At 44.9% G+C, this 288110-nt stretch overlaps 1 protein-coding gene and 1 long non-coding RNA gene across 5 annotated transcripts; one reads left to right on the plus strand and one right to left on the minus strand.

Moving 5' to 3' along the window:
• Nucleotides 1–59300: 59300 nt before the first annotated feature.
• On the minus strand, nt 59301–69863 carry LOC121008425. The gene is made up of 3 exons (XR_005780580.1): nt 69853–69863; nt 60656–60658; nt 59301–59534 (listed from the first exon to the last, which is right to left on the minus strand). It is a non-coding gene; the product is annotated as an uncharacterized LOC121008425 (long non-coding RNA).
• Nucleotides 61171–235422, plus strand: LTC4S (leukotriene C4 synthase). Of its 4 annotated transcripts, none has more exons than XM_040440946.1 (6): nt 61171–61321; nt 192252–192389; nt 201640–201739; nt 206429–206499; nt 227447–227528; nt 235004–235422. In XM_040440946.1, exons 2-6 carry the CDS (start codon nt 192332–192334, stop codon nt 235113–235115), a joined length of 423 nt encoding a protein of 140 aa, XP_040296880.1. In that variant the 5' UTR covers nt 61171–61321; nt 192252–192331; the 3' UTR covers nt 235116–235422. The 4 variants fall into 4 exon arrangements, with proteins under 4 accessions (XP_040296880.1, XP_040296899.1, XP_040296890.1 ...); XM_040440965.1 differs by lacking the exon at nt 61171–61321 and adding an exon at nt 61415–61479; XM_040440956.1 differs by lacking the exon at nt 61171–61321 and adding an exon at nt 163876–163970.
• Nucleotides 235423–288110: the final 52688 nt, after the last annotated feature.

Here is a 288110-nt window from a genome sequence, read left to right on the forward strand (position 1 = left end):
ACTGAGTCTGCTTATATAGCACCTACCAGTAGCCATTTGGCTCCAGGAGAAGTATATAGTGGGCTCAGCATGCATGTTAGTACTTGCATCCCTGGATCCGATGAAAGCTGTAATGGCACCGGACGGGGTTAAAAGCAGAGTGTGCTTGGCGTCCATGCTGTACCTGCATTCCCTGGACTTTGTGTGGCTGTCATGGCCCATAACAGGTAGGAACTAGTGTTAGGGACCACTCATAGAGGCAACCTTGATGTGGTGAGTGGCTTATTACGCTTTGGCCAAAATGTACACCAATGCCTCATTAAACATCCAGCATAGAGGCAGGGCAGAGTGCTGGTTGCAGAGTGCTATTGCATTTGTATTTTGCGTTTGTATATGTATTTCGCCATAGCGATGTGCACCTGCATACAGGGTTGTGCTGACTGAATCCCCCACATTTTTTCTTTGTAGTATATATTGGAGGCGTGGCGATCTCCATGCAGTCATGCACACCTGACCAGTTAGTCTGCCCTGGAGGCTGGTTTTAAAGTCAGTATAAAACTGAGTCTGCTTATATAGCACCTACCAGTAGCCATTTGGCTCCAGGAGAAGTATTGTAACGGAACGCCTAGCACCCCGACCGGGTACCTCCGTCGATAGATGCTCCTAGTGCTTCCAGAGGACTCCAAGCACTCCACTTGACACCGTCAGCACTGCAGACCCCATGAACCGCCGAAGCTTGGTTGAGGTCTCACCGTCTCCTACCCTCCCTGGACCTACGACAAGGCTCCAGGCTCCAGTGGGTGAACTTCTCCTAAATCCAGAGACAGGAACCAGGAACAAGCTCTTACAAGAGCTTATACTCAGGGGAGTATTGTGATATAGCAATCTCCAAGAGTGTAGTTATCCCATGAGCCAAACACGAGCCAAGACTTCATGAAGGTATAAAAACAGGAACTCTCTTTATTTGAAATACAAGCATTGATTTATACACATCTTCCAACAATGTTATCACCCCCAGGGTTTTGCAAAAACAGCCAATCACATGTATTTACAGTATTTAACCTTCCAAGCAATTGTACACAAAATCCCCTTCCCTCTGTCTGTAACGCAATAAACAAAATACAATGAGCATTGTCTGATACGCAATTAACTAACACAATGAGCATTGTCTAAGACGCAATCCACAAAATACAATTACCAAACGTAATGGACTAACTTGAACCCTGGTCTAATTAGTGGGGGTGAGAGTTCAAGTTAGTCCAAGTCCTTTGTGAACAAATGAGGCCTGGCTGATGAGAGGGCCCATAATCCTGGGGCAAGAGGCTAGTAGCCAGGCCCCTCCAAAACCCAGTGGCGAGGTTGGTTTCGCTACAAGTATATAGTGGGCTCAGCATGCATGTTGGTACTTGCATCCCTGGATCCGATGAAAGCTGTAATGGCACCGGACGGGGTTAAAAGCAGAGTGTGCTTGGCGTGCATGCTGTGCCTGCATTCCCTGGACTTTGTGTGGCTGTCATGGCCCATAACAGGTAGGAACTAGTGTAAGGGACCACTCATAGAGGCGACCTTGACGTGGTGAGTGGCTTATTACGCTTTGGCCAAAATGTACACCAATGCCTCATTCAACATCCAGCATAGAGGCAGGGCAGAGTGCTGGTTGCAGAGTGCTATTGCATTTGTATTTTGCGTTTGTATATGTATTTCGCCATAGCGATGTGCACCTGCATACAGGGTTGTGCTGACTGAATCCCCCACATTTTTTCGTATGTGTCTTCATGTGAGGTATGTGCCAGAGCCCAAGCTCCCAGAACTCGCCCGGCTGTTGAGTTACGACCACTGCCCATTCCCAGTAGACCGTGGTCACATATTTCCATGGATTTTATCACCGACTTGCCAGTCTCCGAGGGTAAGTCGGTGGTATGGGTAGTGGTCGATAGATTTAGTAAAATGGTGCATTTTGTTCCACTGGCAAAGCTCCCCAATGCAAAAAAATTGGCTTCTCTGTTTGTGGATCATGTGGTACGTCTTCATGGGATTCTGGAGAATGTTGTCTCTGTTAGAGGCGTTCAATTTGTTTCTAGGTTCTGGAGAGCCTTCTGTCATAAATGTGATATTTATCTGTCCTTTTTCTTCCGCCTTTCACCCTGAAACTAACGGTCAAACCGAACGGTTTGGAACAGTTCTTGAGATGTTAATGTTTCTGATTATCAACTGTTGTGGGTGCGACATTTACCCTTGGCTGAGTTTGCTATCAATAACCGGGTAAACTCATCCACAGGGGTAAACTCATCCACAGGAGTGTCGCCATTCTTCTGTAATCTTGGATTCCATCCACGATTTACTAAATTTTTGCCGTCTTCTTCACGAGTTCCGGAAGCAGATAAATTGGTTAGAGAACTGTGCACAGTCTGGGCCCAGGTTCAGTCGAACTTGAAGAAAGCCCAGGAGGTTCAGAAAATCAAGGCTGATAATAGACACTCTCATGGGGTGGATTTGTGGTGGGTGAGAAGGTATGGCTATCTACCAAAAATCTGTCTCTTAAAGTACCATCTAATAAGTTTTCTCTACGATTTATTGGTCCTTACGAGATTATTAAGGTTTTTAACCCTGTATCATTTGAACTAAAACTACCTGATTCCTTTCGCATACACAATGTGTTTCACAAATCTTTACTAAAGAAGTATGTGTCACCTGTTTTTCCTTCAGAGGAACCTCCGCCTCCAGTGGAGGTTGCCGGACAAATGGAATTCGAGGTCTTAAGGATTATTGATATTATTTTTTTTAATTTAATTTCTTTATTAGTATATCAAAAACAAATTACAGTGAACAAGAAATTGAATAAACACTCCATATATTTAATAACCTCTTTTTCTCCCCTTATTCCTATTCCCCCTCCCTCCACCCCTCCCCCCACCCCGGCCCTGTGATGCGTCTGCCCTCCCCTCCCCTCCCCCCCCCCAAAAGGTAGGGGGAGAGACAGGGGGGAGGGGAGAGAAGAAAAAAATATATATATATATATATTTTTATAGATTATTACAGTCAATCAGATCTTCCAACCGCCCCATATCCTAATCCACTTCTCCTCCACATTTCTCTGCCTATACAGAATCTGTTCATAGTTTTTTACCTTGTTAACTAGATTTATCCAGGTGTTTAATTCTGGGGGTATGCCGAGCAAACCATGTCCGGCTAACCAAAATTCTAGCTAACAGCAGTATCCTACCTAGAAGAATCTTTTGATACTTATGACTACTTATTGTAGAAAGCTCATTAAGCAAGAACACTTGAGGTTCAAAGGGGATTCGTATTTTAAGTTTATGGATAAGAAAGTTATTGATGTTAATCCAATATTTTCTAAGTTCTGAGCAGGTCCAGATCATATGGAGGTAGTCCGCGCCTAAGATATCACATCTAGGGCACTTGGATGTATCTCTTAGCCCACATTTATTTAGCCATGTAGGGGTAACATATAGTCTATGGCAGATATTAAAATGTACTAGAACATGGCTAAAGTTCTGGGATAGTGAGTCTGAATTAGCAAAGATATTCCCCCACCCTTCTAATTGTATATTCGGACAATCCAACTCCCAGGCTCTTTGTCCTGGTGACTGTATGTCACAAAACCGTGCCTTATGTAATAGTTTATATATATTTGAAATCTTCATTCTTAAAGTTGTCCTCACTATCCAGTCATTTAAAAAAGATGAACTATCTATATCCAGCATTAGTTTATCATCCAGACTAGATAATGCTGAACGCAGCTGGAAGTACCTTAACCAAGAGAGGTTTTCTACATTTTGTGATAGCTCTGTGTATGACTTAGTCCTCTATCCTTGACAACTTGTGAGATATAAAAAATCCTATTCTTTTGCCAAAATGTGTCGGCTGCTATACCATCTAACATCTGTAAGTGTACATTGTGCCAAAGAGGCGTGAATATAAGTGAACCCTGTACCTTCAACCATGTTCTAGTAATAACCCAGACTTTCGAAAGTAGTTTTATAGTCTCTCTATAACCCCGCTCTTGGCTAGTCAGTAGCCCGGATTTCAAAAGAGTAAATATATTATTATGTGAATAGCTCCCTACTAACCTCCCTAAAAGGGCACTGTTTTCCGATTCATAACACATCAATAGCTGGGCAGCAATAAAATACCCTTTAAAATAGGGGAGATTTAAACCCCCATATTCCAGTGGTTTATATAGATATTCCAGTTTTAACCGGACTCGTTTTCTTCCCCACACTAAGTCATTAATTATTCTTTCCATGAGTTTAAAATATTTATCTTCTATCCAGGTAGGTGTATTCCTAAACACATACAGAAATTGTGGTAATATCACCTTTTTAACCAATGAAACTCGATCGGCTCTGGATAGGGGAAGTCTCAACCAGATCCTTATTTTTGCTCTAGTTTTCGTTATTAGTGGGATCAAGTTTAGTTGGACAAAGTTTTCAACCCTGGGCGATATAATCAAGCCCAGATATTGAAAGGTGTCAATGATGTCCAGCTGGGTTACAAGCGCATCCTTCTGAGGTAACGGGTCTATTGGCATCAAACTGGTCTTAGACCAGTTTATAAGAAGGCCGGAGACCTCACCAAATAATTTGACCATTTGAATGATTCTGGGGAGAGTTATTTCCATATGGTCTATAAAAAAAAAAACATCATCCGCATATAAAGAGATACGGTCTTGCACTCCTAATGTTCCAAATCCTCTAACCTGATCATCCTGCCTAATGGCCAAGGCTAGGGGCTCAATGTAGATATCAAATAATAATGGGGATAATGGACAACCCTGGCGCGTGCCTCTATTTAGCTCAAAACTAGTGGTCAAGATCCCATTAAGACTCAGTTTTGCAGTAGGGGATCTATACAATAATTTAAGGATGTTTATAAATCTTTCCCCAAAGCCCATCCTTGTCAGAACCTTCCAGAGGAAGCGCCACTCCACCCTGTCAAAGGCTTTCGACGCATCCAGTGACAGGATGGAGCCGGTGGTCCCCCCAGGGGCCTGTATATTGGCAAAGAGCCGATGCAGATTGAGATGCGTGCCCTTATTTTGGATAAAGCCATTCTGATGTGGATAGACAATGGAGGAAATAACCCTGGAGAGCCTTGTGGCCAAAATCCTTGCAAGGAGTTTTACCTCTGCATTAAGCAGTGAGATCGGTCTATACGATCCCAGATCTGCGAGGTCCTTGCCTTTTTTTGGGATTAATGTTATTACGGCTTCCATCATTGAGTCTGGCAGTTTCCCATCCTCCACCGATTCAGCAAAGACCCCTAACAGTCTAGGGAGAATAAACTCCTTGTATTTGCTATAAAATTCATATGGGAGTCCATCTGAACCGGGGGTGGAGTTACCTGAACATAATTTGATTGCCCCCTCAAGTTCCTGAATTGAGAACTCTACCTCCAGTGTTTTCTTTTGGGCCAAAGTGATAGTTGGAAAAACAATACTATCGAGGTAAGAGTCCATCATTTCATCTGTAATCTTAGTATCAGCTTTATAAAGATCTAAAAAATAATCCAGAAAGATCTTCTCTACAGAACCTTGTCCACTAACCATCCTACCGTTGGCCAGTCGGACATTGTCTATATATTTTTTGGACTCTTGACTCGAAATCACTCTCGATAAGAGTTTTCCAGGTCGCCCTCACTAAGTAAAATATTTTTGCTCCTTAAAGAATAGCCTTTGTTGGGCCTTATCCAGCAAAAAATTAGAGTATGCTTGTGTACACTTTTGCATATTTTCCTTTTCTCCTCCATCTAATTTATGTAGAAGGATTGTGTAGCTGAGGATGCTAGTTCTTCTAAGTTTTTCTGTTTTTTCCATACTCCTTTCTAAGGTTCGCTATATTACTGACCATTATTCCCCTTATATAGGCCTTAAAAGTGTCCCATACACCTGGATTTTTACTGAGCCGTAGTTATTATCCCAAAATCGGTCAATTTCATTTTGTATTATTTCATGTTTCTTTATTAGTGATAACCAATACGGATTTAGTCTGAATGGGAGTCTCTCTATATATTTCTCCTGGGTCACACAGAGTTCAAGGAGTAAGGGTAAATGATCCGAAAATTACCTTGTTTCATAATTCATTCGTTTTGCAAGTCTCACATATTTTCTATTCATCAAGGCAAGGTCTATTCTGGACATAGATTTACCTAGTTTACTAATACATGAATAAGCCCTTTTCCCATGACCTAAATATCCCCAGAGATCTTTGAACCCGGCCTCAGAACAGAACCTTGCCAAGGGAGACCCCTGGGGGGTGTCTCCCTTGACCCCCGTAGAAACCCTATCTAACACAGGATTAATAACACAATTGAAATCACCAATAATCAATGTTGGACACTCTGGCCATTTATCCATAAATGATAGAAGAGAATTGAGGACTATAAAAGAAAATGGTGGTGGAATATAGACAAAGGCCAAAATACATGTCCTCCCCATAAACCTACAGTATAGATAAACAAATCTCCCTTGCTGGTCGATAGAGGATGCCTTGCACACAAAATCAATCGTTCTATGTATATAAACAGTGACACCCCTAGAGTAACTGGAAAAGGTGGAGTGATATGTGTGCGCAGCCCATCCCCTGCCAACCGCCCTGGAGGTCTCCCCAGTAAGGTGCGTTTCCAACAAGCATACTATTGCGGGGAGATGGGTCCGTGTCAGATCAAAAACCGCTTGTCTCTTTCTTCTATCCCCCAAACCCCGTACGTTCCAGGCAAAGATTTTGACCGACATTATGAAAAGCAGTTAAGTGGGGGAGGGGGAAGAAAAAAGAAACAAAGAGAAGGAGAATAAAAAAGAAAAAAAAAAAAGGAAAAGACGCACCACAGCCCAAATCCCACCCCCAATACAAGTAATCCACCACATATTGTAGCAGATTTCTCTCCTATGACCATCCCTCCCACACTCCCCCCTACTCGGCACCTCCTCGCTAGATAACAGCAAAAATTAAAAATATAGACGCCCTCTGCCAATTATTATTCCCCATGGACCCTAGGACCACTTCGATCACATATCATTTCGTTCAAGCCAGTCCGCGGCTTTGTCCGGGGTATTAAAAAATAAGGTTGTGTCCTTATAAATAATCCGAAGTTTTGCTGGGAACATAGGGGAATATTTAATATCCTTATCTCTTAGCCTCTTTTTAACCATCATAAACAAGCGTCTCTTTTCTTGGACATCTTTCGAGAAATCGGGGAAGAAGGCCAGTCTGCCTCCATCATATACAACAGGTGGGCATTCCCTTGCCCTTCTTAGTAACATATCTCTGTCCCTTGAAGCCAACATTTTAACAATAAGTGTCCGAGGTTGTCTCCCAGGGATTGGTTTGCCACCTGGGACCCGATGAGCTTTTTCTATCATAAAAAGTAAAGAGAACGAATTCCTCCCAAAGTTCTCAAGGATTAGCGTCTGTATAAATTGGGTAGGATTCTTATCTTCGGCGCCCTCTGGGACCCCCAGGATTCTCACATTGTATCTTCGCGATCTATCTTCCAGATCCACAACCTTTTTCTTCAAAAGATTGACCTCTATCTTTAATGAGGAAATTTCAGAGGTTTTTTTTTGGGATTCATTCTGTATAAGAGCCATAGCGCTCTCCACATTACTAACTCTATCTCAAATTTTTGACAAATCGTCTCTGATCAATCCTATGTCAACTTGGATAGACCAGAGTTGGGTTGTGATACCCTGTATTAAATCCCTGTTCTGTTTTACCGCCAACAGTATTTCTTTTAGCGGAGAGGAATTAACACTGGAAATGTCTTCTCCCTCCATTCCCTCCTCCCCTTGAGGGTGTCCAGGGACTTTTTGAATTTGTGTCTCTCTCTCCGTCTCCTCGCAGTTATCAATTTTTTTGGGGCCAATATCCTTTTGACCCCCCCTCGTATTGACCCTTGGAGACCTCAAGAATTGGTCTATTTCTGCACTTCAAAGGTTTTGGTACCCGCTTTCTGGCCGGAAAGATCCGCCGAGCGCCTACTAGCTTTTGGAGCCATTCCCAAATTTTCCCTTTTCCTGTTCTTCCTTCTCTTTCTTTTTGTCCCCTTTTTTTTTTTTGTATTTGTATTTGTCTTCTTGCTCTCTCTCAGTAGTGGCCCATATATAATATAAATTAAGTATGTTTCAGTATACTTTAGTTCCTTTTAATTACTTTGTTAGAAGTTAATACAGTTAGTATGGAGAAACAGAGGGCGTGGGGGAGCCAGAGGAGGAAAAAAAAAAAAGGAGCAATCTCACCCGCTTTTCAGTTCAGTTCTTCAGCCGTCCAAATGTCCACAGGGGTCGCACTCGGACGACCAAGGAGGCCACTTGATCCCAGAAACACCGCAGGGGCGACAAAGGAGGAGGAGAGGACCGCCAAAAAGGGAGCCAAATGTCCCAAGCAGGAGGAGCAGTCGACCAGACTCCAGAGGCCGCCAGCGCCGGGACACAGAGCACAGAACGGACCCGTCCAGAGAAGAAGAGTCCTGTCCCCAGCAGGAAACAGACAACCAGGGGACACACCAGGAGAGCAGCATGCAGGATCCCAGGTGCAGCAGGAGCCCCCCGACTGATTCAGTCGACTGCACTTCCCCCCGCCAGCCAGAAAGCAGATGCGGATGAAAAAATCAAGAGGGAGCGAGGGACGGACCAGGCAGTACACCAGAATAGCGTTGAGAAGTCCTCAGTCCAGACGATCCCAAGCAAGATGGAGCACAGAGGTGAGGTGGTGGAGAGACAGGGAATCAGGAGGCCAGGAGAGCCGGGGAAGCAGACACCGCTAGGGGAAAAAACGGAAACAGGAGGCTGTGGCACCATGGAGGCAAGGCGGCAGCAGGGACATCAGGAGCAGCGGGGGTGGCCAAGCCGCGGGGAAAGCGGAGGGCGTGACGCACTACATCTGCGTCATCACGTCATCCCTGTTTTTCATTCAGAGGAACCTCCGCCTCCAGTGGAGGTTGCCGGACAAATGGAATTCGAGGTCTTAAGGATTATTGATATTAGAAAGGTCCGGAATTCTTTCCAGTATCTGGTGCATTGGAAGGGTTTCAGGCCAGAAGAGAGGTCTTGGGTGCCGATGAGTAAGTTACATGCTGCCAGACTAGTGAAGAGGTTCCATCTGGCTCTTTCAGAGAAACCCAATCCTATGACTTTGGGTCCGGTGGCCCCTCGTAGAAGGGGGGGTACTGTAACGAGGGGCAGGCGGTGCATGCTTCCTTCGCAGCACCGCCGGCAACTTGCGCAAGGAGAGGGGCAATGACATAGCTGCGTCCTCGTCTCCATGGCAGCAGGCGAGCAGCAGGGGAGCCGAGCGCCGATAATGATGATTGGTGCTCGGCTGAGTTGGGCTGCTGTTAGTCAAATGATGCTGGCCACGTCATGTGACTCGCCAGCCAGACCTATTTAAACAGGCAGCCTGCTGGCCACAGATTGCCTGTGATTAAGGTCTTTATACGCTCCTGTATTCCTGGCCTTGTGTTCCTGAATCCTGGCCTCGGCTCTGCTCGTTTGACCTCGCTTCTGCTTATCCCCTGTTGCTTGCCGTGATCTCCTGGTACAGACTTCCTACTGACTTGCTCTTGTTGCTCCCTTGTACTGATTTGACTTCCTTTGTGTTCTGTTTGTGCTGTCTTTTGTTTTCCCCTCCACTTACTTAAGTTAGGGACTGCCGTCCAGATGCACCCAGTTACCTAGGACGGATAATGCAAGTAGGTAGGTGCAGAGGCGTGGGTGGCAGTCAGGGGTGCACGCTTTCCTACCCCCGTCCGTGACAATGCTCTTGTACATGTTCCTGTGTTGGCTGCCCCAGTCCCTAACAAACGTTTTACCATCCACACAGACGCTTCCATGTTCGGACTGGGTGCAGTTCTAAGCCAAGTGGGAGAGGACAGAGGAGAGCACCCCGTCGCTTACATCAGCTGCAAACTATTGCCCCGGGAAGTGAGCTATGCGGCAGTTAAAAAGGAGTGTTTGGCTTTGGTGTGGGTGCTGAAGAAACTCACCCCCTACTTGTATGGGCGAGAATTCACGTTAGTCACGGACCACAACCCCTTGGTTTGGTTAAACAGGGTGGCTGGAGACAACGGACGATTATTGAGATGGAGCCTAGCACTACAGCCATATAACTTAGGACAGGTTTTGTGTGTACTAATAGGATGGTGGCCATTTTATTTATTTTAATGATTGCTCCCCAGACAAAATAAGCCATTATAACTAATGAAAGGAATTTAGGAATATATTTATAATACATCTGTGAAGGTTCTCATTTATCCAGGTCATGGTATATCTGTAAAGAATAAATCAAGGCAACTGGACTTACTGTAGATTTCTTGAAAACGTTTCACTCGTTCTTCCAACGAGCTTTCTCAATTCTGAGATTTCTCAATTAACTCAGAATTCTCAATTCACTCAGAATTGAGAAAGCTCGTTGGAAGAACGAGTGAAACATTTTCAAGAAATCTACAGTAAGTCCAGTTTCCTTGATTTATTCTTTACAGATATTTATAATACAGTAATATTTAAGTATTTTCATTTTCTTAATTCCCAGAGAACACCTTTAAGCTTCCCTTTACAGGTCCAGACAAGTGGTTTTCAGCCTTCAGGCTCTTATCTATATAAATATATTTCTCTCACATCTTCAGCTAAAAAATAACTATATGTGCATAAAATGACCATTTATAGATACAGTCAGGTCCATAAATATTGGGACATTGATACAATTCTAAAATTTTTGGCTCTATACACCACCACAATGGATTTGAAATAAAATGAACAAGATGTGCTTTAACTGCAGACTGTCAGCTTTAATTTGAGGGTATTTACATCCAAATCAGGTGAACGGTGTAGGAATTACAACAGTTTGCATATTATTCAGGGTTTTTCAAGCAGCCCTGGCCCCATAGAAGTGAGAAATGGGGCTTCAGTGTAAAACGTATTGCATCCGGAAGCAACTGCGGATGCGATGCGTTTTTCACTGATGGTTGCTAAGAGATGTTGTTTGTAAACCTTCCGTTTTTTTCATCACGTGCGAGAAAAACGTATGAAAACACATTGCATCTGCGCTGAAAAAACTGAACTGAACGCAATCGCAAACAATACTAACTGAAGTTGCTTGCAAAATGGTGCGAGTTTTACTGAAAGCACCCTGAACGCATCCGGAGCCAATTAGTCACACTCGTGTGAAAGAGGCCTAAGGCTCAGCATGTCCACTTTAGCCTTTGTCATAGTAGTCTGCTGCAGCCTGCCCTGCTGTGCCCCAAATTAAAATATCATCATATTGATATTTATTGGGCATTGGGGGCACAGGGGCAGGCAGAAGCATAGTGCTATCAGCATTCATATTGATATTTATTGGGTCACATCACATCACATATGTACAGCTGATATATACTTAGTTTTTCATATGTGAAGTGAAAAATTTACCAATTTTCTTATATATGGTGACACAGATCAATGTCATGCTGGTAGGGAACAGCTTCCCAGGGTTGACCTTTTGAGGGGATTACCGTGGAAGGGACTGAATAGGTGATATTGGTAGGGGCAGTTTATCTACATTGTGTTTACTTCAAATACCTCCAGGTACTGATCAGGGCCGTTCCTTGGACCGGGCGGGCGGGTGGCCGCCCGGGGCGCTGTCAAAAGGGGGGCGCCGGCATGGCACAACAGGAGATGAGCACTGCACTTCCATTGTGGAAGCACTCACTCATCTCTATAGTCATCTGTATCGCCGTCCTCAGGATGGCGATACAAATGTCTGTGCTGCGGCAGCCGACAGGGGAGGGAGAGGTGTGTCCCCTCCCTGTTCCTCTGATAGGTTGCTGGCCTAGTGCTGGCAGCCTATCAGAGGCCGCTGCAGGCGGCGCGATGACGTCATCGCGCCGCCTGAGCCAGCGAGGGACACAGGCCGGAAGAGGCCTGCATCGCATCATGGAGGAGGTAAGTATAATTTTTATTTTTTTATTTTTTATATATACAGTACAGACCAAAAGTTTGGACACACCTTCTCATTCAAAGAGTTTTCTTTATTTTCATGACTATGAAGGCATCAAAACTATGAATTAACACATGTGGAATTATATACATAACAAACAAGTGTGAAACAACTGAAAATATGTCATATTCTAGGTTCTTCAAAGTAGCCACCTTTTGCTTTGATTACTGCTTTGCACACTCTTGGCATTCTCTTGATGAGCTTCAAGAGGTAGTCCCCTGAAATGGTCTTCCAACAGTCTTGAAGGAGTTCCCAGAGATGCTTAGCACTTGTTGGCCCTTTTGCCTTCACTCTGCGGTCCAGCTCACCCCAAACCATCTCGATTGGGTTCAGGTCCGGTGACTGTGGAGGCCAGGTCATCTGGCGCAGCACCCCATCACTCTCCTTCATGGTCAAATAGCCCTTACTTTCAAAGTTTTCCCAATTTTTCGGCTGACTGACTGACCTTCATTTCTTAAAGTAAGGGCTCTTTCACACTTGCGTTCTTGTCTTCCGGCATAGAGTTCCGTCGTCTGGGCTCTATGCCGGAAGAATCCTGATCAGGATTATCCTAATGCATTCTGAATGGAGAGAAATCCGTTCAGGATGCATCAGGATGTCTTCAGTTCCGGAACGTAACGTTTTTTGGCCGGAAAAATACCGCAGCATGCTGCGCTTTTTGCTCCGGTCAAAAATCCGGAACACTTGCTGCAAGGCCGGATCCGGAATTAATGCCCATTGAAAGGCATTGATCCGGCCTTAAGCTAAACGTCGTTCGGCGCATTGCCGGAGCCGACATTTAGCTTTTTCTGAATGGTTACCATGGCTGCCGGGACGCTAAAGTCCTGGCAGCCATGGTAAAGTGGAGCGGGGAGCGGGGGAGCAGTATACTTACCGTCCGTGCGGCTCCCCGGGCGCTCCAGAGTGACGTCAGGGCGCCCCACGCGCATGGATCACATGATCGCATGGATCACGTCATCCATGCGCATGGGGCGCTCTGACGTCATTCTGGAGCACCCCGGGAGCCGCACGGACTGTAAGTATACCGCTCCCCGCTCCTACTATGGCAGCCAGGACTTTAATAGCGTTCTGGGTGCCATAGTAACACTGAAAGCATTTGGAAGACGGTTCCGTCTTCAAATGCTTTCAGTACACTTGCGTTTTTCCGGATCCAGCGGGCACCTCCGGCAACGGAAGTGCACGCCGGATCCCAACAACGCAAGTGTGAAAGAGGCCTAATGATGGCCACTCATTTTTCTTTACTTAGCTGCTTTTTTCTTGCCATAATACAAATTCTAACAGTCTATTTAGTAGGACTATCAGCTGTGTATCCACCTGACTTCTCCTCAACGCAACTGATGGTCCCAACCCCATTTATAAGGCAAGAAATCCCACTTATTAAACCTGACAGGGCACACCTATGAAGTGAAAACCATTTCAGGGGACTACCTCTTGGAGCTCATCAGGAGAATGCCAAGAGTGTGCAAAGCAGTAATCAAAGGGGGACTACTGGCACATAAGGGGGGCTGATGGCACATGATATGGGACTACTGGTACATAAGGGGGACTACTGGCACATAAGGGGGGCTACTGGCTCATAAGGGGGGCTACTGGCACATAAGGGGAGCAACTGGCACATAAGGGGGGCTACTGGCACATAAGGGGGGCTACTGGCACATAAAGGGGACTACTGGCACATAAGGGAGACTACTGGCACATGATAGGGGGGCTACTGGCACATAAGGGGGGCTACTGGCGCTTGATAGGGGGACTACTGGCACATGATAGGGGGGCGACTGGCTACTGGCACATGATGGTGGGGGGGCTCTTATTACTGGCACATGATTGGGGGCATCTATGGGGGCACATCTTACTGGCACATGATTAGGGGGCATCTATGGGGGCACATCTTACGGGCACATTATTTGGGGGCACTATAGGGGCATCTACTGAGGCTAAAAAGAAAGGGTATTTTATATGGGGGGCTCTGTATAGGGGCATTTTATACTGGTACACATTATGGTGGGTACTATGGGGAAGTGGGGAGAGGAGCACTATGGGGTCATCTACGGGGCACTAAGAAGGGATATTTTATAGTGGCACATTATGGGAACATTAGCTCAACTGGGGGCATTACAAGGGGGTATGTTTTGCACATTATAAGGAGAATTATTTCTACTGGGGGGGCATTATGGTGGGCTTTATTACTCCCCCATGGTATGACCCCCTAGTAGCAGCACCAGCCTTTCCCTGCTCTGCTATCCCTCTGCCCTTTCTCCAAATCCTTATTATGAAATCTTTCTCATTAGTATAAAACACAACATCAGCTCCACCGAGCCCCCCGGCCAAAGTGTTGAAGTGGCGTCCGAGATCCCCAAGGGCCAAGCCAAGTTTTCATGTGAAATATGTTTATGTTATACACATATAGCATACACTGTGCCACACTATGTACAGTATACCTCTACACTGTGCCACACAATATACAGTATACCTCTACACTGTGTAGGGGTTATACTGTTTATTGTACAGCATGGCACAGAGGTTATATTGTCCGGCATAGTGTAACCTCCATACATTTTATGTACAGTATACAGTGTGCTAGTTGGGACCTGCTGTGATTGGATTTTATTTAGTTATTAAATGCTAACATGACAGTTTTTTGGTTTTGCACATTATTGATGATTGTATTTCATGACTACTCTTCTAAGGGTATTGCCTTCCTTTATACTGCAGTTCCCCTGTACCACTCTGCCTGCGACTTTTAGCAGTTTAAGCAGTAATTTATGATTTTCTTTTGTTCTCAATAAATCTTGTGTTGAGCATAAAAAAAAATATATATGGTGAGACGGTTGCAAGTACTCTTCTGATATGATTTCATCGAGCAGTTTTGATGGGGGGGGGGGGGGGGGAGTTTTTTTGACACTCGCCCTGAGAGAAATTTTACCTAGAAACTGCACTGGTACTGATGCACACAAGCTTACAGATACCAGGTCATCTGAACTCACCATCTGAAGCTCACCATTTTTGCGTGATAACAACGTGTCACCGCAGTCACAGAAAACGTTTTTTCTTATCTGGGACCTACGATCTATACGTGGATTGGTGAGTGACCTATGGTTATGTCTGGCATTATTTGCTAAATTATGACATTGTTGTTTAGTCATTTTGCGCGTACCACGGAGGAGAAACAAAAAACACAGCTGCCACCCGTATGCGTCCATGTGCTGTCCAAGGTTTCCTTAGACTGCGCATTGACACACCTATTCTGATCCGTAAAATACAGATCACTATAGGACAGGCGGTGATTTTTTTCACATGGACTTGAATTCAATGGGACCGTATGCCGTCCTTAAAATATGGCCTGAACAACGGCTGTATTTCACGTTTGTGTGAGCCCTTACTAAGTGAACAGTAGGGTTGTAATTCTGTCATTCCAATCTTATATATAATACTATCCTATGTGAAGTATGGGCCTCCCAACCTTACCTTCATGATGTTGGGGAGAAGTAAGATAAATTATTTTGAATTTGGTCATGCTTGATACTATCTTTCCCTTTGTCTGACAGCATCTAAGGCTACTTTCACACCTGCGTTTAGGTGCGGATCCATCTGGTATCTGCACAGACAGATCCGCACCTATAATGCAAACGCTGGTATCCGTTCAGAACGGATCCGTCTGCATAACTCATTCAAAAAAAAGTCTAAGTGTAAGTCAAACGGATCCGTCCTGACTTACATTGAAAGTCAATGGGGGACGGATCCATTTACAATTGCACCATATTGTGTCAATGTAAACGGATCCGTCCCCATTGACTTACATTGTAAGTCAGGACGGATCCGTTTGGCTCTGCATCAACACGCTGTGTCCGCCTCCAGAGCGGAATGGAGGTGGAACGGAGCCAAACTGATGCATTCTGAACGGATCCTTATCCATTCAGAATGCATTGGGGCTAAACTGATCTGTTTGGGGCCGCTTGTGAGAGCCTTGAAACGGATCTCACAGGCGGACCCAGAAACGGCAGTGTGAAAGTAACCTTACACTTCTCTCCTTTGTTAAAACACACGTATGCTCAGCAGAGCATGCATGAGCATGCTGGAGTTAGGAGGCGTTTGGCTGAACAAAGTATTTATGGTGTTTGAGCGTCTTCTTTAATCAATTTGTGCTGATTTCAAAGAAGTACATTACATTTTTAATTGTAAAATACTGCCAAATTAAAAAGAACACATATTGGAGGGTTAATTAAACTATGTGTTGCCAAATGGCATTATGAATTGTCTCACACATTAAGCAGGGACTTTACTAGAAGTTACAGTCAGGTCCATAAATATTGGGACATCGACACAATTCAAAGTTTTTGGGCTCTATACACCACCACAATGGATTTGAAATGAAACAAACAAGATGTGCTTTAACTGCAGACTGTCAGCTTTAATTTGAGGGTGTTTACATCCAAATCAGGTGAACGGTGTAGAAATTATGTAAGCCGTGTACCGGGGTGGGCTCCCCAGAATACAGCGAAGTCACAGACAAGGAAAGCGACACTGACACCAGCTTACTATGCAAGAACAGAAACTTTACGAGTAATAACATAAGCATCACCAAAACATAGAATGTGTCGGCAGATAAGAACCATTTGGCCCATCTAGTCTGCCCAATATACTAAATACTATGGATAGCCCCTGGCCCTATCTATACAAACATGCATAGAAAACGCTATATCCCCGGACCTACAGTCAATGTCCCTGCCCACTGGACAGGCCTAGCCGATGGCGGACACAGCAGAGCCTGCAAGTCATGCTGTGCCGCTACAGAGGACACCCCTAGCCGATGGCAAACGCAGCAGAGCCTGCAAGTCAATAACTGCGCTGCAGTCCAGTAAAGTACAGCCTAGCAAAACGATCTAATCCTAACTAACTAACTAATGCTAGGCCTAGGCTAGTCTCTGTAACTTCAGGCCACACAATATAACAATCAGTAACCAGGTGTACTGACCTGCGTCCGTTCTGGGCCCGAGGATGCAGCCTACCAGGGATGGCCACCAACCTCTTAGCAACCGTGCGGCCTTGCTTGATGATGAGGCCTTCTGTCCACACACTGAACTGGTCTTCCTGGGACAACCTCTCTTTCAAAAGAGCTGGATTCAGTCAGGGTATAACAGCTACTCTCCTTCTTTTGAGTGTCCATTAACTGCCGGACATCTGTAAGCCAGGATGGAATCGGATTCAGTCCCTCACAGCACAATCCTTCCACCATGCCAGATCAACACTTCCTGGTTCACTCACAGGCAGCAGCATGAGTCATCAGCATGAGTCATCATCTGTTTTGCATATTCAAATCTCAGAGTGTGCTGGCTGTAGCTGCAAAACAGTGGCCTCTAGTGCCCGGAATGCCAAATGACAGTTCAAGTACAGACATTATGCAGAAATAGCTGTTTCACAATGTCACAATTACAACAGTTTGCATATGTGCCTCTTACTTGTTGTAGGACCAAAAGTAATGGGACAATTGGCTTCTCAGCTGTTCCTTGACCAGGTGTGTGTTATTCCCTCATTATCCCAATTACAATGAGCAGATAAAAGGTCCAGAGTTCATTTTCAAGTATGCTATTTGCATTTGGAATCTGTTGCTGTCAACTCTCAAAATGAGATCCAAAGAGCTGTCACTATCAGTGAAGCAAGCCATCATTAGGCTGAAAAAAACACAACAAACCCATCAGAGAGATAGCAAAAACATTAGGCGTGGCCAAAACAACTGTTTAGAACATTCTCAAAAAGAAGGAATGCACCGGTGAGCTCAGCAACACCAAAAGACTCGGAAGACAACGGAAAACAACTGTGGTGGATGACCAAAGAATTCTTTCCCTGGTGAAGAAAACACCCTTCACAACAGAGGGTTCACCACAAGATGTAAACCATTGGTGAGCCTCAAAACAGGAAGGCCAGATTATAGTTTGCCAAACGACATCTAAAAAAGCCTTCACAGTTCTGGAACAACATCCTATGGACAGATGAGACCAAAATCAACTTGTACCAGAGTGATGGGAAGAGAAGAGTATGGAGAAGGAAAGGAACTGCTCATGATCCTAAGCATACCACCTCATCAGTGAAGCATGGTGGTGGTAGTGTCATGGCGTGGGCATGTATGGCTGCCAATGGAACTGGTTCTCTTGTATTTATTGATGATGTGACTGCTGACAAAAGAAGCAGGATGAATTCTGAAGTGTTTCGGGCAATATTATCTGCTCATATTCAGCCAAATGCTTCAGAACTCATTGGACAGCGCTTCACAGTGCAGATGGACAATGACCCAAAGCATACTGCAAAAGCAACCAAAGGGTTTTTTAAGGGAAAGAAGGGGAATGTTATGCAATGGGAAAGTCAATCACCTGACCTGAATCCGATTGAGAATGCATTTCACTTGCTGAAGACAAAACTGAAGGGAAAATGCCCCAAGAAAAAGCAAGAACTGAAGACAGTTGCAGTAGAGGCCTGGCAGAGCATCACCAGGGATAAACCCAGCGTCTGGTGATGTCTATGCGTTCCAGACTTCAGGCTGTAATTGACTGCAAAGGATTTGCAACCAAGCATTAAAAAGTGAAAGTCTGATTTATGATTATTATTCTGTCCCATTACTTTTGGTCCCTCAACAAGTGGGAGGCACATATGCAAAGTGTTGTAATTCCTACACCGTTCACCTGATTTGGATGTAAATACCCTCAAATTAAAGCTGACAGTCTGCAGATAAAGCATATTTTGTTTGTTTCATTTCAAATCCATTGTGGCTGTGTATTAAGCCAAAAATGTTAGAGTGCTGTCGATGTCCTAATATTTATGGACCTGATTGTATATCAGCTACCAAAACAAATTGACAAAAGCATGAATACATCATTAAGAAGCTTGAAGAACCAAGCAGAAGACACAAGTTTGGGAGAAACAGAATGACTGCAATAAATATTGCATGGACACAGCTACAGAAGAGAATGGCCTTCATTTTATTCATTTTTTTTTGGCCAAAATGAATAGGGATCAAGACCAAGAATTGGCAGGTCAACAAGCACCTCCCTTCAAGAAGCACAAGTCTGGAAGCCAAAAAAGAAAAGAGAAGCAGATACTGGAAGACAAAATCAAGAAGCTAGCTTCCATTGACCGCTTCTTCATGAAAAGTACAACTAAGGAGAATGAAGAGTCCTCCATTTGCACTATCAGGGCCGGCCTTTGGGGTGTGCGGGCTGTGCGGCCGCACAGGGCGCCATAGCAACAGGGGCGCCGGGCGGCCGACAGCACGCCGTGAACTAAGTCTCTACTCTACTCACGATTATTCTGCGACTGTCTGCGGGCAGGCGACTCACAGCGCTCAAAGCGCACGGTCTAAACCAGTGGTGGGCAACCTTTTTTGTCAACTGAGCCAAATATCGCCAAAACCACGATTGGAATTTCTTTCGAGAGCCACATTTTTAAAACCTAAAATATTGCATCAACAGTACCAGTGAGGACTATTAGGCTCATGCACACGACCGTGTGCCCGCAAAAAAGTAGCACATGCTGGTGAATGGGTCCATGATGCGTGCTGCACACGGCCGTGTGCAGCCCGCATCAAGGACCCATTCACTTCAATGGGTCCAGGATCCGGACGCATGCACTACTTTTTTGCGGTGCGGAGGCACAGCCAGAAGCACCACGGAAGCACACTGTAGCACTCATATCCCGGATCCTGGACCCATTGAAGTGAACGGGTCCTTGATGCGGGCTGCACACGGCCGTGTGCAGCCCGCATCATGGACTCATTCACTTCAGCATGTGCTACTTTTTTGCGGTGTGGGCAGTCGGATGCGGATCGCGAACCCCATTTAAGTGAATCGGTCCGCGATCCTCATGCAGCTGCCCCATGGTCTGTGTCCGTGCATTGCGGACCGCTATTTGCGGTCCGCAGCACAGGCACGGCGCCCTTACATTCGTGGGCATGAGCCCAGAGTGTGTTTTTGAATACTTTTATATGTACTTTCTTTTATTTGGATCTTGATTATTATTTCATTTTATCTTTATAATTTTTTACTTTTCTTAAACTTGTCTGCAGATGTGGATGTAATGTGGATGACGCACTTATGGGGGATATCTGTGGATGACGCACTTATGGGGGATATCTGTGGATGACGCACTTATGGGGGATATCTGTGGATGACGCACTTATGGGGGATATCTGTGGATGACGCACTTATGGGGGATATCTGTGGATGACGCACTTATGGGGGATATCTGTGGATGACGCACTTATGGGGGATATCTGTGGATGACGCACTTATGGGGGATATCTGTGGATGACGCACTTATGGGGGATATCTGTGGATGACGCACTTATGGGGGATATCTGTGGATGACGCACTTATGGGGGATATCTGTGGATGACGCACTTATGGGGGATATCTGTGGATGACGCACTTATGGGGGATATCTGTGGATGACGCACTTATGGGGGATATCTGTGGATGACACATATATAGCATAAGATGCTATATATGTGTCATCCACAGATATCCCCCATAAGTGCCCTCCACAGATATCCCCATAAGTGCCCTCCACAGATATCCCCCATAAGTGCCCTCCACAGATATCCCCCATAAGTGCCCTCCACAGATATCCCCCATAAGTGCCCTCCACAGATATCCCCCATAAGTGCCCTCCACAGATATCCCCCATAAGTGAGCCATCCACAGATATCCCCCATAAGTGCCTTCCAGTAAGTAATGTATTAGTGGGGGGAAGGAAGGGGGCAGGGACACTTGCGGCGGGGCCGGTGCAGTGCACACACCGGGGGCAGCTCCTACCTTTCTGCTGCAGGACATTTCGTTCCTCCTGAGCGGCGGCCTCTTCACCACTCCACCCCTCCTCACAGTGGGCAGCCGAACTAGAGCCGCGCTGCCCGCCCTTCTGCTGCTGTGCGCAGCGTGACATCTCTCCCTCCGTCATGCGCCTCCTGCCCCGCCTGCCTGCTTCATTCATAAAGTGGAAGGAGCAGACAGACGGGGCAGCAGGCGCATGACGGACAATTTACAAGCAGCTTGAGCGGCGCGATATGGCTGCGCGGCCGCCCACCCGCCAGCCCGAACCAAAGAGCCGCAGTGAAGGATCAAAAGAGCCGCATGTGGCTCGCGAGCTGCGGCTTGCCGACCACTGGTCTAGACAATTGAGGAGTGAGGAGGGGACGGGGCCCGCGGCCGCTCTGAGCTCCGCTCTGCTGCCTGGCTGGCCTGCCTGTCTCTTTAAGAGAGCAGACCAGTGGCTGCTAGAGCGTAACTGCCGCACAGGCACGTCTTCCCTTTTGACGTTGCCACTGAGCTCCGCCCCCAGAGAGAAGACAGAGCCAGCCAGCAGCCACAGCAAGGAAGCAGCACTACAATCTACACAGGCACAGCAAAAGAACAAGTAGGTATTTGGAAAAATGTGCCATGGGGGCAGAAATGTGCCATGGGGGCTGGGGGGGGCAGAAATGTGCCATGGGGGCTGGGGGGGGCAGAAATGTGCCATGGGGGGGGGCAGAAATGTGCCATGGGGGCTGGGGGGGGGGCAGAAATGTGCCATGGGGGCAGAAATGTGCCATGGGGGGCAGAAATGTGCCATGGGGGGGGCAGAAATGTGCCATGGGGGCTGGGGGGGGGGCAGAAATGTGCCATGGGGGCTGGGGGGGCAGAAATGTGCCATGGGGGCTGGGGGGGCAGAAATGTGCCATGGGGCTGGGGGGGGGCAGAAATGTGCCATGGGGGCTGGGGGGGGGGCAGAAATGTGCCATGGGGGCTGGGGGGGCAGAAATGTGCCATGGGGACTGGGGGGGGGGCAGAAATGTGCCATGGGGCAGAAATGTGCCATGGGGGCTGTGGGGGGGGCAGAAATGTGCCATGGGGGCTGGGAGGGGCATAAATGTGCCATGGGAGCTGGGGGGAACAGTTGTGCTGATGCTGCAGTGCCCATCTGGAGGGGAGAAATGTGCCATGGGGGAGGGGGGACAGAGATGTTGTCACGGGGTTCCGAAGGTGCACTCGTCCCCCATTGCCCGCAGAACTGTTGCTTAGCTTTTGGAGTGAGGTTCTGTGTTTGACCTCATTCCCAGGGCGGCTTTACTAGCTGGGTGGCTCCCTGCTCCTAGTCTGCCTTGAGCGCCGAGCTGATCACTCGGTGCTCGACTGGTTGGTCTGTCGGTCATGTGACGCTGGCCACGTCACATGACCCTCACTCCCTACTATAAATACAGGCAGCCTGCTGGCTACAGGTTGCCTGTTAATTTCTAGGTTCCTGGCTATTTGTTGGACTACTGAATATTTACCTGATCCTGTTCCCTGACGATCCTCTGCCTGCTCCTCCTGTACTGCGCATACATCCTGGTATTGTGACCTCGGCTCCCACCTGACTACTCTCTTAGGACTCCTCTTGTACTTCGCTACTCTCCTGGTATTTGACCCCGGCTTCTCCTGACCATTCTTTGCTTTATCCGTTGTACTGCGTAGCTCTCTTGGTTCTGACCCGGTCCGTTCATGTTCCGTATTTTGTCTTGTCTGTCTTCCCTGCACATATCCTAAGTTAGGGACTGCCGTCCAGTTGTCCCTTGTCATCAGGACTCGTGAGGCAAGTAGGCAGGGCCAGGGGTGAGGGTGGAGCGCAGTGGTCACTACCCTTCCCCCTGTGTGTGTGTGGACGTGACCGTTACAGATTAACAGGCCCAATAACCACTGTATCATGAATCCTCTTACTACCCTGACTGACCATGTCTCTAACTTGACACAGAGGGTGCAGGAGCTAGGAGAGAAACTCCGTTCTTGTGAGTTAGGGCAAGGTTCTTCAACTCCTCTGTCCTCCAGTCCATATTTTGAACCCCAGATCAAGCTCCCAGAACCCTTTTCTGGAGACCAGAAGAGGTTTCTCTCCTTTAAGGAGAATTGCAAACTCTACTTCCGTTTGCGCCCCGTGTCCTCCGGTCCCGAGAGCCAACGCGTAGGGATTATCATTTCTCTACTACAGGGTGATCCCCAGGACTGGGCATTTTCGTTACCTCCTGGGGCCAGTTGTCTAGCTTCTGTGGAGGGTTTTTTTCAGGCCCTGGGTACCCTCTATGACGAACCAGACAGGGCCCTGGTAGCCGAGACAGCTCTTAGGGCACTGGTTCAGGGCCATCTCCCTGCGGAGGAGTATTGCACCCAATTCAGACGGTGGTGTGTCCCCTCAGGATGGAATGAACTAGCCCTGAAGAGTCAGTTTAGGTCTGGTCTATCTGATAATTTAAAAGATCTATTGGTCAATTACCAAATTCCTGAGACCTTAGAGGAGATGATGACCCTAGTTGCCCGACTTGACAGACGAGTTAGAGAGAGACGACAAGAACGACAGTTCTGTTCTCAGATGGTGGTCCAGCCAGAGGCCTTTTCCAGGGACAACACTGAGGTCTCCACCGAGGAACCCATGCAGGTTGGCATGACCCGGGGTAATCTTCGTCGCAGACGCGGAGAGTCCTTCTACTGTGGAGATCCTGGCCATTGGATCAACAAGTGTCCTAAGAGGGACCTCTCTGACAAGTCTTCTAAGGCAAGACAACCTAAAGACCAGGTACACCCTGATTTTTCTAAAGGTAAGCTTTTGGTACCCATAACAATTTCTCTGGGGGTTAAAAAGTGGCCGGGTAAGGCCTTTATTGACTCCGGTTCAGCGGCCAGCTTTATTGACTTTGAGTTTGCTTGTAAATTGGGTATTCCAATGTTTGCTTTACCTACACCTATCCATGTCATGGCTATTGATGCTACTCCCCTGATTGGTGGTACGGTGAGGTCATGTACCTCTGAAATTTCTCTGTCCGTGGGTGTGTGCCACTCTGAGAGATGTTCTCTTCTAGTCCTGGAGAACCTACCGGTTGAGGTGGTACTAGGGTTGCATTGGCTCCGTTTACATAACCCCACAATTGATTGGTCCAAAGGAGAGTTGGTGAAATGGGGACCTAAGTGTGACTCATGCTTGTCCGTGGTCCAGGCTGGGGTTTCAGTAAGGTCTAATACATTACCCTCTGTTATTAAGGAATATTCTGATGTGTTCTCGTCCCTTACTCCAGAGGTTCTACCCCCCCATAGACCTTATGATTGCGCCATAGAGCTAATTGAGGGTGCCGAATTTCCTAAAGGTCGAATTTATAATCTTTCAGGGCCCGAACACAAGGCTATGGAAGATTATATTAAGGAGAGCCTTGCTAAAGGGCATATTAGACCTTCAGTCTCTCCTATGGGAGCAGGGTTTTTCTTTGTTAAAAAGAAGGATGGTGGTCTTAGGCCTTGTATTGATTACCGGAGATTAAATAAAATCACTGTCCAAAATAGATACTCTCTCCCATTGATTCCGGATTTATTTAACCAGGTTTTGGGGGCAACCTGGTTTTCCAAGATTGACCTGAAAGGGGCATACAATCTAATCCGAATCAAGGAGGGAGACGAATGGAAGACAGCGTTCAATACTCCGATAGGACACTTTGAATATCAGGTGATGCCTTTTGGACTCAGCAATGCCCCAGCTGTGTTCCAAAACTTAATGAACGATATTCTTAGGGAGTTCTTAGGTAAATTTATTATTGTCTATCTTGACGACATTTTGATATTCTCTCCTGATTTCGAATCTCATGTGTCCCATGTCAAACAAGTATTAGAGGTGTTGAGGGAGAACCAGCTATCCGCTAAGCAAGAGAAATGTGTCTTTGGTGTACAGGAGATACTGTTTCTAGGGCATGTTTTGACTCCTCACGCCTTTAAGATGGATCCTGGTAAGGTTTTAGCAATTAAGGAATTGGTAAGGCCTTCATCCTTAAAGGCTTTACAACGGTTTTTGGGTTTCGCTAATTACTACCGTAAATTTATCATGAATTTTTCTGTAATTGCTAAGCCATTGACCGACCTTACTAAGAAAGGGGTGGATTTGGAGAATTGGTCTACGAAGGCCATTTCTTCATTTGAAACATTAAAAAAGGCATTTAGTAGCGCTCCCATTCTGATCCAGCCTGATCAGGAGAGACCCTTTATTGTGGAGGTGGATGCGTCCGAGGACGGCGCAGGAGCAGTCCTTTCACAAGGTCCTACTAGCCTCACTAACCTGAGACCGTGTGCCTTCTTCTCTAGGAAATTCTCTCCCACGGAGAGAAACTACGACATAGGGAATAGGGAGCTGTTGGCCATTAAATGGGCATTTGAGGAGTGGAGACATTTTTTGGAGGGGGCAAGGCATCGAGTAACTGTTGTCACTGACCATAAAAACCTTATGTTTCTCGAGTCCGCTAAGAGGCTGAATCCCCGACAAGCCCGATGGGCTCTGTTTTTTACCCGTTTTGATTTCTCCATTACGTTCAGGCCGGGAAGTAAAAATGTGAAGGCAGACGCATTATCTCGGAGCTTCCATGCTTTTCAACCCACTGAGACGCCGCCTGAATCCATCCTACCAGCATACATCTTCTTAGCGGCTCTAACCCAGGATATCTCGGCTCGCATTAAGGCTGAACAACATCTGGCACCGGCATCCACCCCAACAGATAAGTTGTTTGTTCCCGTACAATTTCGTCTCCAGCTGTTGGGTGAGTGTCACCATTCTGCCTTTTGTGGACATCTGGGTATTGAGGGCACTAAGGATCTGGTTTCTAGATCTTATTGGTGGCCCACTCTGACCAGGGATGTCAAGTCCTACGTGTCAGCCTGTGAGGTTTGTGCCAGGTCTAAGACACCTAGGACTCGCCCTGCTGGTAACCTACGACCCCTACCCATTCCCAGTAGACCCTGGTCCCATATCTCGATGGACTTTATAACTGACCTACCGCTGGCGGAGGGTAAGACTGTGGTTTGGGTAGTGGTCGATAGGTTTAGCAAGATGGTTCATTTCATTCCCCTGTCTAAACTTCCGAATGCTAAAACCCTGGCATCTATTTTTGTGAGAGAGATTGTTCGTTTACATGGCATCCCGGAAAATATTGTTTCGGACAGGGGTGTGCAGTTTGTGTCCAAATTCTGGAGGGCCTTCTGTCAAAGATGTAAAATTTTGTTGTCTTTTTCTTCCGCCTACCATCCTGAGAGTAATGGGCAGACTGAACGCCTTAATCAGTCTGTGGAACAATTCCTGAGGTTGTATGTTGCTGATGACCAGCAATTATGGGTCAAATTCCTTCCGTTGGCTGAATTTGCTCTGAATAACCGTGTCAATTCTTCTGCTGGGGTCTCCCCTTTCTTTTGTAACCATGGTTTTCATCCACGTTTTCATTCTGGGTCGTCCGTCTCCTCCTCTAACCCTGAAGCTGATAAACTCTCCTCCGAACTGTGCACAGTTTGGGCCCGGGTTCAATCGAACCTAGAAAAGGCTCAAAGTTCTCAAAAACTCAAGGCCGATAGGAGACGTTCAAGGGGGGTGAACTTTCAGGTTGGGGATAAAGTATGGTTGTCCTCCAAGAATCTATCTCTCAAGGTAGCTTCTAGAAAATTTGCTCCTCGTTTTATTGGTCCATATAAGATCACGGAGGTGATTAACCCGGTATCATTTAGGTTGGAGCTGCCCGAGTCATTCCACATTCATAATGTGTTCCATAAATCTCTACTTAAAAAATATTTTTAACCGGTAGTACCATCGAAAGCCTCGCCTCCGCCGGTTCTTGTTAATGATGCTGTCGAGTATGTCGTGTCTAAAATAGTGGATGTCAGGAAGGTGCGTAACTCCTTGCAGTATCTGATTCACTGGAAGGGGTATGGACCTGAAGAGAGATCTTGGGTACCTGCCAGGGAGGTTCATGCTCCTAGACTGGTTCGTAAATTTCATTTAGAACACCCTGAAAAGCCATCACCTGAAGTCTTGGGTCCGGTGGCCCCTCGTAAAAGGGGGGGTACTGTCACGGGGTTCCGAAGGTGCACTCGGTCCCCCATTGCCCGCAGAACTGTTGCTTAGCTTTTGGAGTGAGGTTCTGTGTTTGACCTCAATCCCAGGGCGGCTTTACTAGCTGGGTGGCTCCCTGCTCCTAGTCTGCCTTGAGCGCCGAGCTGATCACTCGGTGCTCGACTGGTTGGTCTGTCGGTCATGTGACGCTGGCCACGTCACATGACCCTCACTCCCCACTATAAATACAGGCAGCCTGCTGGCTACAGGTTGCCTGTTAATTTCTAGGTTCCTGGCTATTTGTTGGACTACTGAATATTTACCTGATCCTGTTCCCTGACGATCCTCTGCCTGCTCCTCCTGTACTGCGCATAAATCCTGGTATTGTGACCTCGGCTCCCACCTGACTACTCTCTTAGGACTCCTCTTGTACTTCGCTACTCTCCTGGTATTTGACCCCGGCTTCTCCTGACCATTCTTTGCTTTATCCGTTGTACTGCGTAGCTCTCTTGGTTCTGACCCGGTCCGTTCATGTTCCGTATTTTGTCTTGTCTGTCTTCCCTGCACATATCCTAAGTTAGGGACTGCCGTCCAGTTGTCCCTTGTCATCAGGACTCGTGAGGCAAGTAGGCAGGGCCAGGGGTGAGGGTGGAGCGCAGTGGTCACTACCCTTCCCCCTGTGTGTGTGTGGACGTGACCGTTACAGATGTGCTGGTGCTGCCCATCTGGAGGGGAGAAATGTGCCTGGGGGGGAAGATGTACTGCTGCCAGCCCACTGGCCCATGGAGTGGGAGAAGTGTGCAATGGGGAGGGGGGGGGCTCATAGAGGACAGGGGGACAGTGTGCTTTCCTGCTACTACATCACCCCCCCCCCAGGGATTTTGGGGGCGATTAAGGGTTGGACTTTAACTCCTTGCTGCTGATGTTGAGTGTGCACATAGCCACCAATCATATTCCTCTCCCCCAGCACATCAGTTACCTTTAGGAGGGGGGGGATATGATTGGTGGCTATGTGCACACTCCGCATCATCCAACCCCTAATGCCCCCCAAAATGCCCGGTGGGGGGGGGTATGACAGGCAGGAGGAGCAATGTGTATGCGGGCCCTTGCACTGCACTCGCTCAGCTGTGCTTGCATACATATCGTGCCCTGTGTCCGCTGTCCTGTGCCCACTCTGCTAAAGCCTGGCATAGCCCAGCTATGCCCATCTTTACCAAAGCAGAAAGGCAGGAACTGTGATGTGATCATATTTATTGTATGTGTGTGTGTCCGTCCCTGTGTCTGTGTGTGTCTGTCCCTGTGTGTCACCATCACCATGCCCACAGTGTTCCTATGTCTTGACGCAGCTGCATCAGGACGTTCTCTGCGGAGGAAGAAGGAAGAGGAGGCAGCGCCGCCAGCAGGGAGTCCGTGCGATAGACACAGGAAGGCACACTAAGGACGAAGGTAACACTACCACATTATCAGCACTAGTGTTATCTGTGGTTTTACATAGGACTGCAGGTAACACTACCACATTATCAGCACTAGTGTTATATGTGGTTTTACATAGGACTGCAGGTAACACTACCACATTATCAGCACTAGTGTTATATGTGGTTTTACATAGGACTGCAGGTAACACTACTACATTATCAGCACTAGTGTTATCTGTGGTTTTACATAGGACTACAGGTAACACTACCACATTATCAGCACTAGTGTTATCTGTGGTTTTACATAGGACCAGAGGTAACACTACCACATTATCAGCACTAGTGTGACTTCCAGGATGGAATATTTCTCCTCAGGCTATTCACTAAACCCCTTTTCCTTACCAATAACCACTCTGACACCTTCTTGCTTGGTAAAATGACCATTACGGCCAACTTTATTGTACACACAAATAACATAATAACAATAAATACTTTAAATACATCCTTCAACATTATGAACCACAGTACCGTAACAATGATCCTGGAGGGCAACCCAAACAAGCGGTATCTTCCGTAACCATCTCTCCTTATACTTCAAGATTACCCTTGGCCGCACTCACTGACCCAAGGGCACCAAATCCTTGAAGTATCCAAGTATCTCCTCCTGTAGACCTTTTAGCCCAAACAGGAGCCCCATCCTCGGCATTCACAAACCACATGAGATACAGGCTCCAACATGTCCTGCATCTCTTAAACCATTGTATTGCTCCCCCAGGATCTCATATCCATCAGCCACCAGAAGACCACTGGTGACACCTCACCTGTGGGCGTCCTGCCACACCCTAAGAGCCGTCTCCAGCCCCTCCTGGATACCTAAAGCCCACATATCAATACCTACTTCATTCAGATGCACGCCATCAGATCTCAAGAATTGAGGCAACGCCGCCTCCAATTCCCGATGACGAACCACCACACCACCTTGTCTGCGGACAAAACGCCCCACCTCCTTATTTAACTTCGCCCGGGCTTTGTTGATTCGTTCCACCGACCTCGCAAAACGCCAACTGCTCCTCGCAACCACCTCCGACCAAACCAACAGCAAGCCCGGAAAATCCGACACCAAACGCAATACGTCCAACTTGATGTCCCGAATCACATCTCGCGACCGACGTACCCCCAAATCATTGCCCCCCGCATGCAGAACCAAAATGTCAGGCGAGCGATCCAACAAAACATTCGTATGGATTTCCGGCAAAACCCGCCCCCAGAGAAGCCCCCTTACACCAATCCACCGGACTTGCAGATCCTCCATCCAAAAACCCAATTGACGGCCATTCTGCCGAACATCCGCTCGCAAAGCCCCCCAGTAGACATATGAATGCCCAAAAATCCACGCAAGACAAGGTGCCGCCCCTGTAAAACAAACAAAGTCAAATAAAACAACAGTCACTGCCAATTCCGATCCCCACACATTAATCATGAAAAAACAATACATCCCCACACACTACAAGAGATGAGGCCTAACATATGACCGAAAACAATCAGACTCCCACCGCCCTATACGTTTTATAACCTCCTCTCCAAGCCCCCACCTGGAAGCCTCAGTCGCAGCCCCAATCCTGAAAGAGTGTGATGCAAATTCCTTTGCCGGAAAACCCGCAGCCGACAAACATTTCCTAAAAACAGCCACAAACTGGAACCAAGACAAACACGAACCATCCACATGAACCAGCAGCACACCCGTGCCACCCGGCCGCAATGCCAAAAATTCCCTGACACAACGCACTGGGCACACAACCGACTCTGCAAGCGGCCTAAGCCATACAACCACACCCTTACCTACCTGATCTGTTTTTGACTTGCGCAGCAGACATCTCAAAGCACCATCCACCAGCACAACGTCCTCCCACAACAAACCGCCCCCACCCGTGCGACTTGCCGCCACCAACTCAGAGATCCGAAAAAAGCCAATACAAACGCCGCCCTAAACAGACACACTTCGTACGCTGATTTACAAACCAACCCCGCTTCCTTCCACAGCATCTGTAATACCGCAAAAGAAACCGGCCTTCTAGTATCCTTCCGTACCACACTACGACGGTAACCCTTCAAGGCCTGCCGCACCATGAAACACCTAGACACATCAGCCAAGCCCCTCAGGCGCAACCAGAAAGCAACAGCCGCTACCCTCTTTGACGCCACCGAAAACGACAAACCTTCCGCATAAAACTGACCCACCCAAAATATCAACAACAACCTAAATTCTTCAAAAGAACTACAACCACCCATCTGTTCAATCAAGTCCTCCCACAACGCCCAAACTGAGGAATAGGCCAACCACGTACCTCTACTCAGAGATTGTCTAATCAGGCCCGCCGACACCCCAAGGCCACGCTCCAGAGCCACTGGGGGCAGGGCAACCCTCTGGCCTCGTCACCCGGCGCCAGGCCGCGAAAACGATCCCACTGAAAGCGAGAAAGGGAATCAGCAAGTGAGTTATCCACTCCCGGCACATGCACCGCAACAAAACATGCATTCAACTGCAAACCACGTAAAACCAAATGTCGCAGCAAATTCAAAACCGGAGGCGAATTCGCCATCTGGCTGTTAATTGCCTGAACCACACCCATGTTATCACAATAGAAGCGAACACGCCGATTCCTAAGCAAGTCCCCCCACAACTCAGTAGCCAAAACAATCGGAAAAAGCTCCAACAATACCAAATTAGTAAGGAAACCGGCCTGCCTCCATTCCACCGGCCAAGCGCCCGCACTCCACTGACCCGTATAAAAAAAACCATAGCCAAAGGAACCAGACGCATCAGAGAACAATTCCAAATCAACACTATCAACCACCGCTTCCATCCACACAGACCGGCCATTATATTCCGACAAAAAATTCTCCCACACCACTAAATCCTCCTTCACCGCAGCAGGCAAACGCAAATAATGAAAAGGTGCCGCAACGCCCGCAGTTGCCAGGGCCAAGTGACGACAAAACACCCGCCCCATTGGCAAGATACGACAAGCGAAGTTTCAATTTACCTAAAACCAACTGAACCCATTTGAGCTGGACCTTCTTAGCCTTCCGCAAGAACAACACTTCATTCAACAGATCCGACACATTATCAACAGGCAGCCGGCACTCCATGGCCATACTGCCAATCTCAATCCCCAAAAACTTTATAACCGTGGAAGGGCCCTCCGTCTTATCAGCCGCCAACGGAATACCAAAACGAGCCCCCACACTCTCCATGGTATGTAACAAAACAGAACACACCCTAGATCCAGCCGGATCCAAGAACAGAAAATCATCTAAGTAGTGCAAGACCGAACTCCACCCCGCTTCCTTCTTTATCACCCATTCCAAAAAAGAACTAAACGACTCAAACAAGGAGCACGAAATCGCACAACCCATCGGCAAACAACAATCAACGTAATAACAGCCATCCCACTGGAAACCCAGTAAATGCAAGCTATCAGGGTGAATAGGCAACAACCGAAAGGCAGCCTCAATGTCTGTCTTTGCAAGTAGAGCGCCCTGCCGGAACCGTCGTACCCACCGCACTGCCTCATCAAAATATGTGTACGACACTGAGCGATAGGACAAATGATGAATTAGCCGAAACTTATTAAGCTCCTTCTTAGGCACTAAACCCAAAGGAGAAACCCACAAATCCGGCAACGGACACTCAAAGGGGCCTACAACCCTGCCAGCAGCAATCTCCCCGGCAATCTTGTCCCTCACCACAGCCGGATAGCGCAATGCCGAAGACAGATTCCGCAGAGCCCGACTGACACCAGCCAAACCGTGTGTGTATATATAGAGACAGACTCATTAGCTGGCCTAATTCATTAGCTGCAAGTACTACCTTCAAGTACTACATTAAGTACTAGTAAAGAGATATTGCAGGAGATAGTCAGGAGGTAGGCTGGAAGGTGGAAACAATACAAAAAAAAGGTAAGATTTGTTTGATTTAAAGTTACAAATTATTATTATTATTATTATTATTTTTTTTCTCCTCTTTAAAATGGCAGACTTGGTTCAGTGCAGGAATTGTTGTGCATTTATTTCATGTTCCACTCTTTGGAGATTCGGATGCTGTCAGATCTGTAGACAGTTCTCCTTACTGCAGCAGGAAATTGCATTTTTGAAAGCTGAAATATTTAAATTATCTGTTAAACAAACTCCAGCTAGGACTGCTGCAATGCCACTGCCACAGAGGACCCCCAGAAATGGCAGATGGGTTACTGTAGGTTCTGGAAGTCTTAGAGTGGTGTATAGAAGACATGTCCCACAGTCGGTGGTTCTCCATAATTCATTTGCAGCACTCTCAGAATGTAAGGACAACATGGATATGGACTCAAGCACAGAGGGTGTGAAACCATCGACTCCTATGTCTAATGTATGCAACAAAAAAGATAAAGTGAAGTCTCAAAGGAAGCAGCTGTTGCTGGGTGATTCAATCATAAGAAGTGTGGAGCTTAAAGAAAATGGTTTTGTGAGATGTCTCCCTGGGGCTACTGCTAGAAGAGATAGAAGACGTATTATTAATATTGTTAAGCAAGCAAAGCAGGAAGGGGACGTGGATGTTCTTGTCCATCTAGGGACAAATGACCTGGCTTGCAATGAAGTGTCAGAGGTGAAAAAATCTTTTATCACACTTGGTAATGACGTACAGGATTTTGCATCCACGATTTCATTTTCTGAAGTTCTGCCTGTGCATAATGTTCAGAATGATAGGCAGAGGCGCATAAAGGAGTTCAACATATGGCTTGGTAAATGGTGTCAAGAGCAAGGATTTGGCTTTGTTTCTCATGATAGCTCTACTTGGAATAGAAAGGAACTGTACTAAAAAGATGGTTTGCATCTTTCTCTCAAAGGAACAAATGTACTTAGTGAACAACTCCAAGAATTTGCTGAAGAGTATTTAAACTAGGAAGGGGGGCAAAAGAGTGAAAATAAAAGAGTCCATTTGCCCCCCGAAACAATGCCAGAACAGGTCAGAAGCACAGAGGTTAAGAAATGATAAGCTCAGAGTCCTGTCTACAAATGCTCGCAGTTTAGGTAAAAAAAATCAATGAACTTGATTCAATAATGGCATCTGAGAATGTAGATTTAGTGGCTGTTACAGAGACATGGTTTAATGAAAGAAATGACTGGGACATAACCATACCAGGGTACTCTTTATACAGAAGAGACAGAGAAGGCAAGAAAGGAGGAGGAGTGGCCCTGTATGTGAAAGATAGCATTAAATCTAACCTAATACAAGTTGGTGAGGCCAACATAGAGTCAGTTTGGGTTACGTTGCAGTTTGCTAACCATGCAGTAACTCGTGTAGGTGTGATATATAGACCACCTGGTCAAGTTAAAGAACTAGATGATCTACTAGTTGAAGAAATAGCTAAAATGACAATGAAAGGAGAAGTTATCATTATGGGAGATTTCAATCTCCCAGATATAAACTGGAAAACCAAAATAGCAAGTTCTACCAGGAGTACAGATATTCTAAATTCCCTACTGGGGTTATCTCTACAACAAGTGGTTGAGGAGCCAACCCGGAGGGAGGCCATTTTGGATTTGGTATTCACAAACGGGGATTCGGTATATGATGTCATTGTAGGCGAAACCTTGGGAACTAGTGATCACCAGTCAGTGTGGTTTAATATAAGAACTGTGAAAGAGTCCCACCACACAAAAACAAAAGTTTTAGATTTTAGAAAAACAGACTTTTCAAAAATGAAATTAGTCATAAATGAGTCCTTATCAGACTGGAACGGATTACATGGAGTCCAGGAGAAATGGGACTACTTAAAAGGTGCATTATTGAAGGCAACAGAAAATTGCATTAGACTTGTCAGTAAAAGCAAAAAAAGGAGGAGACCACTGTGGTACTCAGCAGAAGTGGCCCAAATCATTAAAAATAAAAAGCTAGCATTTTGTAATTATAAAAAAACCCAGAGCAATGAAGATAAGGAAATCTACAAGATTAGGCAGAGAGAGGCCAAGCAAGTTATAAGAACTTCTAAAGCGCAGGCAGAAGAAAAACTAGCTCAGTCTATGAAAAAAGGGGATAAGACATTCTTCAGATATATAAATGAAAAAAGGAAATTAAAACAAGGAATAACTAAATTAAAAACAAAGGACGGAAGGTATGTAGAAGAGAATAAAGGGCTAGCCGACTGCCTTAATGAATACTTCTGTTCAGTTTTTACAAAAGAAAAAGGAGAAGGACCTCCACTAGAAAGAATGACTAAAAAATCGTTTGATGCATGTATCTTTACAGAGGAAGATGTTCTAAGTTTGCTGTCTAAGGTGAAGACAAATAAGTCACAGGGGCCTGATGAGATACACCCAAAATTATTAAAAGAGTTTAGTGGTGAGCTGGCAAAACCGTTAACAGATTTATTTAACCAATCATTAGTAACAGGAGTCGTCCCGGAAGATTGGAAATTGGCTAATGTCGTGCCCATTCACAAGAAAGGTAGTAGTGAGGAATCGAGCAACTATAGACCAGTGAGTCTGACATCAATAGTAGGCAAATTAATGGAAACCCTATTAAAAGGATAGGATTGTGGAACATCTAAAATCCCATGGATTGCAAGATGAAAAACAACATGGGTTTACTTCAGGGAGATCATGTCAAACAAATCTTATAGATTTTTTTGACTGGGTGAATAAAATAATAGACGGTGGAGGTGCAGTAGACATCGCATATCTAGATTTTAGTAAGGCTTTTGACACTGTCCCACATAGAAGACTTATCAATAAACTGCAGTCATTGAGCATGGACTCCCATATTGTTGAGTGGATTAGGCAGTGGCTGAGTGACAGACAACAGAGGGTGGTAGTCAATGGAGAACATTCAAAACAAGGTCATGTTACCAGTGGGGTTCCACAGGGATCTGTACTGGGACCGATTTTGTTTAATATCTTCATAAGTGATATTGCAAAAGGCCTCGCTGGTAAGGTTTGTCTTTTTGCTGATGACACAAAGATAGGTAACAGGGTTGATGTTCCTGGAGGGAAACGCCAAATGGAAAAGGATTTAGGAAAACTAGAAGAATGGTCAGAACTCTGGAAACTGAAATTTAATGTGGATAAGTGCAAGATAATGCACCTGGGGCGTAAAAACCCAAGGGCAGAATATAGAATATTTGACACAGTCCTGACCTCAGTATCTGAGGAAAGGGATTTAGGAGTAATTATTTCAGAAGACTTAAAGGTGGGAAGACAATGTAATAGAGCAGCACGAAATGCCAGCAGAATGCTTGGATGTATAGGGAGAGGTATAAGCAGTAGAAAGAGTGAAGTGCTTATGCCGCTGTACAGAACACTGGTGAGACCTCACTTGGAGTATTGTGCGCAGTACTGGAGGCCATATCTCCAGAAGGATATAGATACTCTAGAGAGAGTTCAGAGAAGAGCTACTAAACTAGTACATGGATTGCAGGATAAAACTTACCAGGAAAGGTTAAAGGACCTTAATATGTATAGCTTGGAAGAAAGAAGAGACAGAGGGGATATGATAGAAACTTTTAAATACATAAAGGGAATCAACTCGGTAAAGGAAGAGAGCATATTTAAAAGAAGAAAAACTACCACAAGAGGACACAGTTTTAAATTAGAGGGGCAAAGGTTTAAAAGTAATATAAGGAAGTATTACTTTACTGAGAGAGTAGTGGATGCATGGAATAGCCTTCCTGCAGAAGTGGTAGCTGCAAATACAGTGAAGGGGTTTAAGCATGCATGGGATAGGCACAAGGCCATCCTTCATATAAGATAGGGCCGGGGGCTATCCATAGTATTCAGTATATTGGGCAGACTAGATGGGCCAAATGGTTCTTATCTGCCGACACATTCTATGTTTCTATGTTTCTATGAATAACAAAACCTTCAGTAAAACCTTTCAACAACAACTGTGCCGCCTCCCTATTTGGATACATCCTTAAATATGGCTCTATCTCGTCCACCCTCACCGGCGTCACCCCTCTTCTGCACAACCTCGGATCCCTTACCCTTACCCCGCTTAAAGCACCGGGACAAGCTATGGGAACCGCTACACCCGGAACACTCATGTTTGTACCGGCAGTCAGACAAGAACCTGCAATGCCCCTCATTGTACTGCCAACAACAACCCCTCCTGCTACCCCCAGAAGACTCCGAGGCCGAGCCACCCCCGGCCCCTCCACGAAAGGGCTGAGGACCCCCTTTCGGTGCCGCCATCAATCGCATCCACAGACCAATATCCTTGTGGTCCCAACGAATGCTAGGCCTGACCGCCTTCCGCTGCCGGAACTGCTCGTCATACCTAAGCCACGACACACCTCCATAAGTCCGATGCGCCTCACCTATAGCATCCATATAACAGAAGAGAGCCGAGCAGTGCTCAGGCGCCTTCTCCCCAACTACACTAGCCAGAATTGCAAAGGCTTGAAGCCAATACTGAAAAGTACGCGGAATCAGCCTGTACCGCCTCCTCTCTTCCTCCTCCTTCTTGCTCTCATCCGGCCTCCCCCTATCCAAATACATTTTTTCCAAGGGAAGTAACGCAAAAATCTCCACATACTCATCCCTCCATATCTTATCTTTAATCTCCTGCTTCAAGTGAGCCCCCAGCGCCCCCTCGAAACATACATAAATCTCCCCTTTCGCCGCATCCGCCAACCGAACACCATCACCCACATCCTTTGCTACCGCTCCCGGCCCAGATGCCTGAGTACCCCCTCCAATGCCATCACCAGCCCCAACAGGCACCAGCGCCGCACTCTGCTCCCGTTCAAAAGCCTGTACCGGGGCCCAGACAGGTACTGGAGACCCCGCAGGCCCGGAACCTAACCGAGATAATAAAGACACCATACCTGACAATACCTCCCGCACTAAAGCATCAGAACCCCCCACATTAATACCAACAGAGCCCACATCCCCCCCAACATGACTTTGACCCGCCGGTCTCTTACCTGGCCGTCCCCGGAGAACATTACCGGCAGCCGCGGAACTCATCCCAGACGTCCTCAGTGGCGTAGTCGAACAGCACGGCACGGCTAATTCCCTTAGACGGACGTCCATGGCGCCTGCCGCCAAATCTTCACCCGGCTCCACCTCTCCTTCCTCCAATGGCGACAGCACCCCATTACCCTGCTCCTGAAAGAGACCGTCGTCCTGGAATTCATACACCGCACCGGCCTCAACACATGGCCGCACGCTTCCTTCCTCCATCCTCCCCATCATAACCTGCTCTCCAGCAGGATTGCCGGAAGCCGCATCCTGAAATAACCGATCAGGGGACAAGGCAACCACCCTGCTCTCTTCCAAGCTGCCATGTCGCCGGCCCACCGCCAGGGGCCGCGACGCACTCACATTGCGCTCTCCTCTTCTGCGCACGTCCGTCCTCAAGCGCTCCAGCCGCCGACCGGAAGCCGCCGGCCGCGGCGCAGAATACCTCGCTGTCCTGCTCCCAGGAAGGCCCAGGCCGCCAGGCCGCCAGACTGCCCGACCGCACTACCCCTCCGGACCTCAGGTAAGGCCGCCAGGGTTCGCTCACCACTCCGGACCGCAACCGGTGAGACGCCCACTCGCCCGCGCTCTCTGCCTCTCGTCGCCTAGGAGACGGGACCGGGGTTAACCCGTCCCTCTCCCGCCGCTCCACCACGCACAGAGGCATTCCTTCCGCTGCGCCTGGGTGCACTGCTGGGAACAGACACCTCAGGCCGCAGCGGAGGGTTCACAGGGGGACTCCGGAGACGCCGGCGCACACGTGGGGTAGACTCAGGGCTCAGCCGCTCCGGGGGAACCGACCTCCTGGACCTGGAAGGTCGCTCCGTCACCACCGCCATAGGAGAAGGGGCCAGAGCCGCCTGAATGGTCTCCTGCAGACGCTCCGCACCATGTTCTTGAACTGCAGCCCTGACTGCTGCCAAAAGATCCTCCAGAGACGACATCCTGCTGCTCAAACACTCTGCCTTGCACTGACCCTGCTTACTCAAACCACTCCCCCAAACCCTATATACTGCCCACGAAAACCTCTCTCCTCCCCCTCAACCAGCTTCCAACCTTAACCCTTTCCTAGCCTGACGACTTCCACCCAAGTCAAAGCGCACTCCGCTATATCTGCGCCTCGCTCCATTGCTGTTATTATCTGTGGTGTTACATAGGACTGCAGGTAACAAATTTTTTTCCTCTTTGTGTGTGTTTATGCGACCAGGTGTAAGGAGGGGGGCGCCACAAGGTTAGCTCGCACAGGGCGCCTGAACACCTAAGGCCGGCCCTGTGCACTACATCAGATATTCAACCAAGTGTCACTACCTCTCAAGAAGCATGTTTGAGCATTGAAGAAGTCAGTGAACTGGTTGTAGACCCTCCAGACCAGAAAACCGTGTCCTGTAATTCTAGACCTCTTCCAGAGCTTAGTGATGATCCAGCAGAATGGCTGGATGTAATCACCGATCTACTGAGATGCCAAACTATCAAAAGGGGCCCTAAGCAAGTGAAGCTGGAAGATTTTCCACTTACAGATTTTCCAGATGGTACAAAAAGAAGATTCTCATCTGGTCATTATTACAGATTCCTGGATAGTGGGAAAAAGGTTCCACGAGATTGGCTCATTTACTCAGTGCTTGGAGAATCCATATATTGCTTTTGTTGCAGGCTATTTGACAATTAAGCTAAATCAAATTTCTCAAGCCCATATGGATTTAAAGACTGGAAGCATGTCAGTGGTAAGGGATCCTTGCATTCCCATGAAATATCTAGGAGCCACCTGTCTAATTATGCAAAATGGAAAGATCTGGAATCTAGCATAAAAAAAGAAACTACCATTGACAAAGATTTGCGTCGACAACTCCATTTGGAAGAACAAAGATGGCGCAAAGTATTGTTGCGTTTACTGAAAGCAATTCGCTGGATGGCAAAAAACAATCTGCCATTCAGAGGATCATCAGATACTGTGTTCACAGAACATAATGGTATTTTTCTCCAATTACTGGAGCTGATCTCTGAATTTGATCTGGTTCTGAAGAAACACTTGCAACGTGCCAAAGAAGGATTGCGCATTATCTGAGCAAGGATATGCAAAACAAATTTCTGCGCTTAATTGCCGATGCAGTAATTGAAATAATCATTAAAAAGTTGAGACAAGCTAAATATTTTAGCATCATTGTAGACTGCACACCAGACATCTCCAAACAAGAGCAGTTATCACTTGTGCTGCGATATGTGGACATTGATGATGATAGCAAAACAGTGGAAGTCAAGGAAAGCTTTCTGGAATTTCTGGCTGTCACGGCTACAACTGGAAAAGGTCTTGCAAGTGTTGTTTTGGAAAGACTGACAGAACAACATGGATTGTGCGTGTCAAACATTCGAGGTCAGTGCTATGACAATGGTGCTAATATCAGGGGACAATACAAAGAAGTTCAGGCAATTGTTTTAGAAAAAAATCCTCATGCCTTATTTGTACTATGTTCTCCACATAACTGGAATCTCGTAATAGTGCGCGCTGCAGAGAGCCCAAGCCGAGCAAAACATTTTTATGATCTGTTGAATCGCATTTATGTGTTCTTCTCCGGAGCAACTAAGAGGTGGGAAGTGGCTTCAGAGCATTTGTTACATCTGACACTTAAAGCTCTGTCTCAGACACAATGGTGTGCTCGCCTTGAATCACTGACAAGCAAAAGGGTAACAATGTTTTGAACTGAGCTATTATGGAATGTGAGAACAGGTTGTAATTTGTAGAATACAAGAAGAAAAAGAGTGTTCCACCACCAGGAGCAAAACAGTAACAATGCAGTTACATGACAAGAATCTCCATAGTTAATCATATGCTAAATAGTTGCAAGTCCAATTTATGTATGAGATAGCCAAGATGATTGTCTATAAAATGATGGTAGCCTCACGCTCAAATCTGTAGTGGATAGCGAGATATGGAGCCAAAAGTTCAAAACATTGTTACCTTTTTGCTTGTCAGTGTGTGTGTGTGTATGAATATATATATATACAGTTGCAATAAAAAGTATGTGAACCCTTTGGAATGATCTGGATTTCTGCACAAATTGGTCATAAAATGTGATCTGATCTTCATCTAAGTCACAACAATAGACAATCACAGTCTGCTTAAACTAATAACACACAAAGAATTAAATGTTACCATGTTTTTATTGAACACACCATGTAAACATTCACAGTGCAGAGGAAAAAGTATGTGAACCCTTGGATTTAATAACTGGTTGAACCTCCTTTGGCAGCAATAATTTCAACCAAACGTTTCCTGTAGTTGCAGATCAGACGTGCACAACGGTCAGGAGTAATTCTTGACTATTCCTCTTTACAGAACTGTTTCAGTTCAGCAATATTCTTGGGATGTCTGGTGTGAATCGCTTTCTTGAGGTCATGCCACAGCATCTCAATCGGGTTGAGGTCAGGACTCTGACTGAGCCACTCCAGAAGGCGTATTTTCTTCTGTTTAATCCATTCTGTTGTTGATTTACTTCTATGCTTTGGGTTGTTGTCCTGTTGCAACACCCATCTTCTGTTGAGCTTCAGCTAGTGGACAGATGGCCTTAAGTTCTCCTGCAAAATGTCTTGATAAACTTGGGAATTCATTTTTCCTTCGATGATAGCAATCCGTCCAGGCCCTGACGCAGCAAAGCAGCCCCAAACCATGATGCCCCCACCACCATACTTCACAGTTGGGATGAGGTTTTGATGTTGGTGTGCTGTGCCTCTTTTTCTCCACACATAGTGTTGCGTGTTTCTTCCAAACAACTCAACTTTGGTTTCATCTGTCCACAGAATATTTTGCCAGTACTGCTGTGGAACATCCAGGTGCTCTTGTGCAAACTGTAAACATTCAGCAATGTTTTCTTTAGACAGCAGTGGCTTCCTCTGTGGTATCCTCCCATGAAATCCATTCTTGTTTAGTGTTTTATGTATCGTAGATTCGCTAACAGGGATGTTAGCATATGCCAGAGACTTTTGTAAGTCTTTAGCTGACACTCTAAAATTCTTCTTCATCTCATTAAGCAGTCTGCGCTGTGCTTATACAGTCATCTTTACAGGACGGTCACTCCTAGGGAGAGTAGCAGCAGTGCTGAACTTTCTCCATTTATAGACAGTTTGTCTTACCGTGGACTGATGAACAGCAAGGCTTTTGGAGATACTTTTATAACCCTTTCCAGCTTTATGCAAGTCAACAATTCTTAATTGTAGGTCTTCTGAGAGCTCTTTTGTGCGAGGCATCATTCACATCAGGCAATGCTTCTTGTGAAAAGCAAACCCAGACTTGGTGTGTGTTTTTTATAGGGCAGGGCAGCTGTAACCAACACCTCCAATCTTATCTCATTAATTGGACTCAAGTTGGCTGACACCTCACTCCAATTGGCTCTTGGAGATGTCATTAGTCTAGGGGTTCACATACTTTTTCCACCTGCACTGTGAATGTTTACATGGTGTGTTCAATAAAAACATGGTAACATTTAACTCTTTGTGTGTTATTAGTTTAAGCAGACTGTGATTGTCTATTGTTGTGACTTAGATGAAGATCAGATCACATTTTATGACCAATTTGTGCAGAAATCCATATCATTCCAAAGGGTTCACATACTTTTTCTTGCAACTGTATATATATATATATATATATATATATATATATATATATATATATATATATATATATATATATATATAGTGACACAGTGAGGGGTTGTGTCTGGCAAGGCAGGTATTTTCCTCCCAGCATGTGTGGCTGGGCTGGTTTCCAGCCAGGTGAGGTCATATACCGGACCGGAGTTTAAGTGCCGGTCCGGGTTTTGGCAGCACCTGGCTGTCCTTAAATAGGCAGCTGAGCTCAGCAGAGATGTCTCTGTTTTTGAGATCTGAGGCTTTGTGCCGTGCTAGAGGGCTGAGAGCCGCATGCTGGGGAAACAGACCCCCTAAAGCCCACTGTGGATTACTGGAGGCAGAACTGCCAGCAAGGTGACTTGTGTTATATGAACTTTCCATTGTGTGTGAATTAACACCAAGACTGCAAAGTTACATGCTGTTTTGTGCAATTGCCTCAAGTGTAAATAAACACTGACGTTTTGAGTTAAGAACTTGTACTGCGCCCGCTTACCCTATCTACCAGAGCGAAACATATATATACAGTCAGGTCCATAAATATTGGGACATCAACACAATTCTAACATTTTTGGCTCTATACACCACCACAATGGATTTAAAATGAAACGAACAAGATGTACTTTAACTGCAGACTGTCAGCTTTAATTTGAGGGTATTTATATCCAAATCAGGTGAACGGTGTAGGAATTACAACAGTTTGCATATGTGCCTCCCACTTGTTAAGGGACCAAAAGTAATGGGACAATTGGCTTCTCAGCTGTTCCATGGCCAGGTGTGTGTTATTCCCTCATTCAACCAACGTACTTGCAGGTCTTTCAGGAGGTGGCCACGCTATATATAATAATGTGTGAGGTTCAAAGGTCTCTAGGACCTTAGCGTGGCTTCTATCACCTATCTGACTATTCTTTTATAAAACATAAACTTTTATTAATTACTGTTTAAAATTCCTTGGAACTCTTAACATAAAGCGATTAAAATTCCTCAGAGTTGGAGAGGTAGGGGTGTATATTTTGTCATTTTAGTTGTATAAATTTGTCCGATACACTAATTTTGACGGGGTGCCTGATATTTTCTCAGGTCATTCCCCCTTACCCCCTCAATTTTGTTCTATCTATACATCAACTGTATATTTAGCTGTGTAATGTCTTCCCTTCTGGGATCCCTGCCTCTCCAAATCCGAACTAAAAACTAAGCCTGCTTCCCTACATGTTTCGCCGTGGGAATGGCCTTTTTCAGGGGATGGCGTGCAGGTTGAAGCATGTGGGGGCGGTCCTTGGGATTTAAGCCTTCGGTTTCTGTAGGCAGGGTAATACCATCCAATCAGCACATGAGTGCTTGTGAGTGACACTTCTCTCGGGCAGTCTGTACGGGATGCCGACGCCCTCTAGTGACGTCACCTGTCCGGTACTGATGATGTTCCGTCGCTCTCATGTGACGTCCCTCTCCTACATCTCGGGCTTCCTGTGATAACATCCGGCTCCTAGTGATGACGTCATCACATCTCCGTAATGCGCCTGCGCCGGGACTTAGAATGTTTTGGTGCTTATCCGAATATAACGCCTATGCCGGTGAATGCTCCGATTTTGCTTTCAATGCGCTTGCGTCCCCACTTAGAAAAATTAGTGTCTTATCCTCTAGTGCTTGTTCTGTATCTAACCGAGAGGATATATTTCTGTTTTATTTTATGTTATTTACTTTATTTAGGGGCTCATATTCTTTGATCCTCCAAGATCAAAGAGCCTGTCCTCCAGTGCTTATTCTGTATCTGTCAGGAAGCCATATTTGTGTTTTATTTTTTATTGTTATTTATTATTTTATTATTTATTATATTTGATTACTATTTGTGTTTTTTGTGTTTTATTTCTTGTTTTATTTCGGGGCTCATATTCTTTGATCCTCTGATGTCATTCTCCCTTTTCCTCCCGGCAGCACCTTTTATGGGGTCCCTATCTGGCCCGGAACATCCTCACCAGCACACACAGGGGCATTATCAAACTCGTATGTTCTCATTCTGCTTTTTGATTTTAGTTTTGTTTTGGTTTTTATTCTTATTATGTCATCTTAAGTTCTATACATTGGTCTTGGTGTCACTCATCTCTATACTGATATGGTGAAGAGACTCCTGAAGGACAAGAAAACATATAAAAATTAGAATCCAACCCCACGGACAAGTTCAAAAAAGAGCTTGAGACTCTTCTAAAAAAGGCAAAAGATGAGAACCTGATCTCTAAAGAGGAATATAAAATCCTGTTCAATCCCTGCCCTACATTAGCAACCTTTTATGCCCTGCCCAAGGTTCACAAAAAGCGAGACCCCTTACCTGGTAGGCCAATTGTTTCTGGAAATGATAACTTATGTGAAGGCATCAGTACGTACGTGGATGTGGTGATTAGACCCTTTGTTGCAACTCTTCCATCCTACATAAAAGACACATTGGACATGGTGAGGAAACTTAAGGATATCGAAGTAGGCCCAAACACCCTCATAGCGAGCCTTGATGTTGAGGCATTATACACCAGTATAGACCACGAAGCAGGAATAGAAGCAGTCAAACAATACCTATACACCAAGGGGACACAGTTTCACAATCACAATGATCTTGTAATAAAAATGTTACGATTTCTTCTTACTCACAATTATTTTAGTTTTGATGGCACTTATTGTTTACAGACACATGGGACTGCAATGGACACGGTTTGTGCACCAAGTTTTGCAAATTAGTTTTTAGGGTGGTGGGAGGATCAACACGTTTTCACAGAGGCCAATACACAATACACAGATTTAATATTATTTTGGGGTAGGTTTATAGATGATATCCTTATTTTCTGGGATGGACACGAACCGAATTCATCCAGTTCACTGAGAGATTAAATACCAACAGTTTGGGTCTCAAATTCACCACTGAGATTCAAGAACATAGTATTAGTTTCTTAGATCTAAAAATCATAATGGATGGCAGTGGTAGGATCAAAAAGGAGATATATAGAAAGCCCACATCCACCAATAGTTTCCTACATTGGCAGAGTTTCCACCCACAACCCCTAAGGAAAGGGATCCCCATAGGTCAGTACTTGAGGGCAAGACGTAATTGTACTGATGCTGAAGCCTTCAACAGAGAAAGTTAAATACTGTATTCCAGGTTCCGGATGAGGGGATACCCCAAAAAAGTACTGCACCGGGCAAATAATAGGGCTAAAAATATGGACAGGGATGATCTTCTAACAGAAAAACGAAGAGATGGAGAGAAAGTGATCAGGTGTATAGGAACCTTTGATGTCCAAAATAAACAAGTGTATAACATCTTGAAGAAACACTGGCACGTTCTAAAAGCGGATAAGGACCTGGTCCAGATCCTTCCAAAGAGCCCCAGTATCACATATAGGCGAGGAACGGACCTGAAGGAAATGATGGTAAGGAGCCATTTCCAAAGATCCTTCAGGAAGAAAGAAACTTGGCTCAAAACAACAGGTTCATACCCATGTGGAGCATGCAGTTTTTGCAAGTATTTGACTCCCAAGAAAGAATTTGTTAACCCAGTAGATGGAAAGGTATATAAGATCAGAGAGTACATGAACTGTAGGAGCACGGGCTTGGTATATGGAATACAATGTGAGTGCAATATGTTATATATAGGCAAGAAGATCCAAGAACTTAGAAGGAGGATATCCAAACATTTTAGCGTCTTGAACACAAGTGAGGAAACACCTCTATCTAGACATGTGCAGAGGTTCCATAATGGCCAAACCACAGGCCTAAAGATCTGGGGGTTACAAAAAATACAGGCAAGCCCTAGACAAGGTAGCATAGACAAGAAACTACAAAAAGAGGAGACGAGGTGGATATACCGTCTCCATTCATTAGCAGCCAATGGTCTAAAGGAAGGCTTTACTTTTGCTCCTTTTTTATAACCTGGAGATAACGGCACTATACAAATGGAGAAACAAAATGGAGAACCATAAAATAAAGGAAAGAGGAACTCTAGAAGAGATTTAGGGGGGACTCCTGAAAAAAGTAAAAAAGAAAAAAAGAGAAAAATAAAGAAACAAAGAGACAATATGCAACTAAAAGCAACTGGGTTTTGTCCAGGAGAGAGGGTACTGGCAGGAGATTTACCTGCAAAGAAACAATAAAGAAATCAGTAAGAAAGTTTGGTGAGCTAGGGTCAGTATGAATTTGGCCCTACTTGAAATTCGCCATTGCCTTGTGTCTTTTTTGCACGGCTGGACTTTCGTTTCTTTACAGATTGGTTGCAAATTCAGTTAAGATGCGCAAATGATGTTGCGGTTTCTTTCCTTCTGTTGAGACTTTCCTTCTGTTTGGATATCCTCCTTCTAAGTTCCCATACAGACTGGCCGAGAGAAGTGTCACTCACAAGCACTCATGTGCTGATTGGATGGTATTACCCTGCCTACAGAAACCGAAGGCTTAAAGCCCAGGGACCACCCCCACATGCTACAACCTGCATGCCATCCCCTGAAGACGCCGATTCCACGGTGAAACATGTAGGGATGCAGGCTTAGTTTTTAGTTTGGATTTGGAGAGGCAGGGATCCCAGAAGGGAAGACATTACACAGCTAAATATACAGCTGATGTATAGATAGAACAAAATTGAGGGGGTAAGGGGGAATGACCTGAGAAAATATCAGGCACCCCGCCAAAATTTGTGTATCGGACAAATTGATACAACTAAAATGACAAAATATACACCCCTACCTCTCCAACTCTGAGGAATTTTATTCCCTCATTATCCCAATTACAATGAGCAGATAAAAGGTCCAGAGTTCATTTCAAGTGTGCTATTTGCATTTGGAATCTGTTGCTGTCAACTCTCAAGATGAGATCCAAAGAGCTGTCACTATCAGTGAAGCAAGCCATCATTAGGCTGAAAAAACTAAACAAACCCATCAGAGAGATAGCAAAAACATTAGGCGTGGCCAAAACAACTGTTTGGAACATTCTTAAAATGAAGGAGCGCATCGGTGAGCTTAGTAACACCAAAATACCCAGAATACCAGAGAAAACAACTGTGGTGGATGACCAAAGAATTCTTTCCCTGGTAAAGAAAACACCCTTCACAACAGTTGGCCAGATCAAGAACACTCTCCAGGAGGTAGGCGTATGTGTGTCAAAGTCAACAATCAAGAGAAGTCTTCACCAGAGTGAATACAGAGGGTTCACCACAAGATGTAAACTATAGGTGAGCCTCAAATACAGGAAGGCCAGATTAGAGTTTGCCAAACGACATCTAAAAAAGCCAGTTCTGGAACAATATTCTATGGACAGATGAGACCAAGATCAACTTGTACCAGAGTGATGGGAAGAGAAGAGTATGGAGAAGGAAAGGAACTGCTCATGATCCTAAGCATACCACCTCATCAGTGAAGCATGGTGGTGGTAGTGTCATGGCGTGGGCATGTATGGCTGCCAATGGAACTGGTTCTCGTGTATTTATTGATTATGTGACTTCTGACAAAAGCAGTAGGATGAATTCTGAAGTGTTTTGGGCAATATTATCTGCTCATATTCAGCCAAATGCTTAGAACTCATTGGACGGCGCTTCACAGTGCAGATGGACAATGACCCAAAGCATACTGCAAAAGCATCCAAAGAGTTTTTTAAGAGATAAAAATGGAATGTTATGCAATGGCAAAGTCAATCACCTGACCTGAATCTGATTGAGCATGCATTTCACTTGCTGAAGACAAAACTGAAGGCAAAATGCCCCAAGAACAAGGAGAAACTGAAGACAGTTGCAGTAGAGGCCTGGCAGAGCATCACTAGGGATGAAACCCAGCGTCTGGTGATGTCTATGCGTTCCAGACTTCAGGCTGTAATTGACTGCAAAGGATTTGCAACAAATATTAAAAAGTGAAAGTTTGATTTATGGTTATTATTCTGTCCCATTACTTTTGGTCCCTTACCAAGTAGGAGGCACATATGAAAACTGTTGTAATTCCTACACCGTTCACCTGATTTGGATGTAAAGACTCTCAAATTAAAGTTGACAGTCTGCAGTTAAAGCACATTTTGTTCATTTCATTTAAATCCATTGTGGTGGTGTATAGAGCCAAAAATGTTAGAATTGTGTGATGTCCCAATATTTATGGACCTGACTGTATATATATATATATACATATAACCAAAAAACGGAACAGCGCCTCCAGAGACAATCGCAGGTGCAAGCTACCAGGCAATAATACAGCAAACAAAATAAAGTAGCAGCACACTAAATGCACTAAGACTGAGTAAACAGGTGAATGTGTCAACAGGGTCAAATACATGACGCCAATACTTACTAATAAGCAGTGAAGAAGCTCTTAGCGCATATTATTGATCCAAAATATGTTGGGCCCATAGCTGTCCACCTAAACTGACAGGCCAGGCAAGGAGAGCACTAATTAGAGAAGCAGTCAAGAGGCCCATGGTCACTCTGGAGGAGCTGCAGAGATCAGCAGCCCAGATGGCAGACTCTGTCCACAGGACAAGTATTAGTTGTGCACTCTACAAATCTGGCCTTTATGGAAGAGTGGCAAGAAGAAGGCCATTTTTGAAAGCAAGCCATAAGAAGTCATGTATGCAGTTTGCCACAAGCCATACAGGGGGACAGCATTTTTGCTCGCCAGGTATTTTCTTATTTAGTAAACTGCGAGTTGTTTATATTGTTAAATTTTAAGTGTGTGAAAAATCTTTTTCTGGCTCAACAAAATGATGCCTGACTGGTGATTCAGTGATCTTTTTTTGTTGACATGCTTCTGAGCTTGATGAGGATATATTTGCTTTACTAGGCTTTGCAAAAAACTTGCGGATATCCACTCTGACTTTCTTCACTCAAACTGACTTTAAGCATAAAGCTTAGGTTCCAGAAAAGACAAAATTTTAAGAAGAATGATAATACTGAATGATAATAAAGGGTATTTGGCACCCGGGTGGGGGTACTTTCTCTGCCCCCCCCCCCCCCCCCCTGCCGAAACAATAATCTCCCCTTATACATAATTTACTTACAGTTCTGAAGACTCAGGGGTGCTGGCTGGCTTGGCCGGGCAAAAGGAGTGTGGGAGACTGTGAGGCCTTTTTCTCCAAGCTGCTCCGGATCAGTGCTCAGGTCAGACCACCAATCAAACCCCCAATGTTAATCAGACCTCAGCTAACAGCCCTAATAAGATCCCCAATGTTAATAAGACCTCAGATCATACCTCAGCTCAGACCCCAATATGAATGACCCCCAATCGGACCTCATATAAGAGCCCCATGCCTCATAGCAGCCCCCAGTGCCTCTCCAGCAGCCCCCAGTGCCTCTCATCAGCCCTCCAGTGCCTCTCATCAGCCCCTCCAGCGCCTCTCATCCACCAGTAATAACAGCCCCCCCAATCATGTGCCAGTAATAACAGCCCCCCCAAACATGTGCCAGTAATAACAGCCCCCCAATCATGTGCCAGTAATAACAGCCCCCCCAATCATGTGCCAGTAATAACAGCCCCCCCAATCATGTGCCAGTAATATCAGCCCCCCAATCATGTGCCAGTAATAACACGGCCCCCCCCATCATGTGTCAGTAATAACAGGGCCCCCCCAATCATGTGCCAGTAATAACAGGCCCCCCCCCCATTATGTGCCAGTAATAACAGGGCCCCCCCCCCCCTTATGTGCCAGTAATAACAGGGCCCCCCCATTATGTGCCAGTAATAACAGGGCCCGGCCCCCCCAATCATGTTCCAGTAAAAGTATTGTATATATTTTTAAAAAAATGAACACTTATACTTACCTCTTTGGCAGCGATGCGATGCAGGCCTCTTCCAGCCTGTGTCCCGCGCTGTACGGCTCAGGCGGCGCGATGACGTAATCGCACCGCCTACGCCGGCCTCTGATGGGCTGCCGGCCTAGTGCCGGCAGCCTATCAGAGGAACAGGAAAGGGACACACCTCTCCCCTGCTCCTCCGCACAGCCTTCTGTTTGTATCGCTGTCCTGAGGACGGCAATACAAACAGATCACTATGGAGATGAGCTCTTCCACAATGGAAGCGCTCATCTCAGTGCCCCGCCGCCGCCGCACACATTGCCCGGCTGGGGGGGATTTCACCATACCTGTCCCCCCCGCATTATTTCCTGGGGGGGATCCGTCCCCCCCGCTTCCTACACCCATGCATATAGGGGACACAGCAAACATGTGGAAGAAGATGGTCTGGTCAGATGAGACCAATGTTGAACTTTTTGCTCTAAATGCAAATCGTTATGTGTGGCGGAAAACTAACACTGCACATCACCCTGAACACGCCATCACCACTGTGAAACATGGTAGTGGCAGCATCATTCTGTGGGGATGCTTTTCTTCAGCAGGGACAGGGAAGCTGGCCGGAGTTGATGGGAAGATGGATGAAGCTAAAATACAGGGCCATCCTGGAGGAAAACCTGGTAGAGGCTGCAAAAGACTTGAGACTAAGGAGGAGGTTCACTGTCCAGCAGAAAGACCCTAATCATGCAGCCAGAGCTACAATGGAATGGTTTAGATCAAAGCATATCCATGTGTTAGAGTGGCCCAGTCAAAGTCCAGACCTAAATGCCATTGAGAATCAGTGGCAAGACTTGATCCAATCTGTCTGAGCTTGAGCTATTTTGCGAAGAAGAATGGGCAAAAAATTAATCCTCTAGATATGCAAAGCTCTTAGAGACATACCCCCGAAAAAACCTGCAGCTGTAATTGCAAATATCGGCTCAGGGGGGCTGAAAACAAATGCATGACACACTTTATTTATAAAAAAAATGTGAAAACCATGTGTTATTTTTTTTTCATTTCACACATACTTGCTACTTTGTGCTAGTCTATCACATAAAATCCCAATAAAAATACATTTAAGTTTGTGGGTGCAACGTGAACAAATTTGGAAACGTTAAAGGGGTATGAACACTTTTTCAAGTCAGTGTATATATATATATAAATATATATGTATATGGTGTTGGAAAGCACAAGGGACCATCGTTGATGAAAGATACGTGTCACCAAGGTACCTGCCCTTGGTGAAGTAGGAGCCAGTATTGTAGGTGTGTCATCAGCAGTAGGTGGTTGACATTTTGTTTATTTAGTATAGCTGTGAATAGCTGATCCAGGACGGCTCTTACTGGGAGTAGTTATAGTGCTGGGTGAGTGACTACTTTCCACATTCCAGGACGGGTTTTGGCTGGCCTACAAAACAGCCAGCAGTGTTAGGTTGCAGTGCCTGAAACACTGAGGACAAAATGTGGTCCACATACGCCCCATGGGGTTACGGAACTGTGCAATACCATACTTGTGTTGTGCTATAGATACAGGACTTTATTGTTTCTTTAAGGCCGGCTGGAGAAAGCTGGTCGCTGCCGTTTACTGTTGCTTTGCTTTCACTGCTAAAGGGCTGCTGCTGTGTTCTTACCTGAATGCTACCATTGGGGCAGATCCCCACAATGTATATACACACACATATAAAGAATATGGGGGACATTTATCAAGACCAATGTTTTAAGTGTCCTGTGCTTCTGGAGGATGCAACAAATTGATTTGAGGCAGGAGTCCAATGCCTGGTACCCCCACAATCAGCTGTTTGAAGAGGAGGCAGCACTCCACACAAGTGCTGTTCTGTCCTTGTCATTACACTGTCTCCTCTGTAGCGGTGTTGTAGTGTCCATTTATTTGCATATTTTGTCAGGGTGAAAGATGTATAATAATCGAAAAACCTATTAAAAAACGCCACACATGTATAATACAAAAAACATCTTTATTAAGTGTCCACAATTCGACATGCACTAGTAATATTATAGACAGTCATAAAAACATTGCAGGTAGGTGCTATGATGAATGATATACCCCACCAGACTCCAAATCTACATATGTGATATTGTAATACACCAGAAGAAGCGCGGCGAAACGTACATTGGGGTTTTCCAAGCCCCCTCCAGCTCTGAATTGGTATGTGTTAAATTGTTATGTGGTTTTTTTTTTGTACTCTTTTAGTTTAATCATGGTTTTGTGGACCGGATGGAACAGGGCTGATCCCCTTTTACTTGAAACCTATTATTCTGATGTCTGAGTCTGATCAATTTTCTATATTACATTGAGATCATTGCCTTATTATCCTTGCTGGCAGGTGGTTGGCCTCTGACATCAGTCATTTTGGGTATACTGTATATTGCAGAGTATATATTTAGGGGTTTAGTTCGCTTGATTTAGTACCATCAATATACAAGTGGTATATTACAATATCACATACATAGATTTGGAGTCTGGTGAGGTATATCATCCATCATAGCACCTACCTACCATGTTTTTATGACTGTCTATGATATTACTAGTGTATGTCAAATTGTGGACATGTATAATAATCGTCAGCACATCTCCCTGTGTAATCAGGGGTGTGTTACCGATAATATAATTGAATGAGGGAGAAATGACTGTGGTAGTGATCATTCCTCTCCATTCACTTTGCATAGGCCCATGTGATAAGCTGATGTAAACAAGTGGCAATTTACTTTTTTTTTTTTGCGGCTCCTTGAAATAGACCAATGTGACAATGCGGCCTTTGAACCAAAAAAGGTTGTGCGCCTCCGAAATAAACCATAATAGTTCTCTAACTATTGTCTATGGGACAAGCAATCAGAAGATCACAGGTTATATCCCCCTATAGGGGCTTAAAAGTTAATCATTAAAATGTAAAAAAAAAAAAAAAAAGCACAGCCACTATAAAATGTATAGCGCTGTGCTTGGTAAGCTGCAAAAAGACTGCAAAGCTCAAAGTGCCAGTGCCTTCTCAAACAGCTGATCGTGAGGGTCCCAGGTGTTGGACCCCCATCGATCAGATACTGATTACCTATCCTGAGGATAGATCATCAGTATCAAAATCCCAGAAAACCCCTTTAACCTGCAGAATAACAACCTTCCAGACCTCTTTTACGGGCTGGAGGTATACTGCTTGCAAATGCTTATGAGAATGTGAAGCAACACATAAAATAAAAACAAGAATAATACTGACTTGAGAAAATAATTATTTACGGAGAAGCGATCAGACAATCAAATGTTAAAGTCTGTTAGGGTGACTTAAAGGGGTTGTCTTACTTCAGCAAATGTCATTTATCATGTAGACAAAGTTAATATAAGGCACTTACTAACGTATTGTGATTGTCCATATTGCCTCCTTTGCTGGCTTCATTAAATTCACATTATGCACTGCTTGCATCCAGGGGTTATGACCACCCTGTAATCCAGCAGTGGCGGCCATGCTTGCACACTATCGGAAAATGCGTCAGCCTCTGTGGTGGCCGGGCCACGGGAGTATGCATAGGCTGGCACTGTTTCCTATAGTGTGCAAGCATGGCCATCACTGCTGGATTTATGTAGACAAAGTGTAACAGTCCTACAGGCTCACCTGAGTCAGAGGACCGCTGGCTGGAGGTAGGAGTGGAGCCCAGTGGCAAGGACCGCAGGCAGGTAGTAGGTGCAGGAAGTCTGGCAGAGGTGTAGTCGGTAGGCAGGCGGTGGGTCAGGGCAGGCGGCAGTAAGCGTGGTCAGACAATCCGGATGGCAACGGTGGTAGCAGTTCAGTAGGTAGGGACAAGCAGAAGAGTAGTCGGTAGGCAGGCGGTGGGTCAGGGCAGGCGGCAGTAAGCGTAGTCAGACAATCCGGATGGCAACGGTGGTAGCAGTTCAGTAGGTAGGGACAAGCAGAAGAGTAGTCGGTAGGCAATTCCTGGTCAGCAGTGGACTTCCAGTTGTAGCAAGAGCAGCAGATGAGGAGAAGCTTGATCAAGGCTCAGGAGCTCAATAATTAGCAAGCTAGAGTGCAAGGGGCTGGATTTATATAGGGAAGTACCAGGTGTGGGGAATCAAGGGTGATGAGCAAGGCTTGGCAAGACTGAGGTTACATAATAGGTTTCAGGGAGTAATGTTCAGAGAGGACGGTAGCCTAGTAAGCAGGGCTACCGCCTGGGATGTGGCTGGTCACGGGTTCGAATCCCGACAGTACTCCCCCCCTTCCAAGGTGACCTCCGGGCACCGCAGGGGCAGGCTTACCGGGGTGCCGTTGGTGGAACTCTTTTACCAGTCTGGGGGCGTGGACATTTTCTTCTGGCTCCCAGGAGTTATCCTCGGGAGGGTAACCCTCCCACCCAATTAGGTATTGTAGTCTTCCCCGGTGGATCCTGGAGTCGAGGATCTTTGCGACAACGTATTCTTCTTCACCCTGTACCCTCACGGGTGGTGGAGGGGGCGAGTGGCGGCCTGTGAAGGTGTTCTCCACGTATGGCTTGAGGAGTGAGCAATGGAAGACAGGGTGCACCCTAATGGAGTCCGGAAGGTCGAGCCGGAACGTGACCTCGTTGATTTGTTCGGTGACCCGAAACGGACCCATGTATCTTTGGGCCAACTTTTTGGAGGGGACCTTCAATCTGAGGTTCCTGGTGGACAGCCACACCTTGTCTCCCACATGGAAGCCCGGGGTGGGTTTGCGACGTCTGTCTGCTCCCTGTTTAAAACGCCTCTGGGCGAGCTGGAGGTTGTCTATAATGTTCTTTTGTGCCTCCTGTAGGGTTGTTAGGCGTTCGGCCACTGCTGGGAGGGTGGAGGCGACGGGCAGGTGGGGAATGAACACCGGGTGCGAGCCTGTGTTAGCAAAGAAAGGGCTGTGCTTGGTTGAGCTATGCTCAGCATTGTTGTAGGCGAACTCGGCCGTGGGGAGATGGTCAAGCCAGTCATCCTGCAGGTGGGAGCTGAAACAGCGTAGGTACTGCTCTAGGGTCTGATTAGTTCTTTCAGTCTGCCCGTTTGACTGAGGGTGGAAAGCGGAGGATAGGTTCACTTTAACCCCGAGCGCCAGGCAGAAGTTCTTCCAGAACTTTGAGGCAAATTGTACGCCTCGGTCGGAGACCACGTCGTCCGGGATCCCATGCAGCCTGAAGACCTCTCTGAGAATTAGATCGGCCGTCTGTTTGGCGGTGGGTATGCCTTTGTAGGGGATGAAATGGGCCATCTTGGTGAGACGGTCGACCACGACCAGGATAGTGTTCATCCCTTTTGAAGGAGGAAGGTCTACCACAAAGTCCATGGAGATCGAGCCCCAGGGGCGGGAGGGAATAGGGAGGGGTTGTAACAGACCCACGGGGGAGGAACGAAGAGTCTTATTGCGGGCACAGACCGCGCACGAGGAGATGTACCTCTTGATGTCCTCCTTGTATGTTGGCCACCAGAAGGAGCGGGAGAGAAGCTCCTGGGTCTTTCTTATGCCAAAATGGCCGGCCAGCTTGGAGTCATGGTTGAATTTGAGCACTTCGAGCCGTGCGATTTCTGGTACATATAGTTGTAGGTCCTGATGAAACCAATGACCGTTCTTAAACGTAAGGCTGATATTCCTTGTGGGGTGGGCGAGGAAGGGGTCATTTTCGTATCCTTCTTTGATTGTGCCCAGGAGTTCTTTAGAGTAGGTGGCCCCTACGACCCTTCTCTCGGGTAAGATGTTATTTTGGCCCTTGTTACTCTGTGAGGGCTCGGAAAACATTCTGGAGAGGGCGTCAGCCTTGCCGTTTTTTGATCCAGGGCGATAGGTGATGAGATAGTTGAAACGGGAAAAGAATAGGCTCCATCTGGCCTGTCTGGCTGAGAGTCTCTTAGCGCTGCGGATGAACTCAAGGTTCTTGTGGTCAGTTAGTACGATTATGGGGTTGGTGGCTCCCTCCAGCAGATGTCTCCACTCGGAGAAGGCATCCTTGATCGCCAGTAGTTCTTTGTTCCCGATGTCATAGTTCTTCTCGGAGGGGGACATCTGGCGGGAGAAATATGCGCACGGGTGTAATAGCATCCTCTCCCCTGACAAAACTGCCCCCACCGCAGAGTCTGATGCATCCACTTCGACTGTAAATGGGAGCTCGGGGTTCGGGTGGATTAGGATTGGGGCAGAAGTGAAGAGGAGTTTCAACTTGGTGAAGGCCTCCTGGGCCTCGGGTGTCCAGGAGAAGGGGACTGCCTTCTTGGTGAGTTGGGTGATTGGTGATATGACCTTGGAGGAGTTCCGGATAAACTTCCGATAGAAGTTGGCGAAGCCAATGAATCTTTGTATCTCCTTCTCGTTTTTCGGAATGGGCTAGTTCATCACAGCTTGGACCTTCCCCGGGTCCATACTTAGGCCCTCTGGGGAGATGATGTATCCGAGGAACTGAGTGGTGGTTCGCTCAAACTCGCATTTCTCTAGCTTGATATAGAGAGAGTTCTGTCGGAGTCTCTGCAGTACCCTGCGGACGTGTTTTGCGGTGCTGCTCGAGGTCTTCAGAGAAGATCAAGATGTCGTCCAGGTAAACGACTACAAACAGATCCAGCATGTCCCTGAGGACGTCGTTAATGAAGTGCTGGAAGGTGGCGGGAGCATTGCAGAGTCCGAAAGGCATGACCAGGTACTCGAAATGACCATAATGTGTCCGGAAGGCGGTCTTCCATTCGTCCCCAGGGCGGATTCGGACGAGGTTGTAGGCTCCTCGAAGGTCGAGTTTGGTGAAGATCTTCGCTTCCCGGAGTCTCTCAAGGAGTTCGGAAATCAGTGGGAGCGGGTACCGGTTTTTTACGGTTATGTCATTAAGCTTTCTGTAGTCTATGCAGGGACGCAGGGAGGAGTCTTTTTTCTCTACGAAGAAAAAGGGGGCTCCCGCGGGGGAGGTGGAGGGCCGGATGAACCCCTTCCTCAGGTCCTCGTCCAGGTACTCTTTCAGAGCCTTGAGTTCAGGCTCTGAGAGGGAGTAGATACTGCCAAAGGGTATTTCGGCCTCGGGCAACAGTTCTATAGGGCAGTCATAGGGTCGGTGTGGTGGCAGCTTGTCTGCGTTTTTCTTGTCGCAGACATCCTGGAACTCGCGGTATTGAGGGGGTAGCAGATCCTTGACGGATAGTTTTGAGATGGTGGTGTCTTCGGGTGGAAGGACGGGTTTGTGGGAGCAATTTAGCGTGCAGAACTCGGATGGGAATCGTATGCAGCGGGTTTCCCAGTCCACCGAGGGGTTGTGGGTGGCCAACCATGGGATGCCCAAGATCACTGGGAACTTCGGGGAGGCGATCAGAGAGAAGTGGATCTTTTCACGGTGATTAGGTTCTATGAGGAGTTGTAGTTCGGTGGTCTCGTGAGTGGCCGGCCCCGAGGAGAGTGGGGATCCGTCGACGGTTTCCAGGTCAACGGGGGCTGCCTTGATTGTCAGTGGAATGTTCTTTTCGCGGGCGAAGGTTAGGTCCATGAAGTTGCCTCCCGCCCCGGAGTCTAACATCACTGAACAGGGGAGTTGTCGCCCCTCAATGTCGATGAGGATGGGGACGATGAAGTGGGATCCATGAGCCGCCGTGTTGTTATTTTCAAGGGCTGCTGGCGGGGTTGGAGTCTGTGGTTTCTCCTTTAGCTCCGTGACGGCAATAGTCTTTCGGATCTTATGAGGACATTTGATGGCAAAATGACCCGGCTCCCCACAGTAGAGGCAGAGGTTTTCGGCCAGCCTTCTTTCCTTCTCAGCTGTGGATAGAGACCTACGTAGAGCGTCGACCTGCATAGGTTCAGTTACTGACTGGGGGTCGCGCTGGGCGGTGGAAGAGAAGGAGTAAGTGGGTCTGTGGTCCGAGGACCAGAGTCTTTCTTTCTTCCTCTCGGAGAGTCTTTGATCTATCCGGATGCATAACTGAATGAAGTCATCCAGATCGTCCGGGGCCTCAACTCTGGCGAGTTCGTCCTTTATTAATTCTGACAGGCCTCGCCGGAATTGGCTTCTCTGTGCCGCTGGGTTCCAGGTGGTGTCCGTGACCCAACGGCGAAACTCGGCGGTGTATTCGGCGACGGAGCGTCTCCCTTGCCGCAGACCATGTAGTCGCGCCTCGGCTGTCGCACAGCGGTTGGGGTCATCGAAGACTTGGCTCATGGCGGTGATAAAGTTGTTTAGGTTGTCCAGGAGCTGACTGTTAGTCTCCACATATGGTGATGCCCATGCTAATGCTTCATCCGTCAGGAGATTGACCACGAATAGCACCTTCTTTTTCTCGGTGGTGAAGGGGGCCGGGTACATCTGAAAATAGATGCGGCATTGGTTTAGAAACCCCCGATACTGGCGTCTGTCGCCGCTGAATCTTGATGGGAGTGGCATGCGGGTGTCTGCGGGCGCGCCGCGGACGTCCAGGAGTTGCCTCTGTAGTTCAATAATCTCCCTCTGTTGGCTTTGGACTACGCCTTGGAGCTGGGCAAATTTCTCCTGATATGTAGTACCAAATTCTTGAAGTTCGGAGACCTGCTTACGCAGAGTGGCCATTGCGGACTCCATAGTGCGGCTGATTATTCTGTAACAGTCCTACAGGCTCACCTGAGTCAGAGGACCGCTGGCTGGAGGTAGGAGTGGAGCCCAGTGGCAAGGACCGCAGGCAGGTAGTAGGTGCAGGAAGTCTGGCAGAGGTGTAGTCGGTAGGCAGGCGGTGGGTCAGGGCAGGCGGCAGTAAGCGTGGTCAGACAATCCGGATGGCAACGGTGGTAGCAGTTCAGTAGGTAGGGACAAGCAGAAGAGTAGTCGGTAGGCAGGCGGTGGGTCAGGGCAGGCGGCAGTAAGCGTAGTCAGACAATCCGGATGGCAACGGTGGTAGCAGTTCAGTAGGTAGGGACAAGCAGAAGAGTAGTCGGTAGGCAATTCCTGGTCAGCAGTGGACTTCCAGTTGTAGCAAGAGCAGCAGATGAGGAGAAGCTTGATCAAGGCTCAGGAGCTCAATAATCAGCAAGCTAGAGTGCAAGGGGCTGGATTTATATAGGGAAGTACCAGGTGTGGGGAATCAAGGGTGATGAGCAAGGCTTGGCAAGACTGAGGTTACATAATAGGTTTCAGGGAGTAATGTTCAGAGAGGACGGTAGCCTAGTAAGCAGGGCTACCGCCTGGGATGTGGCTGGTCACGGGTTCGAATCCCGACACAAAGTTAATATAAGGCACTTACTAACGTATTGTGATTGTCCATATTGCCTCCTTTGCTGGCTTCATTAAATTCACATTATGCACTGCTTGCATCCAGGGGTTATGACCACCCTGTAATCCAGCAGTGGCAGCCATGCTTGCACACTATCGGAAAATGCGTCAGCCTCTGTGGTGGCCGGGCCACGGGAGTATGCATAGGCTGGCACTGTTTCCTATAGTGTGCAAGCATGGCCATCACTGCTGGATTGACGGGTGGTCGGAACCTCTGGAAATAGTGTATAATTAGTAATGCAATGTAAGGGAAAATGAATAATGTAATGTAAGGGAAAATAAATAATGTAATGTAAGGGAAAATGAATAAGGGTACTTTTCACATTAGCAGCAGGGGAGTCCGTCAGGCTGTTTCGGTGGGTGAACAGCCTGTCGGATCGGTCCTGCCGCTAGTTCACGTGTGCCCCGGGACTGCAGCTCCATCCCCATTGACTATAATGGGGGCGGGGGTGGAGTTCCGGCGGCAGCACCGCAGCACACGGCAAGAGGCAGCCGGACTAAAAGTACTGCATGTCGTACTTTTAGTCCGGCTGCCTCTCGCCGCGCACTGCTGTGCTTCCGCCAGAACTCCGCTCCCGCCCCATTCTAGTCAATGGTGGGGACAGAGCAGCAGTCCAGGGGTACACGTGAACTAGGTGCAGGACGGATCCGTCAGGCTGTTCACCTGCCGGAACAGCCTGACAGACTCCCCTGCCGCTAGTGTGAAACTAGCCTAAAGCCACCAAAGGAAGCAATAAGGACAATTACAATACATTAGTAATTGCCTTTTATTAACTATCTCTGCATGTTGAATGCTATTTGCTGAAATGAGACAGCCCCTTTCAAATAACTGTAAAAAAAACAAAATGGCTTATTCAACATTTTTGGTAATTTCACCTCTCGAAAAAATGTATAACTATAAAAAAGTTATAGGGTTAAGAATATGGCGATGCAAAATAAAAAATGGTTTTTTCCAATTTTTTTTTTAAGTATTAAAACACAAGAAAAACTACAAAAATGTGGTATCACTGTACTCGTACTGACCGAAAGAATGAAGTTAACAGGTCATTTTTACTTCATAGGGAATAACGTAAAAATGAAATCCATAAAACTGTGGCGGAATTGTGTTATTTGTCCAATTCTACCACATTTGGAATCTTTTGCGGAGGCATGGATCGGAAGCCACGGAAACACTACGAAGCACTTCAGTGGGCTTTCGGGTCAGTGCTTCCGTGCTGCAAAAGATAAGACATGTCCTATCTTTTGCAGTATCTTTCGGATCCATTCAAGTCAATGTGTCCGCACCTGCACCACGGAGTGCACACGGTGAGTGCCTGTGCATTGCGGACTGCTATTTGCAGTCCACAGCGCAGGCACAGAGCCCTTATGTTCGTGTGTATCTGCAGCACGGAGTGCACACAGTCAGTGCCCGTGCATTGTTGGACTGCTATTTGGGGTCCGCAGCACAGAGCCCTTACGTTTGTGTGCATGGGCCCTAAGGCTATAGCTACACGGGGCCAACACTCATGGATTTTGTGTCGCACACGACTTTTACTCCTTTGACTTCCATTTAAGTTACAGGACACATGTAACCATACCCTAGGTATAAAGGAAAGACTAAATTAAAACTAGGTTCATGTGGGTACGTGCAGATCAGTGATGAAGCATGCTATCTATTGCATGTGAAAAAAATTTAGTTAGGCAAGGGGTCAAAATACAGAACCAGGGCAAATCTTTCCATTATACCTTATCTCTGTGGAGGCTTCACTCCTGGTTTTGACTCACAATCACTGACCAAAACTCTGATATGTGAACTAGGCCTGTATTTTTTAAAATCTTTTTTTCATCACAGACTTTCTTTTTAGAGACTGGAAATACAAATCCAGAAGTGTATCCAGTCATAAAAATAATCTGCAGCACTTTCCTTTTCAGATGATATTTAAAAAAAAATAGATCGTATAGAGTAATGGACCCAGCATACAGGAGCAGTCACACAATTTATGACGAAATAGGAAAGTCCTTCTTTTACATTTCACCTTCACTTACGGCTTTGGCTCAAAAAAACTGCATACACACGTGTTTGAAATTATGAGTGAACCCTTGACTCTTAAGATAATGCGAATGGATGACGGTGCACTTCTGAACTATGTGATGCTTTGGAAAGTTTTCACTCCTCCGGTTGTGCTTGTGTAGGAAGGTCCTGGAAATATTGGTGAGAACTTTTAGATGTTTATATCTGAAAGAAGCAAAGTTTGTCATAGATATGGGCAAATGAATCCTATGAATAACACAGTACTTTGGGGAAGCCCATGCTTCTCACTACATTGTCAGGTTTATCTCACACAAGTGGAGCAACCCCTCCTCTGAATTTTTTTTTCCAAGTTGTGCTGGAAAGAGGAGGGGAGCTGGATTTCCTTCGATTTCAAAGTCCTTTATTGCAGAAGAAAGGCATTGGGTCTCCTCTACTGTTCTGCAGCAGAACGGGTATCCTGCTCACAGCCTGTCACTGGCCAAGGAGTGGTAAGTAGTATTGTTTTTATATTTAAAGGGCATTGCATTGCATGATAAGATTTATACAGGGAAATTTTCCTTTTGATTCTTGAGAAGTGCAGAAGTGTGGCGATCTTGTGACTTTTCTGAATTGTCACATGATGCATGATGAAGAATATGTCAGAAAGGTATGAAAACTGTTGATTGGCTTTTTATATATATAATTCAACCCTCTACGTTATATTCTAATAAAGAATAAAGATAAGAGAATGACAGATAAGTAATGTGAGAAGGACAAAGGGCCAGAAATAGCATGAGAGAGCCGACAGCTTCACGCATAATTTGGTCCAACATCCTGGTCCAATATCAGGCTCAATGGACATATCTAACGTCGTGTATCATTCTGTTTGAGGATGTATTAAGAATGTGAAAATGTATTAAACTCATGAGAAACCAACCAAAGAATGAGCATTAAACTGCACCAATTTGCACCAGATTTTGTCACAATTTATGACAAGGTCTGTATACACTCACATTGGTATGTGTGGGCCAATGTTGTCATAACTATAGTTACCCCCCAAACATAGTGCTAGCACCCATGAACACTATAACACAGGATGGAAAGTGCACCTAAAAATAATTGTGGAAAGCAGACCATGCCCCATTTGCTGCCACAGATATAGGCCTCATGCACACGACCGTTGTTTGGGGCCGCATACAAGCCGCAAAAAATGCAGATGTCTGCACCTGTTGCTCCGTTCCGCAGCGTCGCAAAATAAATAGAACAGGTCCCATTCTTGTCCGTTTTGCAGACAAGAATGGGAATTTCTATAATGGGTCGGCATCTGTGTTTTGCGGATCCGCAATTTGCGGCCCGCAAAACACGGCACGGTCGTGTGCATGTAGCCATAGTTGTGTCCCAGTCAATAATAAAAGTGCCCCACACTGCACAGTAAAATAAACCCCCATTGTGACACACAAAGTAAGGGGTTGTTCACATGAGGGATTTTTCACGCTTTTTGGGGCGTTTTTACACGTCTTTTTTAACCAAAGGGTGTTCACTTCAATACAAAACTGCATTTTCAGCTTGAGGTTTTTGGCACAGATCCGTGCCAAAAAACATGTGGAAGTTTAGCAATAGGGACCTCGGCCTGGGTACAGGTACATTAACTCCAGGTTTGAAGTGAATTTAAAACATTACTTATTTGTGCGGTTAAAATAGCAATGAGCCAGAACACATGTTAAAAACCTTGTTTGCCACTCCTCTGTACACTCAAATTGTCTGTTCTGAGGGTGGTGAAGATGTGCACAGTCTCCTCTAACACTTGAGTGCACGGTACAGTATTGCCAGGGAGCCCGTCGATGCACTGACCATCAGCTGAGTGATATCTAAGATTGTCTGACACTATATTAGTGACTGTCAGTGCCAATGATAGAACGTCAGTTAATTCACTGACATTCTAATACTCTAGGTCCGTGGCAGAGTTTGTCTGACCTTACAGTGAGAACTACCCGTTCTCAGATTGTGAATCTGTTACTTCACTGATATACATATGCTTTCACACCAGTGCGAACTTGTCTGACACTATGTCAATAGCTGTCAGGTTTACAATCATTCAAATTCAGTCACACTGCACAGATTCCCATGTATAGCCGCTGGCTAAACTAACTGACTGGTATTGACTGCAAATGGCTCTCTGGCTAGTACTGTTCCAAACGCACAAATTCGCTATCTCTGAATGCTGGATGCAACCTAGCTAGCTGACTACATTGGAGTGGACAAACAAACATTAAAAACTATATCTGCCCCCCGACATGTTTCGCCAGAGACCTGGCTTCATCAGGGGTTTGGGCAAAATTGAAGACAACAGCCATATGTGGGGTATAAAAGCCCTAGTTCATTGATTGACAAGAAAAGAATCCATTCACATTGGTAGGAGGGGGCTCGGAGCGTTGGAAGGAGCCTAACAACTATCATGTATCCACCCCCCTTCCATATCGACGGTCGAATCTCAGCGGGACAAAGGAGGTACCCCGATCACATGATGCGCAGCTCGACTCTGTGCACCGACTTAGAGGTGGTGAGAAATGTTAACTTGCTGGTGCGCATGACCTGCGCAGCCAGCCGATTCGCACACACTCAGTACGTGTTAGGCGAGACAAGGAAATATCCAGATCATATGATCAACAGACAGGCTGATGCGCAGGTCGGCTCTGCGCACCAACTTGAAAATGGATAGACATATTAACTGGCTGGTGCGCATGATCTGCGCTGACAGTGAATGCGCCCACACTTAGTGCACATAAGATTGTCCTTAATTTGCTTTACCGCGCATCTCATGTGCTGCATATCGCTGTGCCCGGACACAGTCTCCAGCACAGGGGCTGGGAATAAGAGTGACATTCGATGATGCTATAGATTATTAAGGAAATCTATTGATATATGCACTAGATTATAGCATCAATTTCAGCCACTGTCTAACATTAATATCCTAAAGATATGTTGGAGACTAATAAATGAAAATCCCTTTTTATTGTGCCATTGAATGATAAAATAAAACAAATTAACACATTTTTGTTGCTATTATTTTTGCAGACAATCCTAGTTGTCTAAGCTGATAATTGTACATATATCTTGGGCAGTAAGGTAAGAGCGACAGGGCTAGTTTGTCATACCCCCTTCCCTTTTCATAACCAATGTAAATTGAAATTGTCTTGAGTTCAAAACAGCAGGCTGTCATCTCGAAACAGGCTCACTTTGTTGGTTTACTGAAAGATTGCTGAATACATAATAGTTGAATTCCTCTCTCACTGGCCTATAAAAAAGATGAAAAAGTAAACCCTTCATTAAGCCCATTGGGGCTGAGGCTATTCAAAGATATATACATTTAGTCTCTTCCTGAAACAATAGTACGTCCAAATCACCCCTCCTCACCCCAAGTGTCTTCTTGCAGACCCCCAAAAGGATAGACATTTGGGGTCTCCTCCATGGAATTGTCTGACATGTCTAGATATTGTTGTATCAGCCTTGGTGTTAATACTGCTTATGTGTTGACATATTTGACGTCTGAATTCTTGTATTGTCTTTCCTCCATATATCTTCTTGCAGGGACATTGTGCTGTATACACAATGCCTTTAGTTTGACAGTTAATAAATTGTCTTATACAGTATTATACTCCTTATTGTCCAGAGGGTTCACAAAGGTTTTCAGTTTTTTGAGAAACGGACAGAAGGAGCAACTGCCACAGGGGAAAGTACCCACTGTATTTGACTTTAGCCAGGTTGTCCTCTTGGGTTCAGAACGATAGAGACTATGGACCAGAATGTCTTTGAGGTTTTTACCTCTACAGTAAGTTATGCTGGGACGTTTAGTTGTCACCTCTCTCAGTTCATTATCAGCCTGCAAAATGTGACAATATTTATTTAAGATCTGAAAGACTCAATGGTTTTGAGCGTCATATGTTCCAATGCATCTGATAACTGAGTGGAAGGTATGGTTGATTTCGCAACTAATAGATCAGAGCGTTTTTTATGTTTATGGCACGTGCGAAGGCCCTGTGCAGGACTTTTTTAGGGTAACCTCTAGTCTTAAACCTATGATATAGGTTGTTGCTTTCTTCAATGAAGCTCAAGTGAACTGCACAATTCCTACTGGCCCTGATATACTGGCCTATGGGTATCCCTTTCTTTAGGGGTTGTGGATGGTAGCTGTTCCAGTGCAGTAAATTATTTGTCGCTGTAGGTTTGCGGTATATTTCTGTAAGGATGTGGCCACCAGAACCCAAGGTGAGCCTGAGGTCCAGGAAGGTGAACGTGCAGTCATCTATCTCAGAGGTGAACTTCATGCCAATGTCATTTAAGTTAAGTACATTTACAAAGTCATGGAAAAGGTCCATAGTGCCTTACCAGAGTATAAGAACATAATCAATATATCTTCCCCAAAATAGAATGTGTTTGGTGTATACTTGGTTTTCATCAGTGAAAATTATGGAATATTCCCACCACCCGAGAAACAAATTAGCATAATTTGGTGCACATTTTCTACCCATTGCGGTGCCAATCAACTGTAAATAAAAGTGACCATCAAATAAAAAATAATTGTGAGTGAGAAGAAATCGTAACAAAGTCAAAATAAACCTGTTGAGTCCATGAAATTGATTGCCTTTGGTGAAGAGGAATGAAGATATTGCCTGGATCCCCAGCACATGTCTAATGCTGGTATACAAAGCCTCAACGTCGAGGCTGGCCAACTTGGTCTCAGGGGTGACCTGAAGTTCTTGGAGTCTGGTGACCACATCCTTTGTGTCTTTAATGTATGAGGGTAGGCTCGGAACAAACGGGGCAATTAACTTATCCACATATTGGCTAATGTTTTCTGTCAAACTACCATTACCTGAGACAATCGGTCTCCCTGGCACTGGTTGTCTTTGCTTGTGCTCTTTAGGAATGACATGCAGGGTAGCCATCGTGGGGTGTATCTTGTAGAGGAACTTATATTCATCTTTAGAAATAAAATTATCAGTTCTCGCTTGGGTAAGTATGACCTTCAGTTCACTCAAATATCTGTCTTTAGGATTACTATCCAATTTTCTATATGTGTCTTCCTTGCTTAGTAGATCCTCCACCATCTCTTGGTAGAGGGACTTGTTCATGAGAACAATGTTGCCACTGTTGTCTGAAGGCTTCACAACTAGATCTTCATTGTTGGATAATTCCGCTAAGGCCTGAATTTCATCTGGATCTAAATTGGATGAAGACAACAACGTCTTTTTATACACCGACTTTAGAACCTTGGACACCAACTGAACAAAAGTGTCAACATTGCCATATTGGGAAAACGGTGGAGTGAATTTGGACTTAGAAAAAATGTGGGGGATTCAGTCAGCACAACCCTGTATGCAGGTGCACATCGCTATGGCGAAATACATATACAAACCCAAAAACACAAATGCAATAGCACTCTGCAACCAGCACTCTGCCCTGCCTCTTTGCTGGATGTTGAATGAGGCATTGGTGTACATTTTGGCCAAAGCGTAATAAGCCACTCACCACGTCAAGGTCGCCTCTATGAGTGGTCCCTAAAACTAGTTCCTACATGTTTATGGGCCATGATAGCCACACAAAGTCCAGGGAGCGCAGGTACAGCATGCACGCCAGGCACACTCTGCTTTTGACCCCGTCCGGTGCCGTGACAGCTTTCATCGGATCCAGGGATGCAAGTACCAACATGCATGCTGAGCCCACTATATACTTCTCCTGGAGCCAAATGGCTACTGGTAGGTGCTGTAAAAGTAGACTCAGTTTTATACTGACTTTAAAACCAGCCTCCAGGGGCAGACTAACTGGTCAGGTGTGCATGACTGCATGGAGATCACCACGCCTCCAATATATACTACAAAGAAAAAAAAAGTGTCGACATTGCCATATTGTGAAAACGGTGGAGTGAATTTGGACTTAGGTTTTAAGGAAGACACAGGTGGTTCTATAACATGCTTTGCACTAGCATCTAATGTGTCTAAAGACTCCAAAATGGCAAGGGCCTCTTTTTCTTCTTTTTGTTGATGTTGATAATCCCTTTCTTGTTGTTTATGGGCCTTGTGTAAAGCTAATTTACGGGCAAAAAGATTAATGTCTTTGACCCATGTAAAGCACTTGAAGGCTGGTGTAGGGCAGAATGACAGGCCTTTGCTCAATAATTTGATATGTCTCTCTTCCAGTGATACACTGGAGAGATTTATGATTTGGAGAGTGTCCGCTAGGTTTTGGCACTGTGGGCCCATTTGTCCCTGTCCCTCAATTGGACTCCCTGGTCTAAAAAGAGGTGTTCATTGACACAGGTGTGGCTGTCATGATAGAACCAAGGTTTAGTGCATGATGAGAGGAGGACAGCGTACCAGAGACAGAGGTGGCTTGTGTAGTATTTGCTTGTGGAAATGTAATGGGTGTTGTTCCATTTATTTTTGGGGCGCCCATCCTGGGCTGTGTCCCCTCCCATACTTGGGTCGCGAATGTTGAAGGTGTTATTCGTGGAACAGGTGCTTTTCTCTGTGTAGGGATACTCCGGCCTTTGTTTTTGCGTTTAGTACCTGTTGGAGCACTTGACTGATTCCTACCCAATTTTCGTTCTGAACCTGACCAATCAGATTCAGATATGTCAGTTTGTGAAGCACTCGGATGGTTGCCACTGTTTCTTTTTGGCTGAAAGACCCCAGTATTTGTCTTAAATTTATAAATTGGACAGTTTCAAATTCCCTTCTGTCTCTGATATATTTCCTGTGCTTTCTCTCCTTTATTTCTACTTGGAAGGACTCTATGTGCTTTTGGAGGCATGATTCGTACTGGATATACTCTGGCTGCAATCTGAGACCCTGAATTTGTGCAATTTCTTGCTCTAGCTGTGTTCTAATCTTTGTCAGGGCCCCTCTCTAATAATCCAAAAGGTATTGTAACATACGTAGGGAGTTCTCTGTTAATAGCTGTTGCCAGCGCTTTATGAATGTTGCGTCCTCCTGATGTGCATGGATAGACATTTGGGGTCTACTCCATGGAATTGTCTGACATGTCTAGATATTGTTGTATCAGCTTTGGTGTTAATACTGCTTATGCGTTGACATATTCAACGTCTGAATTGTTGGATTGTATTTCCTACATATATTTTCTTGCAGGGACATTGTGCTATATACACAATTCCTTTAGTTTGACAGTTAATGAATTGTCTTATATTATACTCCTTATTGTCCAGAGGGTTCACAAAGGTTTTCAGTTTTTTGAGAAACGGACAGAAGGAGCAACTGCCACAGGGGAAAGTACCCACTGTTTTGGACTTTAGCCAGGTTGTCCTCTTGGGTTCAGACCGATAGAGACTGTGGACCAGAATGTCTTTGAGGTTTTTACCGCTACAGTAAGTGACACTGGGACGTTTAGTTGTCACCTCTCTCAGGTCATTATCAGCCTCAATCAGACTCAGATATGTCAGATATGTCAGTTTGTGAAGCACTTGGATAGTTGCCACTGTTTCTTTTTGGCTGAAAGACCCCAGTATTTGTCTTAAATTTATAAATTTGGACAGTTTCAAATTCCCTTCTGTCTCTGATATATTTCCTGTGCTTTCTCTCCTTTATTTCTGCTTGGAAGGACTCTATGTGCTTTTAGAGGCGTAATTCGTACTGGATATACTCTGGCTGCAATCTGAGACCCTAAATTTGTGCAATTTCTTGCTCTAGCTGTGTTATAAACTTTGTCAGGGCCCCTCTCTCATAATCCAAAAGGTATTGTAACATACGTAGGGAGTTCTCTGTTAAAGGGAACCTGTTACCGGGATTTGGGGTATAGAGCTGAGGACATGGGTTGCTAGATGGCCGCTAGCTCATCCGCAATACCCAGTCCCCATAGCTCTGTGTGCTTTTATTGTGTAAAAAACCTGATTTGATACATATGCAAATTAACATAAAAGAGTCATATCTTACTTGTGTGACCAGAGAAGAGTCATATTTTGATTTGATTTGATTTGCATATGTATCAAATCGTTTTTTTTACACAGTAAAAGCACACAAAGCTATGGGGACTGGGTATTGCGGATGTTAGTGCTAGTGGCCATCTAGCAACCCATGTCTTCAGCTCTATACACGAAATCCCGGTGACAGGTTCCCTTTAATAGCTGTTGCCAGCCCTTTATGAATGTTGCGTCCTCCTGATGTGCATGGGGGACGATATTAATCCAAATTCCCCTGTAGACTATACCTTGCTGTAGGTAGGTCTCTAAGCTGGTAACTTCCCAGAGAGATCTAACATATTGTTTGTAAGTTTTATTGATATCCCTAAAGGCAGACTGTACAGGTGAAACTCGAAAAATTTGAATATCAAAAGTTGCAAAACTTCATTTATTTCAGTAATGCAACTTAAAAGGAATTGCATTAATGCAATTTAAAATTAGAATATTGTGAAAAGGTTCAATATTCTAGGCTCAAAGTGTCACACTCTAGTCAGCTAATTAATCCATATCCCCTGAGTAAAGGGGACCTGAGATTGTAACTTTGGGGTTTTCATAAACTGTAAGCCATAATCATCCAAATTATAACAAATAAAGGCTTGAAATATCTCGCTTTGCATGTAATCAGTCTATCTCATATATTAGTATCACCTTTTAAGTTGCATTACTGAAATAAATGAACTTTGCACGATATTCTAATTTTTCGAGTTTCACCTGTATATCGCTAGTATTTATGGGAAGGTTGCCAGTGGAAAATACCTGTGCAGCCTCTCCAATAAAGAGACTGAGAGAAGGTTAGTTAGAGAGGAAACCTGCCATAGAATGAGGCCTTTTGTTACAAAGTAGGGAGAACGTTGGTCCACACCCAAAGAATGACTTTTAAGCCAAACACTCTAATTGTTTAGCAATAGGGACCTCGGCCTGGGTACAGATACATTAACTCCAAAATTTTAATAAAGCCGAAAACGCTCTTGACCTAACTTGACCCAGGTTTGAAGTGAATTTAAAACATTACTTATTTGTGCGGTTAAAATGGCAATGATAAAAACCTTGTTTGCCACTCCTCTGTACACTCAAATTGTCTGCTCTGAGGGTGGTGAAGATGTACACAGTCTCCTCTAACACTTGAGTGCACGGTACAGTATTGCCAGGGAGCCCGTCAATGCACTGACCATCAGCTGAGTGATATCTAAGATTGTCTGACACTATATTAGTGACTGTCAGCGCCAATGATAGAACGTCAGTTAATTCACTGACATTCTAATACTCTAGGTCCGTGGCAGAGTTTCTCTGACCTTATAGTGAGAACTACCCGTTCTGCCAGTCTCATTAAGGTAAGTATGTGTGTTTATTTATTTTTTCATTTACGCTATGCTGGGGGCCTTATTTTATATAGTGGCACTCATGGGGGGCACTATGGAGGGTGAAAGCACTATGGGGGCATTTACTGGGGGTCCTACATTATATACTGGCACACATGGGGGCACTATGGAGAAGGGGGGAGCACTATGGGGGCATCTACTGGGGGTCCTATTTTATATACTGGCACACATGGGGAGCACAATGGAGAAGGTGGTTGGAGCACTATGGGGGCATCTACTGGGGGCCCTATCTTATATACTGGCACTCATGGGGGCACTATGGAGGGGGAAAGCACTATGGGGGCATTTACTGGGGGTCCTACATTATATACTGGCACACATGGGGGGCACTATGGAGAAGGGGGAGCACTATGGGGGCATCTACTGGGGGCCCTATCTTATATACTGGCACATATGGGGAGCACTATGGGGAAGGGGGGCACTATGGGGCATCTACTGGGGGCCCTATCTTTTGTACTTTCACTCATGGGGGGCAATATGGAGAATTGGAGAGAGGAGCACTATGGGGCATCTACTGGGGGCCCTATCTAATATACTGGCACACATGGGGGGCACTATGGAGAAATGGCGGAGGAGCACTATGGGGCATCTACTGGGGGCCCTATCTTATGTACTTTCACTCTTGGGGGGCACTATGGAGAAAGGAGGAAGAGCATTATAGGGGCATCTACTGGGGGCCCTATCTTATGTACTGGCACTCATGGGGGCACTATGGAGGGGGAGAGGAGCACTATGGGGGCATCTACTAGGGCCCTATCTTATGTACTGGCACTCATGGGGGGCATGATGGAGGGGGAGCTCTATGGGGCATAAACTTGGGGTTGTATCTGATATGCTGACACACATGGGGGCACTATGGAGAAGGGGGGAGCACTATGAGGGCATCTACTGAGGGCCCTATCTTATATACTGGTACATATGGGGAGCACTATGGAGAAGGGGGGCCCTATGGAGGCATTTACCGGGGGTCCTATCTTATGTACTGGCACCCATCGGGGCACTATGGAGGGGTCGGAGGAGAGGAGCACTATGGGGGCATCTACTTGGGGCCCTATCTAAAATACTGGCACACATGGGGGGCACTATGGAGAAGGGGTAAAGAGCACTATGGGGCATCTACTGGGGGTCCTACCTTATATACTGGCACACATGGGAGGCACTATGGAGATTGGGGAGCACTATGGGGGCATCTACTGGGGGCCCTATCTTATATACTTGCATGCATAGAGTGCACTGTGGAAAGGGGGGGCATTATATACTGGAACACATGGGGGGCACTATGGAGATGTTGGGGCAAGAAGCACTATAGGCATCTACTGGGGGCATTATGTACTGTCACACATGGGGGGCATTATGGAGAAGTGGGGGAGAGGAACACTATTGGGTATTATATAGGGGCATTATACCTGCAACATTATAGGGCACTATTTTATACTGGTACATTATGTCAGGCACCATGGAGACCAAGGGGGAAGCACTATGGGAGCACTATATAGGAGTATATTATAATTGCACAAATTATAGGACACTATAGGGACCTTAGCTCAACTGGGTGCATTAAGAGGGGGTATTTTTTTATACCGCCACACAACCGGGCATTTTTATGCACCGGTGCACATTATAAGGGGCATTTTTCTACATTATAAAGAGAATTATTACTACGGGGGCATTAGGGTGGGCTTTATTATAATTGGGGGACTATGAGGAACATGAATACTAGTATGGGCACTATGGGAGCATTATTACTTCTGGGGCACAGTGAGGACATTATTACTGTTGGGCGCACTATTACTACTATGTGCACTCTGGCAGATAATTATTTCTATTGTTGGGACTTTGGGGAGCACTTTTACTGTGGGGAGGGCACCCTCGCACAGTATCAGCTTAGCACAATTATTTTTGGGGAACATTATGTTTACAATATTAGTGTCTGGGACACTATTTCATGGGTGCAGTTATTTTTTAGGGCACTGTGTGCCAATAATTACTGAAGGCGGTACTATCAGTGGGTAACTAGTATTTTCAGGGGGACTGTTTCTGCAGTATAGTATTGGGGAGCACAGCGGGCACAGTATCGGGGGTGGCAGGATGGGTTGTTCAGAATGTAGGAGGATGATGGAAAGCTAGGAAACTAAGATGTTTGTCTGTCAAACTCTACAGAGAGAAGAGATGGCTGAAGAAATCATCATGCTGGACTGGTCTGAAAGAAGAAGATGAGGACAGAGAACATCTACATTAAAGCAGATGTCACTGGATGTAAGAGGTATGTGATGCTGTATTAGGCTACTAATAGTTAGTGATTCTGGCAGGCTGTTCCAGGGCTGAGAATCGGTGTGTAACCTATCTTAGGTAGGGTCTCATTTTTTGTGGGATGAGATGACGGTTTGATTGGCACTATTTTGGGGTGCATATGACTTTTTGATCGCTTGCTATTAAACTTTTTGTGATGTAAGGTGACAAATGGTTTATTTAGCACAGTTTTTATTTTTTATTTTTTACGGTGTTCACCTAAGGAGTTAGGTCATGTGATATTTTTATAGAGCCAGTCGATACGGACGCGGCGATACCTAATATGTATACTTTTTTTTATTTATGTAAGTTTTAAACAATAACAGCTTTTTAAAAAAAAGAAAAATGATGTTTTAGTGTCTCCATATTTTGAGCCATAGTCTTTTTTATTTTTTGGGCAATTGTCTCAGGTAGAGGCAAATTTTTTGCGGGATGAGGTGGCGGTTAGATTGGTACTATTTCGGTGGGCGTACACCTTTTTGATCGCTTGCTGTTGTACTTTTTGTGATGTAAGGTGACCAAAAAATTGTTTATTTAGCACAATTATTATTTTTTTTTTTACGGTGTTCATCTGAGGGGTTAGGTAATGTGATATGTTTATAGAGCTGGTCGATACGGACGCGACGATACCTAATATGTCTATATGTCTTTTCCCTATTTAAAAAAAAAAATAATTACTTTATTTTTGGAAAGGGACGCTTTTTTTTTTTTTTACTTGAAACTTTTAATTCTTTTTGTAAAACTTACATTTTATTAACTTTTTTTTTTTCACTTCACTATTTGTCCCACTCTGGGACTTCAACATTACAGGGTCTGATCCCTGTTTCAATGCAGCACGATACATCTGTATTGTGCTATATTGAACTGTTAGTGTCTTACACTGTAAGACGCTAACAGTTGCCTAGGAGACCCAGCCTGGGGGCTGGGCCTCTTAAGCCTCCGTACATGCCAGGCCCCAAGCCTTGAAATGGCTTGGGGCTACCATGGCAACCATCGAGTCCCGGCCACAGCAGCGCGGGGACCGATGGATGAGGTGAGGGAGCACAAACATCCCATATGCTGCGATCAGCTCTGATTGCGGCATATGAGGGGTTAATCCACCGACATCGGCATCATCACTAATGCTGGTGGATGCAGCAGGGATCTGGTTGTCAGTAACAGCGGGATCTCTGCCGCTGATCGATGCACCGCACAGGGGGGGAGGAAGGACCACAGGACAAGAATGCTCGTCCTCTAGCGCTAAGTGCCGGAGATTTAGGATGAGCATTCTCGTCCTGGGTCGTTAAGCTGTTAAAGGAGTTATCGGATGACTAAAGAAGATTTTTCTTGTCTCATTTTTTATAATATCTCTTACATACATATTCTTACCCTATCTTCTCCTGTCCAATCTCTTCAAGTCTCAGAGCAATCCAGTAGTCTCAGGCTGTTTGCTGACATCACTACCCCTCATCACATGATCGCTGACCCCAAACTCCCTCCTCCTAAGGTCGCTCTAATACAACTGTGTGACAGCCTTGTCCGTTTTGTGGAAAATTCAGAGACTGGCTGTGAGCATCCCTCTTTCGCAGTGCAGACCCTTTGACTTCAATGGGTCAGTGATCCGCAAGATGCAGCCAAAGATAAGCCATGTCCTATCTTTTGTGGCGCTGCCGCACTGACCTGGAAGCACACGGATGCCTGGGTGAGGTTCACAGTTACAGCTCAGTGATGACATTAAATGGAGGGAGGCAGATTCTTCCCTGCAATGGTTTTCCATACAAGGCACAGCAAAGTCCTCTACAATGACATCCATGTGATCTGTGTTCAAAATGTATTACTAAAATCTAATATATTAATCACAGATTGAACATAATCCTGTTCAAGGAATACTATAGTAGAATGTGGTCAAAAACACAGGGATTCACAGCAATACCATCATTCTAAAATATAACTTTTTAAATATTTACGTATAAAAAAGTCAATACACCCTTATAATTATAAATGATTAGAAATATGAAAAAGAAAATCAAAATCAAAATCTAGGGTCAGATAGATGTTCCTTTGCAAGGTGTATGCAATTTGGTTAGTAGGTATTAATGGGGCCTACTGGGAAGGTATCCCTAGTTCTAGCCCTAATGTTATAGCCCTGCCTAGATACGGAATAGCCGCCCTGATAGGGGCAATCCCGTTTCTCGTACCTCCTGGTGTCCCTGGTTAACCCCTATCAAGGGATGAATACCTATAAGGGGGGGCCCTATAGGAATGCCTGGGCTAATCTACACAAAAAAATAAAAAAAATAAAAATATGTGTCAATGAATACCCATAATTAAATGACAGAAAACACCATATTAATAAATGTAAAAAATAGGAAGAATAGGTCAAAAGTCCAATAACGTCCCTACGCGTTTCGCCTGGTTGGTGTCAGGCTCATCAGGGGACATATTTGACAGAAGAGTACCTGTCACCAGAGATAATCACCTGAGTAATACAAATATTTCTATAAACACATAAATTTATTTTGTTTTTCTATTTATCTCTTTTATGATAGTCAGAGAAACATAGGAACATATGATAAAGATAGGCCAATAGCAAAAAATGCTGATCAATCAATTTATAAGAAGATCAAGTCAATTGCTGCACCAGGAGACATAAAATATATATAAATATGATCCAAGTGTTGATACTTAAAGATAACCCAGAACCATTCACATGTCTCGTGCTGCAGGCAATGGCCCGACTGGGATATACCAATTCATATATCTAGGTATATAACCATCAGTCAAAAAACACGGTAGGACTATGCCCATTAGTTAACACCAAACCACAGATATATCCAATAAAGCAAGCCAGATGTAAGCTACAGATAAAACAGACATCTATGGCATAACAACATTAGTGATAAAGCTCAATAGACAATACCCATCCACATCAAACAAATGTAACAGCCGTTATCAATATTGAGTGGTATCAGATAATTTGGGGCGATACTTGCGTGCCCGTTCATGGCTAGATGGGTGGGCCGATGGTGGTGTCACAAAGTCAGGATGCCAATATCGATGGCGGCATCGTGATGACCAGAGTATGATCGCGTCCGGCAGGCAGGCAAATGTACTGGCACCCATCGGGGGCACTATGGAGGGGTCGGAGGAGAGGAGCACTATGGGGGCATCTACTTGGGGCCCTATCCAAAATACTGCTCATGGGGGGCACTATGGAGAAGGGGTAAAGAGCACTATGGGGCATCTACTGGGGGTCCTACCTTATATACTGGCACACATGGGAGCCACTATGGAGATTGGGGAGCACTATGGGGGCATCTACTGGGGGCCCTATCTTATATACTTGCATGCATAGAGTGCACTGTGGAAAGGGGGGGGCATTATATACTGGAACACATGGGGGGCACTATGGAGATGTTGGGGAGAGAAGCACTATAGGCATCTACTGGGGGGCATTATATACTGTCACACATGGGGGGCATTATGGAGAAGTGGGGGAGAGGAACACTATTGGGTATTATATAGGGGCATTATACCTGCAACATTATGGGGCACTATTTTATACTGGTACATTATGTCAGGCACCATGGAGACCAAGGGGGAAGCACTATGGGAGCACTATATAGGAGTATATTATAATTGCACAAATTATAGGACACTATAGGGACCTTAGCTCAACTGGGTGCATTAAGAGGGGGTATTTTTTTATACCGCCACACAACCGGGCATTTTTATGCACCGGTGCACATTATAAGGGGCATTTTTCTACATTATAAAGAGAATTATTACTACGGGGGCATTAGGGTGGGCTTTATTATAATTGGGGGACTATGAGGAACATGAATACTAGTATGGGCACTATGGGAGCATTATTACTTCTGGGGCACAGTGAGGACATTATTACTGTTGGGCGCACTATTACTACTATGTGCACTCTGGCAGATAATTATTTCTATTGTTGGGACTTTGGGGAGCACTATTACTGTGGGGAGGGCACCCTGGCACAGTATCAGCTTAGCACAATTATCAGCTTAGCCTGCCAGACGCGATCATACTCTGGTCATCACGATGCCGCCCTCGATATTGGCATCCTGACTTTGTGACACCACCACCGGCCCACCCATCTAGCCATGAACGGGCACGCAATTATCGCCCCAAATTATCTGATACCACTCAATATTGATAACGGCTGTTACATTTGTTTGATGTGGATGGGTATTGTCTATTGAGCTTTATCACTAATGTTGTTATGCCATAGATGTCAGTTTTATCTGTAGCTTACATCTGGCTTGCTTTATTGGATATATCTGTGGTTTGGTGTTAACTAATCGGCATAGTCCTACGAATATTTTATGTCTCCTAGTGCAGCAATTGACTTGATCTTCTTATAAATTGATTGATCAGCATTTTTTGCTATTGGCCTATCTTTATCATATGTTCCTATGTTTCTCTGACTATCATAAAAGAGATAAATAGAAAAACAAAATAAATTTATGTGTTTATAGAAATATTTGTATTACTCAGGTGATTACCTCTGGTGACCGGTACTCTTCTGTCAAATATGTCCCCTGATGAGCCTGACACCAACCAGGCAAAACGCGTAGGGACGTTATTGGACATTTGACCTATTCTTCCTATTTTTTACATTTATTATTATGGTGTTTTCTGTCATTTAATTATGGGTATTCATTGACACATATTTTTATTTTTTTATTTTTTTGTGTAGATTAGCCCAGGCATTCCTATAGGGCCCCCCCTTATAGGTATTCATCCCTTGATAGGGGTTAACCAGGGACACCAGGAGGTACGAGAAACGGGATTGCCCCTATCAGGGCGGCTATTCCGTATCTAGGCAGGGCTATAACATTAGGGCTAGAACTAGGGATACCTTCCCAGTAGGCCCCATTAATACCTACTAACCAAATTGCATACACCTTGCAAAGGAACATCTATCTGACCCTAGATTTTGATTTTGATTTTCTTTTTCATATTTCTAATCATTTATAATTATAAGGGTGTATTGACTTTTTTATACGTAAATATTAAAAGTTATATTTTAGAATGATGGTATTGCTGTAAAATCTAATATATAAAGCTGAGTGTATGTGTGTGTGTATGTCCGCTAAAGGAATCTGCAATTTTTTTTTTTATTGCATTTACAATCACGAAATTTGGAACATTAGGTGTCCGGGAAGGTTTTGGACCAGGTCTCAGCTCTTGAGGACGTACTGTTTCGGAGATATTCCCAAAAAATGCATTAGCCAATAGAAGCTTGGTCACATGACCCTTATCAGCCAATAGAAGCTCTCAGGTCGTTCAGCCTCCACATACAGTTTTACTTTAGGTTTCCATAACAACCCAGCCATTTATCTTCACTGCTATAGATGAGCTTTAACCTCTTCCGGACACAGGGCGTACAGGTACGCCCTTATGTCCTGGTACTTAAGGACACAGGGCGTACCTGTACGCCCTGTGTATTTTCGATCACCGCCGCACGGCGGGCGGTGATCGGAACCCGGTGCCTGCTCAAATCGCTGAGCAGGCACCTGGGGCAAAGCGCCGGGGGGTCCTGTAACCCCCCGTGTAGGCGATCGCAGCAAACCGCAAGTCAATTCAGACCTGCGGTTTGCTGCGTTTCCGGGTTATTTGGGTCTCTGAGGACCCGATAACCCGGAACAGGATGGTGATCAGTGGTGTGATTTTACCCCACCAATCACCATCCTTAGATCCTGAGTGGTGATGGTGACATCACCTCTCAGGATCGCCTCTGATTGGTAGGAGGGCGGGCCGGCGGGAGATTCAAATCATAGCAGCTCTCCTCTCCTCCTCCTTTTGTGTCCGGAGCCTGAGGAGAGAGGAGCGCTGCCTGCACGTGTGGAGCATCACCCCATCTGTGCCCCAGCACCCATCCTTGCCCCCAGGACCCGATCTGTGCCCCAGCACCCCCCATCTTATCTGCAGGTAATTAGGGAAAGTCTAGGGAAAGGTTGGGCTAGGCAGGGAAAATAAAGGGAAAGTTAGTGGTAAAAAAAAAGTTTTCTTGCATCACCCTAAGTAGGGTGTCTGGGGTCCAAAACTTTTTTGGGGCGCAGGCATTTTATTTTTTATTTTTTTTGTGCGTACGCTGACTGTGGCCGGCACTCTTAGTGTCCGGCCACTGTTAGCGCATCGCACACCCCACAGCTGATCAACTTTGGACAATTGATCAGCAGTTTAGAATTTAAAAAAAAAATGTTTTTCACATTTAACCCCTTTTTTTTGTTAGTTTTTTTTTCCAGCTAGTTTTAGGGATAAGTACGTGAACCTGTTAGTTTTAGGGATAAGTACGCGAACACCCGTGCCCTCACACACACGCACACTGAATAAAGATTTACACGCACGCACACTCACACGCAGACACACACTCCCCTATGGCCCGCCGGATGTTCTCGGCCGAGGAGGCATACGCCCAGCTTGCCTCTGAGTCCGAGAGTCCTAGTAAGGACGAGGATGACCCCACTTTCCTGTTGTCATCCGTGTCTAGCGATGATGATGAGCCCCCAAGGCGGCGGAGACGCAGCCAGGCGGAGCAAGGGGACCGCCATGCTAGGGACCCTGTGGCCCACCCTAGTACGAGCAGCTCTGGGGCTCGTACTAGTTTTCCGGCCCACTAGTTAAATACACCGGAGCCCCCTGCCGGTGAACTTGTTTGGTGTACCCCAGAGCGATTTGAGCCTGTGATTCCTGAGTTTGTAGGCCAATCAGGAATCCAGATTTCCACAGTGTGCTTCACTGAATATGACTTTTTTAGTATTTTTTTCAGTGACCAACTGGTAAATCTAATGGTGGAGCAGACGAACCTGTACGCCCAACAGTTTGTTGCTCAACACCCGGGCTCCTTTTTCGCTAGGCCTGGTGGCTGGACCCCGGTCAGTGCAGCCGAGATGAGGACATTTTGGGGCCTCGTGCTGCACATGGGCCTAGTCAAGAAACCTAGTGTCAGGTATTACTGGAGTGGGGACATCCTCTACCAGACCCCACTTTACAGTACGGCCATGACACGTACCCGGTTTGAGGTCATCCGGAAATGCCTGCATTATTCAGATAATGCAGCATGTCCCCCAAGGTGATCCTGCCTATGACCGCCTGTATAAGATACGGCCGGTCATCGATCACTTTGGGGCCAAATTTGTAAAGGCCTATGTACCTGGAAGGGAGGTCGCGGTTGATGAGTCTCTCATTGCGTTCAAGGGGAGACTTATTTTCCGCCAGTATGTTCCCTCAAAGCAGGCGAGGTATGGCGTGAAGCTGTACAAACTTTGTGAGAGTACCTCAGGGTACACTTACAAGTTTCGTCTGTACGAGGGGCGAGATTCCCGTATTCCACCCCCAGAATGTCCCCCCAATCTGGGTGTTAGCGGGAAACTTGTGTGGGACCTTATGCACCCACTGCTAGATAAAGGTTATCACCTGTACGTGGATAACTTTTATACTAGTATCCCCTTGTTCCAGTCCCTCGCCGCCAGATCCACGTCCGCTTGTGGGACCGTGCGGAAAAATCGACGCGGCCTCCCTGCCCACCCCCTCCAGGTACCTATCCCCAGGGGTGAGACCCGTGCCCTTACCAGTGAAAACCTGTTGCTGGTCAGATATAAGGACAAGAGGGATGTCCTTGTACTGTCCACAATTCATGGTAACGGCATCACCCCTGTCTCTGTCTGAGGTACCGCGGCAACGGTCCTCAAGCCCGATTGTATCGTCGACTACAATCGGTATATGGGAGGAGTTGATCTCTCTGATCAAGTCCTCAAGCCATATAACGCCAGGCGCAAAACCCGAGCATGGTACAAAAAAGTTGCGGTCTACTTGGTGCAGGTTGCCTTGTACAACTCTTTTGTGCTGTCCTGGAGCGCTGGCAACACAGGGACATTCCTTCAGTTCTATGAGGCAGTCCTCAAGGCCCTGATCTTTTCGGACCGGGAAAGAGCAGGCCAGAGTACCTCGGGAACTGGAGGCGCCCGGATCGTCCCTGGCCAACACTTTCCAGGTGTGGTCCCCCATACTGGAAAGAAGGGACGAACCCAAAAAAAGTGCAGAGTGTGTCGCAGGAGAGGGATACGGAAGGATACCACTACTCAGTGCGACACGTGCCCCGATCATACGGGCCTCTGCATTGACTGTTGCTTCAGGGAGTACCACACTTCCATGGAGAACTAAATTTATATCCCAATTTAGCCACTGACTATCGGATAAAAAAAACTGGTTCTCAGACTTGAGACACCCCAAAAAAATTGGAAAAACTAAAATAATAAAAAAAAAGTATACAAATTAGGTATCGCCGTGTCGGTAATAATCTCCTCTATAAAAATACCCCATGACCTAACCCCCCAGATTAACATGGTCCAAAAAAAACAAAAAAAAACCTAAAATTTTAATAGCAAGCGATCAAAAAGTCATATAGCCCCCAAAATAGTGCCAATAAAACCGTCCTCTCATCCCGCAAAAAATGAGCCCCTACGTAAAATAATCGACTGAAAAATAAACAAAAAATGAATCAGACTTTAGAGATACAAAAAAAATTATTTTGTATCAAAAAGGATAATATAGTCTAAAACCTAAATAATTGTAAAAAAGTAGACTTATTAGGTATCGCCGCATCCGTAAGAATCTCCTCTAAAAAAACACCCCATGACCTAACCCCCCAGATTAACACGGTAAAAAAAAAACAACTTGCCAAAACAGCTATTTTTGGCACTTTTCCATTTCAATCCGTTTTTTCCGGTAACAAAGCAAGGGTTAACAACCAAACAAAACTTTATATTTATTACCCTGATACTGCAGTTTACAGAAACACCACATTTGTGTTCGTAAACTGCTGTATCACTAAAAGGCAGGGCGCAAAAGGAAAGGACCGACATGGTTTCTGGAAGGTTGATTTTGATGGCCTTTTTTATTGACACCATGTCCCTTTTGAAGCCCCCCTGATGCACCCCTAGAGTAGAAACTCCCTAAAAGTGACCCTATCTAAGAAACTAAACCCCTCAAGGTATTCAAAACTGATTTTACAAACTTTATTAACCCTTTAGGTGTTCCTCAACAGTTAATGGCAAATGGAGATTAAATTTTAGAATTTAAATTTTTGGTAGCCTTACCTCACAAAAATGTAATTTAGTGTCAAGGTATATCTTTTATATAAAATATAAATATTTTATATAAAAATATAAAAATTAATAAAATAATAAAAAATGGAAATCAGTCAGGAAATCCACTAGGCGGACATAAAACGCCTTTCTTTTATCTTGAGACTCTAAATTTAATTTATGCAATTAATGAAAACAAAGGGGCAATCAATTATACAAAATATATGTAACAATTTATTTATAAATGAGTAAAATTCCAATATAAAACTGACATAAGATCAATGGATAGACAAATTGACGCAGTACCAATAAACCACCACTAGATGGTGGTATAATCCACTATCATTTTCTCACCAGCACAGAATTATTAAAAGTAACATATGATAAGAAATAAATGATAATTTCTTTATCAAACAGACCAATACTTAATACATCAAGACAAGCTCAGGATTTTCTGTTTACCAACAGGTTATAACATGACAAAATACAGATTAATACAAGAACAATAAATGTTGTCCCTTGACTGTGTCTCAGCCTATGACAATCAAAAATATAAATGATATTAATATGATATTATATCCCGCTCAGCAACCAGACTATGGAAATATAATTTCCCAGAGTTTTCCTCTACTCAGATAATGTCTAATCTCCCATTAGCAATATGCATCTTTGCTAAGAGGACAACTAGCATTAGGGAGGTGATTAACACTATACGTTCCCACAATATGGAAACACTTGACTATACGCTGAGAGGAATATCTTAATAATATCACAAGCAAAATATAACATACGTTACCAAGTCAAGGATGGACAGGTTTCGGGTGTAATCAGTTCTCAAAAAAAACTCTTCCAGTGACCAAAAATTAATCCAAGTTTCTTTTTGTTGTTGAAGTAAATTGTTAGTTGCAGTTGTTTCAGTTGAAGAGTGTAGATAGATGGATAGATAGCTAGATAGATCTCCTAACCTCTTAGGCCTCTTTCACACTTGCGTTGTTGGGATCCGGCATGCACTTCCGTTGCCGGAGGTGCCTGCCGGATCCGGAAAAACGCAAGTGTACTGAAAGCATTTGAAGACGGAACCGTCTTCCAAATGCTTTCAGTGTTACTATGGCACCCAGGACGCTATTAAAGTCCTGGTTGCCATAGTAGGAGCGGGGAGCGGGGGAGAGGTATACTTACAGTCCGTGCGGCTCCCGGGGCGCTCCAGAATGACGTCAGAGCGCCCCATGCGCATGGATGACGTGATCCATGTGATCACGTGATCCATGCGCTTGGGGCGCCCTGACGTCACTCTGGAGCGCCCGGGGAGCCGCACGGACGGTAAGTACACTGCTCCCCCGCTCCCCACTACACTTACCATGGCTGTCAGGACTTTAGCGTCCCGGCAGCCATGGTAACCACTCTGAAAAAGCTAAATGTCGGCTCCGGCAATGCGCCGAAACGACGTTTAGCTTAAGGCCGGATCCGGATCAATGCCTTCCAATGGGCATTAATTCCGGATCCGGCCTTGCGGCAAGTGTTCCGGATTTTTGGCCGGAGCAAAAAGCGCAGCATGCTGCGGTATTTTCTCCGGCCAACAAACGTTCCGTACCGGAACTGAAGACATCCTGATGCATCCTGAACGGATTACTCTCCATTCAGAATGCATTAGGATAATCCTGATCAGGATTCTTCCGGCATAGAGCCCCGACGACGGAACTCTATGCCGGAAGACAATAACGCAGGTGTGAAAGAGCCCTTACATGCATAGTTTATACCCCATGTTATCTAAGAATTCCTCCCCTTCTAGATTAGGGATCTCCAATCAGACAAGATGGGTGTGTTCGTATGCAGATACCAATGATGTCATTTTAACCCTTGGAACACTGGTGAAAATGCCATACTATTATCAATTTACCTCTAGATGGCACTGTTGTACTACATAACAATTCCAACATTAATTCTAAATATCTAAAAATGACCTTATTAACCTCTTGAACATACATCAGTATTAAGGGTTTCTTCCCGACATTTTAATTACCCCTAATCTAGACATGTTGGAGTCACCATCTCCTACTGTCTTCTTAGGGACAATGGACAATGGTTCCTTTTACTTAACATCCGGATTCATTAACTTGCCTACATGGCTGGCTAATAATATTTAGCTCTCCTCATGAAAACCAATTAGTAGGAAGGCAACTTCAATACTTTTCTAAACCTTAAAAGTCTATATGGTCAGTGGGATATACACGGCATAAAATATATATTCTAAATTATATATATATATATATATATATATACACACATCGACACACTGTTATACATAGATGACATATTATATAAGTCATTGGTTAAGATATGTTGCAAATGTAAATACACCACACAGGAATATATAGAATATAATTATGAAGACATGAATGGGACATTCACACACCCAATGCTTTCTACAAAGTAGACTTCCCTAATGATTTTGTAATGAAGTAAAATAATACATTGCTATTCAAATGGTTGTTTCTCACAGATACATGTCTGTAGGACCCATTATAGTATTAACAGATACACTACATCTGCTCACAATAATTTTAAAGACAATATACCCTATGTCTCTACAAACATGTTCCCAAACTGAACTCAGCATAACCTCATCTCGGCCTGTTTCAATCCTATAGAGAAATATCAGACTCTGGTTCAATCTGTGATTACACTTAAAGGCAATGGGCATTGCTATTTAGACTATAATATCTTTAGATAAGATTGTACATTTATGAAAATGTACGACAAATCCCCCTTCATTCCAAAATATTCCACAAAGTGAGAATATATTTGGAATGTTAAAAAAACTTTTCATATGTCTTCTTCATGGGTCACGGCGCGTAGACTTTGTCTATGGTGTTTCAGCCATAGTTTACCTAAAGTCTTTTTGAATAATCTTATCCAACGCACTATTTGGATGGTTAACAAACTCAACCATTCCATAGATCTTGCAAAACAGGATATAAGTTCGATGAATGTTTGTTTTGATTCTCAATCTCTGCATGTATACTTAATAAGTTACTTTTCAGTGAACCGATCTCCAGTTCCAATGTTTTAATGGAGATGGAATTGGCAACTGTTACACCTGTGGCAATGACAGCGCCCACTACGCTAAAGATTATAGCAGCAACAATGGCAGAAATAAACCGTCTCGGTCTTTGACTCATAGAAAACTGCTCTCTGGTCAAGGTCTTTCTCGCTTGTTCCAGGATCTGCGTAATCCGTTCTTGGGAATATCCGATGTGTGTTTGGTACCAGGTTTGGATTTCCGGTGACAGGATCTCGGACACGTTGAATTATTTTTCGATGAAGACGCGTGGATCCAGGCTGATGTAAATCTTCTGGGACAAAATCCTCTTGTTCGTCAGAATGAATCCCGCAGTGTCCTGCAGCATGATTCCGGACGAAGGACCTGGCACAACAATCGGCTTGGCGTGGAATTCTTTCCCCAAGATTAGGACGACATAGATGATGGCAATCATCTTAGTCGGCATCTTGCGCCTAAAATATTGTATGACAAATATGAGTATATACATCTTTCACTTTTTATCCTGTAAGAAAAGAGTTAATGCTATCATATATTTTTGATTGGCATAGGTTCTTTTCTTGAACAGGGTAAGTTCCTTATTTTAGAGGTTAGTTAAGAGATGTTTAGTTATAGAGGAAACACATGTGAGAATGGGTTAGTATACACGTTTGTTCATACAATACCAATCCTAATTTTCGTCTTTAGCTGGAACTGTAAAATCTCCTCAGACTCCTTCTATCTCTCGAAGTCGTGAGCTAGGATGACAAACACGTAATTGATTAATATGCACCCATTTTTCCACAAATTCATCCCCCTTAGGGATTTTTATCTTGTATACCACTGGTGACAACTTTTCAATAATAACATAAGGTCCTTTCCATGAAGGTAAGAATTTTCTCTCCTTCACTTGATCCCGAGCGAAGTTATAGAGATAAACCTGATCGGAAATTTGATACTCCTTCTGAGTAGTTTTCAGATCGTAGTATGTTTTAGCACTCACTGCGGCTTTCTCTATATTCTTCTGGGCAAACGCAAAAGCATGCTGAAAGTGCTTGCGTAAATTTTCCACATATTGATGCGATGTTGTAGCATTTATCAAATTATGATCTGTTGTCCTGTATAATAAATGCTGGGGTAACACCATCTTCCTTCCTGTGATCATCTCGAAGGGAGAAAGTTTGGTTGCTGCGCTTGGGGTGGCCCTGATGGCCATAAGAACCAAAGGCAGTTTGACATCCCAGTCCTTACCAGATTCATTGACAAATTTTTTTAGAACGTTCACGATGGATTGGTTGTAGCGCTCCACTCCACCACTAGAGGCTGGCCGATAAGCTATATGCAGCTTCCTTTTTACCCCCAGTTTTTCCCACATCTTTGTCATCACTTCACTAGTAAAATGACTTCCGCGATCGGACTCGATGCGTTGGGGAAGACCAAACCTGGAGAATATGTGGTTAATGAGCAGAGATGCACATACGCTTGAACTGCATGTTTTGCACGGCAAACATTCTACCCATTTTGTGAACAAACAAGTTACGGTTAACATGTATCCGTTGCCTTTTGATGATGTGATTACTGGTCCAATGAAATCAATTTGGATGTCTGACCATGGCATGGACATCCCCCTTTTCATCAGTGGTGCCCGATGAGTGGGTCCTTGTGGCTGGAATTGAGGGCATATTAGACATCCTTGACAATATGTTCGCACGTCTTGTAACATATGCGGCCAGTAAGCGTAGTCCCGTAATAACTCGTATGTTAGTTTCTCACCTCGATGTCCAGCTGTTGGGGCATCATGGGCATGTTGTAGCATCAGACCTCGATACGCTGCGGGTACTACCCATTGCGTGATACCGTTCTTTGAGGTCCTTATCAGCAATCCATCCTGTAATGAGAATTGGGACTTACCCTTCATCAAAATCCGTAACTCCTCCTTACCATCACAGTCTTCTGTATTTATGGGACAATTCTGTGGATCCAGAATGTGGTTATAAAAGAGACCAATAACTGGATCCCCCTTTTGGCCTGCAATGAGATCCTCACTAGGGGAATCTTGGCTCCATTGCAACACATTAGCTTCAGTTCCCTTTTGGGCCTGACTTCTTGTCGTTGCATCCACTTGCATAGTTCCCATGAGGTCATCAACGTCAAAGACTTCTCCGTCAATGGCTGCTTGTTTGGCCAGGGAATCTGCTAGGTCATTCCCTTCTTTATCCATACCTGGATACTTTGAATGACCCTTTACCTTTTTCCAGTAAATTGTAAGACCGTGGGTGGTAACCATCTCGTCAATCTTACAAAACATCTTACCATGCTTGACTGGCTTGTTGTTGCTTCTCATCATGTTGGATCTTTTCCATCCGGGGAAATATTCCACAAAGCTATTACGAATATAATCAGAATCTGTGATGATTACAAACTCCTTAACATCATATTTGATAGCCATTTGTACGGCTTTGTACACAGCAGTAAGCTCTGCAACCTGGCTGCTTTTGGAACCAATTTTGTATCCAACGGATATCTCTGGGAACATATTATTCCACACGATTCCGACACCTGCAACCAGCGTGTGTTCGGATCCTACATCGGTATGGAAGGAACAGCCGTCTACATATACACATGGTAATGATTTGCAGTACTCCTCTTCATAAGATTTATATGGGGATGATGATTGTTCCTCCAGGAAGTCATTCTCCTGTGACTCACCTTGATGTTCCGCATTGGTACAATCATGGAGTTCAGCTAATCCTTGAGCAACTGGATTCTTATTATTTTGTTTATACCTGATCTCCAACGGCCATCCCATTAAGGACATCGTCCAGGCGGTTATCCTGCTATTTGACAGATTTCCATCCCTTATCCGATCACTCTGCAAGTATTGCAGCGGTTGGTGTGCAGTCTCCACAATGATTCTTTCACCTTGGATAAAACTCCTGAAATATTGTAAAGCCCACACAGTTGACAGTAAGGCTTTCTCACAGCTATTGAATTTTACCTCTACTGGTGACAAGGATTTGCTGGCATAGGCAATGATTCTGTTCCAGTTTTCCTGTTTTTGGAAAAGGACTGCACTCATGCTTTTGTCAGTGAAACCTGTTTCCACGAAGAAAGGTTTTCCCCCTTCTGGATAGGCAAGGCATGGAGCCTGGATAAGTTTGGCCTTGAGTTCATTCACAGCTTGCTCATGACGCTCACTCCATTCCCATTTTACTCCTTTCTTCAGTAACTGCAAAAGAGGTTTTGTAATTTCGGCATAATTATCTATAAACTTACGTGAATAGTTCATCATGCCCAAGAATGATCTCAACTCCTTGAGATTTGTAGGTGACTTGGTGTTGATCACTGCTTCCACCTTCTTCTTCTGTGGGTTGATTCCATCAGCAGTGATTTCGTGACCTAGGAAATTGACCTTGGCACGACACCATTGAGCCTTCTGAAAAGAAAGTTTCACACCAGCTTTCCTCAGCTGGGTTAGTACATGCCTCAGTTCTACAATGTGTTCCTCAAAAGTTGTGCTTTTGATTAGGATGTCATCCACATAGGATAAGGTACCTCGTTCAGTGGCATCAGGCATTGCCTTATGCATGAACACAGCAAATTCATGGCCCGCATTTATGTACCCGAAGGGCAGTCGGGTCCATGCATATTGTTGCTTTCCAAATGTGAAGGCCAATTTGTACTGATCCCTCTCGTCAATTTTAATCGTCCAGTATCCTTGTGCACAGTCAAGGGCGGTGAAGATTTTTGATCCTTGAATTTGTGCCAAACATTGGTCAATATACGGCACGGGCCATCCGGACATGTAAACACGTTTGTTTAATTGTCTTAGGTCCGAGCAGAGACGAAATTGACCATTGGGTTTGAGGACCCCAAGTATCGGATGATTGAACGAGCTGTGTATTGGACGGATAATGCCCCTCCTCTCCAGGTTTTTAACGATTTCCGATAGTGACTCGTAAGCCGCCAGCGGAAGTCGGTATTGTTTGACAAAGACAGGGGGTGCATCTGGATCCGTCTGGATCCTTGCAACATGTATGTCTGTTTCTCCACAGTCATAAGAATCCTTGGCGAACATGTCCTGGAACTCTGTGAAGAGCTCCTTTAGCTGTTGACGCTCTGACTCATCGGAGCATGCATCAGCTATAGAGACTTGTTCCTCCACCCGCTCCTGAAATTCTGAAAAGATTTCCGGCTGACTTAACTCGTAAGCTTCTTCAAGCTCACTGGTTAAGTCATTTTGGGTGTAGTGTACCTTATCCTTTCCTTGTTGGCAGGATTCGTACTCCTTCTCATCGATCTCATGGTTGAAAACCAATGATGACTCTTCGATGTGGCATGTACCTTCTTCAGAGCTGAAAGGATAAACAGAGTGTATATTGAATAACCCCTCAGGTGTTGAGGAAAAACGTTGTTCTACTACCTGTTCTTCCGTCAGGTATTCATCAGGAATAAGTCCAATAACATCATTCTGGAATCCAAAAGTGTAGTATTCTGATTCCATAGCTAAACCAATTACGGTGTCCTTTTGCAAAGATATGCTATGGGGAATCATATTATGGACTACCATCTGTAATGGAACCTGATGGACGTTTATCATGGGAGTAGGCTTTAACTTTAGGCCGAGTTGTTGCATCCGGTTGGATAAACAGATCAAGGCATCTGCATTCTTCAGTTTCTGTCCCTTCTTCACTTGAATGGGGAGAAGAAACGGTTTGCATCCTTCAGGGATTTCAACCTCTTCAGCAACCTCAATACTTACGGCGTAGGGCATCTGTTGTCCCCCTCTCAAAGCTTGCTCTACATCCTGGAATCCCTCTGGGTCTCCTGGTAATCTGGACCATAAGGTTTTATTCACCAGATCAATCTGTACAGCAAATCTGTGTAGAAGGTCGTTACCTATATACATTTGGTATCGTGGTCCATTTATCACGATGAAAACGTGTTCCGTGGTCTTATTTCCTATGGAGATAGACAAAAGACATCTTGCAACCACATTATGACTCTGGGGATTTCCATCCAGATCATGAACCCATTGTTCCTGTGGAGAGAAACTTTTAATCATTTTAGGATTGGGGACCTGTTTTAATAGTCCTAAGCTTATGTAGCTGGCTTCGGATTTCAGATCCAGTTTGGCATATTTCACCCGGGTTATATTGTTCACTTGTATGGGAATCAATAAATTGTCATTGACCTTTTCAATCCGTACCATGGATTGAGTATGTTTGGTCAGGTCCGCGACTTTGTGATTTCCTCCTTCAAGAGAAATAGTTAATACATCATTATCCAAGGTTACCTTTTCGATTCTGTCTCTCTGGATGGTAATGATGTGAGCGGCACCGTTGACAGCTTCCTCGGGCTTACCATTGTTTAGGATTGTGACATCCGGCATTTGATTGTTCTTGAAATGAACTTCAATCGAGTTAGGCCTCTCTTCAATCACGTGACAACTGCGTTGTGTTTGTGCATTGCAAGAGAATTCATATGCAATGGGTGTCTTCACCTGAGTCCAGACTGCTTCATTAATGAAGTCTATTATGGTACTCAACCTTTTCATAAGGTCAATTCCTATGATCAGCCGATCATATGGAAGATCCACAATCAATGTGGGGTGTCTAATGGTCTTTTTGCCAATTCTAAATGTCAACCATGATGTACCTTTTACCTGTAAAGCATCTCCACCTACACTTATCAAAGAGCCATCAAATGATCTTAATCTCGGCTTTTTTGTCGTCAGATCCATAATCTTTTGGAAATAACTATATGATAAGATGGTGGCTTGTGATCCGGTGTCGAGTAAACTTTTGATTGGTCCGATAAGTTCATTTTGGAGATATGATTCCACAAAATATCGGCCGTCAACCTGGAATAAATCACACAAGAAATTAGAATGTTTACTCATATGATTCCTCTGGAGGGTTTGACCTCTCTGCAGCTTCGTGACCTCTGCATTCCTGTGTCTCACAGGAGAAGTTGGAGGAGCAGCATCGGCCCCCACCCTTGGGGAAAACTGGATTATATCACAGTTTACAGCTGGTTCATGACAAGAGGCTGGAATGATGGGATCACACTCTGGAATAGATGCATGGTCGCAGGGATCGACACGATTAGACTGTAAGACAAATAAAATATTAGACACCTCCTCCCTGGCCCCAATCTTAGGGTCAGGGGTACTGCAAGGAGAAATGGTATTAGTAATCACATCAGATTCTTTCACATCCATCTTAATGGCCTTGCAGTGGCCTGGGTTCGGACTCGGCCCAATCTGCTTTATGATGTTGAGCTGGGACCTGGAGTTGCCCCTAAAAAAGGTTCAGGCTGTTTTCCTGGGGATATCTGGGACAACTTTCTCACAATGTCATTCAACTGGGCCACTTGTTCTGCCAGCTGATCAAACCTGTTTGGTTTGCGCATATTTTGGTTTTGTGAGGCGCCCTGATTATTGGTGGGTGACCTACTCCTAGGTGAGTTTAAGGGTTCCGGCCTATCTTCCCTCTGTTGTCTGGGCCTGTTATTCCAGCGTCTGTAACCCTGGGAATCCCTATTGTAATAGGACCTATATTGGGGACCATTATTGTAATATGGACGGTAGTTAGACCTCCCAGCACCAGAATTATCCCCCTCTGACCCGTTGGGATTTTGGGGCTTGGTTTGCTTGGGTCTTACCTGTTGTTGCTGGGTTTGTTGGACAGGACCTGTAGACTGAGAATACTTACGTGGCTGTGTTTCAAATCCCAAGCTAGGGTTTACCTTAGCTTCAGCTATATTTTGCTCTGGGGATTTTTTAAATCTTCTCTCACCTGTTTCATGGCATTCACTGATATTATACAGCGTGGTGGCAGCCGTCACCAACCTATCCAAGGGAGCTTCAATATCCAGATCTCTGGCTAGGCTAAGTTTGATCTGGGTTGGCATAGCATCATAGAACAACTGCTTAAACTCTTCAGATTCCCAGTTTGGGGATCTATATGCTAACCCATAGGCATTTTTAAGGATAGAGAGGAATTCACGGGGACTTTGATTGGGCCTACATGTAAGCTTATATATGTCTCATTTTGCAGCAGTAATGGTTCGGTAAGGTCCGAATTCCAGTTTAACTTCATGCAAAACACTTGGCCAATCTTGAATTCCTCTCTCCCTAAAAGAGGTAAAGTAATGATGATATTTATCATCAAATGCCCATGGAAGGAATCTGATTCTGTCAGCATCAGAGTATAATTTTAAAGAATCCATAGTGGATTCATACAGTTCTAAGTGATTCGCTATCTGAGAAGAACCTTTCTTAGAGAACTTGGACACAGTGGTATTTAAAAACTTAATTATGCTGGATGAATTTTGATCCTTTTCTGAATACTGGTAATTTTTCTTCCTAGAGACCACCTCAGCATATGATGGTCGCCTGGGACCCTGATCCTCTTTGTGGGCAAACACCTGCCTGCTTGGCAGGGAGTAAGATACATGCTTTCCCACATCACTATCAGACTCACATGCGCTTTCCCCACTTTCATGAGACACATATTGCACAGGTGATTTAACCCTAACCCTAACATGTCTATCCAAGGGAATATGAGGAGAGACACTTCTAGGGGCTTCCATATTACTGGCACCTAGTAAGGTGGTTACAGTTTGCAATGCCTGGTTCAATTGGGTTAATGCCTCCTGTGTTATCACACCAACACTTTCAGGTTGCTGAGTGTCTTGGATGGGGCCTGCTTTAGGAGCATGTGATGACATGTCTGGATGTTGGGGAGTAAGACATGGAGGGTCAGGAGATCCCACAGCGTTAGATGGATCCCTTTCAGCATTGACTATATTATGGGCTGATCCATCTGTCTGCTTAGTTTTGGAATACTGACGATATAAATCCTCTAAATCATTTTTTGCCTTTTGGTATGCATCATGGCTGTGACTAAGGTTGTACTCTAAGTCTTTGATCATCGCTTCTGCGGATTTTAGTTCTGATTCCATCTTGGATACGTATCTTTTTGTACCCATTATAGACTCATACCTATCTTTAGAAAGAGTACTGACCTCAAACAATGCATACAAAACAGGTGGCAATGCAGATAAGAGGTGTTGGTCCCTCTTGGAATTATCATTTGCCAAATCCATATATGTCAGGTAACTATCAACCACGCCACCTAACTTCCATATGTCCCCACGTTCTTCATAGGCTCTTGCCTGCAGCTCATTAGTCCATTCATCTATATTTTTATCTAATTTCAAACGGGAATAAACATATCCGATAACCTTAGATATTATCTTTCCTGGGTCACATGGACTATCTGCTATAGCCTGGCTATTACCTGGGTCGCTGCCTGTTACATTCATGATTCTAATCAATAATCAATAATCAATACAGATAATAATAACAAGCTAAGAAGAAGTGTAGAATTTTTCACTATTTGCATAAATAATTTATAGAAATATCTCAAGATCTCAGCAGTGCCTCCATATTTGTCAAGGTATATCTTTTATATAAAATATAAATATTTTATATAAAAATATAAAAATTAATAAAATAATAAAAAATGGAAATCAGTCAGGAAATCCACTAGGCGGACATAAAACGCCTTTCTTTTATCTTGAGACTCTAAATTTAATTTATGCAATTAATGAAAACAAAGGGGCAATCAATTATACAAAATATATGTAACAATTTATTTATAAATGAGTAAAATTCCAATATAAAACTGACATAAGATCAATGGATAGACAAATTGACGCAGTACCAATAAACCACCACTAGATGGTGGTATAATCCACTATCATTTTCTCACCAGCACAGAATTATTAAAAGTAACATATGATAAGAAATAAATGATAATTTCTTTATCAAACAGACCAATACTTAATACATCAAGACAAGCTCAGGATTTTCTGTTTACCAACAGGTTATAACATGACAAAATACAGATTAATACAAGAACAATAAATGTTGTCCCTTGACTCTGTCTCAGCCTATGACAATCAAAAATATAAATGATATTAATATGATATTATATCCCGCTCAGCAACCAGACTATGGAAATATAATTTCCCAGAGTTTTCCTCTACTCAGATAATGTCTAATCTCCCATTAGCAATATGCATCTTTGCTAAGAGGACAACTAGCATTAGGGAGGTGATTAACACTATACGTTCCCACAATATGGAAACACTTGACTATACGCTGAGAGGAATATCTTAATAATATCACAAGCAAAATATAACATACGTTACCAAGTCAAGGATGGACAGGTTTCGGGTGTAATCAGTTCTCAAAAAAAACTCTTCCAGTGACCAAAAATTAATCCAAGTTTCTTTTTGTTGTTGAAGTAAATTGTTAGTTGCAGTTGTTTCAGTTGAAGAGTGTAGATAGATGGATAGATAGCTAGATAGATCTCCTAACCTCTTACATGCATAGTTTATACCCCATGTTATCTAAGAATTCCTCCCCTTCTAGATTAGGGATCTCCAATCAGACAAGATGGGTGTGTTCGTATGCAGATACCAATGATGTCATTTTAACCCTTGGAACACTGGTGAAAATGCCATACTATTATCAATTTACCTCTAGATGGCACTGTTGTACTACATAACAATTCCAACATTAATTCTAAATATCTAAAAATGACCTTATTAACCTCTTGAACATACATCAGTATTAAGGGTTTCTTCCCGACATTTTAATTACCCCTAATCTAGACATGTTGGAGTCACCATCTCCTACTGTCTTCTTAGGGACAATGGACAATGGTTCCTTTTACTTAACATCCGGATTCATTAACTTGCCTACATGGCTGGCTAATAATATTTAGCTCTCCTCATGAAAACCAATTAGTAGGAAGGCAACTTCAATACTTTTCTAAACCTTAAAAGTCTATATGGTCAGTGGGATATACACGGCATAAAATATATATTCTAAATTATATATATATATATATATATATATATATACACACATCGACACACTGTTATACATAGATGACATATTATATAAGTCATTGGTTAAGATATGTTGCAAATGTAAATACACCACACAGGAATATATAGATTATAATTATGAAGACATGAATGGGACATTCACACACCCAATGCTTTCTACAAAGTAGACTTCCCTAATGATTTTGTAATGAAGTAAAATAATACATTGCTATTCAAATGGTTGTTTCTCACAGATACATGTCTGTAGGACCCATTATAGTATTAACAGATACACTACATCTGCTCACAATAATTTTAAAGACAATATACCCTATGTCTCTACAAACATGTTCCCAAACTGAACTCAGCATAACCTCATCTCGGCCTGTTTCAATCCTATAGAGAAATATCAGACTCTGGTTCAATCTGTGATTACACTTAAAGGCAATGGGCATTGCTATTTAGACTATAATATCTTTAGATAAGATTGTACATTTATGAAAATGTACGACAATAGAGCAACCAAAAATCATATATACCCTACAAATAGTCCCAACAAAACCGCCACCTTATCCCGTAGTTTCCAAAATGGGGTCACTTTTAGGGAGTTTCTACTCCAGGGGTGCATCAGGGGGGTTGAAACAGGACAAGGTGTAAATAAACTGGTCCATAAAAATCAGCCCTCCAAAAACCAAACGGCGCTCCTTTCCCTTGACGCCCCGCCGTGTGGCCGTACAGTAGTGTTTGACCACATATGGGGTGTTTCTGTAAACGGCAGAGTCAGGGCAATAAATATACAGTCTTGTTTGGCTGTTAACCCTTGCTTTGTTAGAGGAAAAAATGGGTTAAAATGGAAAATTTGGCAAAAAAATATAATTTTCTAATTTGATCCCCATTTGCCAATAACTCTTGTGCAACACCTGAAGGGTTAACAAAGTTTGTAAAATCAGTTTTAAATACCTTTAGGGGTGTAGTTTCTTAGATGGGGTCACTTTTATGGAGTTTCTACTCTAGGGATGCATCAGGGGGGCTTCAAATGGGACATGGTGTAAATAACCCAGTCCAGCAAAATCTGCTTTCCAAAAACCATATGGCGCACCTTTCCCTCTACACCCTACTGTGTGCCCGTACAGTAGTTTACGGCCACATATGGGGTGTTTCTGTAAACGGCAGAGTCAGGACAATAAAGATACAGTTTTGTTTGGCTGTTAACCCTTGCTTTGTTAGTGGAAAAAATGGGTTAAAATTGAAAATTTGGCAAAAAAATGAAATTCTCAAATTTGATCCCCATTTGCCAATAACTCTTGTGCAACACCTGAAGGGTTAACAAAGTTTGTAAAATCAGTTTTGAATACCTTGAGGGGTGTAGTTTCTTAGATTAGGTCACTTTTATGGAGTTTCTACTCCAGGGGTGCATCAGGGGGGTTGAAACAGGACATGGTGTAAATAAACAGGTCCATAAAAATCAGCCCTCCAAAAACCAAACGGCGCTCCTTTCCCTCTACGCCCCTCCGTGTGGCCGTACAGTAGTGTACGGCCACATATGGGGTGTTTCTGTAAACAGAAGAGTCAGGGCAATAAAGATACAGTCTAGTTTGGCTGTTAACCCTTGCTTTGTTAGTGGAAAAAAATGGGTTAAAATGGAAAATTTGGCAAAAAAATTAAATTCTCAAATTTGATCCCCATTTGCCAATAACTCTTGTGCAACACCTGAAGGGTTAACAAAGTTTGTAAAATCAGCTTTGAATACCTTGAGGGGTGTCGTTTCTTAGATGGGGTCACTTTTATGGAGTTTCTACTCTAGGGGTGCATCAGGGGGGCTTCAAATGGGACATAGTGTAAATAACCCAGTCCAGCAAAATCTGCTTTCCAAAAACCATATGGCGCACCTTTCCCTCTACACCCTACTGTGTGCCCGTACAGTAGTTTACGGCCACATATGGGGTGTTTCTGTAAACGGCAGAGTCAGGACAATAAAGATACAGTTTTGTTTGGCTGTTAACCCTTGCTTTGTTAGTGGAAAAAATGGGTTAAAATTGAAAATTTGGCAAAAAAATGAAATTCTCAAATTTGATCCCCATTTGCCAATAACTCTTCTGCAACACCTGAAGGGTTAACAAAGTTTGTAAAATCAGTTTTGAATACCTTGAGGGGTGTAGTTTCTTAGATTAGGTCACTTTTATGGAGTTTCTACTCCAGGGGTGCATCAGGGGGGTTGAAACAGGACACGGTGTAAATAAACCGGTCCATAAAAATCAGCCCTCCAAAAACCAAACGGCGCTCCTTTCCCTCTACGCCCCTCCGTGTGGCCGTACAGTAGTGTACGGCCACATATGGGGTGTTTCTGTAAACAGAAGAGTCAGGGCAATAAAGATACAGTTTAGTTTGGCTGTTAACCCTTGCTTTGTTAGTGGAAAAAAATGGGCTAAAATGGAAAATTTGGCAAAAAAATTAAATTCTCAAATTTGATCCCCATTTGCCAATAACTCTTGTGCAACACCTGAAGGGTTAACAAAGTTTGCAAAATCAGTTTTGAATACCTTGAGGGGTGTAGTTTCTTAGATGGGGTCACTTTTATGGAGTTTCTACTCTAGGGGTGCATCAGGGGGGCTTCAAATGGGACATGGTGTAAATAACCCAGTCCAGCAAAATCTGCTTTCCAAAAACCATATGGCGCACCTTTCCCTCTACACCCTACTGTGTGCCCGTACAGTAGTTTACGACCACATATGGGGTGTTTCTGTAAACGGCAGAGTCAGGACAATAAAGATACAGTTTTGTTTGGCTGTTAACCCTTGCTTTGTTAGTGGAAAAAATGGGTTAAAATTGAAAATTTTGCAAAAAAATGTAATTCTCAAAATTCATCCCCATTTGCCAATAACTCTTGTGCAACACCTGAAGGGTTAACAAAGTTCATAAAATCTGTTTGAATACCTTGAGGGGTGTAGTTTCTTAGATGGGGTCACTTTTATGGAATTTCTACACTAGGGGTGCATCAGGGGGGCTTCAAATGGGACATGGTGTAAATAAACCAGTCCAGCAAAATCTGCCTTCCAAAAACCATATGGCGCACCTTTCCCTCTACGCCCTACTGTGTGCCCGTACAGTAGTTTATGGCCACATATGGGGTGTTTCTGCAAACTACAGAATCGGGGCAATAAATATTGACTTTTGTTTGGCTGTTAAACCTTGCTTTGTTACTGGAAAAAATAGAGTAAAATGGAAAATTTGCCCAAAAAATCTAAATTCAGAAATTTTATCTCCATTTGCCATTAACTCTTGTGGAACACCTAAAGGGTTAACGACGTTTGTAAAATCAGTTTTGAATAGCTTGAGGGGTGTAGTTTCTAGAATGGGGTCATTTTTGGGTGGTTTCTGTAACGGATCTCCTAGCACCCCGACCGGGTATCTCCGTTGATGGATGCTCCTAGTGCTTCCCGAGGACTCCAAGCACTCCGCTCTACACCAAAACCACAATAGGAACCAGGAACAGGAACAGCTCTTACAAGAGCTAATAGTATAGCCAGTGGAGTATAGCAAATCTTCAGCGTATAGCAATCCCCTGTGTCGATTAGAGATGGCCCGAATAGTTCGCCGGCGAATAGTTACCGGCGAACATAGCTTGTTCGCGTTCGCCGCGGCGGGCGAACATATGCAATGTTCAGTCCGCCCATTATACATCATCATTGAGTAAACTTTGACACTGTACCTCACAGTCAGCAGACACATTCCAGCCAATCAGCAGCAGACCCTCCCTCCCAGACTCTCCCACTTCAATAGGGAAAGCGTTAGCTAGGGCAGTGTTCTGTGTCCACAGACTCATCTGCTGTAAGGACAGCGTCCTGACAGCACCCCAAAAAGCCCTTTCCAGGGCTGGTACATCAGTCTGCTTTTTTTTATTTTTTATATATATATATATATATATATATATATTTATTGCAGTTGCCTGCCCGTGTGTGAGAGGCTGCAGGCTCAGTCACAGACAGTACTGTGTGCACACCATTCATACAGGGTGTAAATGAAAATACCTTGCAGATAAAAAAAAATTATATTTAATCTTTTTCTGTGATATAATCACAGTTGCAAGCCAGTGTGTGTCAGGCCCACACAGACTGTATTGTGGCCACTGGCTAGGCCTCCACTCATACCGTTACAGGGTGTCACTCACTCAAATACCTTTCAGATAAAAAAAATTCTATTTATCCACCTCAGCCCCCCTAGCTTAAACACCCTTAATGACCAGGCCACTTTTTACACTTCTGCACTACACTACTTTCACCGTTTATTGCTCGGTCATGCAACTTACCACCCAAATGAATTTTACCTCCTTTTCTTCTCACTAATAGAGCTTTCATTTGGTGATATTTATTAATCGAAATTTAACAAAATTTTATTTTAAAAAAAGACATTTTTCACTTTCAGTTGTAATTTTTTTTTTTTAAAAAACGACATCCATAAATAAATTTTTATCTACATTTATTGTTCTACATGTCTTTGATAAAAAAAAATGTTTGGGTAAAAAAAAAAATGGTTTGGGTAAAAGTTAGAGCGTTTACAAACTATGGTACAAAAATGTGAATTTCCGCTTTTTGAAGTAGCTCTGACTTTCTGATCACCTGTCATGTTTCCTGAGGTTCTACAATGCCCAGACAGTAGAAAAACCCCACAAATGACCCCATTTCGGAAAGTAGACACCCTAAGGTATTCGCTGATGGGCATAGTGAGTTCATAGAACTTTTTATTTTTTGTCACAAGTTAGCGGAAAATGATGATTTTTTTTTTTCTTACAAAGTCTCATATTCCACTAATTTGTGACAAAAATGAAAACTTCCATGAACTCACTATGCCGATCACGAAATACCTTGGGGTGTCTTCTTTCCTAAATGGGGTCACTTGTGGGGTAGTTATACTGCCCTGGCATTCTAGGGGCCCTAATGTGTGGTAAGTAGTTTGACATCAAAATGTGTAAAAAATGACCTGTGAAATCCTAAAGGTGCCCTTTGGAATGTGGGCCCCTTTGCCCACCTAGGCTGCAAAAAAGTGTCACACATCTGGTATCGCCGTACTCAGGAGAAGTTGGGCAATGTGTTTTGGGGTGTCATTTTACATATACCCATGGTGGGTGAGAGAAATATCTCGGCAAAAGACAACTTTTCCCATTTTTTTATACAAAGTTGGCATTTGACCAAGATATTTATCTCACCCAGCATGGGTATATTTAAAATGACACCCCAAAACACATTCACCAACTTCTCCTGAGTACGGCGATACCAGATGTGTGACACTTTTTTGCAGCCTAGATGCGCAAAGGGGCCCACATTCCTTTTAGGAGGGCATTTTTAGACATTTGGATCCCAGACTTCTTCTCACGCTTTAGGGCCCCTAAAATGCCAGGGCAGTATAAATACCCCACATGTGACCCCATTTTGGAAAGAAGACACCCCAAGGTATTCAATGAGGGGCATGGCGAGTTCATATAAAAAAAATTTTTTTGCCACAAGTTAGCGGAAATTGATTTTTTTTTGTTTTTTTCTCACAAAGTCTCCCTTTCCGCTAACTTGGGACAAAAATTTCAATCTTTCATGGACTCAATATGCCCCTCACGTTATACCTTGGGGTGTCTTCTTTCCAAAATGGGGTCATTTGTGGGGTGTTTGTACTGCCCTGGCATTTCAGGGTCACCGCAATCATTACATGTATGGCCAGCATTAGGAGTTTCTGCTATTCTCCTTATATTGAGCATACGGGTAATGAGATTTTTCTTTTTCTGTTCAGCCTCTGGGCTGAAAGAAAAAATGAACGGCACAGATTTCTTCATTCGCATCGATCAATGTGGATGAAAAAATCTCTGCCAAAAAAAAAAGGAGGGGAAAGGCGTCTGCCAGGACATAGGAGCTCCGCCCAACATCCATACCCACTTAGCTCGTATGCCCTGACAAACCCGATTTCTCCACTCACATCAATCGATGTGGATGAATAAATCATTGCTGGGATTTATTAATTTTTTTTATATACAAAGTGTTTGCCAAAGTATATGAACACCCCCGCCTCCTCAGCTCATATGCCTCGGCAAACGTATCTTTTACTGCAGAGGAGAAATCTCGTCTTGCAGCGCCGCATACACTGACTTTTGTGTAATCTGACAGCAGCGCAATGCTTCTGTCAGAATGCACATCAGTGCTGCAGCTAGTCAATCGGTTGGTCCACCTGGAAGGTAAAAAAAACAAAACAAAAAAGAAAAAACCAGGCCGGAACGCAATAAATTTATTAACTTTATAATAACATTTGAACGGAACATATAAACTTTATTTAACTTTTTGAACTGAACGTTAACTTTTTTGCTTACCGGTGTGTTTTTTTTTTTTTTACCTTTATAGAGCAAACCTCTCCTTCCCCATGGGACAATGTGCAAAGCGCAAATCGCCCAAAGATGTGGCGAAGTACATTATGCACTTTATCCCAGGTGAAAGGAGAGGTTTGCAGCAGCTGTGAGTGAAAGGGCCCTAATAGCCCTGTGTGTCTGTCCTGTGAGATGCAATCCCTATGCTAAGTGTACCTGTGTGTGGTACTTCCGGAAACACTCCCCTAAGCATAGGGCAGGGTGGTCAGGGCAGTCAGGACAGAAATAGCGGGTGTCACGCCTTATTCCACTCCTGCTACAGACACAACATCTTTTTCGGGGTGACGGTTGGGTTGAGGTACCAGCAACGACATTGGGGAAATGTCGCTTGTGTAGACGGCTCACTACACTGGTGGTTGGGGCCACGGAACCTCCTGGATACAGGAGGTTCGCGATGATCTCTTCCTGAAATTTGAGGAAGGATCCCGTTCTCCCAGCCTTACTGTAGAGAACAAAACTATTGTACATCGCCAATTGAATCAAATATACAGACACCTTCTTATACCAGCGTCTGGTGCGTCGGGAAACTAAATAGGGAGCCAACATCTGGTCATTGAAGTCCACCCCTCCCATGAGCACATTATAGTCGTGGACTGAGAGGGGCTTTTCAATGACACTGGTTGCCCGTTCAATTTGTATTGTCGTGTCTGCGTGAATGGAGGAGAGCATGTAAACGTCACGCTTGTCTCTCCATTTCACCACGAGCAGTTCTTCATTACACAAGGCAGCCCTCTCCCCCCTTGCAAGACGGGTGGTAACGAGCCGTTGGGGGAAGCCCCGGTCGCACGGTGCCACAGCAGCCAATCTGTTCTAGGAACAAATGCCTGAAGAGGGGCACACTTGTGTAAAAATTGACCACATAAAGATGGTACCCCTTGCCAAATAAGGGTGACACCAAGTCCCAGACTGTCTTCCCACTGCTCCCCAGGTAGTCAGGGCAACCGACCGGCTCCAGGGTCTGATCTTTTCCCTCATAGATCCGAAATTTGTGGGTATAGCCTGTGGCCCTTTCACAGAGCTTATACAATTTGACCCCATACCGGGCGCGCTTGCTTGGGATGTATTGTTTGAAGCCAAGGCGCCCGGTAAAATGTATAAGGCATTCGTCTATGCAGATGTTTTGCTCAGGGGTATACAAATCTGCAAATTTCCGGTTGAAGTGGTCTATGAGGGGCCGAATTTTGTGGAGCCGGTCAAAAGCTGGGTGGCATCTGGGACGGGAGGTGGTGTTGTCGCTAAAGTGCAGGAAACGCAGGATGGCCTCAAATCGTGCTTTGGACATAGCAGCAGAGAACATGGGCATGTGATGAATTGGGTTTGTGGACCAATATGACCGCAATTCATGCTTTTTGGTTAGACCCATGTTGAGGAGAAGGCCCAGAAATTTTTTTAATTCGGAAACTTGGACTGGTTTCCACCGGAAAGGCTGGGCATAATAGCTTCCCGGGTTGGCGGCTATAAATTGAGTGGCATACCGATTTGTTTCTGCCACGACTAAGTCCAAGAGCTCCGCAGTCAAGAACAGCTCAAAAAATCCCCGTGCCGAACCGATCTGAGCTGTCTCAACCCGAACTCCAGACTGGGCGGTGAAAGGGGGAACTACAGGTGCGGCTGAAGTTGGGGACTGCCAATCAGGGTTTGCCAGCACCTCAGGGACTCTAGGGGCTCTATGGGCCTGTCTGTGCGGTGGCTGCGACGGGGTAACTATTGCACGTGCCACCGTACCAGCTTCAACTGCCCTTCTGGTGCTCACCACTTCACCATGTTGTACGGCAGTGCTGGTACTAGGTCCGGGGAGGGCTGCGCTGCTGGTGTATGCCTCACCACGTAATCCGACAGCGCCAGCCCCACTCTGCTGCTCTTGAAGCGGATCCTGCGCAACCTGTGGTCTAGCAACAAGGGGCCGGGTACGCCTGGTGCTATCAGGGACCTCAACCTCCTCGTCCGACTTTTGGGTCAGACTGCCACTGCTTTCTACAGGTTCATATTCTGACCCGCTAGATTCGTCAGATGAGGGTTCCCATTCCTCATCCGACTGGGTCAGAAGCCTCTTCAGAAGAATACCCCCTGTTTGACATTTGGACTACTAAATTTAGGGGTATTACCTGAGACTACCCAAGAAAAAAAGCAAACCTGTCTTACAAATGGGAGGCTAGCGAAGTACCGGAGGCCGCTGCGATTGATAAAAAATATCAAAACAGATTTTTTTATCGCCGCAGCGCTTGTAAAGTGATTGTGCAGTGATCAAAAAAAAAATAAAAAATTGTCACTGCGGCGGGGCGGGATTGGGTGAACGCATGTGTGGGCGACCGCAGGGCCGGTACAAGGCAGGGGCTGAAGGAGCGGGTGCCCTGGGCGCTACCATTTGCGGACAGGAGGGGGGCGCAGGTGAAGTGCCAGCAGCAGTGGCGTCGCCAGGGGGGGGCCAGAGGGGGCCACGGCCCCCCCTACATCATGCTGTGCCCCCCCATGTGCCCCCCCAACTAAAATGACCCCCCCCCCGAGTGAGCAGCCGCCGCCGGGCACAGGGAGATGAGCGCTTCCATTGCGCTCATCTCCATTGTAAACTGTCTGTGCCAGCGGAGGTGCAGGGGAGGGAGAGGCGTGTCCCTTCCCTTTCCTCTGATAGGCTGCAGGCAGGCACCGAAGTGGAGGAGAGGCCCCGCCCCCTAATTACTCCTGTTTACCTTTCTAAAGCTAAAGGACCTTTGATGATGTCATCACAGGTCCTGTAAGGGAACTGCACAGTGTAAAGTGTAGTTCCCAGGTTAGAACAGTGCATCTGCCAGGACCTGTGATGACATCATCTTCAACATCACAGGTCCTGCAGAATCTAGCAAAGGAACTGCACCAAAAATGGTGTAGTTCCTAGGTTTCAAAGGTACATCTGCCAGGACCTGTGATGACATCATCACAGGTCCTTCAACCCCTAACAGCAAGTATTAAAAGTTCACAAGCAGCTCTGTATTGATCCATACAGACTGGAATGGAGAGGTAAGAGGAGGTCCTCCACTTTTCATCATTTACCCCCCCCCCCCCTCCATGCCCTGTTTTTACTCATTGCTCACTCATGTATACTACTTCAGACAGTTACCACTACCTCATGTACCTCACAGTGACTATAATGCATAACTGACCACATATTTCTAGTACACACTGCATCTATTATACCGCGTACCTCACATAACTGTACACTGCTGTATATAATATACATCTGCATCTATTATACCTCTTTTGTGTGCCAGGGCTGTTTTGTAATCCCATTCCGGCCCTGATGGCATAAATTATAAAACGCAGCAGCAAGAATAGTTCATGGAACAAAGGGAGGGGCTATAAAAGGGGAATGGGGGCCCAATTTAGATTCCTGCTATGGGGCCCAGTGATTTTTATGTACGCCCCTGGCTGCAGGCACTAGGCCGGCGCAATGACGTCATCGTGCCGCCTGAGCCTTACATTACAGCGTGGGACACAGGAAGAGGCTGCATCGCATCGCTGACACTTAGGTAAGTATAAGTGTTTTTTTTTTGTTTTTTTTTACAATAGTGTTACTGGCACATTGGGGGGGCTTATTACAAAACTGGCACATGATGATGGGGGGGACTTTATACTGGCACATGATGATGGGGGGGAACTTTATAGTGTCTGTGACTTTCAAAGTCCCACAGTCCTTTGTTCTATTGCTTTAAGTATATTCTTGTTTTGAAACAACATTGATTCTTTCTTAAAAACGGGGGGGGGGGGGCGCACTAAGGGCAAACACGATCGGGCAAACACTGCGTTTTGGGTGGAGGGCGAACTAAGGTGACACTAATACAATTATAGATCTGACTGTGATCAGTTTTGATCACTTACAGATACTATAAAAGTACAAATGCTGATTAGCGATACGCTAATCAGCGTATAAGTGACTGCGGTGCGGTGGGCTGGGCGCTAACTGACGCTAACTACCTAACCAAGGGACCTAAACTATCCTAAAACCTAACAGTCAATACTAGTGGAAAAAAAGTGACAGTTTACACTGATCACTTTTTTCCCTTTCACTAGTGATTGACAGGGGCGATCAAGGGGTGATCAAGGGGTTAATTGGGGTGATGGAGGGTGATCTGGGGGCTAAGTGTGGTGTTGGGTGTACTCACTGTGATGTCTGCTCCTCTGCTGGAACCAACCGACCAAAAGGACCAGCAGAGGAGCAGAGAAGCCATTTAACACCTTATATTTATAAATACAGGGAGTGCAGAATTATTAGGCAAGTTGTATTTTTGAGGATTCATTTTATTATTGAACAACAACCATGTTCTCAATGAACCCAAAAAACTCATTAATATCAGAGCTGAATATTTTTGGAAGTAGTTTTTAGTTTGTTTTTAGTTTTAGCTATTTTAGGGGGATATCTGTGTGTGCAGGTGACTATTACTGTGCATAATTATTAGGCAACTTAACAAAAAACAAATATATACCCATTTCAATTATTTATTTTTACCAGTGAAACCAATATAACATCTCAACATTCACAAATATACATTTCTGACATTCAAAAACAAAAACAAATCAGTGACCAATATAGCCACCTTTCTTTGCAAGGACACTCAAAAGCCTGCCATCCATGGATTCTGTCAGTGTTTTGATCTGTTCACCATCAACATTGCGTGCAGCAGCAACCACAGCCTCCCAGACACTGTTCAGAGAGGTGTACTGTTTTCCCTCCTTGTAAATCTCACATTTGATGATGGACCACAGGTTCTCAATGGGGTTCAGATCAGGTGAACAAGGAGGCCATGTCATTAGATTTTCTTCTTTTATACCCTTTCTTGCCAGCCACGCTGTGGAGTACTTGGACGCGTGTGATGGAGCATTGTCCTGCATGAAAATCATGTTTTTCTTGAAGGATGCAGACTTCTTCCTGTACCACTGCTTGAAGAAGGTGTCTTCCAGAAACTGGCAGTAGGACTGGGAGTTGAGCTTGACTCCATCCTCAACCCGAAAAGGCCCCACAAGCTCATCTTTGATGATACCAGCCCAAACCAGTACTCCACCTCCACCTTGCTGGCGTCTGAGTCGGACTGGAGCTCTCTGCCTTTTACCAATCCAGCCACGCGCCCATCCATCTGGCCCATCAAGACTCACTCTCATTTCATCAGTCCATAAAACCTTAGAAAAATCAGTCTTGAGATATTTCTTGGCCCAGTCTTGACGTTTCAGCTTGTGTGTCTTGTTCAGTGGTGGTCGTCTTTCAGCCTTTCTTACCTTGGCCATGTCTCTGAGTATTGCACACCTTGTGCTTTTGGGCACTCCAGTGATGTTGCAGCTCTGAAATATGGCCAAACTGGTGCCAAGTGGCATCTTGGCAGCTGCACGCTTGACTTTTCTCAGTTCATGGGCAGTTATTTTGCGCCTTGGTTTTTCCACACGCTTCTTGGGACCCTGTTGACTATTTTGAATGAAACGCTTGATTGTTCGATGATCACGCTTCAGAAGCTTTGCAATTTTAAGAGTGCTGCATCCCTCTGCAAGATATCTCACTATTTTTGACTTTTCTGAGCCTGTCAAGTCCTTCTTTTGACCCATTTTGCCAAAGGAAAGGAAGTTGCCTAATAATTATGCAGACCTAATATAGGGTGTTGATGTCATTAGACCACACCCCTTCTCATTACAGAGATGCACATCACCTAATATGCTTAATTGGTAGTAGGCTTTCGAGCCTATACAGCTTGGAGTAAGACAACATGCATAAAGAGGATGATGTGGTCAAAATACTCATTTGCCTAATAATTCTGCACGCAGTGTATAAGATGTTAGATGGCTTCTGATTCGATTTTTAAAAAATCAGCAACCTGCCAGCAACGATCATTGCCTGGCAGGTTGCTGACGAAATACTCCTTGAACTTTTGCCGGCCCGCGATGCGCATGCGTGGGCCGGCTTTGAGCGAAATCTCGCATCTCGCGAGATGACGCGTATATGCGTGACTCTGCCTGCAGCTGCCGCCTCCGGAACGCGATCCTGCGTTAGGCGGTCCGGAGGCGGTTAATATTTTTCTGTGATATAATCACATTTGCAAGCCCGTGTGTGTCAGGCCCACACAGACTGTATTGTGGCCACTGGCTAGTGGCTAGGCCTCCACTCATACCGGTACAGGGTGTCACTCACTCAAATACCTTTCAGATTAAAAAAAAATTATTTAATATTTTTCTGTGATATAATCACATTTGCAAGCCAGTGTGTGTCAGGCCCACACAGACTGTATTGTGGCCACAGGCTAGGCCTCCACTCATACCGTTACAGGGTGTCACTCACGGGTGTGACAGTAAATTGCACGGCGCAGACGCAGTGACCGTGGCGTGGATTCAAACAAAGGGGAGGGAGCCAGCGTTTTTTTAACCATCTCCCCGTTCGAAAAATCAATTTAATAAATGGACCCCAGATTGGGGACGTAACAGGGATTAAACTGATGAGAAGAGAGAACTACAGAAAATACCACTCATATCGGGTGTGACAGTAAATTGCACGGCGCAGACGCAGTGACCGTGGCGTGGATTCAAACAAAGGGGAGGGAGCCAGCGTTTTTTTAACCATCTCCCCGTTCGAAAAATCAATTTAATAAATGGACCCCAGATTGGGGACCATACAGGGATTAAACTGATGAGAATAATACTACAGAAAATACCACTCACGGGTGTGACAGTAAATTGCACGGCGCAGACGCAGTGACCGTGGCGTGAATTCAAACAAAGGGGAGGGAGACATAGTTTTTTTTAACCATCTCCCCGTTTGAAAAATCTATTTAATAAATGGACCCCAGATTGGGGACGTAACAGGGATTAAACTGATGAGAAGAGAAAACTACAGAAAATACCACTCATATCGGGTGTGAGAGTAAATTGCACGGCGCAGACGCAGTGACTGTGGTGTGGATTTAAACAAAGGGGAGGGAGCCAGCGTTTTTTTTAACCATCTCCCCGTTCGATAAATCCATTTAATAAATGGATCCCAGATTGGGGACCATACATGGATTAAACTGATGAGAATAGTACTACAGAAAATACCACTCACGGGTGTGACAGTAAATTGCACGGCGCAGTGACCGTGGCGTGGATTCAAACAAAGGGGAGGGAGCCAGCGTTTTTTTTAACCATCTCCCCGTTTCAAAAATCAATTCAATTCACCTTTCGGGAACCCTTGGTGTTGTACGTGGCTGGGTGGAGGAAGGAACCTTCAATGACATCAACGGGACATGGCTAGCTTGGTATCCAACCTTGTGCAAATGGGAAGTTTGCGGTTGGGCAAATGGACTGTTTGCGGTTGTTTGCGGTGCATTAAAAGGGGAGTTTGGTCTGTCAATATCTGTGAAGCGGGCATAACCCTTACACTACCTGATCGATACAACATCATACCTGATCGTATACACACACTGGATGTTTTAAACCACGTTGTTCAAAAAATTTTGGATTGTTAGGTGATTTATGCCCTTTATGGATTAAAATTCAACTGTGCGTCAACTATGTAATTTTCCATGGGAGTTTTGCCATGGATCCCCCTCCGGCATGCCACAGTCCAGGTGTTAGTCCCCTTGAAACAACTTTTCCATCACTACTGTGGCTAGAAAGAGTCTCTGTGGGTTTTAAAATTCGCCTGCCTATTGAAGCTATGGTGGTTCGCCCGGTTCGCCCGTTCACAAACATTTGCAGAAATTCGCGTTCGCGAACGGAAAATTTTTTGTTCGCGACATCTCTAGTGTCGATCAGTTACCCAAACATCAGTCTCAACATGATGAAGGGTAAAACAGGGAACTCTTTATTGAACACACAGCATTGACTTATATACACATGACATACTGAGGACATGACATAGCAGCCAATCCTGTACAGTTTAAACACAAAACTAACCCTATTCAACAAACACAATGGCATTGTCTGTGACGCAATTAACAAACACACTGGCATTGTCTTTGACGCAATCAACAATGAACATGCAAACAGATGTCTTCACCCCCTCCATAATGAATGAATGGGAAGAGGAGACACATGTGGTGGGATTATCTCCTGAGTGTATCATAGGAGTCGGCTGATATTATAATCAACTATTTTAATCCCATCACTAACACAATCAGTGGGAGTCTCAGTGCAGAGTTAACCCTTTTTGTGTTGCTGAATCCACACCATGCCTTTTTAATGGGCAATAGGAAATATGTGGCATATAAATTACACACATAAATCAGGGTTCATAGTTCCTTGTAACCCCAAAAGGTCTGAGGGGGTCTCCATAGTTCTCGGTCCATAGTCTGTAGGAAGGAGGCTGGCCCTCAGGCTTCTCCAGCAGGCCCAGTGACGGTTCAGTCCATCACATTTTTTATTATATAAGCCTCACAAAGTGACTTCAGACCTGAACTGGTCCCTAAAAATTGGGTTTTTGAAAATTTCTGAAAAATTTCAAGATTTGCTTCCAAACTTCTAAGCCTTGTAACATCCCCAAAATATAAAATATCATTCCCAAAATGATCCAAACATGAAGTAGACATATGGGGAATGTAAAGTAATAACTATTTTTGTAGGTATTACTATGTATTATAGAAGTAGAGAAATTGAAACTTGGAAAATAGCAATTTTTTACAAATTTTGGATAAATTTGGTATTTTTTTATAAATAAAAATGATTTTTTTTACTTCATTTTACCAGTGTCATGAAGTACAATATGTGACGAAAAAACATTCTCAGAATGGCCTGGATAAGTCAAAGCGTTTTAAAGTTATCCATAGAGTTGAGCGAACACCTGGATGTTCAGGTTCGAGAAGTTCGGCCGAACTTCCCGGAAATGTTCAGGTTCGGGATCCGAACCCGACCCGAACTTCGTCCCGAACCCCATTGAAGTCAATGGGGACCCGAACTTTTCGGCACTAAAAAGGCTGTAAAACAGCCCAGGAAAGGGCTAGAGGGCTGCAAAAGGCAGCAAAATGTAGTTAAATCCCCTGCAAACAAATGTGGATAGGGAAATAAATAAAAATAAAAATAAAATAAATAAAAATTAACCAATATCAATTGGAGAGAGGTACCATAACAGAGAATCTGGCTTCATGTCAGCAGAGAATCACTCTTCATGTCATAGCAGAGAATCATGCTTCACGTCACCCACCACTGGAACAGTCCATTGTCAGATATCTAGACCCAGGCAGAGGAGAGAGGTCCCATAGCAGAGAATCTGGCTTCATGTCAGCAGAGAATCAGTCTTCATGTCATAGCAGAGAATCAGGCTTCACGTCATCCACCACTGGAACAGTCCATTGTCAGATATTTAGGCCCCGGCACCCAGGCAGAAGAGAGAGGTCCCATAACATAGAATCTGGCTTCATGTCAGCAGAGAATCAGTCTTCATGTCATAGCAGAGAATCATGCTTCACGTCACCCACCACTGGAACAGTCCACTGTCAGATATTTAGGCCCAGGCACCCAGGCAGAGGAGAGAGGTCCCATAGCAGAGAATCTGGCTTCATGTCAGCAGAGAATCAGTCTTCATGTCATAGCAGAGAATCAGGCTTCACGTCACCCACCACTGGAACAGTCCATTGTCAGATATTTAGGCCCAGGCACCCAGGCAGAGGAGAGAGGTCCCATAGCAGAGAATCTGGCTTCATGTCAGCAGAGAATCAGTCTTCATGTCATAGCAGAGAATCAGGCTTCACGTCACCCACCACTGGAACAGTCCATTGTCAGATATTTAGGCCCCGGCACCCAGGCAGAGGAGAGAGGTCCCATAACAGAGATTCAGTCTTCATGTCAGCAGAGAATCAGTCTTCATGTCATAGCAGAGAATCATGCTTCACGTCACCCAACATTGGAACAGTCCACTGTCATATAATTTAGGCCCCGGCACCCAGACAGAGGAGAGAGGTCCCATAACATAGAATCTGGATTCATGTCAGCGACTCAGCAGAGAATCAGTCTTCATGTCATAGCAGAGAATCAGGCTTCATGTCACCCACCACTGGAACAGGCCACTGTGTTAGGCCCCGGCATCCAGACAGAGGAGAGGTTCATTCAACTTTGGGTTGCCCCGCAATATAATGGTAAAATGAAAATAAAAATAGGATTGACTGAGGAAGTGCCCTGGAGTACAATAATATATGGTTAAGGGGAGGTAGTTAATGTCTAATCTGCACAAGGGATGGACAGGTCCTGTGGGATCCATGCCTGGTTCATTTTCATGAACGTCAGCTTGTCCACATTGGCTGTAGACAGGCGGCTGCGTTTGTCTGTAATGACGCCCCCTGCCGTGCTGAATACACGTTCAGACAAAACGCTGGCCGCCGGGCAGGCCAGCACCTCCAAGGCATAAAAGGATAGCTCTGGCCACGTGGACAATTTGGAGACCCAGAAGTTGAATGGGGCCGAACCATCAGTCAGTACGTGGAGGGGTGTGCACACGTACTGTTCCACCATGTTAGTGGAATGTTGCCTCCTGCTAACACGTTCCGTATCAGGTGGTGGTGCAGTTAGCTGTGGCGTGGTGACAAAACTTTTCCACATCTCTGCCATGCTAACCCTGCCCTCAGAGGAGCTGGCCGTGACACAGCTGCGTTGGCGACCTCTTGCTCCTCCTCTGCCTTCGCCTTGGGCTTCCACTTGTTCCCCTGTGACATTTGGGAATGCTCTCAGTAGCGCGTCTACCAACGTGCGCTTGTACTCGCGCATCTTCCTATCACGCTCCAGTGTAGGAAGTAAGGTGGGCACATTGTCTTTGTACCGGTGATCCAGCAGGGTGGCAACCCAGTAGTCCACACACGTTAAAATGTGGGCAACTCTGCTGTAGTTGCGCAGGCACTGCAGCATGTAGTCGCTCATGTGTGCCAGGCTGCCCAGAGGTAAGGACAAGCTGTCCTCTGTGGGAGGCGTATCGTCATCGTCCTGCGTTTCCCCCCAGCCACGCACCAGTGATGGGTCCGAGCTGCGTTGGGTGCCACCCCGCTGTGAACATGCTTCATCCTCATCCTCCTCCACCTCCTCCTCATCCTCGTCCTCCTCGTCCTCCAGTAGTGGGCCCTGTCTGGCCACATTTGTACCTGGCCTCTGCTGTTGCAAAAAACCTCCCTCTGAGTCACTTCGAAGAGACTGGCCTGAAAGTGCTAAAAATGACCCCTCTTCCTCCTCCTCCTCCTCCTCCTGGGCCACCTCCTCTTCCATCATCGCCCTAAGTGTTTTCTCAAGGAGACATAGAAGTGGTATTGTAACGCTGATAATGGCGTCATCACCACTGGCCATGTTGGTGGAGTACTCGAAACAGAGCAACAGGGCACACAGGTCTCGCATGGAGGCCCAGTCATTGGTGGTGAAGTGGTGCTGTTCCGCAGTGCGACTGACCCGTGCGTGCTGCAGCTGAAACTCCACTATGGCCTGCTGCTGCTCGCACAGTCTGTCCAGCATGTGCAAGGTGGAGTTCCACCTGGTGGGCACGTCGCATATGAGGCGGTGAGCGGGAAGGCCGAAGTTACGCTGTAGCGCAGACAGGCGAGCAGCGGCAGGATGTGAACGCCGGAAGCGCGAACAGACGGCCCGCACTTTATGCAGCAGATCTGACATGTCGGGGTAGTTGTGAATGAACTTCTGCACCACCAAATTCAGCAAATGCGCCAGGCAAGGGATGTGCGTCAAACCGGCTAGTCCCAGAGCTGCAACGAGATTTCGCCCATTATCGCACACCACCAGGCCGGGCTTGAGTCTCACCGGCAGCAACCACTCGTCGGTCTGTTGTTCTATACCCCCCCACAACTCCTGTGCGGTGTGGGACCTGTCCCCCAAACATATGAGTTTCAGAATGGCCTGCTGACGTTTACCCCGGGCTGTGCTGAAGTTGGTGGTGAAGGTTTGTGGCTGACTGGATGAGCAGGTGGAAGAAGAGGAGGAGGAAGCTGAGTAGGAGGAGAAGGAGACAGGAGGCAAAGAATGTTGCCCTGCGATCCTTGGCGGCGGAAGGACGTGCGCCAAACAGCTCTCCGCCTGGGGCCCAGCCGCCACTACATTTACCCAGTGTGCAGTTAGAGAGATATAGCGTCCCTGGCCGTGCTTACTGGTCCATGTATCTGTGGTTAGGTGGACCTTGCCACAGATGGCGTTGCGCAGTGCACACTTGATTTTATCGGATACTTGGTTGTGCAGGGAAGGCACGGCTCTCTTGGAGAAGTAGTGGCGGCTGGGAACAACATACTGTGGGACAGCAAGCGACATGAGCTGTTTGAAGCTGTCTGTGTCCACCAGCCTAAATGACAGCATTTCATAGGCCAGTAGTTTAGAAATGCTGGCATTCAGGGCCAGGGATCGAGGGTGGCTAGGTGGGAATTTACTCTTTCTCTCAAATGTTTGTGAGATGGAGAGCTGAACACTGCCGTGTGACATGGTTGAGATGCTTGGTGACGCAGGTGGTGGTGTTGGTGGTACATCCCATGTTTGCTGGGCGGCAGGTGCCAACGTTCCTCCAGAGGCGGAGGAAGAGGCCGAGGCGGCAGCAGCAGAAGAGGCCAAGGCGGCAGCAGCAGAAGAAGTAGCAGGGGGAGCCTGAGTGACTTCCTTGTTTTTAAGGTGTTTACTCCACTGCAGTTCATGCTTTGCATGCAGGTGCCTGGTCATGCAGGTTGCGCTAAGGTTCAGAACATTAATGCCTCGCTTCAGGCTCTGATGGCACAGCGTGCAAACCACTCGGGTCTTGTCGTCAGCACATTGTTTGAAGAAGTGCCATGCCAGGGAACTCTTGAAGCTGCTTTTGGGGTGCTCGTTCCCAGATGGCGGCGGTCAGTAGCAGGCGGAGTCTCTTGGCGAGCGGGTGTTCTGCTTTTGCCCACTGCTCCCTCTTTTGCTACGCTGTTGGCTCGGTCTCACCACTGCCTCTTCCTCCGAACTGTGAAAGTCAGTGGCACGACCTTCATTCCATGTGGGGTCTAGGACCTCATCGTCCCCTGCATCGTCTTCCACCCAGTCTTGATCCCTGACCTCCTGTTCAGTCTGCACACTGCAGAAAGACGCAGCAGTTGGCACCTGTGTTTCGTCATCATCAGAGACGTGCTGAGGTGGTATTCCCATGTCCTCATCATCAGGAAACATAAGTGGTTGTGCGTTAGTGCATTCTATCTCTTCCACCCCTGGGGAAGGGCTAGGTGGATGCCCTTGGGAAACCCTGCCAGCAGAGTCTTCAAACAGCATAAGAGACTGCTGCATAACTTGAGGCTCAGACAGTTTCCCTGATATGCATGGGGGTGATGTGACAGACTGATGGGCTTGGTTTTCATGCGCCATCTGTGCGCTTTCTGCAGAAGACTGGGTGGGAGATAATGTGAACGTGCTGGATCCACTGTCGGACACCCAATTGACTAATGCCTGTACCTGCTCAGGCCTTACCATCCTTAGAACGGCATTGGGCCCCACCAAATATCGCTGTAAATTCTGCTGTCTACTGGGACCCTAGGTAGTTAATTCACTAGGACGTGTGGCTGTGGCAGAACGGCCACATCCTCTCCCAGCACCAGAGGGTCCACTAACACCACCACGACCATGTCCGCGTCCGCTTCCCTTACTAGATGTTTTCCTCATTGTTACCGTTCACCACAATAAGAAATATATTATTTGGCCAATGTATTGAATTCAAATTCAGGCCTTTTTTTACAGACACCTAACACTATCTGGCTATCTATTTAGGTACCGTATTACACTAATACAGGCACAGCAGTAATGACAGATTTAGCTGAATATAAATTTGAGGCCTATTATTTAGGCGCCGGGTGACAGGTATACGTTTTCAGACAGAATTAGACTTGGATATGCACAGTAGCGTGTGTGTGAAGTTATTAAGAATGACCCTATCAGCACCTTGAATCTAATATACCCTTTTAGGGATAGATTTAAAGTAGGCCTGATACAGCAGAAACCACAAATTTATGAAATTGCTAGGTTGGGAATTGTATTTCAAACCAGAAAAAAAACTGTGCTTTGACGGACACAATATAACTTCACCAGCTACAGCAATAGCCAGAGATTTAGCTGAATATAAATTTGAGGCCTATTATTTAGGCGCTGGGTGACAGGTATACGTTTACGGACAGAATTAGACTTGGATATGCACAGTAGCGTGTGTGTAAAGTTATTGAGAATGACCCTATCAGCACCTTGAATCTAATATACCCTTTTAGGGATAGATTTAAAGTAGGCCTGATACAGCAGAAACCACTAATTTAGGAAATTGCTAGGTTGGGAATTGTATTTCAACCCAGAACAAAAACTGTGCTTTGACGGACACAATATAACTTAACCAGCTACAGCAATAGCCAGAGATTTAGCTGAATATAAATTTGAGGCCTATTATTTAGGCGCTGGGTGACAGGTATACGTTTACCGACAGAATTAGACTTGGATCTGCACAGTAGCGTGTGTGTGAAGTTATTGAGAATGACCCTATCAGCACCTTGAATCTAATATACCCTTTTAGGGATAGATTTAAATAACCACACTATTGATGGTTAAATGGACTTGGTGGCAGCTTGCCCCTGATGTAGGATATAGCAAAAAATAACCACACTATTGATGGTTAAATGGACTTGGTGGCAGCTTGTGCTGGCGCACCACAAGCCACAAAATGGCCGCCGATCACCCCAGAAAAAAGTGACTGAAAAACGCTCTGGGCAGCCTAAAAACAGTGAGCAATTGAATAGCAGCAGTTCAATGATCCACAGCTGTAGATCGATCACTGTCTTAAGTGTTTTGGAGGAGTTAATCACTGCCTAATCTCGCCCTAACGTCACAGCTGCAACCTCTCCCTACACTTGTAACAGCAGAGTGACGTGCAGCGCTACGTGACCCAAGCTTATATAGAGGCTGGGTCACATGCTGCACTGGCCAATCACAGCCATGCCAATAGTAGGCATGGCTGTGATGGCCTCTTGGGGCAAGTAGTATGACGCTTGTTGATTGGCTGCTTTGCAGCCTTTCAAAAAGCGCCAAGAAAGCGCCGAACACCGAACCCGAACCCGGACTTTTACTAGTTATCACCACTTAAAGTGACACTGGTCAGATTTGCAAAAAATGGCCTGGTCCTTAAGGTGAAATAAGGCTGTGTCCTTAAGGAGTTTAAGGAACTCTGTCACCAGGATAATTGCTATTGAAGTAAAGCCATGGCCTAATAGCACTTAATACCTTATTTCCAGATGTGCCTTTGTTCCAGCAATAGATGTTTTTATCCTCGGAAAATCCAGTTTATTTGGTATGCAAATGAGTCAGTAAGGTGCCCAGAGGGGCGCCACTCTTGCAGGAAGGAGCCCAGACACGCCCCCTGCCACAATGTATCCACACTCAAAAGACTTAAAATCCCGCCCCTATGTCCTGCTAAGCCACGCCCCTGATCCGGTTAGGCTAGGCCCCCCCCCACCACTCCTGAGACGACAGGGATTGAAAAAAATGAAGGTACTGTAAAAATCAACTTCTGTCAGCCTCAGGGGTGGGAGGGAGAGTGACTTTCTCTCTGCAGCTCACACTCATACAGCACAGTGCTGCTGTCTTAGGCTCCATTCCCACATCCGCAAATGGGTCCGCATTCGTTCCGCAATTTTGCGGAACGGGTGCGGACTCATTCATTTTTTATGGGGACGCAATGGATGCGGACAGCACACAGTGTGCTGAAAAGATAGAAGGCCACAGCAGCATATCCAGCAATTCTTCTTTATTTGTCGATAACTTCACAGCATAGCGTAAAAACAATGGCAACGTTTCGGCTAAAAGTAGCTACTTTTAGCCGAAACGTTGCCATTGTTTTTACGCTATGCTGTGAAGTTATCGACAAATAAAGAAGAATTGCTGGATATGCTGCTGTGGCCTTCTATCTTTTCTGCATTCCTGTGGATCGCATTGGATCTGTGATCTCTTGCCCAGCTGCTGCATGATCTCCATCACTGCTCTACACAAGCCGCATGCTGTGCTGCTCCTGAACATATTTTCTTCCAGCACACAGTTCCCCGATCTTCAGGTCCGCAGCTCCGCAAAAGATAGAACATGTCCTATTCTTGTCCGCAGCTTGCGGACAAGAATAGGCATTTCTATAGGGGTGCCGGGCGGGTGTGTTGCGGATCCGCAATTTGCGGGTCTGCAACACACCACGGACGTGTGAATGGAGCCTTAAAGTGAGCTGTTCTAAAGGACACGCTCCTAATTCGGTTAGGCCACGCCCCCTCCCACTCCTCAGCCGACAGATTGAAAAAATGAAGTTAAAATTCAACTTCTAGGTCCCGCTAAGCCACGCCCAGATCTGGTTAGGCCATGCCCCATCCCACTCCTGAGCTGACGCGGATTGAAAAAATGAAGGTAAAAATCAACTTCTGTCAGCTGCAGGGGTGGGAGGAACGGTGACTTTCTCCCTGCAGATCACATTCAGACAGTACAGTGCTGCTGTCTTAAGAGTGAGCTGTTCAAAAGGACACGCCCCGATCCAGTAAAGGCCACTGTTTAGGGGGCGGGCCCCTGTGGAGGTCACTGTCAAGGGGGTGTATGCTGTGAAAGTCATCGTTAAAGGGGAAGGCTGCTGTAAAGGTCAAAGTTAAGGGGGTGGGCTGCTGTGGAGGTCCAATTTTAAGGGACGGGGCACGGTGGGTGGGGGGGCTGTGGAGGTCACTGTTTAGGGGGCGCTGTAGATATCACTGTTATAGTAGATAGTGTTGATATCTTTTAACGACACACACAAACATTAAATGAATGCTAGTTATTTTATATAGGTGAGCTCTAGAGTGACATCTATCTATCTATCTATCTATCTATCTATCTATCTATCTATCTATCTATTATTAACATAGTTGATAAGGCTGAAGAAAATATATCTGTCCATCCAGTTCGGCTTGTTATTCTGCAAGCTGATCCAAAAACCCTGTGAGGTAGAAGCCAATTTTCCTCACTTTAGGCGAAAAAATTCCTTCCCGACTCCAATTAGGCTTTAACGACCCCTCTCTAGTAGCTATAGCCTGTAATATTATTACGCTCCAGAAATACATCCAGGCCCCTCTTGAATTCCTTTATTGTACTCACCATGACCACCTTCTCAGGCAGAGAGTTCCATAGTCTCACTGCTCTTATCGTAAAGAATCCTCTTCTATGTTTGTGTAGAAACCTTCTTTCCTCCAGACGCAGAGGATGTCCCCTCGTCACAGTCACAGTCCTGGGGATAAATAGATGATGGGATAGATCTCTGTACTGACCCCTGATATATTTATACATATTAATTAGATCTCCCCTCAGTCGTCTTTTTTCTAAAGTGAATAACCCTAATGTTGATCATCTTTCTGGGTACTGTACTCCACCCATGCCAGTTATTACTTTAGTTGCCCTCCTCTGAAACCTCTCCAGCTCTGCTATGTCTGCGTTGTTCACAGAAGCCAAGAACTGTACACAGTACTGCATGTGTGGTCTGACTAGTGATTTGAAAAGTGGCAGGATTATGTTCTCATCACGGGCATTTATGCCTTTTGATGCAACTATCATAAGTATCTAATCTGTGGGGGTCTAGCACCCCGGAATCCTCAACATTTAGCTGATTGAGAAGGACGCAGTGGTTCTGTTATAGCCGGGACCTTCTCGCAGCTTACCATAAGCCATGTGACATCACACTCATTGGTCGCATGTGCACTATGCTCCATCGGAGTGCGTCGGGAGGATGAGAACGCTATCTTGCATTGCCTAAGACTGATGGTGCGTGCAAACTCATGCTTACCCTGGCTGGATGGAAACAGTAGTGTTCCATGGAGAGACTAGGGAGTGAGAGTGGAGGTAAATGACAAGTAGCGCACCAAAAAAGCATCACTCTAAGGCCCCTTTCACACGGGCGAGTATTCCGCGCGGATGCGATGCGTGAGGTGAACACATTGCACCCGCACTGAATACTGACCCATTCATTTCAATGGTGCTGTTCACATGAGCAGTTATTTTCACGCATCAATTATGCGTTGCGTGAAAATCGCAGCATGCTCTATATTCTGCGTTTTTTCACGCAACGCAGGCCCCATAGAAGTGAATGGGGTTGCGGGAAAATCGCAAGCATCCGCAAGCAAGTGCGGATGTGGTGCGATTTTCACGCACGGTTGCTAGGAGATGATCGGGATGGAGACCAGATCATTATTATTTTCCCTTATAACATGGTTATAAGGGAAAATAATAGCATTCTGAATACAGAATGCATAGTAAAACAGCGCTGAAGGGGTTAAAAAAATAATAATAATTTAACTCACCTTAGTCCACTTGATCGCGTAGCCCGGTATCTCCTTCTGTCTCCTTTGTTGAACAGGACCTGTGGTGAGCATTCTTTACAGGTCAAGGACCTTTGATGACGTCACTCCGGTCATCACATGATCCATCACGTGATCTTTTACCATGGTGATGGATCATGTGATGACCGGAGTGACGTCATCAAAGGTCCTTGACCTGTAATGGACGCTCACCACAGGTCCTGCTCAGCAAAGGAGACAGAAGGAGATGCTGGCATCGCGATCAAGTGGACTAAGGTGAGTTAAATTATAAAAAAAAAAAATTAACCCCTCCAGCGCTGTTTTACTAAGCATTCTGTATTCAGAATGCTATTATTTTCCCTTATAACCATGTTATAAGGGAAAATAATACAATCTACAGAACACCGAGGTTTGGGTACCAAACATGCGCGATTTTTCTCACGCGAGTGCAAAACGCATTACAATGTTTTGCACTCGCGTGGAAAAATCGTGGGTGTTCCCGTAACGCACCCGCACATTTTCCCGCAACGCCCGTGTGAAAGAGGCCTAAGAAGTGAAAAAAATGGTAGGTAATTTAAATGGTTACAACTACAGGAGCATGGATGAGCATAAGGCTACTTTCACACTCGCGTTTGGTTCAGATCCGTCATGGATCTGCACAGACGGATCCGTTCAGATAATACAAACGTCTGCATCCGTTATCTTTAACATAGCCAAGATGTCTTGAACACCATTGAAAGTCAATGGAGGATGGATCCATTTTCTATTGTGTCATAGAAAACGGATCCGTCCCCATTGACTTACATTGTGTGTCAGAAAGGATCCGTTTGATGTCCACCTCCAAAGCGGAATGGAGACAGAACGGAGGCAAACTGGTGCATTCTGAACGGATTCTTTTCCATTCAGAATGCATTAGGGCAAAACTGATCCATTTTGGACCGCTTGTGAGAGCAATGAATGGATCTCACAAACAGAGAGCCAAATCGCCTGTGTGAAAGTAGCCTTAGGCTGTCAGAGGCAGGCATGGGATTCAGCCGGTTCACTCCGGTTCTACAGATCCGGTTGTTAAAACTACAGCCGGATCGGAGAACCGGCTGAATCCCGATCTGGTGCGGCGGGAGATGAGCGCTTGCATTGTGGAAGCGCTCATCTCCCTACATTCATCTGTATCACCGTCCTCAGGACGGCGATGCAGATGAACACTGCAGCAGGGCAAGGGAGAGGCGTCTCCCTTCCCTGTTCCTCTGATAGGCTGCTGGCCTTATGCCAGCAGCCTATCAGAGGCCGGTGCAGGCGGCGCGATGACGTAATCACGCCGCCTGAGCCATACAGAGCGGTACACAGGCCGGAAGAGGCCTGCATCGCATCACTGACAGGGTGGAGGTAAGTGTTTTTTGTTTTTTTTTGCTTTTCTGTGGCGAAACTGGGGGCATTGTTTGCACATATGCAACATTATGGAAGCATCTACTGGGGGCATAGCTGACACAAAGGGGACACTATGGGGGCATCTACTGGGGCATTGCTGGCACATGGGGGACACTATGGGGGGCCTCTACTGGGGGCATTGCTGGCACATGGGGACACTATAAGGGCATCTACTGGGGACATTGCTGGCACATGGGGACACTATGGGGGCATCTACTGGGGACATTGCTGGCACATGGGGACACTATGAGGGCATCTACTGGGGACATTGCTGGCACATGGGGACACTATGAGGGCATCTACTGGCACATCATTGGGGACACTATGGGGGGCATATACTGGGGACATTGCTGGCACATGGGGACACTATGGGGGCATCTACTGGGGGCATTACTGGCACATGGGGGGGATCTACTGGGGGCATTGCTGGCACATAGGGAACACTATGAGGGCATCTTATACTGGCACATTATGGGGACACTATGGTGTTGGAGGGGAGGAAGAACACTATGGGGGTATATTATATAGGCACACTATGGGGGCACTAAGAAGGGGCATTTATGCTAGCACATTCTTGGGGACACTATGGGGGAATCTTATACTGGCACATTATGGGGGCACTATGGGGAAGAGGAGGAGGAGCACTATGTGAGCATTTACCAGGCGCATTATATAGGGGTGTTTTATACTTGCACACATTATGGGGGCACTATGGGGACATTAGCTCAACTGGGGGCACTGAGGGAATTTTTTGTACTGGCACACAGAACGGGAGTATTTTTAAACTAGTGCACATTATTATTATTATTATTATTATTGAAGGTGGCAGGTGAGTTGTTAAGACGGTATGAGGATGATGGAAAAGTTGGAACCTAAGATGTCTTTTGTCAAACTGCAGAGACAAGAGATGGGTGAAAAATCATCATGGCGGTCTGCTCTCAAAGGAGAAGATAAAGAAAGAGAAGGTCTGCATCAGAGGAGAAGTCACTTGATATAAGAGGTATGTGGTGCTGTATTCTGGATAGCACAGAATATAATATATATGCAAATATGTCTTTAGTGCTAGGTACAAATGTGTATAAAATGTATATGGTGTAGGTAAATCTACTGTAAGTGCAGCCTAGGGGTCATTTATATACTGCATGGTGTATATTGTATATGTGATTATGTGAGTGTAGTGTCTATATAGTCTGTTTATGTATGCATACCTCCCAACCATCCCAGATCTGGCATAACTAAGTACTGTGTGTGGGGCACAATGGAGACTAAGCAGGGTTGGGACATGTACAGATAGACATTGGGAAGAGTTAGAGGTGTGGGCCAGTGCTGGAAAAAAAAAAACTTCAACATTGATAGTTTAGCTCCTTAGACTTTTTAGTTTTGTGGTATGTGTGTGTAGTGTATAAATGGGGTATTTATGTGTATGTGTGTTGCATATACACTCACCTAAAGAATTATTAGGAACACCTGTTCTATTTCTCATTAATGCAATTATCTAGTCAACCAATCACATGGCAGTTTCTTCAATGCATTTAGGGGGGTGGTCCTGGTCAAGACAATCTCCTGAACTCTAAACTGAATGTCAGAATGGGAAAGAAAGGTGATTTAAGCCATTTTGAGCGTGGCATGGTTGTTGGTGCCAGACGGGCCGGTCTGAGTATTTCACAATCTGCTCAGTTACTGGGATTTTCACGCACAACCATTTCTAGGGTTTACAAAGAATGGTGTGAAAAGGGAAAAACATCCAGTATGCGGCAGTCTTGTGGGCAAAAATGCCTTGTGGATGCTAGAGGTCAGAGGAGAATGGGCCGACTGATTCAAGCTGATAGAAGAGCAACTTTGACTGAAATAACCACTCGTTACAACCGAGGTATGCAGCAAAGCATTTGTGAAGCCACAACACGCACAACCTTGAGGCGGATGGGCTACAACAGCAGAAGACCCCACCGGGTACCACTCATCTCCACTACAAATAGGAAAAAGAGGCTACAATTTGCACGAGCTTACCAAAATTGGACTGTTGAAGACTGGAAAAATGTTGCCTGGTCTGATGAGTCTCGATTTCTGTTGAGACATTCAAATGGTAGAGTCCGAATTTGGCGTAAACAGATTGAGTACATGCATCCATCCTCTGATGGCTACTTCCAGCAGGATAATGCACCATGTCACAAAGCTCGAATCATTTCAAATTGGTTTCTTGAACATGACAATGAGTTCATTGTACTAAAATGGCCCCCACAGTCACCAGATCTCAACCCAATAGAGCATCTTTGGGATGTGGTGGAACGGGAGCTTCGTGCTATCAGCACCTTGTTGAATCAATGCCACGTAGAATTAAGGCAGTTCTGAAGGCAAAAGGGGGTCCAACACCGTATTAGTATGGTGTTCCTAATAATTCTTTAGGTGAGTGTATATGGTGTATGTATATGTAAACATGTGTCGTGACGCCGCATATTTGCCGTTGAGTAGGGAACCTGTTCTTAAAATGTTTTATCCCACCCCTGGTCAGAGGAATATGTTTACAGTATAAGAACACAATGTAACATGAATAATAAAAAATGATACATGTAGATAAGTGTAGATAATATGGTAATAAAATGAGCAAACACATTTAGATTGTATGGAGGTATTGGCAATAGTGAGATGGACTTAAAAGGGACCTCTCAGGTGAAGTAAAGTCCAAAAACAAAAGAATAGTTTAAAAAGGATGGACTATTCCACTGAATTGGGAAAGCATCTGAAATGTAAATAGAACTTTTCAGGGGCTTCATTTAGGCCTAGGGGAGAAATGGTAAGTTTCATAGATCCCCAAATTTTTTGGGGAGAATTTCAAATCTATTAAACATAGTGTCTCTGATATGTTCAGTGAGTATAATAGAAAAAACCTTCCCTGGACAATTTATACTTTCTAGAGATACTCTGTTTTGTGAATTTTTTCATATGTTTCTATGTTTATTTATTTGACATCTGAAAGCTTGGGTCGTGCACCCAACATACTGTAAACCACATTTACGTCCAAAGAGATACACCACATATGATGACCCGCAGTCTAATCTAAATGTGTCTGTCTTCATTAGTGCAATTACACCTAAGACGTCTGAATTGACCACTGTACAGTTGTTCCACTTTGGCATACTACTCCCCAACAAGCGTCCCCGTCACCATGGGAACGCCTGGGGGTTAGAATATACCATCGGATCTGAGTTTTCACGATCTCATTGATTCTCATTACGAAAATTAGTATTACAAAAATTCTCATTACAAAATTTGCATTACGAAAAGTCGCAATCAACACTACTCCTAATGAATATTCAAATTCGCGAATATTCGACAAATATTCTACGAAATATTTGTGAAATATTGCGAATTCGAATATGACCCCTGCCGCTCATCACTAAAGTCAGTATAAGGCCTAAGCCTAATAGAAGAAATAAATGTTTCCTTCTTGTTTCTTAATAAGATTAGACATGAGTTTTGTCCCTTTGTCCCCATGGGCCTAGAACTTGTATTTGAGAACATGGAAAGTATTAGCTTCTTTAACATTCAGTAATTATTGTTTCCTAAGAATGGTCAAATCTGCCAAAACTGTGTCTTGTCTTAAAAGGAAATTGTTGCGCCGGTTTTCGTCTATTAGATATAGTAATACATGCATGGTACTTCACATGAAGACTCAAGATTACAATTTTTTATTTTTCTACTGCCCCCAATTACTTCGCTGTTAGCACTAAATGCTGCTCTGAAATACATAGTCCGAACAGCTGTGCCATTCTAACATAATGGAGAGGACTTGTATGTCATGCACCGCAGTCCTGACAATGTATTTTAATGCAGCTCTGAGTGCTGACAGCAGGGGACAGGGGGCAGTAGGAAAATAAAAATAGCGATCTGAACTTCATATCTGCAATACTACTCAAGTGTTACTGTAGAAAATGGTCCAGATTTGGTGTGACAGATTCCTTTAAGGCACCTATACACTGCCCGAACATTGGGCTGATCATCACGAACAAGCGTTCCTAGGAACACTCGTTAGTGATAATCTGTCGATGTAAATGCTCATTCATCGGGGAAATGGATCTTTCATGCAGTCACCCATATCATTGCTTTCCGGCAACAGATTGTGCAATCGAAATAACACTCGGCTGGTGGCAAATAGAGATGTCGCCATAGACTTCAATAGGCAGGCGAATTTTAAAACCCACAGGAACTCTTTCTGGCCACAATAGTGATGGAAAAGTTGTTTCAAGGGGACTAACACCTGGACTGTGGCATGCCGGAGGGGGATCCATGGCAAAACTCCCATGGAAAATTACGTAGTTAACGCAGAGTGTGGTAAGTTGAATTCGCAATGCGATTAATATAACCTGTATTAATCGCATTGCGATTACAACTTAGATCTGAGTTCCTAATGGTTGTATTGCTAGAATTGACGAATATAACGAATATAGCACTATATTCTCAATCTTCGTTATATTCTAGCAATACAACCATTAGAAACCCAGCTCTAAGTTGAATTCGCAATGCGATTAATATAACCTGTATTAATCGCATTGCGATTACAACTTAGATCTGAGTTCCTAATGGTTGTATTGCTAGAATTGACGAATATAACAAATATAGCACTATATTCTCAATCTTCGTTATATTCTAGCAATACAACCATTAGGAACCCAGCTCTAAGTTGAATTCTCAATACGATTAATATAACCTGTATTAATCGCATTGCGATTACAACTTAGTCAAATTTGTGACACTGCAGCTTCAGAATGAATCTAAGATGGATGCTGTCCTTGCTTTTTGATAGGAGGTGGGAGGGTCTGGGAGGGAGGGTATGCTGATTGGCTGGAATGTGTCTGCTGACTATGAGGTACAGGGTCAAAGTTTGCTCAATGATGATGTATAGGGGGCGGACCGAACATTGCATATGTTCGCCCGCCGTGGCGAATGCGAACAAGCTATGTTCGCTGGGAACTGTTTGGCGGCGAATAGTTCGGAACATCCCTAGACTGGCAAACAATAATTCTATGATGGTATTAGTAATCGTTCCTCCTCATACTGCGGAGGGGATCGCTGCATGTAAATGCAACCATGACCTCCACTGATAAGAAGGCAGTAGGAACATTTCAATTGTCTGTTCAGTTGAGCAGTGTAAAGCAGCCTTTAGTGTGTTTATGTGTGTTCTCTAAAATCTGGGCAAGTAGAGAATTCAGTTAACTGCTTAACTGGTTTTCTAACTGTGTGACTGGTACTTTCACTTTCACTTTGTGCCAATCATCTAATAACCCTCATCTCTAAACCACTAAGAGGTCATAAACACTTATTTAAGCCACATTCTTATCAGTAAGATAAGGATTGAGCTTTGATAAGTGTTCATAAGGTCTGAGGGCAGAGATAAGAAGTCCGTCTGCTCCCCAGGTGACGGAAAAGACAAAAAATCCACAGGCTGCTGCTACAGCATCTCAGCTATGTACAAAAATTAAGATTTTTAGCTCAAAATAAGTACAATGCAATAATAAAAAAAATTGTCCCCAAAGGTTTACATAGCATTTAACCTCATTCTTTGTTTCTTAACCCTGGATTGGCTGGAAGGCAGCTGCTGGATGAAGGAAATGTGTATGTGAAGTGAGAGAAGGTAGTTTTGGCCTCAGAGAACTGGCAAAGGAGCCATCTCGAAAAGGTCCTCATATTGTAGGATTCAAAACAGCTGTAACTAAGGGAAAAATTCAAGGAAAACAGTGATATGTGAATAAACTAAAAATTGCTTTATGCATATTGCTGCAGCAGCAGTAACATATTCAAAAAATAGATTTTTTGATGAAAACATGACAGTTACACTTTAAAGGCTATGTACTTCTTCAGGTCTTAAATCCTTATTTAAGCTACATTCTTATTAGTAAGATACGAATTGAGCTATAATGACTGTTTATAAGGTCAGAGATAAGGAGCCCGTCAGCTCCCTGCCTGATGGAGCAGAGAGAAAATTCAGACCAACTGAAAAAAAGATTTTTAGCTCAAAATGAGTACAGTGCAATAATAATAAAATATTGCTACCAAAGGTGTGCATAGCCGTTAAGTCTCTAGTTTCACATTCTGTTAGGTAAATACTGGACTGTAAATCTTTATTGTAAAATGGTGAGTAATCTAAAATAGACACAGGACCGATCCTGGAGGATGTTGTCAATGGTAGAGAAAAGAAGGTATAAATAGTAGAAGGCAATATCACATATGTCACGTAGATCACCCAAGTAACATAGTAACATAGTACATAAGGCCGAAAAAAGACATTTGTCCATCCAGTTCGGCCTGTTATCCTACAAGTTGATCCAGAGGAAGGCAAAAAAAAAAACCCTGTGAGGTAGAAGCCAATTTTCCCCACTTTAGGGGAATAAAAAATTCCTTCCTGACTCCAATCAGGCAATCAGAATAACTCCCTGGATCAACGACCCCTCTCTAGTAGCTATAGCCTGTAATATTATTACGTTCCAGAAATACATCCAGGCCCCTCTTGAATTCCTTTATTGTACTCACCATCACCACCTCCTCAGGCAGAGAGTTCCATAGTCTCACTGCTCTTACCATAAAGAATCCTTTTCTATGTTTGTGTACAAACCTTCTTTCCTCCAGATGCAGAGGATGTCCCCTCATCACAGTCACAGTCCTGGGGATAAATAGATGATGGGATAGATCTCTGTACTGACCCCTGATATATTTATACATATTAATTAGATCTCCCCTCAGTCGTCTTTTTTCTAAAGTGAATAACCCTAATTTTAATAATCTTTCAGGGTACTGTAGTTGCCCCATTCCAGTTATTACTTTAGTTGCCCTCCTCTGGACCTTCTCCAGCTCTGCTATGTCTGTCTTGTTTACAGGAGCCAAGAACTGTACAGAACAGGAAAGTTAGAACAGGAAAGTCCTGTCCTGCAGGAACAAAGTGACATCACCAGAGTGAGAGGGGCGAAGTCAACCGTTGATGGGTTTTTTTTGCGGCTGGACTTGGTCTTAGATCCAAGTTTCCAAGCATCTACCTGGGGCAAGGCGAAGAGATCTTCAGTCAGCTTGACTGGGAGCCAGGGAGGTCCTAGGTGTAATGTCCAGCTCCTCCCACACTTTTTCAAAGTCCTCTAGTGTGCGGATGATAATTTGTTGGCCATCTTTAATTGTAACCAGTCCAAATGGGAATAACTACCGAATAGGTAGTTTCTTGGCCCAAAGTGCTTCAGTTAATGGTGGTTTCAGCAGACAACTCTTCACAAGCGTGCTAGCTGCAAGATCCTGTAATAGAGAGATTTTAGTCCCCTCGATTGTGAGATCGAGAGTATCTCTGGCACAACGTATAGCAGCATTGTCCACAAAGCCCAAGATATTACATACAGTCAGGTCCATAAATATTGGGACACCGACACAATTCTAAAATTTTTGGCTCTATACACCACCACAATGGATTTGAAATGAAACAAACAAGATGTGCTTTAAAGTATAACTGTCATATTTTTTTTTTTTTTTTAGTATTGGATTGTGGTGATTAATATCTCCTTGGTGGCCCTATTTCAACTTTTAACTGTGTATTCAATTACCCCTTAATTCCACACTTTTGTTCCCTGTACTGCCTACTTTTACCTGTGCTTAAAATAGGGTTGCTAGGCATGGTCCGTCTATCTGTTGAAGGACGGAGCACGCAGCGTGCAGGCTCACATTACTGACAGCCAGGGACTGTAAGTAAATGATTAAAGCCAGGTCCTCCCCAGCAGCTGATAAAAGTGCCTGGGCTGTGTGCACCTCTCCCTGTCCCTTCGCTTGGCAGACGCTCCCTCACTCAGCAGAGCTGGAGAATGCAGAGTGGAAGCAGCGCAGAGCAGGGAAGGGAGATCTGCCGTCTGCTCAGTGTATAAATGAAAGCCACATGTGGTAAGAGGACCCCTTTGTGCTGCAGGAGATTAACCCTTTAGGGGGGAGGGATCTGGTTACTGACACTTTTGGGGGGCTATTGTTACTGGCTAGTGAGGACAGGCGGGATTAGCCTCAGGGTGAGGGCAGTGGCGGCCATCTTAACTGAATAGTGAAATTGCAGTTTTATGCAGACTGGTTGCTAAGGGCTGAATCTTATTAAATATGGGGTAAGTCAGTCTAATAGTAGCTGATTCTGGAATATCATGTTATTAGTAACTACATATATGAAAATTGAAATTAGGGTCCAAGTGTGACAGTTATCCTTTAACTGCAGACTGTCAGCTTTAATTTGAGGGTATTTACATCCAAATCAGGTGAACGATGTAGGAATTACAACAGTTTGCATATGTGCCTCCCACTTGTTAAAGGGCTTCTGTCAGCCCACTAAACCGTTTTTTTTTTTGTTTAATAATAATCCCTACACTGCGATCTCTGCATACATAAGTATAATAATAATTTTTGTTCAGTAGAATTTGATAAAACGCTATTTTTATAATATGTAAATTACCTTGCTACCAGCAAGTAGGGCGGCTACTTGCTGGTAGCAGCCGCATCCTCCGATCCTAATGACGCCCCCTCCACATTGTGATTGACAGGGCCAGGGAACGGAATAGTTCTCTGCTGGCCCTGCCTGTTTTCATTCAATATCTGGCCGTACCTATCTTCAATCTGTGCAGGCGCACTGAGAGGCGGCCACTCACTCGGCCGCTCGCTCCTCAATGCGCCTGCGCCGGGTGTAGATGTGACGTCATCGGCGCAGGCGCATTGAGGATGGAGCGGCTGAGTGAGTGGCCGCCTCTCAGTGCGCCTGCGCAGATTGAAGATAGGTACGGCCGCGGCGCAGGCGCCAGATATTGAATGAAAACAGGCAGGGCCAGCAGAGAACTATTCCGTTCCCTAGCCCTGTCAATCACAATGTGGAGGGGGCGTCATTAGGTTCGGAGGATGCGGCTGCTACCAGCAAGTAGCCGCCCTACTTGCTGGTAGCAAGGTAATTTACATATTATAAAAATAGCGTTTTATCAAATTCTACTAAACGAAAATTATTATTTTACTTATGTATGCAGAGATCACAGTGTAGGGATTATTATTAAACAAAAAAAAAAAACGGTTTAGTGGGCTGACAGAAGCCCTTTAAGGAACCAAAAGTAATGGTACAATTGGCTTCTCAGCTGTTCCATGGCCAGGTGTGTGTTATTCCCTCATTATCCCAATTACAATGAGCAGATAAAAGGTCCAGAGTTCATTTCAAGTGTGCTATTTGCTTTTGGATAAACTGGGCGAGTGTCCCGATGACGAGAGGCAAGTACAGAAGCAGATGGAAGGCTGCAGTCTAGAGATTGCAGCTGGTAAGTGCAGAGGTCAGGTAGGCCGCAATCACAAAACGGGCCAGTTCCTGTCCATATGGGCACCAAAAAATTTACCACACTAAGGAGAAAGTTGATTTAATATCCACATGCGGTAGATGGCAGTGGATTATATCAGAGTGTATGGAGCTCTGGATCCCTGCGTCCCGCACACTAACATGTTCGCCATGCCCCCTCCACCAGCATAGCCAGACTAATTAACCCTTGAATTGATGCTCCTAACTTGGGAACCCTGTTGATACATGCTTGAATGAGAGTTGTGCCTATCAACACCCTGAGAGTTACCTTCCTTGCCTATTTATATACAGTACATACATACAGTTGAATAAGGTGCTGTTCTCCGTTTATGTATATAACAAAATGAAATTCAGTATGTCATTCATCTTGTAACTCCTCCTCTCATGTGGGTTCACATCCTGTGACCTGCACTCTTTCATGTTTGTCAGACATGTATCACATAGCTGGAGAGCAATTATGGCAAAAGAGAAAAGGGAGAGGGGCTCATAGGGTGATAAGCGATGATACGCAGATGACGTGATGAATAAAATGTGCTCACCTTTGGGTGTTGTGCAGATGTAAGCGCACAACAGGTTTAGACACACAATAGGTTGGGAGGGTGAGGGAGGGTGAGCGTGTTTGGTGGACTCACATGCGGTGCTTGCGGAGCTTGCGGAGCTTTACTTCAGACGTCTGTTCGGATCCTACGGAAGATTCTAGGGAAGATTTTTTTCAGCACCACTGAGGAAGGGGCACACCCCCGAAACGCGTATGGGACAAACCTTGTACCGGCATGCTGGAAAAAAATCTTCCCTAGAATCTTCCGTAGGATCCGAACAGACGTCTGAAGTAAAGCTCTGCAAGCTCCGCAAGCACCGCATGTGAGTCCACCAAGCACGCTGACGATACTGGACTCAGAGTCAGCTGTCACGGACTTGTTCACCGATCGGGGAGGTAATATCCCGGAGAAACAAAGCGACCAGACCAAGGTAATATTGCGCAAGTGAGTGGGATGCCACCACGAGCGTTCATTCTTCTGTACCTGGGGTCAGTTTGCAAAAACCGAAAGGATCGGTGAACTATTAACTTTTTTAACAGCTTTATGTGCTAGGAGCGGAATTGTCTTTATCAAAATTTCCTGAATTGAGTGACTATTGCGATTCCTTATAAAGAACCACCTGTGCTGCTATTTTCCTAGAAGGAACTATCTATGCTGCTATTTCTCCATAAGGAACCATCTATGTTGCCATGGTGATTAACCCAACTCCAGAGTTATATATTTTGGATCCAAACATTATTTGAATGTTTTAAAAGCAAGCTGCAGTTCTATCCTAAAGAGATAGTACTTTTCTTAGCAAATGTATAACATGTCCACAAAATGCTCTGTGGATTTCTCTTTTGCTGAACCAAAGCAAGTGCCTCATTTTTCTGACAACTCAGATGTACAGGAAGCAGATTGAACTAAAACCTATTATCTAAATGATTGATCAAACCAACATAAAAGAATAAAGAAAACTTTAATCTTACAGGTTGTCCTGTTCTTGAAGAGCAGCATTATGTAACAAGCTAATAGAATTCCATGCCAGTGCAGAACATACTAGTGTTAGAGTTTGCTTTGCTAAGAAGGAAACAGGGGTAGGTGCAAAGATGGCATAGATGAAGGCAGAGGTAGAAGCCCAGTTAAAAATTCTCTAAGTGGAAAAGGAAGAAGCTGCCTTAGCTAAACTAACTAGAATAAGCATTACATCAAGATACTGATCTTGACTGCTTCATTCCAGTAGAAGTGGAAGACCCAGCTGATCACACTACTGAATATGTGCTAAAGCAATCATCGTCTATACCACCTGCTAGCCATTTGACCTAATGCTCAAAACTTCTAAGTTGCATATGCCAGAGCCACTTCCAATGTACTATAACACATGTACCCACACAGCAACAGATGATCAGTGACAAGGTAACTTCCATTAAGCTAGCAGATCCTCCAGAGGCTGAACCACAGCTTAAGGGCTCATGCACACGAGCGTAATTTCTTTCCGTGTCAGTTTTTTTTGCAGACCATATGCGGAACCATTCATTTCAATGGGTCCGCAAAAAAACCTGAAGTTACTCCATGTGCATTGCATTTCCGTATGTCCATATTTCCGTTCTGCAAACAATAGAACATGTCCTATTATTGTCCGCATTACGGACAAGGATAGGACTGTTCTATTAAGGGCCAGCTGTTCCATTCCGCAAAATGCATACGGACGTCATCCGTGTTTTTGGGGAACAGTTTTTTGTGGACTGTAAAATACATACGGTTGTTGTGTGCATGAGCCCTAACCCTTATGTGACATCAGGCATGTCTGACTTTAATGGGAGGAATGGGAGATCAGGCATGTCTGACTTTATAAACAACAATATTTCAAAGTTTAAGTAACCGTACTGAGAACTAAAGGGCTTGGAAATCGATCGTAATCCACAATCTTAACCTCACCGCCAAGGACTTGACGTGCTCATGAACTAGTTAGGCCCAGAATCTGCAGAGCGCATCAAATCATTAAAAGGAATTCATGTATGCCATTCAGAGGAAGGTCTTGCTGCAGCATGGGAGAGACTGGAACAAATTTATGTCAGTTCTGAAGCCATAAAAAGTGTCTTATTTAAAAGACTTCAAATTAACTAACAACTAGAATTAGCTAAATCACACCCCCATCTGCAATGACTGAGTTACCTTGATACTGCTCATGGTGTGAATCTGTTGTGAATCCATTGGTACCCAAACTGCCACATATCATGCAGAAAAAATGGGTCAGACCAGGGCTCAAGGTATAAAGAGAGCATAACGTGCCCTCTCCCTCTTTCTTTTGCTAGAGGGCAAAACAGATAAAGAATTTAATATTCAAACAGCCTGATGGACAGAGCTATCCCTTAATCTGGTAATTCTAGCCCAAAGACTCCTTAATCTTATCCCTGATGGCAACAAGCTGAAGAAGCAATATAACGGGTGAACCAGGTCACAGGCTATGCAACTGGCCCTATGAGTAAGGCAGGTATCTGCTGAAGGGCCTTACAGCAAGACATGGTACAGGCCCCATACCACACCATAATACAACTTGTTAGAATGTTCTCAATAGCTCCTCTGTAGAACATACACATCATTTGGGCACTATCTCTTCTTAATTTAAAGGCGTTGATGAGCCTTACTAGCCAACAGCATTGTATTCTCACCCCAAGAAACGTGCACACCCAAAAACTTGGTACAACCTACACTTTCAACAATAGCCCCATTGATGGTCAGAGGGGCATACTGGCCCTTTGTTCTCCTGAAATTCACGACAATCTCCTTGTCACGGATCAGCGAATGTGAACCCACTGTGCTACTGACTGGCTGTACCCTGGAGCGGCGTGACTAAGTAACTACCTGGTCTTCGCTAGAGCCTCTGATGGTGAGGATAGACTTGGGCCGTTAGGGTAGTTTACAGGTGCCACTCCAGAGCAGTCCCAGAGTCAGTAGCAGCTGGTCCAGGTAGACCAGAAGATACCTAAGATAGGTACCAGCAGTACAGGCGTGGTAGACAGGCAGGGTCGTTACCAGGAGAAACAAAGCAGAAACAGAAGGATGAGGCAGAGGCGTAGTCAGACAGGCAGAAGGTCAGGGCAGACAGCACAGTCAGGTAATCCGGGTCGGCAACGGGAGAGACAAAGCAAGCAGGCAGGGATCAGACAATAAGCAGAGTCCAGGGACGAAGTATAGGTCAGAAACACAAGTGGTTATCAAGCTCTTTAGCAACAGACTAGGACCTTGACACTCAGGCACCTTGGAAAAGGGCTGAGCCCCTTAAGAGCCAGGATTGGTCAACGAGGTCACCTGACCCAACCCAACCGAGCCCAGGGAGTGATGCGTACCGCCCTTAGAGCAGTGACACATGAAATCAGCCAAACTCATTCTGTGTCCAGGGCTGAATGGAAGCTGTGGAGCGGAATCCTCAGAAGCAATATCACTCACACAGAGTGTCCTGGACTGCAGCGGTAACTGGGAAGCACTGGCCACTGATCACTGAAGAGCACGGCGCTTCGGACCACGGCGGTAAGCAGGGGAACAGCGTCGCACAGCAGATGCTGTTACACTCTTTGGTCTTATTAATATTTAAGGAGAGATTGTTCTGGTTACACCACAAAGCTAGATGGCTCACTTCATCTCTGTAGTCAATCTCATGATTATCACTAGGGTTGAGCAAATCGAAGTATTTGAAGTGGACTTTGAACCGAATCTCAGGAAAAATGTGAGTCGCCACAAAGCAGAATTTCCTCATGCTTTGTGGTAACAAATCAATTTTCCCTGAAATCATACTCACCTTATCCATTTGAGCGTGAAGAGGTCGCTGTGACCATCTTGATTGAAGATCTCGCACAAAATCTCATGCGTAAGGACATATGTCGTCACCACTCCCGCCAGTGTGATGACATCATCATGCACTACACGAGATTTCACGTAGAAGCTTTAATCAAGATGGCTGCGGCGGCCTCTTCGTGCTCAAATGGATAAGGAGAAACAAAGCAAATTTCTTTGTGAAATTCTGCGAAGCAACCGAATCAAATTTTTGTAAACTTCGCTCATCACTAATTATCACTGATGAGACCGACCACAGTTGTATCATCTGTAAACTTGATAAAGGAATTTGAGCCATACATCGGTATGCAGGCATGTTTGTATGCTACTGACCTGCAAAACATGTGGTCTCCCAGTCAAAAAATCCAGTACCCAATTGCATAATGAAGTATTTACCCCCAACCTGTCCAGTTTAGAAAAGAGCTGTTGTGGAATAATGGTGTTAAATGCTGAGCTAAACTCAATGAAAAACATTCTGTGTGTGTAAGAGCCATATGAAGAGCAGTCGAAATAGCATCTGTCGAACGATTTGGCCGATATGCAAATAGAAAAATATCCAAAGACAGAGGAAGATATAGATTTTATATGTTGCATAACTAACCGCTCAAAATACAGTACTTCATAAGGATTGAAGTGAGGGCCACTGGATGGTAATCATTAAAACAGGACGGTGCCACTTTCTTCGGAACTGGAATAGTAGTGGAAGCTTTAAAGTATGTGGGAACAACAGCCTGGCTTAATGAGATATTAAAAATATTAGCAAAAACAGCTGCAAGTTCCCCTGCACAATCCCTCAACACATGCCCAGGAATATTGTCTGGACCAGAAGCTTTGCGGACATTTATCCTACTGAACGATCTCTTCACACTATCCACGGACAACAGCAACACCTGCTCACCACATTTCTGTGCAGGAGCGTTGCTTAATACCTTGAACCATGCGAAAAAGTTGTTTAGCCCATTCAGCAGAGGAGTGGCACTGTCACCATGGCTTCTGATTCGCACGGATAGTAATAGTCTTAAAAACAGTAACATCGTCTATGCATTTGGTGATACAGGCAGAGACAGTCTCTGTATACAGTGCCATTATGGGTCGCATTATCTTTGAACACATTCCAATCAGTGATCTTAAAACAGTCTTGGAGTGTCTCTGATGACCCCTCTGGCCACACTCGTACCTGCTTGTGAGCAGGTTTATTAACTCTGACCCATGGTCTGTATGCTGGTAGTAACATAATAGCTATATGGTCAGAAGATCTAATGTGGAGGAGGAGACGGGCTCTGTACGCTCCAGTATATTGTTCTCCCTAGTTGGAATGACAATATATTGATACACCTTGAGAAACACGCCCTTTAAATCAGCATGATTAAAGTCTCCAGCTAATAAAAAAAAAAGCATCTAGATAAGCTTTCTGCTGCTCAAGGATGTGCTGACACAGTTCTTACAATTATTGTTAGAGTATGACAGCTGTGAATTCTCTGGGCAAATAGAAAAGCCGGCATTTTATAGCCATAAACTCCAGTACCTGTGAGCAGTATCTGCAAACCACAGCAGCGTCTCCCCACCAGGCACTGTTAATGTAGACACAGAGTCTTACCTTCTTCAAGGAGAACCCTGTCCTCCCGATGACACATTAGCCCCTGAATAGCGTGGTCCGGAACACTGTTGTTAAGCTAAGTCTCCGTAAACACGTAGACACAGCAATCTCTTGCAGTCTTCAGGGCTCGTCCAAGTAGCTGTATATGATCCATCTTGTTATCCAAAAAGTGTACCTTAGCCAGACCTCCCAAGTGTCCCTCTCTTGGACCCAAGTCCCCCTGTCCTTCTATTTGATCTGAGGTATAAATGAGCATTATTACATTTGCAATATTGACCCAGAAAGTGTTTGTCTGGTTCCTTTCTGTATATTAGGCCCAACCTTGTATATTATTTTATTATTGGATGCAATTTGGATTTTACAAATTTCAATATTTAGATAATTTTTGTGATATTGTGCGCTAAGAAAACTATTGTATAGATATTAGGGCTCTTTCACACTTGCGGCAGGACGGATCCGACATGCTGTTCACCATGTCGGATCCGTCCTTCCGCTATTTCGCCGTGCTGCCGGACCGCCGCTCCGTCCCCATTGACTATAATGGGGACAGGGGCGCCCATTATAGCCCTTAGTCTAAGCATATAAATATGCAGGAAAAATGGACTTCTTTCACATAATGAACCATAGGTGTGCCTCTTTGACCATCCAAAAAGTTGGGAGGTATGCATTAGCTGGTATCATAGAGGGAACGGCTTGCCTATAAGGACTAGCAGTTAGCTTGGCTAGACTGCCCCCATGTTTTCCCCTCCTCTGCTTCCTTTTACACCTCTTGTTGCACTTCCACCACCGAGGGGATAAGAGAACGGGGAATGGTGTTGCAGCCAGTTTCCTGAGTATACCGCTCACTCAAACTCTTTCTCTGAGTCTGATGTTAATCTCAAACAGAGCTGCTTTACCAACACAGAGCAGGGGTTCGCTGCTTTATATGCAGCTTATCAAGAGTGGTATAGCACATGCCAGTCTTGATAAATCAGGGCTGTAATGTGTGGGTATATACAGCATGTGTAAATACATATAGGTGGCAATGCTTATGTGTCTGTGTATCAACAGTAGTGATGGCCGAACATTGGCCGGGACGATTCGCAAACGCGATCATATGTTTGCGAACCGCAAGTTTGCGGCGGGCCCCATTCACTTTAATGGCAGGCGAACCTGAAAAACCTTCAGGTCATATTTGCAGCCACCAAATACTTACTAGAAGTGCACAAATAGTCCCACAACATGGACAGTGACATACTAGAGGGGGAACAATGACAAATATTCCCACAAAAAATATGTATTTTAATCACGGGACATTTTTATGCGTCTAAAAGGGAAATTCTCAGAAATGTGCCCTGCTGGAGCCTAGAAAATTGTTATTTTAGGCCACAGGAGTATGGGCCTTAAAAATAAGGCATTCACCTGACATAATAGAAATTGTGATTATGTGGCTTGAGGTACATTATGCGGTCAATGGATAAAAATTTTACTGTAGGCCAGTGGAGTACAGGTCCCAAACATTAGGCATTCACCGGACAGAAAAGAACAAGTAATTATGTGGCTGGAGGTATATTAGATGGTCATTGGATATCAATTTTACTGCAGGCCAGTGTAGTACAGGCCCCAAACATTAGGCATTCACCGGACAGAAAATAACAAATAATTATGTGGCTGGAGGTATATTAGACAGTCATTGGAAATCAATTTTACTGCTGGCCAGTGGAGTACAGGCCCCAAACATTAGGCATTCACTAGACAGAAAAGATCAAGTGATTATGTAGCTGGAAGTACATTAGGCCAGCGGTCCCCAACCCCAGGGTGGTGGCCCAGGACCGGGCCCTGGAAGATTGTTTGCCGGGCCGCGGCGATCAGGGCAGTCTTTAACGTGGTACTAATGAAGCGCTTCAATTATGGAAGCGCTTCATTAGTACAGGAGGACCAGGAAGAGGTGAAGGATCTGTACTCACCGCTTCCTGGTCCTCGGCTCGGCTATCGACCATGCAGGGCTGCGCACAGCGTGAGGTCGCTCTGTGACCTCACACTGTGCGCCGCGATACACAGCCGACAGCAGGATCAAGAGGATAACGATGGTGACCAGGAGCAGGAGAGGTAAGTGTTTTTTTTTTATTTGCCCTAGGGGCTGACATAAGGGCTGATGACTCACATATGGCTGATGGCTCACATAGGGGGCTGGGGGCTGATGGCTCACATAAGGGGCTAATGGCTCACATAAGGGGCTGATGGTTCACATAAGGGTCTGATGGCTCACATAAGGGGCTGAAGACTGACATGGGGGTCTGGGGTCTGATGGCTCACATAAGGGTCTGATGGCTCACATAAGGTTCTGATGGCTCACATAAGGGTCTGATGGCTCACATAAGGGGCTGATGGCTGACATGGGGGGCTGGGGGCTAATGGCTCACATAAGGGTCTGATGGTTCACATAAGGGTCCGATGGCTCACATAAGGGGCTGATGGCTGACATGGGGGCTGATGGCTCACATAAGGGTCTGATGGTTCACATAATGGTCTGATGGCTCACATAAGGGGCTGATGGCTGACATAAGGGGCTGATGGCTGACATAAGGGGCTTTTGGCTGACATGGGGGGCTGATGGCTGACATAAGGGGCTGATGGCTGACATAAGGGGCTGATGGCAGACATAAGGGGCTGATGGCAGACATAAGGGGCTGATAGATGGCTAAAAGTTGGGGGGTTGATCTGAGGCATTGGGGGTCTGATCTGAGGTCTGATTAACATTGGGGGTCTGATTGCTGGTCTGACCTGAAGTGTAATGAAAAATATTTTTTCTTATTGTTCTACTCTAAAACCTAGGTGCATCTTATAGGGCAAAAAATACAGTACAGTGCAGCAGATACCAGGTGCAGCAGAGACCCTAGTCAGTTTATATAGTCGTTATATAGTGTTATATATTTTAATATGCACCTTGTGTTTTGTTATGCACGTGAATCAGTCAGCGCTGACTTGCACCGCCGCCCCCTTCCCCCCCACCAGGCCCCTGGGAAAATTGGCTTGCATGAAACTGGTCCTTGGTGCAAAAAAGGTTGGGGACCACTGCATTAGGCGGTCGCTGGATTAAAATTGTACTGTAGGTCAGTACAAATACATGTCAAATACATATGTTTAAAAGAACTAAAAATATAAAATTGGATTAAAAACATGGCTAATGAAATTCCCTCTCTTAAATAAACCCAAAATGATAATAGGTTGCATTCGATAACACGTGGTCATCACAGGTGTTGAATTCCTCCGAGGTCCCAACAATTAGGCATTCACCGTACAGAAAAGATCAAGTGATTATGTGGCTGGAGGTATATTAGATGGTCATTGGATATCAATTTTACTGCAGGCCAGTGCAGGGCTCCAGATGGCGACTAAAACGGTTGCCAATGCGCCTTAAAATTTGCAGATGGCGACAAGACTTTTTAGTCTTGTCGCCATTTGCGACTGTACCGCCGCGATCCTGCGCAGCCTACGTTCTCTTCAGTAGCACAGTGGAGAAGGAAGGAGTCCCTCCCTCTCCACTGTGACGCGGCCGCCACTACCACCAATGGGGAGATAGCAGGGGAGGAGCTGTCGCCACTGCGCCACCAATGAATGTAAAACATAAGTATAGGCAGCGGTATCACAGACCCGGCACCCGGCCTCAATAACAGGGCATGCGATAAGCAGCAATTAACCCCTCAGGTGCCACAGATCGCATGCCCTGTTATTGAGGCTGGGTGCCGGGTCTGTGATACCGCTGCAGACAATTGTATAAAGGAGTTTAAGAGGACCTTTCGTGGGTCCAAAGAATATGAGCTTAGTAGCAGGCTGCATAGAGCGGCGCCCAGGGATCTAAGTGCACTTACTATTATTCCTGGGCGCCGCTCCGTTCTCCCGCTGTGGCCCCCGGTATTTTCAACATTCATGCAGCCTGCTACTAAGTTCATATTCTTTGGACCCATAAAAGGTCCTCTTTAATTACATTCATTGGTGGTGCAGTGCGCCCCCCCCAAAGCCTCTTCCCCTCCCCCCCCATTATCACTGGCCACAAGTCCGTCCCCCTCATTATCACTGGCCACAAGTCCCCCCCCCCATTATCACTGGCTACAAGTCCCCCCCCATTATCACTGGCCACAAGTCGTCCCCCCCCATTATCACTTGGCACAAGTCGTCCCCCCCTCATTGTTATATGGAGGCCACAGGGTCCCATCCCCTCCAGTGGTGGCAGTGGCAGATTACACTGCTGGGGCTCAGATCGAGATCGTTACCATGGCAGCCAGGACGCTACTGAAGCCCTGGCTGCCATGGTCAGCTCCCTGCTGCTGTGTGTACAGAGCACAGGGCAGCAGGGAGATGTGTGAGATCCTGTTCACCCTGATAGCTCTCTATCAGGGTGAATAGTACAAGGAATGAAAAGATCCAAGTTCTAGTCCCTAAGGGAAGAAATGGTTATTAAATAAAAAGTAAAAAATAAAAATAAAAAATTCTAAAAGTTTAAATGGCCTCCTTCCCAGTTTTACATATAAAATTTACAAACAATAAAGAATAAACATATTACATATCGCCACGTCCCAAAAAGTGTGAGCTATTAAAATATAAAAAAATATTTCCGCTCGGTGAAGGCCGTAACAGAAAAAAAAACTCTAAACCGCGCAATTCGCCATTTTTAGTCACCTTGTCCCCCAGAAGATGTCCGTGGATGTGAGAGGTATGTGGTGCTGTTTTCTCCTATATGTAGTGCTGGCTCACTACTGTGACCTGCGTCTCATCTTCTCAAAGTCCTTTTTTTTAAAAATTATATGCATTTTAAATTTGGCGACTAAAAAATGTAATTTGGCTCCTAAATTTTTTAGTTTAGGAGCCAATGGCTTCTGGTCATTTTTTTTGGTCTGGAGCACTGCAGTGGAGTACAGCCCCCAAACATTAGGCATTCAATAGACAGAAAAGGCCTTTCATGCTGCTGTATTTACATAAGACAGGGACCATTCTTTGTTCTGTGTGGTAGCGGATATGTGTGGTCTGGCATGAGGAAATTCAATTAAACATGGTGGTCACAGGTATTGAATTCCTCCGAGATCGATGCCTCATTCATTTTTAGAAATTTGAGGCAGTCCACACTGTCGTGGGCTAGGCGAGTGCGCTTATCGGTCACGATCCCCCCTGCTGCGCTGAACATCCTTTCGGACAGAACACTTGACAAGGGGCAAGCCAAGGGTTCCATGGAATAGGAGGAGAAGAAGAGGCAGACCTGAATGCAATCTGTGGCGGTAACACAAAATCCACACAGGTTCCATAGGTTACATGCTTGACAGCCGTCAGAAGGTTCACCCAGTGGGCAGTAAAAGTAATATACCTTCCCTGCCCATGTTTGCTAGACCACGTGTCTGTGGTCAAATGTATTTTGGCCCTGACACTGTGTGCCAGAGATATAGTCACTTGCCGCAGAACGTGGCCATATACACGTGATGCCATTCTGGGAGAAATATTTCTTTCCGGGGACCTTCTATTGCGGTGTGCCAATGGCCACAAATTTTCTAAAGGCCTCCGAGTCCACCAGTTTATATGGCAGTAGTTGGCGGGCTAGCAGTTCCGACAAGCCATGGGTCAGCCTTTGGGCAAGAGGGTTATCCGACGTCATCAACTTTTTATGTTCGAACATTTGGGTAACGGAAGCCTGCCTTTTGCCAGATGAATGCAAGGATGGCACAGTGGAAGGTGGATGTGAGGAGAGAGGAGAAGGAGAAGAGGCAGGACGTGGAGCGCCAGGAGTGTGGCTTTGTGGGTTCTGACGGTGTTGCTCCCACTGGCTTGGTAATGTGAGGCCAGGTGCCTTCTTAAGGCGGTCGTCCCTGGGTGAGTGTTGAGCTTACCGCGACTTATGCGTTCACAGCACAGGCTGCAGATGGCAACACTATTGCTAGCAGCTGACACGTTAAAAAAAGCCCACACTGCGGAGCCATGTGACGGCGTCCTGGGAGTTCAAGATGTGACCGTGCATGGTGGATGGCTCGTTCCAGATACGTTTGCAGTTTGCTTTTTGCCTCCTGTGCACTGCGAGTTCTGCCTGCTTCTCCTCCTTCTACCCCCTATCTGCTGCTCTGTCTCTCCCTCTGAACTCCCCTTCTCTTCCTCTCTTGTGGGCACCCACGTGACATCCATCCATCGACACGTCTTCATCGTCACCTTCACCACCACTGACATTAGAGATCTCTGAGTAGGCAGCAACAGCAGGGACTTCCGTCCTTGGGCTGATCTGGGTGATGTAATCAGACTGCTGGGTGGCGGTCATTGCTACCTTCTCTTCCTGTTCCAATGCCAAGAATTTCTGCGCATCGGTAAGGTCTTGGAATGGATGGGAAAATAATTCCTCTGACTCGAGTGGAGAGGATGTGGTGGTGACTTTGGGGTGCACACAGCAGAGAGTGAGGAGGGTGCGGCCTTTGACGTTATCGCACGCACCTTCTCCAACTTCTCACTTAGGCTCTGGCCTGGTGCACCTGCCCGACCCTACCACCCCTGCTGAATGGCCTGCCTCTTCCTCTGCCTGTCATTTTCAAAATGACCCTGTGACAAAGTCCCTATAGAAGAGCAGTATTTGTGGAAGCAGGTATATCGCAGTCCTCAATCAATATTTGGTGGAAGCCGGTATATCAATCCCCTCTAACAAGATTTTATGAAAACAGGTATATAGAACCCCTTAATGAGTATTTGCTGGAAGCTGGGATATCAAACCCCTTAATCAATATTTGGTGGAAGCCGGTGTATCGCAGGCCTCAGTCTATATTTGGTGTAAGCCGGTATATCAATCCCCTCTATCAAGATTTAATGAAAACGGGTATATAGAACCCCTTAATAAGTATTTGCTGGAAGCCAGGGATATCAAACCCCTTAATCAATATTTGGTGGAAGCCGGTGTATCGCAGGCCTCAATCTATATTTGGTGGAAGCCGGTATATCAATCCCCTTTATCAAGATTTTATGGAAACAGCTATATAGAACCCTGCTACTGAACTGCAGCTTTTTGTTTGAGCACTATATTATTCAATAGGAGCAGATTTAATATTTCAAATGTGCCAGAATTCTGCATCTGACAAGGGGGCATTGCTTAATTGAAAGTGGCTGTGGCTTAAGATGTGACACTAAGCACCAAAACTGTGCCAGAATTTTTATGGCCAAAATTGAGGTGCAAAGTAAGCCAATTAATAAGTCGTATAAAAACTAAGGGGGTCATTTATGATGTGAATTATGACACTTTTTCGCGTATTCTGCAACTTTTCTCAGCTCGCGCCACTTTTCTGAGGTGGCGGAAAAATGGGGCGTGGCATAAAAAATTATTTAAATCTACGCCAGCAAGGGAGATGGCGTAGATTTCAGCAAGTCGCATGGCCAGCGCCTAAGTTATGTAGAGGCCGACGCAGAAAGCACCAGCGCAGGGTGATTAAGACCGACGTCTAAAACTATACCCCATAAGTCTAGACAGTCTAAAAGTGTGCCAGCCTAAGGCTCTGTAATAAATCTTTAGAATACCTAGTCTAAGTCTGCACCGTCAAAACCTTAATATTAGTGAATCTGCCCAATGTATTTAGCAGTGGACATTTGGCATTGTATAGCAGTATTATACTATTAACTACTCTATGCGCTATTATTTCAGTATTCACCAATATTACTATATAGTACCACTTGTTAACAGTCTCATTTATAATCTGATGTGTATAATGTTTTGTTGCCATTGTATGGCATTTCTGTTTGTATTGACTAAATGGGGGCATAATTAATCTATGACTAGAGAAATCTGTATAGTTCTCGGTCCCACTAGAATAGGGGTGCAGAGCCTTTTGTGATTTGGGGCCACATTGTCAGACTGAACAAATCCTAGGGGCCGAAAATAAAACTTAAAGGGATATTACCAACTGAAATATCTACGACATGAATTGTTTATACCATAAATTGCTGATAGGTACTTGTTACACATCCAGGACACACATCTAAAGAGAGAACACATGAAAATACAGTCACTAAACACAGACAGACATGTCTGTACCCGGGTGGTTGGGTGCTGCACACAATGGTATTGAGGGCCCTCTCCTTGATCTCCTCGTACCACACCGACAGAACCTTTAGGCTGGGTTCACACTTGAGCGTTTTACAGCGCGTTCAAACGCGTTGTAAAACGCTCAACACATGAAAACCAATGCTTCCCTATGGCCCTGGTTCTCACTTGAGCGTTTTACAGCGCGTTTGAACGCGCTGAAAAACGCCCTACGCTCAAACAAGTTCTTGAGCTTCTTTGGGGCGTTTTACAGCGCGTTTGTGGCCATAGGACATTGCAGTCAATCACACAAACGCGCGTCAAACGCGCGTTTACTAATGCAAAAAACGCGCGTCAAAAACGCGCGTCAAAAACGCGCGTTAAACGCGCATATCAAAGACGCTCAGGTCTGAACCCAGCCTTAGAGTTTCCCATTCATACACTACGTTTTTTTCTGAGCCGACCATGTTGATCACGGTTATCGGCGAATCAGGGTTCCACGCCGGAGAGGGAGCGTGAGAAAGAGAGAACACATCCAAGGGAGGTTAATTGTTTGAAATTAAATATGATCGAGCGGAAAAGTGGGACAAATTATTGAAGCGCAAATGTGTGACAAGTTGTTAAAGTTTAAGCATTGAATGAAAGGAGGGGGGCGCGCATCAATTAAAGAAGAGTTTTTGAAATTTAATTCCCTGTCAGCTATGCAGAGCAGGGGTTTGTAAACTGAGAAATTGGTAAAATGTAACCTGACAATATCACAGACGATTTTTTAAAATGTATGTCCCTATCACCTATGTAGAGCAGGGGTTTAATCACGGCAAAAATTGGTCAAATGTGACCCAAGAATGTAACAGACAAATTTGTGAAATGTTTTTACCTGTCTACTAGGTATAGCAGTGGAATATCACACCCAAAAATTGGTGAATTTCACCCAAAAATGTAACATACAAATTAATGAAAAGTTTTTACCTGTCTACTAGGTACAGCCGGGGTATATCACACCCAAATATTGGTGAATTTCACCTGAATATGTAACAGACAAATTAGTGAAATGTTACCTGTCTGCTAGGTAGAGCAGGGGTATACCACAACCAAATTAGAATGTGGGCAACTCGGCGGTCGTTGCAGAGACACTGCAGTATGTAATCGCTCATGTGTGCCCAGAGGCAACGAAAAGCTGTCCTCTGTGGGAGGTGTATTGTCTGTATTCTCTGTATCCCCCCAGTCATGCACCAGTGATGGCAATGAGCTGGTTTGGGTGCCACCCTGCTGTGAACATGGTTCCTCCTCCATCTCCTCCTCCTCGTCCTCCACCTCGTCATTCTCCAGAACTGTGCCCTGGCTGGACAATTGTGTACCTGGCGTTTGTGGGTGCAGGAACCCACCCTCGGAGCCACTTGTGAATGACTGACCTGAAACCCTATGAAATGATCCCTCTTCCTCCTCCTGTGCCACACCCTCTTCCATCATCACCAGCAGCGTTTTTTCAAGGAGGCATAGAAGTGGGATAGTAACGCTGAGAACAGCGTTATCGGCACTGGCCATGTTGGTCGAGTACTCGAAACAGCGCAACAAGGAACACAGGTCTCGCATGGAAGCCCAGTCATTGGTGGTGAAGTGGTGCTGTTCCGTAGAGCGACTCACCCATGCGTGCTGCAGCTGAAACTCCACTATCGCCTGCTGCTGCTCGCACAGTCTGGCCAGCATGTGCAAGGTGGAGTTCCACCTTGTGGGCACGTCGCATATGAGGCGGTGAGAGGGAAGGCCGAAGTTATGCTGCAGCACTGACAGGCGAGTAGCAGCAGAATGAGAATGCCGAAAGCGCGCACAGACGGCCCGCACTTTATGCAGCAGCCCTGACATATCGGGGCAATTTTTAAGGAACCTCTGCACCACCAAATTCAGCACATGCGCCAGGCAAGGGATGTGCGTCAAACCGGCTAGGCCCAGAGCTGCTACGAGATTTCTCCCATTATCGCGCACCACCAGGGCGGGCTTGAGGCTCACTGGCACCAACCACTCATCGGTCTGTTGTTCAAGGCCCGTCCACAGCTCCTGCGCGGTGTGGGGTTTATCCCCAAACAGATACGTTTTAAAACTACCTGCTGTCGTTTACCCCTGGCTGTGCTGAAGTTGGTGGTGAAGGTGTTACGGTGACCTGATGAGGAGCCGGTAGAGGAAGAGGAAGCGGAGTAGGAGGAGGAAGCAACAGGAGGCAAAGAGAAGCGCCCTGCAATCCTCGGTGGTGGAAGGACATGCGCCAAACTGCTATCCGCCTCAGGCCCAGCCGCCACTGCATTTACCCAGTGTGCTGTTAAAGAGATATAACGTCCCTGACCGTGCTTATTGGTTCACGTATCCGTAGTTAGGTGGACCTTGCCACAGATGGCGTTACGCAGTGCACACCTGAATTTGTCCCCCACTTGGTTGTGCAGGGAAGGGATGGCATGCCTGGAAAAGTAGCGGCAGCTGGGCACGACGTACTGTGGGACAGCCATCGCCATAAGGCTTTTGAAACTCTCCGTCTCCGCTAAACAGAATGACAGCATTTCAAAAGTCAGTAATTTAGAAATGTTGGCATTTCCAGTGTTTGGGAGATGGAGAGCTGAACGCTTCCATGGGACATTGTGGAGATGCTTGGTGACCCAGGTGATGATGTTGCTGGCAGATCCTCTGTTTGCGGGGTGGCAGGTGGCACTGTCACTCCAGAGGTGGATGAAGAGACCGAGACTGCAGCAGAAGAGGAAATCAGGAGGAGCCAGAGACCTTTCTTGGTTTTTGAGGTGTCTACTCCACTGCAGCTTGTGCTTTGCACTTAGATGCCTGGTCATGCAGGTTGTGCTCAGGTTGAGAACGCTTATGCCTCGCTTCAGGCTCTGATTGTACAGCTTGCAAACCACTCGTGTCTTGTCATCAGCACATTGTCTGAAGAACTGCCACGCCAGGGAGCTCCTTGGAGCTGGCTTTGGTGTGCTCGGTCCCTTCCTGCGGTGGGCAGTAGCAGGCGTACTGTCTAGGGGACTGCAGCTCCGCTTTTGCACCCTGCTCCCTCTTCTGCTGTGCTGGTGGCTCTGTGCGACCACCGCCTCTTCCTCCTTACTACACAGGTCACTCGCATGACCTTGATTCCATGTGGGGTCGAGGACCTCATCGTCCTCCACATCATCTTCCACCCAGTCTTCACCCCTGCCCTCCCTGTCGGTCTGCACACTTTCGAAAGCCACAGCAGTTGGCACCTGTGTTTTGTCATCATCCGAGACGTGCTGCGGTAGTCCTCCCATGTACTCATCTTGAAACATAAGTGGTTGGGCATCTGTGCACTCAATCTCTTCCACTTCTGGGGCAGGGCTAGGTGGATGTCCCTGGGAAACCCTGTTAGCAGAGTCATCAAAAAGCAGAAGAGACTGCTGCATGACTTGGGGCTCAAACTGCTTGGCTGATTTGCAAGGGGGTGAGGTGAAAGACTGATGGACATTGGCTGCAGGTGTCAACTCTGATCGTTCAGGAGATGGTGGGAGACAATGTAAAGGAACTAGAGGCACTGTCAGCAACCCAATCTACTGTACTATCGCCTGTACTTGTTCTGGCCTCACCATTCGTAGAGCCGCATTAGGCCCGACCACATACCACTGAAGGTTCTGTCGCCTACTCGCACCTGAGGAAGGGGTTTCACAGATCGACCACGTCCTCTCCCTGCAACAGGAGCTCCACCAGCAGCACACGTCCCTTATTTGATGCTCTCCTCATATTTCTCACATTTAGGATCTTGCCCAAAATGGGTGTTTTTTTAATAACAGAATAGAACAACAGTATCTAACGCGTGTATCTCACAATGACAGATGTAGCAAAGGCTGTCAAATTAAGATTTTTGCTGAAAATAGGTGTTTTTTTATAAGTATTTCCAAGGTCTAACCTTTATTTGGCATTACTCTCTTTCATTGTCCAATTTCAACCCTCATATTTATTTTTATATTTCTTCTTCCCTCTTTTAATTTTTAATTTTCTCTTTTCATATATTTTATTGTTGTTTGTGCTGGGTTGTTCTTTTGACTTGTCCCCCTCTTGCCCTATGGGCAATTGAATGTGGTTTGGATACTGCCCCAAATGCGCCTCCTTTTTCTTTTTTGTGGAATATTAGTATGGCTCTTCGCAGCACCAGGGGTGCCGGGAGTTTGTTCTCCAGGCGTCTTAGTTGCTAGGCACCAGGTTCGCCGTCCTCATTGTGATGGTTCTGCCCAACGTGACCGCTGATGCGTTCCACCGGACGCTGTACCTTCTGGCCTTGCTTCCTCTGTGACATGGCGCGCTGGTCACGTGATCCGAGCACCTCATCTGGGTCCATTGACCTCAAGGGAGTTTTGTGGGGTATTTCTCACTGCCCTATCATTTTATTCATGCATATTTGGTACTCATTAATTGGGCCAATTCTAAACTTTTTTCAATTCATACACTGCGTGCAGAATTATTAGGCAAATGAGTATTTTGACCACATCATCCTCTTTATGCATGTTGTCTTACTCCAAGCTGTATAGGCTCGAAAGCCTACTACCAATTAAGCATATTAGGTGATGTGCATCTCTGTAATGAGAAGGGGTGTGGTCTAATGACATCAACACCCTATATTAGGTGTGCATAATTATTAGGCAACTTCCTTTCCTTTGGCAAAATGGGTCAAAAGAAGGACTTGACAGGCTCAGAAAAGTCAAAAATAGTGAGATATCTTGCAGAGGGATGCAGCACTCTTAAAATTGCAAAGCTTCTGAAGCGTGATCATCGAACAATCAAGCGTTTCATTCAAAATAGTCAACAGGGTCGCAAGAAGCGTGTGGAAAAACCAAGGCGCAAAATAACTGCCCATGAACTGAGAAAAGTCAAGCGTGCAGCTGCCAAGATGCCACTTGCCACCAGTTTGGCCATATTTCAGAGCTGCAACATCACTGGAGTGCCCAAAAGCACAAGGTGTGCAATACTCAGAGACATGGCCAAGGTAAGAAAGGCTGAAAGACGACCACCACTGAACAAGACACACAAGCTGAAACGTCAAGACTGGGCCAAGAAATATCTCAAGACTGATTTTTCTAAGGTTTTATGGACTGATGAAATGAGAGTAAGTCTTGATGGGCCAGATGGATGGGCCCGTGGCTGGATTGGTAAAGGGCAGAGAGCTCCAGTCCGACTCAGACGCCAGCAAGGTGGAGGTGGAGTACTGGTTTGGGCTGGTATCATCAAAGATGAGCTTGTGGGGCCTTTTCGGGTTGAGGATGGAGTCAAGCTCAACTCCCAGTCCTACTGCCAGTTTCTGTAAGACACCTTCTTCAAGCAGTGGTACAGGAAGAAGTCTGCATCCTTCAAGAAAAACATGATTTTCATGCAGGACAATGCTCCATCACACGCGTCCAAGTACTCCACAGCGTGGCTAGCAAGAAAGGGTATAAAAGAAGAAAATCTAATGACATGGCCTCCTTGTTCACCTGATCTGAACCCCATTGAGAACCTGTGGTCCATCATCAAATGTGAGATTTACAAGGAGGGAAAACAGTACACCTCTCTGAACAGTGTCTGGGAGGCTGTGGTTGCTGCTGCACGCAATGTTGATGGTGAACAGATCAAAACACTGACAGAATCCATGGATGGCAGGCTTTTGAGTGTCCTTGCAAAGAAAGGTGGCTATATTGGTCACTGATTTGTTTTTGAATGTCAGAAATGTATATTTGTGAATGTTGAGATGTTATATTGGTTTCACTGGTAAAAATAAATCATTGAAATGGGTATATATTTGTTTTTTGTTAAGTTGCCTAATAATTATGCACAGTAATAGTCACCTGCACACACAGATATCCCCCTAAAATAGCTAAAACTAAAAACAAACTAAAAACTACTTCCAAAAATATTCAGCTTTGATATTAATGAGTTTTTTGGGTTCATTGAGAACATGGTTGTTGTTCAATAATAAAATTAATCCTCAAAAATACAACTTGCCTAATAATTCTGCACTCCCTGTATGTAATCTCTCTACTAAGGATACCCTAATTGTGTCTTTTTTCCCTGACGAGTTATTCAATGAAACGTGGCACGTCGGGAACCATTTCTTAGGGTTCATTAAGGGTATTGCCCGGGTTTAGGGTCATGTATCCTTACGGGATCGCCCCTATCGGGGCAAGTGCTCTGTATAGATAGGCAGGGCATTCATAGTCCCTTCCCTCCAAACAGGGTGATATAGGGCCAGTTGTTCCTGATGTCCTATCTACACAAGAGGATAAGAGCCCCCCGCCTGCATGCCTGTTCCATATCCAAGAGTACAAGAGCCACCTGGTCGCATGCTAGTATTGTATCCATTTGTCACGGAACCATGAACCAGACGTACAACAAGAGATAAGTGAAAATAAGAAGGCTTTATTGAAAATAAAGCTGTAAAGCAAAAGTCCAAACGAATGGTGAAACCGAAGCAGAGTCTTTGAGAGGCCAGAGATCAGGAACCAGAAGGGTAGTCAGACGAAGCCAGGATCAGGAACCAGCAGGGTAGTCAGACGAAGCCAGGATCAGGAACCAGCAGGGTAGTCAGACGAAGCCAGGATCAGGAACCAGAAGCAGCAGCAGTCTTAGAAGCATGTGAACACAGGAGGACCAAGCAAGGAACTGAAGCCACAGACCTCCTATATATATGAGCTAGGCATCCAGCTCCTCCCAGTGGGAAGGAGGAGCCGCAGGGTGGAAGGCTACAAGAAACCCAGAAACCAAGATGGCCGCCAGCACATGTCAAACGAAGGAGAACAGCAAGAAGGTAAGACCATGACAGTACCTCCCCCTCAAAGGCCCCTCCTCCGCGGAGCAAAAAACGGTTTCTGAGGGAAGCGTGCGTGGAAGGCTCGGAGCAAGGCAGGAGCATGGACATCTGCGGAGGAAACCCAGGAACGCTCCTCTGGACCATAACCACGCCAATGGACCAAAAACTGCACCCGACCGCGGACCAGGCGTGAGTCCAGGATATTGCTCACCTCATACTCCTCATGATTGCCCACTCGGACCGGACGAGGCCGAGGAACCGAGGAAGTGAAACGATTACACACCAGTGGCTTCAACAGGGAGACATGAAACACGTTGGAGATCCGCATGCCAGGAGGAAGCGCAAGGGCATAGGCTACCGGGTTTACCCTGCGAAGCACTCGGAAGGGACCAACAAAGCGAGGCGCCAGCTTGGGAGTGGGCACTCGAAGGTTGAGGTTGCGGGTGGACAACCATACACGGTCTCCGACCTGGTAGGAAGGAGCAGGCGCTCGTCTGCGATCAGCCTGGAGTCTCTGGCGCTGCGCAGAGGCCTCAAGGGACTTCTGGATCTGTACCCAAGAAGCACGTAGGACGGAAAGGTGATCCTCCACAGCCGGAATATCCTGGGGAAAGAATACCTCCGGTAACACGGCAGGTTGGAACCCATAATTGGCCATGAAGGGAGACGTCCCAGAGGAAGAGTTCACCGCCGTGTTCCTGGCAAACTCAGCCCAAGGCAGAAGGTCAACCCAATTGTCTTGGTGATCGGAGACATAGCAACGAAGGAATTGCTCCAAGGCCTGATTGGATCGTTCTGCGGCCCCATTGGACTGAGGGTGGTAGGCCGAGGAGAAGGAGAGATGAATCCCCAACTGGGAGCAAAAGGCGCGCCAGAACCTGGACACAAACTGACTCCCCCGATCCGACACAATCTCCTTGGGCAAACCGTGCAACCGGAAGACCTCCCTGGCAAAAATCGTGGCCAACTCTTGTGCAGAGGGTAACTTCTTGAGAGGAACACAGTGGCACATTTTGGAAAACCGATCCACAATCATGAGAATGACCGTATGGCCTCGGGATGCAGGGAGGTCCACAATGAAATCCATCCCCAGGTGTGACCATGGGCGCTCCCCGGTGGCTATGGGTTGCAGAAGGCCCAACGGAAGGTGCCGAGGGGACTTACTCTGGGCACAAACGGAGCATGCCGCTACATATGCGGCGATGTCGGAACGTAGGGAAGGCCACCAGAACAGACGTGAAACAGCCCAGGACAGCTGATTCTTTCCAGGATGCCCCGCGGTCTTGGAGTTATGGTAGGTTCGCAACAACCGAGTGCGCAACTCCTCAGGCACAAAACATCTGCCGTTGGGTCTCCCAGAGGGAGCACCAGATTGAGCCGCCAAAATCTGCTCACCCAGGGGGAGAGGTCAGGCTGGTGCGAATGGCGGCCAGGATCTGATTCGGAGGTATGACCGAAGTCGGAATCGACTCCTCCCTGGACAGCTCGGAGTACTGCCGTGATAGGGCATCCGCCCTGATGTTCTTGGAACCGGGTAGGTAGGAGACCACGTAATTAAAACGTGACAAGAACAGAGCCCATCTGGCCTGACGTGGTGTCAATCTCTTGGCCTCAGAAAGGTAGGTCAGATTCTTATGGTCCGTCAGGATGAGAACCGGAACCACCGAACCCTCGAGCAAGTGCCTCCATTCTTTAAGGGCCTGCACGATGGCCAATAACTCCCTGTCACCAATCTGATAGTTGCACTCCGCGGAAGACAGTTTCCGGGAGTAAAACCCACAAGGAAGCAGAGGACCCTCTGGTGTTCTACGCTGAGACAGAAGGGCGCCTACTCCCGTCTCAGACGCGTCCACCTCGAGGACAAAGGGCAACCCAGGGTTGGGATGCGACAAAATCGGAGCCGACACAAAAGCGGACTTTAGAGCCTCAAAAGCTCGGATGGCCTCGAGCGGCCAGACCTGGGAATTACTGCCCTTCCTGGTCAGATCCGTGAGAGGCTTGGCCAGCATGGAAAAGTCGGTGATGAACTTCCGATAATAATTGGCGAAGCCCAAAAAGCGCTGCAGGGAACGAAGACCACTGGGCTGGGGCCACTGTAAGACAGCCGAAACCTTCTCAGGATCCATGGAGAACCCCTCAGCGGAAATGATGTAACCTAAGAAGGTTACCTGGGATCGGTGAAATTCGCATTTCTCAAGCTTACCGAACAGCTTGTTCTCTCGTAACCGTTGCAACACTCGTCTGACATCCAGAATGTGGGCCTCCATGGATTCAGAATATACCAAGATGTCATCCAAATAGACCACCACACACTGCTGCAACAGGTCACGGAAAACATCGTTGATGAATTCCTGAAAGACTGCGGGCGCATTGCACAACCCAAAGGGCATAACCAAGGATTCATAATGACCGGTCCTGGTGTTAAACGCGGTCTTCCACTCATCGCCCGCCTTGATCCTTACCAGGTTATATGCCGCCCTCAGGTCGAGTTTGGTAAAGACCGTGGCCCCTTTAAGGCGATTGAACAGCTCGGAAATCAAGGGTATCGGGTAAGCGTTCTTGATCGTGATGCGATTGAGACCCCTGTAATCGATGCAAGGCCTCAACTCACCGCCCTTCTTTTTCACAAAGAAAAATCCAGCCCCTGCCGGGGACGAGGATTTGCGAATGTGTCCGCGTGAAAGCGCCTCCCTCACGTACTCCTCCATGGCCTCATTCTCCGCTACCGACAGTGGATAGACTTTGCCACGAGGAGGAACGGCACCAGGTTGTAACTCTATGGCACAATCGTATGGGCGGTGCGGAGGTAGGGCAACCGCGCGCACCTTATCGAATACATCCCGGTACTCCTCGTATTCAGGGAGCAACAGAGAGTCCGAGGAAGTACACAGCAACTTGACAGACCCATGGATGCAACTAGCCCCACACTGCGGTGACCACGAGAGGATCTCGGCCGATCTCCAATCGAAAGTCGGATTATGCTTCTGGAGCCAGGGGTACCCCAAGACCACCGAGTAGTGTGGAGACTAAATAACTTGGAGGCAGACCGACTCTCTGTGAACGGCACCAATGGCTATCCCCACTGGAAGGGTCTCATGAGTCACGTGTGACGACAGAAGGGGTCTGCCGTCTATCGCCTCAAGAGCCAGTGGGGAACCTCGAGCCTGCAGAGGAATGGAATTGGCGGCCGCGAACACACCATCAATGAACAAACCACCAGCACCAGAGTCCACCAACGCCTGGGTCGTCACCGAGCCCCCGACCCAGGAGAGGACAACAGTGATCAGTGGTTTGTCAACACGGGAAACCGAGGACGAGGAGACTCCACCCAAGATCTGCCCCCGACAGGATCTCAGGTACGAGCGTTTCCCGGACGGTTCGGACATGCCAACCGAAAATGCCCACCGAGACCACAGTACATGCATCGACCCTCGCGTCTCCGGAGTACCCTCTCCCCCTCAGACAGGCGAGCAAACCCCAGCTGCATGGGTTCACCCCCAGACAAGTCATCCCCAGGAGGCGTGGGAGGAGAGGGAGGCACGGGTGGGACAGCAAACGTAGGCGCCAATCTGTTAGAAGACCTCCGCAGGCTCTCCTTAAAGGAAGGTCTCTCCCTGAGTCTGGTGTCAATCAAAATCAGGAAAGAAATAAGAGACTCGAGCTCCACTGGTAGGTCCTTAGCTGCAACCTCATCCTTCAAGGCATCCGAGAGACCATGAGAGAAAGCAGCGACCAGAGCCTCATTATTCCAGCCCACCTCTGCGGATCGTGAACCCTGTCTGATGGACATAAGGAGCTTCGCGGCAGAGGCAGCACGAGCCGGCACATCGAATACCTTCCGAAGAGAAGCAACAAAACCGGAAAACTCGGCAACCACCGGATTGTTGTTCTCCCATAAAGGGCTGGCCCAGGCCAAGGCCTTGTCCGAGAGCAGCGAGATCAAGAAGCCCACCTTTGATCTCTCAGTAGGAAAGGCATGTGGCAGCAACTCGAAATAAATGCCCACCTGGTTAAGGAAACCTCGGCACTGAGTTGGCGCTCCCCCAAAGCGCTGTGGAAGAGGGGCAGAACCGGTCATACCCCGAAACACTGCAGGCGCAACAACAGGTGTCGGGGTAGACTCTGGCGCAACAACCGGAGCGGCAGTAGGAGCGACAACTGACCCATCGGCAACGGGAGCGAAATGAGCCGTGCGTTCAAGCAGGGTTTGCAACGCCACAGCGAACCGACCCAACAGGTGATTCTGCTGATCAAGTCTGGCAACCAGCATGGGTAGCGAGGATGGCCCTGTACCGTCAGAACTCATGGCTTGGTCCTAATGTCACGGAACCATGAACCAGACGTACAACAAGAGATAAGTGAAAATAAGAAGGCTTTATTGAAAATAAAGCTGTAAAGCAAAAGTCCAAACGAATGGTGAAACCGAAGCAGAGTCTTTGAGAGGCCAGAGATCAGGAACCAGAAGGGTAGTCAGACGAAGCCAGGATCAGGAACCAGCAGGGTAGTCAGACGAAGCCAGGATCAGGAACCAGCAGGGTAGTCAGACGAAGCCAGGATCAGGAACCAGAAGCAGCAGCAGTCTTAGAAGCATGTGAACACAGGAGGACCAAGCAAGGAACTGAAGCCACAGACCTCCTATATATATGAGCTAGGCATCCAGCTCCTCCCAGTGGGAAGGAGGAGCCGCAGGGTGGAAGGCTACAAGAAACCCAGAAACCAAGATGGCCGCCAGCACATGTCAAACGAAGGAGAACAGCAAGAAGGTAAGACCATGACACCATTGAAGAACATTGAAGCACCAGAGGAACTTCGAGAAACTCTCCAATAATCATTGGAACCTGTGTTTGATCTACATCCTTTGTCTTGATGAAGGGCTAGGATGTAACAGCGCGAAACGCGTCACAACAAAATGTCTCACTTTTGATGTCGGATTTTATGGAAGTCGAATAAAGCCTTTTTTAACTGTGAAGAGCTGGAATCCTTGTTTTTTTCCACATCCTTTGAAGTGCACCAGGCGTCCTGATTGGTGAGATCATTCCGTCTTTCTTTTTTCTCCATTGTGTTTAATGGGCTCTGTGATGCCTCATGGTTTTGCTACAATCTAGGTGATTCTACAGTACATGATTCACTTGGTTTTGTGTTTGTATTTACCCCCATTTCGGGGTTACTGTTATTATTTTTGAGTTTGGGAGTTTTCACGAGAAGTTACACATACTCCACCACTAGTGTGTATATTTTTTGCTCTTTAAAATAAATAATAATAATAGTAATAATGTGGCCCCTGGGCCGCAGGTTGTACACCCCTGCACTAGAGCGTATGATAGGATCTCATCCAATGAAGACTAGCTGTTAATGCTAGAAATAGATATAATCTTAGTGGGTGTTTTTTCCCTTGGGAAACAAGCTATTACTGATATAGAAGAGGCTATACTTACTGATACAAAGACAGGTTCAAAATCCAGTTCACAATGTGATACGATGTAGCTAGTGCACGTGCAATATTCTGGGATACATCCTAAAACTCAGGAGGGGGTGCCTGCACGGTACTAGTTGTGGAGGGGGTGCCTGCACAGTACTAGTTGTGGAGGGGGTGCCTGCATGGTTCCAGTTGTAAAGGGGGTGCCTGCACGGTACTAGTTGTGGAGGGGGTGGCTTCACAGTACTAGTTGTGGAGGGGGTGCCTGCACAGTACTAATTGTGAAGGGGGTGGCTGCACAGTACTAGTTGTGGAGGGGGTGTCTGCACGGTAATAGTTGTGGAGGGGGTGTCTGCACGGTACTAGTTGTGGAGGGGGTGTCTGCACAGTACTAGTTGTGGAGGGGGTGGCTGCACTGTACTAGTTGTGAAGGGGGTGTCTGCACGGTACTAATTGTGGAGGGGGTGTCTGCACGGTACTAGTTGTGGAGGGGGTGGCTGCACGGTACTAGTTGTGGAGGGGGTGGCTGCACGGTACTAGTTGTGGAGGGGGTGGCTGCACAGTACTAGTTGTGGAGGGGGTGGCTGCACGGTACTAGTTGTGGAGGGGGTGGCTGCACGGTACTAGTTGTGGAGAGGGTGGCTGCACGGTACTAGTTGTGGAGGGGGTGTCTGCACAGTACTAGTTGTGGAGGGGGTGTCTGCGCGGTACTAGTTGTGGAGGGGGTGGCTGCACAGTACTAGTTGTGGAGGGGGTGTCTGCACGGTACTAGTTGTGAAGGGGGTGGCTGCACAGTACTAGTTGTGGAGGGGGTGTCTGCACGGTACTAGTTGTGAAGGGGGTGGCTGCACAGTACTAGTTGTGGAGGGGGTGGCTGCACAGTACTAGTTGTGGAGGGGGTGGCAGCACTGTACTAGTTGTGAAGGGGGTGTCTGCACGGTACTAATTGTGGAGGGGGTGTCTGCACGGTACTAGTTGTGGAGGGGGTGGCTGCACGGTACTAGTTGTGGAGGGGGTGGCTGCACGGTACTAGTTGTGGAGGGGGTGTCTGCACGGTACTACAGGGAGTGCAGAATTATTAGGCAAGTTGTATTTTTGAGGATTAATTTTATTATTGAACAACAATTCTCAATGTTCTCAATGAACCCAAAAAACTCATTAATATCAAAGCTGAATATTTTTGGAAGTAGTTTTTAGTTTGTTTTTAGTTTTAGCTATTTTAGGGGGATATCTGTGTGTGCAGGTGACTATTACTGTGCATAATTATTAGGCAACTTAACAAAAAACAAATATATACCCATTTCAATTATTTATTTTTACCAGTGAAACCAATATAACATCTCAACTTTCACAAATATACATTTCTGACATTCAAAAACAAAACAAAAACAAATCAGTGACCAATATAGCCACCTTTCTTTGCAAGGACACTCAAAAGCCTGCCATCCATGGATTATGTCAGTGTTTTGATCTGTTCACCATCAACATTGCGTGCAGCAGCAACCACAGCCTCCCAGACACTGTTCAGAGAGGTGTACTGTTTTCCCTCCTTGTAAATCTCACATTTGATGAAGGACCACAGGTTCTCAATGGGGTTCAGATCAGGTGAACAAGGAGGCCATGTCATTAGATTTTCTTCTTTTATACCCTTTCTTGCCAGCCACGCTGTGGAGTACTTGGACGCGTGTGATGGAGCATTGTCCTGCATGAAAATCATGTTTTTCTTGAAGGATGCAGACTTCTTCCTGTACCACTGCTTGAAGAAGGTGTCTTCCAGAAACTGGCAGTAGGACAGGGAGTTGAGCTTGACTCCATCCTCAACCCGAAAAGGCCCCACAAGCTCATCTTTGATGATACCAGCCCAAACCAGTACTCCACCTCCACCTTGCTGGCGTCTGAGTCGGACTGGAGCTCTCTGCCCTTTACCAATCCAGCCACGGGCCCATCCATCTGGCCCATCAAGACTCACTCTCATTTCATCAGTCCATAAAACCTTAGAAAAATCTGTCTTGAGATATTTCTTGGCCCAGTCTTGACGTTTCAGCTTGTGTGTCTTGTTCAGTGGTGGTCGTCTTTCAGCCTTTCTTACCTTGGCCATGTCTCTGAGTATTGCACACCTTGTGCTTTTGGGCACTCCAGTGATGTTGCAGCTCTGAAATATGGCCAAACTGGTGGCAAGTGGCATCTTGGCAGCTGCACGCTTGACTTTTCTCAGTTCATGGGCAGTTATTTTGCGCCTTGGTTTTTCCACACGCTTTTTGCGACCCTGTTGACTATTTTGAATGAAACGCTTGATTGTTCGATGATCACGCTTCAGAAGCTTTGCAATTTTAAGAGTGCTGCATCCCTCTGCAAGATATCTTACTATTTTTGACTTTTCTGAGCCTGTCAAGTCCTTCTTTTGACCCATTTTGCCAAAGGAAAGGAAGTTGCCTAATAATTATGCACACCTGATATAGGGTGTTGATGTCATTAGACCACACCCCTTCTCATTACAGAGATGCACATCACCTAATATGCTTAATTGGTAGTAGGCTTTCGAACCTATACAGCTTGGAGTAAGACAACATGCATAAAGAGGATGATGTGGTCAAAATACTCATTTGCCTAATAATTCTGCATGCAGTGTAGTTGTGGAGGGGGTGTCTGCACGGTACTAGTTGTGGAGGGGGTGGCTGCACAGTACTAGTTGTGGAGGGGGTGGCTGCACTGTACTAGTTGTGAAGGGGGTGTCTGCACGGTACTAATTGTGGAGGGGGTGTCTGCACGGTACTAGTTGTGGAGGGGGTGGCTGCACAGTACTAGTTGTGGAGGGGGTGGCTGCACAGTACTAGTTGTGGAGGGGGTGGCTGCACAGTACTAGTTGTGGAGGGGGTGGCTGCACGGTACTAGTTGTGGAGGGGGTGTCTGCACAGTACTAGTTGTGGAGGGGGTGTCTGCACGGTACTAGTTGTGGAGGGGGTGTCTGCACGGTACTAGTTGTGGAGGGGGTGGCTGCACAGTACTAGTTGTGGAGGGGGTGGCTGCACAGTACTAATTGTGAAGGGGGTGGCTGCACAATACTAGTTGTGGAGGGGGTGTCTGCACGGTACTAGTTGTGGAGGGGGTGTCTGCACGGTACTAGTTGTGGAGGGGGTGTCTGCACAGTACTAGTTGTGGAGAGGGTGGCTGCACTGTACTAGTTTTGAAGGGGGTGTCTGCACGGTACTAGTTGTGGAGGGGGTGGCTGCACGGTACTAGTTGTGGAGGGGGTGGCTGCACAGTACTAGTTGTGGAGGGGGTGGCTGCACGGTACTAGTTGTGGAGGGGGTGGCTGCACGGTACTAGTTGTGGAGGGGGTGGCTGCACGGTACTAGTTGTGGAGGGGGTGGCTGCACGGTACTAGTTGTGGAGGGGGTGTCTGCACGGTACTAGTTGTGGAGGGGGTGTCTGCGCGGTACTAGTTGTGGAGGGGGTGGCTGCACAGTACTAGTTGTGGAGGGGGTGTCTGCACGGTACTAGTTGTGAAGGGGGTGGCTGCACAGTACTAGTTGTGGAGGGGGTGGCTGCACGGTACTAGTTGTGGAGGGGGTGGCTGCACAGTACTAGTTGTGAAGGGGGTGGCTGCACAGTACTAGTTGTGGAGGGGGTGGCTGCACGGTACTAGTTGTGGAGGGGGTGGCTGCACAGTACTAGTTGTGGAGGGGGTGGCTGCACAGTACTAGTTGTGGAGGGGGTGGCTGCACAGTACTAGTTGTGGAGGGGGTGGCTGCACAGTACTAGAAACATAGAAACATAGAATGTGTCGGCAGATAAGAACCATTTGGCCCATCCAGTCTGCCCAATATACTAAATACTATGGATAGCCCCTGGCCCTATCTTATATGAAGGATGGCCTTATGCCTATCCCATGCATGCTTAAACTCCTTCACTGTATTTGCAGCTACCACTTCTGCAGGAAGGCTATTCCATGCATCCACTACTCTCTCAGTAAAGTAATACTTCCTGATATTACTTTTAAACCTTTGCCCCTCTAATTTAAAACTATGTCCTCTTGTAGCAGTTTTTCTTCTTTTAAATATTCTCTCCTCTTTTACCTTGTTGATTCCCTTTATGTATTTAAAAGTTTCTATCATATCCCCTCTGTCTCGTCTTTCTTCCAAGCTATAATGTTAAGGTCCTTTAATCTTTCCTGGTAAGTTTTATCCTGCAATCCATGTACCAGTTTAGTAGCTCTTCTCTGAACTCTCTCCAAAGTATCAATATCCTTCTGGAGATATGGTCTCCAGTACTGAGCACAATACTCCAAATGAGGTCTCACTAGTGCTCTGTAGAGCGGCATGAGCACCTCCCTCTTTCTACTGGTAATGCCTCTCCCTATACACCCAAGCATTCTGCTAGCATTTCCTGCTGCTCTATGACATTGTCTGCCTACCTTTAAGTCTTCTGAAATAATGACCCCTAAATCCCTTTCCTCAGATACTGAGGTTAGGACTGTATCACTGATTTTATATTCTGCCCTTGGGTTTTTACGCCCCAGGTGCATTATCTTGCACTTATCAACATTACATTTTAGTTGCCAGATTTTTGACCATTCCTCTAGTTTTCCTAAATCCTTTTCCATTTGGTGTATCCCTCCAGGAACATCAACCCTGTTACAAATCTTTGTGTCATCAGCAAAAAGACACACCTTACCATCGAGGCCTTCTGCAATTTCGCTGATAAAGATATTAAACAATATGGGTCCCAGAACAGATCCCTGAGGTACCCCACTGGTAACAAGACCTTGGTCTGAATATACTCCATTGACTACAACCCTCTGTTGCCTGTCCCTCAGCCACTGCCTAATCCATTCAACAATATGGGAGTCCAAGCCCAAAGACTGCACTTTATTGATAAGCTTTCTATGTGGGACAGTATCAAAAGCCTTACTAAAGTCTAGATAAGCGATGTCTACTGCACCTCCTCCACTAGTTGTGGAGGGGGTGTCTGCGCAGTACTAGTTGTGGAGGGGGTGTCTGCACGGTACTAGTTGTGGAGGGGGTGTCTGCACAGTACTAGTTGTGGAGGGGGTGTCTGCACAGTACTAGTTGTGGAGGGGGTGTCTGCACGGTACTAGTTGTGGAGGGGGTGGCTGCATGTGACTAGAATTGTACTAGATAAAGCATATTTAAAGGGGATATTCCCTGACAAATATTCTTTATTTTTAAAAACAGCTCTTGGATCTGAATACTTTTGTAACTGCATGTAATTAAAAATGAAGCATAACCACCGAGTGGTTTTAATCAATAAAAAGCGTCTATATAGGCCCAACTTCTATTTGTTCTTATTCCTCTGTCCACCTCACTTAGGTGGTCATATGTTGAGGAACGGTTGAGACATATGCATATATATCCATGCATGCCTGCAAACACGTGCGGGCATGTATGGTATATATGTGCATATATTAGACATAGCAGCATGGGACGATGTGCGCAGATGTGCCCAGCATCTGCGCACGTCTGCCCATGGTGATCCCCAGGGGCTCATGCTGGCCCCTGTGGGAAATATGTGTCCCCTGATAATGTAGGTGCTTGTGCCCCCCTGATAATGTAGGGGCTTGTGCCCCCAATGTAGGGGCTTGTGCCCCTGATAATGTAGGGGCTTGTGATGTGCCCCTGATAATGTAGGAGCTTGTGATGTGCCCCTGATAATATGTGGCCCCTTATATAATCCCCCTTAGAAGTATGATTAATGTATACATGTGTATGGATGTGCCCCAAGCATCGATACACATGTATATTCATATTATGTCCCCTTGTCATATCCCCATACCATATAAACCCCCCCCCCCCCCCTTACATGGACACAGATGCATCAATGTAAATGTGCCCCAAGCATTTACATTGATGTAATCTGGGTGAAGGCGCCAGGATGACCGGACAAGGTCCTGTCATTCTGGTGACCTCAAAAGGATTCAAATTCTATTGAATTTGAATCCTTTTGTTCTAATTATCTGCAGTCCTGCTGGAGATAATTAAGCATAATAGAGAGAGAGGAGATACCTCCGCTCACTCTATTATGTGCATTCTGGCATCGCAATTACCATTGCGATGTCCGGAATGCTGGGAGCTACAGTCGGGAGATCAAAGGATCTCCCGCCTGTCAGCAAGTGCACGCGGCCCTGCGGCGCGCGTGCAGGGATGCGCGGGCAGGCGCGGTGACGTCATCTCACCGCGCCGGCCCACGTGTCCTGCACTGTGAAGTGGGTGCGCGCGCGCACCCCCTGGTGGCGCGGGAGTGCGGGCCGCCGGGGGATAAATATCCGGCGGCCCCGGCACTCTGGGAGGGAGGAAAGGGCCCCCCCACCTGGATAAGCGCATCGGCGCTTAGGACGAAGCGCCCCCCCCCCCTCCGGCTCAAGGATCTGGGCCCCACCTGGCAGAGGAGCGCGTCCTGCGTTCCGGGAGTCAGGGCCTCCCACGTGGCAGCTGCCCGGACAGATGGGAGAGCGCGATCGGCGCTCAAGGCTGCCTTCAGGAGAGAGGATCGGGACCCCCCCCCTGGACGAACGAGCAAGTATACTAGTATCACTCCCTATACCACCAACGATATTAACCCTTAAGTCCCCCACCCCTTATCCCTGTTCCCCTGTTGTACCCCTGATCCTGCAACCCCTGATCCACCCCTATCCCACCAATACACCACCTCCCCTGATTAACCCTTTATTACCCTGATCCCTGGTTCCCCTACTGATCCCTGGAACCCTAACCCTGATTAACCCCTAGTGGTTACCCTGGTCCTGTAGAGCATGCTTCTGCTCTGCAAACAATCCTTTTAACCCTTCGTCATACCCCCTAGGGACAGTGAATAGTCAGGTGGGGTGGGTTCTGTTAATATTGAATGTGTGTATTGTATAGATAGTTGATGGGTGGAATTGGGAACGTGTAGTGTAGTTTAGGATTGTATATTTAGTGCTGTATTGTAGTGTACTGCGTGCGTAGTGTATTGTAGTGTACTGCGTGCGTAGTGTATTGTAGTGTACTGCGTGCGTAGTGTATTGTTAGTGTATTGCGTGGTGTAATAAATACTGTTATATTTGTACCCTTTTGTGTGGCGTGTACTTGTTAGCGGTAGCGAGTTAGTAAGGCGCTTGCAGTTAGCATAAGTGATCAGTGTAGAGCATAGCGAAGGTATTGTTATTATTATATAAAGGCATAAATGGGCGGAGTTATCACTAGGTGGCTCCTCCCATTTATGAATATTAATTATCGATATTTGCATAAATATTGGTGATTAATATTCCCCCTTTACATCATACATGCCCAGTTTCATCCTTCTGCTCCCACCAGCCCTATCTACTGTTAGGATCTATTACAGTTGCAGGGAGAGTGCTGCAGCAGAATAGACATGCTCCCTGAGGAAGGACACGCCCCAGACCTGTGATAGCCAGAGAGCTGCAGCAGAATAGACATGCTCCCTGAGGAAGGGCACGCCCCAGACCTGTGATAGCCAGAGAGCTGCAGCAGAATAGACATGCTCCCTGAGGAAGGACACGCCCCAGACCTGTGATAGCCAGAGAGCTGCAGCAGAATAGACATGCTCCCTGAGGAAGGGCACGCCCCAGACCTGTGATAGCCAGAGAGCTGTAGCAGTTTGAAATACATCTTGCAGAGCAATTGGAACAACGAATGAGAAGAATTCTGCATCCATGTGAGGTACATGGCTGGTTCTAGCTTTGTTAGTCATGCACTATGATGTCTGATTTACATGTTTTACATTAACTACAGGATAACCCCTTTAAGGTGCCCTTCACATTGTTTAGTGCCGGACATCATGCTGGCTAGCACACCATTGTTTACACCCATACTATTAGATCAGGCAGGCTGCCCAGGACGTTTACGCTGCACTGACACCCGATCACAGATGAGGCACAGCAGGGCTACCTGCATCATTTCTGAAGAATAAACGTGAGTAACAGCATGAATGCAGAATAAGATAATCTCCGCTGCAGCCGCACAGATTATTTTTCCTGCCTTGTTTTAGTATTCACAATGTGTGAGGCTGCACTGGCAAGCTATTCTTTCTGAATGCAACGAGCCGAGAGGGCAAGCATGCTTTACACTCTGCCTAGATGACTGGAAGAAAATTCCTTATACACAAAGCCTTTGTTTGTTTTTTTCCCCATGAATGCACGCCTATAGATACCCTGTTATTGCATTGAATTCCTAAGATTTCTTAGGAGTATGTTCTACTATCTAAACATTGGGAACATTTATCACTACTGTCTCTACTGGACCAGATAATGTAAGCAAAACACGGGACAAATGTATCACAGTGGCTCACACCGTGTGGTAGATTTGGGGCATCTTGCTAGACATGTTAGCCACTTTTCCACTTCTTTCTTGTCCCCCCACCTCTCTCCAGACCAGGGTTGGTCTTTATTTGACAGTTTTTTTCTTTTTTGCTCTTTTACTCCCTGCTTTCCCAGAGCCATAACTTTTTTATTTTTCCATTCACATAGCTGTATGAGGTCTTGCTTTTTGCAAGACAAGTTGTACTTTCTAATGGCACCATTTACAGTTGCATACCATGTGGTGGGAAGCAGAAAATAAATTCTAAATGGGGTGGAATAATTAGCTTTTTGCATCGTCATATTAAGATCCCCATAACTTTTTTATTTTTATGTTTACTGAGCTGTATGTGCGTGTGATTTTTTGCGAGACAATCTGTAGTTTTTAGATTGAAGTATGTACGAGTTTTTGATCACTTTTCGAAAAAAAATTGTGGGAGGTGAAGTGACCAAGAAAACGTTGAATCGGCCATTTTGGCTTCTTTTCAGTTTCTCCGTAAGGGATAAATATTTTCAAAGTACGGGCGTTTTTGCATGTGGCAGTGCTCATGATGTTTATTTTTTAAAATGTATTTTTATTTTAATTTTGGGGAAAGGGGGGTGATTTTAATTTTTATATTTTACATTTTTTGTTAAATATTTGAAAAACTTTTTTCTCTCTTTACACTTTTTAATAGTTTCCCTAGGGAACTTGAATAGGCGATCATTAGATTGCTTCTCTCATAGACTCCATTGCATTATCATTGGTGTCTACAAGAATTTCACTGTGTTCCTATGGAACCCTGCCACAAGCAGGCTCTCCATAGGAACCTATGTAAAGCAGCTTCGGATTGTTCAGGAGGATCTAGGCTGCCGCACACACCATCCGGCTTCCCTGATCCTTGCTAGCTGGTTGACAGCTGGGAGCACGTGTTCTCGGTTCTTCAGCTCTCAGATGCCATGGTCACATTTGGCATCTGAAGGGTTAAATCAGGGCTAGCGTCAGCACCCATATACCCGGGGAAGTGCCAGGGTCCACTGCTTCTTGGGGAAGCCCACAGCTGATTGTAATAGTGAAGCAGAGAGCCATTTGCTCCTCGCTCCACCATTCACCTGCTGGCGCTACACAGCAGCAGCAGTACGATGTCCTTACACATCGTGCTGCTGGTCTGTGTTGGAGGAGGAGTGGGGCAGGCTGGGAGTCAACCTCTACTCCTCCTCCTACACAGCAGCACGATGTGTCACAGTATCCTGCTGCTGCTTGGGAACGCAGATCATGGGAGGAACCAAGTGAATATTTACTATTTGTTTCTTTGACTTCTTGAGAAGGGGCACATATCTTGGCCACATCTACTGTGGGGGGGCACATATCTTGGCATATCTACTGTGATGGGGCACATATCTTGCCATATCTACTGTGAGGCGGAGACATATCTTGGCATAACTACTATGAGGGGGCATATCTGGGCATAGCAACTGTTAAGGGGACACATAGCTGGCCATAGCTTTTGTGAAGGGGGCACATGTAGGCATTACTACTTTGGAAGGCACAATGTGGGCATTACTACTGTGAAGGGAACACAGTGTGGGCATAACTACTGTAAAGGGGCACATGTGGGCATTACTACTGTGAGGGGTACAATGTGGGCATTACTACTGTGTGCTGGCACAAAGAGGGAATAATTACACCTCGGCTCTCACCCGATAGTAGCTGTTGGCTTTGTTACCTGTCATGAAGCCACAGGAAAGCCCAGCAGGCTAGGTGCCAGTGCAGAGTGTGAGCAGCCAGTAAGAGAAGGCTGGCCACACATCAGAATTATAAGCATAAAGTGGGGCAAAGTGCCTCCAACTAAGCAACCCTCTACCAGTCTGCAGAATATTCAATGTCTGTAGTTTCTCTTTAAACGGTGGGTGTACAGTTAAAAACTGAGTACTATGAGTAGACCTGTGGGACTGAAACACTCGGCACATAATATACAGTACAGACCAAAAGTTTGGACACACCTTCTCATTCAAAGAGTTTTCTTTATTTTCATGACTATGAAGGCATCAAAACTATGAATTAACACATGTGGAATTATATACATAACAAACAAGTGTGAAACAACTGAAAATATGTCATATTCTAGGTTCTTCAAAGTAGCCACCTTTTGCTTTGATTACTGCTTTGCACACTCTTGGCATTCTCTTGATGAGCTTCAAAATGTAGTCCCCTGAAATGGTCTTCCAACAGTCTTGAAGGAGTTCCCAGAGATGCTTAGCACTTGTTGGCCCTTTTGCCTTCACTCTGCGGTCCAGCTCACCCCAAACCATCTCGCCATCTCGATTGGGTTCAGGTCCAGTGACTGTGGAGGCCAGGTCATCTGGCGCAGCACCCCATCACTCTCCTTCATGGTCAAATAGCCCTTACTTTCAAAGTTTTTCCAATTTTTTGGCTGACTGACTGACCTTCATTTCTTAAAGTAATGATGGACACTCGTTTTTCTTTACTTAGCTGCTTTTTTATTTATTTTTTTATTTTTTTTATTTTATTTTTTTTATTTTCAAAAAAGCTTTATTTGTAAAAGCAAGAATACAAATAACAGAAGTGCGTAGGAGAGTTATGACAGGTCTCCATGCACCACATAAAAAATACAGATCACAAACATTATGATGTATTTAGATCACAAGATGAATATAAGACATAACGACGATTATTTTTATTATTAGTATTATTCCAATAATAATATTTCAATAATAGGTAACTACTGTTCTGGTAAAAGGGTTATATTCCAAGAGAGGTGTCACAGCCCTGGACCAACTCCCGAGCCAATGCGACTACCTTCCCATGTAATTGTGTGATTGTGTTTATGTTATACCGAATGGGGAAGGAAATGTGAGAATTGAGAGAGTCCCCACTACCACTGAGCGACCGGTATCTATATCTTCTTGAAACTTCTGTAAGTTTCCCAAGCCAGCCAGATGGATCTAAATTTATGAATAGATCTACATTCCCAGTTGGATATTTCCTCAAGCCTATATATCTGGTCTACTCTAGAACACCATTTTTCAATCGACGGGACTTCTGGTGACAGCCAATTAAGTGGGATCAGGAATCTAGCTGCATTAATCAGTTGTTTATATATACCTATGTTTAAGGTTTTAGTGGCTGTAGGAAATAAATTTAACAAAGCTATCTCCATTTCAGGGGACTACCTCTTGAAGCTCATCAAGAGAATGCCAAGAGTGTGCAAAGCAGTGATCAAAGCAAAAGGTGGCTACTTTGAAGAACCTAGAATATGACATATTTTCAGTTGTTTCACACTTGTTTGTTATGTATATAATTCCACATGTGTTTCTCATAGTTTTGATGCCTTCAGTGTGAATCTACAATTTTCATAGTCATGAAAATAAAGAAAACTCTTTGAATGAGAAGGTGTGTCCAAACTTTTGGTCTGTACTGTAAGTACTGATTCAAGTATATCTACTCTGTAGCTGCTCTGTCTATTGTATTTGGTAACATCTATAATACATGCAGTTTCATTACTGAATGCGTTGTGCAAAATGCCACAAGGGGGCCCACTGAGACTTTATCGCCCAAGGTCCCACATGAACCTGGAGCCGGCACTAGATTAAATATGTGCTATCAACGTTATCATCAATCGCATACGTTAGCCCCAGGTGTCTGCTGTTTAAAACAGCAGGCACCTGCGGCTATGGCACCCGCTGCACTCATGGAGGAGGCGCCATCTTTATATACCCGAATGCAGATGTTTTTTTTTTATTAAATGATCGGGAAGAGGTTAAAGGGTAACTAACCTTTTAAACTAGTTTATTTAAAAATATTCTAAATTCTCTCAAACAAATTTTTGTAATATACTTTATTTATCGATTTTACTGTTTCAATGAATAACTAGGCACCTGAAGTTCAGGCGCCTATAACCCTTTGGAATGCATACACACCACTGACATGTATGCGGTGTAGATTCAAAAATTCTGCTGGAATTGGGGCCTCCTGCACATCCTGACGCATCACTGCTCCAGCCTAGCACATCCATGTTTGCAGAATTTCCTGTACTGATGTGTTATACCAGGATTTAGCTGAGAGGAGCGTGTACAGGCAGGAGCAGTAATGTGTGCTGCTGCCTGTACAGAGTTTGCTGCGGCCCCTTTTCCAACAGTACTGTTGAATCCATACACCACATACATTTTAGCGGTGTATGAGTGGACGGATTCCAAATAGACACCTGAACTTCAAATTACTATTTTTGCAGTAAAATTGATGAATAAAGTATACAGAAAAAATTTGTTTCCTGTCATTTAGAATTTTTTAAAAATAAACTTGTCTAAAAGGTTAGTTAACCCTTTAAGACGCAGATAGAATTGAAGATGTTAACAGCGCTGCAGGGTGCCAGGGAGCCCTGCTTGGCTCCCTGCCTTGTTGCATGGTGCCTTCTCTATGATACAGTTGGAAATGATGTCCATATGCCACCTTCGTCGTCCCTCAGGAGACTGGCAACAGGCTAATCCTCTCCTGAGAAGCACTGTCCAGTTGGCGGCATCGGATTCTCGGCAGGTAAGTATGCTTTACAAGGGGTGCGTGGACATTTTTTTAATGTGGGGGCATACTGTGGGGGCCATATTAAATAAAGGGGCACAGTAAGGGGGCCATTTTTGATCAGGGGGCACATTGTGGGTGCCATATTAAATCAGGGGACACAGTAAGGAGACCATATTAAATTAGAAACACAATGTGGGACCTATATTTTATCAGGTGTACAGTGTGGGGGCCATATTTTAAGCAGGGAGCACAGCATGTGCACCAACCCGGAGGGGAGGAAAGGATGGGAGGAGTGGTAGTGGCTATGATGGTGATGGTACTCATAGTTCACGGTGGTGGTCCTTACCTTGGCTCTCCCTGGGCCATGCACAGTGGATATAGGGTGCACCCATTTCTTCCCCCAGGCATATACTGGACTTGGGGCTCCTACCTGGTGTTATGTGGGGTGTCCTTGATGGTGAACGGTTGGCAGGGTGTAAGGTAGGCGGTCAGGTAGAGTGAGGGCTGGCGAATGGTGGGGACAAAGACCAGGCCCAGTTTAGTGAATTATCCTTACTACGGATGATGGATGATGCAGTACAAGCTTAGATCAGGCACATTTCTGCTTCTCCCAACAGCTGTGTAGAGGCAGCAATGATGATAACAGCAGTTCCCGAGTTTCTCTCTAAACACTTTACAATCTTCCTAAATTGACTACAGATGTGTAAGTCTCTCACAAATGTGATAGGTGCCAGAGGCTACAATCCATCCGCATGCAGCAAAGTTATCCAAAGTTATCTTAACCATCTCTGCACATGTACTCACCAGGTCCTACACTTTCTGTAGGTATCTTTCCTGCTACTCATCATAGAGGAATGGAGAACTTTTGGAGCAGGTCTCACACTGCACAGGTAGGAGGGGGCTCCTGGGTGCTCTGGCCAGACTCACTGGATCATGCAATGCGGACTACACTAGCTTCTCCCTCAGACTGGGCTTTGCAGAAAATATATTGAGTGTTACTTGGGAAGATTGCAAAAAGGATTTAGAGAGAGACTCAGGAAGGACTACTTACCATCATTGCCACCCCTTACATTCAAACTTTGGGAGAGACTTCTTGTGTCATATAACTGCGCCTATGGCTTGCATCCGTACTACAACCTCCATCATCTACTCAGTAAAAAGAGACTTTCTCTTGTTATTGGCCTGGTCTTTGGCCAGGTCTATGACTCCACCATACATCCGCTGGTCTCCATTATCTGCCCTACCGCCTTGTACCCATCTACCTAACATCAAGGGCACCCCAGCCACCACCAGGCTGGAGCACCCAAAAGTCCAGGGTGGGCCCCAAGAGAAGAAAGGGTGTGTCCTCCCAACACTGCACATGTGGCCCAAACAGAGAGGGATTAGCCACCGTGCATGTGCACTTGGCAGCTGCAGGCATCTGTGTTGGTCCCATGTTCATATGTGCCCACATTGCTAACAGCGAAAAAAACACTGACACAATTCCTGAACTTGGATCTTTGTGTCTACAGTATGAAAGGGACATGGACATATGAATTAGCCCAACTAGGGTAACTACAAAACTTCGTAATCCCCGAATTACTTTGATGACTGATTCTAATTTTAAAATGAAATTCAGTGTTTAAAAACAACATTTCATGGTTGAATTTAAATTAAACTTGATTTCATACTACAAGGCGACCAGACCCCACTGATCTATCTCATGGATAGCGGATACATTTAATGACTGTAATACCTTTTTAAATGTATTTTTTAAACCTCACCTGAAATTCTCCTTTAAATGTTCGTTGTATTTTTTGTAACACACATATTAGATAATATATTAGTGCTGGACCTAGTTTTTGGGGTAATCTGTGCCAGTATAAGTCGCAAAAGGTGACGTGTCACAAATGTGTGCAAAAAATTGTCAACTTTTTTTGCTATTTTACAAATTTGAAAAGTGATGACAAAACTGCGCATGGTCTCCAGGGGGACATCGTTTTAACCAAATGTTCTTTAGCCATAACTGCTGTAATTTAAAGGGAATCTGTCACCAGGGACCTCTGTATCAAACTGTTTTCCTAGACACATAGCTATGGTTCACCTGTTGATCTGAGGCTCCGTTCTCGAGTTATAATACATTTTCTCAATATACAATTAGGCCTTTGGTGCAATTAGGGCGTCACCATTGCTTTTGTTGCACCCAAGCAATAGCAAAGGAGAGGTTATGTGTCCTCTATAATACCGTAGTTTTGCAATAAGTAACTTTTTATGGTTGTATTTCTACCTCTCCTCACTACCATGTGCTTTGGGATCATGTTGACAGGATATCCTGTCAAATGATAATGGGGGTTTTCCTGCACATTTGATTGTGGTGAGGAAAGACTGGAACAAAATGATGAGATTTATAACAACAATGATCTGCACAAGCTCCTCCAGCTTCAAAAACATCATGAATCATTTATTTATTTATTATGAACACTAGAAAAAAGTCCTAAATTTTTATGGACTAATAATATAGAGATGTAAAAATGTAATATCTAAGTAACGATTAACCATGGGCCCCATAATAATACTTGTAATGCGGCCCCATACAACCGCAACCACTTTCAGGACATGTAAAGCCTCTGAGTACTTAGGTCTCCACCATATCCACTGTAAGTAGAACTGCCCACACCTCCTTTCACCCCTCCTTTCCATTATCCACTATGATCACAAGCTGCACCTTACTTTACTAATAAGTGAGGGTGGGTTCCTAAGGAAATTATAGTGGTTAATTCACCCAATCAACATTTCAGTCCCTCAATGGAACTTAAAAATAGTTCCATAGGGGGACTCAAACATTTACATCCAATCAGGGCTGCCAGTCTAAGGCTATTCTCACACTAACTGTTCTGGTAGAGGAACAGCCTTCTGGAGTTAATTGCATTTGGCACAGGCAGAAACTGCTGTAACACCGCCATGCCCCATTGACTATAATCGGATGCAGCGGGGATCCGGCCTGTTTCCGGCATTAGTGCCGAGATTCAGGTGGAAAAATACTGCTGAAAGCTGCATTTTATGGTCGGCCGAATCAGGTGCGTTGCTAGGTCAAAACATTCGGGGCCTGGGCCCCTGATGTTTTGTCCCAGCCCCGAATGTACTGCCTGCCTGTTAGATATAACTGTATTGCCGTCCTCAGGACGTCAATACAATTGAATCTAATGCACTGCAAGAGCTGAAGGCCCTGTGATGACATCACAGATCATGTGATCAGTTCTAAATGCAGTAGCTGAAAAGGACCTGGGATGATGTCACCATCATGTGACCAGTGCAGGAGAGGACGGCTCAGCAGTGAAGAGAAGTCCTGGAAAGAGGCTGAAGTCATGTCTGCTACATGAGGAGAGTGTAAGAGGCAGAGCAATGTTGGAAATTGTAGTTATTTAACTGGGACTGTATGTTCGGGATGAAGGTAGGGAAGTTATTTACATCGGACTGTGAGGTGGAGTGATGTTAATTACATGGGACTGAAATTTGGAAGTGGCTGGGGTAGGGTGATGTTATTTACATGGGACTGTATGTTGAGGGGTAATGTTATTTATATGGGATTGCATGTTGAAGGCAGCTGTGGGAGGGAGTGATATTATTTACATGGGATTGAATGTTAAGGGGTAATGTTATTTACATGGGACTGCGTGTTGGAGGTGGCTGGGGAGGGGGTGATTTTATTTACATGGGACTGTATGTTAAAGGTGTCTGGGGGAGGGAGTGATGTTATTTATATGAGATTGAATATTGAGGAGGTGATGTTATTTACATGGGACTGTATGTTGAAAGCGGCTGTCGAGGGGGTGATGTTATTTACATGGGATTGAATGTTAAGGGGTAATGTTATTTACATGGGACTGCATGTTGGAGGTGGCTGGGGAGAGGGTGATTTTATTTACATGGGACTGTATATTGGAAGGGGCGGGAGAGATGGTGTGATGGTATTTACATGGGACTGTATGTGTCACGGATGATATTGAAGATAGCTGGAAGTTATGGATAAACATCCGACTGGCTTGATCCCAAACTATGGAGCATAAAGGTGACCCCTGGAAAACCCTAAGAGCTCACCCTGACTGCTAAGCTCATACAAAGGTCTCAGAGGTAGACGATTGCATGCCCTCGTACCTAGACTGTGTGACACCTGAAAACCCTATAATAGTGAGATGACACGACCACCGGCTCCCTGCACTTAATACGGAGGGAGTCAGGGTCACCTAGAATCAAGCCAGCAAGTAAACACAATACAAGAAAGGACTTATCTGAACAAGCAGTAACAGAAGTCTCCAGCAGTGATCACTTCAATCCAGGAAGTAGTATAAACCGCAAAGTGAGGCAGTATGGGAGGGAATATAAAGGGAGGCAATTAGTGTGAATAGGTGACAGCTGGGAGAAGGAAAGGAGATGACAAAGTGAAACCAAAACAAAGAACATCATGCAAGAGGTACAGAAGAACGTCTGCCAGACCTTCTCAGAGAGCTGGCGGTGACAGTATGGCGGAGGTGCTGAGGAATTATAATTTCTGAACACACTAAATGGAGGAATATAACTACAGGGGGTAATGCAGGCAGCATTATAAATACTTGGGGAGCTTCAGGGCGAGCAGAGCATTATAACAGTAGGGGGCGATATAAATACTGGGGGCATTTTAAATCCAGGGGACATTATTACTACTGGGGGCTCTATAGGAGGGACTTATAGATCCACCTTATTTCTACTAAGAGCACTATGGGGGGCCTTATTACTACTGAAAGTCTGTAGAGAGCTTTATTACCACTAGGGGAATAATAGGGGGCCTTATTTCTACTGGGGGCTCTGCGAGGGCATTATTAATACTGGAAGGCTCTTCTACTAATGGAGGCACTCTTGTGGAGCATTATCACTGTTGGGTCCAGTAGGGGGCAGTATTACTAATGAGAGCATTCTAGAAGGGAATTACTATGGGACTATGAGGAGTACTGTTACTATGGGGGCACTCATTTTTCTTCAGGATAGAAGTACAGAAAAGTAAGGAAGCTAAGATGTCTGTGCGTCACACTCTGCAGAGACGAGGCGGCTGAGAGAAGTGTCCGGACCGAATGGAGAAGATGATGACAGAGAAGATCTACATCAGAGGAGACGTCACCTGAGAAGCACTGGATGGGAGAGGTATGTGCTGCTGTATAGCAAGTACAGCAAAATGTCATCAGTGCTAGTGTTTGCAGGGGGTGGATGCGGTTGTTCATCTTAGAGATTTGAGCCATATGCATTGGTGCTTGGGCCCCGGATCTTTTGAGACCCTAGCAACGGCCCTGGTCAATGGGCTCCGACAGGGAAAGGCACTATCTGGCTATGCTGGCTGCCCTGACGTCCCAAGATGGGCTGCTAACCCGTACGGCAATCACGTGCCTCATCCCTGGCTTACCCTGAAATAATCTCTAGGTAGTGAATAGGGTGGTAGGAGCACTAGTCCTCACCACTGACACCTATGGTAACAACAGGGAAAGGACAAACAACACAAACACAATCAACAATCCCCGAAGGGAGACAACAACAACAGGAGACAACAACAGGAATGAACCGGAGATCCAATAGCTCCAGTTCCAACAGCAACACAGCAACTCCAACTCCACCAGAGGTCAGAATAGAAGATCTGAAAAGATGGTCTATATCTGGCAACAAGGGAAGCAGAAAGGGAAAATATATAGTAGCTGGGAGTGGCTGACAGAACAGCTAAAAGGAAAAGCTACAGATTCCTAAATGGGACAAAAAGGATTGTAAACCTAAGCAGGAAAATCCAGACCGGAATCCATTCTCACCATTAGGTCATGGAGCGATCCCTTTAGAAACTGAGCGCGTAGCCACCCGCTGCCACCTACTGACCCCAGGCACAACAGAGTCAGCAAAAAGACGTGACACCCTTGTGACAATTATAGGGATTTCTGGTGACTCCACTGACGTTTTAATGACTGATTTAACAACTTATGTGACTTTTTGAACTAATTTGGCTTTTATTTTAATTCCTTGTTATTCAATGTTGTTACATCCAAGGGTAGGGGGAAGATACATTTCCATGTTTTACAACTGTCTCTGTGAAAAGGTGATCTTGGTGCTCATTCCAACATTAGCATTCAGGTTTCAGTTGTAAACCTCCCTAGAAAATGGCACGCTGATCATTGACCTGTTGCTATGAGTTTTTCTAAATTTTTTATTTTTTTTTTATTATATATTTTATTTTATTATGAATTTTTTCTGTTAGAGCGTTCAGTTTCTATTGTTTATTTATATATGTAAAATCAGTAAAGGGGGTGATTTGAATTAATAATTTTTCTGTGTTTTTTACGTAAAATAAAATGTCAGTGGGATTTTTATTGGTTGTCTGTCAAGCCTTGCTGCTGGCATAGCTTAACAGGTAGTTTGCTATGCTATGACAGGCCTGGGAGCCTTCACAAGGCCCCAGGCTGTCATAGAAATACTATAGATTGGAACCCCAAAATTTCATGGTGGGGACTCAGATCAGAGGACAGAAGGGGGTCCTCCCTCTGTCTAACCACTCAGATGTTGCGGTTGCTATTGATATGGCATACTGACCATGGCATCTGAGGTGTTAAGTGACCCTGACTGGCATCATCTCCAATCCTGGTCATTGCATCTGGGTGGCAACTGTAATGCATAGCCCACACCTGTGGTGTATAGAGCAGGCTCAGCCCATAAGCCTGCTCCATAGATTTATAGTGCAATAATGATGTACAGTTACATAGTGATGCATGTAAGAATTAACCATGAACAATAGATCAATAGCAAGAGCAGATGGTGCATGTGATATTAATTGTCCAGTGCAGCAAATAACATGTGAAATTTGAAACTCCTATCCATACACGTAGTCTTTAAGGTATGCGGGTTGTTCTGTTGCTGGTTTAACTCTTGGTCTGATGTGGATGTTTCCTGATTGGTATCACAAGTACCAGAAATACCACTGCTACTTTATAGTGATTCACAATCTTCCAACACTTGACTTTACTAACTTTCTCAAAAAATTTCTATATGAAAGATGAAATCCACCAAATCCTCCAAAACCACTTGAATACCTCTTCTTTCCTTTGATACATAGTGCTCAAGCTCAAAGGACATATCCTATTGTAGAATGATTAGAAATACAATGAGCCATAGGAGAAACTCCAGAATTCCTTTTTCCAGTCTCCTTCACCCCAAATTAGCGATTTGTATATCTTTCCACACAGTCAGGTTCTGGAGTTCCACTTGTCCGTATGGGGGCTGTACAATGATGTACAATTCCATTTGACTTTAATTAATCCTGAAATTTTTTTGAAAGTAAACTTAGGGCCATTATCACATACAATTAGTTTAGGACAACCATGAGAATTATAATTGATGAGGTCAGTTTAATAAGAATCCTTATCTTGCCATCACAGATAATAATCCACGTTTATCAAATGTGATGTTCAGACTGAATATCACACAGATCAATAGCCAGATTTTCCCATGGAAAATTAGGTAAAACCGTATCTGTGGCTGGTTCTGTTCTTGGTTTACTGCCCACCAGCTGAAAGGCCTGACATAGGTAGACCACATACGCCACATTCTTGCTAATTTCTGGCCACTAAACCGTCTAACAGAACTGTTGTCTGGTATGCACAATACATTATTGTCCCCATTAGCTATTTGCAGAAGTTTTCATGCAGAAGTAATTCCAGTGCAAAAAACGTTTCATACATCTTAGAAAATTATCAAAAGTTTTGAACAGTGGGTGTTGAGAACTCCCAAAGATCGCTAAAACAAGGGGAAAGAAGCATGTGTATATTGCTCTCTCTCTCCTTGCTGCAGAGGACAGAATCCAGATGGGCGCATGGACTTCTATGGAGCTCCTCTTGTTCAGTGAGTGCACTCTTTTTTCTCCTCATTCAACAGATTGTGGAGATCTGAGAACTTAGACCCCCAGTGATCAAAACTTTTGATATGTCTCTGACATAGCAAAAGTTTGTTAAAAAGTTAGTGATGCTTTAATTTTTTCATACGCTGGCTTGTATTGACTCAATGTCCCTTGCCTTATACATGGCATATTATGCCTACCTATAACAAACCATAATACATGCATACATTTAATAAAAAGACACAGACTAAAGAGTGGAGGTAAAACGGCCAAGGCCTGATTTATTAAAATCAACCAATACAACTTTAACTGAAAACCTTTTAAGAGTCTAGTCAAACTCAGACTCCAATACCATAAATATATCAATCAGAGTCCATCCCATCACGGGATGACTATCCTTACCTCACCCTTCCTCAGGCCATGGCCAAACCACCTTCATGCGTCCCCCTCCATAATGTACGGGGTCCTTCCATTCTTGCAACTGTGAAATTTCTGCATTTCTGATGAACATTCCTCAAACACTCCTCAGGTCAATGCATGAGGAACAGCTTTAGCAGCAACAAAATGATTATTCTCCACTGCTAGGTTATGAGATTGTGCTAAAGACTGGGGCAATCATGAAGGTAAATTTGTAGGTCCAGGTCTATTTCTCACTTCCAATTGATATGGTAAAAAAAAAACATCTTTCAATTCTGCCCAATGGTTTTGATCGAATACATGATGAGAATATATCATCCCCAATGGCTTGTGACTTATTATTTAGAAATCAAGTCCATAAAGATGTGTGTCAAATCATTCATATCCTGAAACAACAGCTAATGCTTTTTCTCAGTATGATGTCTCTCAGCATTAGTAAGAAATCTGCTTGCATACTGATCAGGTGTGTATTCACTTTTACCAGAGTTGTGGTACATGTAAGGTATCTCTTCAGTCGATTAGAGGAGCCTTACTCAGAAGGACACCACCTCCATAAAATAGCTTTGAAGTTAAATGGGGTTTTCTGGAAGTAAACTATCGATGAACTGTTCTCAGGAAAGGTCATCAATATCTGGTCAGCAGGGTTTGACTCCTGACACCCTCATAGATCACCTGTTTCAAGAGGCTGCAGTGCTAACCAGACTGAAAAAATAGAGATGAGTTGGGCTGCAATGAGCAGAGCTGTACTATTTTATTTATTTATGATACTCACTTATATAGTACTACTATATTACTGCAGCGCTTTACAGACATTAGCATCACGCTGTCCCCAATGGGAATCACAAGCTAAGTTCCCTATCAGTATGTCTTTGAAATGTGGGAGGAAACCGGAGTACCCAGAGGAAACCCACGTAAACACGGGGAGAACATACAAACTCCATGCAGATGCTGTTCTTGGTATATTCCTGTATAATTGCTGTCAGCCCTGAACGCTGCAGCCCCACTCCTCTCCCTGTCTTCCCAGCACTAACTAGAGACACATTAGGAAGATAGGAGTGGGGCTGCAACGGTCAGGGCTGACAGTAGGAATACAGGAACACAGTACATTTGCAATCAGTGGTGAAAGCTGCAGCTCCCAATCTTCCAAGCGCAAACCAGAGATGCACTAGGAAAATTGAGGGGACAGCTTTTGCCAGAATTCAGCATTGGCAGCAAATAAACTGTAGGGTCACATCAGTCTTAGTAAGCTCTATCACACATTTAGAGAGGCAGACAGGGCCGGCAAACTGAGGAATTGCCCAGGGCCCTGATCCTCTAAGGGGCCCCCTGCTTCAGTCCCGGCAGTCGGGACTCTAGAGTGGGGAATTTCCCGGCTTAGGAGTCCCTGCTCTGACTTCATAAATTGCTGTGTCCATATACTGTATATAGTCCAGGGTTACGAACATGAAAGGGGTATTCCCAAGCATGGTCACACCCTGTGTATATATAAGTCTAATTTAGACTCTATTTTTAAATGTTTCTCTGGGGATTCTAACTCACAACCATCTACATTAAAGGCAAGAACCTTAACCACTGGGCTATAGAGCTCAATGGTAAGTCATTGCTGAAAAACCTCATAGAATTTTCATTTGTATTGATATGCAAATACAGCAGAAGTATAATTTTACATATATTTTTTTGTAATTCTAAAAAAAATGTATGGCACAAAATAAATATGTAGTTACTAAAAAAAAAATATATAAAATTATACCTCTGATGTATATGCATGCATTATTCAGGGGAAACTACTACTCAGGTTTTTAGCCATAATATATTTGCAATATTTTGTTATGGAGCTCTATAGCTCAGTGGTTAAGGTTCTTACCTTTAATGTAGAAGGTTGTGAGTTTGAATCCCCACAGAAACATTTTAAAAATAGAGGCTGAAAAAAATAAAAATAAAATAAATTATCTTTATTTTATCCATCAATAAAAATATAAAAAGAAACAAAGATAACAAAAAAAATTGCTCTTCTAACATAATTAAACTGCCTAGTTATCATCAGTTAATACATATTCCCTTGCCCTGCCTTCCCACCCACCCCATTAGTCTCTTTATCTCAGGAGCCGTCGCTATAAAAATAATGCAATACCAGAAGAGTCTTCAGGGGACCCCATCCCCACCCTCTGGTCACTAAAAAACAAATTAAAGTGAAATCCAGTTAACCCAGACCTCAATCTATTGTGTTAGTTGATGATTTTCCAGAAATTTGACCTTTTCATAATTTTTTATATTTTTCATTAAGCCCCATTTTCTAGAGATCTAGCAGTCATTAATCCCTTCAACCATATAGTTTCAATCTGCTTGCTAAGTTTATCAAGAGGGGGAAGACCCAGAATTGCGAATTTGATTCTGAATGCTGGGTAAGTAGCGGTAGACTTGCTCATTTCCGCATAAATACTATTCCAGTATTGCTTAATAATAGGGCAACTCCATATCAGATGCAGAAAACCAGCTTGTTCATGTTGACATTTTAAACACTTCTAGACTTTGTAAATAGGGTCTTTGTAAATCCTGGAGAGCAAAAGGGGCGAATAATATAGTCTATGAACGATATTAAATTGTATTAACCTGTGGTTACCGGAAACTGAGGCCCTTTTTATGTTCTTATAAACTACGTCCCATTTAATTGCCTGACTATTCCCTAACTCCGAAAACCACCGATGCTCACTCTTAAATCTAGTAACCTTACTTAAACCTTTCCTTATTCTCTTATATATATGTGCAACAGAAGTCCACCAAATCGTGGTCCTCGATCGAAAAAAAATATCTTTATTCTTAGTGAGAGCAAACGCGTGCTGTATTTGTGCATATCTAAATTTTATTAGTATATCTACCTCCAAATTTAAATCAGTACATAATTCCTCAAGTGACCTAAGGTCACCTGAGAAAGGCTAAATAAAACTTAAATACACAGGGTGTCCCCAAAAGTGAAAAGTTTGATTTTATTGAGAAAAATGGAGCAAAACATAAAATATGATCAAATAACATTTGTATTAACCCACACCAACCTTTTTAACTTATGTAACTAGTATTTTTTGTTGGGAAAGGTGGCAACCCTAGCAGCTCCCCCGCTCAGTACGTCTATAGGCCTGCTCACTGCAGCAAGCTAAGCCTTTATCAGGACTCGCTTCGTAAAAAATTATTTATTTATTTTCATTGCGATATTCTGACCCTCATTACTTTTTTTATAGTTATGTCTACGGAGATGTGTGGGGGGCTCATTTTTGTGCAGGACGATCTGTCATTTTTGACAGTACCATTTTGGGATGTGTATAACTTGATCACTTTTTATTCAATTTTCTTGGGAGATAAAGTGATAAAAAAAACACGAATCTGCCTTTTTTTTATTTTTCACCATATGGGCAAACTTTTTTAAATATTTTAATAGTATGGGCGTTTTCGCATGCGGTGATGCTCATAATGCTATATTTTTGTTTCTTTTTCTTTTGGGGAATGGGGTGAGTTTCTTTAATATTTTCAAAACTTTTTCTTTTTTTACTTTTTGTTAAGTCCCCCAAGTGGACACAACTTACAATCATCAGATGTAAATTGCTCCATTATTCTGTATAGAATGCACAGTTAGAGATGTCGCGAACATAAAATTTTCCGTTCGCGAACGGCGGACATGAATTTACGCAAATGTTCGCGAACGGGTGAACCGGGCGAACCGCCATAGACTTCAATAGACAGGCGAATTTTAAAACCCACAGGGACTCTTTCTGGCCACAATAGTGATGGAAAAGTTGTTTCAAGGGGACTAACACCTGGACTGTGGCATGCCGGAGGGGGATCCATGGCAAAACTCCCATGGAAAATTACATAGTTGACGCAGAGTGTGGTAAGTTAAATTCGCAATGCGATTAATATAACCTGTATTAATCACATTGCGATTACAACTTAGATCTGAGTTCCTAATGGTTGTATTGCTAGAATATAACGAAGATTGAGAATATAGTGCTATATTCGTCAATTCTAGCAATACAACCATTAGGAACTCAGATCTAAGTTGTAATCGCAATGCGATTAATATAACCTGTATTAATCGCATTGCGATTATAACTTAGATCCAGTGGCGTTGCGAGGGGGGTGCGGTGGGTACGGGCCGCACCGGGTGACACCAGTCTGATGGGGTGTCACCCGCGGGCCGCCTGCGCAGGAGTTCTTACTCACAAGTTCAACTTCTAAACTTCGCAAGCAAGCAAGCACGTTGCGCCGTCACGTGGTAAAGGGGGACAGGGGTGTGACTCACTGCAGCCTGGTGAGTGGTGGGGTGCCGCGGCAGCTGCCCTGCAGGAGCCTCTGGTGCCGGGAGGAGGAGGTAGGTAGAGCGGCTCTGACTTTATAGACCAAATTATTTTAATAATACCCCAATAATAATAAGTTAATAACCTAACCCCATTCATAAATTACTGGTGGATTATTATAGAGACGGCCCCAGGCCAAGAGACATAAGGGGTTGGGTTGAACTGTGGGCTGGGGCGACCCGGCCACATTTACTAATCTTTGCTCAGGGGGGCCCTCATAAATATAGACCCACATGGTGTGGACTAGTCATTTTTACTAAGGAATATAGTTTAAATGTTTATGTGCAAAAGAGAAAATAAAAGTCAACTCCAATCAGATATCTGCACATAGACCAAGACTCTGGGTCTATGCAGATATCTGATTGGAGCTGACTTAGTGACTTCTTTTTTTTTCTCTTTACCTCTTTATTATGGCTTCGGGGGGGGGGGGGGGGGGGGGGGCGGGGGGCAGGGGTGACACCATTTTCTACCGCACTGGGTGACACCAGCCATAGCAACGCCAACCATTAGGAACCCAGCTCTATGTTGAATTCGCAATGCGATTAATATAACCTGTATTAATCGCATTGCGATTACAACTTAGTCAAATTTGTGACACTGCAGCTTCCGAATGAATCTAAAATGGATGCTGTCCAGGAGGTGGGAGGGTCTGGGAGGGAGGGTATGATGCTGATTGGCTGGAATGTGTCTGCTGACTGTGAGGTATAGGGTCAAAGTTTACAGATGGATGATGAATAGGGGGCGGACCGAACATCGCATATGTTCGCCCGCCGCGGCAAACGCGAACAAGCAATGTTCGCCGGGAACTATTCGCCGGCGAATAGTTCTGGACATCTCTAATCACAGTATTACAGTTCAGTGCTGCCATCTAGTGGCCTGAACTGGGATATACTAACAATGCGGCTTATTTGTAGAACAGGGTGCTTTCCCCAATCTTTGCAGGGGGAAAGAGCGCCTGAAGAGGAATCCAGTTTTTAACACTCTCAGATGCCGTTAGTGAGGGGAACTCATTGCTGTGAGGGGAGGGGGCATGTGGCGTATTCTGGGGCCATGAGGGTGAAGAACTGTGTGAGGAACTTAATGGGGTGTAAATCTGTGAGGGAGAGACAGAATCGACAGAATATAACTGTGTTGTTAGTACGTTATTACAAGATTTGGGGCCCCACTTTTGATTTTGCCCTGGGTCACATTTTGTCTAAAATTGGCCCTGGAGGCAGGGCTGAGGTAACGAGGCATAAACTAGGACAGGGAGACCAGAGGTAGGCTGAAAGTTTGTCTCTGCATCATACAGAGTGTTGAATGTTGAAAACCAATTCTTTTTAGCGACCCTCAGTTATAGGATTTCTAAGTGGAGACTTTACATACAGTTTTCCCCAGTGCTGCAAGGCCAAAGTGCTATCCACTGAATCCCTGTATGTTACTGCCTGTGCTATAATATGCAATAATGTAGACCCTATAATATAAGTTCAGCAAGGATTATGATCAGATTTATATAGTCGGCAATAAAGCAGCCAGAGACAGCATATCCCTGCTGTTACCTTAGCACTGACATTTCCTTCCTCTTTATCCTAGTATGCAGGAATGTCTACTCTGCATTTCCCTTAGATATTCACAGAACATGACTGGAATAATGGGTGTATAGCTTAATTTGTAAATGATAAAAACATAAGTGAGCTCTGCTTTAGACACAAAGGAGGAAATCTCCTGGCTCAAGACATTTCCTTTTTCTTAGTTAAGCTGCTAGTTCATAATTAATTTGACAGCATGTATACCAAGATCAGCTTTGAAACATAAAAACAGCCATACAGTGTATGGGGCGTAACTACCATAGCGGCAGACCATTAGACTGCTATGGGGCCCAGGGCAAGAGGCGGCCCAGTCTTAGTTGGAATTATCTCCTCTTCTACTGGAGGAGAAAACTTGGTCAGGACTCTACCCTCTAGTCTAAAGAAACAACTTTTAGCAAATGAGGCAGTGGAAAAATGGCCCAAGGATCATTGAAAGGGGTTTAGGCAGAAACCCTTCTGTCCTGTGTGGGGGCCCTGGTTTGATCCTTGCTATGGGGCCCTTACTTCTCTATGTATGCCACTGCCATACACATTAGTCTAAAGTTTATAGAAACAGATTATTTAAACAAAAATGAAACAAACGATCATTTTAGGCTACTTTCACACTGCTGTTTCTGGGTCCGCCTGTGAGATCCGTTTCAAGGCTCTCACAAGCGGCCCCAAACGGATCAGTTTAGCCCCAATGCATTCTGAATGGATTCGGATCCATTCAGAATGCATCAGTTTGGCTCCGTTCCGCCTCCATTCTGCTCTGGAGGCGGACACCAAAACGCTGCTTGCAGCGTTTTGGTGTCCGCCTGGCGGTGCGGAGCCAAACGGATCCGTCCTGACTTACAATGTAAGTCAATGGGGACGGATCCGTTTACATTGACAGAATATTGGTGCAATTGTAAACGGATCCGTCCCCCATTGACTTTCAATGTAAAGTCAGGACGGATCCGTTTGACTTACACTTAGACTTTTTTTGACTAAGTTATGTAGACGGATCCGTACTCAACGGATACCATCGTTTTCATTTATAGGTGCGATCCGTCTGTGCAGATACCAGACGGATCCGCACCTAACGCAGGTGTGAAAGTAGCCTTTGCTGACAGATGACAGAGCATTATTGTTTGATAGGTTCCCTGTGTTTAAAATTTGTCTGATAGTCAGACTCAAGATCCTTTGTTCAAAGAAAGTTTGTTCGTGAACGAAAGATCTTCCTTTGAAAGAAGGCTCCTAGAAAGATCTTTTGCCCAGTGCCCGGTTTCATTGAACATGTATGACTAGTTTGAATAGCTGTAACGGCCAACATGGACTAAAATGTCCATGCCATGTCTGGAAAATGACTGTTTACCAGATGATTGTTCAAGCGCTGTTCAACCATCAACCAACTTCTATCTAATGTGTTTGGCCACCTTAATTGTTATGTCGGTTTTATAAGTGCTAAAGAGAGTGTCTCCAGTCTTCAACATTTTACTGAGTGCTGAAGTCACTTGTGTGTAACAAGTCAGATAGGCATGGTGATGGCAGTAACAGGGCACATGTCAGGGGCTGGTGTAGTGACAATAGTCAGGCTTGAAGCCTCTCTATGTTACACAAAGGGGACGTTCACACTGCAGCTTTGTTGAATTTTGGCACGGACGAACAGAGAAGGGACCTGACCTTTCTCTGTGCAGCCGTGGCTTTAGGCCGCCACTCTGTGATCCTCCGCGCTGCATTCCATTGAGATGTATGAAAGGCAGAGAGGATGTGGCTGTCGGTGAAATTTTAGCAAGGCTTTCTGCACCAATATTCCTCTTAAAAAGCTGCCTTGTGAACATCCCCAAAAGTGTCTTCAGCCCTCAGTAAAAAGACTGAAGACAGACTCTCCTTAGCAAAGCACTAAGAAGACTCTTTACACCCTGTTTTCTACAACAAAGAAACATCTTTCCTAATGAAGTATATTAAAAAAAAAATGTTTAGCACCCCTGCCCCTATATCATATTAAAAATAAACTGGAACAACAACTAAAATTTAATAAGAGGCTCCTGATTGCAGTTCAGTAATGGGTCCCCCCCAGAATCCACTAATAAAGACATACCTCCCAACTTTTGAAAAGATTAAGGAGGGACAACATCAGTAGCATAGGGCACTGCTTCAATTTTCTTTTACTCTAAGCCATGCCTCTACCCCCATCAATGCCCAATCCTGACCTCACATAGTATGATGCCGCCAAGTGCTAACATTCAGTATGAGTCCCTATTTAATGTCCCACACAGTATGAGGCTCCTGTAAGTGTCCCGCACAGTTTAAGACCCACATAAGTGCCCCCACATAGCATACCTCCCGACTGTCCCAGATCCTGCTGGACAGTCCCAGATTTCAGTGGCCATCCGTCTGCTCTCTGCTCCATCATTCCTCCCCCTGTCTGCACTCCACACTGCAGGTCTGGGTAGGAGGTGGGGCCGGCCGGGAACTCCGTGTATAATCCTGCTGCTGGCGAAAGAGGTGAATATGGGGAGTTTATATTTTATATTTTGGGGGGCCGGCCGGGAACTCTGTGTATTATCCTGCTGCTGGGGAATGAGGTGAGTATGGGGAGTTTATATATATATATATATATATATATATATATATATATTTTTTTTTTTTATGCCTGTGAAGGGGGCACAGCTGGGCATATTACATTACTGTGAGGAGGCACAGCTGGACATATTACTGTGAGGGGGCACAGCTGTGCATGTTACTGTGAGGGGGCACAGCTGTGCATGTTACTGTGAGGGGGCACAGCTGTGCGTATTACTGTGAGGGGGCACAGCTGTGCATGTTACTGTGAGGGGGCACAGCTGTGCATGTTACTGTGAGGGGGCACAGCTGTGCATATTACTGTGAGGGGGCACAGCTTGCATATTACTGTGAGGGGGCACATCTGGGCATATTACTGTAAGGGGGCACAATCCTAGGCATATTACACTACTGTGAGGGGCCACAGCTGGGCATATTACTGTGAGGGGGCACAATCCTAGGCATATTACATTACTGTGAGGAGCCACAGCTGAGCATATTACTGTGAGGGGCACAGTTGGGCATATTACATTACTGTGAGGGGACACAACTGGGCATATTACTTTACTGTGAGGGGGCACAGCTGGGCATCTTACTGTGAGGGGCACAGTTGGGCATATTACATTACTGTGAGGGGGCACAGATGGGCATATTACTGTGACGGAGCACAGCTAAGCATAGTAATTTACTGTGAGGGGGCACAGCTGGACATATTACTTTACTGTGAGGGGGCACAGCTGGGCATATTAATGTGAGGGGTCACAGCCGGGCATATTACTGTGAGGGAGCACAGAACTGGTGCTATAACTGTGAGGGGGCACAGCTGGACATATTACTGTGAGGGGGCACAGCTGGGCATATTACTGTGAGGGCGCACAGCTGGGCATATTACTGTGAGGGCGCACAGCTGGGCATATTACTGTGAGGGCGCACAGCTGGGCATATTACTGTGAGGACGCACAGCTGGGCATATTACTGTTCGGGGGCACATTACTAATGATATTACTGTTCGGGGGCACAGCTGGGCATATTACTGTGACGGGGCACATTACTAATGATATTACTGTGAGGGGCACAGCTGGGCATATTACTGTAAGGGGGCACAGCTGGGAATACTGTTGGAGACTGAACATTGTTTCATGCTATGTTATACATTGCTTGGTTTATTTCCCTGTATGCCTATGTATTTGAAGTATTGAGTCTGACCACTAGATGTCACTATACACAAATACTCTATCATAATGTTCTATGTGTTGACTATCTGTTATTGCATTTTCCTGGTATCTATGGTTGTTGTTCTTCTATATCTCCTGTGCTAACATGAGCACCATGCTCTCTGCTGTATGTCTCTTCAATACAAATGAATCCTAGTAAACTACAGCCATCCATATATGTCTGATTATTCTCTGCATCATCTGCACCAGCCAACAAATACTACTGTGAGGGGGCACATATCTGGGCATAACTACTGTGAGGGGGCACATATCTGGGCATTGCTAGTGTGAGGGGGCACATATCTGGGCATCGCTACTGTGAGGGGCACATATCTGAGCATAACTACTGTGAAGAAGGCACAAATGCTGGCATAACTACTGTGTGGTGGCATAAAGGGAGAATAATTACTATGTGGGGGCATTTAGGGAAATGGGTGGGATTAGGTGTTGCCATGGTATAGCTGAGACTGATCAGGCTTACTGTGAATGACAATACACTTCAGTATACTATACAGTGTACTGCAGTGTATTGTAGAGATATCAGACCCACTGGATCTTCAAGAACTAAGTAGGTCTAAGTCAAAAAAGTAAAAAGAAAGTAAAAAAATAAAAAAAAGTTAGAAAAATCTAACTTCTTCCTATATCCGCACATATAATTGCTTAAAAATGTAAAAAATAAAAAACACTAAATGTGTTTGGTATCATGACCTTATCTAAAAAAGGATCACATATTTTTACCGCACGGTGAACGCTACAAAAAAATAGAAAAACTATGATAGAATTTAAATTTTGCCCACCGCACTTCCCACAAAATGGTATAAAAAGTGATCAAAAGAGTCATATGTACCCCAAAATAGTACCAATCAAACTGTCATCTTATCCCGCAAAAAATGAGCTGCTACCTAAGACAATCTCCCAAAAAATAAAAAAGATATGGCTTTCAGAAAATGGAGACACTAAAACTTGCTATTTTTTTTTTAAATGCTCTTATTGTGTAAAACCAAATTATATTTTTAAAAAACAGACATATTAGTTTTCCCCGCGTCTGTAACAACCTGCTCTATAAAAATATCAGATGAGCTAATCTGTCTGGTGAATGGCGTAAAAAAACGTGCCAAAAAAGCCATTTTTAACACCTTACAACACAAATAGTGTAATACCAAGCGATCAAAAAATCATATATGCCCCAAAATGGTACCAATCAAATGGTCATCTCATCCTGCAAAAAATTAGCCCCTACCTAAGACAATCGCCTAAAAAATATGGCTTTCAGAAAATGGAAACGCAAAAACATGATATTTTTTTTCAAAAATGTTTTTATTGTGTAAATCCCAAATAAAATAAAAAAATAAATACATATTGGGTATCGCCACGTCGTTACGACCTGCTTTATAAAAATATCACATTATATACTCTGTCAGGTGAGCATTGTAAAAAACAAAAAATAAAAGCTGCCAGAATAGAAATTTTTTGGTTACCTTGCCTCATAAAAAGTTATATATACAGTCCCTGACAAAAGTCTTGTCGCTTCTCTATTTTGTAGAAACTCCTGCTATTAACCAATCAATTGGTGTTAGAAATAGCTCATATGAAAAGCTAAAGCCCTCCCAAATGATGTTTAATGCACTGAAATAAATTAGTTTCACTGAAAAAAGATTTATCATTTAATCAAGACAGAAAGGTCAAATTTTGGCAAGACAAAAGTTTTGTCGCCTATACAGAAATTGAACAACTTTACTGTAAATCCAAAAATATGTCAGCAAATTAAGTAGTGGTGCTGGAAGATCCAAATTTAATATCTTGTATGATTTCTATGAGCTTAAAGGACAGCATCCATGCGGTTTGGCAAGGATTCATACAATTTATTGATGAAGTCATCAATATTCTTTGGTTTCGTCTTCCATGCTTCCTCTTTCATCCTACACCACATATGCTCAATGATGTTCATGTCTGGTGACTGGGCTGGCCAATCCTGGAGCATCTTGATCTTCTTCGCCTTAAGGAACTTTGATGTGGAGATGGAAGTATGCGATGGAGCACCATCCTGCTGCAGAATTTGGCCTTTTTTATGGTTGGGAATATAAGAGGCAGCTAAGATTTCTTGGTATTTTAGACTATTGATGTTGCCTTCCACCCTGCAGATCCCTCGCACACACCCATACTGGATGTAACCCCAGACCATGATTTTGCCTCCAGCAAACTTCACTGTTTTCTGGGTAAATCTCGGCTCCATGCGGGTTCCAGTGGGTCTCCTGCAATATTTGCGGCGACTGTGGTGTAATTCAACAGAAGATTCATCTGAAAAATACACCTTCTGCCACTTTTCCAGCGTCCATCCTTTTAGCAGGCTGTGGCCCTTGGAAAATGCCACACGGTTTTTCAATTGTCTTTTGTTTAGTGCTGGCTTATGGGCACTGATTCGACCATAGAGGACATTTCGAGGCAGAATCTGACAAACTGTTCTGGTTGACACAGGGACTTCAGGTGACCAGGTCTCGTGGAGCTCTGCTGCAGTGAAAAATGGGCTGGCCTTGGATTTTCGAGCCAACAAACGGTCCTCTTGAGCAGTTGTCTTGCGGGGTCGGCCTGACCTGGCCTTGTCCAAAACGTCTCCAGTCTCTTCAAATCTTTTTTTTATCCTCTGAACTTGACGCTGAGACACATTGAAGGTGTCTGCCACATCAGCAGTGGATCTGGTCTTCAGCCTCTTGATAATCAATGCTTTAGTTTCCGGGTGAATCTTAGGCATGTTTGCAGAGATCTAGTTGCAGTTGATGTGAAGGTCTAGTGTACTGGGGTTCTTTTTATACACACCTGAGACCTAATTGATCCATTATTAGTCACAGGTGAAGCTCATATGACAAGGCGACAACACTTATGTCTTGGCAAAAATTGACTCAATGGGCTTTACCAAGCTGTGAATATTAGAATACTTTTTGTCAGTTTTGTTTTGCACTGAAACATTATTACAAAAGCTGTTGGGATTAAAATGACCCATTTCTTGTAACAAAATCTTGATTTAGCGGCACTTCAGGTCAATTTGTACACAAGCGACAAGACTTTTGTCAGGGACTGTATACATATATCAATGGCAGCACATCAGGCCAAATATAAATATGGAGGTGCAGGCAAATGGATCCGGCAACAAATCCAGGACAATATAATAATAATTTAAAAAAATGCCAGCACTCTCACAAAAAATTTGTGAAAATAAAAACACTTTATTCACCCCTGTGGTCGCAACTAGGGATGAGCGAACTTGTGTTTCAAGTTTGGCGTACAAAGTTCGGGTTATGTAAGAATTCCGTTATGGATTCTGCTACCACGGACCATAACTAAGGGTCCATTCACACGTCCGCATGAATGGTTCCACATCCGTTCCGCAATTTTGCGGAAGGGGTGCGGACTCAATTTTCAATGGTGCCACATCCGCACTTCTGTTCCGCTGCCCGCCAAAAAAATAGAGCATGTCCTATTCTTGTCCACTGCCACAGACAAGACTAGGCATTTCTATCATAGTGCCGGCCATGTGCGGTCCACAAAATGCGAAACGCACGTGGCTGGTGTTCGTGTTTTGCGGATACCCAATTTGCGGACCGCTAAACAGTTGCGGACGTATGAATGGACCCTTGTGGTCCATGGTAGTGGAATCCATAACGGAATTCTTAGATAACCTGAACCTTGTACGCTGAACTTGAAGCACAAGTTCACTCAACACTAGTCGCAACGTTTTAGCTCATAGGTTGAAAAGAGACTCTGTGAATGAGCTGAAAACAGTGCGATCACAGGAGTGAATAAAGTGTTTGAGAGTGCTATAATTTTTTTCTTATATATATATATATATATAAAACACCCCCCCCCCCCCCCCCCCCGTACTTCTATGTGTACATAGCATTGTGTGTCGTCACACTGTACTAATCTGTGGGAAAAGTGATCGCTCACTGTGCGGACTGCAGACAACACTGTATTCAGAAGAGAGTGCATGTAGTGAGAGCTGTCAGTAATGATATCTATAGCCTGCTTATAACACTATGGTTATGTCTATAGATCACTGCACTAATTTTATTAGCAGAAATATCGATAGTGTCCACAAATAATGGACTTTCTACAGAATGGAAAGTGAGAAATAGATCTGCTGATTACAGGCTGTAGCATACTGTAAGACTCACCATGTTGTGGATTGGAATGAAATCTTACTACTAACTCACTTGGTCGTTTCAGCAGCCTATATGTAAGTGGCTGCTAGCAGTTCTATGTGACAGGATGTGGGGCGGGGCAGCAGAGCTTGTGCTGGTGCATGTGAAATCCACATGAACGCCCACAGAGCCTCACAGGAGATGACAGCAATAAGCAAAACTCATAGAAGAGCATTTCTGAGCGTGAAGCAAAGCTGATACCAGTAAACAAACAAGTGAACTTTTAGGTCCCATTCACACGTCCGCAATTCAAGATGTGCAGCCCGGATCGGGTCCGCATTTCCTTTCACGAAAAAAATAGAACATGTCCTATTCTTGTCCGCAATTGCGGACAAAAATAGTCATATTCTATAAGTGCCGGCAATGTGCGGTCTGCAAAATGCGGAACGCACATTGCCGGTGTCCGTGTTTTGCGGATCCGTGGATCCGCAAAACACACTACGAACGTGTGAATGGAGCCTTATTATGTGCTGCATTACGGTAAGATATGGGTTTATTGATTTTTAGTGCACAAAAGGTGTCCATAGTCTTTAAGTTTTCCATTGTGGATTCTTATGCTGGTCTGATATGAAGAAACTACTAGAAGAAAAAGAGGCGGTGCAAGAAAAAATGAGAAAGGTAAGATAAGGGAAGAACCCTTTGCACCCGTTGTAAAAAGAAACACGTGATAGGCGCCAAATCCCTTAGTCGCTATTAGTGATGGAGATTGTACTAAATTGTTTCTGACCTCACCTGGGTCTTTTTGAAGATGAAACTTAGTACATAATAAACAAATACTCCAATGTTGGTGTTAGAGATGGAGGAAATAAAATCAAATACACTCGCTTCATAGTGTCTGTTGGGTGGGGGCACATAGTTCCATTTTTTGTGATAAAAAGGAGGCTCTCATATTAAAAGATTTTTCAACATGCCGATTAGCATCTTGTGCATGTCAAGCACTTCTGGGAATCAAACGGATTTTATACACCAGGCCTGGCCAACCTACGGCTCTCCAGCTGTTGTAAAACTACAATTCCCACCATGCCATGCTGTAGACTGATAGCTGTAGGCTGTCTGGGCATGCTGGGAGTTGTAGTTTTGCAACAGCTGGAGAGCCTCAGGTTGGCCAGCCCTGTTATACACAGTTTATTATCCTATTTTCAACTCCGTTTTAAAAACATTGCACAGTTAGTTTCAATTTGCCCTTCAACCATTCCGGATCAAGTCCTAATTTTTATATAATTTTTTATCTTTTAGCGTGAAGATTGAAAACTTTCACAACCATCTCACATTGTCTTCCTTAAAGAACACTGCAATCCTTGTGTCTTCAGACCACCATGTTGCATAATGTAGTCCTATTGGGTGCAGTCACCTTACTTGGTGTTTTGGAACAAGGTAAAATTCGGATATTTTGTATTCAGTTTTTTTCCTTGTTTGTTTTAGGGTACTTTCACACTTGCGGCAGGACGGATCTGACAGGCTGTTCACCATGTCGGATCCGTCCTGCGGCTATTTCGCCGTGCCGCCGGACCGCCGCTCCGTCCCCATTGACTATAATGGGGACGGGGGCGGAGCTCCGGCGCAGCACGGCGGTGCACGGCGAAAGGCCGTCGGACTAAAATTACTGCATGTCAGGCTTTTTAGTCCGGCGGCTTTCGCCGTGCACTGCCGTGCTGCGCCAGAGCTCCGCCCCCGTCCCCATTATAGTCAATGGGGACAGAGCGGCCGTCCGGCGGCACGGCGAAATAGCCGCAGGACGGATCCGACATGGTGAACAGCCTGTCGGATCCGTCCTGCCGCAAGTGTGAAAGTACCCTTACCAAAGTTATTTTATAGTTATCACACATATCATTGATATTTTATGCTATTAGTTTACTCTTTGCTTTTCTCTGCAGCTGTTTCAGCCTTAATAAAATGTTTATTTCTGTGGTAGTGGAAAATCCCCTTTCCTGCTCCCCCTGATTAAATAATCCAGTAGTTAACATTAATATCAGAACTACAGCTAATTTGGCTTGTCCAAAACAAAACTTTGCACCTGATTGTCTCAGTATACAGTCCATGAAAATATTTATTTTACTGATGATCACAGTTAAATCTAACATCTCCGGAGGAAACATTTACATTTTAAATTGTTTCAGAATCCACATTAAGAACTTTCCTACAAAGTTTAGCTGTTTTCCCTTCAGGCCTGTGAAATGTTTGTCCAGCTTGATGGAACTACATCCTGGACTTCTGGTCTCCTTCTTTGCCTACAGGATAAGCATGCTCCCTGGACTGTTCTTTTTACTTTCCCTATACCCTGTTAGTCAGTGTAAGCTCCTTACCATTGTTACACACTTTGTGCAGAGAGACTTGTGCAGTCCACACTGTACAACACTGGTCACAAGTACAGGGAACTGTAGTTCTGTGCTGAAGTTACTTAAAAGGAAGGCCTTGGAGGAACTGAATCTAGATACATGTATCTTCTATTACAGAACCTCAGACAGAGATGCCATGCCTTGGAATATGGTACAATACACAGTATTGTACAGTGGTGCTTGAAAGTTTGTAAACTCTTCAAAATGTTCTCTATTTCTGCATTAATTTGACCTAAAACTATATCACAGTTTCATACAAGTCCTAAAAGTAGATAACGATAACCAAATTAAGCAAATGAGTCAAAATATTAGACATGGTCATTTATTTATTAACAAAAATTATCTAGTACCACTTCTGTGAGTAGCAAAAGTATGTGAACCTATGCTTCCAGGATCTGCAGTATCTACCTTGTGGAGCAATAACTGCAACTAAATATTTCTGGTAATTGCTAATTAGTCCTACACATTGGCTTGATATTTGTAGTCCATTCCTACAAACAAAATATTTTGTCTGTTCTAACTTAATTCTTTAACCATTCTTTGATAGAACAATTTGTGTGCTTAGGGTCATTGTCTTGTGACATTCAGCCCATGGATGGATGTCCTGATGTTTTCCTTTAGCATTTGCTGGTATATTTCAAAATTCATTGTTCCATCAATGCTGGTAAGCCATCCTGGCCCAGATGCAGTAAAACAGGCCCAAACTGTGATACTACTACCACCGTCTTTTACAGTTAGGATTTTTTATACTGGAATGCAGTGTTTTTTTTCTCCAAACATAGCTCCTCATTTAAACCAAAAGGTTCTATTTTGATCTCATACATCCACAAACATTGTTCCAATAGCTTTCTGGCTTGTCCAGGTTATCTTTAGCAAACCATACACAGGCAGCAATGTTCTTTTTGGAGAACGGCTTTCTTCTTGCAATCCTGCCATGCACACCATTGTTGTTCAATGTCCTCCTGTCACATGAACATTAGCTAATGTCAGAACGGTCTCTCTTTGTGTAGAGGTTACCTTGGGTTCCTTTGTAGGTAGCAGTACAGCAACTGTCTACTAAGGTGCAGAGACAGATTAACACCAAGAAACAAAACAACACAAAGGGATAGTCATACAAAAATAGGTCAGAACCAGGTGGACAATGCAGTACAAAAACAATATAATGTGACACTGCCATGTCGGTCACGTGGTCATTACCCCGTCACGTGAGACGCCGCCGGGTCACGTGGGACGCCGCATTATGACCGCGAGACCACACGGGACGCCGTGGAAGGTCTGGGCGGCAGAGCAACAAGCCGAACAGATGCCAACTAGCCGGGTGGTAACGTACCAACTATCCATTATTGCTATATTATATACCTATTCAATATGGAGTGTATCACCGGAAGATTTGACATTGACATTGCTGTAAGTGATACCAACGGAACCTTACCTTACAGGGCCACCTGACAGTGTACCCTGCTTCCTACTAGTTATTAGGACAGTTATTTACAGATATTTATTTTTATATGTACCATATATATATATATATATATATATATACTGTATTTCATGGTGTTAATTTAATGATACTTCACTGACATCATATAGCATTCATTCTACTGATATTTTAACTATAAACTACGTATATCTGTTATTGTTGTCCAGAATACTCAGATAGTTGGGCGCCCCTCCTTTTATTTTTTGAAGTTTGTGAAATTACTCCCCCTTTTAAAAGGGGCCACCGGACCCTCAACATGGGGAGCAGGCATTGAAATTTGAGGTGAAACTTTCTTATTAAACGAGGATCATGAACATCCTGAGCCGACACCCACGTTCTCTCCACAGCACCATATCCCTGCCAATGAATTAGGTACTGTAGAGAGCCCTGAATTCTCAAAGAGTCAAGAATTTTCTCCACCTTATACTCAACCTTGCCTAGAATTACCACTGGATCAGGAGGTTTAGGTGGAGGAATAACAGGAGGAATGTACTTGTAATTATGTATGAAAAAGGTCATGCATCTTGAACGAGGATTTAAATTGAAGGTGAAAAGATACCTGGTTTATAACAGACGTGATTTTATATGGTCCAGTAAACTTAGGAGCAAGTTTACCAGACACAATTTTTTTGTAAAAAGCCAGACTAATTCTCCCAAGAACGTACCCAAAGAACGCTTTTGCTTTTTATTAGCGTGCTTAAATTGGATGCTTTAAGCTTTTTCCAGGCTCTTGTGAGCCTGGGCCCAAACTGTGCACAGATCATTCACGATAGGATCCAATGCAGGATTCACAGAATTTGACCTAGAGACTGAAGAACAGCATGGATTAAAACCATATCTTCAATAAAAAGGTGAAATGCCACTAGAGGAGCAGACTTCAATTGGTCTTTATTAAAAAATATTGAGCCCTTCTGTCACAAAGGTTTAATTGTTTTTCTAGCTGTGTGCATCATACTTTCATTTTCACTTTGTGCAGGTCATCTAATAATCCTTATCTCTAAATTACTAAGAGGTCTTAAACACTAATTTAAGCCACATTCCTATCAGTAAGATAAGGATTGAGTTTTGATGAGTGTTTATAAAGTCAGAGAGGAGAGATCAGGAGCCCATCAGTTCCCTTTCTGATGGAGCATAGAGAAAATTCAGATTCTGCTTGTAGAGCATCTCAGCTCTGTACAGAAAAAAAGAACTCCATATTTTTTATAGACCAACTGAAAAAAAAATGATTTGTAGCTCATAATCAGTGCAATGCACTAATAAAAAAAAAATGCCCCCAAAAGGTATACATAGCCTTTAGTAGCAAATTCTGCTAGGGATAAAAAAAAGCTAATACACTTGTTCTGACAGTCAGAAACAAAGCATCTGAAAAACTGCCCAAAAACCTGGTTGACCCTTTTAGTTTGTCCATTTGTCTCAGGAAGGAATGCAGATGAGAAGGAGAGTTTGACCCCTAACCTGTCCCCAGAATCTCAAGACAAACTGGACACCTTTATCTGAGACAATGGATTAGGGGATCTCATGTAATCTAAGAATATTGTTGGCAAACAAAGTAGCCAGTTCTTTGTCGTCAGGAAGTTTCTTCAATGGAATCAGATGACACATCTTATAGAACCTATAATAACCACCCAGACAACCATCTTTCCCAGGATTGTGGAAGGTCTGTAATGAAATCCATTGAGATGTGGATCCAGGGTCTCTGTGGAATGGGCAAGAAGCAAAGCAAACCCATAGGACATCTCCTGTGTACCTTGGCCCTAACACACATCACATGCTGAGACCAAGGCAACAACATCTTGTGACCAAGTAGGCCACCAATAGGCTCTGGAGACCACATGACCTGCCAGTACAGAGTAATGAGATTCCTCCAAAACCTTAAGGTGAAGATTTGGAGGAACAAACAGTTTACCAGAGGGAAGGTTACTAGGAGCCAAATTCTGACAACATTGTACTTCAGTGGCAAGATGAAGAATAAAAGCAGCAGTGACAACACCAGGGGAAAGAATATTGCCAGGTTCATTATTGATAGAATTACAAGTACCAAAACTACGTGATAAGGCATCTGCCTTCACATTACGGGACCCAGGGCGAAAAGTAACAATAAAGTTAAACCGGGTAAAGAACAATGCCCATCGTGCTTGCCTAGGATTCAATTGTTTAGCAGTATCCAGATAAATCGGGTTCTTATGAACCATAAGTACATTAATTTGGTGGTGAACCCCTTCTAAGTGGTGGCGCTCTTCAAAGGCCCATTTGACAGCCAACAGTTCTCGATGGGCAGTATCATAATTCCTCTTGGCGGAGGAAAGCACAACACCCATTCCTACCTCAGAGCATACACCTCAAAAATGAATGGTTTGGTAATATCCGGGTGAATGAGTATAGGTGCATGAATGAAGCACCATTAAGTGTATCAAAGCCGGACAGAGCCTCAGGAAACCAATGGAGAAGATCCGCCCCTTTCCTGGTTAACCCAGTCAAAGGTTTGGCAATAACTGAAATTTTTTTAATGAATTTTCTATTATAATTTGCAAAGCTGAGGAATTGTTGAAGGGCGTTGATAGAGGTAGGTCTGGCCCAAACAACTATGGCTGTCACCGGGATCCATACAAAAATTGTGGGGTGACAGGATATAAGCAAGGAAGGAGACTTACAGCAAATTCACATTTACTTAATTTCGCAAACAATTTATGGTCTCTTAATTCTTGGAGGACTTTACTCACATGTATAACATGAGACGACCAATCCGTGGGTAAAAACTAAATATTGTCAAGGAACTTTCTAAATATAATTAACAAGATTCCTGAACACAGCTGGGGCGTTACACAGCCCAAAGGTCATCACAAGGTATTCAAAATGCCCTTTGGGGGTATTGAACGCTACTTTCCATTCATCCCCCTCCGATATTCTGATCAAATTGTAGGCTGCTCTAAGATAAATTTTTGTGAACCACTGAGCCCCAACAATTTGAATGAATAGATCAGGAATGAGAGGAAGAGGGTACTTGTTCCGGATCATGATTTTAGTAAGTTCCTTGTAATCAAAGGGAAGTTTCATACCAGGGACTAGTTCAATGGTGCAATCATAATCCTAATTAGAGGGCAAAACTTCAGAAGCCTCTTTGGAGAACACATCCTGATAGTCCTTGATGAACTCAGGTACTGGTCCCTCCTCTAGTTCCAGACCAGAGAGCTGGACAGATAAACAATGATTCAAGCACTGAGGACCCTATTTAGTTAACTCCCCATAACTCCAGTGAAACACTGGACTATGTGCTTTCAACCAGGGTATTCCCAAAATGACATCAGTAGACAAGTTATTCCTGAAATATAATAAACATCTTTCAGAATGAATAGACCCTTCATAACCAAATCAATGGTTTTATACTCAATATACCCACCGGCTAATGGAGTAGTATCCACCTCAGACACCGGAATTGGTTCCGGTAGTCTACCTACCACGAGACCCAAAGCAGACAGAAAACTAAAATTAGCAAAACTTGCTGCACTCCCTGAATCAACAAAAGCAAAACCAGAAAGTAACCTTCCCAGTGAAGATAAATTAATAGGCAAAAGAACTCTAGCAGATTTTTCAGGAAATACCTTTGTGTCTGAATGACCTCCTCGATCATTACTCAGATGTTGAAGTTTTCCGCCTTCAGTGTAGATGGACAGGATCACTGTTGATAAGCAGGGCTGCTGCAGTAGAAGCACAGACTATTCTTTTGGCAATGTTCCTTTCGCTGCTGAAAGGACACAGTACCCACTTGCATGGGCTCCGCGGACTATACTCGCGATTTGGACACCGAGGTTTGAAGGACCGAGTAAAGAGAAGAAGGATGGACAAGGACTGATCTTTCCCGATTACGTGACCTAAGACGTCTGTCAGGTCGAATAGCTAGGGACATAGCCTCGTCTAGCGAACCTGGGGTGGGATGACTAAGGGTACATTCACACATCCGTATGTATTTTGCGGATCCGCAAAACATGGACACTGGCAATGTGCGTTCCGCATTTTGAGGACCGCGCATCGCCTGCACTATAATAGAATATGCCTAATCTTGTCCGCATTTCCGGATCCGGGCAGCACATTGTGCGGCCCCATAGAAATGAATGGGTCCGCAATTCTGTTCCGCAAAATGCAGAACAGTATTGCGGACGTGTGAATGGACCCTAACTAGAAGGTCTTTCAGAGTATCAGAAAGGCCTTGTCTAAACTGTGATCTAAGACCTGGGTCATTCCAGCCAGAGGCAGTACACCACTTATGGAATTCAGAGCAGTAATCTTCCACAGGTCATCTGCCCTGACGTATAGAAAGAGGTTGGCTTCTGCTGCCCTGTCTGGCTTATCATACAGGATACTAAGAGTGGAAAAGAAACGGTCAACAGAAAATAATTCAGGAGAGTTGGACGATAACGAATATGCCCAGGGACATACTGATGCCCATCCTCTGAGCTTTCATACCCGAAGAGTGTGACCTAAGGCAAAAAAAAAGTTTAGAGCTCTCACGGAAGGTTACAAAATTTTTACAGTCACCAGAGTTGTGGTCAGGGAACTTAACCTTAGGTTCTACAGGTGACGGAGCTGTAACAACAGGGGACTGGTCTGGTGGGACTCTTGCTAATGGACCCTCTCTGCTAGATCCTGAACCAGTTGGCAATATTCTCCATCTGATTGGTCAATGTTGCCATGGTGTCCATAACTGAGTGTAACAGCGGCTGCTGTACCCCGCTGTTCCCCCGCCTATCGTCGCGGTCCCAGGCGCCGCACTCAGTGGTGACCTGTGGCCGGTGCTTCCCATTTCACTGCTGCGGTCCTGGGCTCTGTTTCTGTTATTGCTTCTGAGGATTCCGCTCCACAGCTTCCACTCAGCCCTGGACACAGCTTGAGTTCGGCTGGTTTCATGTTACACTGCTCTAAGGGCAGAGCGCATCACTCCCTGTCCCAGTTTGCAGGGCGGCGCAGGACACCACTCTCGAAGTCACACTAGTGCGACCGGGTGGTCGGTTGGATTGCAGCAGATAATGCTTCCAGTCAGTTAAGCACCACCCTGTCTTCCACAAAGTCCAGTCTCAGTAGCCAAGAGTCTGGTCAACAGAATCCTCACCCTGATCCTCCTTCCTCCCACTATGGTGAGTCTTGGCAAACAAGTGATCCCACACTCAGATCTTCTGAGGAGCTCTTTTCATCGCCAGTCCTTGATTTGGGCCTTTCGCCAAGCCCGCTTGAAGAGGGACATGAGGAGATCTTGTGCACTGATTCCCCAACTCTTGAGCATCCACAGTCAGAAGAAGATGACGGTGGGGAACGGCAAATAGTGTTTCACAAGGTGGATGATGATGATGAGACACAGTTGCCAATAAGTCAACGGCAATTAGTGTCTCAAGAGGTTGATGATGAGGATGAGACACAGTTGTCAATAAGTGAGGTTCTTGTTAGGTCAACAAGTCAGGAGGATGACCAGAGTGAGGAAGTGGAAGAGGAGGTGAAGGTGGCAAGCCGAGCGAAGACAGCAGTACAGAGGGGGAGGCTGCTATCAGCAGCGAGTGAAAGTCAGTGTCACAGTGTGGCTGAATAACTACCTGAGTGTTAGATGTGGGACTCACCCCACATCTAACACTCAGGGAGTGACTCAGTCACACTGTGACACTGACTTTCACTCGCTGCTGATAGCCAAGCAGCAGGCAGTGACGTGCCATGAGAGCCAGGCTAAGCAGGTGGCAGTCAGGGTGCTGGTGAAGGATGACCAGAGACAATGCTACCCAGAGGATGCCATCTCTTCTGTCCATATACCAGGCCTACCAGTATTACCCCTTCATATACCGCCTGCCCGCCTGGTCACCCCACACCTAACACTCAGGGAGCTGTCACCTTTACTGTGACACTGACTGACTCACTGTCAGTGTCTCTCGATGCTCATTCAGGCTGCCTGTGGAGTCCTGAAGCGGCACACTGCGGCAGCCATCGTCTTCTTCTTGCAACGGCTCCGCAGTGTCTTTCCTGCCCGGAAGGTGGGCGGAGCTTCATACTGCCGTGCGCGCCCTGGTGATTAATCGCAGCAGAGCAGAGCAAAACTCATTCAGTTCACAGATTTTTTGCGTAAGCGGCCAGCGCCCCCCTGCAGTCTGGCGCCCGAGGCAACGGCCCCCCTGGCCCACCCCACTCTACGCAACTGAACCAGACATCCTTCTCTCTTCTGAGCAGGGGGTGCCTGGTTTAATGCTCGGGTTCTCCCATTGACTTCCATTGTGCTCGGGTGCTCTGTAGAGCACCCGAGCATCCCAAAGTGTTCTACTAGAGCACCCGAGCACTTTGGTGCTTGATCAACACTATTATCTACTTTTAGGACTTGTGTGAAAATGTGATGTAGTTTTAGGTCAGTTTATGTAGAAATATAGAAAATTGTGAAGGATTCACAAACTTTCAACTATCACTTTTACTATCACTGTATCACCATTGCTGTAGTTTGTCTGCAGCCGGTCACCATTAGTGCCACTGGGCAGGGAAAAACTTTGAAATTGACTCAGTGCCTAACCAATGCTGTGGCCCCTTCATTCTCAGATGAGAAAACTTCTTTTTTACAATATTCTCTATGCAGTTGCCAACATATGTGAGTCCTGATATATATGACATAACGTGAGTAATTTGAGTAATCTTCTATATAATGTTCATGCTGACCAGGTTGTATTTCATTTTTTACCGGGAGTTTTCCTGGTTAGTATTGAATAGTGATACTTTAGAGTTATTCTATAAGCACATTATTAAAATTGCACTAATTGCTCTTGATTATTTTTTTTTGTGTTTTTTGTAGCATATTTTTCCTTGCAGGTGATTGCAGCCCGGAGGAAGTACAGCATCTCTCCTCCTTGTACGTCAGGGCCCCCAGAGTTTGAAAGAGTTTTTCGGGCCCAGTAAGTAGCTGTTTTCTGCAAAAAATGCTAAAAAATTGCAAAATTACACTTACCTGTACAAGCCTTGTACTTCACTCACTTCCACCAGTCCTGTGCCAATCAAGTGTAGTTTAAAGGCAAGGTCCACCTTCACAACCAATAGAAATGGGTTGCCTATTTTAAGTAACTATCTGTGTGCTGTGTCTTTTATTGCACCTCATCATTACTCAAGTGCAGGGGGCTGAACTGTAAGACCAAACACAGCTTATGGACAAATATTGCACAGTTTCTGCAAAAATTTATCTTCACAATTAATTTTCTCTTCACACTCTCTTTCATTAAAAATCTCATTAAAATCATTATGGGGAACATTTATTAAGTCTGGCATTTTACATGCAGGTCTTAATCTTTCTGTTGCTTGTATCAGAGGTGTCACTTATTTTAATATTTTTGCCGCATATGTGTAGGACTGTGCACCAGAGCTGAAATCTACATTAGCAAGTGAGCTGGTGTAGAATGTCCCAAACTGCGGATGAAACCCATATGCACCAAAAAATGGTGACTTATCAGAGGACTCCTGGCGACGGTTATTTAAAGCAAACTCAGCAAGGGACAAAAAAGGACACCAATCCTCCTGATTCTCTGCCACAAAACAGCGCAGATATGTCTCCAGATTCTGATTGACGCGTTCGGTCTGACCATTCGACTGCAGGTGAAAAGCAGAAGAGAACGACAACCGAACCCCCAAGCGAGAACAGAAGGCCTTCCAGAATCTGGAAACAAATTGCGTGCCCCTATCAGAAACGATGTCTGTAGGAATGCCATGCAATTTGACAATGTGATCAACAAATGCTTGCGCCAGCGTCTTAGCATTGGGTAACCCAGGAAAGGGAATGAAATGCGCCATTTTGCTAAAACGGTCCACTACTACCAGAATCACAGTCTTCCCCGAGGAACGAGGCAGGTCCGTAATGAAGTCCATGGACAGATGCGTCCAAGGACGGGAAGGAATTGGTAACGGGAGGAGAGAACCCGATGGCCGTGAATGAGGGACCTTGGCACGAGCGCAGGTCTCGCAGGCTGCCACAAAACCCTCAACCGTCTTACGAAGAGCCGGCCACCAGAATCTCCGAGCAATGAGATCCACTGTGGCTCTACTCCCCGGGTGCCCAGCAAGGACAGTATCGTGGTGCTCCTTAAAAACCTTGTGTCGTAAAGCGAGAGGCACAAACAACCTCCCAGGAGGACAAAGATCAGGAGCCTCTGCCTGGGCTGCCTGAACCTCTGCCTCCAAATCAGGATAAAGAGCAGAGACGACCACCCCTTCAACCAAAATAGGACCCGGGTCTTCAAAGTTCCCCCCTCCCGGAAAACAACGTGACAGGGCATCAGCCTTCACATTTTTAACCCCAGGGCGGAACGTGACAACAAAATTAAATCTAGAAAAGAATAAAGACCATCTGGCCTGTCTCGGGTTCAGACGCTTGGCTGATTCCAAGTAGGCCAGATTCTTATGGTCGGTAAACACGGTAATAGGGTGTCTGGCTCCCTCTAGCCAATGGTGCCATTCCTCAAAAGCTAATTTGATGGCCAACAACTCCCTATCTCCCACATCATAATTTCTCTCTGCGGAGAAGAGTTTCCTTGAGAAAAAGGCACACGGTCGCCATTTGGCAGGAGAAGGACCCTGAGATAAGACCGTACCCACACCCACCTCAGAAGCGTCCACCTCAACAAAAGGTAGAGAGACATCAGGCTGTACCAAAATGGGAGCGGAAGCAAAACTCTCCTTGATACTAGAAAAGGCCTTAAGTGCATCTACCGACCAGGAAGAAAAATCTACCCCCTTTTTAGTCATATCAGTGAGTGGCTTAACAACAGAGGAATAATTCAAAATGAACTTTCTGTAATAATTGGCAAAACCCAAAAACCGCATCAGCACCTTCTGATTCTCAGGGAGCTCCCAATCAAGCACAGCGCGGACCTTCTCAGGGTCCATGCGAAAAGCAAAGCGGAGAGAAGAAAACCAAGAAATTGAATCTCCGGAACCGCAAACACACATTTTTCCAGTTTAGAGTACAATTTATTCTCCCGCAGAATGAGCAAGACCTGACGTAAGTGGTCCCTATGAGTTTTGAAATCAGGAGAAAAAATCAAAATGTCATCTAGATACACCAGTACAAATTTCCCCATTACATGATAAAAAATGCTGTTCACAAAATCTTGGAAGACGGCCGGAGCATTCATCAAACCAAAGGGCATAACCAAATTCTCGAAATGACCCTCAGGGGTATTGAAGTCCGTCTTCCATTCGTCCCCTTCCCTGACCCCGACTAGATTGTATGCCCCTCTTAAATCCAACTTTGAAAAAAAGAGGAAGCAGATATGGGTCACGAATTGTGATACAGTTCAGCTCCCTGAAATCCAGACAAGGTCTTAAAGAACCATCTTTTTTCTTAACAAAAAAAAAAAACAGCGGCAACAGGTGACTTCGAGGGTCGGATGTGTCCCTTTCTCAGGCTCTCAGAGATATAAGTACGCATAGCGACTCTTTCAGGTTGGGAGAGATTGTATAAACGAGATTTTGCCAGCTCGGCGCCTGGGATGAGATTAATAGGGCAATCGTACTCCCGGTGTGGGGGCAGTTCCTGGACACCACTCTCGGAAAACACATCCGAAAATTCAGAGAGAAAATATGGTACAGTCTTGGTAGAAACCTCTGAAAGGGACGCCGTGAGGCAATTCTCTCTGCAAAAGTCACTCCAACCATTTATTTGCCTTGCATGCCAATCAATGGTGGGGTTATGTTTAGTGAGCCAGGGTAGCCCCAACACTAGAGTGGTAGGTAATCCGCTTAGGATGAAACATGACATATCCTCAACATAAGCATCACCCACAGTCAAACGGATATTGTGAACTATGCCCTTTAACGATTTTTGAGAAAGTGGAGCGGAATCGATAGCAAAAACAGGTATACCCTTTTCCAAAGTGCATACCTGGAAACCATGTGTTATAGCAAATTGATTATCAATGAGATTGACAGCTGCTCCACTATCTACAAAAATCTCCTACCTGGCAGGTAGGACAAAACGGGAACTACAAGCAAACGGCAAACCTTCAATTTCTGCATCAACCTTGCCAATAGTAGCAAATGGAAAGTTTTTAGAGGGTTTTTTTCTTTTTGTTTCTTTATTACCCTCAGAAAGCTCCCTGAATCTCCTAGAGGGGCAAACGTTAGCCAAATGATTTATTCCCCCACAAGAGAAATAAACCCTCCTCTGAGAGCTGAATCCTCTACTATCAGAGGCAAGCAAACCCAGCTGCATGGCCTCCTGCTCAGAGGGGATTGAGAGAGACTGAGGCCCCTGCGCACTGAGACCGCCCCACTGTCCTTGGACTGAATATGACATGAAGGAGTGGTCTCTCCTCTCTCTCTCTAAGACGCCTGTCAATACGGACAGCTAGAGACATGGCAGAGTCCAACGAGGCAGGTCTCTCATGAAACGCAAATGCATCTTTCAATCCCTCCGAAAGACTATGGCAAAATTGACTTCGGAGTGCAGCATCGTTCCAACCAGTATCAGCTGCCCATCTCCGAAATTCAGAACAATATATCTCTGCGGACTGTTTACCCTGGCATAAAAGACGCAGTTTAGATTCAGCCAGAGCAATACGATCCGGGTCATCATATATCTGCCCCAGGGCTACAAAAAATTCATCCACTGATCGGAGAGGCCGTGCCCCCACCGGCAGCGAAAAGGCCCAAGACTGAGCGTTATCCCTGAGCAGCGAGATGATGATCCCCACCCTCTGCTCCTCATCACCAGAGGAATGGGGAAGTAGGCGAAAATGGAGTTTGCAAGCCTCTCTAAAGCGAACAAAATTCTCACTAACCCCGCAGAACCTATCCGAAAGCGAGATCTTAGGCTCTGAACAAACTCCATGAACGCAAGCAGAACCGGTCACCTGAAACTGAGACACAGTTTTACGGAGATCTGCTACCTCCAGTGAAAGACCCTGCATGCGGTCAATCAAGGCTGAAACCGGATCCATGCTTAAGACGGTAATGGCGGTTTATAATGTCACGGATGATATAGCAGATAGCTGGAAGTTATGGATAAACATCCGACTGGCTTGATCCCAAACTAAGGAGCATAAAGGTGACCCCTGTAAAACCCTAAGAGCTCACCCTGACTGCTAAGCACATACAAAAGGTCTCAGAGGTAGACGATTGCATGCCCTCGTTCCTAGACTGTATGACACCTGAAAACCCTATAATAGTGAGGGGACACGACCACCGGCTCCCTGCACTTAATACGGAGGGAGTCAGGGTCACCTAGAATCAAGCCAGCAAAAAAACACAATACCAGAAAGGACTTATCTGAACAAGCAGTAACAGAAGTCTCCAGCAGTGATCACTTCAATCCAGGAAGTAGTATAAACCACAAAGTGAGGCAGTATGGGAGGGAATATAAAGGGAGGCAATTAGTGTGAATAGGTGGCAGCTGGGAGAAGGAAAGGAGATGACAAAGTGAAACCAAAAGAAAGAACATCATGCAAGATGTACAGAAGAACGTCTCCCAGACCTTCTCAGAGAGCTGGCGGTGACAGCAGAGAGCTTAAAATAGTGAACAATTGAAACACAGTACAGCATGCACTTTATTAGAGTATTTTCCGTTAATCTTACTGATTGTGAATTCCTCTTTGCAGGGTTAACTGCACAGAATATTTCCCAATGTTCCTTGCGGTGCTCTGGCTGTCTGGGATCTTCTTCCATCAAGGTAAGATCAGAAATACCAAGCCATCTAAAAATATGTGTACTGTAGTTAAAAATACTCACTGATAGAACCGACCCTCCAGTTTCTTTAAATAGTTCCCTGCTGCTGAGCACCAGATCCTATCATGTCTGTTACTTCTGGCATTTGAAATGGGAGGAGGAAATAAGTCTCTGTTATTTAGTGCTGCTTTGTTGCAGTTTAAAATATATTTTTATTTTTGTACTCATTTTCAAGAAATATACACTCACCTAAAGAATTATTAGGAACACCTGTTCTATTTATCATTAATGCAATTATCTAGTCAACCAATCACATGGCAGTTGCTTCAATGCATTTAGGGGTGTGCTCCTGGTCAAGACAATCTCCTGAACTCCAAACTGAATGTCAGAATGGCAAAGAAAGGTGATTTTTACGCAATTTTGAGAGTGGCATGGTTGTTGGTGCCAGACGGGCCGGTCTGAGTATTTCACAATCTGCTCAGTTACTGGGATTTTCACGCACAACCATTTCTAGGGTTTACAAAGAATGGTGTGAAAAGGGAAAAACATCCAGTATGCGGCAGTCCTGTAGGCAAAAATGCCTTGTGGATGCTAGAGGTCAGAGGAGAATGGGCCGACTGATTCAAACTGATAGAAGAGCAACGTTGACTGAAATAACCACTCGTTACAACTAGGGATGAGCGAACCCGAACTGTATAGTTCGGGTTCGTACCGAATTTTGGGGTGTCCGTGACACGGACCCGAACCCGAACATTTTCGTAAAAGTCCGGGTTCCTTGTTCGGCGCTTTCTTGGCGCTTTTTGAAAGGCTGCAAAGCAGCCAATCAACAAGCGTCATACTACTTGCCCCAAGAGGCCATCACAGCCTTGCCTACTATTGGCATGGCTGTGATTGGCCAGTGCAGCATGTGACCCAGCCTCTATATAAGCTTGGGTCACGTAGCGCTGCACGTCACTCTGCTGATTCAAGCATAGGGAGAGGTTGCTGCTGCGATGTTAGGGCGAGATTAGGCAGATTAACTCCTCCAAAAGACTTAATTCAGTGATCGATCTCCAACTGTGGATCATTGAAGTGCTGATATTGAATTGCTCACTTTTTTTAGGCTGCCCAGAGCGTTTTTATATCACTTTTTTCTGGGGTGATCGGCGGCCATTTTGTGGCTTGTGGTGCGTCAGCACAAGCTACCACCAAGTGCATTTAACCATCAATAGTGTGGTTATTTTTTGCTATATCCTACATCAGGTGCAGGCTGAGCCTGTGTCACCCAAGTGCATTTAACCATCAACAGTGTGGTTATTTTTTGGCCATATACTACATCAGGTGCAGGCTGAGCCTGTGTCACCCAAGTGCATTTAACCATCAACAGTGTGGTTATTTTTTGGCCATATACTACATCAGGTGCAGGCTGAGCCTGTGTCACCCAAGTGCATTTAACGATCAACAGTGTGGTTATTTTTTGGCCATATACTACATCAGGTGCAGGCTGAGCCTGTGTCACCCAAGTGCATTTAACCATCAATAGTGTGGTTATTTTTTGGCCATATACTACATCAGGGGCAAGTTGAGCCTGTCACCCAGAGCCTAAAAAATAGGCCTGACATTTCTATTCCTCCAAATCAGTACAGTTTTAGCTGGTCAAGTTATATTTAGTGACCGTAAAAGCACAGTTTTTGTTCTGGGTTGAAAAACTATTCCCAAATTTGCCATTCTCAAAATTAGTAGTTTCTGCTATATCAGGCCTACTTTAAATCTATCCCAAAAAGGATATCTTAGATTGAAGGTGCTGATAGCGTCATTCTGAAAAACTTAACACACACGCTACCGTGCAGATACAAGTCTAATTCTGTGATTAAAGGTATATCTGTCACACAGCGCGTAAAAAATAGGCCTGACATTTCTATTCCTCCAAATCAGTACAGTTTTAGCTGGTCAAGTTATATTTAGTGACCGTAAGAGCACAGTTTTTGTTCTGGGTTGAAAAACTATTCCCAAATTTGCCATTCTCAAAATTAGTAGTTTCTGCTATATCAGGCCTACTTTAAATCTATCCCAAAAAGGATATCTTAGATTGAAGGTGCTGATAGTGTCATTCTGAAAAACTTAACACACACGCTACCGTGCAAATACAAGTCTAATTCTGTGATTAAAGGTATATCTGTCACACAGCGCGTAAAAAATAGGCCTCACATTTATATTCAACCAAATCTGTACTGTTTTAGCTGGTCAAATTATTTGTAGTGACCGTAAAAGCACAGTTTAACACTTTAAATCTATCCCAAAAAGGATATCTTAGATTGAAGGTGCTGATAGTGTCATTCTGAAAAACTTAACACACACGCTACCGTGCAGATACAAGTCTAATTCTGTGATTAAAGGTATATCTGTCACACAGCGCGTAAAAAATAGGCCTGACATTTCTATTCCTCCAAATCAGTACAGTTTTAGCTGGTCAAGTTATATTTAGTGACCGTAAGAGCACAGTTTTTGTTCTGGGTTGAAAAACTATTCCCAAATTTGCCATTCTCAAAATTAGTAGTTTCTGCTATATCAGGCCTACTTTAAATCTATCCCAAAAAGGATATCTTAGATTGAAGGTGCTGATAGTGTCATTCTGAAAAACTTAACACACACGCTACCGTGCAAATACAAGTCTAATTCTGTGATTAAAGGTATATCTGTCACACAGCGCGTAAAAAATAGGCCTCACATTTATATTCAACCAAATCTGTACTGTTTTAGCTGGTCAAATTATTTGTAGTGACCGTAAAAGCACAGTTTAACACTTTAAATCTATCCCAAAAAGGATATCTTAGATTGAAGGTGCTGATAGTGTCATTCTGAAAAACTTAACACACACGCTACCGTGCAGATACAAGTCTAATTCTGTGATTAAAGGTATATCTGTCACACAGCGCGTAAAAAATAGGCCTGACATTTCTATTCCTCCAAATCAGTACAGTTTTAGCTGGTCAAGTTATATTTAGTGACCGTAAGAGCACAGTTTTTGTTCTGGTTTGAAAAACTATTCCCAAATTTGCCGTTCTCAAAATTAGTAGTTTTTGCTATATCAGGCCTACTTTAAATCTATCCCAAAAAGGATATCTTAGATTGAAGGTGCTGATAGTGTCATTCTGAAAAACACACGCTACAGTGCAGATACAAGTCTAATTCTGTGATTAAAGGTATATCTGTCACACAGCGCGTAAAAAATAGGCCTCACATTTATATTCAACCAAATCTGTCATTACTTGTGTGCCTGTATTAGTGTAATACGGTACCTAAATAGATAGCCAGACAGTGTTAGGTGTCTGTAAAAAAAAGGCCTGAATTTTAATTCAATACATTGGCCCGAATAATATTTTTCTTATTGTGGTGAACGGTAACAATGAGTAAAACAACTAGTAAGGGACGCGGACGTGGACATGGTCGTGGTGGTGTTAGTGGACCCTCTGGTGCTGGGAGAGGACGTGGCCGTTCTGCCACAGCCACACGTCCTAGTGTACCAACTACCTCAGGTCCCAGTAGCCGCCAGAATTTACAGGGATATTTGGTGGGGCCCAATGCCGTTCTAAGGATGGTAAGGCCTGAGCAGGTACAGGCATTAGTCAATTGGGTGGCCGACAGTGCATCCAGCACGTTCACATTATCTCCCACCCAGTCTTCTGCAGAAAGCGCACAGATGGCGCATGAAAACCAAGCCCATCAGTCTGTCACATCACCCCCATGCATATCAGGGAAACTGTCTGAGCCTCAAGTTATGCAGCAGTCTCTTATGCTGTTTGAAGACTCTGCTGCCAGGGTTTCCCAAGGGCATCCACCTAGCCCTTCCCCAGGGGTGGAAGAGATAGAATGCACTAACGCACAACCACTTATGTTTCCTGATGATGAGGACATGGGAATACCACCTCAGCACGTCTCTGATGATGACGAAACACAGGTGCCAACTGCTGCGTCTTTCTGCAGTGTGCAGACTGAACAGGAGGTCAGGGATCAAGACTGGGTGGAAGACGATGCAGGGGACGATGAGGTCCTAGACCCCACATGGAATGAAGGTCGTGCCACTGACTTTCACAGTTCGGAGGAAGAGGCAGTGGTGAGACCGAGCCAACAGCGTAGCAAAAGAGGGAGCAGTGGGCAAAATCAGAACACCCGCCGCCAAGAGACTCCGCCTGCTACTGACCGCCGCCATCTGGGACCGAGCACCCCAAAGGCAGCTTCAAGGAGTTCCCTGGCATGGCACTTCTTCAAACAATGTGCTGACGACAAGACCCGAGTGGTTTGCACGCTGTGCCATCAGAGCCTGAAGTGAGGCATTAACGTTCTGAACCTTAGCACAACCTGCATGACCAGGCACCTGCATGCAAAGCATGAACTGCAGTGGAGTAAACACCTTAAAAACAAGGAAGTCACTCAGGCTCCCCCTGCTACCTCTTTTGCTGCTGCCGCCTCGGCCTCTTCTGCTGCTGCAGCCTCGGCCTCTTCCTCCGCCTCTGGAGCAACGTTGGCACCTTCCGCCCAGCAAACATGGGATGTACCACCAACACCACCACCTGCGTCACCAAGCATCTCAACCATGTCACACGGCAGCGTTCAGCTCTCCATCTCACAAACATTTGAGAGAAAGCGTAAATTCCCACATAGCCACCCTTGATCCCTGGCCCTGAATGCCAGCATTTCTAAACTACTGGCCTATGAAATGCTGTCATTTAGGCTGGTGGACACAGACAGCTTCAAACAGCTCATGTCGCTTGCTGTCCCACAGTATGTTGTTCCCAGCCGGCACTACTTCTCCAAGAGAGCCGTGCCTTCCCTGCACAACCAAGTGTCCGATAAAATCAAGTGTGCACTGCGCAACGCCATCTGTGGCAAGGTCCACATAACCACGTGGACCAGTAAGCACGGCCAGGGACGCTATATCTCTCTAACTGCACACTGGGTAAATGTAGTGGCGGTTGGGCCCCAGGCGGAGAGCTGTTTGGCGCACGTCCTTCCGCCGCCAAGGATCGCAGGGCAACATTCTTTGCCTCCTGTCTCCTCCTCCTCCTACTCAGCTTCCTCCTCCTCTTCTTCCACCTGCTCATCCAGTCAGCCACACACCTTCACCACCAACTTCAGCACAGCCCGGGATAAACGTCAGCAGGCCATTCTAAAACTCATATGTTTGGGGGACAGGCCCCACACCGCACAGGAGTTGTGGCGGGGTATAGAACAACAGACCAACGAGTGGTTGCTGCCGGTGAGCCTCAAGCCCGGCCTGGTGGTGTGCGATAATGGGCGAAGTCTCGTTGCAGCTCTGGGACTAGCCAGTTTGACGCACATCCCTTGCCTGGCGCATGTGCTGAATTTGCTGGTGCAGAAGTTCATTCGCAACTACCCCGACATGTCAGAGCTGCTGCATAAAGTGCGGGCCGTCTGTTCGCGCTTCCGGCGTTCACACCCTGCTGCTGCATGCCTGTCTGCGCTACAGCGTAACTTCGGCCTTCCCGCTCACCGCCTCATATGTGATGTGCCCACCAGGTGGAACTCCACCTTGCACATGCTGGACAGACTGTGCGAGCAGCAGCAGGCCATAGTGGAGTTTCAGCTGCAGCACGCACGGGTCAGTCGCACTGCGGAACAGCACCACTTCACCACCAATGACTGGGCCTCCATGTGAGACCTGTGTGCCCTGTTGCGCTGTTTCGAGTACTCCACCAACATGGCCAGTGGCGATGACGCCGTTATCAGCGTTACAATACCACTTCTATGTCTCCTTGAGAAAACACTTAGGGCGATGATGGAAGAGGAGGTGGCCCAGGAGGAGGAGGAGGAAGAGGGGTAATCTTTAGCACTTTCAGGCCAGTCTCTTCGAAGTGACTCAGAGGGAGGTTTTTTGCAACACCAGAGGCCAGGTACAAATGTGGCCAGACAGGGCCCACTACTGGAGGACGAGGAGGACGAGGATGAGGAGGAGGTGGAGGAGGATGAGGATGAAGCATGTTCACAGCGGGGTGGCACCCAAAGCAGCTCGGGCCCATCACTGGTGCGTGGCTGGGGGGAAACACAGGACGATGACGATACGCCTCCCACAGAGGACAGCTTGTCCTTACCTCTGGGCAGCCTGGCACACATGAGCGACTACATGCTGCAGTGCCTGCGCAACGACAGCAGAGTTGCCCACATTTTAACGTGTGCGGACTACTGGGTTGCCACCCTGCTGGATCCCCTGTACAAAGACAATGTGCCCACCTTACTTCCTACACTGGAGCGTGATAGGAAGATGCGCGAGTACAAGCGCACGTTGGTAGACGCGCTACTGAGAGCATTCCCAAATGTCACAGGGGAACCAGTGGAAGCCCAAGGCGAAGGCAGAGGAGGAGCAAGAGGTCGCCAACACAGCTGTGTCACGGCCAGCTCCTCGGAGGGCAGGGTTAGCATGGCAGAGATGTGGAAAAGTTTTGTCACCACGCCACAGCCAACTGCACCACCACCTGATACGGAACGTGTTAGCAGGAGGCAACATTTCACTAACATGGTGGAACAGTACCTGTGCACACCCCTCCACGTACTGACTGATGGTTCGGCCCCATTCAACTTCTGGGTCTCCAAATTGTCCACGTGGCCAGAGCTAGCCTTTTATGCCTTGGAGGTGCTGGCCTGCCCGGCGGCCAGCGTTTTGTCTGAACGTGTATTCAGCACGGCAGGGGGCGTCATTACAGACAAACGCAGCCGTCTGTCTACAGCCAATGTGGACAAGCTGACGTTCATAAAAATGAACCAGGCATGGATCCCACAGGACCTGTCCATCCCTTGTGCAGATTAGACATTAACTACCTCCCCTTAACAATATATTATTGTACTCCAGGGCACTTCCTCATTCAATCCTATTTTTATTTTCATTTTACCATTATATTGCGGGGCAACCCAAAGTTGAATGAACCTCTCCTCTGTCTGGGTGCCGGGGCCTAAATGTGTGACAGTGGCCTGTTCCAGTGGTGGGTGACGTGAAGCCTGATTCTCTGCTATGACATGAAGACTGATTCTGTGCTGATATGAAGCCAGATTCTCTGTTACGCGACCTCTCTCCTCTGCCTGGGTGCCTGGGCCTAAATATGTGACAGTGGCCTGTTCCAGTGGTGGGTGACGTGAAGCCTGATTCTCTGCTATGACATGAAGACTGATTCTGTGCCGACATGAAGCCAGATTCTCTGTTACGGGACCTCTCTCCTCTGTCTGGGTGCCGGGGCCTAAATATGTGACAGTGGCCTGTTCCAGTGGTGGATGACGTGAAGCCTGATTCTCTGCTATGACATGAAGACTGATTCTCTGCTGACATGAAGCCTGAATCTCTGTTATGGGACCTCTCTCCTCTGCCTGGGTGCCTGGGCCTAAATATGTGACAGTGGCCTGTTCCAGTGGTGGGTGACGTGAAGCCTGATTCTCTGCTATGACATGAAGACTGATTCTGTGCTGACATGAAGCCAGATTCTCTGTTACGGGACCTCTCTCCTCTGGGTGCCTGGGCCTAAATATGTGACAGTGGCCTGTTCCAGTGGTGGGTGACGTGAAGCCTGATTCTCTGCTATGAAATGAAGACTGATTCTCTGCTGACATGAAGCCTGAATCTCTGTTATGGGACCTCTCTCCTCTGCCTGGGTGCCTGGGCCTAAATATGTGACAGTGGCCTGTTCCAGTGGTGGGTGACGTGAAGCCTGATTCTCTGCTATGACATGAAGACTGATTCTGTGCTGACATGAAGCCAGATTCTCTGTTACGGGACCTCTCTCCTCTGTCTGGGTGCCTGGGCCTAAATATGTGACAGTGGCCTGTTCCAGTGGTGGGTGACGTGAAGCCTGATTCTCTGCTATGACATGAAGACTGATTCTCTGCTGACATGAAGCCTGAATCTCTGTTACGGGACCTCTCTCCTCTGCCTGGGTGCCTGGGCCTAAATATGTGACAGTGGCCTGTTCCAGTGGTGGGTGACGTGAAGCCTGATTCTCTGCTATGACATGAAGACTGATTCTCTGCTGACATGAAGCCTGAATCTCTGTTATGGGACCTCTCTCCTCTGCCTGGGTGCCTGGGCCTAAATATGTGACAGTGGCCTGTTCCAGTGGTGGGTGACGTGAAGCCTGATTCTCTGCTATGACATGCAGACTGATTCTCTGCTGACATGAAGCCAGATTCTCTGTTACGGGACCTCTCTCCTCTGCCTGGGTGCCTGGGCCTAAATATCTGACAATGGACTGTTCCAGTGTTGGGTGACGTAAAGCCTGATTCTCTGCTATGACATGCAGACTGATTCTCTGCTGACATGAAGCCAGATTCTCTGTTACGGGACCTCTCTCCTCTGCCTGGGTGCCGGGGCCTAAATATATGACAATGGACTGTTACAGTGGTGGGTGACGTGAAGCCAGATTCTCTGCTATGGCATGAAGACTGATTCTCTGCTGACGTGAAGCCAGATTCTCTGCTATGGGACCCCTCTCCAATTGATATTGGTTTATTTTTATATATTTTATTTTTATTTTAATTCATTTCCCTATCCACATTTGTTTGCAGGGGATTTACCTACATGTTGCTGCCTTTTGCAGCCCTCTAGCTCTTTCCTGGGCTGTTTTACAGCCTTTTTAGTGTCGAAAAGTTCGGGTCCCTATTGACTTCAATGGGGTTCGGGACGAAGTTCGGGTCGGGTTCGGATCCCGAACCCGAACATTTCCGGGAAGTTCGGCCGAACTTCTCGAACCCGAACATCTAGGTGTTCGCTCAACTCTAGTTACAACCGAGGTATGCAGCAAAGCATTTGTGAAGCCACAACACGCACAACCTTGAGGCGGATGGGCTACAACAGCAGAAGACCCCACTCATCTCCACTACAAATAGGAAAAAGAGGCTACAATTTGCACGAGCTCACCAAAATTGGACTGTTGAAGACTGGAAAAATGTTGCCTGGTCTGATGAGTCTCGATTTCTGTTGAGACATTCAAATGGTAGAGTCCGAATTTGGCGTAAACAGAATGAGAACATGTATCCATCCTCTGATGGCTACTTCCAGCAGGATAATGCACCATGTCACAAAGCTCGAATCATTTCAAATTGGTTTCTTGAACATGACAATGAGTTCACTGTACTAAAATGGCCCCCACAGTCACCAGATCTCAACCCAATAGAGCATCTTTGGGATGTGGTGGAACGGGAGCTTCGTGCCCTGGATGTGCATCCCTCAAATCTCCATCAACTGCAAGATGCTATCCTATCAATATGGGCCAACATTTCTAAACAGTGCTATCAGCACCTTGTTGAATCAATGCCACGTAGAATTAAGGCAGTTCTGAAGGCAAAAGGGGGTCCAACACTGTATTAGTATGGTGTTCCTAATAATTCTTTAGGTGAGTGTACTTTCAACATTTTCCTTTTATATAAAAATAAATTGATGAATTAATAGAAATAATCAATTAATAATCTTATCCTAGTCCTTTCACACTCTTGCCTCCTGGTAGACTCAGGGCTCTTGCATATGGCTTTTGATACTCTGTAAAACCTGTAATATTGCACCTATTTATATACAAAGGCATACCTAGGTTTTCTCCTTCAGATGTGGTTGATATCGGAGTATGTTCTCCGATACATTAGGGGAAAATAGCTACAAAGATAGGGAAGGGTTGAATAGAGTTTTTTATTCCCTTTTCCTGATGATGTTCTTATGTAAATTAAAATAAACGCAGTGGATAAATTCTAGTTTGTTGTTTTTTGTGGGTTGTCATAGGGTTAATGATTAGTAGTGACCTAGAGACTTATCAACTATGTTAATTAAAATATCCCGAAATTAATCGGTAAGAAATTGTGAAACTGGTCCTAGCGTGTAGCCACATTGCCACCTAGTGGCAGAATTTGTTACCTGCATTATGTATTATACAACTAATGTATCATGTATTTTTATTTTATTTTTTTCAATTTTAATGCATATAATACATTTTAATCCACACAACATGGATGTGCCCAGTCCACCAGTGCCCGATCCGCTCTTCATTCTTCTCAGTCTTCTGTATGTTGGTCCTATATTCACACTACTGTTTCTTATGTGCTCACCTGGATTCATACAGAAAGGGAAGGCACAGTGTAGATATTGCACTTGTACCTTGGGAGCTAGCAATATACAATATATGGACATTCATTCCTCCTGTATTTTTTGCGGGCTGGTAGCTTCTGCAATTAGTTTATTTGTAGGAAATGAGATTTTAAAAAGTCTGATTCACACACAATATGATTCTTGTTCACACACAGATCAAAAACTGCACAGTGTTTAAGGCATGTGTGATATTTTTCCCAAACTGCACCATGCTGGATCACTTACAGAAATCTATTACATTACAGGCTGTGGACACCTTTGGTGGCATATATTTATTGAAGTAGAGTTTTTTTATATCTGAAAATAATATTGGCATTAGGGTTTTATAAAAAATTTGCACTGTTTAGCTTCTGCAGCTTCTGTGTTTCACAGTATCTAACAAGCTGCAGAATGCTGTTTCCAGTGATCCATCTGACATCGTAATCTCCAGCCTCTCTTGTTTTCTTCTGAACGTTCTTCTAAGCTTATTTATGCCAAGATCATAGTTCAGCTATGTTCTGTAGAAACTGCAGAAAACAAGCAAGGCACAATTATTAATAAAACTCTATTACACAAATTAACTTTCAAAATGCATGCATTTCAGTAAAAAAAAAAAGCCTCCAAAGGTGTGCATCAGCTTTCAAAATAGGCCCCCTGTGAATGTATCTTTAGATTTCCGTATATTTCACAGATGGCAGCTAGAGTTGTCAGGATACCAGAATTTTTATTTGATTTTGCTACTGAGAAAAGAAGAAAAGTACAGCGCGCGTATATATATATATATATATATATATATATATATATATATATATATATATATATACACACATACACACACACACATACACATACAAATACACACAAATACACTAAGGGGTATCAGGGTACATTATTATACAGAGGTAATATAACTAAGGGGTATCAGGGTAAATTATACAGGAGTAATATAACTGAGGAGGGCTATCAGGAACATTATACAGGAGTGCAAATGAGGAGGGGTAGCAAGCAGCAGGGAACATACAGGGCAGAGTTCCAGTGGCGTAGCGTGGGTTGCCAGCACCCGGGGCAAGCCAAGTATTGCCCCCCCCCCCCCAACCTGTGGACACGCCCCTTTTTACAAATAGTGCAGTACATGTCACCTACAGTCCTATGTAACACCACAGATAAGACAGTGATAACTCTCTTAGTACAGATAATGTAGTACATGTCACCTACAGTCCTATGTAACACCACAGATAACAGTGATAACTGAGTACAGATAATGTAGCAGATGTCACCTGCAGTCCTATGTAACACTTCAGATAACACAGTGATAACTCTGAGTACATATAATGTAGTAGATGGGTGTGAGGCCCCAGAATTCAGAACACGTACAGTGTGACCTAAAGTCTGGGGCCAGGCTTTGCCAGTGTGGGCCAAATCCTATATCCCCCCTCAAACAGATATGTGGATGGACATTACATATAATGGTACACACTATGCAGTAGAGTACAGCAGCACATACCTGTTACATCCAGTGACGTCTCCTGTGATAAGACCGCCATGATACCTTCCATCAGCCGGGTCTCTGCAGAGTTTCCCAGAAAAATGTTTAGATTTCTCACTTTACTATCATCCTCAGATAACAGACCTCCCCTCCACCCGTAGTGCCCATGAGTATAATGCCCTATGTCTAATTAAAATATATACTGGCCCCTCTGTGTTATTAATATTATAATGGCCCCCTCTGCATTAGGCTCCATTCACACGTCCGCAGAATGTGTCCGCATCCATTCCGCAATTGTACGGAACGGGTGCGGACCCATGCATTCTCTATGGGGACGGAATGGATGCGGAAAGCACACAGTGTGCTCTTCGCATCCGCATTTCCGGAGAGGCCTGCCGAACTTCCAGTCCGCGGCTCTGGAAAAAAATATAACATGTCCTATTCTTGTCCACAGCTGCGGACAAGAATAGGCTGTTCTATGGGGTGCCGGCCGGGTGTATTGCGAATCCGCAAAACACTACGGACGTGTGAATGGACCCTAATCGTAATAATTATGGCGCTCTTCAGCCCCTCCAGCATACAGTCCCATGTAAAATACATCACTCCTTGCCTTCAGCCCCCTCCAACATACAGTCCCATGTAAATAATATCACCCTTCCTCTCTTCACAGCCTGCCTTCAGCCCCTTCAGCATACAGTCCCATGTAAAATACATCACTCCCCGCCTTCAGTCCCTCCAACATACAGTCCCATGTAAAATACAAAACTCCCCCGGCCTTCAGCCCTTCCAGCATACAGTCCCCATGTAAAATAATATCACCCCTCCTGCCTTCAGCCCCTCCAGCATACAGTCCCATGTAAATAATATCACCCTTCCTCTCTTCACCGCCTGCCTTCAGCCCCTCCAACATACAGTCCCATGTAAAATACATCACCCTCTCTGCCTTCAGCCCCTCCAGCATACAGTCCCCATGTAAATAATATCACTTCACCCCCCTCTCTTCAGACCCATTTAACATACAGTCTCCAGTACAAGGATTATTCCTCCTCCCTTCAGCCCCTGCAAAAAGCCCCCCAAGTACACATAACAGTCAATCTTCTGCGCCTCTCTCCAACAACGTGCTCAGTTGAATCTCCTGCACATCTTGAGGCCCCGCCCCCTGTATGACGAGACTCCGCCTCTTTCCCGACATCATACCCCCTGGAGCAAATCCATTCTAGCGCTCTACTGTCTCATAGGCTTCAGACCACTAGCCTGAAGCCTATGTGAAGGATCGCATCAGGAGTTGGCAGATGGCAGTGCAGCACGGAGGTGATGATGATTAGGGTGTGCCCAGGCACACCCGGAACACCCCGTGCGCACGCCTATGACTGCGAGCAACATGGGGTGAGGAGGCACTTGATGGGGTCACTTACTAATAATTTGAGGCACATGGAAGTCTAAATTGATAAAACCATGTACCTTACATTAAGGCCTCTTTCACACAAGCGTGTCCGGATAAGGTCCGGATGCGTTGCGGCAAACCCGCGCGAGTAGGTACGCAATTGCAGTCAGTTTTGACTGCGATTCCGTTCCGTTTTTATCGCGCGGGTGCAGTGCAATGCAATGCGAACAAGTGGATTAAGGTGAGTTAAATTATTTTTTCTTTTTTTTTAACCCCTCCAGCGCTATTGTGCAATGCATTCTGTATTAAGAATGCTATTATTTTCCCTTATAACCATGTTATAAGGGAAAATAATAATGATCGGGTCTCCATCCCGATCGTCTCCTAGCAACCGTGCATGAAAATCGCACCGCATCCGCACTTGCTTGCGGATGCTTGCGATTTTCACTCAGCCCCATTCACTTCTATGGGCCTGCGTTGCGTGAAAAACGCACAAAATAGAGCTTGCTGCGATTTTCACGCAACGCACAAGTGAAGCGTGAAAATCACCGCTCATGTGCACAGCCCCATAGAAATGAATGGGTCCGGATTCAATGCGGGTGCAATGCGTTCAACTCACGCATTGCACCCGCGCGGAAAACTCGCCCGTGTGAAAGGGGCCTAATAGTAACCCCATCAAGCACTGCCTCCTTAGGCTGGGTTCACACGGGGCGTTGCGGGAAAAGGAGCGGGTTTCGTTGCGGGAAGTTTTATTGTAATGCGTTTTGTAATGCGTTTTGCACTCGCGTGAGAAAAATCGCACATGTTTGGTACCCAAACCCGAACTTCTTCACAGAAGTTTGGGCTTGGGATCGGTGTTCTGTAGATTGTATTATTTCCCCTTATAACATAGTTATAAGGGAAAATAATAGCATTATGAATACAGAATGCAAAGTAAACTAGCGCTGGAGGGGTTAAAAAAAAATAAAAAATTTAACTCACCTTAGTCCACTTGATCGCGTAGCCCGCGATGGATCATGTGATGACCGGAGTGACGTCACCAAAGGTCCTTTACCTGTAATGAATGCTCACCACAGGTCCTGTTCAGCAAAGGAGACAGAAGGAGATGCCGGGCATCGCGATCAAGTGGACTAAGGTGAGTTAAATTATTATTATTTTTTAACCCCTCCAGCGCTGTTTTACTATGCATTCTGTATTCAGAATGCTATTATTTTCCCTTATAACCATGTTATAAGGGAAAATAATAATGATCGGGTCTCCTAGCAACCGTGCGTGAAAAACGCAGAATATAGAGCATGCTGCGATTTTCACGCAACGCACAAGTGATGCGTGAAAATCACCGCTCATCTGAACAGCCCCATTGAAATGAATGGGTCGGGATTCAGTGCGGGTGCAATACGTTCACCTACCGCATTGCATCCGCGCGGAAATCTCGCCCGTGTGAACGCAGCCTTACACATAATGGACAATATGGGCTTAAAGGGGTTGTCTCATCCTTGACAATGGGGGCATATCACTAGGATATGGGTCCCACCACTGGGACCTGCACCTATATCGAGAACGGAGCCCAGCAAGTGAAGGACAGCCCACTGCACATGCGCAGCCACCCTCCATTCATTTTCTATGAGGTCGGCAAAAATAGCTGGCTCGGCTATTTCCGTCGGCCCCATAGAAATAAATGGGCGCGGGGCTGTGCATGCGTGGTATGCTCCCATTCACTTCTATGGGGAGCCGGCTTAGTGGTGGCCAGACTGGAGTCCTCCAGCCTTGCGGGGCTCCATCCTCGATATAGGTGGGGGTCCCAGTGGTGGGACCCGCACCTTAAGACAATGGGGGAATATCCTAGTAATATGCCCCCATTGTCTATGATAAGATAACCCCTTTAATACGTGAGGCACATGATGGAGTTACTCACTATTAGGCCTCTTTCACACGTGTTTTCTGTCCGGATGTTATACGTGTAGTGAACATACAACATCCAGACTGAATCCTGATCCTTTTCACGCATCATCTTTGTGTTCAGGAAAAAGTGCAGCATGTTCTATATTGTGTCGTTTTCACATTAACCCCTGTGAGTGGAGCAAGCGCCGTAGCTATTAGGTGCCTGCTGTTTCATACAGAAGACACCCGGGGCTAATGTCTGTGATGCGCAGTAATGCCGATTGAGGACATTCAACCCCTCAGATGCCATGGTCAAATGTGACCACAGCATCTGAAAGGCAAAAAACCCAGAAGCCCACGCTTCTCAGGCAGGAATGCCTCCCTCTGGCTGAGATTGGGGAAGGCGTTCTGTTGCTGTGATAAGCCAGAGCCTGTACTACTATTATGATTCAGGCCTGCAGATGGCAGCGCTGAATTCTAATTCACTGATCTTTGTATAGTGTAATGGATAAAATTCCCTTATTTTATACTTATTGCAATCTAATGATTGCATCTTGGGCACCACTTGTCGGTCTCAAAAAAAGTAAAATAAATTTTTGAAAAAATTAAAATAAAAAAACATTCAAATCACCAAAAATAAAATAAAAATAATCAAAAAAATAAACATCATAGGCATTGCCATGTTCAAACACGCCCACATTATTAAAATATAAAAAAAATTATCCCATAAAGTGAATGGCGTAACAGGAAAACAATAAAAATTGCCGATTCGCTGTTTTTTCGGCGCTTCTTCTCCCTCCAAAAATTGAATAAAAATTATCATATACAAAAATGGTAGCAATAAAAACTACAGATTGTTCTGCAAAAATGAGCCCTCACACACCTCCGTAGATATAACTATAGAAAAGTTATGAAGGTCATAATATGGCGATAAAAAGACAAATTTATTTTTTACATTTTTTTTTCAGTATTAAGACATAAGATAATCAATATAAATGTGGTATCATTGTAATTGTTCTGACCCAGAGAATGAAGGGAACTGGTCAGTTTTTACTGCATAGCGAACAACATAAAAACAAAACCTACATCGTATGCAATATAAAATAGTTCCATTAGAAAGTGTAACTTGTTCCGCAAAGAACAAGTCCTCATACAGTTGCGTGAACAGAAAAATAAAAAAGTAAAAAATTGAAAATCACCATGTCAGGAAGGGATTAAGGCCTCCTTCACATGGGCGAGTTTTCCGCGCGGGTGCAATGCGTGAGGTGAACGCATTGCACCCACACTGAATCCGGACCTATTCATTTCAATGGGGCTGTACACATGAGCGGTGATTTTCACGCATCACTTGTGCGTTGCGTGAAAATCGCAGCGTGCTCGATATTGGGCGTTTTTCACGCAACGCAGGCCCCATAGAAGTGAATGGGGCTGCGTGAAAATCGCAAGCATCTGCAAGCAAGTGTGGATGCGGTGCGATGTTCACGCATGGTTGCTAGGAGATAATCGGGATGGGGACCCGATCTTTATTATTTTCCCTTGTAACATGGTTATAAGGGAAAATAATAGCATTCTTAATACAGAATGCTTAGTAAAATAGGGATGGAGGGGTTAAAAATTTTTTTAACTCACCTCATCCACTTGTTCACGCAGCCGGGCTTCTCTTCTGTCTTCTTCTTTGATGACCTGGGAGGAAAAAGACCTTTGGTGACGTCACTACGCTCATCACATGGTCCATTACATGACCCATCACCATGGTGATGGATCATGTGATGGACCATGTGATGAGCCCAGTGACGTCATCAAAAGTCCTTTTCCTCCCAGGTCATCAAAGAAGAAGACAGAAGAGAAGCCGGGCAGCGCGAACAAGTGGATGAGGGGAGTAAATTTTTTATTTATTTTTTTAACCTCTCCATCCCTATTTTACTAAGCATTCTGTATTAAAGGGAATCTGTCACCTGCTTTTAGCATTTTAAGCTTTCAACATTGCCATGTTCAATAAAGTACCTTATTTCCTGCAGTGGTCTTCTTACTTTATTTTAGTTTGTCATTTTGATAAAAAAAAGCTCTTTTTCTGATATGCTAATGAAGCTCCAAGGTGCCCAGAGGGGCGTTTTTTTCCTATCTGGAGCTCAGTGATGCCCCCCTGCAGTGCCCAGCCCGCCTTAATTTGAATCCCAAGAACGCCTCCTGATCCTGAAATAACCTCCAACAGCCCCGGCAAACGGTTCCGCCCCCTCGCCACGTCATCTTCTACCTTCAAGAAATGCCCCAGAAATCTCGCACAGGCGCAGTACCGCCTGCGCGATCATCAAGCTCCTGAGGGCAACAGCCTCAAAAGTCTCACTGGGCATGCGCCGAGCCCAGTGACGTAATCTGAGCGCTGTTGCCTCAGGAGCTTGATGATCGCCCAGGCCGCAGGCGGTACTGCGCCTGCGCAAGATTTGAGATTTCTGGCGGCCGAAGTAAAAGATGATGTGGCGAGGGGGCGGAACCGTTTGCCAGGGCTGTGGGAGGTTATTTCAGGATCAGGAGGCGTTCTTGGGATTCAAATTAAGGCGGGCTGGGCACTGCAGGGGGGCGTTACTGGGCTCCAGAGAGGAAAAAAACGCCCCTCTGGGTACCTTGGAGCTTCATTCGCATATCAGAAAATGAGCTTTTTTATCAAAATGACAAAACGAAATAAAGTAAGAAGACCACTGCAGGAAATAAGGTACTTTATTTAACATGGCAATGTAAGGCTGTTTCATCATCCCAAGTACCGTCCGAGATCCAGCGTGTGCGCAGTTCACTGCCGACCCGGGCATGCGCACTGCAATGTGGATATACTTAGCTTTCTCTTGCTCGGCTTGCCTCCAGTCTCCCTGCTTGCTTCCGGTCCGCTGGCGCATTAAAAGCGATGCCGCTCCCCACAATGGGCATAATAGTGCGCATCCCCGGGCCGGCGGTGAACTGCGCACGCGCCGGATTTTGGCCGGTACTTGGGATGATTAAACAGCCTTATAGGGCGGGACCAGCAAGAGGCTGGGGAGGGGTAATATGAAAAGAAGGCAGAGCAGCCTGGGCACCTACAACAAGAACCCTGCCCCTGTGCACTTGCGAGCCCTCATTTTCATATAGATAAAACTATGTTTTTTCAGCTTGTGAAAGTCACAAGAACACAACAAAGGTACCATTGGAATCTTATGTAGTTGTGCTAGATCGCCACGTAAGCAGTTTATATTGTCAAATTTTGGTGACAGACTCCCTTTAAGAATGCTATTATTTTCCCTTATAACCATGTTATAAGGGAAAATAATAAAATTTACACAACACCTAACCCAAACCGGAACTTCTGTGAAGAAGTTCGGGTTCCAGTCTGGGTACCAAACAAGCCGATTTCTTTCACACGCGTGCAAATTGCAGTAAAACGCTTTGCACTCGCGGGGAAAAAATTGTGCATTTTCCCGCAATGCACCCGCAGCTTTTCCCGCACGTCACCCGCAACGCCCGTGTGAACCCAGCCTAATACAAAGTAACCTCATCATGTAGCCACACATTAACCCCATTGTTGCCCATTATGTAAGGATGTACTTCATGGGGTCATTTACTGTTAATGTGGAACACATGGAGGGACTAAAGTGATAAAGTAAATAAAAAGTAATAACATCATGTGCCTCACATTGATAATAAATGACCCCTCTATGCTGCTGGCTAATTGTGGTCCAGATCTTGGGGGGGCACTTGCATATTGTGGCACACAGTATATAAGGTGGGGGGCACACATAGTATATGGGGGGAGGAGGCACTGATCACTGCAGGGATGTGGAGGACACCTTGTCCGGGTTTGGCTCCTTCTGGCACAAGCGGTACAGGAAAGACTTGGGCTCCTGGCACAAGGTGTGCTTAATACTCCGGAAGTATGTGCTGCCCGCGTTAAGCTGGACCCGCTTTCCATCCATTCTGCCAGTGTTATCCTGCTGACTAGGCCTGCAGGGCTTTGGGAGGCAGAGCAGGAGAGGCCAGGGCTTGTGGGTCCGCTGCCGGGACTAGGGAGGGTCAGGCTGTGCAGAGTCATCTTGGCTTCCACAGGCTCTGCTGGTTTCCTTTGTGGTTCTGACTCCCTTTCCATTAGCATTTTCTTTGGTGGCAATGGCTGGCCATATCACAGTGGGAAGGGAGGGACGCCCTCCTTCCTTCTCCACTGTGCAATAGCACAGTTTAGTATCGAAGAATGGGTAATCCTACTAATGAATTAAACCAACCTTCTATAAATAATTTCTGCGCATCTGCCTTCTCTAACCCCCAAGGGTCAACAGGTATTGCCAGGGGATGCAGACCTATGGCTATAAATTTCCACTGTAGTTGCCGTATTCATGAACAGCCTTGTAGAGTGGCTGTCAGTTCTGGTATATATAGTTGCTTATTAAGCAGCCTGTAGGTTTTCATATGACATACTGGAACATATCAACAGGGGTCAAAAACACCTTATGAGCCAGGAAATGCATTAGCTCCATGGGTGGACTGACCATGAACCCTACATGGAAATTTCCCTCAGGGCCGATGCCGCAGTCTGGGTACATAATGATCTGATGCTCTCAGCTGATTTAATGCTCGGAACATTAGGTACTTATGCACCTGGCCAATGGGCTCAGGTGCCCTCCTGAACTCAATTGTATCATAGTCTTTAGGATGGTGATACAGTTGAATACTGTGACGAGGGCAGCTGTATTTGGTGCTGCACTGTGGTATTTGGTTCTGCTGAAGCAGTATTTTTTGATGCACTACGGTATTGCATCATAAAATATTGCTTACTTGTGTTCTCCGGTCTTCTGTTAGTTTGGACCTGTCTACAACTTGGGGCCACTTTAAGTTCCCAGTCCGTCCCTGATTAGCTCCGTTACCTACTGGGTATGCGGTATGCCTGAAAAATGATCGGGCTCTAGTTTATAGGATGACCACAGTGTTTTACCAGTGCATGCCAAGGGATATTACTACATACACTAATTAACCCCTTAGTGACCACCCATACGTGTTTTTATGTTTTTCACTAAGGGGCCTTAGTCTGGACAGCCCCTTTTTTTTATGGTGGACCAGTCTAAGCGCTGCACTGGTCCCCCGTGCAGTTGGGAGCGGAGGCCCGGTTCTCACACGGCACCCTGCAAATGCAATCACAGGGCACCAGACTTGGGTAATTTCCAGCAGGTCAATGTCAGAATAGCATTGCCATTAAAATGCAATGCACTATAGGGATAGTGCATTGCATTTTAAAAACAATCAAAATACTGTCTGTTATAGTCATTAAATAAAAAAAAAATCCATTAAAAAAACACTTTTTTTCCCATGGAAAGTACGCTTTTCAATGAAAAAATTGCAAAAAAAAAAATCTCCCCCAAATGTTTGGTATTGCCGCATCCGTAACGACCCAGACTACATAAATATCACATAAATTATCCCCTACAGTGAATGCCACCAAAAAAACTTAATAACATGCAATTAAAAAGCGTAATTTACTCTAAAATAATATCAATGAAAAATACAAGTCATCCCGCAAAAAATCAAGCCCTCACATAACTCCATAGAAAGAAAAAAAAAAGTTATGGGTCTTGGGAAGCAGCGATACAAAAACATTTTTTTCCTTTTAAAAAAAGGGGTTTTATTGCAAAAATGTAGTAAAACATAAAAAAAATATATGTATTTAGTATCACTGTACTGTAATTGTACTGACCCAGAGAATAAAGATATCATGTTATTTATACCGGAAAAATGAACGCTGTAAAATTTATAACGTAAAAATGCATACATTGCCGTTTTTCCCATCTCCCTCCCAGAAAGAGTTAATAAAAATGAATCAGAAAGATATGTGCATCCCAAAATGGCGCCATTAAAAACAACAACTTTTCCCACAAAAAAACAAGCCCTCATACAGTTATATAGAAGGAAAAATAAAAAAGTTATAGTTCTTGGAAGGCGACGATGAAAAAAGGAAGAAAAACGAGTGGTCAGTAAGGTCCAAAACAGGCTGGTCACTAAGGGGTTAAAAGACAGAATGAAAACTGTGTGCAGTGCTGGTTAAGACGTTGATGAATCCTGAAAATCTTTCATAATAAAAATGTCATTTTTGGTGTTTTTAGGCACAGCCGCCGCCTGTGGAATTTTATATCTATTTGCTCGCTATCGTTACTTTAATGGTTACAGCATTTCATCACAGGGCAGGTAAGAGTCATTCAGTGTAATATAATAGAGTGAAAGCAATGATGGAAGGTTATACAGTGACCAGCACATAGAATTCCGACCACAACCTGCGCCCTCCTTACACCCGCTTTCTCAATAATCACAAGGTCTCCTTCTTTGTTCTTCTCTTGTCTTGTCATGTCTAGGGTTCTCACAACATGTTGACATGCAGTGTTGTATATTTGCTATTAATAAGCACAATTAGGACTTTTCTGATATACTGCAGCAGGGGGCAGCACAGAGCCAGTGGCACTCTGCACCTCAGAGAACACATGTAGCAATATTACTTTTCTAATCATTAGGGTATGGGGATACTCTGAACCTATTGATCAGTGTCAGGGAAAAATCACAGACTCTGTTGATTCCCCATTGTCAATGTATTCATACATTTCCAAGAGGAATAACAGAGGAACAGCACAGAGCAGAGTCCTAAGAAAAGATGATCCAGCATTAGAAATTCCTGAAGATTACAAGAACTTATTAAAGCCTCATTCACACGTCCGTGCTCAAATCCGTAAGCAGGTGGTCAGTGATGCATCCGTGAAGCTGTCCGTGAAGGATCCGTGTTGGGTCCGTGTGTCAGTTTTTTTGCTGTCCGTGTTGTATCCGTGGATCCACAAAACACGGATATCGGCGAGGTGCTTTCAGCATTTTGCGGACCGCACATCGCCGGCACTTAATAGAAAATGCCTATTCTTGTCCGCAATTGTGGACAAGTATAGGACATGTTCTCTTTTTTTCGGGATCGGAATTGCGGACCCGGAAGTGCGGATCCGCAATTCCGGATCCGGGCAGCACATCGTGCTGCCCCATAGAAATGAATGGGTCCGCAATTCCGTTCCGCAAAATGCGGAACAAAATTGCGGACGTGTGAATGGACCCTAAACAGCTGAATAATAATTTTTAAAGCATCTCTTCTTTATGATTCGTGAAACACGGATGCAACACGGATAGCATCCGTTGTTTTCACGGACCCATAGACTATAATGGGCGTGATGGATCTGTGAACACGGACAAAATAGAGCATGGATCCATGCAAAAAAAAATAAAAAATGTACCCACGGACCGTGCTAAAACACTGATGTCTGAATACACACATTAAAATGAATGGGGACGTGAGCTGTCCATGGAGAACACGTACAGCACGCGTCCGTGAAACACTGAAGTGTGAAGGAGTGTCAGGAGTGGGGGACAGGTGCTCTTTAAAGGAAATGTGTCACCAAAACTGTTTTCTGCCAGTTAAAACCAGATAGTAACACGCATCCTTTTTATCTAATCTGATTTTATTCTGATCACAGATTTAATTATTCTATTTCTGAACATGATTATGGGGGCGGCCGTCTTTCCCGATCTGTTCTTAACAGCATTTATACAGCATTAAGAAAATTGCTTTACGGCAGCCACATGGTCCATAGACACAATGGTCAGGATCGGACCTCATTGATTTCTATGGGAGAGTCTTCTAGGCATGTTCTGTGACCTGTGCAGAGGTCATTGTACAAGGAAAGAATAGATAAGATTTGATAATCACCTATTGTGAATGCTGGATCCTATTATTAGACTATTAGATTATCTGGAACGACCGTTTGTTCCCAGTAATCTGGCCATCTGCGCCGCCGATCACCTGATGAATGAAGGAAACGCTTGTTTATCAGATGATCCTGTCGTTCGTGCTGGCACCACCAATCATCGTTTCTGGGCATCAGATCGTACTGCTATCTAGAAACAATGATTCTGTATGGGAATGAAGGATCACAATAGCCATCCCTCATCCGGAGGAGATCGCTGCGTGGTCTCCTTCACTGAGTGAGCAGCCAACTGTTGGGAAGAAACGCTTCCTTCCCGACAATTAGCCCCTCCATCGGGCCGTCTAAACCCGCCTTTAGTGCCCAGTGCAAAAACTGCTAAATTTTATGTATAGATATTGACATGAAAAATCTAATATAAAATCATCAAATTCTTTAAAAATATTTTAAAAATAAAAGCCTGATTTAAACAATAGGTCGTTTTATGGTGACACATTCCTTTTAAGAACAATCTGTCTCCAGTTTTCTTTTTTGCATTATGGGATTTGTAAGGAGTCTTGAGGAAGCGTGCATGAAAGCCCTATCAGCATTGCTGAATAGTCAGGATGTCTTAGGATGGGGAGCTGGCACACCTGGCATCTGATTCACTTGGCACCATTGACATGAGTGCATTATTAGTGGGGACATTATTCAGAGTCCACAGCCAATGAGGAAAAACATCCCATCAGTCCGTCTAGTATGCTCTCCAGCGGCACCAGCTGAGGCTTATTTTTCTTGCTGTTTCCTGCTGCTTGTTTGTCACCCCAGGACTGAGCTGTGAATCAGCAAGCTGCTTCCTTGACACGTACTACAGAGAAGTGACACTGCACGCGTCTCTGTATACTTACCTGCTATGAGATTCCACAGCTGCTCATGAAGCAGATCTTTGTCATGATATCTCTAAGAGTTCAGATAACTCACTAGGTTTCATTCCTGTATAAAACTTAGTGATCCCACTTGATAGTCGCATATGCTTTTATGTGTAGGTACTAGTGTTGAGCGCGAATATTCGAAAAGCGATTTTTTTTCGTGAATATCGGCACTTCGAGAATTTGCAAATATTTAGAATATAGTGCTATATATTGGTAATGACGAATATTCATTTTTTTTCGTTTGTTTTTTAACACAGTGCATTTCAGGTGATTATCCCTCCCTTCTTCTAGCTTGTGGGCCAATAAGAAGGCACAGCTTAGAAACATCCTTAGCAACCAATAGAAAAGTTGCCTACCCCACGCCGATATTTTGTGCGCATTACGGAAATAATACATTGCCGATTTTCGCACTCAAGAATATAATCTTGAATTCGCGATTTCACGAATATATGATGAATATTCTACAAATTATTTGCAAAATATCGCAAATTCGAATATTGCCCCTGCCGCTCATCACTAGTAGGTACAGCATGCTAGATCATCACTGTCACTTTAAGGGGCACAATAGACTTGATGGTTACAGTCACTTTAAGTGGTACAAAATACTTAATGGTTACAGTTACTTTAAGTGGTACAAAATACATGATGGTTACAGTCACTGTAAGCCCTCTCACACGGGCGTTGCGTGTGAGGGCCTGACAAGATGCGGGTGCGTTGCGTGAAAATGCACAATTTTTCCACTTGAGTGCAAAGCGTTTTAATGCGTTTTGCACACGTGTGAGAAAAATCTGCATGTTTGGTACCCAGACCCAAGTTCGGGTTTGGGTTAGGTGTTCTGTAGATTTTATTATTTTCCCTTATAACATGGTTATAAGGGAAAATAATAGCATTCTTAATACAGAATGCTTAGTAAAATGTCCATTGAGGGGTTAAAAATAATAAACAAATTTAACTCATGCCATCCACTTGGTCGCGTAGCGGATCTCCTCTTCTTTCTGCTTTCTTCAGGACCTGGCTAAAGGACCTTTGATGACGTCACTGCACTCATCACATGGTCCGTCACCATGGTGATGGACCATGTGACGGACCATGTGATGAGTGCAGTGACATCATCAAAGGTCCTTTAGCCAGGTCCTGAAGAAATTAGAAAGAAGAAGAGATCCGCTACGCGATCAAGTGGATGGGGTGAGTTAAATGTATTTATTATTTTGAACCCCTCAATGGATATTTTACTAAGCATTCTGTATTAAGAATGCTATTATTTTCCCTTATAACCCTGTTATAAGGGAATATAATAAAGATCGGGTCCCCATCCCGATCGTCCCCTAGCAACCATGCGTGAAAATCGCGTAAAGTTCGGGTCCCCATTGACTTTCATGGGGTCTGGGGTCAAGTTCGGGTCAAGTTTGGGTCCCGAACTTGAACTTTGACCTGAAGTTCGGCGGAACCCGGTGAACCCGAACTTCCACGGGTTCACTCATCCCTAATGATGATCTTATTCTGTGGTTCAGAACAATTATGATATCAAATTTTTAGACTTTTCCACATTTTCGCACCCATACCTTTTTTTATTTTTCCATTGACATGGTGGTAAAATAAAAATTCATACTCACCCTATCCATTTGAGTGCGAAGAGGCCACCGTGGCCATCTTGATTGAAGATCCCGAGTGAAATCTCCTGCGCATATGACATCACCACGCGCAGGAGAGTATTATTGTTATAACGGATTAACCCCTGAACTATTATTCTCAGATGCCGCGATCAGTGATGAGTTCAGAGGAGTTCAATGATGGGGCGACACAATCACTGCTCTCCGTCATTGCACCTGCTACTTACAAAAAAATGCGCTTCGTGACTAAGTAATTGGTCACGAAGCAACTTTATTTGTGATATTCAGCGAAACAGCCAAATCTTATTTTTCTTAACTTGGCTTATCACCTGCCTTGTTATGCATTGATAAATCCCTAACTCTCATATGGCAGGCTAACTAGCTTGGGTTACTATCTAAAAACCTGGAATAGCTGGGTAAGAATCTCTTTGAATTGGCAATGGACAAATGCAGTGACAATTCCTCAATACGTAGCTAGCGTCCTGGGAAAGCTGGGTAACATAGCATGTAGAGATGTAATAGAGACTGCGAAATACTAAATCTACCTAAATAAACCCCCATTCTCCCTCCAGAATAGTATGCTATAATTTCCCTTATTTTCCTTTCAAGATCCCAGGACACAATATTTGTGAATTGATGTATTTACAACTCTTTTGCTGCCCTTGCCAAGTCTAAGAAAAGTTGGTGTGACAAGGGCAGAGCGAGGGTGGGGTCATCAACACCGGCCGGAGTAAATAATGACTGAAATCTACGACAGCTTGGAGCTGCCATAGATTTCATTCTAGTGCATGGAAAGCCGGAGGAGGTATGTAATTTATGACGAGGCCTGCACCATCAAGCCTTGATAAATCAGGGCCTAAATGTTTCTGAATAAATCCCCCCTTTGGAATTTTTTTTCCAGCTCCCCACTACATCATATGCAATATTAAAGGGGTTCTGCAGTTTGTTTAAACTGATTATCTATCCTCTGGATAGATCATTAGCATCTGACCGACGGGGTCCCACACCTGGGACCCCCGCCGATCAGCTGTTTGAGAAGGCAGGCGCTCCAGCAGCGCCGCGGCCTTCTCACTGTTTACCGCTGGCCCAGTGACGCCACGACTAGTATCAACTAGCCTGGGCGTGGCTAAGCTCTGTTCACTTGAATGGAGCTTAGCCCCGCCCAGGCCAGTGATACTAGTCGTGAGATCACTGGGCCTGCGGTAAACAGTGAGAAGGCTGCGGCGCTGCGCTCAAACAGCTGATCGGCGGGGGTCCTGAGTGTCGGACCCCCGCCGGTCAGATCCTGATGATCTATCCAGAGGATAGATCATCAGTTTAAACAAACTACAGAACCCCTTTAAATGGTGGAATTAGAAAGTGAAACTTGTCCTGCAAAACAAAAAGCCCTCAAACGGCTATGTGAACATAAAAGTAAAAAAAATAATGGCCCTGGAATTGCAGGGAGTGAAAAAAAAAAAAACTCTGGGGCTCAAAGGGTTACATTTAATAAATGTATCCACATTGATGGATCCCAGTGCATTCCTTGCTGTCATCTGCAACTTGGCAAGATGATGAACAACAACCAAGGATGTAACAAGTAACCATGGGGCCCCTTAGCAAAACTTGGAGCAGGGACCCACTGCATCAGATGATGAAAGGGTTATAATTCCCTCCTAGAAGTGCTTACAATATACAGATTTAGGCCAGGTCCTTCTGCGGTATCACATTAACATACATGTGAATAAATGTACACTATTTTCTCCCAAAAGGCTTCAAATCAGTGAAATGGATGCTGATGTTCATAAAGCATTCATAAGGAGGGAATCATATGGCTATTTAAGCTAGATAATATCCACATTTATACACCTCGCTGATTTCACTTACTGTCGTTTGACTGATTGGATATTGGTATTATATGACCAATTGGACTCAGAAAGATGTCTGCAATAGACCTTATTGATGGCATGAACATGCAACCCTGATTGAGTGAATGCACTTTCTGATTTCTCTATGAATATAGTGGTTTCTATATTTTTTTTTAACTCCTTGCTGACCGCCCATTCACTTTATACTTGTGGGCGACTGGCACATATCATGCAGTTGCGAGAGCGGGGAGCCCAATGTCAGTGACAGCAGGGCTCCCCATAGAGAAGGCAGGGATGGTTTTTCAAATATGTAAAAAAATATTAACAGTAGACGGCTCATCTGATTGAAAATAGGAAAAAAAGAAAGGAAAAAAAGGAAGGGCAAAAAAAGGGGGGGGAAAAGGAAATGGGATGTTTTTTTTCATTGCCCATGGCTTCCCCATTGCTCTATACACAGCCCTCAATGACAGCTGTGTATACGAATCAGCAAAGCTCTAGTCCTAGTGATTGCCAAGGGACAGAAGTTTGCATGCACTGCTGGGTCTTAGCAGACCCAGATCAGCTCTGCAGTGGGGTTGTATAGCCTCAGCTACTATGTCTGCCCCAGTTACAGGAAAAATCTATAAAAAAAAAAATGTAATGTTATAATGCACCACAAAGGTCTTGTATAACCATGTGGGGGGCACAAAGTGAAAAACTGAAATAAATAAGGCCAAAATAAAAAATAATAAAAAAAATGCCACCACATGCAATGCAATGCAACTTCTAGCCCTGCCCTCAGCCAACATAACTTGTAGAACATATTGCCAGTCCAGGCCTAGATCCATAGAATAGATCAGCAATATCTGATGAGTAGGGGCCTACACCCCCTCTGATCAGCTGTTCCCAGCCTCCAGAACTGAAACCAGCACGTTGAACAGAGCCAGAAGTACAGCTCCGTTCAAAGTGTAGTGGCCATGTCAAGTTACTGCATCTCAGCTCTCAATGATATGTACAGGTGAAACGCGAAAAATTAGAATATCATGCAAAAGTCCATTTATTTCAGTAATGCAAATTAAAAGGAATTGCATTAATGCAGCTTAAAATTAGAGTTTTGTGAAAAGGTTCAATATTCTAGGCTCAAAGTATCACACTCTAGTCAGCTAATTGGTCCATACCCCCTGAGCAAAGGGTACCTCAAAATTGTGACTTTGGGGTTTCATAAGCTGTAAGCCATAATCATCCAAATTATAACATATAAAGGCTTGAAATATCTCGCTTTGCATGTAATGAGTCTATCTCATATATTAGTTTCACCTTTTAAGTTGCATTACTGAAATAAATGAACTTTGCATAATATTCTAATTTTTCGAGTTTCTGGTACAAAACACTTCGATTTGGAATCCTTGGGTTATAAAAATGCTCTAAGATTTTAAGGACCTGTTGGTGTTCAAGCTAGTCAAGCTATGGTTGGCTTTCTTTCTCTTTCTCCAATACATAGATGCATATTTATTTGTTTTGCCATTCACTGTGGATTTTTGCTTTATTACTAATTTTCTTTTTTTTGTGTTTTATCCTGTTTAGGTTGGCTCCCATGTATCTTAATGCCGGAGTTCTCTGGTTTATGATGGCTCTTTCTGCATTAGGCATTCTTGATGTTCTTGCCTCCCATTATGTCGGAGTGGACATTCTGTGATACTGGGCAGGGCAGTAGAGGCAAATGGGAATGATTAATGAACAACCTAAAATTACATATTATAACAACCATCACTGGAGGCTTTACATGAATGAGATGAGAAGTGTGAAGAAAGGGTAGATGACTGCTGTGGACTGTGGTGTCCAACCTGTGGTGTTTCGAACTTGGGCTGTCAGGGAATGCTGTTAGTTGTAGTTCTGCACAAGCTGGCATGCTGCAGGTTGGATACCACTGCTGTAGGAATTCACTGTAATATTATAGTGTCATAATCTGACTTCGACATGATCATAACAGGACCGTGTGACCACAAACCATGCAAAAACCAGATCATAGACAAAGGTGGATGCCTTATGAACCACTATTGTTCAAACTCTCATCATCATCCCAGACTACATAGGCATCTTAAGTGCATCAAAAGTAGTCCCTACATATCAGCCTGTTCTTTTCAGTTTTTAGCAGATACCTGTCGGATAATAGACTTTTCAACACACCTACTGCACCTATAAAGTTCTGTTGCATAAAAACTTACATAAAGTAGGGATCTGTGGCTTTATCACCATAGAAACATAGAGACATAGAATGTGTCGGCAGATAAGAACCATTTGGCCCATCTAGTCTGCCCAATATACTGAGTACTATGGATTGCCCCTGGCCCTATCTTATATGAAGGATGGCCTTATGCCTATCCAATGCATGCTTAAACTCCTTCACTGTATTTGCAGCTACCACTTCTTCAGGAAGGCTATTCCTTGCATCCACTACTCTCTCAGTAAAGTAATACTTCCTGATATTACTTTTAAACCTTTGCCCCTCTAATTTAAATCTATGTCCTCTTGTAGCAGTTTTTCTGCTTTTAAATATTCTCTCCTCTTTTACCTTGTTGATTCCCTTTATGTATTTAAAAGTTTCTATCATATCCCCTCTGTCTCGTCTTTCTCCCAAGCTATACATGTTAAGGTCCTTTAATATTTCCTGGTAAGTTTTATCCTGCAATCCATGTACTAGTTTAGTAGCTCCTCTCTGAACTCTCTCCAAAGTATCAATATCCTTCTGGAGATATGGTCTCCAGTACTGAGCACAATACTCCAAATGAGGTCTCACTAGTGCTCTGTAGAGCGGCATGAGCAACTCCCTCTTTCTACTAGTAATGCCTCTCCCTATACACCCAAGCATTCTGCTAGCATTTCCTGCTGCTCTATGACATTGTCTGCCTACCTTTAAGTCTTCTGAAATAATGACCCCTAAATCCCTTTCCTCAGATACTGAGGTTAGGACTGTATCACTGATTTTATATTCTGCTCTTGGGTTTTTACGCCCCAGGTGCCTTATCTTGCACTTATCAACATTAAATTTTTAGTTGCCAGATTTTTGACCATACCTCTATTTTTCCTAAATCCTTTTCCATTTGGTGTATCCCTCCATCAACCCTGTTACAAATCTTTGTGTCATCAGCAAAAAGACACACCTTACCATCGAGGACTTCTGCAATTTCGATAAAAACAATATGGGTCCCAGAACAGATCCCTGAAGTACCCCACTTGTAACAACCATGCCAATATTAATTTAGCACTTTTTCATAGCAAGTCTGGATCATTTCTTATTAAACCTGAGTGAAATATACTTCCAGATGCTCGACACTGCGTGTGAGGTTCTCTCACAGATCAGTGCAGTTTTCAATGTGATTGTTAGGGTTTGTTCACACGAACGTACATTCCGTATATGGACCGTTTTCTGCGTTCTGCATACGGTCCGTATATGGAACTCTGTGTGCTGTCCGCATCCGTTGCTCTGTTCCGTGGCCCCGCAAAAATTATGAGTCCTGTCCTATTCTTGTCCATTTTGCGGACAAGAATAGGCATTTCTATAATGGGCCTCCTGTTCCGTTCCGCAAATTGCGGACCGCAAAAAAAAGCACGGTCGTGTGAACAAGCCCGTAATGGCCGAAATGGTCACCAACAACATGTGTTCAGTATTAGGGCTCGTTCACACGACCTTTGGTGTCCCATGCCCGTGCTGTGAACCGCAAATTGTGGTCCGCAATGCACGGGCACCTTCCATGGGGCAGGCGCATGGGAATCGCAGACCCATTCATTTGAATGGGTCTGCAATCCCTCCAATCCGCAAAAAGATAGAGCATGTTCTATCTTTTTGCGGTGCGGAGGCACGGAACCCCCAAAAGTACTCCGTAGTGCTTCCTTAGTGTTCCATTCCGTGCTTCTGTTCTGCATCTCCGGATTTGCGGACCCATTGAAATGAATGGGTCCGCATCCGTGATGCGGAATAACAGCGGAACGGAGCCCGTGTATTACGGATCCGCAAATGCGGTGCACAATACGGGAACGGGACACCAACGTTCGTGTGAACGAGCCCTTAAATGGAAACTGTGGCCTGCCCCTATCTTGCTGCTTTGCCACTGGTAGGGAGTGGAGCTTAGGTACAACAAAAGCAATGGTGATGCCCTCATTGCACCAAAGGGCTATTTTACATATTAAGAAAAGTATCATAACTCAGGAACAGAGCCTCGTATAAACAAAACAGTGTATTAACCAGTTGAACCACAGCAAACAGTTGGATAGGGAGGTCGCTGGTGACAGACAGGATCATTCCTGACCCTGAAAACTGAATGTCAATACATAAATTTCTTACTATTTGTACATTTCACTGCTTTTTGAAGGATGAACATATTTAATGTGGTAATGAGGATAGTCCAATAAAAAACAAAAAAACAAACCTCAAACCAAGTTTAAAACAAAATATGATAATGATAAAAATATGATTACGAGAATGTATTCATTTATTATAATACATTCCCTTTAAGACACTTGTACATTCTACACAGTGTATTATTATATGAAGGAAAGGCTACTAAGGCAATTCTCTAATATGTTATTTAATTTTAAAACATTAACTTAAAACTGCAGGTCTCTTAAAATATGCTACACTCAGCTCAGAAAAATGAAATACTGAATCTCTTATACTAAACCATGTAAATGGAAAATCTGGTGTAAAGTAGAACTGGGTTAGTTGCCCATAGCAACCAATCAGATATCACCTTTCATTTTCTAAAGGAGCTGTGAAAAATGAAAGGTGGAATCTGATTGGTTGCTATGGGCAACTGAGTTAGTTCTACTTTACACCAGTTTGATAAATGACCCCAAGGTTTCTACTCTCAAGTGTAACTTTACAGCACATAGCTTGTATTTGCTATGTATATATGTGTATTGCTTTCATATTGTTTGGCAGTGAGATATTTGTCATCCAGTCATGGCGGCTATCGGCACTAGTGGAAGGAAACAAAAGCAAAAGAAGCAATTTCAGCAATCTGTTTTTGGCACTGCCTGTTGGAAATGGGAAGTGCTGGTCGTTTAGGATTTCCAGTCTCTCCATTCATAACCGGACACGTGACTGTAAACAGATGCAATCACATAAAATCACCAACAATGTAGGGACAAGGAAAGTAAAAAAAAAAAAAAAAAAAACAGGTAGAGTGGATTTATACAGTAGTCCTTAATATTCAAAAATCCAAATGAATTTAAAGCTCCACTGTCATAAGAACCATAAAAGGGTTAAAAAGTAGGTGAGTTTGTAACACTCTGAGAGCCTCACATTATAATGATTTAGGCTCTGCTCACATCCGTATTTTAGAGGCACCTTTGGCCGTTTTTATTTGAAAGAATAACGCTATTTTTCCTGTCAAAATTACATTAAACTATGACAGAACCTGACAGATCTCATTGCCAAATTAAAGAGGTTCCTCCGGATAGGTCATCAGTATCAGATTGATAGGGGCCTGACAGCCGGAACCCCTAATGAACAGCTGTTTAGGGCTGCCATGGTGCTGGAGACTATACAGTGCATGGAGCTGGGGTACTGCAGCTTAGCTCCCATTCAAGTGAATGTAGTGAATGCTGGCGCCAGAAGCTACACATTGTATGGAGCCTTCTGCTTCCATCCATACACTTTTTCCAACATTGCAGCTGCCCGAAGGTCATCAATATCTTTAGCCGGAGAATCCCTTTAATGGGGTCTGTCAGGAAACAGTAGGATCTGATACAGTGTTGTGGCTTCTGTTATAAACGGAAGCTCCAGTGATATAATGAACATGACCTTGTATATACAGTAAATTTACCCATCTGATATGTAGTCCATGACATGTAAACTGGCATTTTGTGAAATAAAAATTACATTTTGTAACACTAAACTATAGTTGGTATGCTTTAGACATGTTAAAAAATAGCTGTTCATTATGTGATACAGCATTTACTCCAGTACTGTCTGTGGTTTATAGCGTCACCTTGTGGCATGTAAAGTGTCTGGGATTGTCATTGACTTGCGTATGGCTTACATATGATATAATTACTAGTGTTGATCGAGCACCAAAGTGCTCAGGTGCTCTGGCCGAACACATCGGGATGCTCGGGTGCTCTACCGAGCACCCAAGTTTAATGGAAGTCAATGGGAGGACCCGAGCATTAAACCAGGCTCCCCCTGCTCTGAAGAGGGGAGGGTGTCTGGTTCATAGGAAAAGGTCAGAAAATGATGGAAACACCACTGAAATGGTTCGGGAACAGCATGGGGAGGATGTCTGGATGCATCTTGGACTCCCAGGTCGCTGCTGGGAATGATGTTGTCCGAGTAGTACGCCACTTTTACAGACTGACAATAATATGCACCAAACCGAAGATAAAATCGATTTTAGAGGAAAAATTGTTAGGAAACATTCTTTCCTGTATATTTACTTGTATATAAAGTGCAAGTGCTGCCAAAAATTACAAGGAAGAGGCACTCCGATACAACCTGTGTATGACATAAAGGAGGGCCTCATTCACATTGTGGTACAATTGTTCAGGTAGTGGGACTCCTACACTCATAAAGTCTGTGCACTAAGGGAAAGGGCTACTAAAAATTACAAGGAACCGGCACTCTAATACACTCTTTATTACACATAAATGAGGGCTTCATACACACCCTTGAAAAATTATGATTAATGACCCTCAAAAACATTTGGAGCAAGGGCCTGCTGATCTGACCATCTGGAACATTATGGGCGAGGGCCTGCTGCCGCTTTGGTGACTCTAGATAACCTGGGGACGATCGCATGTCCCCGTGATGGTGACGATCCATTCGGATGTCTGCCCTATCAACTTTCGATGTTATTTTCAGTGCAAACCATGGTGACCATGGGTAACGGGGAATCATGGTTCGATTCCAGAGAGGGAGCCTTAGAAACAGCTACGGCTACCACATGCGCGCAAATTACCTATTAGGTATAATTAGGTGAGGGCGTGCAGGTGAGCTGACCCTCTAAAACATTATATGCGAGGGCCTTCAGGTGAGCTGACCCTGTAAAAGATTTGATGTGCGGGCCTGCTGGTGAGCTGACCCTGTAAAAGATTTTAGGTGTGGGCCTGCTGGTGAGCTGACCCTCTAAAAGGTTGTAGGTGAGGGCCTGCAGGTGAGCTGACCCTCTAAAACATTATATGCGAGGGCCTTCAAGTGCGCTGACCCTGTAAAAGATTGTAGGTGAAGGCCTTCTGGTGAGCTGACCCTGTAAAAACATTATATGCGAGGGCCTGCTGGTGAGATGACCCTCTAAAAAATTATATGCGAGGGCCTGCTGGCGAGCTGACCCTGTAAAACATTATATGTGAGGGCCTGCTGGTGAGCTGACCCTCTAAAAAATTATATGCAAGGGCCTGCTGTTGAGCTGACCCTTTAAATACAATAGATAGTTTCCAGTCCGTTAATAATGATGATTGGTCGCTGCATGTCTCAAGTGTGTTGTGGGTTCAATTCACACGAAGTAAATGTAGAAAGATGAATTGAGGCCGCGTGTCTTTTTCCTTCCACACAACTTATCCCAGGGATTTAATCTCTCACTTCCCACAGTGGAGTCGGGTCTCACAGACGTCCTCTACCTTAGAACATCCTGTGAAATATCAGAAAGGTGCAGCGATAGTGAAGCACCATTTACACATACACCGCTAAGTTTTTGCCAAAATACTCATAAACACAAGCGGGTTAGAAGCACATCAGGTGAATGAAAGTCTGTAGTCCTTTCTCTTTTTTGTATCCTCGCTGCGATAGTAATCCTACAACTGGCAGAAATTCCTCGCCATAGTGAAGTACCGTAAGTCACAGGTACAGTCAGGTCCATAAATATTGGGACACCAACACAATTTTAACATGTTTGGCTCTATACACCACCACAATGGATTTGAAATGAAACAAACAAGATGTGCTTTAACTGCAGACTGCCAGCTTTAATTTGAGGGTATTTACATTCAAATCAGGTGAACGGTGTAGGAATAACAACAGTTTCCATATGTGCCTCCCACTTTTTAAGGGACCAAAAGTAATGGGACAGAATAATAATCATAACTAAAACGTTCACTTTTTAATACTTGGTTGCAAATCCTTTGCAGTCAATTACAGCCTGAAGTCTGGAACGCATAGACATCACAAGATGCTGGGTTTCATCCCTGTTGATGCTCTGCCAGGCCTCTAATGCAACTGTCTTCAGTTCCTGCTTGTTCTTGGGGCATTTTCCCTTCAGTTTTATCTTCAGATAGTGAAATGCATGCTCAATCGGATTCAGGTCCGGTGATTGACTTGGCCATTGCATAACATTCCACTTCTTTCCCTTAAAAAACTCTTTGGTTGCTTTTGCAGTATGCTTTGGGTCATTGTCCATCTGCACTGTGAAGCGCCGTCCAATGAGTTCTGAAGCATTTGGCTGAATATGAGCAGATAATATTGCCCCAAACACTTCAGAATTCATCCTGCTGCTTTTGTTAGCAGTCACATAATCAATAACTACAAGAGAACCAGTTCCATTGGCAGCCATACATGCCCACGCCATGACACTACCACCACCATGCTTCACTGATGAGGTGGTATGCTTAGGATCATGAGCAGTTCCTTTCCTTCTCCATACTCTTCTCTCTCCATCACTCTGGTACAAGTTGATCTTGGTCTCATCTGTCCATAGGATGTTGTTCCAGAACTGTGAAGGCTTTTTTAGGAGTCGTTTGACAAACTCTAATCTGGCCTTCCTGTTTTTGAGGCTCACCAATGGTTTACATCTTGTGGTGAACCCTCTGTATTCACTCTGGTGAAGTCTTCTCTTGGTTGTTGACTTTGACACACATACACCTACCTCCTGGAGAGTGTTCTTGATCTGGCCAACTTTTGTGAAGGGTGTTTTCTTCACCAGGGAAATAATTATTTGGTCATCCACACAGTTGTTTTCCGTGGTCTTCCGGGTCTTTTGGTGTTGCTGAGCTCACTGGTGCGTTACTTCTTTTTAAGAAGGTTCCAAACAGTTGTTTTGGCCACGCCTAATGTTTTTGCTATCTCTCTGATGGGTTTGTTTTGTTTTTTCAGCCTAATGATGGCTTGCTTCACTGATAGTGACAGCTCTTTGGATCTCATCTTGAGAGTTGACAGCAACAGATTCCAAGTGCAAATAGCACACTTGAAATGAACTCTGGACCTTTTATCTGCTCATTGTAATTGGGATAATGAGGATATAACACACACCTGACCATGGAACAGCTGAGAAGCCAATTGTCCCATTACTTTTGGTCCCTTAACAAGTGGGATGCACATATGCAAACTGTTGTAATTCCTACACCGTTCACCTGATTTGGATGTAAATACCCTCAAATTAAAGCTGACAGTCTGCAGTTAAAGCACATCTTGTTTGTTTCATTTCAAATCCATTGTGGTGGTGTATAGAGCCAAAAATGTTAGAATTCTGTCAATGTCCCAATATTTATGGACCTGACTGTAAATATAAATGGATTTATTATACTCACAAAATTCCTTATAAAATCGCATAAAATATAAAAGATAATACTCCCACGTCCTCTTACAGCCTGACCCGGGTTTCGCTCCTTTGGCTTCGTCAGGGGCGTACATCCAAAACTTTCCCACAAGTCCTTTTATCCTCAGCTGCACCCTCCCCCCTACTTCACCTGTGGATAATCTAGGCAAAAACCAGTCACATTGTTCGCAGATATCCAAGTCTCTTATCCATCATTCTTATTTACAACAGACAATCAAGAATTTATCTTTTTACCACTGCACCATCATAAAGCATCTATCTCTTACCACCACACCATCACACTTTGTATATCCTTTATTCCTTCCATTCATAATGCACCATATGATTTCTCCTCACTTTTCTTATCTTGCTCTTTTCTTATTCTTCCTAGTATGTATTACCCACTTTTAAGATAGGCGTGGGCACTACACAAGGGTCAATTGGTGTGCGTGTACTCCTACTCACAAGGAACAGAAATGTTATGTTTAACTATGCATTTAATGTATTTTCTAATGTGTTTTTATATGCAATGTTCCCCTGTGTAAATGCTTAGCAGGCCTATTTAGGGTGTAGTAAGACATCCTAGACACTAGAGGGAGATAGAGAGCCCCTAGTATAAATGTCCAGGCCCAGACAGGGAGAAGGAGTTCAGAGTCAGGAGTCTGTGGAGACAGAAGTAAGAAGGCACCAGCCAGAGATATGCTGAGGGCCTCCTCCTGACATGCAGCTTGATAGCCCTGGCTGCTAGCTATGACCAGGAGGCTAGTGAGGAACTAGCCTGCCTGAAGATCAAGAGAGCCTTAGGCTACTTTCACACTAGCGTTCGGGGCTCCGCTCGTGAGCTCCGTTTGAAGGGGCTCACGAGCGGCCCCGAACGCATCCGTCTGGCCCTAATGCATTCTCAGTGGAGGCGGATCCACTGAGAATGCATCCGCCTGCCAGCGCTCAGCCTCCGCTCAGTGAGCGGACACCTGAACGCTGCTTGCAGCGTTCGGGTGTCCGCCTGGCCGTGCGGAGGCGAGCGGATCCGTCCAGACTTACAATGTAAGTCAATGGGGACGGATCCGCTTGAAGATGACACTATATGGCTCAATCTTCAAGCGGATCCGTTCCGCATTGACTTTCAATGTAAAGTCTGAACGGATCCGCTCAGGCTACTTTCAGACTTAGAAAATTTTCTAAGTAATAATGCAGACGGATCCGTAATAATGCAGACGGAACGTCTGCATTATTGGAGCGGATCCGTCTGATGAAACATCAGACGGATCCGCTCCGAACGCTAGTGTGAAAGTAGCCTTAGTTAGCTCAGAAATCACCCCAGTAGAAGGACAGGACCTCCTGGGAGAAATCTGCAGTCATCCTCAAGCCAAGTAAGGATATTTCCAGCCAAGATAAGTAAACTAATAGGCAGAGGAACTATAAAGCAAAGCAAGGATTAATACGGGAGGAAGATATATATTTTACCAAGGATTTAAGCCACCATTTAGGCATCCGGGCCTTGGGATAAGAAACCAGACAGGAGTTCTAAAAGAACAGTGTACACTATTTCTGAGGAAAGGTACAACCTGATTCTGAGTGTGTTATGGATTTACCCTCTGAGTATCTTGCATGATCAATACCTGCCATCTTGTAAAATAAGACTGCTTGTGAAGCTTGTGATGTAAAGGACTGCATTACTATCTTGATGTACAAAGTTGGACTGTTTAAGTAAAGCAACGTTTGGTTCATTATACCACCTGTGTACCTCACTTATTCCAACTATAAATCGGTGTGCCACCGTTACAGGCACTGGCGTCACGAATCCAAAAGGGACCTTGCCCCAGGCACTCAAAATACCTGTAACATCCAGGGCACCTCATCTACCATCAGGCCTGGTCCTACATACAGAGTGTGCCCCAGAGGAACTTGTGTCTACCTCTCCTTCACTGCCGCATGCCTGCCCAGGGTTCTCCTCCAATACAGTGAGTAACCCTCGATCGCCCATAACCGTGACCTCACTTCGCTATACCCTGCAGGTCTGGCGTGCTGCATATGCTTTTAAATCAAACTCCACATTAAGTCCTCCTGGTTGTAGGGTATTTCATAGATCCACCTCGCTTCACACTTGTCAATTTTTTCTGAAAAATCTCCTCCCCTCCAGTTCCCCTTCACTAGTTCAATGCCAGCAAATATTAATCCTTTCGGGTTTTTATGGTGGATGTTCTTAAAATGCAAAGAGACACTATGTGTCTCCAACCCCTTTTTGATATTTCTAATATGCTCCTGCATACGAATTTTCAACTTTCTTGTGGTACGCCCAATATACTGGAGGCCACACAAACACTCCAGCATATATACAACGCCAGTATTCTCACAAGTGGTTTCCCCCTTGATTTTCAGATCTTTATTTCTATTATTGGAATGGATTTCTGTGATTTTTTGTTTTCTATCTTTCCTCTCCCTATTCTTACAAGCCGCACAGAAACCGCACCATGTGAATTGATCTTTCTTTTTCTTTCCTTTCTTTTCTTCTGAGATCACACTGCGAACTAAATGCACTGTATACTGAGTCATGAAGGCAAATCTAAAATCCATACTTTCTTTTTTTTTCCCTCTCTTTCTCCTTTAGCTGCTTCTTACACTTCTTTACTGCACCTAATTAATTGTTCTTCAGAGTACCCCTTCTCCAAAAACCTCTTCTGAATTGACTTGCTATGATCCCTAAAAACCGCGGCGTCTGAACAGTTGCGGTGGATTCTCCCGATCTGTCCTTTGGGGATGTTGGTTAACCAAGGAGTATGGTGATAACTGTTAATGGCAATGTACCTATTAACATCTGTGCGTTTAAAAAGGTTTTATGATGGAATCTGCCATTCTCAATATAGATGGTAAGATCGAGAAAATCCACCGCAACCTGACTGACACTGCTAGTAAATCTCAGGTTCCAGTTGTTACAATTTAACTCCTCTATAAATGATTCGAGTCCTTCTCTCTCCCCTTCCCAGATGAGGAGGCAGTCATCGATATACCTCTTCCAGGTTATTAATTTACCCTGTTCTGACATTTTTCCTATCTTTGGGGTGATGGATAGTTGTTCCCAGGAGGACATGAAAATATTGGCGAATTTAGACTTTCATTCACCTGATGTGCTTCTAACCCACTTGTGTTTGTGAGTATTTTGGCAAAAGCTTAGCGGTGTATGTGTAAATGGTGCTTCACTATCGCTGCATCTTTCTGATATTTCACAGGATGTTCTAAGGTAGAGGATGTCTGTGAGACCCGACTCCACTGTGGAAAGTGAGAGATTTATTCCCTGGGATGAGCTGACCCTGTAAAACATTATATGCGAGGGCCTGCTAGTGAGCTGACCCTCTAAAAAATTATATGCAAGGGCCTGCTGGTGAGCTGACCCTGGAAAACATTGTAGGTGATGGCCTGCTGGTGAGCTGACCCTGTAAAACATATGCAAAGGGCATATATGCGAGGGCATTATATGCGACGAATTAACATGTGTTGATATGATGGAAGAGGAGAAGGAGGATGAGAAAAGGAAGATTCAACCATATACCCTTGTTTGTGGTGGAAGGGGTGCATGGGATCACAGTGTATTCAGTACATTATAAACAACACATTTAAAGTGCCTTTATGTTTATCAGCTTTCCTCTGGTGGAGTCGAGAAGTCATGGTCAATCCAGGCCTTGTTAATTTTTATAAGAGTCAACTTTTCAGCATTTTCAGAAGCACTAAATACCCGCTCAGACAAACCCTGGCGGCAGGGCAGGCTAGCACCTCCAAGGCGTAGAGCGCCAGTTCGTGCCACGTGTCCAGCTTGGACACCCAGTATCTGCAAGGCACTGAGGACACTGCCACGGTCTGACACATACTCCACCATCTTCCAAAACTTTTCACTCCTTGTGACACTAGGCCGCGCATCAGGGTGAGGGTGCTGGCGGGGTGTCATGAAACTGTCCCAGGCCTTGGAGAGTGTTGCCCTGCCTCTGTTGGAACTGCTGTGTGTTCCCCTTGTCTCCCCTCCTCGGTTGCCCAAGGAAGTACGGACTCTGCCGCCAGCGTTGTCAGATGGAAATCTTTGGAGCAATTTTTCAACAAGGACCTTCTGGTATTGCACTGTTTTGTTCGTCCTCTCCACCAGAGGAATGAGAGATGAGAAGTTCTCTTTGAAGCAGGGGTTGAGAAGGGTGAACAACCAGTAATCTGTGTTGTCTAAAATGCGTATAACGCGTTGGTCGCGGGAAAGGCAGCCTAACATGAAGTCAGCCATGTGTGCCACAGTACCAACAGGCAAGACTTCGCTGTCGTCTTCTAGAGGATCACTCTCAATCTCCTCTTCCTCTTCTTCTGCCCACCTATGCTGGACAGATGGAATTAAAATTTCATGGGTACTACCCTCTGTAGCGGAGGCAACCGTCTCCTGCTCCTCCTCCTCCTTTTCATCGTCCAATTCGCACTGAGAAGACGAACTGAGGGTGGTCTGGCTATCACCCTGAGTAAAGTCTTCCCCCATTTCCACCTCATTCACATGCAAAGCGTTGTCCTTAATTATCAGCAGCGAGCGTTTGAGTAGACACAGAAGTTGGATGGTTACGCAGATAATAGCATTATCGCCGCTCACTATCTGTGTTGATTCCTCAAAGTCTCTTAAAACCTCAGAAGTCAGACATCTATGCCCAATCCTCGCTTGTGAATAGCAGAAGCTGACTGGAAAGGCAACGACCATGTTGCAGCTGGTATTCCACTACTGCCCTCTGCTGCTCACAAAGCCTGGCCAACATGTGGAACGTGGAGTTCCAGCGCGTGCTCATGTCGCACAACAGCCGCTGAAGCTGTCGATGACTTGCAGAAATGTGCACACATGCGGCGCACCTTCACCAGTAGCTCAGGCAAATTGGGGTAGGTTTTGATAAACCGCAAGGTTGAACACGTGAGCTAGGCATGGGATGTGTCTCAGCTTGCCGAGCTCCAAAGCCACTACAAAGTTACAGTCATTATCAGACACAACCATGCCTGGTTGTAGGTTGAGTGGAGAGAGCCACAGCTCAGTCTGGTCTCTTATCCCCTGCCACAGCTCTGCGACGGTGTGCTGTTGTCCCCTAAGCATATTAGCTTCAGCACTGCCTGTTGCTGCTTCCCTGATCGACATAGGGCCCGCAATCCTTGGCGTCAGTTGCACATGTGGCATCCCAGGGTATGACTCCCTCCCAGCGTCCACAACATTCGCCCAGTGTGCCGTCAGGGAAATGTAGCGTCCCTGACTAAATACACTTGTCCATGTGTCTGGTTAAGTTGACCTTCCCAGTAACTGCGTTGGTCAGGGAACGTTTGATGTTACAAGACACATGTTGGTGTGAGGCAGGCACGGCACAGCTTGAAAAATAGTGGCGGTTGGGGACTGCGTAACGCGGGACGGCCGCCGACATCAGGCTGCGCAAGGCCTCAATGTCCACAGGCCTAAATGGCAACATTTCCAGGGACAGTAATTTGTAAAGCTGCGCATTTAGTGCTATGGCCTGTGGGTGGGTGGCTGGGTATTTTCGCTTCTGTTAAAAGGCCTGGGGTAAGGACATTTGGATGCTGCGCTGGGACACGGAAGGGGATGTGGTCGCTGATGATGCTTGCAAAGGTCCAGGTGCAGGGCGGGAGGCATCCAGGCCTGTGCCTTCGACAGGGGATTGGCCAGCACGTGACATGGGGGAAGAGGAGGCAGGGTGTGACCCGCAGACACAGATTGTTGACCCAGGCATTCGTCCCACTTATTACGGTGCTTGGATGCCATGTGGCGGATCATGCTGGTGGTGGTGAGGTTGCTAGTGTTCACGCCCACGCTCATTTTCATATGGCATAGGTTGCAAACTACTATTCTTTTGTCGTCTGCACTTTCCTAAAAAAAGCGCCATACTGCGGAACATCTACCTCTTGGCAAGGGAGATTTCCGCAAGGGGGTGCTCCGGGGAACAGTTGTGGGCCTGTTTGGTGTTGCCCGCCTTCTCCCTTTTGGCACCCCACTGCTTCTTCCAGCCTGTTGCGGTGCTGCAGATCCCTCCCCCTCTGTACTGCTGTCCTCACTCGGCTTTCCACCTTCCCAGGTTGGGTCAGTTATCTCATCGTCCACCACCTCCTCTTCCACTTCCTCACTCTGATAATACTCTGATTTGTTGATCTAACCACAACCTCAGTGATTGACAACTGTGTCTCATCCTCTTCATCAACCTCTTGAGATAGTAATTGCGGTTGACTCATTGGAAACTGTGTCTCATCATCATCCACCTCATTAAACACTAATTGCCATTCCCCACCATCATGTTCTTGTGACTGTGGATGCTCAAGAGGTTGGGAATCAGGGCACAAGATCTCATGTCCCTCTTCAAGCGTGCTTGGTAAGAGGGTCAAATCAAGTAATGGCGATGAAAAGAGGTACTCGGAATATCGGTATCACTTGTTTGGCCTGACTGTATATGGTGGGAGAAAGGAGGATCAGGGTGAGGATTGTGTTGACCAGACTCCTGGCTACTGAACTTGGTGCTTAACCGACTGGAAGCATTATCTCCCGCAATCCAACCAACCACCTGCTTGTACTGGGCTGACTTCGCAAGTGTTGTCCTGCTCCGCCCTGCAAACTGGGACATGAAGCTAGGTATCGTGGATGATTGTTTTTCTTGTGCTCTGGCAGCAGGCACAGTTTCTCCACGCCCAGGGATTTGGAAGTGTATGTGCAAAAATATTTACAAAGGTATTTGTGATGAGGAAACGTTATATAGGACAGGTACCACAGGTAATGTAACTGTTCGCAGTGTCTATGGAAAAAGTACACTGGCAGACACCGTCTACGGAAAAAGTACACTGGATGTCACTGATATTTTAGGAATGTGCACACTTTAAGCAGGAGATGTGGCGCGGATAATTTAACTGTCCGCAGGTGACACTGTCTACGGAAAAAGTACACTGGATGTCAGAAATATTTTAGGGATGCGCACACTTTACACAGGAGATGTGGCGCAAATAATTTAACTGTCCACAGAGGACTATTACACAGTATTTAGCGCAGGATGCGCACACACGCTGTCACACACAATAGTCCTTAAAGGGACTTTTGGGTCTCTGAAAAGTTTTTTGTATATAAATCTTTCTATTACACTCCTTACACTGTCTGTCCCTTCCTATGCACAGCTCTCCCTAACACTGAGCCGAACATGCGTCATCGGGTGCTATATACTGTAGCACCCGATGACGTGTTCCGGCCAGCCAATCACTGTAATGCCAGTAGCCAACATGACTACTGACATTACAGTGAGGGCAGTACTTACCTGCATGTTTATTGGCTGCGTAGCAGCCAAGAAACGTACAGGGAGGAGACTCGAGCATGGCGCTCGAGCACATGCGGTACTCGGCCGAGTACCGCAATGTGCCGAACATCGAGATGCTCGAGCCGAACAGGTGTTCGCCGAGCATGCTCGATCAACACTAATGATTACGTATTAATTGATCTGCAAATCCACCCATATGATTGTTCATATACACTTATTTTGTGTAACACATGTCTTTTCAGCTTGATAAAGGGCAATAAACACAGACCCGAAACGTTGCAGCAATACTTACAGTTGCAAGAAAAAGTATGTGAACCCTTTGGAATTATATCGATTTCTGCACAAATTTGTCATAAAATGTGATCTGATCTTCATCTAAGTCACAATAATAGACAATCACAGTCTGCTTAAACTAATAACACACAAAGAATTTAATGTTACCATGTTTTTATTGAACACACCATGTAAACATTCCCAGTGCAGGTGGAAAAAGTATGTGAACCCTTTGATTTAATAACTGGTTGAACCTCCATTGGCAGCAATAACTTCAACCAAACGTTTCCTGTAGTTGCAGATTAGACGTGCACAACGGTCAGGAGTAATTCTTGACCATTCCTCTTTACAGAACTGTTTCAGTTCAGCAATATTCTTGGGATGTCTGGTTTGAATCACTTTCTTGAGGTCATGCCACAGCATCTCAATCGGGTTGAGGTCAGGACTCTGACTGGGGCACTCCAGAAGGCGTATTTTCTGCTGTTTAAGCCATTCTGTTGTTGATTTACTTCTATGCTTTGGGTCGTTGTCCTGTTGCAACACCTATCTTCTGTTGAGCTTCAGCTGGTGGACAGATGGTCTTATGTTCTCCTGCAACATGTCTTGATAAACTTGGGAATTCATTTTTACTTAGATGATATCAATCCGTCCTGGCCCTGATGCAGCAAAGCAGCCCCAAACCATGATGCCCCCACCACCATACTTCACAGTTGGGATGAGGTTTCGATGTTGGTGTGCTGTGCCTCTTTTTCTCCACACATAGTGTTGTGTGTTTCTTCCAAACAACTCAACTTTGGTTTCATCTGTCCACAGAATATTTTGCCAGTACTGCTGTGGAACATCCAGGTGCTCTTGTGCAAACTGCAAACGTGGAGCAATGTTTTTTTTGGACAGCAGTGGCTCTCTGTGGTATCCTCCCATGAAATCCATTCTTGTTTAGTGTTTTACCTATCGTAGATTCGCTAACAGGGATGTTAGCATATGCCAGAGACTTTTGTAAGTCTTTAGCTGACACTCTAGGATTCTTCTTCACCTCATTGAGCAGTCTGCGCTGTGCTCTTGCAGTCATCTTTACAGGACGCCCACTCCTAGGGAGGGCAGCAGCAGTGCTGAACTTTCTCCATTTATAGACAATTTGTCTTACCGTGGACTGATGAACAGCAAGGCTTTTGGAGATACTTTTATAACCCTTTCCAGCTTTATGCAAGTGAACAATTCTTAATCATAGGTCTTCTCAGAGCTCTTTTGTGCGAGGCATAATTCACATCAGGCAATGCTTCTTGTGAAAAGCAAACCCAGAACTGGTGTGTGTTTTTATAGGGCAGGGCAGCTGTAACCAACACCTCCAATCTCATCTCATTGCTTGGACTCCAGTTGGCTGACACCTCACTCCAATTAGCTCTTGGAGATGTCATTAGTCTAGGGGTTCACATACTTTTTCCACCTGCACTGTGAATGTTTATATAGTGTGTTCAATGAAAACATGGTAACATTTAATTATTTGTGTGTTATTAGTTTAAGTAGACTGTGATTGTCTATTGTTGTGACTTAGATGAAGATCAGATCACATTTTATGACAAATTTGTGCAGAAATCCATATAATTCCAAAGGGTTCACATACTTTTTCTTGCAACTGTATGTAACTAATGAAGACTGGTGGAAGATGAAAATTAAAGGGAATCTATCAGCTTCAAAACACCCCCCAAACTAGGTGTATAGTGTAAGTGATGCTGAGCCCAGTATTGTAATTTTTTATCTTCACACTTGCTTGTATTCAGGGGCGTAACTAGAAAGGACTGGGTCCCACAGCAAATTTTTGAATGGGGCCGCCACCCCAGCAACTTTTCTGCTCCTCTTTACTAACGTACAACCCCCACACCTGTGACTAGTCAAGATCGTTGTCTCAGACCAGGCCGGCAGCTTCTCCGTCTGTTTCCTACACATATATATTGTATGTAATTTCACTGTATACAGTATATTGTTACTGCATATACTGTTACTGTGCAATACTGTTGAGTGCGCCCTGACAATAAAATCTTTTAGTCCTCCTCCTTGGTGGGCCCCTTCTGAGGTCGGGCCCCAAAGCAGCCGCTGCCCCTGCTTGTATTCCAATTCTGTGCTCCCACAAACCAGTAGTAAATGCATTGAGAGGACTCCTGAGCTCACGCACATAATGGAGAGGACTCAAAGGGAAGTCTTCTCAGCCAATTTTACTGCAATTTTTTAGTATCACAGTGCCGCATTGCAAGAGCATGAAGATAAAATTTATATAACTGGACCTTTTTGGCCTAGATCACACGTCAGTGTTTTGGTCAGTGATTTCCATAAGTGATTGTGAGCCAAAACCAGGACTGAAGCCTCCACAGACATAAGATATAAGGGAAAGATCTGCTCCTGTTCTGTGTTTTTGACTTGCACCTGGTTTTGGCTCACAATCACTGATGGAAATCACTGACCAGATAATTGAAGTGTGAACTAGGTCTTACTCTAGTTTGGGGGAATGTTTTGGAACTGAGATTCCCTTTAAGAAGAAAATAACATAGTGGCATCTTCAGCGAGTGCTGTTTTTTTACTGTAGGAAGTTAATGAAGCCCCCCAGATATGTTAATAAAACTTGATCAATAAGTTATACATCCCTCAAATTGGTACTATTGAAAATTTCAACTGAGGAAAGCACAGGCCCTCATTCAGCTACATTGACAAAAAAATGAAAACATAAGAGGACTCCCCTGCATAACGGAAATGGGACAGATCCGTTTTGCAGCCCATAGACTTCTATTATGACTGAATGAATAACAGAATGCCTCTAAAGGCATTCCGTTATGCATTCAGTCATAGAATTGCGTTATGGTCCGTGGTAACGGAATCCATAACGCAATTCACCTTTAACCAGTAAATGAAGCATGAACGAATTTCAAAATCTGAAATTCGCTCATCCTATATAATAAAAGCGCAGTGTGAGTGTGCTGTGTCCGTGTGTGCGTCACCAATTTTGCACTGGGCATGCACGGTGGGGCAACCAATCAAGACACAGCGCTCCACATGAAAACGCACTGCCCACAGCATCGTGCCGACCAATCAGGACATGGCACTGACACTCTGCTTCAAATAAGTGATTAATCCCTTCCATGCTGCGGTCCATAGGAACCGCTGTCTGGAAGGGGCTAACCATCGGGCCGCTGCTCTGCCCTGGCAGCGGCCTGATGCTTGAAGGGTTAATGCCCCCCCCACACACAACACCCCTGTCCCCCCTTTAAAGATGGCAGATCGCACAGCACCCCTGTCCCCCCTTTAAAGATGGCAGATCGCACAGCACCCCCCCCCCCCCCCCCCTTCCTTTCAGGATGGCAGAGCGGCAGCGGGGTAGAGTGTTAGCTGTAATGTACAGCTAACACTCTGCTTGAAACAGACGACATCCCTCCCCTATCGGTCTACTGTGCTGTGGCAGCGTCCTGATGGTTACCATGGCAACCGGATGCCTTCACAGGCATCCGGCTTGCTGTGGTATATCTAAGCCTGATCAGGCTTAGTGTGAGTTCAATACACTGCAGTACACTATATAGTGTACTACAGGGTATTGTAAGCCATCAGACCCACTGGATCTTCAAGAACCAAGTGGGTCTGGGTCCAAAAAATGTAAAAAAAAAATTGAAAAAAAATATAAAATTGGTTAAAAATGTAAAAAATTAAAAACACTAACCATGTTTGGTATCGCTGCGTCCATAAGGACCTGATCTATAAAAGGATCATGTTACTTTTACCGCACCATAGAAAATGAAAAGAAAAACTATGATGGAATTGGAATTTTGCCCATCGCACTTCACAAAAAATGGTATAAAAAGTGATCAAAACAGTCATATGTATCCAAAATTAGCACCAATCAAACCGTGACCTCATCCCACAAAAAATAAGCCAATCGTCCAAAAAATAAAAAAAATATTGCTTTCAGAAAATGGAGGCACAAAAGCATGATTTTTTTTCAAACATGCTTTTATTGAATAAAATAACGTAAAAAAAAAATGCACATATTAGGTATTTTCATGTCCGTAACGACCTGCTCTATAAAAATAGCATTTGATTCAAACCCTATGGTGAGCACCATAAAAAAAAAAAAAAATGCTCCAAAAAACCTTACATCACAAAAAGTGTAATACCAAGCAATCTAAAAATCATATGTGCCCCATAATGGTTCCAATCATACTGTCATCTCATCCTGCAAAAAATTAGACCCTACCTAAGACAATCTTCCCAAAAATAAAAAAATATGGCTTTCAGAAAATGGAAACACAAAAACATGATTTTTTTTCAAAAATGCTTTTATTGTGTAAAATAAAATAAAAAATATGCAAATATTAGGCATTGCTGTGTCCGTAACAACCTGCTCTATAAAAATAGTATGTGATCCAACCCGTCTGGTGAACGCCGTAAAAAAATTAAATAAAAATGTGCCATTTTTTATCACAAAAAGTGTAATATCAAGTGATCAAAAATTCATATGTGCCCCAAAATGGTACCAATCAAACCATCATCTTTTCCAGCAAAAATGAGACCCTACCTAAGACAATAACCCAAAAAATAAATGTGTAAATCCAAAATAAAATTTAAAAAATAGACTTATTAGGTATCACCGCATCGTTACGACCTGCTCTATAAAAATATCACATTATCTACTCTGTCAGGTGAACATTGTAAAAAAAACTAATAATAAAAACTGTGCCAGAACAGCCATTTTTTGGTTACCTTGCCTCATAAAAAGAGTAATATATATCTACACACACACACAATGCACAACTACCTCTAACAAAAGATTTCTATACTGCAGGAATATTCCTAATAATAACACGCCCCCCCCCCCCCCCCACCGCTCACACCAGCGCGCCTACCAATCGGGACACGGCACTCCAATGCCGCCTGCACCGCCCAAACCTGCGCGCCAGCAAGCAGGTCGGAGCGCTACCATTTCTGTTTGTCAGTCCCAGCCACCATTTCTATTCATCAGTCCCAGCCGCCATTTATGTTTGTCAGTCACAGCACTATCAGCCATATAGAGAGGAGCCCCTGTCAGCAGTCTGACCTACCAGCTGCCATTTCTGTTCATCAGTCCCAGTAGCCATTTCTGTTTGTCAGTCACAGCACTGCCAGCCATATAGAGAGGAGCCCCTGTCAGCAGTCTGACCTACCAGTCGCTACCAGCAGTCTCAGCACCAGCAGTCAGTGCCAGTCGTACAGCCACCAGTCACAGTGCAAGCAGTGTCAGCCACCAGTTAGTGCCAGCCATCTCAACCATCAGTCAGTGCCACCAGCCACAGTCACCAGTCTCAGCCACCAGTCAGTGCCAGCAGTCTAAGCTACAGCCAGCACTCAGTGCCAGCAGTCTCAGACACAGCCAACACTCAGTGCCAGCAGTCTCAGCAGTCTCAGCCACAGCCACCAGTCAAGTCAATGCCAGCAGTCTCAGCCGCAGCCAGCAATCTCAGCCACAGCCACCAGTCAGTGCCAGCAGTCTCAGCCACCAGCCACAGTCAGCAGTCTCAGCCACAGCCAGCACTCAGAGCCTGCAATCTCAGCCACAAGCCACAGCGAGCAATCTCGGCCACAGCCACCAGTCTTGGCCACCAGCCACACCCACCAGTCTCAGCCACCAGTCAGTGCCAGCAGTCTCAGCCATAGCCACTAGTCAGTGCCAGCAGTCTCAGCCACAGCCACCAGTCAGTGCCAGCAGTCTCAGCCACAGCCACCAGTCAGTGCCAGCAGTCTCAGCCACAGCCGCCAGTATCTGCCATCAGCCACATCCACCAGTCAGTGTGGTAATATAGACTGTTCCTACTAATGTTTATGCACTACTGTTCTACCGCCCGTCTAATGTGTAGTCTCTAATAATAGTCTTCAGAAAGTATGAAAATAAATAAAATCACTGTGTTCTTAAAGGGAATCTGTCACTAGTTTTATGCTGACAGCTTCATGAGCTCACGGCTCTCCCCGCCTCTTGCCTCTGATCGACAGTTTTTTTCCATATGAATAGGCAGCAGGTGGGCGGAGAAAGCTGTGAGCTCATGAATATGGGGACTCATCGGCATGTGCTGGAGATGTTTGATACAATATTTTAGCAAAACAGCTCAATAAGTTGAAGAAAATGACCCAGCATTTTGCTAAGGAGACCTGTCATTAGTTAAAGGATGGCCAACTTGCGGCTCTCCAGGTGTCGTAATACTACAATTCCCACGATGCCCTGCTGTAGGCTAATAGCTGTAGGCAGTCTGGGCATGTTGGGAGTTGTAGTTTTCGAACAACTTTAGAGCCACCGGTTGGCCATAACTGCGTTAGTTAATGTTTCCCTCAGTTAGGACACCATAAAACTGGTGACAGGGTCCCTTTAAAGCTCTACAGCACTGTGTACTTTAAGGGGTTAAAATAACAGGTAAACAGGCTCCAAAGATAAATTCTATATGCAAATATAGAAAATCTAGATAAAGATGTTTCCATGACAACAGAACATTCTTCAACTGGAGAATCAACAGATTGCAGACCGGTACTGTCTGTCTTTGTTTTTAAAAAAAACATCACTACGGACACCAGATTTCGTCATTTCCATCCAATTTATAGCTAAGTATCACATGATTTGCAAAAGGTAAAGATTGAGTGATACTTTGCTGGAACTAATTATATATTACTAACATATTAATATAGAGACAATAAAGAGGAACTGCTCATGAAACAAGAGTCTGCCAAAACCACCAACTAAACTGGAACTGCCGTCAAAGTCTACATCTTTACATCTCAACATGGCTAAAAACTGGTTCTTTGCTCCAATTTTAAGCTATTTATCATCTTACAAATTTAGACCTAAGAAGAGCCCCCGAAGAAAATCTGCCTTAGTAACTTCCTCCTACCTTCTTAACTGTTTTTCCAGGACCAATGAACTTTGTCCACCAAGAGTAAAGCTAGATGATCAAACACATGTGTTTCTCAATGGTCAATGGGTCAGCGGAGTAACTTTTTCTGATATACCCAAAACCCAAGTCTCCTTGACATTTCTAGAAGAGAAGAATAAGAGTTTGGAAGAGGAAAACAACTACTTAAAAATACAGATAGAAATTCTCAAGGATATGCTGCTGGAAGCTGTTGCCAAAGTAGATGTTAGTGGGTTGAACTTGAGCCTTCCAGAGAAGACCTCATAAGAAAACCCATCTTTCTAGCTGATTAGCAATTTTACAGCATGTTTGGTTCACACAAGTTGCCGTTGCAATGTCTTAAAAATAAAACTAGTCTGATCAGCATGTGGCCAAATTGATACTTTGAAAACAGCAAATAAGTTGGTCTTATGGTAACACACTGCGGTTTAGTATGTTTTTTTTTTTTACAGACAATAGGTTTGCAAGGAGGGTATGTACTTGAGTAATACATTACTGCAGGACATTATGCGCACTCTAACTCTATACTGTGGTACACAGAATGGTTATGCGGAGAGCCCAGGAGAGGGAAGCATAGTATGGGAGTGGTAGTTGTGGCCCAGAGGGTGGTTGTTGTGCTCACAGATAACAGTGGCAATCTCCCCTCTGGCTCTGCCTGGGGCCTTGCAGTGACTGGAGGGTACACCCTGATGTTGGGGCCCCTGCCTGGTGGTAGTTGGGGTGCCCTTGGTGTTAAGTGTTGTTCTGGGTGCAAGGTAGAAGGGCAGGTGCATTGGCCAGTGAATAGTGGAGTCAGAACCAAGCCAGTTGGTACTAATAAATAAGTACATCCGATGATGACAAGGCACAGTTCCAAGGTAGATCACAGTGCAGATCGTTTCCCAGTAGGCACATATAGACAGCAGCAATTGCAGCACGCCAGACCTGCAGGGTATTGCGAAGTGAGGTCACGGTTATCGGCAATCGAGGGTTATTCACTATTTGAAGGAGAACCCTGGGCAGGCATGCGGCAGTGAAGGAGAGGTAGACACAAGTTCCTCTGGGGCACACTCTGTATGTAGAGACCAGGCCTGATGTTGTGTGAGGTGCCCTGGATGTTGCAGGTGTTTAGAGTGCCTGAAGCAAGGTCCCTTTTAAGATTCGTGACGCCAGTGCCTGTAACGGTGGCACACCGATTGGTAGGAGGAATAATTGAGTACGCAGTGGGTAAACCAAACGTTGCTTTACTTGGTGTACACGGTCCAACTTTGTACATGCAGTTACAGTTGATAGTGATGATAATGCAGTCCCTTGAACAATACTTCACAAGCAGGTAGACTTTCAATAGTGGCAGGTATAAATCATGCAAAATACTTGGAGGGCAAACAGTTAATGCTTTGCAGTGAGATGCTGCTCTATCCCCTTCAGCTATTCTAGCTGGCTGGATCCCAAGGCCCGGATGCCTAATTGCTGGCTTAAATCCTTGGTATATATAATCTTCCTCCATTATTGGCGCTTGCTTTACTTTATAGAACCTCTGCCCATCAGGGTACTTATCTGACTTGTATTATCCTTGCTTGGTAGGGAAGCTGCAGGTTTCTCCCAGGAGGTCCATTCCTACTACTGGGATAATCTTCTGAGCTAACTAAGGCTCACTTGTTCTACAGGCAGGCTAGGGTTCTTCACTATCCTCCTGGTTGTAGCTAGCAGCCAGGGCTATCAAGCTGCATGTCAGGAGGAGGCCCTCAGCATATCTCTGGCTGGTGCCTTCTCACTTCTGTCTCCACAGACTCCTGACTATGAACTAACTCCTCCCTGTCTGGGCCTGGACATTTATACTAGGGGCTCCCTCTAGTGTCTAGGATGTCTAATTACACCCAACTAGGCCTGCTAAGCATTAACACAGGGAAAACATTGCATGTAAAAACACATAGAAAAATACATTAAATGCATAGTTAAATATAATATGTCTGTCCCTTGTGAGTAGGAGTAACACGTCACCCAATTGACCCTTGTGTAGTGCCCACGCCTACCTAGTGGGACACTGCACAATGATGGAGGTTGTAGTACTCTTTCTCTCTGTCTCTCTCATTGCAGAACCTCAGGCTGGAAATGAGGTTCTTTGTAAACTTTTCTGCAAATTTCCTGACTAAGGGGTACAGATTTAAGATACGGTTCTCCGGAGTGTGGAAGGGTGCGTTTGTTAGCAATGTTTCCTCTCATAGCAGCAAAATCTCTGTGCCATAAGCAAGCACAATACCTTGCTGACTGAGTCCAATGCACATCCTTGTAGATTCTGGACCTTCTGATTTCTCTTCCTCTGAAGCATTTTTGTAGCAGATGCCTCCTTTACGGTAAACCGTCTCAGAGACAAAGGTTCTCTGAGCTCAGGCCTAGTTCTGAAGGTTTGTTCCTCAGCTAAGCACAGACTGTACACTCCAAAAACTAAGCAGCGGGCAGACCCAGCCCCTGGCATCCTACAGTGCTGTCCATACAATTCTATTATGTATACAAATACAGCAAATGAGAACATTTTTGCAGTAAGCCTGTTCTAGAGCGCTGCAGTTACAGGAACTCTGTGTGATGTGGTGCCTCAGAGTGGCACCGTAGAAACAATGGGGCCAGATTTATCATGACTCTGACAGCTCACTCCACTTTCACATATGGCTAAAGTCAGTTTTAGCCAAGTCAGATTTATGATCGGCCCTTTAAGACTGTAATAAATGTGGTTTGACGGTAGCAGTTTATCCGTCAGTAAGCAGCTTTACAAAAGTCGCACATCTTTACGAAAAAGTCGCACGTTTTTATGAAAAAAGTCGCATGTTCTATTAAAAAGTCTCATAAGATAAGCATGGTCCTCACTGGAGTGAAATTGCGACTTTTTTGCGACTTTTTAAATAATTCCAATAGTAAATCTGTCTAGAGATTCATTTACATAAGAAAACACGCCCACTTTCAGAAAACTGGCGAGCATAGTGCAGAGCAGAAAAAAGACGCAAATTTGTGCGCAGTTTTAGCGTTTGGGACTTTTTTTGGGACTTTTCTCTCCATTATTCTGACCTGAGCTAATGATAAATCTGGCCCAATGTCTTCTGTCAATGGGATTTTGTGTATAGATCTGAGGACACGGGTTGCTAGATGGCCGCTAGCACATCCACAATACCTAGTCCCCATAGCTCTGTGTGCTTTTATTGTGTAAAAAAAATTATTTGATACATATGCAAATTAACCTGAGATGAGTCCTGTACGTGACTCATCTCAGGGACAGGACTCATCTCAGGTTAATTTGCATATATATCAAATCGGTTTTTTTACACAATAAAAGCACACAGAGCTATGGGGACTGGGTATTGCGGATGTGCTAGCGGCCATCTAGCAACCCATGTCCTCAGCTCTATACACAAAATCCTGGTGACAGGTTCCCTTTAAAGAGAGACTCTTAATTGAAACTACAGCTCCACTTCAAAGGAAGTTTTATAATATGATTTTATTAAATATAATAAGTAGTATATACATAAAGCGATATAATGTCCTTCTTTTGCACTTATCTATATACAAAGGATAAAGAACATAATACACAATTATATCAACACTTCAACTGGAGTCCTGACTTCATCCAGAATGAAGGTTCTTACATCACCGATGGAGTTATCATCTGACAGTGACATCAGCTGGGAAGTCCTTTCAGCGAAAGCAGTCAGAGCCTCGATTGGGAGGACACCAATTTGGTCCCTACACGAGGCATTCCCCCATAGGATGAGCTTCTGACTTCTTTCCTGCAGGGTTATAGCTTTATACCGACTAAACAAAAAGCTCCATTCCCTAGTGGAACGTAGCCAGCACATGCGATCCATAATTGTCACTGTGTACATGTTGCTCTCACCCCAGACCTTGGAGCAGCCAGTTCCCAGATCTGCAGTTAGTTAGAATCTCAAAACAACCTTAAGAAAATATGTAGACAAAGCCTTACTCCCTTGCACCTGCATTCACAGGTCTTCAAATAACATTTAAATGAACATATACAAAATAGAATTCATATAATCAGAAACTACATCTTCACACTTTAGTAGCACGTCTTCCTCCATGAAAAGGCCCAGTTGCCAGTAGATTGACCATTTCTTGGGACACTCATCTCAAACCTGTGCTTTTCGGCTGTGGTGAAACTACAATTCCCTGCATGTCCTGACACAAGTTAGTAGAACACAGTGTTAACCAGTGACACAGTGGTAAAATGAAACCTGGTATTTTAAGAAAATTTTTTAATTTTGTTTAGTGATTATGATCCTGATCTTTTGACCCAAACCTTTTCTCTCAATGTTTAGGCTGGGACTTTACGGAATCTTTGGGACTGAAGATTGCACTTTCACAATTCTACATCACAGCAAAGTGGCAGAGAACGGAGTTGAGTTGTGACTTGCAGGTTGCCACGACCACGACAGTCGCAAGAAATCCAACCCAGTTGCATCTCCTATGGAGTCGCGGTTACGCCAAGCCACAAGTTACAACATAACTGCATTTACTTTCAAATGCTGCATGAAGCATATAGAAAGTGCTATGTTTAGTCATGTGACAGATGTTGTGGCCACGATTGCCGTGTAGCCCCAGCTTAAAAGGATTGTCTAGACTTTTGAACTTTTCAACTGCCGTCTGCAGCGTGTTGCACCTATTCAAAAAATCATACTCACTTGCTCCTCACCACTCCATCCCAGCTTCAGGCTCCATTCATTGATCTTCCAGTCCCTCGCCTGTAAACGTCTTGATAGGTTCATGTGTGCCACTGTGGCTAATGACTGGCCTCAGCGATGATGTGGCTTCAAGCAGCATGTAACTGTTGGGTCACATTTTGCTTGGGTCATGTCAAGGCCAGTCACTTTGTGGTACAGTGAAGAGCCATATGCTCCCTGCCTTATCATGGGCTGACTTGTAGGCTCCAAGCCTGTTTTAGGCCTACAGTATGCTGGGACCAAGTTGTCGTTGGGGTTTTAGTGTAGATTGGGGAAAGCTATAGGTGAAGCTAGAAAAGTGAGGTGCCAAAGATGTTTCTTGCAAACTCTGCAGACACAAGCTGTGACTTAAAGAGGTTGTCCAAGTTAAATAAAAACTTGGGCAGCCGATGTACATGTGCTAAAATAACAAAAAAAGTTATACCACTTTACCTTCCTGCCACTTCCAGCAGTGTACTCTGGTCCTCCCAGCTGATTTTGTTTGTTTTTCTGAATGTTTCTCTCACTTCTCTCAATTCCTGGTCTTAGCAGTGAGGTCCCACATTCTGCTTCGGCCAATGATTGCCTGCATGGCGATCTGGGTGCACAGAACATCACCTCTGCAGCCAGGAAGATGACATCAATGATGGAGAAATGAAGAACGGGAGAAAAGGAGTAAATATCACTTGTTATTTTAGCACACGTACAGGGCCTAGCGTAACTCGGACAACCCCCTTAAATAAGTCAGCTAGGTGGTCTGGGACAGAATAAAAATATGGGAAAAGTCAACAACTACAATCAGAGAACAGATGAGATTTTACTGTAGTGCATTCACTTATATGGTCTAGAGAACTGCTGTTTAAACGTAATACCTACCACTATATAGTCACTATGTGGAAGTAATATTGGTCTTTGCATAGTGTGTTTTGTTCAGTATAAGTATGATAATATTATTCAGTCACTATCTAGTAACATTGGTAGTGGTCATAGCGTTGTATTACCTAGGTTGGGGACCCATTCAGACCCCCCCCAATGCTGGACTTACTACACATTTGCTGCTAATCCCTTTTTACATTGACTGGAACAATGACAGCAGTCATGTACCAAACTTATAGAGAACACTAATGTAGGCAATTCCCTCCTCTATGTTGTCCTCACATAAAGTAGTTGGCCACTTTCTGATTTCTGTTCATCAGTGTGTTTGTAAGATAATTACCACATTTTTCGCCCTATAAGACGCACTGGCCCATAAGACGCACCTAGGTTTTAAGGGGGGAAAATAAGAAAATAAAAAAATTTCATTAGACCTCAGGTCGGACCAACAATCAGACTTCCAATGTTAATCAGACCTCAGCTTACAGTCCCAATCAGACCCCCAATGTTAATAAGACCCCAATAAGACCTCAGATCAGACCCCAATGTGAATGACCCCAATCAGATCTCAGATAAGAGCCCCATGCCTCTCATATCAGTCCCCACTGCCTCTCATACCAGCCCCCATTACCTCATATCAGCCCCATGCGTCTCTTATCAGCCCCTATGCCTCTAATATCAGCCCCCATGCCTCTTATTACTGCCCCCATGCCTGTTTTGTCTGACCCATGCCTCTTATTACTGCCCCCATGCCTGTTAGGTCTGCCCATGCCTCTTATTACTGCCCCCATGCCTGTTATGTCTGCCCCATGCTCTTATTACTGCCCCCATGCCTCTCAGTTCAGACCCCAGCAGCCTCAGAACATATAAAATAAAGAAACCATTTACCCTTCCTTCTCCTGGACACTGCTGCTCCTCACCGCCCGCGCTCTTCATCCTCCTGCTGTCGGCTGTGCTGCTCTCACAGAGCGCCCTCACGCTGTGCACAGCCACTGCGCGGCACAGCAGACAGCCGAGCAGAGAACCAGGAAGCGGTGAGCTTTCACCGCTTCCCAGTCCTCCGGTGCTAATGAGCGCTTCCATAATGGAAGTGCTCATTAGCATTCGCCTCATAAGACGCAGGGACATTTTCCCCCCACTTTGGGGGAAAAAAACGGATTCTTATAGGGCAAAAAATACGGTATATAGCACTTACTAATATAGCCTTTGTAAATATTGTGTACTATTTTCTATAGTTCATAAGGTATGCCCCCTTGTTGGCCAAGTCTTTTGTGTTTCCCTGTCCATAAAATGGCCACTGATGGAGGGATATGTGACCAGACACATGACTCTCCCTCCTCCATTCAAATACACTGCACTTGCCATCTACACTTACACTGTTGAAAGTTTAGTGTAGGTGCAGGGTGTTAGAATGGAGGAGGCTGAGTGATATGTCTGGTCACATGACCCTCCATCAGTGATCATTTTATGGACAGGACCTATATACAGACAGCACAGAAGGTTTCACCAACAAAGGGACATGGCTTATGAAATATAGCAAACAGCACAGAATATCAACAAAGGCTACATTAGTAAGTGCCATATAATCTTCTTACATACACACTAGTCAACAGTAGCCAGAAAGTGGTCAACCTCTTTAAGATTTTACAGTGAGGGCAAATATTCTAAGATGTATGTATTGTGACAAAACCTGTCCTAAGGAGCCACATCCCTGTCTTACACCTACTGTACATGGCCTTATGCTATACGGGATCTGCAGGACATACAATACGTGGAGTAATAATTCTGATGTTGATGTTATGATGTTGCTTTCATGTATCCATACTATACATATTTATTCAAAGTGTGAAATAAAATTCTGAGGGATTTCCTGATTCTCAGTTCTCACACAAATATTGAGCAAAAATATTTTCAGAGAATTGCAGGACAAAACTACATATAAAAGCAGGAAGACAAGGAGAAGTAAACAATGACAGCCATTGTTTAGTAGAAACTTAGAAGACACAGCTGGCACCTAATGGGTTATTGCAAGAGCATATTAAAGATGTTGAAACAGTAGCTGATAGAAAAACTCTAGTCTGGGTGTGAAAGGATAGAATTACTGACCCAGTTCCCTCCCTACCCCTGGTCTTCAGCCTTTGAGTTCATGGAAGGCAAGCAGGACCCAGGTGAAGAGGAAGCCCAGACAACCAGGGGTTAAGAAGCAGCTTCCTGTCATTGTGTGCCATGAGTTGGAAATGAGTCCCCAAGCAGTTAAGGGGAACTGATGGAAAGGAGGGCCTGGCTAAGACATTGCTTCCTAATAGGAAACTGCTGGGATGTCTGAGTTCTATTGTTTTCAGAGCATATATATATGGTGCTGCTGATATTTAGAGCGTAGTTAAGATAAATTGTAAGCATTACATGGTGGGTGGCAATGAAAAAAAGTAATTTCTATATTATAAAAGGGATATGTCCTGTACATTCATTACAAATATTGCCAGGGGCATATCTGGAAGCAAGGCCGCAATGCAAAAAGTGATAGGTAGGACTCCCATCTACCATGTGCAGTTTTATAATACTGGTGTCTTCTTATGTGGCAGAGGCGCCTTTAGACTTTCATTTGCACTAGGGCCTGGATACACTGAGACCTCTGTACCCCCTAAAGCTGCACCCATAGGTACTAATGAGAATCTGTCACCTCCAAAATTGGCTTCAACGTAAACATAGCATCATGTAGGGTAGGTGCCCTGTAACAAAAACATACCTTTCTTGTGAAAATCCAGTCCTTTAGGCCACCCTTCCTTCTGTTTCATTTATGGTCCCTGAGATTTCAGAACTGGTAGAAATGGTGCAGGGAATGCCAGGTGCACCAAACAGAGCAGCCCGGCCCAGGGTGCACTCATAGCTTTATTTGCATGAAATAAAAAGAAGCATTTCTCAGGATTAGAGAAGTGTATGGTTATGTTTTGGGAGAACCTACCCTACATAGCAGTGTGCTTACTTTGAAACTAAGAGCTATATATGAAGTTGTCTATAGTCAAGTACTAGGGACAGCCTCTTTCACTGATTAATAGAGACTGAAGTCTCCACAGATTGTAAATTGTAATGAAGAGGCAGCCCACTTTCTTCTTATGTTTATGGTGGCAGCGTGGGTTGCCGTTATTTGGGCTTATGTTGGAACAATGTGACTATCAAGCCCATAGGGTGCTATGGCTGAAACTATTATGGGGACAAAGAAATATGGGTACATGACATTTTTTTCTCATATCGACGTGTCCACATATGTCTGTCTCATGCAGTCAAAAAGTGGCGTGGGGTTATATCTATTTTTTTTTGTATAGTATTAGAGGTTATGTAAAAGGCAGCAAAATGTGGTTAAGATCATGGCAAGTGCTCTGCAAACAAATGTGGATAGGGAAAGGAATTAAAATAACATAAAATACGTAAAAATAAAAAATTATAATCTTGATCTAGGAGGAGGAGGTCCATATGGAGTAGGAGGTTGAGGAGGAGGTGGATGTGGTGGTGTAGGTGGATGTGGCGGTGTAGGTGGAAGCGGCGGTAGAGGAGGAGGAGGAGGCAGCCAACACTGGTTTTTGTTTTTGCTTTTTATTTTATTTTTTTGGTTTAAATTTTGGGTAGACCCCAAAACATTGGGAAATATAAAAAATAAAACAAAGAGAAAGTGCGCTGGAGAACAACAATGGCTGGGTGAGGCCGGTATACATGTCTATTCTACACAAGGTACGGACAAGTCCTGTGGGATCCCTGCCTGGTTCATTTTAATGAACGTGAGCTTGTCCACATTGGCTGTGGACAGGCGGCTGCGCTTGTCTGTGATAACCCCCTCCGTGCTAAACAAATGTTCAGACAATACACTGGCTGCAGGGCAGGCCAGCACCTCCAAGGCGTAAAGGGCAAGCTCAGGCCATGTGCCCAATTTGAAGACCCAGAAATTGAAGGGGGCAGACCCATCAGTCAGTACGTGTAGGCGTGTGAACACACACTGCTCCACTATGTCATGTCGCACGTCCCCGTGACGTCCATGATCCAATTGGATATTTTCCCTAATCAACTTTCGATGTTCTTTTATGCGCCTACCATGGTGATCACGGGTAACGGGGAATTAGGGTTCCATGCCGGAGAGGGAGCCAGAGAAAGGAATACCACATCCAAGGGAGATCAATGGCTGAAATCTGATTGGGTGGAGAGGGTGGGTCAAGTTATTAAAGTGGAAGAATCGAAGAAAGGCAGGAGGCGCGCGGCAATTACCCACTCCTGACTCGGGGAGGTAGTGACGATAAATAACAATACAGGACTCTTAAGATGCCCTGTTATTGGAATGAGTAATAAAAAATTACAGGGAATGTCACTGCGGTATTTCGGATGAGGAAAAGTTATACAGGAGAGGCTCTGCTGCTGCTATGTTGACTCTAGATAACTTCTGCCTGATCGCACATCCCCGTGACGTCCACGATCCATTTGGATATCTTCCCTATCAACTTTCGATGTTCTTTTATGCGCCTACCATGGTGATCATGGGTAACAGGGAATCAGGGTTCCATGCCGGAGAGGGAGCCTGAGAAAGGGATACCACATCCAAGGGAGGTCAATGGCTGAAATCTGATTGGGTGGAGAGGGTGGGTCAAGTTATTAAATTAAATTCAGCACATGCGCCAGGCAAGGGATGTGCGTCAAACCAGCTAGGCCCAGAGCTGCTACGAGATTTCGCCCATTATCGCACACCACCAGGCCGGGCTTGAGGCTCACTGGCACCAACCACTCATCGGTCTATTGTTCCATGCCCGTCCACAGCTCCTGCACAGTGCGGAGTTTGACCGCCAAACAGATAAGTTTCAAAACTGCCTGCTGTCGTTTTCCCCTGTCCTGAAGTTGGTGGTGAAGGTGTTACGCTGACCGGATGAGGAGGCGGTAGAGGAGGAGGAGGAAGCGGAGGAGGAGGAGGAAGCAACAGGAGGCAGAGAGAAACGCCCTGCAATCCACCTCAGGCCCAGCCGCCACTGCATTTACCCAGTGTGCTGTTAGGGAGATATAACGTCCCTGACCGTGCTTACTGGTCCACGTATCCGTAGTTATGTGAACCTTGCCACAGATGGCATTGCACAGTGCACACCTGATTATGTCCCCCTCTTGGTTGTGCAGGGAAGGGATGGCTTGGCTGGAAAAGTAGTGGCGGCTGGGCACAACATACTGTGGGACAGCCACCGCCATCAGATTCTTAAAACTGTCCGGAATGACAGCATTTTAAAGGCCAGGAATTTGGAAATGCTGGCATTCAGGGCCAGGGATGGCGGGTGGGTAGGGGGGTACTTCCTCTTTCGCTCCAGTGTTTGGGAGATAGACAGCTGAACGCTTCCATAGGACATTGTGGAGATGCTTGGTGACCGAGGTGGTGGCGTTGAACATCCTCTGTTTGCGGGGTGGCAGGTGCTACTGTCACTCCAGAGGGAGATGAAGAGGCCGAGACAGCAGCAGAAGAGGAAGCAGGAGGAGCCAGAGACCTTTCTTGGTTTTTGAGGTGTCTACTCCACTGCAGCTCGTGCTTTGCACTAAGATGCCTGGTCATGCAGGTTGCGCTCAGGTTTAGAACGTTTATGCCTTGCTTCAGGCTTTGATTGCACAGCTTGCAAACCACTCGTGTCTTGTCGTCAGCACATTGTCTGAAGAACTGCCACGCCAGGGAACTCCTTGAAGCTGGCTTTGGTGTGTTCGGTCCCTTGCTGCAGTGGGCAGTAGCAGGCGTACTGTCTTTTGCACCCTGCTCCCTCTTCTGCTGTGCTAGAGGCTCTGTGCGACCACCGCCTCTTCCTCCGAACTACACAGGTCACTTGCATGACCTTGATTGCATGTGGGGTCGAGGACCTCATCGTCCTTCACATCATCTTCCACCCAGTCTTCACCCCTGCCCTCCTTGTCGGTCTGCACACTGCAAAAAACCGCAGCAGTTGGCACCTGTGTTTCATCATCATCCGAGACGTGCTGCGGTGGTCCTCCCATGTACTCATCCTTAAACATAATATAATCTCTTCCACTTCTGGGGCAGGGCTATGTGGATGGCCCTGGGAAACCCTGCCAGCAGAGTCATCAAAAAGCAGAAGAGACTGCTGCATGAATTGGGGTCAGACTGCTTGGCTGATTTGCAAGGGGGTGAGGTGAAAGAGTGATGGCCATGGGCTACAGGTGCCAACTCTGATCTTTCAGCAGGGGACTGGGTGGGAGACAATGTGAAGGAACTGGAGGCACTGTCAGCCACCCAATCTACTATTTCCTGTACTTGTTCTAGCCTAACCATTCGTATAGCCACATTCGACCCTACCAAATAACGCTGAAGGTTCTGTCGCCTACTCGCACCTGAGGAAGGTGTTTCACTTGGGCGTGTAGCTGGCTCAGATCGGCCACGTCCTCTCCCTGCAACAGGAGCTCCACCAACATCAGCAGCACCACAACCAGGGCCACGTCCCTTGTTTGACGCTCTCCTCATTTTCTGCAGTCATCTGCCGAAGTAACAGACGTTTTTACTAAATTAAGTTCCTTGTGAACAATGCAGAGCAGGGTTTTTTGACGGCCAAAATGAGTTAGTGGGTTAGTACAATGGAACAGACGAATTTTTGAAATTTAGGTCCCTGTCACTTAGGCAGAGCAGGAGTTTTTGGATGGGAAAAATGGGTTAATGTCACCCAACAATGGAACAGATGAGTTTTTTAAACCTATTGCCCTATTCTGCTATGCAGTGCAGGCAGCAAAGGTACTTTATTGGCAAAAAATAGTTTTTTCCTCACACACAATGAAACGGATGGATTTAACTGTATTTCTTTAACTATCAGAAATGCAGCACAGGGCAAAAAGGCACTTTATTGCTCCCCCCCCCCCCCCCCCCCCAAAAAAAAGTGTGTTTTTTTTTAACCCTAAATGAAACAGATAGATTTAATTGTGATTATATTTCACTCTCACAAATGAAGCACAGAGGTTTTTAACATAAAAAATGGTGGATATGTCACCCCTACAATGGAACAGATGGATTTGCTGAATTTATGTGCCTGCCTGTCACATGTGCAGGCCTCAGAGGTACTTTATACTCAAAAATGTGAATTTGCAGCCTAAAAATGTAACAGTGGTATTTATGGTATTTAATGGTTTTATTTGACTGACAGGAACGCTGCGTAGGCAGCAAGTGTACTTTATAGCAACAAAAATTAAAAATTTTCAGCAAAAAATGTAACTGCCGTATTTGGAGGTTTTATGCAGAAATGCAGCACAGGGCAAAAAGGTTTTTGTTTTTTTAACCCTAAAGGAAACAGATGGTTTTAACTGTGATTATATGTCACTCTCACAAATGAAGCACAGGGGTTTTTAACATAAAAAATGGTGGATATGTCACCCCTACAATGGAACAGATGGATTTGCTGAATTTATGTGCCTGCCTGTCACATATGCAGTGCAAGCCTCAGAGGTACTTTACAACAAAAAATGTAAATATGTCACCCCACAATGGAACAAATAGATTTAACTGATTATATTTCACTCTCTGAAATGCAGCACAGGGTTACTTTACAGAAGAAAATGGGGATATGTCACCCCCTGGGTCCCTGAACTCACAGACGGTATTATTTCCCTTTCCCCTGGCACATATACAATGTAGGTGCACTTGAAAAATGGGAATATGTCGGCCACTGATCCCTCTGATATACTACACATCTGGGATTACACTTGCATAGGTGACTGTCACATTTAGGCCACAAATACGGCTATTAGGCTACAAGAACAGGATTAAATGATTGTCCCTGGCACATATGCAGTGCTGGTGCACTGCTGTTGCACAAAATGGCCGCCGACACCCACCTAACTAACAGACGGATTAAAACTTTTTTTACTGGGCTCAGGTCAGTGTACAAAAATGTTGCATTGCCCCCCAAAACAAAAAAACGCTGTAGATTGCTGACTTCACACCAAGTGCAGATATCAGAGTCTTTCCTAATCTCTCCCTCACAGCAGCAGCATCCTATCCCTACACTAGTAAGAGCAGAGTGAAGTGTGGCGCTACGTGACTCCAGCTTATATAGAGGCTGGGTCACATGCTGCACTGGCCAATCACAGTCATGCCATTAGTAGGCATGGCTGTAATGGCTTCTAAGGGCACACTAGTTAAGCGCTTGTTGATTGGCTTTCAAAAAGCACCATTAAATCGCCGAACACAGAACTCGAACCCGAACTTTTACAAAAATGGGTCCAGGTACAAAAAACCCTAAAGTTCGGTACGAACCCGAACTTTACAGTTCGGGTTCGCTCAACCCTAGTCATCACTGCTAACCAGAGCCCCAGGTTAAAAGATAAGAAATACATGTAATAATAATAATAATACTAAAATAGTTAAACTGGCCATCAATTAATATAATGTTCATTGCATATTTAGTCTGTAATTGTAGGATAAGCCATGGGCCCATATAATTTGATTTTCTGCTGAATTCCTCTGATTTCTGCCTGACAAGATATACATTATTTAAGTAGCTCACAGAAAAAATTGAATATTTTAACTGAAAAGTTTTCAAACAAGTTCTGACCTTTCCTATGACCTGTAGCAGAGAGATAACTGTGTTTGGGTCATGTTCTGCATTCCTTGTTAGCTGACTGAGCAGCACATTCTCCTCCTCCTGACAATTCTTGTCTAGTTTCTTTTAATCGGGAACCAAATGTTACATTGGTATTAAAACCAACAGATAGTTTGTAGCTTGGCGTAGAGATCAATGTGAAATTAACTACTAGAGCATATACATATGAGCACTTAGAGGGGTTCCTAGGGGCATGGAATCCCCTCCATTGCCTCGTAGGAAAGGACCATGGTAGTAATGAAGTACCGAGAGGTACAGGATTTACTGTTCTTTTTTTAATTCACTTCAAAGTCCAACATAGCTTCTTCTATTGGGACTTGCCATCTGACAACTAAGTGTCATACCAGTTTGTCAGGACTCGAACTAGACTAGTTCAAGTGGCCATGTTCACTGTTTTTTCTTGCTGGCACAATGCTATGAGGGAACTTGTGCATGGCACACTGTTAATGGCATATTGCCACCTTCTGACTGAAAGTGAATGGGACTCTGTACTGCTGCTCCTTAGCTTTCTGGATTAGTGATGCCCCCGCAGAATAGCATAACGTGGTGAAATACCTTCCCTTTCTGTTATGAGAAGACCCCTTCAAGAGACATCAGGGCATGCCACTTCTTTACAGGACATGGTGTTATATGGGCACTAGAGGATGGCAGATGTTGTGGTGAGGAGCATATGTTGCTGTCACATTGTTCTGCTGGAATCTGTATCAAACTCATGGATTTCATTAGTAAAGGGGATTCCTTGCAAAATACTTTAAAGGGACTCTGTCACCACTTTCTAACCCCCCCTTTTAAAAGTATTGTTATCTCCATGGCGCCCCTGTGATTACAAAGGTGTTGTTAGAAGATAAATTCGCCGTCTCCTTTTGATAAAAATAGCTTTTATCTAACCTGTCAATCTTCTTGATAAGGTGCCCAGGGCGTTTCTGTTGGTCTCAAGCTGCCGCCCGCCGCCGCCGCTGTTGGTGCCCAGCTCCTCCCCTGATGCTTTCAGCGCCGCCTGAATGTAATGAAATACGCCTCCGGCTCTCGCCGGCCGGCTGCAGTGCTCGTCTGATGAGGAGGTTGAGCGAAGTGCGCGCATGCGCACTTCGCTCAATGAGGCTGATTGTAAATGTCCGCACGGGCGCATCAGGCACAGGCCTGTGCGCACGCGCGGGATCTTTGAAAAGGAGGAGGGGGCACTGAGCGAGAGCCGGAGGCGTATTTCATTACATTCAGGCGGCGCTGAAAGCATCAGGGGAGGAGCTGGGCACCAACAGCGGCGGCGGCGGGCGGCAGCTTGAGACCAACAGAAACGCCCTGGGCACCTTATCAAGAAGATTGACAGGTTAGATAAAAGCTCTTTTTATCAAAAGGAGACGGCGAATTTATCTTCTAACAACACCTTTGTAATCACAGGGGCGCCATGGAGATAACAATACTTTTAAAAGGGGGGGTTAGAAAGTGGTGACAGAGTCCCTTTAATATCTAGCATAAAAACATAAAATAAAAAATATATTTACCAATACAGATGGAAATAAAATAAAATAGAAAATGTCAGTCCTGTGTCCCAAAACACGGACAGTTACTTGCGCTGCTGGTTCTGGTGTAGTGTGGTGGGTAATTCACACTGGAAAGTCATATGATAAAAGTTTGAAACCGCGCTGCTTGAGATTTTGTCATCCGATACACTTTTATCACACCAATACAGATGGGGCAGAAATGTTCACCTCCAATGTGACCAGAGTGCAGGGACCTTAAAAGAATTGATGAAATATTTTTTATTAAAGGCATATTAACCTGCAAGGGGGTACAAACTGGAACATGTCTGTTTTTTTTTATTTCCCAAAAACAGTCCCAGTCTTGTCCATGGACTACGTTTGGTCTTCCAGCTCAACTCCATTTGCCTACATATAGCTGAACTGTAATACCAGACACAGACCATGGAGGAGAATGGCACTGTTTCTAGGACCCTATATCCTGGACAGTTTATATTTGTTTGTTTGAGATAGCTAATTCAGATTTTGAACCCCATTGGAGACAGATACTGATGTCCATTGTGAACAACCTCTGTACAGTGCTGCAGAATATGTTGGCACTAAAAGGAATTGAACACCCTCTAAATTGGTTTCAAAGTAAACATACTGTCATATAGAGTAGGTGCCCTGAAATTTAACCATGACAGTGCTTCCCTCCTTTGTTTGATTGACAGTCCCTGAGGTTTCAGAGCCAGTAGTGAAGAGGCGGGGAAGCCAAGTGTGCTGAATGTAGTGGCTCTGCCCACTGTACACCAAAAAACGTATTTACATAAAAATAGAATTTCTCAGGATTAGAGGACTGGATTGTCACAAGAAAGCTATGGTTATGCCTCAGGGAACCTACCCTACATGGCGGTATGCAATTATTTATAAACAACGCAAAAAATTCTCTCTCTCTCTCTATATATATATATATATATAAAAAAAAAATATATATATATATATATATATATATATATACACAGTACAGACCAAAAGTTTGGACACACCTTCTCATTCAAAGAGTTTTCTTTATTTTCATGACTATGGAAATTGTAGATTCACACTGAAGGCATCAAAACTATGAATTAACACATGTGGAATTATATACAATACAAACAAGTGTGAAAAAACTGAAAATATGTCATATTCTAGGTTCTTCAAAGTAGCCACCTTTTGCTTTGATTACTGCTTTGCACACTCTTGGCATTCTCTTGATGAGCTTCAAGAGGTAGTCCCCTGAAATGGTTTTCACTTCACAGGTGTGCCCTGTCAGGTTTAATAAGTGGGATTTCTTGCCTTATAAATGGGGTTGGGATCATCAGTTGCGTTGAGGAGAAGTCAGGTGGATACACAGCTGATAGTCCTACTGAATAGACTGTTAGAATTTGTGTTATGGCAAGAAAAAAGCAGCTAAGTAAAGAAAAACGAGTGGCCATCATTACTTTAAGAAATTAAGGTCAGTCAGTCAGCCGAAAAATTGGGAAAACTTTGAAAGTAAGGGCTATTTGACCATGAAGGAGAGTGATGGGGTGCTGCGCCAGATGACCTGGCCGTCACAGTCACCGGACCTGAACCTAGTCGAGATGGTTTGGGGTGAGCTGGACCGCAGAGTGAAAGCAAAAGGGCCAACAAGTGCTAAGCATCTCTGGGAACTCCTTCAAGACTGTTGGAAAACCATTTCAGGGGACTACCTCTTGAAGCTCATCAAGAGAATGCCAAGAGTGTGCAAAGCAGTAATCAAAGCAAAAGGTGGCTACTTTGAAGAACCTAGAATATGACATATTTTCAGTTGTTTCACACTTGTTTGTTATGTATATAATTCCACATGTGTTAATTCATAGTTTTGATGCCTTCATAGTCATGAAAATAAAGAAAACTCTTTGAATGAGAAGGTGTGTCCAAACTTTTGGTCTGTACTGTATATAGAGAGAGAGAGAGAGATAACTTTTTTGTATATATATATTTGTGGTCATGGCTACGGCCAAGAGATATCCGAAGAACCCTAGGGAGAGCAACAACGGGAACAACGTAACCCAGCTAGGTGTGTCTTAGCTAACCTGACTAAATGGCTTGTTGTGTGCCCTAAGCCATGATCGTGGGTAGGCCTATAAGTGGGCAAAAACCAAGCCAAGGTGGGTAGAAAAGGAACTCGAATGGCATGTGCAAACTAATCCCCAAGCCAACTGCAAGGTGTCAGGGATCTAGAGCGAAAAATTCAGGGTGTATGAGGCAAGGCCAGAAGGAGACCTACAACCCATCTTGTGGATGACAAGGCCAGAGACATGATGCTCAATATTGCAGATACTGCCCCAAAGCGGAATGGAGGACCGGGAATACGTTGTGAAATGCATCATGAAAACCAAATGAACCTTGTAAAGTTTTGGTTCTACGGAGTACTGGCAATGCCCTAGCCTCAGGAGATCGTGGGACCGAAAACTAACTGCCTAGACTATGCAAGAATGAGGGCCAAAAAGAACTATGTAGATAGGAAGAGAATCCTTGAATAGTTCCCCAGACAACAACTATCTGCTAGCCGTGGTCCGCGCGTTATTCCCTGAGAATTGTTTTAACGCTTGAGACAAGAAGGCCGACCTACTATCTGAATCTTCTACCATGAGGAAATGCTGAACTTTGTCCAAAACCCGATTCAACGTGGTTGTAGGGAGTCTGAGGTTAGTGCGGAAAGAATCTACAAAGCCATAATATACAAGATTCTGTCTATGCCCTCCCATGAGTGAGAGAATGCAATTGCAATGAAGCTACCGGCAAAAAAGAATTCCTGGTCGTGGTAAAAAGGCAAAGACTTTGCGCGGGGACCTGGTTGGCAAGATATGATCGACTATGATCAGAGACTGAAATGCTAGAGGGAATTATCCTACTTGTTCCTCCTCTGGCAGGACCTGAACGAAAGCATGAACAATTAAAGCAAGATGAAATATCTGCGTAAGACATGACAATGATGCTGTAGGGCGAACCGGACAAGTTTGCGGTCAAAACATAAAGTGAGCGATCAACATGGTTTATTAGGAAATTAGGGAAGCAGGTATGTATGTGATACAAATCAGCCCAGATGCACAGATAGACAACCAAACAGGCAATCAGCCCAGCAGGACTGAAAACAGTCATCAGGCACCCGAAGCCCTAGGGCCGAAGCCGTCATCGGGCCCCCGAAGCCATGGGGCCGAGAATTCTTTATATATTTTATAGCCGGCTTGATAATTCCTGGCCGTGTTGGAGGAGAGGGAGAGGGAATGTTGTACCAGGTTCCTGGCATGAGAAAGGAGGGACTCTAATCCAACACCCGGGAATTGGAGGCTGGGAGAGGGGACCCCGCGGGATCTGCTTCTGGCATCACCTGAAAAAAAAAAAAGGGGGTGACCCAGAAATACTGCACCACGTAGCCCGGTGAAGGGCCGACCTGGCAGTGCCAAGAAAAAGTAAACCAAGAAGGGACAGGCATGGGTGAGACGAGTGTGAAAGAGTAGGTGGGCCTGTGCGGATCATGGGGAAGTATCGTAATGGATAGGAGGCTAAGCCTGGACTGATACACCGACAGCGGGAGACCCTGGAAAAATCCCGGAATAGTAGACATGCAGGGAGACCAGACCTGAACGTACCAGGCAGAGAAGGAAGAACAGGGCTTGGACGGACCCGGGGTAATGATACAAAAAAATAAATAAACCGAACGTACCCGTTCCCAGGAGAACAAAATCTAGTCGAGTCAGAAGAAGGAATAACTGAGGAGATGACAGCCTGGGCGATCCAGGAGACAGAGGCAGGTATGAGCCTGGGCGATCCAGGAGATAGAGGCAGGTATGAGCCTGGGCGATCCAGGAGACAGAGGTAGGTACGAGCCTGGGCGATCCAGGAGACAGAGGTAGGTATGAGCCTGGGCGATCCAGGAGACAGAGGTAGGTACGAGCCTGGGCGATCCAGTGGGAAACAGGAAAAAACATAGCATATGAATAAATGAACATACACATACAGAAAGGCCCTGCTACCACTACATATCAGTACAGATGACGGCAGGCAAATGGTCAGCGTGCAGTGACTGTACATAGTGTCTAGGCTGAAGCTGTGTATTTCCAACCCAGGTGAGTCGTATTCATGTAAAACACAGCCCAGCATGCGCGCCAACGTGAGGATTTTGCACTGTATGACCAGCTCCTAGTAACCACAACAAGGAATAGAGGAGCTGGTTTATCTGCAATCCACTATCAAGAGCGATGTCAGTGTGTGTGAACCTGATCTGCAAAATGCCGCTGTAGGAAGCATAGAGGAACCGGGAGGAGCGAGCACCGGTAAGTTTGGGCAGCAATGACACAGTACTAACCAGGACACCACCTGTAATTCAAAACACACAAGTCCGGCAGTGGTTCTCAACATGCGTTCCTACGCTGGAACGCACGCCGACCCCGCGACCGGGAGCAGGGAAACACATGAGCGCTGATCGGAGGAGCCCTGTGGAGGGGATGGACTGAGGGAAGGAGCTTACCTGTCCTGGAGACGCATACTGAGTGAATATGAACCAGGATTAAAGAAGAACAAAAAAAAAAAAAATTCTCCCTGAGGTGAACAGAAAAGTAGGCCTATGGAATGTAACAGACCACCGAGGAAAGGAACGTAAGCCTGAAAAGAACGCAGTTATGTTTGTCGGGAGAGAGGTACCAGAGCGGTGGGTGCAGACTGCCCCGGTGAGATTGAGTTAAACCATGACGTAGCAATGAACAGGAGAATGCAGCTTTGAGTGGAAGCAGAGTACAACACATGATGTAACAACAAATGGGGCTTTGGATGTGAGTGGTACCTAAAAAACATGGTATGGGTGCAGCTCTGAGTATGGGAATGGAGTATAGGACAAGATGTAAAAGCAGACATGCGGACGCAGCTTTGGATGTGAACGGAATATTAACTTCATGTGACAGCAGACATGGAAAGAACCTGTAGTAGCATAGGACGTGTGAACGCAGCTCTGGGTGCAAGTAGAGTAAACCTGATATATCGATAGATGGATGAATGCAACTCTGGTCGAGGGTGGAGTGAAAAAATGATTTGACAGTGTAGTGTGAATGCACCTCTGGGTGTGGCCGAGAATGAAATTGGTAGAACAGAAGCTCTAAATGTGAGTGGAGCATAAACATGATGTAACAGTGAAAGTGAATGCAGCTCTGAAACAAGCCTAGTATGAACATGTTGTGACAGCGGATGTGTAAACACAGCTCTCACAGTGAGCAGAGCAAACATGGCATATCAGTCGACGCATGAACGCAGCTCTGGTTGTGAGTGGAGCAAGGTGTGAACACCAGGGTGGTGCGTCCCGAGAATAAAAATTGAGTAACAGTAGCAGCTGTAAGCCGAGTACACAACATGTAATAACAGGCGTGTAATACGGATCCGGCTGTCGACTGGGTACGGAATGAGATGTAACAGCCAACAGGTGACCGCAGCTTGAATGCGAGACCAATCTGAGTGAATACGAACCAAGAGTAGGAAAGTGCTGGACAGTAAAGACGTGCGGATGCAGCATAAAGACATGAAATAAAAGCCGAAAGTGTAAATGCAGCTCAGGATAACAGCAGAGCATAAAAGTGCGGCAGGGTTTTTAAGTACATGGAGCAGTGAAATACATGAAGTCTAAGGATGGTGGTAGCGGGGGGAGGGGGAGGCACGTGGCAAGGAACAGCTACAGCAAGAGGCCTAAACAATAAACGCTGCGTCCGATCTCCAAACATGATGTCACATGCAGCCCGGGTAACTCTTCCTTACAGCAAACTGGCTGAAGTAAGTTTTCATACGAGATGAACAAAGCGAAGTAAAACTTGTAAGATTTATAGGAACTAACTCCTATTACCAACAAACAAAGTTAAAAAAAAATAGAAGTATTTAGCCCCAACAAGGAAACCTGAGGTAGCAGATTCTGAAGCGAAGCCTCCCGTTTGCTAGCAAAGTCGGTTCCGACCGGCCAGGAGAGACGGCCCCGGCCCAACCTACTTACGTAGTATGGCGCGTGCATACCACAGTAGCAGAGAGCAAAATAACAAGCTCTATTCTGGCTCCATACTGCAAAGAAAGACTCCTACCACCAGAGAAGCTAGTTTGCTAATGACACCCAGCGGCAGCTGTGCACCTGAGAACCCACGCCTGTGAGTGAGGCTGTGGCTCGTATATGAAGAGCCTCCGCCCCTCCCACAAATGCAGGCTGACTAATCAGCCTTACCAACATATATATATACAGTTGAGTAACATGTACAAAGAACGCCCGTATAAGGCTAAATTCACACTATAGTAATACTAGGCTCTATTCACATCACATCAGAGCTTTTTGTGGAGGTATGCTACAAGAAGTATTACCCAACATTCAACTGAGACAAAAAACTCTGATGTATGGTTCAGTATAGGCCAATAGTGGCATACCATACCCATAGGATCCTATGGCAAAATACACATAGGGGAAGGGTTGGATTGTCCATAGACCTTACAGGGAAATTTCTCAGTGGGCCGATGACCAGGGGGCCACTGAAGCCCACCTCTTTGCCGCTGGCCAGATACATAATGAGTTCTCAGCTTAATTAAAGCTTGGAGAATCAGGTACTCATGCACCCAGCCAGCGTCCACACATGCCCTCCTGAATTCAACTTCTGTGGCCTCACCTCCTAGGCCCCCTGCTCCATATCTTAAACAAAGACAACATGAAGGAGGACAGAAAATGGCATCTATAGATGGCCACCACAGTGGGACAACTTTTGTGGCAGTGTATTGTGCTTCAGTGTGGTATATGGTTCTGATGGGACCGTATTTTGCACTATGGTATTGTTGACCCTGCCTACTTGTGTTGCCTCATCTTCTGTCAATTTGGACCCACCTACAACATGAGGCGACTTTTTTTTTTTCCAGGGCCAATTTAAGTTCCCAGTCTGCTGCTGCATAGGGGAGATTTAAGAAAATCTGTTACCCATAGCAATCAATCACATTTCGTATTGAAAATGAAAGCTCCTCTCTTTCAATATGAAAGCTCTTGAAAAATGAAAGCTGTGCTGTGATTGGTTGCTGCACGTACTGCACAGTATATTTTTTTTACTCAGTGCCACTCAATGGAATAGCCTGGTATACTATATATTATTATGTTATTCCATACAAAAAAAAAATATAAGCCTATGCATATTGGCTCAGGTAACTTTTTGGCATGTGTTGAGTCAGGGTATTCATTGTATACATGGGGAGATTTCCTGTTGCATACCCGGAATGTAGTGTGAGAATATGATGTGAACACAGCCTTACACATTTTGATGTCAGAAAGAACCTAGTCTGACTCGCTAACTAGGCAATAGACACTTCTTTAGAGACACTTGTAAGAACATTGACCAAAATAAATGATTCAGTCAAAAGAAGATGTAAAGAAACAATACTTTTTAATGGGAAAATCCATGTATTGTCCTAAAGCCAAATCAGACAGGAACTTTAAAGGTTATAGATAAATCGTTAAGAAAGAAAAAGGGTGCCGCTTGAAGATGAACTTTAATTTGTTGGCCTTAATTTTACTCTAATGGGCTTACTTCCTTTACTTTATTAATGTCTTCCAAGCTTAAGAAGTAAAAGAAAAGTATGGATTCCTTTTAATTTTTTTCCACTGGTTTCTAAGAGAAAGGAAATCATTTTACAGTCTAGTCCTTTTCTGATTAGTTAGGTGCCAAATCCTATGACAGACGGAAGCTGGACGCCTACTCTATTTCATTGTTAGCTCCCTGACCTAAGATGACCAGCCAAAAAAACATAAAAAAATAAACTAGACATCAGGAGTAATTAACTTGAAAGGGGGACCATGTAATATATGGTCTGGCTAGGTCTGCCAGAGAGGAACCTGTTCTTTATTAGTGGCTAACTGCTCTGGCTAACATAAGGCTGTCACAAGCAAGGAACCACCTTCCACAATGTCTCTGTTTCCTTATAGGACATACAGTATATGAACAGGGTTCATGATTGTCTTGACTTTCAAAGTCCCAGGGTCCACTGGGACAGACTTATTGGCTTCCTGCTCCATCATTTACTCTCATAGGCCACTCTCATACTTACCACAGAACTAACCTTTACCACGACAGTTTGGTTCTCTACTGTAGACAATGTGCAGATGGCTGGGAAACTATCTTAAGAGTTTATAGGTGTAATGTATAATTTTTACACTGTGCTATGTAAACCATGTGGAAACTATTTTCAGGCTGCCATGGACTGGCTTGTGTTTTAAAGTGCCTTTTTGGCGTTCTTGTGTTAATAGCCTGAGCTGCAGAGCTGCAAGGTGTATTACTATACATAAGGAATAATTAGAGCACATAATAATAGCATAGTTATATATGTTGGTGTCAAGTAGACTGCTTTCAAATGGTTTTAGAATGGTTTGTAGACAAATTATTGGCATAAAATACTAGTTGGGCATAGGTAGAAAACTGTGCATAAAAGGGGTAATCTTACTGTGTGTGGCATAAAGGGGACCTCTATTAGCATTTGGGACACTACTTAGTCCTCTTGTGTGAATAGTTGATTATTTTTTTATTCTTTAATGTCTAATTTTATCTGTTGTATCCATTGATTTGGAAAGTACTGTGGAATATGTTGGTGCTATATAAAGATTATTACCATGAGGGGTACTATTACCTTATGGCGTAGTCTGGATAGCGGGTTTGTGTAGATGTGTGTGTGTGTGTGTGTGTGTATGTGTGTAGATGTCAGTTGGGGGATGGAAGATGCAAGAAAATAGAGCAGCCAAATATGACTGGGTAGCAAATTCTGCCGAAACACCCTTCCACCCAATGACCACTTCACTTTAAATATTACTTCTAGTTCTGGTGGTAAAGATCCAGGTGCTGGTTTGAATACTGTAGAATAATATTCATGGGACAACCCCTTTAACCACACCATGTCAAAGCTAGTGTGTATACAAGACACGTCTCTGTCCTATCGAAAGGTGCCTTATTGTGGGACACAGCAGTGTCTGGTATATCATCTAGTGTGGATAAAGGACAGTGCGATGGTCTGTTGAAGATCATTATGCTAAAAACATTCACCTTTGTAGTAAACGTGAATAAATAAAACTCATTTTAACTGATTGGAGAGTGCAGAGTGACTTCTACTACATTTGGATCTGGATTGGGAGTCTACTGTAGCACTTAATATTTGGCAGTGTGCTGTGTTTCTCTGTTCACCAGTGCATAAGGCACATTTCAATAGGGTGCATCTTACATGGCACACTTAAAGGCGGTTACCATATAACTTATTTTTTAGGCTAATTCACCATCAATAATTACATAATATAATGTAAATTTCACATATTTACCGTTCAGTAGTTATAAAAGTCGTTTTCTTCCTCTGCTACCCACTGTGTTTCCTCATAAATTACCATGGCATCGACCTGTAGTTCTGAGCCTTTGTTAGGTCGAGCATGCTCAGTTTGTAACTATCAATTCTCTAGCTAAATGTCTTGTGAAACAAAGGGAGTGTTAGTGTGCCACTGATTACTGAGTAGAGGGGGCATGACTGGACTGTATATCAGGCAGCCATTCAATAAACATCAACACTCACAGCAGGAAAGCTAGGCATTGTTGGGATTGTAGTCTTTGAAGTTTTGTGAGGAAAGATCAGGCGCCATGATATTCTCAGTGTGTTGCAGGCTCACACAGGAGCTAGACAAATGGATTGCAAAGTAAATTTAAACTCTGGTTATATGTATAGGTATGGGTTCTGGTTGGGTCACAGCTTGCAGCATTAATGCAGTTTTTCAAAAATTAAGTTACTTTACTGGAATACTCCTTTAAGTAATGGTGACGTACAACTGAGTTAGCAAAATTCATAATAATCACATTGCTGGCATTTTCTTAGTAAACAGTCACCTAACAGCTCAAAGATTTGATGTGGGTGGTATTGCCACCATAAGAGGGTACAACAATAACCTATTGCAACAGAGCATAGTGTTATGGCAGTGGGCGTGGTTGGCTGTTGAACCAAAGTGGTCAGAGGAACAGGTGCAAAACACCAAATGATCAGGCAATACTCATATTCAGGAAACAGAGGTCAGGGTAGCTAGCAAAGGGTCTATACGGTAAACAGGCAATGGTCAAGCAGTGGAGCGCCAGAATCTTTAAAGAGGCAGAGGTCGGTACATGGGCAGACAAACAGATAAGTAAACTTCACAGGGATGTAGCAAGCTAGACAACCGAAAGCTCAGGCACCCTCCCCTAGGGGAAGATGCCTTAAATACCCTAAGGTGACCAGCTATTGCCCAGAGAAGACTAGGGTGCACATGTACTGGCCCTTTAGGAATCAGTGTGTGTGTGCCATAGAAACAAAACAGGGAGACCTGACAGGAGAGTGCAGGCTGCAGCCTGCAACAAGAAGAACACTGTGGGATGCTGGCGATTGGGCCCGCTGCTGGTGGCCAGAGTAGGGCAAGCAGGTCTGGACCCCTGGCACAGTATGAGAAGAGGCTGGGCAAGGGATGCGGCTCCCATGCCTGCTCAGAGGAGTAGGACAGCTATAGCTTCTAGTTGTGCTGCAGTAATATAAAACTCTTCTGGGAAATGATCTTCAATATCACATATGCAGCCATTAGAGACTGCATTCCTAAAGTACTGCAAATTGCTCTGTCAACCTGGATCTATAGCTCATCAAAAAGGAATTAGTTCTGACATTTCTTAATTGCTTAAGGCTTAAGCAGTCATACCAACTACTGGTGTGCCGTGGAGACACCTTCAATAAAAGAGTTTCTCAAGGAATTGGGGCACCTCATGAGAATGGAGGAACTCTTCAAATGATCTGAAGATCTATCCAAGTTTGATTCCACATGGGTCAGCTAGAGGACTTTTCAGGCTTTACCCAATTTTCTCTTACTTTTCTCCTTGGGAAGGGGAAACCCTTTTTTCATATGTAAGTTACTGGCGGCAGTGATCGTTTCTTCCTTTTTGCCCACGTTTCATTATGTACTATTTTGTTATGTTGCAGCCTTGTGCTAAAATAAAAAATAAAAAAGTTTTTACCAACATTCTGCACTCAATACCCCATAATGACAAAGTGAAAACAGAATCTTTAAATCTTTGCTAATGTATTGATGTTCAAATTCATTTGCTGAGAACAACTGTTTTTAATAAGGCCTTATTATATCATTAGACTATCCTTTTAATAATTCACATTCTTTTTGGGTTTGTGAGTGTAATTAGCAGTCCAATCTGAAACCCATACATTTCAGTCCACATATTCTATTAAAGAGGAGAATGGTGAATGTAACTACTTCTGGTTAAAATGATATTATTATTGGAGGCTTCTCTGGATTTTTGCTGATCATTGAGATTCCCTGCGATAGGATTCAGCCCAACAGGAAGCTTCATGCAGCTGTCTGCAGTTTATGATTTTGGCAAGAATATTTACTCCAGGGCAGCAGATCTCGGCCTCAGGTGTTTTCCTGTATGACACTCCTCATGGCCTGAGATTGTAGCCCCACCAAAATGGGATAGGTTCATTTCCTTTGAGATCATTAAGACTGTTTATTTATTTATTTATTTATTTCTTTATTTAGTGATTGGAAACTAAGTTTATTCCTTTCTTGGGGGGGGGGGGAGGTGAAACATTTGCATAGTATTTCAAGCACTTGCTCTCTATGCACCAGTTTAGTAAGTTAGTCATACAGTATATCAATACAAGCTCCCTTCATGCACAGTTACATGCAAAGTATAAGGATGTGACAAGGGCTGGTGCCAATAACATGTGTAAGAAGGTACAAGGAATCATCGTGGATTATAGGTACGTGTCACCGAGGTTCCTGGCGTCGGTGGAGTAAGAGACGTTTTTTATGTGTCAGCAGCAGTTGTTGTTTGACACCTTGGTACTTCGCTTGATTGTAATAGCTGTTCTGGGACGGCTCTAACTGGGAGTAGTCAAAGTGCTGGGTGGGTGATTACTCCCCATGTTCCAGACCGGGTTTTGCCAGGCATAAAACCAGCCAGCACTGCCAGGTAGAGAGGATTACCTCCATCTGACAGTGGAGCTCAGGAGGTCTGTGTGCTGGGATCTGAGGCCTGTGCTGGGCTGGAGAGCGGAGACCCGTGTGTCAGGAGAACAGGCTGTCTAAAGCCTGTATTTGAACTTTCTGAGGCAGAACTGCCACCAAGGTGACTTTTGTTATATTAACTTGCCATTGGGTGTAACACCAACAGTACAAAAGTGACATTTTGTTTTTGACATCATGTGTGAATAAACACTGAAGTTTGAATTACGAACTTGTATTTTGCCTCTGTACTGCGCCCGCTTATCCTAACTACCAGAACGAATCCTCACAATTGGTGGAGGATGCGTGCATGAGCAGTGAGGCTGGCATGAACACCAAAATATTTTTGGGTTTGCATTTTTGGGCACGGTTGTATTTCATACATCAAACCAGCGGTATTAAAACCAGTGTCCCACAACAAAATGGAGAATGTTGTGAAGGACCTCATGGAAGCTAATCTGCAGCAGCAAGAGATAAACCAGCAACAACGGGAGGCTAACAAGCAGCAGCAAGAGACCAACCAGTTGCTGCTACAACACATAATGGCTTTGCAGACAGCAGGAGCAACCCAGAGCGTCCACGATGCCCGGAAGGCAGTCAGTGTGGTGATTCCTAAGATGACACCCGCAGACGACATTGAAACCTACCTGGCGATGTACGAGAAAGTGGCCACAAGGGAGAAGCTACCCTGAGGCCAGTGGGCTGAGGTTGTTGCTCCGTTCCTGGCATCCGATTCCCAGCGGGTGTATTTCAACTTGCCAGATGATCAAGCGGCCGACTACCAAAAAATGAAGGGTGAGATTTTGGCAATACTGGGAGTGAATGTGTTGGTGTGGGCCCAGCGGGTACATCAGTGGGGGTTTAAGCTGGCTGAGCCCGCGAGACCCCAGAATTATGACTTACTCCCCCTTTTGCAAAAGTGGCTGCAGCCTGAGGTGCTGAGTCCCATGGCTATGCTGGATAGACTATTGGCTGATATGTTCTGGAGGACTTTGCCACCCCCTCTCCAGCAATGGATCGGCCAGGTCTCTCGAGGTAATGCCCTTGAGAAGGTCGACCTGGTGGAATGCTGTGAGGTTACCCGGAATCTACAGGGGGGTTGTTTTGGGTGGGGGGCGGGCAAATCCCATAAATCTCCACCTCAGACCCGGTGACTTGTGTCAACCAAACCCGCCCGGGGAGCACCCCCTATGGACCCGGCTATGATAGTCTGCTGGCGGTGTCGGGAGCCTGGTCATGTACGAGCTGACTGTCCACATCAGGGGGGAATCATGTATACGAACTATGGCTTCCGTCAGTCGTTATATGCCAGGAAGCTGTGTGCAGCAGGTACTCCAGAAACTCTAAATCACTTGTGCCAGGTGAAAGTGGGAGACACTCCAGCGGAGGCCTTGCTGGACTCAGGGAGTCTGGTATCCATAGTAAGAGCTCCCCTGGTACGGTCAGCTGAGTATACTGGCTGGAAAGTCGGGGTCATGTGCATTCATGGGGACTTAAAAGACTATCCCACTGCCCTTTATGTCTCTAACCATGGGGGCCAGCAGGTGGACTCACGAAGTGGCAGTTGCCACAAACTTACACTACTAACTTATAATAGGGAGAGACTTCCCTGAATTCCCGGCACTGCGGCCTGCTACAAAAGTGACTGATACCCATGAGACAGGGGTAACCCCAGCAGAGTGGCCTTGCTCTGGGGGGAGGCCAGAACCCTGGGAACCCAAGGCCGAAGGGCCAGCTGTAAGGGTGACCGCCACTTCGGTGGAAGAGAGGGAGACAACCCAACTGAGTGTAATGGTGGGAGATGTGGAGGACTTGCCGCCGGGGCCTGAGCTGGCAGACCTCAATGTCTCCAGGGATAATTTTGGTACTGCACAACACCGGGACCCCACCCTATCCCGAGCCTGGAAAAATGTATTAATAGTAGATGGTGAACCACAACAAGCTGGGGCAGAGTCAGTGTTCCCTCGTTTTGTGGTTTAGCAGGATATGTTGTATCAAGTAAACCAGCTGCGGGGTGAACCCATTGAACAGTTGATGGTGCCACATGTTCTCGGGGGTCATCTGGGAATGCAGAAAACACAGGACCGGATACCACAGCGGTTTTACTGGCCCAGTTTGTTTAGGGAGGTGGACGAATTCTGTAAGTCTTGCCCGACCTGCCAGGCAACTAGCACCCAGCACCTTTTCCGTAGTCCCTTGGTACCTCTCCCGATCATCGAGGTACCGTTTAAGCATATCGCTATGGACGTCGTAGGCCCAGTACCGAAGTCTGCTGGAGGACACCAACACATCTTGGTCGTCCTAGACTACGCCACTCGGTACCCGGAGGCAGTGCCACTGCGACATACATCGGCTAAACTGATAGCTAAGGAGCTAATGGAAATGTTCTCCCGAGTGGGGCTACCTAAAGAGTTTCTGACTGATCAGGGGACACTTTTTATTTGATGAGGGAACTCTGTAAGTTGCTGCACATAAAACAGCCATGGACATCCCTTTACCATCCGCAAACAGACGGTCAGGTAGAAAGGTCTAACCAAACATTAAAAAATATGTTAAAAAGGGTGATGGCTAAAGATAGGAAGGACTGGGACCTTCTTCTGCCCTATCTCATGTTCGCGAGAAGTACCCCATACCTCTTCTGGGTTCACTCTTTTCGAACTGCTATATGACAGACACCCTCGCGGTCTCTTAGATGTAGCCAAAGAGGCATGGGAACAACAGCCCAATCCGTATAAAAATGCTATAATCAGACCTTAACACCTTTTCCCACATGCTTTTGGGAAACTTCAGATGTGTTTTTGCAAAATGTAGCTTGGTTTGGATGTTTTTATTCGTAAGAAAAGGCTTTCGTCTTGCCACTCTACCCCATAGCCCAGACATATGAAGAATACGGGAGATTGTTGTCAAATGTATCACACAGCCAGTAATTGCCAGATATTCCTGCAGCTCCTTTAATGTTGCTCTAGGCCTCTTGGTAGCCTCCCAGACCAGTTT

The sequence above is a fragment of the Bufo bufo genome, chromosome 1 (assembly GCF_905171765.1).
Source record: "Bufo bufo chromosome 1, aBufBuf1.1, whole genome shotgun sequence".
Taxonomy (NCBI): Eukaryota; Metazoa; Chordata; class Amphibia; order Anura; family Bufonidae; genus Bufo; species Bufo bufo.

Coding starts and splice junctions, on each gene's coding strand:
- LTC4S (XM_040440939.1), top strand. CDS start 193,206: ATGGAACTACATCCTGGACTTCTGGTCTCCTTCTTTGCCTACAGGATA. Junction 206,500..227,446: donor TGGGATCTTCTTCCATCAAG/GTAAGATCAGAA, acceptor TGGTGTTTTTAG/GCACAGCCGCCGCCTGTGGA. Junction 227,529..235,003: donor AGCATTTCATCACAGGGCAG/GTAAGAGTCATT, acceptor TATCCTGTTTAG/GTTGGCTCCCATGTATCTTA.